The sequence below is a fragment of the Brachyhypopomus gauderio genome, chromosome 16 (assembly GCF_052324685.1).
Source record: "Brachyhypopomus gauderio isolate BG-103 chromosome 16, BGAUD_0.2, whole genome shotgun sequence".
Classification (NCBI taxonomy): Eukaryota; Metazoa; Chordata; class Actinopteri; order Gymnotiformes; family Hypopomidae; genus Brachyhypopomus; species Brachyhypopomus gauderio.
In genome coordinates, this window is record NC_135226.1 from 3,520,879 (window position 1) to 3,743,346 (window position 222,468).

Sequence of the window (222,468 nt, forward strand, 5' to 3'; positions counted from 1 at the left end):
AAGATATTCTGATAACACTCTTCAAGAAGCAGTTGAAGTAAAACCTGCATTGTTCTGTTGGTGGTGGAAACAACAAAATAATATAAATATAAGTAGGCCTGTTTCACTCCTATGTGTAAGCATTTCATCTGAAGTGAAAATGAAGTTTAAATCTAAAATATATTCAGTTTATAGTTGCTCAGTGAACTAGTAGATTGAACCATGCACAGCACTGTAGAATAGAAAGACAGTATAGCCAAGTGTTTTAAGAGTGATGCAAAACAGCACAAATGTTACATGAGACAATGGACAAGTGACATTCACCACTAACAACATGATGGGACAGATATTGCGCCTATTGACATTGCTGAAGTCTTCTTTTCAAGATATTAAATTTTGCCTCTTGTGTATCTCAGATGACATTACGTGATTCAATGCCAGTTGAGTTTGTACGTGCGCATACAGCGCCATCTGTTGTCCATTAAACGTGCCGCCTGTTGTCAAGCAAGGATTTGTGTCTCGTCCTTCACGCTGCACCCGACGTCACAACTGTCAACATAAAATCATAACTGTAATCAGCAAATGTTTAAACAGCTTAAAGCAAAACATATTAAATCTTCACAACAATAAAGTGACTTTATTGAGAGCTAATAAATCATGATAAATTACTTGTTTATTTAGAGTTGTGGTTGCTCCTGAACTAAGAGTAAAATATGATAGCGGCCAAAAACCCAAACTCAAATGATCAAGTACAGTTCCAGGACATAAGATGTTTGAACTGCTGCCCTCGGACAGACGTTACACCTCAAAACAAGAACAAACGGTTTGAGAGAGTTTTTATAACAGGGCCATATCCCTATTAAACAAACACTATAGAGTTTTTATAACAGGGCCATATCCCTATTAAACAAACACTATAGAGTTTTTATAACAGGGCCATATCCCTATTAAACAAACACTATAGAGTTTTTATAACAGGGCCATATCCCTATTAAACAAACACTATAGAGTTTTTATAACAGGGCCATATCCCTATTAAACAAACACAATAGAGTTCATCGGTAGGCAGATGTTTTGTCTGCCTACAGGGACAAGTGCAATAACCGATGCTGCTAAAATACAATGTGCAATAATTGATGCTGCAAATGTTAATAGCAGAGCTTAGTGTGTTTATAGGAGAGCTTAGATAATTTATGCTCATGCCCTGTATAGTTAATCATAGCTCTTAATCTGTTATTTAAACTGTTTATATTTAAAACTTTTCTATTTGCACCAAGGGGGGAGGGGGGAGGGGCTGTAAGCCAATTTCGTTGCGCAAATGTACACGTACAGTGTGTAATGACAATAAAGGTTCATTTTATTTCAAACCCTCTCTCATCTCCCTCTCTAATGTCTCTCTCTCTCATCTCTCTCTCTGTCTCACTCACTCATCCTTTTCTCCAGCTCGTCCCGCGTCTCCCCCGTCCCTATTGGTCCTGGCTCCCTCCCAGGCTCCACCCTCTGGGGGCGTGGCCAGCGTGCTGTGCCTCGCTCGGAGTTTCTACCCTGGCGACTCCACCCTGTCCTGGTCCGAGGACGCCACCACCATGGCGGGTCCCGAGGTCCAGACGGCGTCTCGGCGCCAGACCGATGGCACGTTCTCACGGAGCAGCTTCCTGAATCTCAGCGCCGAACGCTGGAATTCTGGACACAGCTACACCTGCACCATCAGACACTCCGCCCTGACCAACACTGTGAGCTCCACCACCAGGATGGAGAAGTGTAGTTAGACGGGTGGAGGAGATGATGCAACGCGCACACTGTGCTCGTAAACGCAGACGGGAAAAAAAGTGGAGAAACACGTCTACAGAACAACTGTGTTAATGTCACTTCAGCTCCTGGTTTCTTCTTTGTAGATGTTGTATCAGGGGGGTTTGGAGGAGGTTGAACTCAGGAATCAGGAACTCCTAGGAATGTTATCCAATTATGGTATGAGCATAAACTGTAGACTCTAAAGGTAAAAACTGATTTAAAAATTTTGGATTTTTACATTTTCAGGTGGGTCCATTTTCCCACTATATCATTGTGGCCATGCCATATATGACCTATATTGCTAGAACTCATAAACCATGTAAGCGATCAACTCCCAATTTGAAAGCCTTTTATAGCCTGATGTCCTTGTGAGGTATGCCAAGTCTGTTTCAAATTGGCCTATCGGGGGCGCTACAGTACCCAAAAACCTTAGAAATCATTTAAACTCATGCTGCAATCTTGTTATGCAGAATACAGACAAGTAATGGGTCTTGTATGATTCAGATCAGTGAGGTCTATAACAATGCAATTACATCTCATAACAAAAAGTGCACTGCCTGACCAGAAATGAACCTTTTAATTCACCAAAATGTCCTATTTTATTTCTGAGATTAATGAGATATCAGTATGGTTGTACTTGGGCTCCATCTAGTGGCCAAATTTCAGAACTGACTGAAAACTATTGCTCACATGAAATACCACACAAACACACCACAAAGCTGATCTCAGCATGTGATTTAGTTCTGTGATCAAAATCATTTTGCCAATACAAAAATAATTTTGAAACTTTTGGGCCTTTAGTGCATCAATGGAATCTTTTTTTGCACATTGATTTATTTAAGCATTTTTTCCACTGAAACAGCTTCTTTTCACTTTTGGGTCTAAAGGACCTTTTGGGCTTCTTTTTGCCTATTGAGGCCAAAATGCCTAGTCGCGTGTGAACCCGCCAATCGCCGCTTGCAGCTATATTTGCATTTGCAACTGTTGCTTCATTCATCATAGCTTGAAAAAAATGTTTCGGAAGAAAACGTGTATTAAAATATTTTGGTTGTCTGAAAAGAGACATGTGCTTTACACGGTATAAGCTACATATCTAGATAAGTCACCAAAACAAAAGACATGTCAGTCAGACATTGCAAACCTGAGATCATGAGGGGGTAGCATTTCAGCAGGCATTGTAACAGTACTGCCAAAATTATACGCTCCTTACTAATGCAGCCCCTGTTGAACATAGAGACATGTGTAAATACTAAATACTAATCATGGTGTCAATACTAAATACTAATCATCAAATACCTGCAGACTCACTTATTTACAGCACAACTTTTAATATGAAGGCCTGAAAAACATCCTTAACCAATGCACTTAAAAATTCCTTAAGTATGGGAACAGAATTCATAAGGAAGTCATACATGATTTTGCTCGTTTGACGTGTTCAGACAACAAGAATTCCTTTGGCTCTCTTTTGCCATCCTAGAAATAAAAGTGGCTAATACTGAACACTTGAGAACTCTCCAGGATGATACAGAGACCACACGCCTCATCAAGAATCCTCCACTAAGATGAGACAAAACCATCAAAGATATGCTCATTATGCATGAGATAAATGATCATTTGGAAAATTACTGGCACTGTAGCTTGCAAACGCTCTAGATGTTGCACACAAATTTATGAAATAAAAAATCTGAACTTTTCTCAAACAGAGAAATCAGAACTTTCTTTTACCACACACTGTTTCTCATGCAGGATCCTATATTACTTACAAGAGATAATCAAGAGAAGGCTGACTTATTGATTTGTTGAACACTCTGGAAAGCCTTGAGTACTTCACTGCAATTTAGGTAGTTAAGGTTTTTATTAGTCTCTATATCTTTTTCTTTAGTACACTTGTTACACACCTGGAATCTTCTTGTGTATGTGTGTGTTCAAATGTAATCATTAGAGCTTACAGAAATAAACATTGTATTATATATATAAAATCAATCTGTCTTACCCCATCTTGAAAAACATTTCATATAACTGAACATTAGATATGGAAATAGCTAAGACTGGCACAATACGGAATGAGAATTACAGCTCTGGGCATGACTTTATTTACTATAAATGTATGTTAGTGTGATGCTAGATTTCAGCAAATGTTTTGCTTGTTACAATTCACCAAAAATACATCTGTTTTACATGCAAAGTTATTCAAACATCTGTGCATGAAAATACATCTAAAGTACAAACATATTCTGTTTACTCCACCAATATACCTGGTCATGCAAAAGTCTAGGACAGGTCCCACTTATAACATAGACCATAATCAATTAGTTAGTACCTCATTAAAGGAGTGTTCATCTATCTGCAAAATGTACATTACATACTGCAACATCATACAGCATATATTAAGCTAATACTGTGCCATTACACTTATTAGCAATACAGTACAAAAGTAATTCTGTGAATCATAGCTTTTTCTTTTTTAAAAACAACCATTTAAGACTCTTCATTGAAAAGTCACATTACACATACCAAACAACAAAAAGACTATAGATCTTTGTTCCTTGTGCATGTGATAAATTACATTCTGCACAGTTACCTCAGGATATGTCAACAGAAAATAACAATAGAACAATATATATCTATAGTCACCATGACAACAGTTATCATGATAAGTGTTAGTATTTCAAAGTGCAAAAAGAGCAGAGCTCCTAGGTGTGTTAAACCTGATGTGATTCACTAAAATCTGTGCTCCTTATTTAAAAGGACTTCTGAGTTTAAGGATTTAGCTTTCTGCTCATTCAAAATGTTAAAAACGTTTGACTTTCTTCCTCTCTCTTTCATTTAGAGTGCAGGCACAGTAAGAAATGCACAAACATCTCCATCTTCAAGTAGAATCCATGTTGGGCTTTATTTTGGTCTAGAGGTCTGGCTGGCAGCTCTCAGGTGATCGGGAGGTTCTTCACAAACTCTCTTAGGCTCTTGCGGATATTGGAAGGTTGGGAAGCAGCTCAGTCCAGCAGCGCCGGACCCATGTGGGCATGAAGGGCTTGGCATAGGTGGACAGTGGCCCCCTCACGCTTCCACCCCTCCCGTGGACCGTACCACTGTTGCTGGAGGTCCCCAGGAGCTACCAGAGCAGAGGGAGCACCTTCTGCTCAACCAGTTGTGGCTTGCGGGGGTAGAGTTCCCTAACCAGCTCTATAAAAAGAACATTTAAAAGGAACAATGATCAATAAATCAACCCTGGACAGCACTGGGTTATTACAGAAGCATTTTCTTAACCTAGAAAGATTTCATTCAATTAAAGTGACAATATTTGGTAACTATGGTAACTCTCTGGTATGATTATTATCAATATTATAAATATTATTAATTAATATAGGAATTATAGTATTTCTGGTAAATCTTTTATCTTTTTTATCTCTGGCATCTCTTAGCATATCAGTGGAATGACTTTCTGAAAGAATAGTTTTTTGATAAATGTATTTGAAATTCAAGCCGGTTCATTTTGAACCATGCTCTGTCCTTTAACTACTGGGTCTGGGACTACACTGTGCATGCCCTACTGTAAATACAATGTGTGGTGCCACACACTGCCCTGTACTCGAGTATTTGTTTACAATATATGTCTACCATCACAGTTTAGATGGTTTTTTATTGCAGTCTGTTTCACCTAAAAGTTTTGTGAATAAGTTTGTTTAGTGAGTAAACATGGGGCATAGTGGATGGGATAAAAAATCCTCATCATGTATCCAAACATGAATCACTACCTTGGATTTCAGAGTGTGGACAGTGTCCCTGATGGTTGCCAGGTCTTTAGCAGGGACGTACTTTTCCACCATCTTATCAAAGTCGTGGTGGGAGGACAGGAACAGCAGCATACGCCGGCCCAAGCGCCTGAGACGAGGAACAGACCCCAAAACAGGAGAGAACCGTGAGTGAGGGACCCGTAACTCACAGCACACCAACCATTTATCTTACCAGGGTACAATTTTACAAGGCCGTCTGTGTGTAGAAAACACGATAGTGCTTCTATTACTCTACAATTTAGCAGCATTTGCTGACTTCAGAGTATCAGATTAGGAGAGTAAAAGAATCAGCAAAAGATTACTATCTGGCAAACTGAACAAGCTTTGTAGAATTCTCGTTCTGATCCCAGTACTAACCTGGTTTCTTGTGAAGAGTCCTGTGCCAACTTGGAGACTGACAGGAATAATTCGACAGGAAAAAAATTAGGGCATTCAAAAAAAGAAGGTAATAACTATTAATCCATCCAATCAATGTACACAGTACAACTTTTAGCTTCTATAAAGAAACTTAATACCCTTATGTATGATCTAAGTGCACAATCAAATGATCATATTCTATTTGATTGTTTAGTTTGCACCAGTTAGTGTACATCTGTATTTTTTAAACAGAAAATGTTTGTATGTCCTCTGTGAGCTAGCTAACTAGCCTATTTTTTAAGCATTGTGAAGGGCAGTTTGGATCAGCAGAGCGGAGATGGAACGCAATAAAAATAATATATAAGAGGATAAATAACTAAAAATATTGATATAGGCCAGGGCAATATTTTGAAAGAACAATGGAGAGGTAAAAACAGCAGCAAAAAACAGCAGCCAAAATTAGTGCTGTGTTAGCTTCTTGTGACTGTTGTTGCTATCTGAAAGCCACAGTTTAAAGCTCACTGCAGGCTAACTGACCAGAGTCCTCCAGCGAGAAGGGCGTTCATGCTCCGAATGGGGGTGCAGTTCTGCACCATGCTGTCCAGAGCTGTGTCCACGTCCTGCCTGATGAAGCCATTGGACTCCGCTGCTTTGTGGAGGAGGACCTTAGCTGTAACCTCCACTTCCTGGTCCATCCCTTTCTGCAGGCTGGAGTACAACTCCCTCAAGGACACCACCGCCATGCGGGACACGCCAGAGCGCAGGTTCAGCACCTGCAGGAAAGACGACGTTCAAGCTCGTTTTAGTCACATCCAACACTGCCACCGCCATCGTAATAAGTATAATCCTCCACTGCAATGTGTTATGTAGGCGGAAATACCTTAATCACTAATTACAGTTAGATATGCCATCTGAATTTCAATTAGATAATGTTTTTATCAAAAAGGAATTTAAAAGTACTATGCTAAATCTGACTTGACTTTGTCAGCAACATCACCTGTAATGTGTACATGCTGATGGCATGTTTGTATTCTGTCTATCCACTGATGTTTGCACTGGACATACATGGACATCAGTGGGTTGTGCCTCTTCGGTAATGGTAGACCTTGATCTGATTGTTCTCGTCCAGGCCGAGCTGGACCAGCCCATTGGTGGGTGGGGCAGCTGGGTAGCGTGTGAAGAGAGGCCTGGGCAGAGGTTCAGGAGAGTACAAGGGTGCAAGAGAGTGTGTGTGAAAATATGATGCATTCTGTTCCCGTACTGGTTTGTGTGTGATACGTACATGTGTATAAGCTGAGGGGGAACGAGAGATTGTGAAAGGATACACATTTGGGTCTTTGCGTTGTGATTCCAGCCACCTTTTGTTGTCTTCAATAAATCTCTGCAGCCTCTGGCCATCTAGCTCAGAGGAGTGACTACACACCCACACACACACACACACACATAATGGAAAAGCACTGTATGAGTTCATCAATTTTCCTTTCAAAATCAACAGCAGCACTGACCCTGTGAGTGAGAGTGAGAGATTGTGACCGAGCCTGCACTGGTGTGCAAGTGTGTGTAGTTACCTTGCTGGAGTGTATCCACAATATGCTCTGGTAGCCCTCATGGGATAGCGGGCACTGGTATCCATGGAAACTCCTAAAATCAGAGCAGTCTTAATACGGGTAGTGCGATTTAGATTTCTGAAGCTAATTTGACACAGCAGGTCTCTACACTGCACCACACTTGCACTGGAAATGATCGGCATTATCCAAGCACAGAAAATCAATGGAGGTCATCAACTATGCAAAAAAGGCTATAAATCCAGCAGTGACTGGTTTGTGCTTGAGGGAGAGGCAGAAGTTTCTATTTGTATTTAAGGTTTTACGAGTGATGAAGAAATGAAGCATTAGTGAAAATCACTGCAGCCCACTGAGGTGACCACTGCTCATCACTGCTAATGTTTGGGGTGTGTCTGTCTCTACGTACCAGGGAAGAGTTTGCTCCAGTGGGAGTTCAAATGAAGGTCAGACCCGTGTGTTTTTGGGACAGAACAGTGTAAGAAACTGTTCTGATTGGCCAATGAAGAGGAGGCGGGACTTGGTGTCCATGCCCAGGATGGGGCAGGAGGGAAGGAGGAGGACGGAGGTGGCCGAGGGAGGGGCTGGACGGTCCTCCCAGTGAGAGATCCCAGTGCACCCAGCACCGTGTTCAGCTGGCCAGAGATCTGCTGCAGGGACTCTGCTAACTGCTGCACTTTCACTGGCACTGCATGTGCTGAAACAGAGAGGAAGACCAGGGTTTGGGTGTATTACTGCTAGAGAGATAAAAACATCAGACAACTATGAATCAACAAGACCAGAGTGGACTCTAGAGCTGCTTACAGTTGTGGGCAAATTTTTAGTTTTCACAGTTTGCTTCCTCAGTTTATTTTTTTAAGAACCTTTTGTCAAATGTTTATGTGATATAATGAAGTACAATTATTAACAGTCTATAATTGTTCATTGCTGCTAAACTGCTCCTGAATCATTGGGAGAAGTTGTTCTGGAAGGATGTTTTGATACCTTCCCTTATTCATGGCTGTGCTTTGCTTAGGCAACATTGGGAGTGACCCCACACTTTGATGGTGTGAGGAGGCTCATAGCTGCCTCCTCTGTAGGAGACGCTCCTGTAGGAGACACTACTGTAGGAGACGCTCCTGTAGGAGACGCTCCCTGAAGCGTCCTTCATGCAACTGAAGCACTCTCCCCAAAGTCCTTAGTGACTAGATAAATGGTTGATTGGGGTGCATCGTACAAGCCGCACTGTCCTTGCCTGTGAAACCCTTTTGATGCAATGATGACTGAACGTGTTTCCTTGGAGGTGACCATAGTTAACAGGAGAAAACGTAAAAGCACCACTACCCTTTTAAAGCAACCAGTCTTCTCTTCTAATCATCATGACAGATTGATGTCAGCTGTCTTATCCTCATTAACTTTTTTTCTCCTGAACTAACGAGATCAACACTGAAATTATCTTATGCCATTTTGTAGGGCTGAAATGGAGAAGCTGGAATGCAGTAATTTTTGTGAGAAAATCATTTTCATCACAGGGAATGACTTTGCAATTAATTGCAATTCATCTAATCACTCTTCACAATCTAGAATCAATACACATTGCCACCCTAAAAAAAAACTGTGGTAGTAAACTTTGTGAAAACCAAAATTAGTGCCTTCTCAAAATGTCTGCCCGTGTGTGTGTTTTGTGCATGCACATGGAGTGTGTCTCTCACTCGTCTCCTCTTGGCCATACTCGTCTCTGCTCGTCTCTGAGTCTCTGACATCAAATGAGACTCTCCGATCTCCCACCAGCCGCTCGCCTTCATCACATGACAGCTGAGAAAAACATTGTAAAGCCCAGGTAGGTATTAATGTGGGTTTGTACGTAAGTGTGTGGGTGCAGGCATACGTGTGTGTGTGTGTGTGTGTTACCTCCTCTGCCAGTGAGGTCTCCAGCTGGCCGAGTCTCTCCTCCTTCTTTCTCAGGAGCGTGTGGTCCTTCTGGACCGTCTCCCTCAGCTTCTCCAGCTCACTCACCTCCTACAGCACAGCGGAGCAGAACATCTAAGAGGAACTACACTCATGCTTCCTACTCTCTCCCATCTGACCTGGCTACATGGCTGTAGGCACTGCAAGACCTAACGTGCTTAGACCCACCACGGCACTGAAACCGTCTAAAGTAGTTAACAATCTCTTAATATTCTCAGATAAAGGTCAATCACTCTCCTGGTTCAAATCCTACCTGAACAATCGTTACCAATTTGTACTTGAAAATAATGAATGCTCATAAGGATCTGTATTGGGTCCCATGTTATTCTATTATATATGCTAGCAAGCATTTGTAGGCATGGTATTAGCTTCCATTGCTATGCAGATGATACTCGGTTATATATATCTTCTAATTTGGATGATGTCAATACTACTACCAAAACTGAGAACTGCATCCAAGAAATAAAGAACTGGATGGTGTCTAATTTTCTTCTTCTAAATTCTGATAAGACTGAGGTGTTACTTCTTGGATCCAAGACTGCAAGAAGCAATTGGTCGAATCTTCTTATTACACTAGATGGCTTTTCAGTAACACCTGAATCTCCTGCTAAAAGTTTAGGTGTCTCTAGTGATTTGGATCTTTCATTTTTCACACACATATGCAATGTCACTAATGCTGCCTTTGCAACTTCATGTAATATTGCCAAGCTGAGACATGTACGTTCGGTATCAGATGCAGAGAAACTGGTCCACAATCTCATCAAGATTGGAATACTGTAACTGTCTTTTAACTGGATGCTCTAAACAGTCCATGAAGAAAGTCCAACTTGCTGCATTCCAATTTGAATCCAAGAGCCAGAGTCCTAACTAGGCCTTGAGAAGTGCATCACATTAGTCCTACTCTCTCAGCGTTGCACTGGCTCCTGGTTAAATATCAAACTGATTAGGGCTGCACGATTAATCGTATTTTTATCGTTATCGCGATGTGAAGTTTCACGATAAACACATCGAAAGAGCCACGATAACTCCTTGAATAACAGCAAACTCAAATTGCGTTATCCTCGTCCAGCAATAGAGGGAGCTATTCGCGCTGCAGACTATGATCACGTGACGTAAGTAGGCAAGAGGCAGAGTGAGGCAGAGTTGCCAGGTTCGCGGTTTTCACGCCAAATTGGGCTTGTTTGAAAATCCAGCCGCGGGTAAAAATTCTGGGGCCGCAGGGTGCGGTTTTTTGGGCTACTTTTGAGTTGGGCTACTGCGGAAGTTACAAGTCAACACTAAGAATCAATCGCGATATAATACTTAATTTGTCTCCATTTCACACTCGCAACCCCCACCCCGCCGACAACTTACACTCGCAGATTTTGTGCGGAAAACTTTTGTAGGACCTGGCAACCCTGGAGTGGGGTGAACACGCTCATCAGACACGCGATTTGGTTTAAGCCTGGTTTACACTTGATGCGGCGCGAGGGTCCGGGAGGCGAAAATAACGTAATCGCGGTGGCTTCGCCCGTGTGCAATTGCCTCGCGCGCTGTCGATTCACGAGGTCGTGCACCTCTCGAATTTTGTAAGTTCGCGCGCGCCGCGTCTCGGCGCAATGAGAACAGTCATGTTTGCAGGGTTCATACACCTATACAAGGTGGAATTCAAGCACTTGTACGTCACTTTCAAGGTCCATTTCAATAATTCCCAGCACGTTATTGAATTAAATATTTATACATATACTCTAAATGATTCGAAATAATTCGCTTTTTTATCACATTATTTAATGTTATTATTTATTTAAAGTTCGCGCGCGCCGCGTCTCGGCGCAATGAGAACAGTCATGTTTGCAGGGTTCATACACCTATACAAGGTGGAATTCAAGCACTTGTATGTCACTTTCAAGGTCCATTTCAATAATTCCCAGCACGTTATTGAATAAAATATTTATACATATACTCTAAATGATTCGAAATAATTCGCTTTTTTATCACATTATTTAATGGATATTTATTTTCAAAACGCCCAATCTTAACGTCTTCACGTTCTCTCATGTTTCGTCCTGGAATTACAAGAGGCTCGTATTTGTTAACGTAATACAAGAGAATTGTTCAGTCAGACAGATATTTGTTGTGAAACGAAGTAGTTACAATTTCAAGCCTTTTCAAATACTTTAGCCTAAATTCCAGCACTTTTCAAACCTGAAACACAAAGCAACATACATATCGTTTCGGACAACACTGCAAAGAATGTGACACGGCAAGATTAAACGCTTCCGCCGTTCGCGGAGGTTAACGAGGTGTGCGGAGTCGCTCACTCGTGAAAGTATAAACCTAGATTGAATCTATTGTTGAATAAACCTGCAAAATATTTGTAATTATTCTGGATTCATTACACAGTAAAAAACAAAACAAATTAACGTGCTGCTGTTCAGAGAGACACTACATTTCTGTATTTTAATCTTAATTTATCGTGGTTCACATCGATATCGGGATATCCAACAATGTTATCGCACATCGCAATTCTAGTCCATATCGTGCACCCCTAAAACTGATTTAAAAATTCTTCTGTTGGCCTATAAAGCATTAAATAGTCCTCCACAATATCCGTGAACTCACTGCATACCATAATCCATCTCACCTGCTGCTCTCTCAAAGCGCAGGATTGCGCTCAGCTCCGAAAACTACAAGATTACAGCCGAAGGCAGAGTAATGTCTCAGTACCCTCATGCCTGTGGTCACCTCCAGGCCCCTCCCTTTAGTTATGCTGCTAGGGATAAGCCTGCTGGAGCCACATGCTAAATCACTGGCACGTGTACTATATATATATGGAAGTTTAATTTGATTTTACATATTTAACCTGCATTCTGTATCTTGACTACATGTTTCTACAAAGACAATTCCATAAAGCAGCTAGAAGATGCCCTGAGTTGCCAGTGGATGTGCTGATGCCGTGGATGCATGTGCCAATACGGCCAGCATCCTACCTGAGGCCCAGCATCCATATTGGACTGTGACTGCTCAGATAGACACAGGACTATAAATATGAACTTAAAGTTGCTGGGCCAATGGAGCATGGCTTCCCTTTGGGGTCTTGGTCCTCCCAAGGTTTCTTCCTAATCCACCTAGGGAGTTTGTCTCTGCCACACTCGCCCCTGTCTTGCTCATTAGGGATCTGGACCCATGCGCTTGTGAAGCTGCTTTGTGACACCATGTTTTGTAAAAAGCGCTTTATAAATAAAACTGACTAGACTTGACGGACCTGGCAGAGAGGCTGAGCAGAACCTCTTGCAGCGGACCTCTGCGGGCTGGGGTGGGCCGTCCTTAGTGCTGCCTGTCTCGCTCTCAGACAGCTGGTCTCTTTCTCCAAGAACCGTCGTGCTCTCTGCAGAGAGACACCTTCACACGAGATATACTCCCGCAAGCTAGAGAGAGAGAGAGGAGATTACAAATGAGTATATAAACATATGATAAATACATACAATCGGACAGCCTCCCTCCCCACCCACACACACCCCCCACATACTCGTCTATGCTGCTGTGGTTGTTGTGGGAGGTGGGCACAGGGGAGAGAGGAGGTTCCATTTCCTCCACTCCGAGGGAGCCCTCCTTCTCTCTGCTCTTCTCCTTGCTCTCCTCCTGTTTCTTTCTCTCCAGGTTATCGTCTCCATGCTCTCTCTGCTCCACCTCGCTGACAGACACAAACCACACCAACACAGATCTGTACATTGTACACACTCTGTGTACCGTGCATTTGTGTCACCAGAGACCAGTACTGACTCGGTCAAAGCTAGTGTGTGTGTGTGTGTGTGTGTGTGTGTGTGTGTGTGTGTGTGTGTGTGTGTGTGTGTGTGTGTGTGAGAGTGTGTGCGCCCGCACATGCGCATGCATGTGTATATTATCTAAACCTTCAGCGCATCGACCAAAGTTGGTATACGTATACATTACCCAAGTGTGTATATGGGGGTGTGTGTGTGTGTGTGTGTGTGTGTATTACCTGAGCCTTCTGTGGAGTTCATCACATCTATCCTGTAGAAGCACTGTATTGCTCAGTAGCTTCTCTCTCTCCTCCATCATCCTTCTGCTCTCCTCCCTCTCCCTCCTCCTTCCCTCTCTCTCTTTTTCCAGTTCCTCCCTTTCTCTCCTCCTCTCATCTCTTAGTCTGTCCAGCTCCGCACGCAGACTGTCCCGTTCTCTCAGGACACGTGAGAGAGCCTGGGACACACACACACACACATACACACACACACACACACACACAACCTAGTATAACAGTTCACAATGACAAACACACACACACACACACCTGGTCATACACACACTCACACGCACCTCTATCCCCTTCTCAACTTCATCTTCTTCCTCACTCAGCTGTTGTCTCCTCTTCTTCAAATCTGCAGCCTACAGACCAACAGTACGAACACACACAGATCATTTTATCAGGGCACCTAATACAATGGAGCTCAGTGTACCAGTTGCACATTGGAGTAGCACACACACACTCAAATAAAGCAGGTAAAGTACCTGAGTTTGGAGTAGCACACCCACATACACACACACACACACACACACACCCACACACTCAAATAACACAGGTAAAGTACCTGAGTTTGGAGTAGCAGTTCCTGAGTTTTGAGCTCTTTGGATTTCATGTCCAGTTGCTCCATCATCTTCTGCACTTCTAACTCCTAAACACACACACAAGAAAAACAAACAAATACAAACAACTCTCACCGTCTTTATACACATAAACACCCGACTGGGTATGGCAGAAGAGGCGTTTTTGCGCGTGCGTATCGTGTGGGTGTGGGATCTTACTTTCTGCTTGTGTATTTTGTGGGTTTGTTGGAGCTGAGAGTCGAGCTGTAATCTGAGCTGCTCCAGCTGGGATGAGTGTGTAGCCTGCATCCTCTCCTTCTCCTCCAGATGAGCCCTCAACAAGCGCTCCCTCTCCACGCTCTCCTGCACACACACCGTGTGATGAACACACATTGGCTCAGCCTCTTAGGTGATCACTGAGCTGTGAGTAAATGAATTCTCCCTGCCTTTAATTTATTTATTTAGTCTTTAATTTATTGTCATCACCTTAACTGAAACCAAAGGGTGTTTTATAGAACCCACATATGGTTCGTCTTTTCTGTATGAAGTGTGCATGACCCTCAGAGAGCCAGGGGCCTAGTGCACAATACAAATGAATGAGGTAATGGAAATGACATATATAGATGGATAGACAGATGGATGGATAAACAAGAGGATGTGTGGATGTATATGACTAACAGACGAATGGATAAATGGATGGATGGACGGAAAGGAAGAAGACAAAAAGAAACACTGAAAGAAAAACACTGGCGCATGACCTCAAATAAAACCCTAACCTCAAATAAACTTTGAGGTCCCCTCACTTATACCACTGCTATAGTGTTTGTAGAGAAAGACAGACAGACAGACAGAGAGAGGGAGGGAGGGAGGGAGAGACATATAGGAAGAGAGGCAGTGTGAGTGTTAATGAGTACCTGCAAGGGTGGGTTAGGGCTGTGGTCTCTTAACGGAGCGAGATCTTGGCGTTCTGGTTCGGATCTCTCCTCCACAGGAGCACTGCCACTGACTTCACTGTCCTGCTCATACACAAACACATATGCATGAACACGCATGTACAGACATTCACAAGATCATTGTGTGTGTGTGTGTGTGTGTGTGTGTGTGTGTGTGTGTGTGTGTGTGTGTGAAAGGTAGAGCAAGGTGCTACAGTAACACCAAGATCACGTGAGCACACACAGTGATGTTGATGGCGCTGTATAAATGTGTGTGAAAAGCTGGGAACATAATGTGTGAGTGAGGGAGAGTGAAGAACATCGTGGCCACCTCATACTGCAGTCCCCCTTTCAGGATGTCCAGGTCCACGTGTAGGTTCTGCAACAGGTCTGATGACCCTAGCAGACTCTACGTACACACAAACGCACACCGCAACACGGATACAGAAAATCATTCCTCATACTTTACTGCACTGTAAAGACTACAAAGGTGACAGTGAGCTAAAAATCAGATCATTATATTCTAGCAGGTGTTTTCACCTCATGGACAGACGCCGCCTTCTGCTCTTCCTCCTCCTCCTCTTCATCCACCTCCAGATCTGGATTAAATATGGGCGGAGCCAGACTCTCCAGCTGTCGTCCTCTTAGCGAATGCAAATTTGCTCGGGATACATCCTAAGATACAGATCATCATACGCTCTACACCTCTGCCATGAACTCAGGCCTCCATCACTTCAAAGTCAATTTGGTAAAAGCTAAACTTTGCAGAGGAGTGACGTGTTCTTTTACTTCCAGTGACGTATGTAGGGTTTCTTCTTACACCACCTTATAAAAGTATACAATGAGGTTTCATTCCCCTACTTGAGGATATAGACTGTACATGTTCACCCCTACTAGAGGATATAGACCGTACATTTACCCCTAGTGAGGACTTTAAAGGATGAAGGTCTGTGAAGTTGCCCAGGGAACCTCGCAGTCCAGGAACTGAAAGGTCACACATTCCTCTCAGTGGAGCCAGAGGAGCCAGCAGCTGAGAGACAGTGATAGAGTGAGTGAGTGAGTGTGTGAGTGTGTGAGTGAGAGAGAGAGAGAGAGAGAGAGAGAGAGAGAGAGAGAGAGAGCGCTTTAGCAGAATGGCACACACAAATTAGCTTTCTTTTTCCTTTCTGCTCAACTTTAGGCGACTGCTATCCTAAATCTTTTGATATACTTCGATGAGCAAATAATTGTTCAATTCATTTCAGTGTTATTAGAAACACAGCAGTCAAGAATGTGTAGAATGGAAGAGAAAGTGTGACAAATATAACTGCTGTGTGACAAAATACATTTTAGGGTACACAGATCCAAACTCACTCTTGGGGCCTTCAGTCCCTCTGGTTCCTTCTTTTTTTTCTCCTTCTTCTCTTTCTTCTTCTTCTTCTTCTCCTTGTTCTTTCTGGTTCCTGTGGAGGCGGAGCCTGAGATGGCAGAGGCAGTCCGGCCGTGATGAGCACGCTCCCGCTCCTGGACCACTAGTTGGCGGTAGTGCTCATCACAGGGGTGGTCCCAGGTGGACTGGCCCGTGGAGAAGTTGAAGTAATAAACTTCTCCAGTCACATCCTGACTGGAGAGTAGGAAAGGGAGACAAGCTCATCACATAGATAAACACACACATAAAAACACATGACATGTAGACAAGCCTAGGTTCTCCAGCACAGGACTGTCCACAAAGGTGTCAACAGGACAACATCTGAAACACTGAGTGGTGCTCTGGGTCTCATTGCTCAGATTTATAGTGCCAGAAGGCCAAGTCTACAAGCAAATCTGCTGCATAGAGTGATGAAATATTAATTATATACTTTGCAATTGTTAGTTTTGGGGACAACTAACATTAAATATCTCCTGGATCTTTGTGTGTTTTATCTATGAAGGTACTGACACCACTGTCACACCTGACAATAAGGTTATAACATACTTTCCCCCAAACCATTTGAATACAGAATCCAAAAATGATTTCATATGTTAAAATGTGTCTGATCTTTCATGTCACATCAAACTCCCCAACTTCAAAAACAATCCTCTTCTGCCTGTTATATTTTCTCTTGCCCAATCTTATTTCCCAGTCAAATTATTCAGTCTTCTCCAGACTTGCAGTTCCATGGTCTTTAAAAAAAAGTTGGGCTGTCTAATTTGCTCATCTAATCACCTAGGTCATAAGTGATTTAATGCCCACTTCTTGCAAGCTTCCAGAGAGTCCGTGTGACATTATGACACTCACAATAAAGTCCTGATGCATCCTACTTCTATAAATGGTACTTAAAATTATAACTGAGTTATAGGGGACAAAGGGCCTTGGTACGTCAGGTAATCGAGAACCTGAATGAACGAGCCAGCATGAATGAGACGTAGAGTTCTTGGAATGGAAGCCATTCCTCAATTAAGGGCACATTAGAGTATGCTTGGATTTTTCTAAAAGGAACCAACACTCACACCAACGCTCACTGCTCTGTGTGTAAGGATAAGAAAACTGTTTCATTATGGGTGACTGTATGAGAATGAGCTTGTCCTACCAGGGTTTCCATTCAGGAGGTAGTGGGGCTACAGCCACCTCTCTGGCCAGCCATAGGAGCTCTGGCTCCCTCTCAGGGTCAATGCCAATTTGTCTGGCAAAATCATGGATATCTGAGGAGCAATACAAATAAGAAGAATATACCGACAAGAAGTATGATATTTTCAAATCAAGACAAAATCCCACAAATTCAAATATTTAAGTCCATAATGCATGGAGATTGATTCTATGTTATAAAGTGTAGCTATAGCTTGGACTAACATACAGGAGTCCCAACTGGAACTGTGTTGTTAATATTATAATTATTATATATTATAATATTATTATATATTATTAAGTTATTATGTCAGTGTTATAATTTAGTTTTTAAATGATGGAACTGTTGTAGCTTGTAGACTTTATCAATGGTGGATATTAAATTATACCATTTCAGTAACATATATTAAAGTTCAGGGCCGGAGTGGGCCACTTTTTCAGCCCGGGAGTTTCATGCCCAAGTCCGGCCCAAAATTATTTTTCCATCCCAATCGGCCCAAACTAGAGATTGACATGAGCCGGCCCATCGAGAATCCTCCGGAATCTCCCGATTAGCCACTCCGGCTCTGGTAAAGTTTTATCCGGGGTCCTAAACTGTAACAGGTAGTATGCGACAGCTAATGTACCTTGTTCAGATGGGATATAATTCTCATCGCAATCCTCTTCCAGGATCAACTGCTCTCCAACTGGTCCCCGAAGGGCATCTGCTGTCATGTTGAATGAACATTAAGAAAAATATTATGTACTATACGAATAACAGTGCAGTAGACAGATCACCTCACCATATTGTCTCTAAACTCTCCGTGGTACCGTTCGCTAGGCTAACCTAACTAACTAGCCAATAATAGAATTCCATAGCAATAATAGCGTCCATAGCAACCGTAGCATTCCACACAAAGCAACGTTATACCCAAAATACCCAAGTACCCACCAGCAGGCTGGAGGTTGACTGGATCCATCTGTTTCAGGACCTCGCCTTGAACATGGGGCTGAGCAAGATGTCTCTGCCTCTCCATGTCAGGGCCTAAATGCAAAACACCAACCCAGGGCACAGAGGAATGTGTACTGTTAAGATCATCAGGTCTATAAGAAGGGCTACAGTGCCATTTGAATTCATTACAATGTTGAAGAATATGTCATGTCATATTTTCTGATAAAACTGGTCAGGTCATGTGCAGAAAGCTGATGGTTCTGCACCTCTGCCAGACCTTACAAACAAATGTAATAAATGTTTTTTTTCTACTTTATCATGCATGGTTATTTGGTTTGTTGAATACGCATGTAATCTTCAGTATTACACAGTACCAGTGTGGAGTGGTCCTTCTACAGGGATGTTAACATGGCCGACATCTGAGGGTCCCGCCGTCCTTCTGTGAGGGAAGGGTGCTGGTCCACAGGGATCCGTGTGGATCACTGTCTCTTGGAGGTTGTAGGGCACACCTGAAAATCCCACAGTAGGTAAAGTGAAACCCAGCACGCCTCCCAGTGAGGCTCAAATGCCTTGTAAGTGTTTCCTAATGAACAAGTGATTATAACAAGGGCTATGGTGCCATGTGATGTCATTAGAATGTGGGGAGAATGCTTAAGAATGTTTCTTTTTAAAAGTGTTTATTTTTATTTGCTTTTTCCATGGCCACATGGACAATGTTAAGATTTATGAAAATTGTGCTGAGTCAAAGAAATCAAAGAAGTAACCCATGCTCCATTAATTATATTATCATGTACACATGAAATACAGAGCTTGACAGTCATCAGTAGAATAAATATACATGTTATTTTTCTGAACCTTAGAAACCTACTATATAAATGTGTATATTTAACTTTTAATTATTATGAATAAGCCTATGGAATCCATACTCATAATAACTAATATACTGTCTTACATAGAAGTATAAAATTATGTACAGTATATGAAAATGTATTTTTCTCACCATGAGTGGTAAAACCTGGTGTGTCTATGAAGTGGTTCTCTTCCTGCCTAGGCCTAGGCTGGTCGGTTCTCCTGGGGTAAAAACTCATTCTCCACCTGAAAAATAGAAAGAATAGAAAGAGAGAAAGATCTAGAAAAAATAGAGAGATTTGTTAGTTTTGTATTGATAGTAATCCACAGAGCAAAATGTCTTGCGACTTGTTCTGAGCTTTTCAGCATCAAAACTGAATCCAAACATTCCACCTTCCCAACAAAACATTCTAATCCAAACATTCCAAAGTTGAGTAGCACGTCATATCACAATTTCCTATTTTTTTTAACCAAAACACCAAATCAGCCAGGCTGCTAAAATAACCTGATGCAGCCTGGCTTGTACCCAAAGGGTTCATACCAGAGACCGTATATATAATATATCAGTAGCGAACCGTGACCATTAAAAGTGGGCCCGCTCCCCCACCCCCCTTTCCTAATTAACTGCAATAAATAAAAAATAAAAAACTGAGACAGTACAGCTTTAGAAACGCAATAAACAATAATATATGTACTAGATAACTTTTTAAGCAAAATAAGGTTCCAACAAAATAAGGTCCACAACTCCTTGTTCGTCCTTGTAAACAACGCGCACGTCAGCTAATGTCAGCTAGCGTCACCACAGCGGGCGGAAATGATCATACAGTTAAGCCCGCCCACTAAGAGGGAAGATATGATTGGTCAATTTTACTGTCATTTGAAACTGTTTGGTGTAGGGATGTTACTATATTTCCGGTTGGTATGCGGAAGTGCTGATGTTATGGCCGAGCCTAAATTCACAAGGTGCCTCTTGGAGTTCCCGTCAACGATGTGCGTCGTATTGTCAGAGCATCAAGTACAACGCCACAGAGTAAACTTGAAAAGGGTTTCAAGTTCTACGTTTCATCCTACCTCTGCAATTTTGAAGGTAAGTGGCTGACGCTAGTTAGCTAGCTAGCCTGAGGTGGCAGTCTAATGAAGTGATGTTGTTTTTAGTAACGAACCAACCTGTCCTAGTACTAGAAATGCCTTTTAAAACATGTTTGTATTTCTGATGGAAGTATCAGGCAAAAGTAAGGCTAACGAGATAACAGTGAGGGCTCACTGCTACAGATCTATGAAGAAAACAGATACGCCACACCAGCTGAGAGTAGGACTGGTTAAAATGACACGAGTTCTGTTCAGTGTCACGTTCAAAGTTCTGTTGAACAAGTTCAAAAGTTAGTTCAGCACAAGTTCAATCTTTTATCCTTGCTCTTACTTCACGTAAGCTGTGATAACCATAGGCATTGGTTGTCAAAGCTTACAATGGTAGCCAAATGCAGAGTAGCTGAGTGGGAATCATTAGCAGTCTATTTTGCCTATAGTAAACAAATGGGAGTTTATTTTACAGTTTGAGCTATTGTTATCTACCTCTATGACTCAAAGTCCACCTCAGCTATTCTTCAAACTGCATTTTCTAAAATCTGTCAATCTGTCTTTCAAATCTTTCATCTTAACTTCTTTATTAACATATGGCTGCAACACTTACACCTATTAAGATATTCTGATAACACTCTTCAAGAAGCAGTTGAAGTAAAACCTGCATTGTTCTGTTGGTGGTGGAAACAACAAAATAATATAAATATAAGTAGGCCTGTTTCACTCCTATGTGTAAGCATTTCATCTGAAGTGAAAATGAAGTTTAAATCTAAAATATATTCAGTTTATAGTTGCTCAGTGAACTAGTAGATTGAACCATGCACAGCACTGTAGAATAGAAAGACAGTATAGCCAAGTGTTTTAAGAGTGATGCAAAACAGCACAAACGTTACATGAGACAATGGACAAGTGACATTCACCACTAACAACATGATGGGACAGATATTGCGCCTATTGACATTGCTGAAGTCTTCTTTTCAAGATATTAAATTTTGCCTCTTGTGTATCTCAGATGACATTACGTGATTCAATGCCAGTTGAGTTTGTACGTGCGCATACAGCGCCATCTGTTGTCCATTAAACGTGCCGCCTGTTGTCAAGCAAGGATTTGTGTCTCGTCCTTCACGCTGCACCCGACGTCACAACTGTCAACATAAAATCATAACTGTAATCAGCAAATGTTTAAACAGCTTAAAGCAAAACATATTAAATCTTCACAACAATAAAGTGACTTTATTGAGAGCTAATAAATCATGATAAATTACTTGTTTATTTAGAGTTGTGGTTGCTCCTGAACTAAGAGTAAAATATGATAGCGGCCAAAAACCCAAACCCAAATGATCAAGTACAGTTCCAGGACATAAAATGTTTGAACTGCTGCCCTCGGACAGACGTTACACCTCAAAACAAGAACAAACGGTTTGAGAGAGTTTTTATAACAGGGCCATATCCCTATTAAACAAACACTATAGAGTTTTTATAACAGGGCCATATCCCTATTAAACAAACACTATAGAGTTTTTATAACAGGGCCATATCCCTATTAAACAAACACAATAGAGTTCATCGGTAGGCAGATGTTTTGTCTGCCTACAGGGACAAGTGCAATAACCGATGCTGCTAAAATACAATGTGCAATAATTGATGCTGCAAATGTTAATAGCAGAGCTTAGTGTGTTTATAGGAGAGCTTAGATAATTTATGCTCATGCCCTCTATAGTTAATCATAGCTCTTAATCTGTTATTTAAACTGTTTATATTTAAAACTTTTCTATTTGCACCAAGGGGGGAGGGGGGAGGGGCTGTAAGCCAATTTCGTTGCGCAAATGTACACGTAGAGTGTGTAATGACAATAAAGGTTCATTTTATTTCAAACCCTCTCTCATCTCCCTCTCTAATGTCTCTCTCTCTCATCTCTCTCTCTGTCTCACTCACTCATCCTTTTCTCCAGCTCGTCCCGCGTCTCCCCCGTCCCTATTGGTCCTGGCTCCCTCCCAGGCTCCACCCTCTGGGGGCGTGGCCAGCGTGCTGTGCCTCGCTCGGAGTTTCTACCCTGGCGACTCCACCCTGTCCTGGTCCGAGGACGCCACCACCATGGCGGGTCCCGAGGTCCAGACGGCGTCTCGGCGCCAGACCGATGGCACGTTCTCACGGAGCAGCTTCCTGAATCTCAGCGCCGAACGCTGGAATTCTGGACACAGCTACACCTGCACCATCAGACACTCCGCCCTGACCAACACTGTGAGCTCCACCACCGGGATGGAGAAGTGTAGTTAGACGGGTGGAGGAGATGATGCAACGCGCACACTGTGCTCGTAAACGCAGACGGGAAAAAAAGTGGAGAAACACGTCTACAGAACAACTGTGTTAATGTCACTTCAGCTCCTGGTTTCTTCTTTGTAGATGTTGTATCAGGGGGGTTTGGAGGAGGTTGAACTCAGGAATCAGGAACTCCTAGGAATGTTATCCAATTATGGTATGAGCATAAACTGTAGACTCTAAAGGTAAAAACTGATTTAAAAATTTTGGATTTTTACATTTTCAGGTGGGTCCATTTTCCCACTATATCATTGTGGCCATGCCATATATGACCTATATTGCTAGAACTCATAAACCATGTAAGCGATCAACTCCCAATTTGAAAGCCTTTTATAGCCTGATGTCCTTGTGAGGTATGCCAAGTCTGTTTCAAATTGGCCTATCGGGGGCGCTACAGTACCCAAAAACCTTAGAAATCATTTAAACTCATGCTGCAATCTTGTTATGCAGAATACAGACAAGTAATGGGTCTTGTATGATTCAGATCAATGAGGTCTATAACAATGCAATTACATCTCATAACAAAAAGTGCACTGCCTGACCAGAAATGAACCTTTTAATTCACCAAAATGTCCTATTTTATTTCTGAGATTAATGAGATATCAGTATGGTTGTACTTGGGCTCCATCTAGTGGCCAAATTTCAGAACTGACTGAAAACTATTGCTCACATGAAATACCACACAAACACACCACAAAGCTGATCTCAGCATGTGATTTAGTTCTGTGATCAAAATCATTTTGCCAATACAAAAATAATTTTGAAACTTTTGGGCCTTTAGTGCATCAATGGAATCTTTTTTTGCACATTGATTTATTTAAGCATTTTTTCCACTGAAACAGCTTCTTTTCACTTTTGGGTCTAAAGGACCTTTTGGGCTTCTTTTTGCCTATTGAGGCCAAAATGCCTAGTCGCGTGTGAACCCGCCAATCGCCGCTTGCAGCTATATTTGCATTTGCAACTGTTGCTTCATTCATCATAGCTTGAAAAAAATGTTTCGGAAGAAAACGTGTATTAAAATATTTTGGTTGTCTGAAAAGAGACATGTGCTTTACACGGTATAAGCTACATATCTAGATAAGTCACCAAAACAAAAGACATGTCAGTCAGACATTGCAAACCTGAGATCATGAGGGGGTAGCATTTCAGCAGGCATTGTAACAGTACTGCCAAAATTATACGCTCCTTACTAATGCAGCCCCTGTTGAACATAGAGACATGTGTAAATACTAAATACTAATCATGGTGTCAATACTAAATACTAATCATCAAATACCTGCAGACTCACTTATTTACAGCACAACTTTTAATATGAAGGCCTGAAAAACATCCTTAACCAATGCACTTAAAAATTCCTTAAGTATGGGAACAGAATTCATAAGGAAGTCATACATGATTTTGCTCGTTTGACGTGTTCAGACAACAAGAATTCCTTTGGCTCTCTTTTGCCATCCTAGAAATAAAAGTGGCTAATACTGAACACTTGAGAACTCTCCAGGATGATACAGAGACCACACGCCTCATCAAGAATCCTCCACTAAGATGAGACAAAACCATCAAAGATATGCTCATTATGCATGAGATAAATGATCATTTGGAAAATTACTGGCACTGTAGCTTGCAAACGCTCTAGATGTTGCACACAAATTTATGAAATAAAAAATCTGAACTTTTCTCAAACAGAGAAATCAGAACTTTCTTTTACCACACACTGTTTCTCATGCAGGATCCTATATTACTTACAAGAGATAATCAAGAGAAGGCTGACTTATTGATTTGTTGAACACTCTGGAAAGCCTTGAGTACTTCACTGCAATTTAGGTAGTTAAGGTTTTTATTAGTCTCTATATCTTTTTCTTTAGTACACTTGTTACACACCTGGAATCTTCTTGTGTATGTGTGTGTTCAAATGTAATCATTAGAGCTTACAGAAATAAACATTGTATTATATATATAAAATCAATCTGTCTTACCCCATCTTGAAAAACATTTCATATAACTGAACATTAGATATGGAAATAGCTAAGACTGGCACAATACGGAATGAGAATTACAGCTCTGGGCATGACTTTATTTACTATAAATGTATGTTAGTGTGATGCTAGATTTCAGCAAATGTTTTGCTTGTTACAATTCACCAAAAATACATCTGTTTTACATGCAAAGTTATTCAAACATCTGTGCATGAAAATACATCTAAAGTACAAACATATTCTGTTTACTCCACCAATATACCTGGTCATGCAAAAGTCTAGGACAGGTCCCACTTATAACATAGACCATAATCAATTAGTTAGTACCTCATTAAAGGAGTGTTCATCTATCTGCAAAATGTACATTACATACTGCAACATCATACAGCATATATTAAGCTAATACTGTGCCATTACACTTATTAGCAATACAGTACAAAAGTAATTCTGTGAATCATAGCTTTTTCTTTTTTAAAAACAACCATTTAAGACTCTTCATTGAAAAGTCACATTACACATACCAAACAACAAAAAGACTATAGATCTTTGTTCCTTGTGCATGTGATAAATTACATTCTGCACAGTTACCTCAGGATATGTCAACAGAAAATAACAATAGAACAATATATATCTATAGTCACCATGACAACAGTTATCATGATAAGTGTTAGTATTTCAAAGTGCAAAAAGAGCAGAGCTCCTAGGTGTGTTAAACCTGATGTGATTCACTAAAATCTGTGCTCCTTATTTAAAAGGACTTCTGAGTTTAAGGATTTAGCTTTCTGCTCATTCAAAATGTTAAAAACGTTTGACTTTCTTCCTCTCTCTTTCATTTAGAGTGCAGGCACAGTAAGAAATGCACAAACATCTCCATCTTCAAGTAGAATCCATGTTGGGCTTTATTTTGGTCTAGAGGTCTGGCTGGCAGCTCTCAGGTGATCGGGAGGTTCTTCACAAACTCTCTTAGGCTCTTGCGGATATTGGAAGGTTGGGAAGCAGCTCAGTCCAGCAGCGCCGGACCCATGTGGGCATGAAGGGCTTGGCATAGGTGGACAGTGGCCCCCTCACGCTTCCACCCCTCCCGTGGACCGTACCACTGTTGCTGGAGGTCCCCAGGAGCTACCAGAGCAGAGGGAGCACCTTCTGCTCAACCAGTTGTGGCTTGCGGGGGTAGAGTTCCCTAACCAGCTCTATAAAAAGAACATTTAAAAGGAACAATGATCAATAAATCAACCCTGGACAGCACTGGGTTATTACAGAAGCATTTTCTTAACCTAGAAAGATTTCATTCAATTAAAGTGACAATATTTGGTAACTATGGTAACTCTCTGGAATGATTATTATCAATATTATAAATATTATTAATTAATATAGGAATTATAGTATTTCTGGTAAATCTTTTATCTTTTTTATCTCTGGCATCTCTTAGCATATCAGTGGAATGACTTTCTGAAAGAATAGTTTTTTGATAAATGTATTTGAAATTCAAGCCGGTTCATTTTGAACCATGCTCTGTCCTTTAACTACTGGGTCTGGGACTACACTGTGCATGCCCTACTGTAAATACAATGTGTGGTGCCACACACTGCCCTGTACTCGAGTATTTGTTTACAATATATGTCTACCATCACAGTTTAGATGGTTTTTTATTGCAGTCTGTTTCACCTAAAAGTTTTGTGAATAAGTTTGTTTAGTGAGTAAACATGGGGCATAGTGGATGGGATAAAAAATCCTCATCATGTATCCAAACATGAATCACTACCTTGGATTTCAGAGTGTGGACAGTGTCCCTGATGGTTGCCAGGTCTTTAGCAGGGACGTACTTTTCCACCATCTTATCAAAGTCGTGGTGGGAGGACAGGAACAGCAGCATACGCCGGCCCAAGCGCCTGAGACGAGGAACAGACCCCAAAACAGGAGAGAACCGTGAGTGAGGGACCCGTAACTCACAGCACACCAACCATTTATCTTACCAGGGTACAATTTTACAAGGCCGTCTGTGTGTAGAAAACACGATAGTGCTTCTATTACTCTACAATTTAGCAGCATTTGCTGACTTCAGAGTATCAGATTAGGAGAGTAAAAGAATCAGCAAAAGATTACTATCTGGCAAACTGAACAAGCTTTGTAGAATTCTCGTTCTGATCCCAGTACTAACCTGGTTTCTTGTGAAGAGTCCTGTGCCAACTTGGAGACTGACAGGAATAATTCGACAGGAAAAAAATTAGGGCATTCAAAAAAAGAAGGTAATAACTATTAATCCATCCAATCAATGTACACAGTACAACTTTTAGCTTCTATAAAGAAACTTAATACCCTTATGTATGATCTAAGTGCACAATCAAATGATCATATTCTATTTGATTGTTTAGTTTGCACCAGTTAGTGTACATCTGTATTTTTTAAACAGAAAATGTTTGTATGTCCTCTGTGAGCTAGCTAACTAGCCTATTTTTTAAGCATTGTGAAGGGCAGTTTGGATCAGCAGAGCGGAGATGGAACGCAATAAAAATAATATATAAGAGGATAAATAACTAAAAATATTGATATAGGCCAGGGCAATATTTTGAAAGAACAATGGAGAGGTAAAAACAGCAGCAAAAAACAGCAGCCAAAATTAGTGCTGTGTTAGCTTCTTGTGACTGTTGTTGCTATCTGAAAGCCACAGTTTAAAGCTCACTGCAGGCTAACTGACCAGAGTCCTCCAGCGAGAAGGGCGTTCATGCTCCGAATGGGGGTGCAGTTCTGCACCATGCTGTCCAGAGCTGTGTCCACGTCCTGCCTGATGAAGCCATTGGACTCCGCTGCTTTGTGGAGGAGGACCTTAGCTGTAACCTCCACTTCCTGGTCCATCCCTTTCTGCAGGCTGGAGTACAACTCCCTCAAGGACACCACCGCCATGCGGGACACGCCAGAGCGCAGGTTCAGCACCTGCAGGAAAGACGACGTTCAAGCTCGTTTTAGTCACATCCAACACTGCCACCGCCATCGTAATAAGTATAATCCTCCACTGCAATGTGTTATGTAGGCGGTAGGGTTGCAACGGTATGAGATTTTCACGGTATGATAACCGTCTCAGAAAATACCGCGGTATCACGGTTATCACGGTATCACAGTTAGTTTGTATATTATTAAAAGATACACTGACCCTTAAAGAAATTACAAGTTTTTTTTGTTCAATTAACTATTTATTGTAGAAACCAGAGGTGGGACCAAGTCAGTGTTTTGCAAGTCTCAAGTAAGTCCAAGTCTTTATCCTCAAGTCCCGAGTCAAGTCTCAAGCAAAGACAGTCAACTCAAGTCAAGTCTCGAGTCAAGACAGGCAACCGTCAAGTCAAGTCCCAAGTCTGAAACTTGGAATTTCAAGTCCTTTCGAGTCTTTTTTTTTTTTTACAGGCACCAACGCTTTACGAATGCTACGCTGATGCATTTCTTTACTCGTTTTGTTGGTGTCTGCCAGCCAAAAGATGACAGATCATTTACATTTTATCTTCTCTTAATTACATAAATGTACTTAAACAAGAATGTTTCGTTTTCATTTTACAAGAAAATAGCAAGCTTAATCGTAAGCAAGATGCTGTCATTACGAATGGTTATTCTAAATATTTGGATAAAATGTTTAAATATAGACTAATAAAAGGTTAGGGTTATTTTTTTCATTGTTTTCTGTTATTGTGGGGTCACGGTGTAGGCTACTATTGTTACCCAGGGTATCTGCACATTTAAAAATCTCAAATTCAATGACTTTTAAGACCTTTTTAATACCTCTCACAAGAAAAAATAATACTATTACTGGGGATGCAGGTGTGTTCTTCCACATCGTTGACCGGGGGGGGGGTTTGGTGGCGAACGAGAATTGTTGATGTTGTTGAGGCCGTATACTCCAACGCTAGGAATCTAGCACTAGGACCCTGGAGTGGTTATTTTCTGCATGGTCCTAGCGCTCGATTCGGCAAAGTTCACATCGCGCCAGAACAACTGAACAACACACACTTATAATAATTTAATGCCTCCCCTCATAAAATTCCAGACATTTTAAGACATTTTTAGGCCTTGAATATGGAAAACTAAATTTAAGACATTTTAAGACTTTTTAAGGACCCGCGGGTACCCTGGTTACCTGGAGATTCAGTGGGGTCACATATTCTGATGGCTGCTATCAGAATTGGTCATATATTATGGTGTGATTTTTGTTTCAATAGTTCCACAAAAGCAAAAGTAAATCCAAGAGCAGAAAGTATATGTTATGAATGCAAAACAGAAAAAAATATATCAAAAGTATATATTTTTTATATAATTGGTTATTTGAAACTTATTTTCGTTTGCATTTTGACAAGTTTTTGGTTCCATTGTTTTTGTTTTTTTGGATTTTCCCAGTAAGGTCTTTTGCTTCTGGAATCTCTCTTTGCTTCTGCTTCGTTTTTTGCTTCTGACTTTTGGAACACATTTCACGTGTGGGAGGGTCTTAGATGAAGGCGTTCCTCTGCAATCTCCATTGGTCACTGATTCCGGACTGACACAGAGCTCTGAGACCGCCTCTGGGACCAAGCCACGCCCACCCCACCAGCTTCAAACATGGCGGAACGCGGTGGTTCTGTTTCACAGTAGCATGTAAACTAAGTTTTACCATAAAAGTTTATGATCTTGTTCATCGTGAGTACTGCCGTGTTTGCGCCTTGTGTTACCCGTCATCCGTGTATTTTGCCTGTTCTTTCGTAGTCAGTCTGCCTTGTTGTTTTCTTTGTCCGTGTTCATGCCTGTGTACATTTCATGTCAGGATTGCCAGCCCGTTATGACCCATGCCCGTGACTACAACTCTGCCTTTGGAATTTCCTCTAATAAATCTCGCTCTCCTCAGCGTTTGTGTCCGCCTCCGTGTTCTGCTCCGCGTAGAACGTTGCACTTTTGATATATTTTTTTCTGTTTTGCATTCATAACATATACTTTCTGCTCTTGGATTTACTTTTGCTTTTGTGGAACTATTGAAACAAAAATCACTCCATAATATGTTGGCTCGTGAATACCAACAAAACGAGTAAAGAAAGTGCATCAGCGTAGTTTACGTAGCATTCGTAAAGCGTTTGTGCCTCTGAACAAAAACTGTGAAATAGCGCCCCCTGTGGTCACAAAACTCGACGGTCACAGAATCTGGTGTAACGCCGGTCTGCGTCAGAAGGACGGAAATGAAATTAATGGGGCGCACTTTATAAATATTAATATGCGTTTTAGATTTAGATTTGGGGTAAAAAAAAATCAAGTCTTTGCAAGTAAACAGGTTCAAGTCCAATTCAAGTCCCAAGTTATTGGTGTAAAAGTCCAAGTCAAGTCTAAGTCTCTGAATATTTTTTCAAGTCAAGTCAAAAGTCTTAATATTAATGACTCGAGTCTGACTCGAGTCCAAGTCATGTGACTCGAGTCCCCACCTCTGGTAGAAACCTGCAACTATTGTATACAAAATGTCTCATTTAAAAAAAAAAGCTGTAAACATGTTTATATAAATACTGCAAAATTAGAGAAACCTAAATCATGTATTTCAGTACAATTATTTAAGTTTAAATTATTTAATATCTGATAAACTCAGCCTGGGTCAGTGTCTGATCAACAACTGTTGTAAACGTCCGTTGTACTGCCAAGTTAGAATATAACCAGATACTGCAGAAAGAGAGGATTTATTTCTGACATCATTACAATAGAGATTTCTATTTTAAGGCTTTCACTCAGAGTCTGGTTTTAACATGTGAAAAACAGGCACGTTAGAATTTGAAAATGAACGCATGTAAATTAATGGCGTCTTTCACATCCAGTGAAAGCAAGGACCATAAAAAGCTAGGTTTATACTTTCACTAGTGACCGTAGCGCGCGACTCCGCACAGTTCTCTCGTATCACGTTAACAAATACGAGCCTCTTGTAATTCCAGGACGAAACATGAGAGAACGTGATGACGTTAAGATTGGGCGTTTTGAAAATAAACAACCATTAAATAATGTGATAAAAAGCGAATTATTTCGAGTATATGTATAAATATTTAACTTTATTAAGTTTAAGGTGCTGGGAAATATTAAAACGGACCTTTAAAGTGAAGTACAAGTGATTTAATTCCACCTTATAAAGGTGTATGAACCCTGCGAACATGACTTTGTTCATTGCGCTGAGGCGCGGCGCGCGCAGTTACAAAATTCGAGAGGTGCACGACCTCGCTAATCGACAGCGCGTGAGACCCTCGCGCACGTGCGGAGCCACCGCGATTACGTCATTTTCGCCGCTGACATTAGTTTAGCTTTTTTTTTGTTAAAAAATTTGTTAAGTCTGATACACTTTCTGCCATTCTCACCGCTGTGTGCTGAGTAGCTGAACCGGAGCGGAGTTGCGCATGCACGGGTCAGTTTCTCCGCTGGCTTGCTTTTTACCGGTAATAAGCAAATGCACGCGGTATGATAACCGTGCATTTTAATACCGTGGTATACCGTGAAACCGGTTACCGCTGCAACCCTAGTAGGCGGAAATACCTTAATCACTAATTACAGTTAGATATGCCATCTGAATTTCAATTAGATAATGTTTTTATCAAAAAGGAATTTAAAAGTACTATGCTAAATCTGACTTGACTTTGTCAGCAACATCACCTGTAATGTGTACATGCTGATGGCATGTTTGTATTCTGTCTATCCACTGATGTTTGCACTGGACATACATGGACATCAGTGGGTTGTGCCTCTTCGGTAATGGTAGACCTTGATCTGATTGTTCTCGTCCAGGCCGAGCTGGACCAGCCCATTGGTGGGTGGGGCAGCTGGGTAGCGTGTGAAGAGAGGCCTGGGCAGAGGTTCAGGAGAGTACAAGGGTGCAAGAGAGTGTGTGTGAAAATATGATGCATTCTGTTCCCGTACTGGTTTGTGTGTGATACGTACATGTGTATAAGCTGAGGGGGAACGAGAGATTGTGAAAGGATACACATTTGGGTCTTTGCGTTGTGATTCCAGCCACCTTTTGTTGTCTTCAATAAATCTCTGCAGCCTCTGGCCATCTAGCTCAGAGGAGTGACTACACACCCACACACACACACACACACATAATGGAAAAGCACTGTATGAGTTCATCAATTTTCCTTTCAAAATCAACAGCAGCACTGACCCTGTGAGTGAGAGTGAGAGATTGTGACCGAGCCTGCACTGGTGTGCAAGTGTGTGTAGTTACCTTGCTGGAGTGTATCCACAATATGCTCTGGTAGCCCTCATGGGATAGCGGGCACTGGTATCCATGGAAACTCCTAAAATCAGAGCAGTCTTAATACGGGTAGTGCGATTTAGATTTCTGAAGCTAATTTGACACAGCAGGTCTCTACACTGCACCACACTTGCACTGGAAATGATCGGCATTATCCAAGCACAGAAAATCAATGGAGGTCATCAACTATGCAAAAAAGGCTATAAATCCAGCAGTGACTGGTTTGTGCTTGAGGGAGAGGCAGAAGTTTCTATTTGTATTTAAGGTTTTACGAGTGATGAAGAAATGAAGCATTAGTGAAAATCACTGCAGCCCACTGAGGTGACCACTGCTCATCACTGCTAATGTTTGGGGTGTGTCTGTCTCTACGTACCAGGGAAGAGTTTGCTCCAGTGGGAGTTCAAATGAAGGTCAGACCCGTGTGTTTTTGGGACAGAACAGTGTAAGAAACTGTTCTGATTGGCCAATGAAGAGGAGGCGGGACTTGGTGTCCATGCCCAGGATGGGGCAGGAGGGAAGGAGGAGGACGGAGGTGGCCGAGGGAGGGGCTGGACGGTCCTCCCAGTGAGAGATCCCAGTGCACCCAGCACCGTGTTCAGCTGGCCAGAGATCTGCTGCAGGGACTCTGCTAACTGCTGCACTTTCACTGGCACTGCATGTGCTGAAACAGAGAGGAAGACCAGGGTTTGGGTGTATTACTGCTAGAGAGATAAAAACATCAGACAACTATGAATCAACAAGACCAGAGTGGACTCTAGAGCTGCTTACAGTTGTGGGCAAATTTTTAGTTTTCACAGTTTGCTTCCTCAGTTTATTTTTTTAAGAACCTTTTGTCAAATGTTTATGTGATATAATGAAGTACAATTATTAACAGTCTATAATTGTTCATTGCTGCTAAACTGCTCCTGAATCATTGGGAGAAGTTGTTCTGGAAGGATGTTTTGATACCTTCCCTTATTCATGGCTGTGCTTTGCTTAGGCAACATTGGGAGTGACCCCACACTTTGATGGTGTGAGGAGGCTCATAGCTGCCTCCTCTGTAGGAGACGCTCCTGTAGGAGACACTACTGTAGGAGACGCTCCTGTAGGAGACGCTCCCTGAAGCGTCCTTCATGCAACTGAAGCACTCTCCCCAAAGTCCTTAGTGACTAGATAAATGGTTGATTGGGGTGCATCGTACAAGCCGCACTGTCCTTGCCTGTGAAACCCTTTTGATGCAATGATGACTGAACGTGTTTCCTTGGAGGTGACCATAGTTAACAGGAGAAAACGTAAAAGCACCACTACCCTTTTAAAGCAACCAGTCTTCTCTTCTAATCATCATGACAGATTGATGTCAGCTGTCTTATCCTCATTAACTTTTTTTCTCCTGAACTAACGAGATCAACACTGAAATTATCTTATGCCATTTTGTAGGGCTGAAATGGAGAAGCTGGAATGCAGTAATTTTTGTGAGAAAATCATTTTCATCACAGGGAATGACTTTGCAATTAATTGCAATTCATCTAATCACTCTTCACAATCTAGAATCAATACACATTGCCACCCTAAAAAAAAAACTGTGGTAGTAAACTTTGTGAAAACCAAAATTAGTGCCTTCTCAAAATGTCTGCCCGTGTGTGTGTTTTGTGCATGCACATGGAGTGTGTCTCTCACTCGTCTCCTCTTGGCCATACTCGTCTCTGCTCGTCTCTGAGTCTCTGACATCAAATGAGACTCTCCGATCTCCCACCAGCCGCTCGCCTTCATCACATGACAGCTGAGAAAAACATTGTAAAGCCCAGGTAGGTATTAATGTGGGTTTGTACGTAAGTGTGTGGGTGCAGGCATACGTGTGTGTGTGTGTGTGTGTTACCTCCTCTGCCAGTGAGGTCTCCAGCTGGCCGAGTCTCTCCTCCTTCTTTCTCAGGAGCGTGTGGTCCTTCTGGACCGTCTCCCTCAGCTTCTCCAGCTCACTCACCTCCTACAGCACAGCGGAGCAGAACATCTAAGAGGAACTACACTCATGCTTCCTACTCTCTCCCATCTGACCTGGCTACATGGCTGTAGGCACTGCAAGACCTAACGTGCTTAGACCCACCACGGCACTGAAACCGTCTAAAGTAGTTAACAATCTCTTAATATTCTCAGATAAAGGTCAATCACTCTCCTGGTTCAAATCCTACCTGAACAATCGTTACCAATTTGTACTTGAAAATAATGAATGCTCATAAGGATCTGTATTGGGTCCCATGTTATTCTATTATGTATGCTAGCAAGCATTTGTAGGCATGGTATTAGCTTCCATTGCTATGCAGATGATACTCGGTTATATATATCTTCTAATTTGGATGATGTCAATACTACTACCAAAACTGAGAACTGCATCCAAGAAATAAAGAACTGGATGGTGTCTAATTTTCTTCTTCTAAATTCTGATAAGACTGAGGTGTTACTTCTTGGATCCAAGACTGCAAGAAGCAATTGGTCGAATCTTCTTATTACACTAGATGGCTTTTCAGTAACACCTGAATCTCCTGCTAAAAGTTTAGGTGTCTCTAGTGATTTGGATCTTTCATTTTTCACACACATATGCAATGTCACTAATGCTGCCTTTGCAACTTCATGTAATATTGCCAAGCTGAGACATGTACGTTCGGTATCAGATGCAGAGAAACTGGTCCACAATCTCATCAAGATTGGAATACTGTAACTGTCTTTTAACTGGATGCTCTAAACCAGGGGTCCCCAAACTTTTTCCTGCGAGGGCCAAATAACTTTTCTCTTCTCTGATGGGGGGCCGGGGTCAGTTTGAAACAGAAAAGTTTGACAATCACAGGGGTGCTGCAACATTTATTGTTTTCAGAAAGCGACACATAACCAAACATTAATAACACTTTCCGGGATCTTCACACAAAAAAGTCAAGAAATAAACAATAACACTATTAACAAACTAAATATTAACCATTAACAAAATAAATAACAATATTTATGAAATAATAACTAAATAATCCTCTCTGGGTTCTTCACAGAAAAAAGTCTGGTAATAAATAATAACACTATTAACCAACTAAATAACACTATTTAAGAAAAAAATAACACCATTATTAAAATAAATAACACCAAAAAATGCTCTTTGGGTTCTTCACAGAAAAAAAAAAGTCTGTGGAACATTAACTTTCTGTTGTGCCGTGCACATCTTAACAGGTAAAGTTGTCAGAACAGAATTTCTTCCTTAAATGACTCATATGAGTAGTCCCTCAAAGTTCTCGTGTTCCTTCCTTATAATCCTTTTGTAGATTGTAGGTTCTAGAAGGCTTGTAGATACCTTTCTCTCTCATCAACTTCCTTGTGACCTACACAGCACAATACATTTTTTATGCATTTTATCCCAGTAGATTTTATGATCATATTTGTTTATACTCAGAATGACTCATTCAAGTCAGAAAAGTGAGCTTACCTATGTATGTTCATCAGTGTGAACTGTGGGCCTGCATTTGGCTGGTGAGAAGTTGAATGTCAGGTTCCATTCTAGTCACAGCCAGTCTCAAACACTGATGCAGATGTTCATCTGTCAATCTTGATCTCAGCGAAGTTTTCAGGAGTTTCATGTGCGAAAATGTTTGTTCGCAGATATACGTGCTTCCAAAAAGTGTGGACATCTTCATTGCGTGTTTTTTTATGTTAGGGTACGTGTCGTTTGGGAGTGCGGCATAGAAGTCAATAAGACTGTTGGGCTTGAACATGTCTTTCAGAACATCACAGTTCTGTAACTCGGCCAACTCAAACTGATAAGAAGGCTGGGCTTCATCGATGTCGGCAACAAAGGGGTTCTGGAAAAGACGGATTTCTTTTGCATGAACATGTAGTTCACGGAATCGCACACCGAACTCCGCCTTGAGCATTTCCAGTGCTTCCACGCACTTTTCAGTTGGGAACGGGACCGCTGGGTTCTCTGCAGAGAGGTTTTGGGTAGCAGGGAGATGGACGAAGTTGTGCTTTTTCACTTGCTCCAAAAGCAGCGCTAGTTTCACCTCAAATGCTTTTATGTGGGAATACATGTCGCAAATGAGTTTCCCCTGGCCTTGTAGCTGCAAGTTAAGGCTGTTCAGAATTTCTGTCACGTCTGTTAAAAATGCCAGGTGCCATTTCCACTCTGGGTCCATCAGCTCTGGGACCGTTTTGTCTTTTGAATGAAGAAATGCGTTAATTTCAGGTAGCAGCTCGTAAAAACGCCTCAAAACTCTGCCCCGGCTCAGCCATCGGACCTCTGTGTAATACAGCACGTCGCCGTGCGCAGACTCCAGCTCAGACAGGAATTGTTGGAACTCCCTGTGTTTAAGTCCCTTTGCTCTGATTAAGTTTATGCATGACACCACAACCTTCATGACAGAATCCCACTTCAACACTTTGCAGCACAGTGCCTGCTGGTGAATTAAACAGTGGACTTGTAGCGGGGCGGTGAGACCCCGCTCTTCCATCTCCCGCTTCACGCGTCCTGTTAGACCCCGAGACGCGCCCACCATACTAGGAGCCCCGTCAGTCGTAATGCTGGCAAGCTTTGACCAGTCCAGGTCCAAGTCTTCCATGGTTTGGCATACTTTGCCGAAAATATCCTCCCCCGTTGTAGTCCCTTTGAGACTTTGGAGGGCTGCCAACTCCTCGCTCATCTCAAAGTTTGCGTTAACTCCACGAATGAAAATTACCAGCTGCGCTGTGTCCTGCACATCCGTGCTCTCATCCAATGCTAATGAAAAAAAGTCAAATTCTTTTGTCTTCTGCTGCAGCTGTACATACACATTACCCCCGATTTCTTCGATGCGTCTGGTGATTGTACTCGCTGACAGACTCACTGCATTGAAGACATCTTTCTTCTCGGGACACACTTCCTCCGCGACAGCATTCAAACATTTCTTAACAAACTCTCCATCCGTGAAAGGTTTACCGCTGCTTGCTATAATTTGAGCAACCCGAAAGCTGGCCCGAACGGATGACTGGTTCAGCTGAGCTTGGCGTACAAATGTATTCTGCTGAGCTAACAGTCCACTTTTTAACTTTAACAGTTTGTCTGCCCGCATTTGGCCTTGCAAACTATCATACTGGTCTTTGTGACGGGATTCATAGTGCCGTCGTAGATTGTATTCTTTGAATACCGCAAGCGCCTCTTTACAGATGAGACAAACAGCCTTTTCTTTGCATTGAACAAAAAAATAATCGTTTGTCCACTGCAGGTTAAATACCCTACATTCAGAATCAATTTTTCTCTTACCTAACCTTTTCGCCATTACGTTCTCTTTCACAAGGAGCAGTATTTTTTTCCCTGGGGGTAGGGGGGAGGGGGTGTTCCGGGGGCCAGGTCAAATGTTCCGGGGGCCGGGTCAAACGTGGAGGCGGGCCGTGTCCGGCCCGCGGGCCGTAGTTTGGGGACCACTGCTCTAAACAGTCCATGAAGAAAGTCCAACTTGCTGCATTCCAATTTGAATCCAAGAGCCAGAGTCCTAACTAGGCCTTGAGAAGTGCATCACATTAGTCCTACTCTCTCAGCGTTGCACTGGCTCCTGGTTAAATATCAAACTGATTAGGGCTGCACGATTAATCGTATTTTTATCGTTATCGCGATGTGAAGTTTCACGATAAACACATCGAAAGAGCCACGATAACTCCTTGAATAACAGCAAACTCAAATTGCGTTATCCTCGTCCAGCAATAGAGGGAGCTATTCGCGCTGCAGACTATGATCACGTGACGTAAGTAGGCAAGAGGCAGAGTGAGGCAGAGTTGCCAGGTTCGCGGTTTTCACGCCAAATTGGGCTTGTTTGAAAATCCAGCCGCGGGTAAAAATTCTGGGGCCGCAGGGTGCGGTTTTTTGGGCTACTTTTGAGTTGGGCTACTGCGGAAGTTACAAGTCAACACTAAGAATCGATCGCGATATAATACTTAATTTGTCTCCATTTCACACTCGCAACCCCCACCCCGCCGACAACTTACACTCGCAGATTTTGTGCGGAAAACTTTTGTAGGACCTGGCAACCCTGGAGTGGGGTGAACACGCTCATCAGACACGCGATTTGGTTTAAGCCTGGTTTACACTTGATGCGGCGCGAGGGTCCGGGAGGCGAAAATAACGTAATCGCGGTGGCTTCGCCCGTGTGCAATTGCCTCGCGCGCTGTCGATTCACGAGGTCGTGCACCTCTCGAATTTTGTAAGTTCGCGCGCGCCGCGTCTCGGCGCAATGAGAACAGTCATGTTTGCAGGGTTCATACACCTATACAAGGTGGAATTCAAGCACTTGTACGTCACTTTCAAGGTCCATTTCAATAATTCCCAGCACGTTATTGAATTAAATATTTATACATATACTCTAAATGATTCGAAATAATTCGCTTTTTTATCACATTATTTAATGTTATTATTTATTTAAAGTTCGCGCGCGCCGCGTCTCGGCGCAATGAGAACAGTCATGTTTGCAGGGTTCATACACCTATACAAGGTGGAATTCAAGCACTTGTATGTCACTTTCAAGGTCCATTTCAATAATTCCCAGCACGTTATTGAATAAAATATTTATACATATACTCTAAATGATTCGAAATAATTCGCTTTTTTATCACATTATTTAATGGATATTTATTTTCAAAACGCCCAATCTTAACGTCTTCACGTTCTCTCATGTTTCGTCCTGGAATTACAAGAGGCTCGTATTTGTTAACGTAATACAAGAGAATTGTTCAGTCAGACAGATATTTGTTGTGAAACGAAGTAGTTACAATTTCAAGCCTTTTCAAATACTTTAGCCTAAATTCCAGCACTTTTCAAACCTGAAACACAAAGCAACATACATATCGTTTCGGACAACACTGCAAAGAATGTGACACGGCAAGATTAAACGCTTCCGCCGTTCGCGGAGGTTAACGAGGTGTGCGGAGTCGCTCACTCGTGAAAGTATAAACCTAGATTGAATCTATTGTTGAATAAACCTGCAAAATATTTGTAATTATTCTGGATTCATTACACAGTAAAAAACAAAACAAATTAACGTGCTGCTGTTCAGAGAGACACTACATTTCTGTATTTTAATCTTAATTTATCGTGGTTCACATCGATATCGGGATATCCAACAATGTTATCGCACATCGCAATTCTAGTCCATATCGTGCACCCCTAAAACTGATTTAAAAATTCTTCTGTTGGCCTATAAAGCATTAAATAGTCCTCCACAATATCCGTGAACTCACTGCATACCATAATCCATCTCACCTGCTGCTCTCTCAAAGCGCAGGATTGCGCTCAGCTCCGAAAACTACAAGATTACAGCCGAAGGCAGAGTAATGTCTCAGTACCCTCATGCCTGTGGTCACCTCCAGGCCCCTCCCTTTAGTTATGCTGCTAGGGATAAGCCTGCTGGAGCCACATGCTAAATCACTGGCACGTGTACTATATATATATGGAAGTTTAATTTGATTTTACATATTTAACCTGCATTCTGTATCTTGACTACATGTTTCTACAAAGACAATTCCATAAAGCAGCTAGAAGATGCCCTGAGTTGCCAGTGGATGTGCTGATGCCGTGGATGCATGTGCCAATACGGCCAGCATCCTACCTGAGGCCCAGCATCCATATTGGACTGTGACTGCTCAGATAGACACAGGACTATAAATATGAACTTAAAGTTGCTGGGCCAATGGAGCATGGCTTCCCTTTGGGGTCTTGGTCCTCCCAAGGTTTCTTCCTAATCCACCTAGGGAGTTTGTCTCTGCCACACTCGCCCCTGTCTTGCTCATTAGGGATCTGGACCCATGCGCTTGTGAAGCTGCTTTGTGACACCATGTTTTGTAAAAAGCGCTTTATAAATAAAACTGACTAGACTTGACGGACCTGGCAGAGAGGCTGAGCAGAACCTCTTGCAGCGGACCTCTGCGGGCTGGGGTGGGCCGTCCTTAGTGCTGCCTGTCTCGCTCTCAGACAGCTGGTCTCTTTCTCCAAGAACCGTCGTGCTCTCTGCAGAGAGACACCTTCACACGAGATATACTCCCGCAAGCTAGAGAGAGAGAGAGGAGATTACAAATGAGTATATAAACATATGATAAATACATACAATCGGACAGCCTCCCTCCCCACCCACACACACCCCCCACATACTCGTCTATGCTGCTGTGGTTGTTGTGGGAGGTGGGCACAGGGGAGAGAGGAGGTTCCATTTCCTCCACTCCGAGGGAGCCCTCCTTCTCTCTGCTCTTCTCCTTGCTCTCCTCCTGTTTCTTTCTCTCCAGGTTATCGTCTCCATGCTCTCTCTGCTCCACCTCGCTGACAGACACAAACCACACCAACACAGATCTGTACATTGTACACACTCTGTGTACCGTGCATTTGTGTCACCAGAGACCAGTACTGACTCGGTCAAAGCTAGTGTGTGTGTGTGTGTGTGTGTGTGTGTGTGTGTGTGTGTGTGTGTGTGTGTGTGTGTGTGTGTGAGAGTGTGTGCGCCCGCACATGCGCATGCATGTGTATATTATCTAAACCTTCAGCGCATCGACCAAAGTTGGTATACGTATACATTACCCAAGTGTGTATATGGGGGTGTGTGTGTGTGTGTGTGTGTGTGTATTACCTGAGCCTTCTGTGGAGTTCATCACATCTATCCTGTAGAAGCACTGTATTGCTCAGTAGCTTCTCTCTCTCCTCCATCATCCTTCTGCTCTCCTCCCTCTCCCTCCTCCTTCCCTCTCTCTCTTTTTCCAGTTCCTCCCTTTCTCTCCTCCTCTCATCTCTTAGTCTGTCCAGCTCCGCACGCAGACTGTCCCGTTCTCTCAGGACACGTGAGAGAGCCTGGGACACACACACACACACATACACACACACACACACACACACAACCTAGTATAACAGTTCACAATGACAAACACACACACACACACACCTGGTCATACACACACTCACACGCACCTCTATCCCCTTCTCAACTTCATCTTCTTCCTCACTCAGCTGTTGTCTCCTCTTCTTCAAATCTGCAGCCTACAGACCAACAGTACGAACACACACAGATCATTTTATCAGGGCACCTAATACAATGGAGCTCAGTGTACCAGTTGCACATTGGAGTAGCACACACACACTCAAATAAAGCAGGTAAAGTACCTGAGTTTGGAGTAGCACACCCACATACACACACACACACACACACACACCCACACACTCAAATAACACAGGTAAAGTACCTGAGTTTGGAGTAGCAGTTCCTGAGTTTTGAGCTCTTTGGATTTCATGTCCAGTTGCTCCATCATCTTCTGCACTTCTAACTCCTAAACACACACACAAGAAAAACAAACAAATACAAACAACTCTCACCGTCTTTATACACATAAACACCCGACTGGGTATGGCAGAAGAGGCGTTTTTGCGCGTGCGTATCGTGTGGGTGTGGGATCTTACTTTCTGCTTGTGTATTTTGTGGGTTTGTTGGAGCTGAGAGTCAAGCTGTAATCTGAGCTGCTCCAGCTGGGATGAGTGTGTAGCCTGCATCCTCTCCTTCTCCTCCAGATGAGCCCTCAACAAGCGCTCCCTCTCCACGCTCTCCTGCACACACACCGTGTGATGAACACACATTGGCTCGGCCTCTTAGGTGATCACTGAGCTGTGAGTAAATGAATTCTCCCTGCCTTTAATTTATTTATTTAGTCTTTAATTTATTGCCATCACCTTAACTGAAACCAAAGGGTGTTTTATAGAACCCACATATGGTTCGTCTTTTCTGTATGAAGTGTGCATGACCCTCAGAGAGCCAGGGGCCTAGTGCACAATACAAATGAATGAGGTAATAGAAATTACATATATAGATGGATAGACAGATGGATGGATAAACAAGAGGATGTGTGGATGTATATTACTAACAGACGAATGGATAAATGGATGGATGGACGGAAAGGAAGAAGACAAAAAGAAACACTGAAAGAAAAACACTGGCGCATGACCTCAAATAAAACCCTAACCTCAAATAAACTTTGAGGTCCCCTCACTTATACCACTGCTATAGTGTTTGTAGAGAAAGACAGACAGACAGACAGACAGAGAGAGGGAGGGAGGGAGGGAGGGAGAGACATATAGGAAGAGAGGCAGTGTGAGTGTTAATGAGTACCTGCAAGGGTGGGTTAGGGCTGTGGTCTCTTAACGGAGCGAGATCTTGGCGTTCTGGTTCGGATCTCTCCTCCACAGGAGCACTGCCACTGACTTCACTGTCCTGCTCATACACAAACACATATGCATGAACACGCATGTACAGACATTCACAAGATCATTGTGTGTGTGTGTGTGTGTGTGTGTGTGTGTGTGTGTGTGTGTGTGTTTGTGAAAGGTAGAGCAAGGTGCTACAGTAACACCAAGATCACGTGAGCACACACAGTGATGTTGATGGCGCTGTATAAATGTGTGTGAAAAGCTGGGAACATAATGTGTGAGTGAGGGAGAGTGAAGAACATCGTGGCCACCTCATACTGCAGTCCCCCTTTCAGGATGTCCAGGTCCAAGTTCTGCAACAGGTCTGATGACCCTAGCAGACTCTACGTACACACAAACACACACCGCAACACGGATACAGAAAATCATTCCTCATACTTTACTGCACTGTAAAGACTACAAAGGTGACAGTGAGCTAAAAATCAGAGCATTATATTCTAGCAGGTGTTTTCACCTCATGGACAGACGCCGCCTTCTGCTCTTCCTCCTCCTCCTCTTCATCCACCTCCAGATCTGGATTAAATATGGGCGGAGCCAGACTCTCCAGCTGTCGTCCTCTTAGCGAATGCAAATTTGCTCCGGATACATCCTAAGATACAGATCATCATACGCTCTACACCTCTGCCATGAACTCAGGCCTCCATCACTTCAAAGTCAATTTGGTAAAAGCTAAACTTTGCAGAGGAGTGACGTGTTCTTTTACTTCCAGTGACGTATGTAGGGTTTGTTCTTACACCACCTTATAAAAGTATACAATGAGGTTTCATTCCCCTACTAGAGGATATAGACTGTACATGTTCACCCATACTAGAGGATATAGACAGTACATTTACCCCTAGTGAGGACTTTAAAGGATGAAGGTCTGTGAAGTTGCCCGGGGAACCTCGCAGTCCAGGAACTGAAAGGTCACACATTCCTCTCAGTGGAGCCAGAGGAGCCAGCAGCTGAGAGACAGTGATAGAGTGAGTGAGTGAGTGTGTGAGTGTGTGTGTGTGAGTGAGAGAGAGAGAGAGAGAGAGAGAGAGAGAGAGAGAGCTTTAGCAGAATGGCACACACAAATTAGCTTTCTTTCTCCTTTCTGCTCAACTTTAGGCGACTGCTATCCTAAATCTTTTGATATACTTCGATGAGCAAATAATTGTTCAATTCATTTCAGTGTTATTAGAAACACAGCAGTCAAGAATGTGTAGAATGGAAGAGAAAGTGTGACAAATATAACTGCTGTGTGACAAAATACATTTTAGGGTACACAGATCCAAACTCACTCTTGGGGCCTTCAGTCCCTCTGGTTCCTTCTTTTTTTTCTCCTTCTTCTCTTTCTTCTTCTTCTTCTTCTCCTTGTTCTTTCTGGTTCCTGTGGAGGCGGAGCCTGAGATGGCAGAGGCAGTCCGGCCGTGATGAGCACGCTCCCGCTCCTGGGTCACTAGTTGGCGGTAGTGCTCATCACAGGGGTGGTCCCAGGTGGACTGGCCCGTGGAGAAGTTGAAGTAATAAACTTCTCCAGTCACATCCTGACTGGAGAGTAGGAAAGGGAGACAAGCTCATCACATAGATAAACACACACATAAAAACACATGACATGTAGACAAGCCTAGGTTCTCCAGCACAGGACTGTCCACAAAGGTGTCAACAGGACAACATCTGAAACACTGAGTGGTGCTCTGGGTCTCATTGCTCAGATTTATAGTGCCAGAAGGCCAAGTCTACAAGCAAATCTGCTGCATAGAGTGATGAAATATTAATTATATACTTTGCAATTGTTAGTTTTGGGGACAACTAACATTAAATATCTCCTGGATCTTTGTGTGTTTTATCTATGAAGGTACTGACACCACTGTCACACCTGACAATAAGGTTATAACATACTTTCCCCCAAACCATTTGAATACAGAATCCAAAAATGATTTCATATGTTAAAATGTGTCTGATCTTTCATGTCACATCAAACTCCCCAACTTCAAAAACAATCCTCTTCTGCCTGTTATATTTTCTCTTGCCCAACCTTATTTCCCAGTCAAATTATTCAGTCTTCTCCAGACTTGCAGTTCCATGGTCTTTAAAAAAAAGTTGGGCTGTCTAATTTGCTCATCTAATCACCTAGGTCATAAGTGATTTAATGCCCACTTCTTGCAAGCTTCCAGAGAGTCCGTGTGACATTATGACACTCACAATAAAGTCCTGATGCATCCTACTTCTATAAATGGTACTTAAAATTATAACTGAGTTATAGGGGACAAAGGGCCTTGGTACGTCAGGTAATCGAGAACCTGAATGAACGAGCCAGCATGAATGAGACGTAGAGTTCTTGGAATGGAAGCCATTCCTCAATTAAGGGCACATTAGAGTATGCTTGGATTTTTCTAAAAGGAACCAACACTCACACCAACGCTCACTGCTCTGTGTGTAAGGATAAGAAAACTGTTTCATTATGGGTGACTGTATGAGAATGAGCTTGTCCTACCAGGGTTTCCATTCAGGAGGTAGTGGGGCTACAGCCACCTCTCTGGCCAGCCATAGGAGCTCTGGCTCCCTCTCAGGGTCAATGCCAATTTGTCTGGCAAAATCATGGATATCTGAGGAGCAATACAAATAAGAAGAATATACCGACAAGAAGTATGATATTTTCAAATCAAGACAAAATCCCACAAATTCAAATATTTAAGTCCATAATGCATGGAGATTGATTCTATGTTATAAAGTGTAGCTATAGCTTGGGCGAACATACAGGAGTCCCAACTGGAACTGTGTTGTTAATATTATAATTATTATATATTATAATATTATTATATATTATTAAGTTATTATGTCAGTGTTATAATTTAGTTTTTAAATGATGGAACTGTTGTAGCTTGTAGACTTTATCAATGGTGGATATTAAATTATACCATTTCAGTAACATATATTAAAGTTCAGGGCCGGAGTGGGCCACTTTTTCAGCCCGGGAGTTTCATGCCCAAATCCGGCCCAAAATTATTTTTCCATCCCAATCGGCCCAAACTAGAGATTGACATGAGCCGGCCCATCGAGAATCCTCCGGAATCTCCCGATTAGCCACTCCGGCTCTGGTAAACTTTTATCCGGGGTCCTAAACTGTAACAGGTAGTATGCGACAGCTAATGTACCTTGTTCAGATGGGATATAATTCTCATCGCAATCCTCTTCCAGGATCAACTGCTCTCCAACTGGTCCCCGAAGGGCATCTGCTGTCATGTTGAATGAACATTAAGAAAAATATTATGTACTATACGAATAACAGTGCAGTAGACAGATCACCTCGCCATATTGTCTCTAAACTCTCCGTGGTACCGTTCGCTAGGCTAACCTAACTAACTAGCCAATAATAGAATTCCATAGCAATAATAGCGTCCATAGCAACCGTAGCATTCCACACAAAGCAACGTTATACCCAAAATACCCAAGTACCCACCAGCAGGCTGGAGGTTGACTGGATCCATCTGTTTCAGGACCTCGCCTTGAACATGGGGCTGAGCAAGGTGTCTCTGCCTCTCCATGTCAGGGCCTAAATGCAAAACACCAACCCAGGGCACAGAGGAATGTGTACTGTTAAGATCATCAGGTCTATAAGAAGGGCTACAGTGCCATTTGAATTCATTACAATGCTGAAGAATATGTCATGTCATATTTTCTGATAAAACTGGTCAGGTCATGTGCAGAAAGCTGATGGTTCTGCACCTCTGCCAGACCTTACAAACAAATGTAATAAATGTTTTTTTTCTACTTTATCATGCATGGTTATTTGGTTTGTTGAATACGCATGTAATCTTCAGTGTTACACAGTACCAGTGTGGAGTGGTCCTTCTACAGGGATGTTAACATGGCCGACATCTGAGGGTCCCGCCGTCCTTCTGTGAGGGAAAGGTGCTGGTCCACAGGGATCCGTGTGGATCACTGTCTCTTGGAGGTTGTAGGGCACACCTGAAAATCCCACAGTAGGTAAAGTGAAACCCAGCACGCCTCCCAGTGAGGCTCAAATGCCTTGTAAGTGTTTCCCAATGAACAAGTCATTATAACAAGGGCTATGGTGCCATGTGATGTCATTAGAATGTGGGGAGAATGCTTAAGAATGTTTCTTTTTAAAAGTGTTTATTTTTATTTGCTTTTTCCATGGCCACATGGACAATGTTAAGATTTATGAAAATTGTGCTGAGTCAAAGAAATCAAAGAAGTAACCCATGCTCCATTAATTATATTATCATGTACACATGAAATACAGAGCTTGACAGTCATCAGTAGAATAAATATACATGTTATTTTTCTGAACCTTAGAAACCTACTATATAAATGTGTATATTTAACTTTTAATTATTATGAATAAGCCTATGGAATCCATACTCATAATAACTAATATACTGTCTTACATAGAAGTATAAAATTATGTACAGTATATGAAAATGTATTTTTCTCACCATGAGTGGTAAAACCTGGTGTGTCTATGAAGTGGTTCTCTTCCTGCCTAGGCCAAGGCTGGTCGGTTCTCCTGGGGTAAAAACTCATTCTCCACCTGAAAAATAGAAAGAATAGAAAGAGAGAAAGATCTAGAAAAAATAGAGAGATTTGTTAGTTTTGTATTGATAGTAATCCACAGAGCAAAATGTCTTGCGACTTGTTCTGAGCTTTTCAGCATCAAAACTGAATCCAAACATTCCACCTTCCCAACCAAACATTCTAATCCAAACATTCCAAAGTTGAGTAGCACGTCATATCACAATTTCCTATTTTTTTTAACCAAAACACCAAATCAGCCAGGCTGCTAAAATAACCTGATGCAGCCTGGCTTGTACCCAAAGGGTTCATACCAGAGACCGTATATATAATATATCAGTAGCGAACCGTGACCATTAAAAGTGGGCCCGCTCCCCCACCCCCCTTTCCTAATTAACTGCAATAAATAAAAAATAAAAAACTGAGACAGTACAGCTTTAGAAACGCAATAAACAATAATATATGTACTAGATAACTTTTTAAGCAAAATAAGGTTCCAACAAAATAAGGTCCACAACTCCTTGTTCGTCCTTGTAAACAACGCGCACGTCAGTTAATGTCAGCTAGCGTCACCACAGCGGGCGGAAATGATCATACAGTTAAGCCCGCCCACTAAGAGGGAAGATATGATTGGTCAATTTTACTGTCATTTGAAACTGTTTGGTGTAGGGATGTTACTATATTTCCGGTTGGTATGCGGAAGTGCTGATGTTATGGCCGAGCCTAAATTCACAAGGTGCCTCTTGGAGTTCCCGTCAACGATGTGCGTCGTATTGTCAGAGCATCAAGTACAACGCCACAGAGTAAACTTGAAAAGGGTTTCGAGTTCTACGTTTCATCCTACCTCTGCAATTTTGAAGGTAAGTGGCCGACGCTAGTTAGCTAGCTAGCCTGATGTGGCAGTCTAATGAAGTGATGTTGTTTTTAGTAACGAACCAACCTGTCCTAGTACTAGAAATGCCTTTTAAAACATGTTTGTATTTCTGATGGAAGTATCAGGCAAAAGTAAGGCTAACGAGATAACAGTGAGGGCTCACTGCTACAGATCTATGAAGAAAACAGATACGCCACACCAGCTGAGAGTAGGACTGGTTAAAATGACACGAGTTCTGTTCAGTGTCACGTTCAAAGTTCTGTTGAACAAGTTCAAAAGTGAGTTCAACACAAGTTCAATCTTTTATCCTTGCTCTTACTTCACGTAAGCTGTGATAACCATAGGCATTGGTTTTCAAAGCTTACAATGGTAGCCAAATGCAGAGTAGCTGAGTGGGAATCATTAGCAGTCTATTTTGCCTATAGTAAACAAATGGGAGTTTATTTTACAGTTCGAGCTATTGTTATCTACCTCTATGACTCAAAAGCAGAATATAGTCCACCTCAGCTATTCTTCAAACTGCATTTTCTAAAATCTGTCAATCTGTCTTTCAAATCTTTCATCTTAACTTCTTTATTAACATATGGCTTCAACACTTACACCTATTAACATATTCTGATAACACTCTTCAAGAAGCAGTTGAAGTAAAACCTGCACTGTTCTGTTGTTGGTGGAAACAACAAAACAATATAAATATAAGTAGGCCTGTTTCACTCCTATGTGTAAGCATTTCATCTGGAGTGAAAATGAAGTTTAAATCTAAAATATATTCAGTTTATAGTTGCTCAGTGAACTAGTAGATTGAACCATGCACAACACTGTAGAATAGAAAGACAGTATAGCCAAGTGTTTTAAGAGTGATGCAAAACAGCACAAACGTTACATGAGACAATGGACAAGTGACATTCACCACTAACAACATGATGGGACAGATATTGCGCCTATTGACATTGCTGAAGTCTTCTTTTCAAGATATTAAATTTTGCCTCTTGTGTATTTCAGAGACATTACGTGATTCAATGCCAGTTGTGCTCATTAACAGCAACTGCTCTTGTGTTGCTGGTTGTGGAATCTGCAACCACTTGGTTGCATTGCTTTTCCAGACTGCTCATTATTCTGAATCTGGCATGTCTGTCGTGCCTCCTGTCCTTTCATGCACACAGACAGAACAGAAGTGGCATAAACCACGAACAATGGTTTGTCTTATTTCATTATTTAATGTTAGTTAATGTATCACAGTCACTTTACTAACACCATCTTTTAAATTAATAGGGGGTGAAGCTTGGACCCGTGGATGCCATGGTTGTCCTAAAGCCAAAACCAGGTGCTACTACAGCCAGTGGAGTTAGGTATGTAGTACCAAATTTAATAGGCAGATTACAGTGTGTGGTTAAAAAAATAAATGCTTTTGATCATCTGATAAGACCCTGTTCTCTTCAAAATTTAATTTTTAACAGATTACAATGTGTAAAAATAAATGTTATTCACTTTTCTTTTATTTCAGAAGTCCACTTTTCAAGGGCTACAGCGGTGAGCTCCCACACCCGGCCACCCTCAATCCTGGACCAGTCTACGCTGGAATGAAAGCAGATTCTCTTCCACTCATCTGCACAATGAACATCTCGCCTGACAAGCCACTTGTGGACTCCATCTTTGGGAAGGTACAAGTTGGCAGTGTACTGTCCTATCAACAACCACCACCTCCATCTGACAGTGTTGTCATACATGAGGATGCACCCCCATTCCCGAGTCTGCCACTAGAATGTTACCATCTAAGCCCACCTGAGTATTCATTTGCAGTGTTGGGAACGTTACTTTAAAAAAGTAATTAGTTATAGTTACTCACTACTTGTTCAAAAAAGTAACTGAGTTAGTAACTGAATTACTCTATAATAAAAGTAACTCGTTACCAGGGAAAGTAACTATTTGCGTTACAGTTAAAAAAAAGGTTATATGCCAATTAATTACGTTTTTTTTTTTTAAGCAGTTTTCACAGTCAGTTGAAATGAGTAGATCAGAAAATTGTTTAACTTTTGATATTTATTGCACATCTACAGACCAGTGCAGGATAAAATCCTTTAAAATCCCAAATCTTTGAAAAAAAAAAAAAAAAGAAGCAAAAGTGAACAGTTACACTATATAAAGTGCATTTACATCTATGAAATTAAATTAAATTCTCTCAACCTGAGACTGGTTTGTTTACAACAGAAGTAAACTTAAACAATAAATCCTCTATTCTTAATTAAATAAATCAAATACCCAGTCTGGTAGATATTCAGGAACTTCAAGTATTTTCTTAAATAATGTTTATATCGCCTTGAAAGTTCTAGTTTTCTTCGGCTTGCACCTGACGCCATTTCGGCCTCTTCTCCGTTTGTGTCGTGTCACTCGCGTGCTTCGGCGCGCGTGTAAAATCACTGGCTCTGATTGGCTATCATAACGCTGCCTTAGCCAATCGCTTACTGACTTGTTAAGTTAAACAGGTGTTACACCGAGAACTGTGACCTATCAGGATCTGTTACTCCTCACTAACCTGGGCAGCGGTCCGCTCGCATTAGTATATCGATATATAGTAACGCACCGCTTTTAATGACCAGTAACGTAAACGGCGTTGTAACGACAGGAAAAGTAACTAATTATATTATCCCGTTACTGACAAAATGACGACGTTACCTAACGCCGTTATTTTTAACGGCGTTATTCGCAACACTGTTCATTTGTGCCAACACACCAAGAACAGCTACACCTAAGCTCACTTTCTGTGACCTTGTCACAGTCACACCTTATTGAGGAGGCAACAAGATCCCAAAGTGCTACACCTGAGTGGCATTCACTTAGGAGAGAAAGAGTGACTGCCTCACATTTCAGAGACGTGAGCCACGTTAGAGGTCCAGGTGCTGCAGAAAGCCTGGCAGAAAGGATAATCCGAGGGACACGACAAACAGCACGCATGAAGAGGAGATTTGAAATGGAAACAGGGGCCTTAAAGGACTATGCAGTTCTGAAAAACTTGAACTTGACCAAGTGTGGACTAGTGATTCATCCAGATGCATCTTGGCTGGGTGCATCACCTGATGGACTTATATATGACCCACTTGAGCGTCCATCATTTGGGCTTGTTGAAATTAAGTGCCCAAATGTACAAAGCTATGTAGACTGCAAATTCCTCAAAGTGGCACAAGGCCTACACAAATTGAAGGAGAGCCATTGTTATTATTGGCAAATCCAGTTCCAGTTATTGATTACTGGTATGCAGTGGTGTGATTTAGTCATCTGTGCCCATGATGATATCATTGTGCAGCGAGTTTACAGAGATAGCAGTTTATTAGAAGAGGTGAAAAGGAGGTGTGACATGTTTTTCTTTAACACTTACATGCCAAAGTACCTCTCTATGCCCAAGCAATAGAAAATCATAATGAAGACATGAACTCATGAACAATTAAAACAATTTCAATTTGTTCTGTCAATTGTATTACTATTGTATTCATTTCATTTTTTACAAATACAGTAAAAGTTAAGAAATACATAATGTTGTATTGTGTTGTGTCAATTTTACATATAAAAGTGAAAGCATTTTATACAATTAATCATATTGCACTGTACCTTAACATTGCAGTGTGACGCGGGAAGCGGCAGACGGACGAGACACAGAATCTTTCGGTTTTGCTCACGGTCACTTTATTTTAGTGCACACGGATTGCACAATAGTGCACGAGTAACATAAAGTACACACAATGTGCAGACCATAGACAACGACAAGCACAGGACACTGCGCGAGCGCACATTAAATAGACAGACCACATTAGCCCCGCGTGATTACGAGACGATTCACAGGTGAGACAGATTATCACACGACATAGCCATAACCACGGAGATCCACAGAAGCAGACAAAGCACGTGGACCACGTAAACACGCCCAAAGGGGAGGGGCCGGGGCCCTCAACGTGACATGCAGCCAATATTTACAGACTAGCATGACCTAAAGCAGGGGTCGGCAACCTTTTTGACTCGGAGCCACAAAAGCAAAATAATTGGAAATTTATTTCAGTGACGATGACATGTCACTCAAGCGAACCGAAACTAAATACCGGACATTTGTGAAATTCCACCCGAACATTTTTTTAAGTCTCAAAAATAATATACGTTAATTAAATACCTCTCATTCACACACACGTTTACTCCTGCTCACTTTCATTGCCCTGCTCTCCAAAGCATATCTCCATCTTTCCAAGCTCACCTCCACCTACTTCCTACTCTCACTACAGATCACTATGTCATCAGCAAACATCATAGTCCAAGGGGACTCCTGCATAACCCCGTCCGTCAGTCTGTCCATGACAATTGCGAACAGTCCTCATTCTTTAACTTCCACCACCTGATCTTAGGTTCCGCTCACACTCTCTTCCTCTTCTTCACCTCCAAAACCATCCTACATATCACCATCCTATGCTGTTTAGCTACACTCTCCCCTGGTAACACCTTGCAATCACTAACCTCTTTCAGGTTTCGTCTCCTACAGAGGATATAGTGGACCTGTGTGCATCTTCCCCCACTCTTATGTTACCCTGTGCTCTTCCTTTTTCGTAAAGTGTTAACTACAGCCATCTTTATCCTTTTAGCAAAATCTACCACCATTTGTCCTTCCGTATTCCTTTCATTAACAACATATCTACCCAACACCACCTCATCACCACTGTTTCCTCCACCAACATGTCCATTTAAATCTGCTCCAATAACCACTGTCTCTTCTTTAGGAACCTGCAAAACAACTTCATCTAACTCTCTCCAGAATTCTTCTTTCTCCTCCACATCACAACCTACCTGAGGAGCATAAGTACTGATGACCTTCATCATCACCCCATCAATCTATTCTAATAATAATAATAATAATAATAAAAGTGTTGTCGTTGTTTAATTAACTATGATATTGTAAATCATTTTCTCAGTGCTGTAACAAAAACGGAACTGTCCATGTGTGAACACGAAGGGCTTAAATTGACTTGATCACGTTGATTCATCGTGGTCTTCCATGATGAAGTCTGTCAGGCGCCAGACGAAGCCAGTCTTTCATCGGCTTTTCTGCACAGCTTCACATGGACGGGACAGCTGAGGATTTCTCATCGCAGATGCTGCAAGAACAACATTGTTTAATTAGAAAATTACTTGTATGTTTTAGTTTCTAAGATAATTTTGGGCCTAAGGATGAGCCTGTTGCTAATAAGCCATTTAGGCACTATTGCTAAGAAGTGCTAATGAAAAGCTGTGTACATGAAGTTTAGTGGCTGTTCTATGGCTTGTGGGTGTGGAAAAATGATGAAAACACAACAAACAGATGAGTGCAGGTACTAATTAGTATGTCTGTGGTTTAGAGCAATACGGCACACTGGATATTATACCTTGAATAAATTTTTCCAATGACTGCTTTTCAATTTGGCACTAATTTCTCTTCATATTAGAAGGCAAGCATTTCTAGTTAAATGTATGTGCGTCTTAAGATTTAAGAGTGACACTGAATTGTTTCATGTAATATGCATTGCAAATCATTTCTGAGATATGCCATCTTAAAATTTCTTTAAAAGTCAGAGTTATTTTACTCAGTGGTGTCCAGTTCTATCCAGAAAGGGGCACTTTGGCTGCAGAAGCACACATGATAATTTCTTTAACTGATACCAACGTGAAGCCTTTGTGGATAAGATTGTTCACCCCAGTTGTGACTATAACGTCAAAACTAAGGATCACCAACCAAGATGGTAATTATAAATTATGTCAATTATAAAACAAAGCTATTTGTGATTTGTTTTTTATTGTACTATATTTGTCATGTTTGGTATACTATGGTCTTATTTTCATACTTACATACTACAAGTTCCTTGATGCGAGTGTGCCCAATTCCTTTTTTTCTCCTCTGCCACACCAGTTCAGAGAGACCGCCAGGTGGGGGGCAAAAACCTTTTCACAAATTCTCCATATTGTTTTTTTCATTGTTTGCCCCCCACCTAATGACAGCTTTGACATCTGTAGACAGGCAAACAGATAAATAAAACCAGGGACCGAATTCATAAAAGGTTTTTAAAATTTACAAAGGTATGAGTACAAACATTAAGGAGTTCATAATAATGTTCCTTAAATCAACCCTCAGGATGGATGGATGGATGGATGCAGGGTTCGAATTACGGGGTGGATTGGGGGGGTCAGACCCCCCCGTTTAAGGCATCAACCCCCCTAAAGGGGCAAAACCAATAATTTGGGGGGGGGGGGGGTCAAAACATTTAAATGTACTTCTCACATATAATGTTAAATACTACAAAAAAAATGCAGTGAAATTTACACCCTGAAAAAAACTTGACCCCCCCCAATTATCATTGTATAATTCGCACCCTGGATGGATGGATGGATGGATATCTCGTTCTTAATTTTGTACTCGAAAGAAAAGATAATTACTTTGTTCCTAAATAAATGTTTATCTTTTACAAGATGTTTACAAAATGTGTACTCTGTGTGAGTTTGTTAAAATGGTATATTTCAGTATATTTTTTGTGTCACTGTTGGTCAAATCATGTTCTAGACGCACGAAATCCTCTGCACACTGGAGGGGGAGTATGTTTTCTTCCAGATCTTCTTCCAGTGGTGTTGGAAGATTTCTGCTCCTCTCTCCTGCCATTGCTTGAACAACTGCAGTTAAATGCTGCAGTTGCAGCTGCACCTCACCAGTAGCCTCAAGGATGCATCAATCACTGTCTGTGTCATATAACATACACAACAATAACATTTAAATGAATATTCAAAAAGGTTTGCATTCACATTATTATATACATGGATATATTTAGTTTTAGCAAGGATGTTTAGTGAAATTTAGTTTGGAATTAAATTGTTGAAAACATACGAGTGCACTGGGAGGGTATTAAACGTCCTGAGGCGCGAGCTCTTGATGCTAAAAAAGTAGTAAAAACATGCAGTAATTAGAGTCAATGCAATGGACAAAAATAAGGACATTGTCTTAAACTGCTGTGCCCAACAACAACTATTTAATATGAAGACCCAGTGTATGTGTAATATTGCACTGCTTAGAGTAAACATTTTAAACTTTCAGTATGTGTCCTACCATGAGGTGGAGATGTGAGACCAATCGGAGGACTAGACTCATATTGTGGCTGTGGCGCTATGAAAAGAATATATCTTTGGTAAGTACAAGTCACTGGGCCAGACTCTACTCAAACGTTCACACCACATTTCCCAGAAGGCATCGCGTTTAAAGGGGCGGGACTTCTTTAACACATAGCTAGCAGGGCAGCTAAGGTGAATACTCGCTGCGGTGTTCAATGAACTGTCTAGTTATTCGCTTAAAGCGTTGGTCAGGTCGCCCGAGTTAAACCTTTAGATGCGTCTAGGGCACAGAATGTCATGTCCTGTGGTTCACTCTGGTAAGTAATTTTGTTTTTAATTTGAAGTCTTCCTGCACTTTACAGGTTAATATGCCTCCAGAAATGAAACAGAAAGCACAGCGCGCTAATTCGGAGTGCGTGTTTACGTATTTACTTGAGCACATTTACAGATGAACCTTCCTGAACATCTGTTGTATTCACAGTGGCGGAGTTGAACGCTGCTCTTCTTCCCCTGGACTGGCTGCTGGGGAGCTGGGAGTCGGACGAGCTGGGTGAAGGATCCTTCCCCTCCATCGCGCCCTTCCGATACACCGAGAAGTTGCACTTCTCTCATGTGGGACAGCCCGTGATTAATTTTATGTAAGTAATTTAACAGAAACATGAATGCTGGTAATATCTAGAACCTAGTGAAACTATCTCAATAAACCAGCAATTGGGTTTAATAATACACTCAACTAATTGTGTTTGAATAATTGACAAAGTTTTGTCATTAAAGGTTTAATGCTTTTCATGCTGAGAGCACAAAGCCGCTTCACAGAGAGTGTGGTTTCATCAGGCTTCAGCCAGGCACCAATAACGTGGCCTTCATTGTTGCACAGAACTCGGGTAGGAACTTTATAAACACCTGTCTAGAATATATAGGTCATCTTAATGGCATCAAGTTTAAGACATGGTCCTCAGATCTGGCTGTGTGCGGCACAGCAATAAAATCTTCCCCTCTGTGCTGGCCACAGGTCTGGTGGAGATCGAGGAAGGAGAGCTGAGCGGACAGCGGCTCACCCTGAACAGCCGGGCCCTGGCCAGAACGTCTTTTGCCAAGGAGCCTTATGTTCAGCAGGTCTGCCATCTTCTCGCTCAGTTCAACTGCCTGTGTCTTGACTATGACTCACATGTTTGTTTTGTTACCTTCATTCAGATTTCCAGGCTCATCCAGCTAAGACCAGATGGCAAACTGGAGCAGACCGTCTCCATGGCCCTGGAGAACCAGCCTCTGACCCAGCACCTGCACATCACTTACCGTAGGGCTTCGTGAGGACAGAATAGACACGGGACCAGACGGTGGACAACATCCTGCCCTCTGTGCTGATGATACTCTGCACATCCTCTTACACAGCGCAATGACAAATAAATCACATTTTCTGAACATTGAGAACAGTGAACTGCATGTTACTAGTAACTGAAGCAACTGTGATACATTTTTCTTCAAATATTAACCATTGTAGTTCTACTTGGCTGGCATGTGGGGGTAGAAATTGCACAGAGCTTCAAAACATTACCTTAAGAAGGAACAAGGAATGTCTAATCAGGCTTTTTGTTTGAACATTGATTTTCAGTGTGTGCGCACATGTGTGGCTAGCAATACAATTTTACTTTAAGATATAATCAGATGTGCTATCTAGATACTTCAATATATTTCTCATGTATAACCTGTGATGGCATATCTAAAAAATCAGAACAATAGACAAGTTATTCTCAGGTTTGAATACAATAACCAATTATTTCTTTCAAATGTAACAAGTTATATTGTGATTGTACATCAAAGACAGGTAGTCTTTCTGAAGAAACCCTATACTTGAGCCTGCTAATCACTACAAGTCAGCCAGGTACTTTATAACGCGAGTTGCACTGGAGTACTGTTACTTCCGTCTCTCGAGTCCAACTAATAAGAGTTTAAAGGGAATATTGATTCATCATCTCATAAGTACGACTGCTATTTATACAAACTAATACAATTTGTATGCAGTTTAGTGTCAAGTGTAGTTTGTGGAAGGTTGAACATGTAGTGCCAAGTGATTTCCCCCTTTGATTAAACATGCTACTAATAATCCAGTTTAGTGTTTTGTTTCCCATTTCCTTTTGACAGATAATCAGTATTTAAAAATACACTTTATTTTAACATGTAGGAGAGAGATGTGGAGATAGTTCAAGAATACACAGCACACAAACATGATGTGCATTATGCCATGTCCTTTAGCATTTTTGCCAAAAATTCATGGAATAAAAACACTTTACATTTAAAAATATGCCACTCAACCTGCACTTTCATTTGTGTTGTAGACCCAACACATGAGCAGCCAAAAATAAAAATATGTAAATAAATAATTTTTAAATATAAAAATAAGTCATTCAAATCTTGGGAGTAGGATAAATCACCAAACATGTGATTTGACTTGACTAAACTGCTCTCTTAAACCAGAGCTGGCCCAAGCACACTTTCTCTTCTGAGACTATGGTCATTGGACATTTACCACTCAAGGCCGATTCTGCACGTTTGGTTACTTCAGACCTCTTGACTCATTAACAAATGTTTACGTGGATTCCACAAACAGGATAACTAAAATGTATACAGATGTCTTAGAGTGTTACAGTGCAGAGCCACTAGATGGAGCTATTTGTCTAGTTGAAGAAAGTGAGCAGTGAAAATGTATCCGTCAAGTAGTAATAGTCAGAAAGGTGTGTGTGTCCCACACCCCCCCCCCCCAACATCCTCTCTTGGCCTGACCCAGTGTTACTTCATTAGGTAGACGTACATAGTCTTCACAAGGTGTCTCCAGGTTGACACAACTGCTGACAGCCAATGGTATTGTGACGTATTATCCGAGTTCATCACACACTTTGAAATGTCCCCCTGGAAGACCAGCAAGAGTACAGACATTAAAATGAGACCAGTCCTCTAATTACACATTTTTCTTGCATTAGAACGATGCTTTTCAACCCCAGTGTGGAGACCTCATGCTCCGCACGTTCTTGTCCTGATCTTAACACATCTGACCGAGTGCACCAAAGGTTTCCCAGATGCCCGACGGTGTCCAGATCTAGGTCTGAGAGGCACTACGACACCGAACGTCTTACCCATCCTCCTCTCCTCTTCAGCCAGGGTGCCAGGCTCCTGCCCGCGAGCTCCCCCATGCTCTCCACGATGGCGTGCACCATGGCCGGATGACCCTGTCTCACACAGTCCACAGCGAGGCCTCCTGCAACCGCAAAGATAGCCACCACCTTCCCCCATGTGATTCCTAAAGGAGACAGGGGTATAAGGTCTCTTAGAACAGTTCATAAGGTATTTAAACACCGTCATTTTAAAAAAATGTTCAGAAATCACAGTTGCAAACACCGTGTCTAAATACAATGTAAACTTTACAGCTAATAGCACTTCAAAAGGTAAAGTTATTGGTGGTTGTTTCAAAACTCCTCAAATAGGACTTTTGGTTGGATACATTAGTTATGCATTACTGAAAAATTCTTTAAGGCATTATATACATTCTTAAAAAATAAAATAATATAATTTACTTCAAATTTGCCAACAATGGTAATGTAGCTATATATTCAGAGGTGTTGCTAGGCAACTGCCTTGGGCCCCTCCCACTGCAGCCCACTGTAGGGGCCCCCTGACTAGCTAACTTATTTCTCGTATATTAATGTTGATGTCTAATCTAGCTAAATTGAGCCCCCAAATTGCCAAGTCCGCCACTGTATATATTGCTACATAGGAAAGACAGTTGTGAGCGCTTAGTATGACATTTCACAAAGATAAAGCACACTAGGATTTAATCATTTGTGATTTGATTCACGCACTCACAGTACAGTGATCTAGAGTGCCCGACACTGGTCAGAATACACACAGCAAACAAAAATAATAGAATCAGAGGGCATATATTTTCACATAATCGCTGCTGCAATATTAGCATTACAAACACCAACATTGTGATAATGTACTTTGTAAAAAGAAATTAAATTCAATCTTGAGAAGCAGGTCAGTTACAACTTGAACTTGAACGCTCTGGAGAGCCGGCCACCAGATCACAGTGCTCGGGGGTTTAGGTGTGTCCTCACCAAAAAAGCCTTTGTGAAAGTCCCCCGCATGACACGTCTTCCCACACAGGTCAGCTTCGCTTCCCTGTACCCCATTACATCCCAAAATAGGAAATGGTGGAATAAAAGAGAAGGCAAGGTTAAAGGTTGTGAGAAGAGTGGAGGGTAGTGGAGATGTCAGTGTTATGGAGTACAGCATTCAGGGAAAGAACCTTTTAGTGCAGCAAGTCCTGGTATTAGAACTCATGGAAAAATGCAGCGTGGTCTGTGCCAGGAATGTGGGCATGTCCTTATTAGGAACTTCTGAAAGCACCTAACGCTAGTTATTAATGAACACATCCATGTCTGAAAGATAACGTGTACTGGAACATGACCCTGCCAATTGTGCCATGACGAGAATAATGATTTTAATTGCAATTCCCACAGGAACCACTTTGCCCTGATTAATGATATACACGCGCAAAGAAGATTTCTGATTAGCAAATGCACACATTTAGAGCTACGTAATGTTTGTAAACCGAACGTTTAATTAGTTTTGGAGTCTGTAAGATAGTGTAACTGAAGAAATAATGGTATAGGAACCATTACTTTTTTTAAAAGTTTGAATAAAGTGTTATTTTTTCCACAGACTAGACATTAAAACCTACAAAACTTTAACAGTAACTAATTACATCTGAGGGACTTCTCATTTTGCACCATGTTCATCAGTCCATTCATAATTGCTGAAAATAGCCACCGAGATTACAACATACTTGAACACAAAAACATCTCTTAAACACATCCTTTAATTGACCGGCACAGTGACCTACCCAAGGAGAGGATCTCCATGGCTACAGAAAGAAATGCATCCGTCACCATGCTCTCCACTGCCACAGATATTCTGAGCTGCTTTGCAATATTTCGATACAGGTACGGCTGCAGGTAGTCCAGTTCGTCACCTGTAAGATCATGCAGGTGATTTGGAGGTAACCACAAAGACAATTTAGACTCGGCTACGTCCATGTATCCCAAAGAATACAAATAATCATAGTGGCATCTAAATTTCTTACCCAATTTCAGAAGCACCTTTGATACATCTCCAAGAGCCCCCTTTAGCGCTGGTAGACCAGGTCCAACTTTTGACCAATTGAGTCCTTCCCGGATAATTCTAGAGTGCATGAAATACCTACAAAGGATCGTGGACTGGGAGACTAGTTCTCTGTCCGTGTGAGTCCGGTTGAGAACCTCCATCACCACCACAGCACCGAAGGTGAAGGAGAAGGTCTCAGCTCTTCGTTCACTGCAAAATAATTGAATCATCAATCATCGATTGAAGAGTCAATTTCTGTTTTGCTTCTTAGTATGGACGGTTATTTCTCTTTTCTTACCAAAAAGAAATACTCAGCAATTTGTCGTGTTCGTTAGTCTATATAATTCCACATCGTTTACATGCATTTAAAAAGCCAGTTGAAAAACTAGCGGGCGTACAAACAGCCCACCTAATATCGCGCTAGAGCCCAGTTTTTTTTTTACCAAATGGTCATTTAACTTCTGGTTCGTTTTCCGCAAAAAAGTGTCTACTCGCGACTTGTTAATACATTTCCAATTTAATTTCTTGAAAGGGAAGTCAGATTGGCGTGGTAGTCTGAGTGGAGCCAAAACGCTCCTGGTTCATGAGGGTTCCGCCCATTACCGAACGAAGTGCGCTGATGTTGGACACCTACAACCACACGTCCCCCCCCCCCCCGGGATGGAGGCTAGTGATCCATTATCAATAAGACTGCCTGGCACTCTTATTTAGCGACGGAACCTTCAATCTTCAGATCAAACCAAACGCCAGAAATCTATTTATTACGAAAAATAGTAAAGCATTTAGTTACTGACCGATAGTGATGAAGTGAAGCTTCATTCATGGGTTGCAGGATTAGAATGATCTCACCTGTAGACACCTGAAGAGGACACGATTAATCTGCATTTGAAACCCTGCTGAAATATCCAATTAAAACCAGCTTGTGATTTAGAAGCTGTTTTTTTCCAAAAATAAATAGTAAACATTTTAAAGTCCACGTTGACAAAATCATACTGTTTACATGGGTAAATAACATCATAGAAGTTTGAGTTTTGTTGCTTGCACAACTCGGAATTGAAAATGTCAGATTTGGTTAGTTATTAATAAACATGCCACAACTGTGATGTATTGGGTTTGACACTTTTGACAGATTTTTCTGCATCTCCTCGAAATCAGTACATTCCTTTAGGCCTAGTGGATTTTATGATTTTATGTGCCGATATTGAATTTAGGCTACATCTCTCAAAAATATAATGATTAAAGATTCCGTTCCCAATGCTCACCGCCCATGATGAGAATTTTAGAAAATATGGGCGCACTGGAGAAGACTACAAAGGCATTCCAATTTTGAAGCAAAAATGTAAAAGGTTAGGCTAAAAGAGACTACAGCTACGACTGACCAATGTTTCTGTGCAATACAATTCCCACAATGCTTCACTGCATTATCCAGCCTTGTTGCGCATGCGCATTGAATGCTATTATTTTGTCCTCCCGCAAGCAATAAATGAAGAATCGCCCCAACGTGTTTCGATAAGGATAAAATATTTATACACGGAAAAGGATTTGCCTTCATGCCGGCATTTTCATACATGGAGTTACATGATACCTAGTTATCATTCTCGGAAGACATCGGGATCCGTCATTAGAGAATCGAGGCCGAAAACACGGCGGACTGGAGGCGCTTGTGGATATTAATGTGAATATTAACAGCTGACTAACTGAGCCGTGGAGAGGAAGGAAGGAAGGGCGGGACACCCAAGAACCTCCAGCACCTTTGGCAAAAAGGGCTGACCTGCCCTCTATCAACTTGCCGACAGGATGGCGCACCTTCGTGACATACAGAACCAGGTAAGTGTCCAGGCTTCAAGCCCACAGCTGTGCGGCTCGGCCCGGTTCGCCCAGGTTCGGCGCTCGCAGCATCTTCACATGTCACTGCCATTCTTGTGCTGAAAGATGGAGCTAGTTGCTTTGTCAGGAAGCGTTTCTTAACCCCATGCTGTTTATCTTTAAGTCGTGACACCTGAAACTTCAACTAAAACACTTCTCCCCAGTCTTATTCGTGTCTGGCATAAGACAGGGATACAGTTATTGAGAATGGAGGTATCATGGCTCATCTTCAAGCTAGTGATGGGGTCCAATTCAAATTGACATAGGCCGAAATGCTGCCATTTATTTACGCTGACATTTCAACAACAAACGGGGCCTGTTTGCTGAAAAGGTCAGATGTTGTGAACGAAGGAGGTCCTCCCATAACCCTGTCCCTCATCCACATGTGATCCACGTCTCTGCTGTGTCCATCTGTCTCCAGAATGCCCGTCTCGACCCAGAGGAGTACTTCACAAAGCAGGAACGCATCGGGAAAGGCTCGTTTGGAGAGGTCTACAAAGGCATTAACAACCGCACCAAAGAGGTGGTGGCCATCAAGATAATCGACCTCGAGGAAGCAGAAGACGAGATCGAGGATATTCAGCAGGAGATCACAGTGCTTAGCCAGTGTGACAGCCCTTATGTCACCAAATACTACGGTTCATATCTGAAGGTGCACAGCATATTATTTCTAATAGTTATAGTTAGTCTGTTATTTCTAACAGAGGAATTCATAATACTTTTAAGATTCTGCTCGTCCTCTTAACCAACTGTACCGTTTATATAATCCCATAATCCTACATCAACACCTCACTTTATATCACTTCTTACAACACCCCCCTCACCCCACTGGTCCTCACGTTACTAACCATGAATAACGCATTCATAAAATCTTTCATCCCAATATCTAGATGTCGTCGTCACTCGTAGCCCAGTGATCCACTGCAATCTTAAATGTTTCTCTTTCAGCACAGCGAGCTCAAAGATCTGCTGCTGCTGTCAGATCCCTTTAAGCTTTCATAGCTCAGCAGCTATGCTGATAAACTAAAAACCACTTCAAGCTAGTGTTGAAGTAGATAAAATATCAATAATATCACGGGTGAGGAACGGTTTTGGTTGCCCTGCCGTGTTAGTTTTGGTTATTCAGGATGCAAGCTGTAATTCTCCACATCAGTGAACTGTACAGTGAACTGTAACAACATGGTGTGTGTAGTGAGAATAGGTGTAGTGAGTGTCTGGTTTTAATCTGGTTTTAATGTCCCCTTGTTTTTCTGTCTTCACAGGGAACTAAACTGTGGATCATCATGGAGTATTTGGGTGGAGGCTCCGCTCTAGACCTGGTGAGTGGTGGTAGTGCAGCAGACAAATGTGTTGCGTTCATGTAGAGAGTAGACAGAAGTGCAGGTGTTGTGGTGATGGTGGAGGGGGAGTGGCCAGACTTGTGTGGGTGTGTTGTGGTGATGGTGGAGGGGGAGTGGCCAGACTTGTGTGGGTGTGTTGTGGTGATGGTGGAGGGGGAGTGGCCAGACTTGTGTGGGTGTGTTGTGGTGATGGTGGAGGGGGAGTGGCCAGAATTGTGTGGGTGTGTTTGGTGATGGTGGAGGGGGAGTGGCCAGAATTGTGTGGGTGTGTTTGGTGATGGTGGAGGGGGAGTGGCCAGACTTGTGTGGGTGTGTTGTGGTGATGGTGGAGGGGGAGTGGCCAGACTTGTGTGGGTGTGTTGTGGTGATGGTGGAGGGGGAGTGGCCAGACTTGTGTGGGTGTGTTGTGGTGATGGTGGAGGGGGAGTGGCCAGACTTGTGTGGGTGTGTTGTGGTGATGGTGGAGGGGGAGTGGCCAGACTTGTGTGGGTGTGTTGTGGTGATGGTGGAGGGGGAGTGGCCAGACTTGTGTGGGTGTGTTTGGTGATGGTGGAGGGGGGAGTGGCCAGACTTGTGTGGGTGTGTTGTGGTGAGGGTGGAGGGGGAGTGGCCAGACTTGTGTGGGTGTGTTGTGGTGAGGGTGGAGGGGGAGTGGCCAGACTTGTGTGGGTGTGTTTGGTGAGGGTGGAGGGGGAGTGGCCAGACTTGTGTGGGTGTGTTTGGTGAGGGTGGAGGGGGAGTGGCCAGACTTGTGTGGGTGTGTTCACCTGTGTGTTCCTGCAGCTACGCCCTGGGCCCCTGGAGGAGACCTACATTGCTACAATATTAAGGGAGATTCTGAAGGGTCTGGAGTACCTGCACTCAGAAAGGAAGATTCATCGTGACATTAAAGGTGATTGCAGTGGACACACCCACCCACACACACACACACACACACACACACACACACACATACACACCCCAACACCAGCACATGGTGCCTTATGGAGAATGGCAACACTGATAAAGGGCTTTGGAGTCATGTGAGAATAGTTTAATATGATTGGATAAGCCTCAGAGCTCCTTAACCAGTTATAGTTCTCTGTAGTAGTCTCCTCCAAGAGCCAAGATTTGCTCTGTCTCACTGTCTCTCGTCTTCTCTCTCACTGTCTCTGCTATCTCTCTCTTCGTTTGTGTGTTTACTAAGGCTACATGGTGTACTAGACTATTAGAAAGGAGGTATCAACTTTGTAAAATGATGCAGCGGTTCTGAACCTTCTGTGCTTAATGAAAATTTGTCCAGAGTTTTTATGCTGCATAATCAAAAATTTGAACAGTGTCTAAGAAGGTCGCTGTGTGTGTGTGTGTGTGTGTGTGTGTGTGTGTGTGTGTGTGTACGTACGTGTACCCATAGTGTGAGCCGATGCTAAACCGTGCTAGCTTGAGCTTTGTTTGGTTAGCATACAGTTCACTGTGACTTTATTAAACATTTTAGAGCAATTTAAATAGCAAATGCACTCATGTTGTTTGTGGATGCAGCCTTAACTGATGTAAGCTTTTATAACTATACCAAAAAATTCAGACCACACCTGCCCTGTTTTCCAAATAGGTCATACTGAAAAAGGCCAATGGAAACATCTCATAATTATGCAGAGAACAAGGAAACTTACAATCAGGATTTCCAACTTCTGAGCATATAGAAGTAACTAGAATATGATCTAGATACATCTATAGATACACACTCACCGGCCACTTTATTAGGTACACCTTGCTAGTACCGGGTTGGACTCCATTTTGCCTTCAGAACTGCCTTAATCCTTCATGGCAGATTCAACAAGGTACTGGAAACATTCCTCAGAGAGTCTGGTCCATATTGACATGATAACATCACACAGTTGCTGCAGATTTTTCGGCTGCACATCCATGATGTGAATCCCCCGTTCCACCACATCCCAAAGGTGCTCTATTGGTCTGAGATCTGGTGACTGTGGAGGCCATTCGAGTACAGTGAACGTATTGTTGTGTTCAAGTAACCAGTCTGAGATGATTTGCGCTTTATGACATGGTGTTTTATCATGCTGGAAGCAGCCATCAGAAGATGGTACACTGGTCATAAAGGGATGGACATGGTCAGCCACAATACCACCACCAGCAGCGTTGATACAAGGCAGGATGGATCCATGCTTTCAGGTTGTTGTCACCAAATTCTGACCCTACCATCCGAATGTCGCAGCAGAAATCGAGACTCATCAGACCAGGCAACATTTTTCCAATCTTCTATTGTCCAATTTTGGTGAGCCTGTGTGAATTGTAGCCTCAGTTTCCTGTTCTTAGCTGACAGGAGTGACACCCGGTGTGTCTTCTGCTGCTGTAGCCCATCTACCTCAATGTTCGATGTGTTGTGCGTTCAGAGATGCTCTTCTGCGTGCCTCGGTTGTAACAACTGGTTATTTGAGTTACTGTTGCCGTTATATCAGCTCGAACCAGTCTGGCCATTCTCCTCTGACCTCTGGCATCAACATTACATTTGTGCCCACAGAACTGCTGCTCACTTTCTCTTTTTGGACCATTCTCTGTAAACCTGTAGAGATTCTCTTTAGAGATGGTTGTGCGTGAAAATCCCAGTAGATCAGCAGTTTCTGAAATACTCAGACCAGCTCGTCCAACAACCATGCCACGTTCAAAGTCACTTAAATCACCTTTCTTCCCCATTCTGATACTCGGTTTGAACTGCAGCAGATCGTCTTGTCTATGTCTACATGCCTAAATGCATTGAGTTGCTGCCATGTGATTGGTTGATTGGACATTTGCGTTAATGATCAGTTGGACAGGTGTACCTAATAAAGTGCCCAGTGAGTGTATGCACAACTTATAAAGTGACCACTCATGGATTTCATCTTAATGCCAAAGGTTTCAATTTTGTATGTAAATCTATAGCAAATCTGGTATGTCCATCAGTCACAGTTGTGGTATCAGTCAGTCTCAGGTGTGCATTTGTCCAGCCCCGATGTGCGTTTGTCTGTCAAGTCCAGATGTGCATTTGTTAGTCCAGTCCTGCTGTTGATGATGATGATGATGATGATGTTGTCAACCTTTGTGTTTGCTGCAGCCGCCAACGTGCTGCTGTCCGAGCAGGGTGACGTGAAACTGGCCGACTTCGGCGTGGCCGGCCAGCTGACAGACACACAGATCAAGAGGAACACGTTTGTGGGAACGCCGTTCTGGATGGCGCCGGAGGTCATCAAACAGTCCGCATACGACTTTAAGGTCAAGAGTGGCTTCTGGGTGCAGCTCAAGCTACTCTCAAATGTTTTGAGCTGGTACCTTTACATGCAAACGTATCCTTATCTCAGTGGAGAATCACCAGTGGCCTTGACCTAAGGCATAAGACCAATGCTATGATTAATTTATACTTGGTTTTTACTTCTGCCAGAAAGGTTTTAGGGATTCTCTGGAAAATCAGTTGTTTTGAAAGGGCATTTCTGTTGTGAACATCGGCACAGCAAAGGTTGATTGAACAAGTGATTTTAGTTAACTAGGCACTGTTATATTTGAAATTACATGAAACGCTCATCAAAGTTAGAAGTAGCACACACCTATTTGATCGGTTAGTAGTATTGAGTTGTTGCCTTTCAGCAGAATAATAAGATTTTTAATATTATAAATGTATCTGCTTGTTTGCTGCAGGCAGACATCTGGTCCTTGGGTATCACAGCTATGGAGCTGGCCAAAGGGGAGCCCCCCAACTCAGACCTTCACCCCATGCGTGTGCTCTTCCTCATCCCCAAGAACACGCCCCCCACCCTAGAGGGCTCCTACAGCAAACCCTTCAAAGAGTTTGTGGAGGCCTGTCTGAACAAGGACCCGCGCTTCGTGAGTACTCGCAGGCCAGCAGACGCCACAGTATGACGGCCGGAACACAAACATTAAAGTCCGTCGCTCTAAACATTAGCTGGGGTGCCTTCTTGCTTTCAACTGTAGTGAATGTTTTGTGCTTTTGTGGCACGGCCGTTCTTTTCCTCTGCAGAGACCCACAGCTAAGGAGCTGCTGAAACACAAGTTCATCACACGCTACACCAAGAAAACCTCTTACCTGACGGAGCTCATCGACCGCTACCGCCGCTGGAAGTCGGAAGGCCACGGGGAGGAGTCCAGCTCGGACGACTCCGACATGTACGATGTCCATTCAAACACGCACAAGTTAGCGCACGAGTTAATGGCCGAGCACCTCGGCTTTGAGACCTCGATCACAGCGAACGTTCTTTCACACTTTTAACCCGTGTGAAAACATAACGACTTTGTGATGCCATGAAAAAATATGTACATGCATAGTGTGATTACAACATGCTTTATGATGCTCATCTGCAGGGTGATTGGTCAGGATGCTCCCAGGACACACAATAATGCGATATGTTACAGACATAATAGCAAGAACTTGTAATATCAGCATTATTGGGGTCCATTCATTCACACCCAAGTGCTTCGCTGCTAACTCTGTCATGTACTCATTTGGGTTTTATGAAGTTTATCACATTGTTTAATCAGCAGCGTTAAATGCTAAACGGAAGATCAAGACAGAAGCAGAATTGTTATTTCTGCGCTGGATCTCACTGTGTCTGACTGGCAGGGACGGAGACGGGGACGACAGAGACCAGTGTCCCATCTGGAACTTTCCCACCGTGCGGCCGAGCTCCATGGCCAACCTGCAGAAAGGCTACGCCAACACGGACTCCGAGGTGAGCTAGGGTTCTTCTCAAGCGCGCGGCGTTCATAAACGATCAGTTGTTGGTCTCGGATGAACAGTGTTGAACTGCTTCATCCTGTGTGACAGGCAGCAGATGCGGTGAAGCGGCAGCCGAGGTCCCAGTGCCTGTCTGCGCTGGTCTCGCCCATCTTCAGAGAGGTGTGACCTTCATCACACTGCACGCCGTCCCAAACATTTCACTTAGGGTCATTCAAGAGCAGCTTTCTCTCTCGATGTGTTCACTACAGCGTTGTGTGTCTTACTGCTCTGTAGCAGACTACACTCCTAGCAAGTACCAGTGCATAAATTCCAACGTTGATCTTGATATATTACAGCAGCTGTGTGGGTTAAACGTATTAGCTTTACTGTAGTGTATATGGTGGCTAATCACAGTGCTAGCAGGACAATTTGAGAGGAAGGAGGCAGTGGGGTTAGGTTAAGGGTTTTAATCTCATCTGGACTCCTCCACAGTTAAAGGAGAAGAGGCGGGTGGGTGGAGGTGGAGTGGGAGCCATAGAGGAACTGGAGAACGCCTTTAACCTGGCTGAAGAGTCCTGCCCTGGCATCTCCGACCTGCTGGTGACGCACGTGATGGCCAGAGTGTGCAGGTGAGGCACAGAGAGAACGTCAAGACACTGTGGTTATTTTTAAACGTCTCTGATCTTCTAGATAAGATAGCACTGATGTGCAGAAATCCAGATGCATTACCGTCGTTTTGGAACTCTGCTCTTGAGCACATTTCTTCCTTGTTTTTCAATCTTCAGGTTTGCTCTAAATGGCAATGGAAATACCGCACCGTCATCACGGTGAAGCCCGCCCTAGTCTGGTTCCAGCCGTGACCCGTGACCTAACCCAACCATCTACCATAACCTCATTTGGACCACACTCTCCCTTACCAATCCCCACAGATCTTTTAATTAGTTATAATTAAATATTTTTACAGTTTCTTTATAGAATGGAAAGTATTTAAGAGACAAAAAAGCCATGACATTGAGAACGCTGTGTTTACCTGTTAGAGCAAAAATCCTATTATAAAAATTTATGGAAATATTGATGAGATTTTTGTCATATTTGTGAATGAAACCTGGTTCTCAGAAGAGAAAAATTAGAAAAAGTCTAAAACGACTGCACTTTATAACATTGTAAATTCGAACTGTACCCCCTTTCATAAGTTATTGTCTGCTCCGCATGGCTTGTTGTGGGAATTGCAGGGGGTGTGTAAGCAATCGAGACAAAAGACAGATAAAAACCTAGTTTTGCAGTGTTTGCCTTCTTGAATCCAGAATTCTGAATTGTGTTCAAACATGTAAAGTTGCTCTATTTTTTTTATTGTTGCTGATGCGTGAACTAAAAGAAAAACCCCAAAGGGAAGAGCTTTTAAAAAATGTTTATTACAATACAAAATGGCAAACAAGTTTAATAGAAAACTTAACAGCTACAAGGATTAAAGTTCTGAAGGTCAACTGGACAAAGTTTGACCTAAACAGATGGGAGAAATCTCACAGGTTTTTCTTTAAGAAAGGGCTTACAGAATGAGCGGAGAATGCACATGCACAGAGACACACACAAATCACCATCATGACAAGTACACATTATTAATGAAGGGGAGGAATTATTTGGCATGCATCCTGCCATGAACACACAACCGCTGGTACTTCACTGCATTCCAGTGTGCATCACAGCACCAGTCAACTTCACATCGTACAGCTGTTTCCGACAGCCATGGGGCAGCGCCCACAGAGGCACGTATAGCTCAGAGACCATGGTGAGCACCTTAGAGGGAGCCCTAGCAGGAAGGGTACAGGACAGTGGCTTTTGGCTCCAGGGCCCCTGTGTTTTGGGTGCGATTCTCTGCTCTAGCTCACCTGCTGTGACAGGTACTAAGTCTTTTAAGAGCTTAGGCAAGTGTGTCAGAGCAGAGGAATCGCTGGACGGTACAGGCAGGACTGAACGTGCCCTGGGATTGGTCACAGTATATTCTCAACCAGCTGAGGCCACTTTAAACACCTGTCTGTGCTGCCAGGAGACAGCGTTTCTGGAGAGACCCCAGATTCAAGCATGGGAGAATCCATGACCACTTACAAACTAAAGCAACGGTTTGAAGGTAAAAGCTATTTTACACAAATGTTCCACTCCTCTCAAATGTAGTTGATAATCCAAGGCCAATTCAGCACGTTTAGTCGTTTTATTCAGTCGTCTAGGCTAATATAAGGGAATATAAGCGTGGCCTAATTTACCACAACACACCCGGTTCATCAACTACATTTGAAGCAAATGAAAACCTTCAGCAAATGCGATTCTTCCATCCCACCCCCAAGTACTGCCATGTTTCTAATCCTGTGCTGCTACAGTCTTTTCACAGTGAGTTTTTATACTTTTTGTAGCTACTAATTTGTTGTTTTATGTCCGTGGCAGAGAAGTCCCTGAAGGAGGGCTAGTTTGACCTGTAATGCTAGCGGCGGTACCTCAGCATACGAAGATGCTAGTACTGCCAAACTAGCACTGTAGGCTAAACCATCCCCACAGAGACTGTAGCAGTGGCTTATCACTGAGCAACAGCAGCAAATAGTCTTAACTTCTTAAAAATATATATATTTAAAATGCAATTACATACAAGATAACGACAAGAAGGGAAAAAACAACCCTTGGTACTGGTTGGTATACTTCAATTTGGTTACAGGCATAGTTCATTATATTGGTAAAAATGAAATATTAGAAACAGCATTTGGGTAAATGAAAAATAACATTAACAATAATACTGCTTACAAAAAAGAAATAAAAACCATTATCCCAAGTAAGAATAGAAGAAACTAAGAAAGTGGCAAGAAAATCCGTGACGTGAGCCACCCGTCCGCTGTTCTCCCAATGCACCTCCTCGCCTTCTGAACAGCTCCAGCCCTGAGGAAGCACACAGTCACGCCACAACACGCAGGAACCCCGTTACAGTCACGCCACACCACGCAGGAACCCCGTTACAGTCACGCCACACCACGCAGGAACCCCGTTACAGTCACGCCACACCACGCAGGAACCCCGTTACAGTCACGCCACGCAGGAACCCCGTTACAGTCACGCCACGCAGGAACCCCGTTACAGTCACCACAACACGCAGGAACCCCGTTACAGTCACGCCACACCACGCAGGAACCCCGTTACAGTCACGCCACGCAGGAACCCCGTTACAGTCACGCCACGCAGGAACCCCGTTACAGTCACGCCACGCAGGAACCCCGTTACAGTCACGCCACGCAGGAACCCCGTTACAGTCACCACGCCACGCAGGAACCCCGTTACAGTCACCACAACACGCAGGAACCCCGTTACAGTCACCACAACACGCAGGAACCCCGTTACAGTCACGCCACGCAGGAACCCCGTTACAGTCACGCCACGCAGGAACCCCGTTACAGTCACGCCACACCACGCAGGAACCCCGTTACAGTCACGCCACACCACGCAGGAACCCCGTTACAGTCACGCCACGCAGGAACCCCGTTACAGTCACGCCACGCAGGAACCCCGTTACAGTCACGCCACGCAGGAACCCCGTTACAGTCACGCCACGCAGGAACCCCGTTACAGTCACGCCACGCAGGAACCCCGTTACAGTCACGCCACGCAGGAACCCCGTTACAGTCACGCCACGCAGGAACCCCGTTACAGTCACGCCACGCAGGAACCCCGTTACAGTCACGCCACGCAGGAACCCCGTTACAGTCACCACAACACGCAGGAACCCCGTTACAGTCACGCCACGCAGGAACCCCGTTACAGTCACGCCACGCAGGAACCCCGTTACAGTCACGCCACGCAGGAACCCCGTTACAGTCACACAACGCAGGAACCCCGTTACAGTCACCACAACACGCAGGAACCCCGTTACAGTCACCACAACACGCAGGAACCCCGTTACAGTCACCACAACACGCAGGAACCCCGTTACAGTCACCACAACACGCAGGAACCCCGTTACGGTCACACCACAACACGCAGGAACCCCGTTACGGTCACACCACGCAGGAACCCCGTTACAGTCACGCCACAACACGCAGGAACCCCGTTACAGTCACGCCACAACACGCAGGAACCCCGTTACAGTCACGCCACAACACGCAGGAACCCCGTTACAGTCACGCCACAACACGCAGGAACCCCGTTACAGTCACGCCACAACACGCAGGAACCCCGTTACAGTCACGCCACAACACGCAGGAACCCCCTTAGAGTCACGCCACAACACGCAGGAACCGCGTTACAGTCACGCCACAACACGCAGGAACCCCGTTACGGTCACACCACAACACGCAGGAACCCCGTTACGGTCACACCACAACACGCAGGAACCCCGTTACGGTCACACCACAACACGCAGGAACCCCATTACGGTCAAACAGTGTCGCAACCTCCTCAGATAAACTGACACGTTAAAGCTATGGGAAAACCCAGGCCTGTTGGTGCAGGCGGTGTGACGTGGTTGAGCTCTCACCGAGGCGTCACACGTCTCCCTCTCCGTCCCCTTGTTTCTGCATCTGGGCCTGCATCTTGGCAATCATCTCCTGCATGCGTCTCAGCTGCAGCGTACACACACAGCCGTGTTAGCCAGGAGCTTCCTCTCACAGGCCTGACTATGAAGTGGGTATGATGGGTGTGAGACCCGATATACCCGTGTGTGTGTGTTACGGCTGTAAAGAGCACTACTGTACCTCAGCCTCCTTCTCCTGCAAGATCATGTCCTTGTCCATTTGCTCTGGTTCGGCACCCTTCCTACAGGACACAATCACACACACACACACACACACACACACACACACACACACACAGACACACACACACACAAAATTAAAGGTGTGAGGAGCCTCTGTCCAACACTCCCTCCATTCCACCACATTCATTCACTGCACTTAACTCCATTATCCAGAAGCTACACTCATAAATGACTGCACGGCGTGAACCATCACGGTGCATCATGTTCCAGTGTGGTGTGGAGGCGTGGCCTGCTCCAGGGGGGCGGGGTTTAGAGCAGCACAGGAGCAGCACACACAGCGTGAAAGAGCGAGCGTGCGCAGAGCAGCCCAGCGAGGAGGAAGAGTGTTGAGGCACAGCGTGTGGTGCAGGGAGCAGGGCTTGTTAGTGAGAGAGGCAGCCTGCAGCAGGGTGTGTGTGTGTGTGTGTGTGCGTGTGTGCAGAAGCAGCTCAAGCGTAAGGCCAATGCAGGTGGAGCTATGACTGAGCTCCCAGCAGTACCTCCCCCTCCTGACCTCTGACCTAAAGGGATCTACTCCAAATGCATCCTGCATAGATCTGCTAGATCTACGGGATTCAGCAGGATAAAAATAAACTGGCAGCTCCAATGTATTTATCCAATTTGTCAGTTTTTCAGAAAAAGGCTAATTAATCAAACTGTTTTCCCCCCTGGCAGTTAGCACTCTTTAAATAAATGTCACCTTCAACATCCCACATTACAGCAGGATACTTTCTCTCCATTATGGAGATGTGTAGCGGTTTTGGGACGTCTATAGAAATCCCCAGCTGTACAAGCGGGGGGAATCCGGTATGTTGGTAGGTGCGTGTAGGAGGTGGGGGAGGTGGGAAAGCCAAGCAAGGCGGTACATACGCAGGCGACAGAGGCAGAATGTAACCATGGGAGGACAACCTGCCGCCCCGTTTGAGGCGCTCGGAGCGGAAGTTCTCGTAGTGCAGGTCCTGGGTCACTTCCTGGAGATCCTGCATGTGGGTACTACATACACCGAGAAGAGAGAGACCATCAAACCAGATTGGATCTCATCAACTTTTGTACCTGCCATGTTTAAACCAGTTCATGGAGAATTAGTGCTGGTCCATTTAAAGCAAATGTAAAACATTCATATTTCATTCATAGTGTTAAAACATCACCTACAGTGATCATTGATTTAACCCTAATTGATTTACCCCCGATTTACCTTTTTAACCTAGCCTTACACTTAATTAAGGAAACCAGCTTACACTATAAAAACAAGATGATTAAATAGTATATAACTGCACTACTACAGTTATTTGAAGCAAATACAATCCCAATGTCTTTACTATTAAGTAACCAAACATTACAGAGAGTTAGTGCTAGTTGGTTGGTTATTTGGGACAGGCCCCGCCCAACCCAGCCCAATTTGGGACAGGCCCCGCCCAGCCCCACCCAATTAGGGACAGGCCCCACCCAGCCCCGCCCTAACGCAGGCGCCACTCTGGTGCACCTTACATGAGCATCGTGCGCAGCTTGAGGAAGTCGTTGTGTTCAGGGTTCTCCACCTCCACCACGCCCCAGGGGTACAGCCGCCCACGAACCTTCTTGCCCTTGGCCTCGATCTGCTGGTTGGAGCCCACCACCGCAAACGGGATGCTGGTCTGCAGAAGTGCAACAGCCTCCATTAAAGCCATACAGCCTCCAAAAACGCTACAGCTGAACGATCGAGCTGAATGAAGCCAGGACGGGAACATTAGCATAATGCAAATGAGAATGGTAATGACTTGCCCTGACCTGAAATACACTGTGTTGCCAAAAGTATTTGCTCACCCATCCAAATAATCGGAATCAGGTGTTCTAATCACTTCCATGGCCACAGGTGCATAAAATTATGGATCACTCCATGGAAGTAATGGATCACTCTCAGGAACTCAGTGAATTCCAGTGTGGAACTGTGATAAGATGCCACCTGTACAATAAAATCCAGTTGTGACATTTCCTTGCTCCTACATATTCCATAGACAACTGTCAGTTACATTTTAAAGAAATTGGCGTTTTTGGGAACAACAGCATGAAGTGGTAGGTCACGTAAACTGATGAAGAGGTCGCCATCTTTCTGCAGTCAATCACTAGACATCCAAACTTCATATGGCCTTCAGATTAGCTTAAGTTGCCAGGAGAACGGTACTTGCCCGACTGGATTATGGTGTGGGGTTGTTTTTCAGGAGCTGTTCTTGGCCCCTTAGTTCCAGTGAAAGGAATTCTGAATGAATCAGCACACAGACATTTTGAACAATTTCATGCTCCCAACCTTGTTGGAACAGTTTGGAGCTGGCCCCTTCCTCTTCCAACATGACCAGTGCACAAAGCAAGGTCCATAAAGACATGGATGGCAGAGTCTGGTGTGGGTGAACTTGACTGGCCTGACCTCAGCCCGACAGAACTGCTTTGAGATGAATTAGTGCGGAGACTGAGGGCCAGGCCTTCTCGCCCAACACCAGTATGTGACCTCACAAATGCGCTTCTGGAAGAATGGTCAAAAATCCCCATAAACACACTCCTAAACCTTGTGGACAGCCTTCCCAGAAGAGTTGAAGCTGTTCTATCTGCAAAGGGTGGACCCATGTCATATTGAACCCAACAGAATGGCTCCAGGGCCCCTGTATATTCACTTAAGCTTAAAAGTGAAATATGGAGTCCCGCAAGGCTCCATCTTAGGACCACTATTATTTACATTATATATGTTACCATTGGGCATAGTTATAAACAAACATGGTGTCAATTTTGACTGCTATGCAGATGACACTCAACTTTACATATCAGCCAAACCTGATGACAAACTCAGTTTAAGAAATATTGAGACCTGTGTAAGAGATGTTAAATGCTGGATGTCTCTAAACTTCCTCCAACTTAATGAGGACAAAACAGTTCTCCTTCTGGGCCCTAAGGCCGCAAGACAGAAAATTCCAGATCTAATGCTTAATCTCGCGGACTACCCCATTACACCTGGCACAATAGCCCTTGGCTTGCTCACTGGGGGATTGGGCTTGGACACTTGTAAAGCTACTTTGTGAAAACAACTGTTGTAAAATGCGCTATATAAATAAAATTTTATTTGATTTGATGTGTGAGTCAATGAAGGTGAGCGAATACTTTTGGCAATATAGTGCATTTCCTGAAAGACCATTATGCTTGAAACTGATCATTATTTCTATTATAAAAATATAATAATATATCTAGATCATTTAGCTAATAGAGTAATACATTTAGTCACAATATAAAAAGAACAATATGAAATAACAGTGATGGTACTGTTACGTGCATGTGCACATTTGCCAGGGTTTTGTTTTTCAGGAGATGGACTGTGGGCGGAGCCTGGCCTTTTTAAGACGCCACTAGGGGGAGAGAGAGAGAGAGAGAAGACCTGAGGTAGACCACAGAGGAAGAGCAGCTTGGGCCATGCTGCTTGAGCCTGAAATTGTTTGCTCTAAACAACCTGGAGTAAGGGTTGAGCTATGAGCCTTGTAATAGATGTTTCTGTGGGATTATGTTTGGTTGTTTTTGGGGCTGGACAAGTAAGGTAGAGCGCGCTCCTACATATCCATCACGTAGGCCTTATCTTGTTTAGATTCAGTAGGTAAGGGGCGGACACCCACTTTGTATGTTTTAATTATTAGAATAGGTAGATAAGGATAGTTGTGTTTTGTTTTTCCTTGGGTTAGAGAGGTAGTTCTTGTTGTTTCTAGCTTAAGGTGTGTTTGTTTTGTTGTGTTCTTTGATTTGGTGTCGTCCAGGGTCCAGTCTTATTTGTTTTTCCTCATGTTATTATAATTATATACATATATATGATCTATACCCCATAGTAAACAGATATTGACCTTGGGAATTTTGTTGTAGTCTTGTCTTCTACATCTCAGTTTCATCTTCATCCATTTCCACCTGATTGCCATCTCCACTTGTTACATACTCCTTTCCCCCCCCCCTAGACCGAGCTTGAGGGGTTTGTAACATATGGGGGCTCGTCCGGGATCTTTTATTGGTCCCATTGTTGGTTGATGGCAGTAAGTGGATGCTGTTTGTGATGTAGTTTTTTTTCATCATGGCTCATTTTGATGTACAGGCATTTTTGAGTAACCCCAGTTTGGTGCAATTAGAAACCTTTCGTAAGGTGGACTTGCTGAGCATTTGTGAGCATCTTGAGGTTGTGGCTACTAGACAGTTAAGGAAAGCTGTGATACGGCAACTTGTGCTTGACAAATTGATTGAGTTGGGTACTTTCAGGCAATCTGACCTGGAAACACTTACAGCTACTGTTGGTGACGCAGTCAAGGAGCATGAGGGAGACATGCATACTCCAGTTGTGTCTGAAAGGGAGGCTGTCTGTGCATCTCCTAAAGTGCAGGCAACATTGCCTAGGTTTGAGCCTCTTTCTTTGTCATCTGGGTCTAGAGAGAAATCTCTTTTAAAGGTGCGGCTCGCTCGAGTAGAAATGGAACGAGAGGCACGGGCAGAGCAAAGAAAAGCAGAGTTTGAATACAAGATAGTGTCTCGTCGGATGGAAATTGAACTAGAGAGAGAAATTCGACTGCGTGAGTTGGAACTGAGAATGAATGAATATCCAAGGACTGGTAACCGGTCGGATGTTTTTCCAGCTCGTCCTACTGGGTTTGAGCCATCTACATTTTCTCAGTTTCCTGCTGTTGGCTCTGGTGCTGAGGCAGCAGTTGTTAACGAACCATCATTACCGTCTTTTTCTATCACTAAGCACATTGCCCTTGTTCCTCCATTCCGTGAGTCTGAGGTGGACACCTACTTCAGTATTTTTGAGCGTATTGCTCTTTCTTTAAAGTGGCCTAAGGAGTTTTGGACATTGCTGTTGCAATGTAAGTTGACTGGAAAGGCTCAAGAGGTGTGCTCATCATTGTCATTGTCCGACAGTATGGAGTATGAAGCCGTGAAAACCGCAATTTTACGTGCTTACGAATTAGTCCCTGAAGCATACAGGCAGAAGTTCAGAGGATTCAAGAAGTCATCTGAACTCACTTATGTGGAGTTTGCGAGGGAAAAGGCTCTTCTATTTGATAAGTGGGTTGCTGCTCACAAGGTTTCTGATCTGGAGTCGTTGAGGGAACTCATGTTGTTGGAGGATTTTAAGAAGTGTCTGCCAGATCGAATTGCTGTATATTTAAATGAGAGCAAGGTGAGTACTTTGTCTCAAGCTGCTGTTCTAGCAGACGAGTTTGTTTTAACCCATAAGAGCAACTTTGTGGTTCAGCCAGCCAGTATGCAAAAGCATGTTCACAGGTCCCCTACACGTTATAGTAGAGAAAAGGAGAGATCTGAGCAGCTGGAGTGTTATTATTGCCACAATTTGGGTCATAAAGCTGCTGACTGTTTTAGTCTTAAACGAAAGCAAGAGAGACAGGAAAAACAACGTAAACCAAATAATGGACAAGTAAAGACAGTAGGGTTGGTTCAGAATAGTTCTGTTCATTCTGTAAGCTCACCTGATGAATGTTTCCATCCTTTTATTCAAAAGGGATCAGTATCTGTGTTGGGCTCTAATGTAGTTCACCCTGTTGTCATGTTACGTGACACTGGTGCAGCACAGTCTTTTATCCGAGAAGGTGTGTTGTCCCTAACTGAAAAGTCTTTTAGTGGTTCTTATGCACTTTGCCAAGGGATTGAGATGAGCTATGTACAAGTACCCTTGTATAATATATCTTTACAGTCAGATCTGGTATGCGGTGATATCAAGATCGGTGTTCGACATGAATTGCCTGTAAAGGGCGTCGATGTGATTTTGGGAAATGATTTGGCCGGAGGAAGAGTTATTCCTGTGTTGGTAGTTTCAGGACAGCCAGAAGCACAGGGTGTCACTGAAAGCAGTATATTTCCTGCTTGTGCCGTAACTAGGTCCCAAAGGTTGGCTAGAAGTGATGATGAGCCAATTGGCTTATCGGATACCTTTCTAGCAGAAGTCCCAGTGGTGTCTTCTCCAAAACTGCCCACTGTAGAAGAGGGAAATGAGTTGTACAAGTTAGTTGAAAGTCAAGGTAATTTTACCAGAGAGGACTTGGTTTCTGCTCAGAAGCAAGATGCCAGTTTAAACAAGTGTTTTCAGTCTGTGTGTGGCCTTGATGAGCTGAAAGATAAACAGGTTGCATTCTTTTTGGAGGATGGCCTGTTGATGCGAAAATGGACCTCAATCGCCAGCTGTGCAACTGCTGTGTTTCAGATTGTAGTACCATCTGGTTTCCATTCATTGGTCTTGAGTGTTGCTCATGATCATCCTTGGTCTGGACATTTGGGAATTACTAAGACGTATGCAAGGATTCTACAACATTTCTTTTGGCCTGGTTTGCGTACCGATGTTGTAAACTTTTGTCGTTCATGTGATATCTGTCAAAGGATAGGAAAACCAAATCAGCCTGTTCCTCCAGCCCCTTTACAGCCGATTCCAGTAACAGGTGAACCATTTGAGAGGGTTTTGATAGATTGTGTTGGGCCATTGCCCAAAACGAAAATGGGAAATCAGTTTCTCTTAACAATCATGTGTGCAGTCACACGCTTTCCTGAAGCTATTCCTTTAAGGAAGATAACTAGTCAGGTCATTGTTAAGGCCCTACTTAAATTTTTTACTACATTTGGTCTGCCTAAGGTTGTACAAACAGACCAAGGATCAAACTTTACATCAAAACTCTTTGCTCAGGTCTCCAACATGTTGGGGATCAAACATGAAATGTCTAGTCCATACCACCCAGAGTCACAAGGGGCTTTGGAACGTTTCCATCAGACATTAAAGAGTATGTTGAGGAAGTATTGTTTGGACAGTGGACGGGACTGGGATGAAGGTGTACCTTTTGTTCTTTTTGCTGCACGAGAGGCTAAGCATGAGTCATTGGGTTTTTCTCCTGTAGAATTAGTTTTTGGGCATTCTGTACGCGGTCCAATGAAAGTGCTGAAAGAGATGTTTCGATCAGAACAAGCTCCTATGGGTAAGCATGTTTTAGATTTTACCAGTTCATTTCGTGAACGTTGGCATCGTGCATGTGATCTGGCAAAAGAAGTGATGAGCAAGTCCCAAGCCAAAATGAAACGTTGTTTCGATAAAATGGCTGTGGTTCGACATTTTAATCCTGGGGATAAAGTTTTATTGCTTTTACCTTCTCCTACCTCATCTATGTCATCCAGTTTTGCAGGACCATATGTGATTGAAAAGAGGGTGAGTGATCTTAACTATCGGATACAAACACCTGACCGTAGACGTAAATACAGGATTTGTCATGTGAACATGATCAAGCCTTACTACGGACGGTTGCCTACTTGTGGAAAAACTCCGGAAGGTGTGGAGGTACCTGTAGCTTTAACTTCGGTGGTGGACAATAAACCTGAAAAAGAAGAGTTTGTGCGCTCTGCTTCCCAGTTAGAAGCCCGTCTGTCGAATTCTGAAGTGTTAGCACAGTTAGACTGTGAACAGTCTTCCCTAGTTAAACACTTACCTAAAGTACAATGTGCAAACATTATAGCTCTGATTCGAGAGTTTCCAACTATAATTGGTGATGTACCTAAGCAAACTTTTGTTCTTCAACATGATATCAAGGTATCTACTGAGAAGCCTTTGAAACAGCATGCATACCGTGTGAATGCTCAAAAGCGGGAGATTATGAAAAGAGAGGTAGAATACTTGCTGAAACATGGTTTAGCAGTACCTAGTAAAAGCCCATGGAGTTCACCATGCTTGTTGGTACCAAAGCCAGATGGCACTTATAGGCTGTGCACAGATTACCGTCGATTAAATGCCATCACGGTACCAGATTCATATCCTCTTCCACGCATTGATGATTGCATTGACAATGTCGGTTCAGCACGTTTTGTGTCTAAATTAGATCTTTTAAAAGGCTACTGGCAAGTTCCTCTAACTCCTAGAGCTGCTGAGCTATCCGCTTTTGTCACCCCTGATGCTTTCCTCCAATACACAGTAATGGCGTTTGGCCTTAGAAATGCTCCAGCTACTTTTCAAAGACTGGTAAATACCATCTTTTCCAATGTGCCAAACTGTACTGCTTATCTTGACGACATTGTTGTGTATTCCCAGGACTGGAGTAGTCATTTGGAGTCGTTACGGACGGTTTTCACCTGTTTAGCAGATGCAAACCTGACCTTGAATTTGGCTAAATGTGAGTTCTCTCATGCTACAGTGACCTATTTGGGAAAGCAAGTCGGACAAGGAAAGGTTCGTGTGTTAAATGAGAAGGTCAGTGCAGTTGTAAACTTTCCTGCTCCAACCACCAGACGTGAATTGAGACGTTTCCTGGGAATGGTAGGTTATTATCGAGGGTTTTGTTGCAATTTCTCCTCTGTAGCTGCTCCTTTAACGACACTGTTAAGTCCTTCCATTAAGTATCAGTGGACTTTGGAATGTCAAACAGCATTTGACAACGTTAAAGCTCTGTTATGTTCGGCTCCAGTACTGGCTGCACCCAACTTTACGAAGTCATTTAAGTTGGAGGTTGATGCAAGCAAGGTAGGTGCTGGAGCAGTCCTCTTACAGGAAGATGAACAGCACATTGATCACCCTGTGTGTTTCTTTTCTAGGAAGTTTAATAAGCATCAGTTGAACTACTCTACAATTGAGAAGGAAGCATTAGCTATGCTTTTAGCCTTGAAGTTTTTTGAGGTTTATGTTGGTTCTAGTTCCTTACCAGTTGTAGTTTATACTGACCACAATCCACTTGTGTTTTTGTCCAGAATGTATAACCACAACCAAAGACTCATGAGATGGTTTTTGTTTTTACAGGACTTCAATCTTGAAATACACCATAAAAAAGGATTGGACAATGTAATGGCTGATGCCCTTTCTAGAATTTGAATGGACATAAAAATATGCAATGAACTGCCTATTTTTGTGTTTTTTTTTTGGGTGGGCATGTTACGTGCATGTGCACATTTGCCAGGGTTTTGTTTTTCAGGAGATGGACTGTGGGCGGAGCCTGGCCTTTTTAAGACGCCACTAGGGGGAGAGAGAGAGAGAGAGAAGACCTGAGGTAGACCACAGAGGAAGAGCAGCTTGGGCCATGCTGCTTGAGCCTGAAATTGTTTGCTCTAAACAACCTGGAGTAAGGGTTGAGCTATGAGCCTTGTAATAGATGTTTCTGTGGGATTATGTTTGGTTGTTTTTGGGGCTGGACAAGTAAGGTAGAGCGCGCTCCTACATATCCATCACGTAGGCCTTATCTTGTTTAGATTCAGTAGGTAAGGGGCGGACACCCACTTTGTATGTTTTAATTATTAGAATAGGTAGATAAGGATAGTTGTGTTTTGTTTTTCCTTGGGTTAGAGAGGTAGTTCTTGTTGTTTCTAGCTTAAGGTGTGTTTGTTTTGTTGTGTTCTTTGATTTGGTGTCGTCCAGGGTCCAGTCTTATTTGTTTTTCCTCATGTTATTATAATTATATACATATATATGATCTATACCCCATAGTAAACAGATATTGACCTTGGGAATTTTGTTGTAGTCTTGTCTTCTACATCTCAGTTTCATCTTCATCCATTTCCACCTGATTGCCATCTCCACTTGTTACATACTCCTTTCCCCCCCCCCCTAGACCGAGCTTGAGGGGTTTGTAACAGTACAAAAAACCAAGAACATGGAGGGTTATGGACCTTCAGAACTCTCGTCTGCTCTTTGAAGTCCTCGTCTTCATCTGACTCAGCGTCGGGGAGATGGTATATCTTAATGCCATGTTCATCAATTTCATCCAAAATCTGAAACCCATTTACAGAGGTGAAAAACAAGGAAATAGTTGTGCCTTAAACTACATTATAATGGAAGCTCATACGACCAAGAACTGACCTGAAACTGCTCATCAGATTAATGCATATGGTAGGTAATAAACCAGATTGCTAAATTATAAATATTGAGACAAAGCAGGTGATTTTGCGGTAAGGAAAGTGAGACGTGAATGCTGTACCCGACGTTTCAGCCTCTCCCTCTCCTTCAGAGTGAGTGTGTCAGCTTTGGCAATAACAGGAACAACGTTCACTTTGTTGTGAATTGCCTTCATAAACTGAACATCCAGTGGCTTCAGACTGTAGAAGAGAGAGAGAGATGAGAGATTACAGCACAACAACTCCAGACAGGGAAATAACTTAGTTCTTCTGATGTAGTTAACGTTCTAATGGCAGTAACGTTTCTTAAAATCTAAACATCTGCAATAAATTAATAAAAAATAAATAAACTTAAATGATAAATTAAACCTGAGGGAGAAAATCTATTGAAAAGCTTCACTGAGAATACTTAAATATACCCACCTAAAACTTCCAATGAGGTGATATCAGTATTACACATTTTTCTTTCTTCAGGTGGTTTCGTGTGATCTATGAGCTACTGCACTGCGGCTGCGTGACTGTTTTACAGGGTCTGCTAACTCTACTGAGCCCACACATCTTTTTGTTCAGTTGAGATTTCCACCTTTTCACAGTTTGGCTACTTACCCATGGCCAAGTGGGGAAATGAAATAGAAGCAACAGTGAACGCGGTTATCCACAATGTGTCTGCGGTTCAGTCCACTCTCGTCATGCAGGTAACGCTCAAACTGGTCATCGATGTATGCTATGATGGTGTTGAAGCTGGTGAGAGAGAACAGCAATGCCAACTCAATGTTAATCAGAAGAGTTCCTCAAGGCTCAATGCTGGGTACTATAGTATTTGGTATCTACCAAACAAAGGAATTTGTGGGTACTGTTGCATTGTGACTGGAGTATACACTAAACTGTACCAGAGTAAGACATTGTGCAATCATTCTGGTAAGGAAAGAAAAATGAATGGAGGTGACAAAACTTGTATGATGGAGGTGACAAAACTTTAAAAAATTGTCACTATGCAAAAAACGTATTCCTTATCATCAAAACAAATACAGAATCACAGTAGAGTATGTCTCTTTTCAACCCCCACATAAAAAACCTATGGTTAGAGAATCACATCATGGGAAATACACACAATGACAAAGAGTATCAACATTTGTCGGTGAGCAAACCAACTGGGTTCTATCGTGACTAATTAGTCAAGACAAACTGGCACTATGAATAGTTTTCGCAATAGTAAGATAAATGTAATAGAACTGGATCCTTTCAGAGGATCCCAGCACTCTGTTCTCGTTCTCTGGGTTCCTCCCTGAGAGACGGAAGCCCATAAACTGGAGCAGGAGAGCCGTTTCCTGTCACTACTCTCCCACCAAGAGCATCTGCTTCCCATGTGCCACACAACTGATCGTTTACATAATCACCATCTCCATTTTTTTCCTGCTAAAAATGTCCCGCAAGTTTAATATTCTGATTAACTCCAAAGCTGTTGCTTTTTAAAGCGCCTGCACAAAACCTAATAAAGAAGGAAAAGAGGGAAGTGAGCACATTTCCAATGGAAAGTTAAACAAATAAGCACCAGTCTTGGCTATTAATAGCGTCTCCATATCCAGGAGTGTCCACCACAGTCAGACGAAGCTTCACCCCACGTTCCTCAATTTCCACAGTGGAGGCCTCGATTTGCACTGTTCGCTCAATTTTCTCTAAAGGACATGGCAGAGAGAGACAAATGTTGGTCTCCCAAAATAGAACTGATGGGTCCCACAGTAGATTACAGTGCAATGGAAAATGCGACATTTTATGTTAAACTTTTACATAGATGCAAAAACAAAAATAGCTAGAACCTACACTACCCCAGCTGAAACTGCTACAAAACAATTAAGATTTCTGGCAACATCCTGTAAAGCATACTCAAATGAAGATTAAAAGTATACATATAATTTTAGTAATGGTTAATAGGCATTTTTTTCTTCCAGACCCCCCTTCCCACACACACACACACACACACACACACACACACACGATTACAGGAGGACTACAGCAGCTTACTGACCAGCAGCACCAGGAATGACCCTCTCTGGATAGAGGTCAGTGAGGAACAGGCTGTTGATCAGAGTGGACTTCCCCAAACCAGACTCGCCTGAAAACGGAATCATCATCAGCACACAAAGGACCTGGACAGGCAGCAGGTCTCTCACATTTAAACACAGCTAGACTCACATCTGTGCACCTAGCAAAGAAAACAAAAGCAAGTACAAGAACGCATGTACAACCACACACGCTGATTCAACTATTATTTAACGTGTGACTGTTCTGATTTTCTCTTAGTGCTGACTTCTCTTGCTCTGGACTGAATACAATAGTCTTCCATCATTTGCTGAGGTGAAGTGATGAGTTCCAGGGCCCCAGGCTGGGCTCCTGCATTCCAGTGTCTTTCACTTTCAGGCAGGGGAAAAGTGAAAAGACACTGGAATGTCTTTTCACTTTTTTCACACCAGCAAAGTGGCCCTGTGAACCCCACCCCACTCCCATAAGCCCCTCCCTCCAACAGGCCTCTTCCGCATGCTCTGCCTGTCACACAGCTGGACCCTGTACACCCAGTGGAGGAGGGTGCAGAGCTAACAGCCTGACGAAAACCACGACTCAGCTGTTCTGAAGCGGACACAGAATACTGGCAGCCAGATGGATTCCCACAGAAAGCAGTCAGAGGGGAAAAACGAGCTTCCTCCCAGAATCCCACAGCCAGCAGACACTCCCAGAATCCCACAGTCATGTGCTACACACACACTCAGTGACATTTTGCAATATAGTAGCTAGGCTTGTCACGATACTAAGAATTACAACTTCGATACGATACTTAAAAAAATATTGAAATTCAATACCATTTTCGATACCAAAGTCAGATATGGTGCTAATTTCCGTTTTAAAGCCTTTTTATTTTTTAATAAACAAACAAATGAATGTTGCTTTGTGTTTGAAAATGCTTGAAATTGTAACTTCATTTCACAACAAATATCTGTCTGACTGAACAGTTCTTTTGTGTTAACAAATACGAGCATCTTGTAATTCCAGGATGAAACATGAGAGAACGTGAAGACGTTACGATTGGGCGTTTTGAAAATAACCATTAAATAATGTGATAAAAAAGCGAATAATTTCGAGTACATGTATAAATATTTAACTTATCCCAACAAACATGCGACGTCAGAAAGACGTTAAAATCAAGTCTGTATCACGTCGGTCAGTCCAGACCCATTTTTGCATGTCTGGTGGACCTTCAAAACTGGTTCAAAATCTGACAGTGTGACTAGGACCTTAACCTTTTAACTTAACATGAACGTCTATGACGAGTTTTCTATCTGAACGTTTGACTAGGACCTTAATTGGATGTCAGGACGTGCAAAAACTGCAACTGAATGGCAGTAATAGACGTTTAAAAAAGACGTCGCTAAAACTTTCATTATGGCTTTTCAGTGGACGTCTTTTGAACGCCTGACAAAGTGTCTTTGCTCGTGCTGGGAAATATTGAAATGGACCTTGATACATACAAGTGTTTGAATTCCACAAGGTGTATGAACCCTGCAAACATGACTTTGTTCATCGCACTGAAGCGCGGCGCACGCGAGGTCGTGCACCTCTCGAATTTTGTAACTTTGCGCGCGCCGCGCCTCAGCGCAATGAACAAAGTCATGTTTGCAGGGTTCAATTCAAGCGCTTGTACCAATATTTCCCAGCACGTTAAACTTAATTAAGTTAAATATTTATACATATACTCGAAATGATCAGAAATATTGCGCTTTTAATCACATTATTTAATGGTTGTTTATTTTCGAAACGCCCAATCTTAACGTCTTCACGTTCTCTCATGTTTCATCCTGGAATTACAAGAGGCTCGTATTTGTTAATGTAATACATGAAAACTGTTCAGTCAGACAGATATTTGTTGTGAAACGAAGTAGTTACAATTTAAAACATTTTCAAGTACTTTAGCCTAAATTGCAGCACTTTTCAAACCTGCAACACAAAGCAGCATTAAAATTCGTCAGGTAAGTGTTCATTCCCCTGTTTTGAGGGGTGTTTCTTTTATACTACCACATATAGTTTCGGACAACACTGCAAAGCGGAAAGTATAAAGCCTCCACCGCTCGCGGAGGTTCGCGCGAGGTGCGCGCGGAGTCGAGCGCTATGGTCACTCAACCAGGCTTTAGCGCCCTTCGTTGAAATGTTCCAAAAGCACCACTTGCAAACGGCCTTGTTCATGTCCTTTAGTTTTCCATCTGTATCTGCTTCGAATCCAACAGCACTGCGTTTGCTTTAGCTGCCATATTAGCATTACAAACTGTCCTGTGCATTACGGCAGCTTGGGTGGGTCAAACGAAAGCGCATTTTATGTAAAAAGAATCGATACTTAAGGGAAACGAGTATTGTACCGTTTCAGAATGTTCAGTATCGATATATCGATTTTTTTGACAACACTAATAGTAGCATATGCTAGCCTGTACACAACAGGAACATTCATATAATACCAGGACTGTATGTTTAGATCAGTGTTCTGCCTGTATGCAACCGTTTGAGGAGAATCCTTGTAATGCACAGTCCAGGGTTGCCTCCGTTCTAACAAACACTCCTCAACAGCTCAAGTGTTTAGCTGAAGAACTTGTACTTCACAGGTATGCATACTTGCAATGCACGTATACTGGAGGATTCACATTGCAAACCAATGCTGTAAAGCCATTGGTGTGCATTCATTAATGATTCTGAAGTACCTTAGGGCAGACAATAGGAAACACACATCACTCACCAACTACCATGAGGGTGAACTCGAAGCCCTTTTTCACCGATTTGCGGTGAACCTGGTTTGGTAGGTTGGCAAAGCCTACATACCCAGGTGTCTCTGGGTTGGTGAACTGTCCCTATTGATGACAAGAAACAAACAGTTCACAATCAGCAAATAAACCTTCACTACAAAAACCGTTTAAGCAGTACCAGATCCTTATATACCTTTTATATTTATTTATTTTGCAAGAGCATGTATGCATTAACGAAAGCCAGAAGATACAAAGAAAACTGTTCTGAACAGTCCATTATAAACTTGAGTGAACAGAAATTCATTTCTATATCAAATGGGTAGTTATGGTCTTTTTTTTTTTTTTATCAAACAGGATGTTCTGGTTTACATTTTGATTTGCATCACAGTGCACAGAAAAAAAGATAGTAAAAAGATTAGCAAAATGATTTATATTATTGTTGGTAAACTATAGAACAATATTCTTGTTTTATGCAAATGTTTGTCTAGACATCTAAACTTTATTAAGATCTTTAGTTTATTTGCAACAGAATATACCACAACCAGGAATTCATTACAAAACACTACACTTGAAAAGAATCTAACAACAAATTACTGGAATATTTTCCTCGCGTGTTCTAACAAATGACAGGCACGATGAGCCGGTCTCATGGAATCTGTCCGTCACTAAATGAAACTAAAAGAATGTTCTACAGCTTCATACCTTAAGTTTATCAGCCTGAGACATAATGAGTTGTGATCCAAACCTGTCAAATCAAGACAAATCAAGTATTTAAAAAACAGCTTTTCTATATATATTCATTCAGTCATCGAGGGCTTACAGAACAGGAAGCCTACTCTCGTCAGAACAACCTAGAAGCAAAACTCTCTCACCGCAGAAAGTACATCCTGCTCCTGTGTCTAACTGAACTCAACAGAACACACTACAGGAAACTTGCACTCATGCATAGTTCACAAATTCACTCTCAAATATATCTATCTTCGATGTGAAAATGTGTACTTGATTTCAACAATCACAAATATGCATCGGGTGGTGCAGACACCTCAGCGTTTGAGTTTTGTAATGGACATAATTCTGTAATGCAGACAAATAATGACCAATGTTCAAATATTGAACATGTGACCAAGTGCATTGCTAACATCATTGGTTATAATAAACAGCACAGAGCATATGGATGTATATTATAAGTTATGGGTGTATATGTGGATGTATATTATAAGTTATGGGTGTATATGTGGATGTATATTATAAGTTATGGGTGTATATGTGGATGTATATTATAAGTTATGGGTGTATATGTGGATGTATATTATAAGTTATGGATCATGTATATATGGATGTATATTAGAAGAGTAACTGACTGCCCATCTCCGCACCGACACGGTGAGCGAACCTGATTTAATTCACCGAGATGTTACGTGAGCGCCCAGCACTGGTGTGGGCCGCTACCTTCTTTCTGATGTTTAATATAGTTCTGGCTGCCCAGAATGGTTCTGGTTCTGGACGGGTTAGCTCATCTCCTTTAGCATTAGCCACACAGCTAGTTAGCTAGCGAGCTAATCCGGAGCTTCCGCGATACCGTTAACTACGCCAGCAGTGTAGACCACAGGATAAATGTCACGCTGGCGTTTCATACAAAGAACAACATGAGAAGGCGACACACGCTGTAAAAGACGAACACACACGGTTAATGGACACAGACGCACCTTTCTGGTCGTCAGCACCAAACGTCCCAGTTGAACTGAAACAGACGAACAGCACAAATTCCTGAGATTCCGGAAGTCAAACGGCTCCTCCGGCAGCGCCGCTATGAACGCGGTGACGCTAGACGCAGAGCTGCTCGCGCGCGTCGGTGTGGAACGGGTTTCAAAATAAAAGGTTCCACCTCACATACCACTAATATAGAAATATAAGATGCAACTCACGTTAAATAACTACAGCCCTAAACTTTACAAGACACTTTTATGGATTCAATAATTTGGTCTAAAGTAAAATGATTTGTCATATATATATATATATATATATATATATATATATATATATATATATATATATATATATATATATATATATATATATATATATAGTAGCATCCGCCAATGGGCAGCGTTGAGGGGTGGAGTGTGGAGTCTTCCTTCAGTTAGGAAGCAACACTGATTGTAAATCAATTTAACCTGCTGTTGAGCAAATGGAACAGACAACAGGTAGAAATTAAAAGCAATTAGCAACACACCTATAAAGGAGTGGTTCTGCAGGTGGGGACCACAGACCTTTTCTAGAGGTGTCTACAACCCACAGAAGGTGCTCAGGTAGTACAGCTCATCCAGGATGCTACATCAATGTGAGCTGTGGCAAGAAGGTTTGCTGTGTCTGTGAGCAGTGTCCAGAGCATGGATCAGATACCAGGAGACAGGCCAGTACACCAGGAGACGTGGAGGAGGCCGTAGGAGGGCAACAACCCAGCAGCAGGACCGCTACCTCCGCCTTTGTGCAAGGAGGAGCAGGTCCAGAACTCTGCAAAATGACCTCCAGCAGGCCACTAATATCCATGTTTCTGCTCAAACCGTTAGAAACCGACTCCATGTTGGTGGTATGAGGGCCCGACGTCCACAAGTGGGGCTTGTGCTTACAGCCCAACACCGTGCAGGGCGACTGGCACTCTGTGCCCTTCACAGATGAGAGCAGCTTCACACTGAGCACGTGACAGAATCTGGAGACGTCGTGGAGAACGTTCTGCTGCCTGCAACATCCTCCAGCATGAGCGGTTTGGCAGTGGGTCAGTAATAGTGTGGGGACGCATTTCTTTGTAGGGCCACACAGACCTCCATGTGCTAGCCAGAGGTACCCTGACTGCCATTCGGTACTGGGATGAGATCCTCATTGTGAGACCATATGCTGGTGCAGTGGGCCCTGGGTTCCTTCTAATGCATGACAATGCTAGGCCTTATGTGGTGAAGTGTGTCAGCAGTTCCTACATGATGAAAGCATTAATGCTAAGCACATCTGGAATGTCATCCACCAACACCACGTTGCACCACAGACTGTCCAGGAGTTGACTGAGGCTTTAATCCAGGTCTGGGAGGAGATTCCTCAGAAGAACATCCCCCGCCTCATCAGGAGTATGCCCAGGTGTTGTAGGGAGGTCATACAGATATGTGGAGGCCACAAACACTACTGAGCCTCATTTGAACTTGTCTAGAGGAATTTCCACTGAAGTTGAATCAGTCTGTCATTTGATTTTTCACTTTGATTTTGAGTATGATTCCAAATCCAGACCTACTTGGGATAATAATAGTGATTTACATTGAACATTTTTGGTATTTTGTTCTCAGTGCATTCCACGATGTAATAAAGATTTTCAACTGGAATATTTTATTAATTGAGATCTAGGTTGTTATTTTAGTGTTCCCTTTATTTTTTTTTAGCAGTATGTATGTGAAAGCAAAGCCAAGAAATGACCAATTTGCTACAATAATTTCAATATCACCAGTGTAAACTGTCTGAAATTCTGAAAAAGTCAGACTTCTGGGCAAACTGATTTTCTCATTCTCAACAAGATATCAAACAAAAAGTGGTGCAAAAAGTTGCAGAGAGAGAGATTGAAAGAGAATCAAAGTCACAAAGTTGTCTTGAGCCCAAATCGTCTTAAACTGCACTCATAATCTGTCTGGGGACAATGTGAACAGGATTTCATCCTATTTTCATCCTGCAATAGAAAGTCTGTGGCAGGACTACAAACAGAGAAATGGTATAAAATGAGAAAGCAGAAAAATAACATTAAATATTTTTCAGCCAAAGGCTTTTTGTTTCTTTCAATTCTTAATTATTTTAGGCATTTTTAATAAGCAAAGAATAAGTGAACACAAATGGATTTAGTGCTAAGACTGTATAGAACCAAGATGGGATGCATTGAAACTTATCTTGAATAAAACTCTTTAAGCTACTTTTTAACCATACAGTAACTTTAAATTATTGTTTACATTTCATTTCAAAAGTTAAATTACAATTGAGATCAGTACAAAAACATTGCACTTTAACATTAACATTCCATAAGGCTACATTCTATATGTGTGCCAAAGTAGATTCTGGGTTTGGTATTAGAAATTCATGTTTAAATCACTTTAGTTATTTGTTTGGAATAAATAAAATATTTTTTAAATGCCTTACAAAATAAAATTAAATAAAAAGAAAAATTGAAAAAAAAACATACCTTTAAGATGTAAAGAATGTGTTAGGTCAGAGATCCTTTAGAATATATCTGAAATTTCAGACCAGTCTTCTCTATGAAAACACCATCACAGTTTATAATATCCCAGCTGAGCTGCTTTTACACAGAATAAGCATCACCCTGCTTACCGGGCACATTGCACTTGTAAGCTGGCACCTCGTTTGCTCTTGCACAGTGGAGATCTGGCCTGTGGCACAGAAATGCCTACAAACGTGTCTTAGTGAGTGCTGACTCTAGCGATTAAATGGCTGTGGAAGGTCTGGCTGTGATGAGCACTGGCTTTATCTCTGACTGCTGTGAGCATTAATGTCACCAGGCAACGAAAGGATGAGGAGGGGAGAGACCATGACACAGCCTGGAATTACAGCTGCCTCCTTCTTTCTTCAAACACACTTTACTAGCAATATGTTCATGAAAGGCTATTAGGTAAAGCTCGACTTCTCCCAAATATGATTAAATAAGTGCACAATCTCCCAAAAACCTCCCAGAGCACAGAAGGATCCTAAACAAAATCTGATGGATTGCCCTTGGAAATATTTCCATGTTGCCCTGGGGGAAAGTTATGAGGTCTGTCAGATAGGAGAGTTTCTTTGAGATAATATTTGTCTATTTACAAAGTGCAGCAAAATGATAGCAAGTGAATTAATGGGTAATGTGTTTTCCTGTAAAATATTTAACAATTGTGACCATCTAAAAGCTCTGCAGTGTCTAAAAAACAGGGAAGCATGCTGGTAAACTGCTCTGTGTTCTATAACGGGAGAACACTGAAACTGAACGCTGTACGCTGCATACGTTGCTCTGCACACACACCTGCAGGGCACACACACTGTATGTTTGTACTCGTGTTTCTTCTGTGTGACTGTTTAATCCCTCCAGACATCGTTGGGCATTGATGCCATCAGGACGTAGAAGATGTGGTGGTAGAAGTAGAAGATGTGGTGGTAGAAGTAGAAGATGTGGTGGTAGAAGTAGAAGATGTGGTAGTAGAAGTAGAAGATGTGGTGGTAGAAGTAGAAGATGTGGTGATTCCTGGAGATCCACATCGTTTCTGAAGGATCAGCATATTGTGTTGGATGTTCTGGACCGTTTTAGATGATCCTCTTTCTGTATGGAAGATTTTATACAAAACTGTAAACAGAATATTTTTAAAGGCCCTCTCGTATTTATAAGCATCCAAGCATGTCACTCATGTGGATTTTTAAACTTTGTGAATTATGATAAATTACATGCCTTGCAAACTAATGTTCTGGTTGTAAACAAGGTAGATGTATTTGCAGCCAGATGCAATACTTTGGTTGATACATGCTAAGGTGTGACATGGTTAGATATGACCAGAGGTGGAAAGAGTACTGAAAAATTGTCATTGAGTAAAAGTATCTTTACTTTGCCTACATTCTACTCAGAGTAAAAGTAAAATTACCCATCTCAAAATTTACTCGAGTAAAAGTACAAAATTACTTCATTTAAAATGTAATTTGAGTAAAAGTTACTTAGTTACTTTCAGTTATTTAATGCAAAAAAGGATGAGTCATGAATCAAATTCAGCACAAGTTGTTTTAATTGATTTCAAAGCGTATTTAAGTGCACATCCACAGATCAACTGGGCTCAGGAACATACTTCCTCACAGCACAAGGACAGTCACAACCTGTATCATAAAGTGCAAACAATTTTCAGTCCTATTGTCCAATGGACAACATTATGATAAGAATAAAGAAATTTAAATTACAAATTATTAAAAAAACAAAATGCACACAATATTAAATGCCCACAAGATACCACAAATCAAACAAAAATGCAACAGGATTCCACAATTTAAAAGTAAGTGCTCACAGGATCCAACTATTCAAAATATAGTGCCCACAGGATCCCACTATTCACAATAAAATGCCCACAGGATGCCACAACTCAAAATAAAACAAAATGCGCACAGGATTCCAATATTTAAAACGCTCACAAGATCCAACTATTCAAAATACAGTGCCCACAGGATTCCACTTTTCACAATAAAATGTCCAAAGGATCCCACAGAACCTGATAGATAGAAGATTTAAAGATAGAACAATCTCATCCTTTTGGAAAAAAAGTGTACCGGATTACGACCTGATTATGAGACAATGGAAAGGGCACACATCGGGTGTACCAACAAGTACACACCACGTCAAAACCAAGAGAGTAGTAGACCCAAGTGCCGACAATGCAAAGAGCAAATGTGTGTGTGCGTACACACACACACACACGCAGCAAAACCAATCACACGAGATGCGGAATAAACTCAACACGTAGAAAATAAACTCAACCGCAAAACACACGGGAGAAAAATTCAACAGAAAAGATGCTGAGAAAACTCAACGCGAGAAAACAAAACTTAGGACGCCAGGGGAAGTAACTGACAGCAGGCAGAATGCCGTGACGAAACAAAAACCCTTCCCAAAATAAACAAAGAACGGATAGGAAGAGATAAAGCAGGGGGAAATCTTGAGGTAGGCTAGTAAGCAGTGCAGGAGATAGTTACTCTGATAAGTATTAGAAAAGCAAGAGAGATAAGAGAGAGCGAGAGAGAGCATAAGGTGGCGAGACACCTAAACACAAGAAACGCAACCAGAGATCACAGAGAAAGGGCTGAGGCCAAAACGATTCAGCAGTGATCCATTTCACTTATTCTTCCTTAAGAAGACAGCTAAAACGGATCACTGCTGATTGTGCCTGGAGAGACTAGGACTGACTCGGGTGCCTCTAGTGTTGTTAGGAGGAGCGGCAGCCGAGCCAGCCCTGACAACGCAATTGACTTTCAGTTGCGGGACTCAGAAGTTTAAATTTCTGCCCGCATTAAATTTTTCACCATCAATATTTTTTCACTCAGTAACGTGAGGAGGTTCAAATGTAATCCGTGTATCATTCGTTCATTTGATATTCAACTGAAAATCAAAATTGGAAAATCAAAAAAACATTCATTATTTTGTTTTTCGTTTTGAATATAAAAACAAAAAAACAAACCAGGCTTGTATTTTTCAGTTTTTTATTTGATAATCAAAACAAAAATAGCTAAATAAAAAATCGGTTCAGAGCCGAACTTGATTTTAATTTTTTAACACGACCCATTTGTGTGCCCCGGAAGTTGTTCTTCGTGGTCTTCGTTTGACTGCGGTAAAGTTGGTTTCACGTTCGCATATTTGGAATTCTTTCTTCAATAATAAGTGCCAAAATGTGCAAATTCTCATTTCTGGCAAAAAAAATAAATACCTACAACTTTGTTTACGCCAGGAATATACATATTTAAGTTGTATACAACATTTTAAGGCACCGTCTACAAATTACATTAACACGGTTAACACGGACTGTTTAAGTTCTTTGTTTAAATTAAAGTTTGACTGATGTACAAAAGAATTCTTCAGTCTAACCTTATTGAACCTTGGAACACTATCACGCCACCCCGATGGGAGAAGTACATATTCGCTCTTCAAAACATGATTAGTACCAAAAATTGTGTTTTTAGCCAGCCGCATTGTGTTGGTATGATAAGTGGTCTCATAAGGTCTTTCTAGAGGCTGACCCACAATTTTTGAACATATCTTAATCAAATATTTCAATCCTGACTTTACAGATATGGACAAGCAATTATACCACACAGTATTGCAATACTGCAGAACACTCAAAATAACAGCATAGAACAACAGGAGTATCTGTCGAGTAGCTCCAAAAGATCGGAGGCGACGGAGAAAATAAAGTCTCTGTCTGTTTTTTTTACAGATGTAGTGGATGTGGTGTTTCCATGATAAGCTAGCATCAATCATCACACCAAGATATTTATAGGACTCCACCTGTTCGATTACCTCATTATTGATAACAGTGGAGTTATATATTGGTTTCTGGCTGAATACTATTTCTTTTGTTTTCTTTGTGTTTATTTCCAGAGTATTATATTTGCTCCATGTTAACTTTGTTAACACCTTGTTGGTGTAGATCATGGTTGTCCGAGTCATGTAATAATGTTAACAAAACAGTGTCATCTGAGTATTTTAGCACATACTGATTATTTGATTTTATATGCAAACTGAAATGGATCCAATTTATCATTAATAATTTGTAGATGTCTGAGCATGAGTCTCTCTAGAGCCTTCATAATCACTGAAGTCAAAGCTATAGGTCTAAAATCTTTATGTTCCCTTCATAATCACTGAAGTCAAAGCTATAGGTCTAAAGTCTTTATGTTCCCTTCATAATCACTGAAGTCAAAGCTATAGGTCTAAAATCTTTATGTTCCCTTCATAATCACTGAAGTCAAAGCTATAGGTCTAAAGTCTTTATGTTCCCTTCATAATCACTGAAGTCAAAGCTATAGGTCTAAAATCTTTATGTTCCCTTCATAATCACTGAAGTCAAAGCTATAGGTCTTTTGGATGTTGCGTTTTAGGCAGTGGTTTTATATATGATGTTTTCCATGCTGTTGGAACTGTGTATGTATCAACTGAAAGTTGAAACACTGGTTGCCAAGCTGGTGTCAGCTCTGTGGCGAAGGTTTTTAAAATAAAAGGGCTACACTTATCAGGCCCTTCAGCTTTTCTGGTATTAGTGGCTTTAAATATTTACCTAACTTCATCACCACCAATTATAATTCTGTCTGATGGCAGAGGTTGAAATATTTCTAAGAATTTGATTACATTTTGCAAGACTGTCAGGTAATTCAAATCTTGTAAAGTAATTATTTAAGTCATTGGCAAACTTATAATCATTATCTGTTACAATGTGTATATTTGGGGACATAATTCCTGTCATGGATTTCATGGTGTCCCACACCTTTTTTGAGTTTGCACATCCAGTGCATGTCACCCTCGTTTGACATTCATTAGCTCTATTTATGTAGACTTACTAAATAATTTGTACTCTTGTAGATCTTGTAGATTATGGTGTTGAAAGCAGAATGGCCAAATGAGTAGTTTAGTGAGCTGAGAGTACTAAGACAGAGGCTTGGGCAAAAGATGCACACAGACCCTTAAGTCCTGAATCCCCGACTGAAATGGGAAAATGCGTCATAAGCCCTATCCGGACGGGATTAGTTTTTCAGGGGGACGTCTGTGAAAAATATTTCACCCTTGTACTCAGTGATAAAACTCTTGCATCCGGACAGCAATTGAAAAAACAGGAGGACCCGTGAGTTTTTGGCTTTCTCGGTCACATGACATCGCCTTGTCACGTGATAGCATGTTTAATAATGTCACACTGCCAACTCTGATGATTCCTTTTTAACTTTTAACTTTACTACTGTTCAGTTCAGCATTTAAGATCTCCGTTTAAGTTAAGCTATTTTGTTAAACCAATACAGAAAACACATTATAAAAAATCGCTAATGAATGTAAATAGCTAAATAAATCCGTTAAATAAAATAAAATAAATCCATTAAAAAATCCAGTAAATCCATTTTCGCTCGCCGCTGTCTTTACGTGGATCTCCGTGAAAACGCGCGCCCAACGTGTAACTACGGTGCGTGGCAGTGGACATATAGCTGTTTTATTAAACGCGAGGTGATGTCTGCATGTATAAACTCAGACATGTGGATCCGGACGGGACTAAAATTACCAGACGACCACGGAGTACAGCGAAAAACAGTAGGTAATTCCGCCTGTAATTTTCTCTGAGGACGTCTGAGAAAAACACGGACATGCTCGTTCCGGACGGGATTAAAATCACAGAGGACCCCCCGTAAAAGTGAAAATTACCCCAGGACCCCCTGAGAAACTAATCCCGTCCGGATAGGGCTATAAGCTCGGGAATTAGGCAAAGGTTAGACGTTAGAAGACAAAACTAGAGCATAATTTTTGTCTTCGTCTTTTCCAAACAAATATGTTTTTGAATAGTGGTGCGAAGCTGGAGAAAGTTACTTTTAAAATGTGGTCGTGTATAACGCACCTGGTGGCTCTTCGGGTTTTGTGACACCCGTATATTCCGCACTATTTGCTGAAAAGGGGCAAATATCTGAGCGGAGCAGGCAAAACAGAATTGACACGCGTACAACCTTTTAAAGGAACCGCGTGGTTGCAACAACACAAAACAGATCCATATTAATCGGCTGCGCAATGTTACGAATAGAAGATAACATTCCACACGATACATTCAGTGTCCATATTCACTTGCAATTGAGCAATTAGAAATGAGCTGACCTCACAGTCAGTTCGTAGTAGTCTCATCCTCAGCTTGTTTCTCGTGCATGTCCGAATAATCGTGTAACACAATTGAGTAACACGCGCACTTGTATGTAAAGGATACAAAATGAAGGAACAATAGGAACAAAATGAAGAATTCCGAGTCCCATAATTTCAAACGGAAAAAGCACTGGAAAAGCACTAGAAAAGCACTAGAAAAGCACTGGAAAAAGCCAGTGCTTAGCTGTAATCTTAATTTAAGGTAATGTATGGAATATAATTTATATCAATTACTATTACAATTACTATCACTATTGATGGCGCTAAAATAGTGATATATCTATCGATGCATTTCAAACGACACACAGGCTACATCGCCCCAGTTGTCCTTATATTGATTGAACCTTCAGGACCTTGGACAGCAGATTGGGTTCTGAAGACCATTGTCATACTTATCCATTAAATAAAGTATTATGGTGTCTTCTACTAATATGGAATTTATTTGTAAATCAATTAGTAATAATTTATAATTATAATAACAGTTATAGGAGGTTACCGCAACCAGCTACATTTTCACGCGTTCAGAACTTTCATAGTTATACTGCTGAGCTTCCGGACTGAGACGTCTTCACGGTTCCTCTACTGATTTTCTGGGTCATTGTAATAGTGTGACGTCGCACAGCCTCGCTGATTGGGCGCTAGGCACCATGTGTGCGGGTCTCGCGGGGCTGCGCGCGCTCTTCACACCAAAGCTTTCTTTAAAAGTCACCGCACGTGGCGTGAATCCTCGTAATCCACAGAAGAATCAAGAGCATCAACTTTTTCCCACCATCTCGTGATGCCAGTCAGTCTTAATGGTTTTCAGTAAAGGAGAAAGTCATGGGTCACATCAAAAGACCAATGAACGCATTTATGGTTTGGTCCCGGGGCTAGAGAAGGCAGATGGCGTTGGAAAACCCCAAAATGCACAATTCAGAAATCAGCAAGAGGCTCGGGGCCTCTTTCTGTTACCTGGCAAAGGGGAGCAGCTGCTGTGGAGTACGCGGAAAAAAATCCTGAAATAAACAATCATGGGAAAGGAAAAGACCCACATTAACATCGTGGTTATCGGCCACGTCGACTCTGGAAAGTCAACCACCACCGGCCATTTGATTTACAAATGCGGAGGAATCGACAAAAGAACAATCGAGAAGTTCGAGAAGGAAGCCGCCGAGATGGGCAAGGGTTCCTTCAAGTATGCCTGGGTGCTGGACAAACTGAAGGCTGAACGTGAGCGTGGTATCACCATTGATATTGCCCTCTGGAAGTTCGAGACCAGCAAGTACTACATCACGATCATTGATGCCCCTGGACACAGAGACTTTATCAAGAACATGATCACTGGTACTTCCCAGGCTGACTGTGCTGTCCTGATTGTTGCTGGTGGTGTGGGTGAGTTTGAAGCCGGTATTTCCAAGAACGGACAGACCCGTGAGCACGCCCTCCTGGCTTTCACCCTGGGAGTGAAGCAGCTTATTGTTGGAGTCAACAAGATGGACTCCACTGAGCCCCCTTACAGCCAGGCTCGCTTTGAGGAAATCACCAAGGAAGTCAGTGCTTACATCAAGAAGATCGGCTACAACCCAGCCACTGTTGCCTTTGTCCCAATTTCTGGATGGCATGGAGACAACATGTTGGAGCCCAGCTCAAATATGGGCTGGTTCAAGGGATGGAAAGTTGAGCGCAAGGAAGGCAATGCCAGTGGAACAACTCTGCTGGAAGCCTTGGATGCCATCCTGCCCCCCAGCCGCCCCACTGACAAGCCACTTCGTCTGCCCCTGCAGGATGTCTACAAGATTGGAGGCATTGGAACCGTACCTGTGGGCCGTGTTGAGACTGGTGTTCTCAAGCCTGGCATGGTCGTGACCTTTGCGCCTGTCAATGTGACAACTGAGGTCAAATCTGTTGAGATGCATCACGAGTCCCTTCCTGAGGCTACACCTGGTGACAATGTTGGCTTCAATGTTAAGAACGTATCCGTGAAGGACATTCGTCGTGGTAATGTGGCTGGAGACAGCAAGAATGACCCACCCCAGCAGGCTGACAACTTCACAGCTCAGGTCATCATCCTGAACCACCCCGGTCAGATCTCTCAGGGCTACGCTCCTGTGCTGGACTGCCACACTGCTCATATTGCCTGCAAGTTTGCTGAGCTCAAGGAGAAGATTGACCGTCGTTCTGGCAAGAAGCTTGAGGATAACCCCAAGAACCTCAAGTCTGGAGATGCTGCCATTGTTGAAATGATCCCTGGCAAGCCCATGTGTGTGGAGAGCTTCTCAACTTACCCTCCTCTTGGTCGTTTTGCTGTGCGTGACATGAGGCAGACCGTTGCTGTCGGTGTCATCAAGAGCGTTGAGAAGAAGGTTGGTGGTGCTGGCAAGGTCACGAAGTCTGCACAGAAGGCTGCCAAGACCAAGTGAATTCTCCTCATTCCAGCTGTTCCAAAGGTTGTGGGGTGTTCTACCCCAGCTCCTGGAATTTCTCTAAACCTGGGCACTCTACTCAAGGACTGGCTAATGCTGATTAAAACCCATCGGAAAAATTTTCGCAGGAAAGGAGTCAAATATGGATAACTTGTGGCTTCAATGTCAATTGACTGATAGTGCCTCTTTCAGTTTAATTTGAGTTTAATGGTTTAGAACTGCATCTGTTGCCACATTTGAATTGGAGGAAAGCTGCTGAGTAACTAATAAAGGTATTAAAAAATTGAAAAAAAAAAAAAAAAAAAAAAAAAAAAAAAAAAGAGGCTCGGGGCGGAATGGAGGCGGCTGTGTGAGTCAGAAAGGAGGCCGTACATCGACGAGGCCAAGCGAGTCCGCGCACAGCACACGAAGGACCACCCGGGCTACAAATACACACCCCGACGAAAACCCAAGACTTCGATTAGGAACGACCGACTCGCCTTTAACTCGCCGGGAGCCCAAGTGACAGACATGTCTCCTGATACTCTTTCCTTTAGTACAGACAAAGCAACTTTTTACTCTCCAAGTACATCCGCCCCATATACTTTATTTGGCGCGAATCACTTCAGCGTTGATCTTACTCAGAAGATGAAGGAGGTTCCCCGTGTTCCGACCAGAGACCGTATGGTTCCGAGCCCCAGCAGGCTGCCCTACGCCTCCACACCCGCGCGCCGCGCGCAACCGTGTGGATACACAGTGTCGTGTAACTGTCACTTATGGGCACATCCCGGTGTGCACGCGCCTGTGGCTTATATACTTTTTCCATGCTTGAGCAAGTTAGGACTAAACTCACCACAACCAATTCTGACACACGAGCTGCTGAAGTGAAGCTGGTGATGGAGTCACGGATACATGTGGACATTTAATCTCATGCACTTTGGACATGAAAATATTTACTATTGGGTTGTCGTTTTAAACCATGTTTGTGGGTGGGTGAAAATTAATTAACTGTTTAAGACGTACTTGAGTGTTTTTAATTAATTAATGTGCAGATTATACTGACAGCTTAAGCAAAAAAATGCACATGGTTTTGTTAGGTAGCCTATATATTTAGATTGTCTAGCGACCGTGCAGCACTGTGGAACAAAAGAAATATCTGAGTGAACCACCGGCCTCAGCTAAAATTGATTCATTCCTTGTGTATGTTTTTTTTATAATCGTTTCAAAGTAGAATTGTATGTAGCCGCCTTCTTCCACATTAGCACTGTGGAGACACAGTTTAAACTAGAGTTTCACAGAAAACATAAGATAACTATTAATAAAATATGTCTAAATAAACTAATTGGTACTGATATATTTATTTTAATACAGCGTTGAGTGTGTTTGCTTAGTGGTATATTTTCATCATAAAGGTTTCACTCATTTGTAAACGTTACAATATGAAAAATAAAACAAAGTGTAAAATGGAGCATTAGACAAATTAGTACATTAGGCAACTTCTAAAAACCAGACAAAACAAAAACAAACAAAAAAATCCCCTAATAAAAAGCAGGAAATCATATCTTGGGTTTAAGATTTTCATTATTTTTGCATTTTGATTTAAAGATAATCAAGACATTTAAAGATAAAAATGCTGAACACGGCTAAACACAGCTTAACATAGCTTAAATATAAATACATGTGTTAAATGTTTATCGTTATGTGCAGTTTAAACAGAAACCTGGACAGACTGGAAAAAATGATAATAGCAGAAACCTGATTTCAGGGAGGTGTACCCAGAATGCTCTGTTTGTACTTTTGCATGCTGTATTCTCCCAACATAAGGAGACTGATAAGAAACCACAAAGTGCCTGTTCCACCATGTTGATACTGCGATAAGGACAACCATGATTATTTCTGGACTGTTCTAAAGCAATATTGTTTAAGAATATTCTTTCTTAAATATTTTTTTCAGTGTTTAATGTGAACTAAAATATAGTTGATACTAGAAAGCCCAAATTCAAAAATGTTCCAAAGGTAAAGTGTTAATGACAGAAACTAGATTAAGTGATGTCATAGGACTTGGTCTCCATTGAAGTGTTTACTCATTGTTTACTCAAGTTCCACCAATCACCAGGCCCTATTGTTCAACACGTAGCCCTCAGCACTGTTATTAAGAAACATATTCAACAGAATTATCTCATACCACTGTTTCACATAAGTTATGAATGTATTTGTAACATCTAAACTGTAAGCCTGACTGGCTGTCCTGAAGGATTAAATACACTAAATGTGAGTATGAATGGCCCAATCAGGAGTGGCGGAGCAGAAACATGTGTACGTACACGTGCATGCGCACTCTCAGACCACCATTACATCTGCAGGTCCGCCCTGTGCAGCCTCAAATCACCCAGGAGCCGCTCACAACCCACATCAGTAGCTGTTCGTTTGAAGCCCACAGGACCCGGAGAAATGGCAGGCAACATGCTCCAGAATGGGGGGTTTGTGTTGGGGCTCCTTGGTGTGGCTGCAATCATTGCTGCCACAGTTATGAACAACTGGAGCACCAAGGACCGTCAGGGAGACGTGGTGACCTCTGTGTACACATATAAAGGACTGTGGCAGGACTGCGAGGTCTCCACCTCAGGGTTCACAGAGTGCCGGCCCCTCTACGGGCTTCTGGGCTACTCAGGTGAGTTCCACTGACTCGTATCACTTATAAAATGGTGTAGTCATAAGGCCTGAAAGATCATGACAATGAAAACCTTAAATTAGTGTTAAATTAACTTTTACCTTGAATGCTGGTCACGGTGTAACTGCAGTTACATGTGCAATAGACATAATTTGAACATTGTAGGTGATGTTGCTGTGTACCCCAGTAATTCAGTGGTATAAGATTGAATGTTTATGTTTTGTATGTCACTTGAATACATGTAAAAAATACAAATAAAAATTTCATTAAAAGTATAAATGAAAAGACCTAGAATGGTCTTGTTAAAACTAAAGTAATCAATCAAAGACCCAAAGGTAAGCCAACACATATGCCATTGTTCCTGGTGGAGGCATACGCAGAAGATGAATGCAGAACTAAACTACAGGTGCACATTCTGTTCATAGTGTTATCAGGAGTAAAACAAACAATGAAGTCTGACGCACCAAAGCAAATTTCCCACCAACATTTTTAAATTTCCTGGACAACAATCAAATGTAGGAACTGAATACCAGTTAATTTAATATACTGTTGTTTCACTTTATGCAACAATAGAGGGGGTGGCTATATTCTGTGTGTTGATAGTCTCAGATGTGTTTGATTTAGAATGAATATCTTTTTGTGTATCTTTTTGTATATCAGGTCAGTTCCAGGCTGTGAGAGCAATGATGATAATTGCCGTGGTCATGGGTCTGATCTCTGCAGGCATCTCCTTCTTCTCTCTCAAATGCTTTAAAATGGGCAACACAGAAGACTCATCAAAGGCCAAAATGACACTGACAGCAGGCATCATGTTTGCTATTGCAGGTAAACAAAAATCCAAACCAACTATTCCAGCATTAAACCGGGACACAATACTGCATTAATCACTGCATGCTGCCTTTGTCAGATGCGGAGAGCACTTCAGCCTTTAGGGAAAGACACAATTTCAGCCACCTGTCTGTGATCTCATGGTTTCTCATAGGCCTTTGTGGCATCGCTGGCGCATCTGTGTATGCTAATCAAATAGTGGCCAGTTTCAGGATGACTGCTTACAACCCAAATTATGGAGGAATGCCCCAGATGGAGGGGATGCAAATGGCTACGACGTGAGGAAATCCTGGAATCACATAACATTCTCACTTGCTACCATAAACTCAAAATGCCTTTATCTTGCATTCTGGGGTGTTGGCAAGGTGGTGAGTCACCTAATCAGGTGTGTGTGTTGTTTGCTCATGGCCAGGTACACTTTTGGACCCGCCCTTTTTGTGGCCTGGATAGGAGGAGGATTGATGCAAATTGGAGGAGTTTTAAAGTGTGTGGCCTTCAAAGGGATGCATGACGAGACCACACCGTAAGTAGCTACACAATAAATACATGTGTGCAAGTACAGAACTTAACTTCATATGTAACATTTACTGCTGGTGATGATACTGCTATGTGTTTTCCTTTGCTTTCTCAGTTATAAGCCGGTGGCCTACAGAGCTCCAGGGCAGCCCAAAGCATCTGAAGAAGGCAGTGATAGATCAACGAGAGACCAAAAATATGTATAAGACTTGTGTGCTTTTCCCACTCTTACTGTTTTGATGTTATGCTGAGATTGCCAGTGTGTGGAGCAGAGGGAATATTTAATTAACTATTAATGTTTTAATGGAGTTTCCCTTCATTACTTTACATATCTGGGCTTGGATAATACTCAACCCACCATAAAGCTTGTTTTTAAAATCAATGTCATAAGAATTTTTATATCAATGTTGTCTCAGTCAGTGTAATCTAACTAGCACTATATGTTAGGGCATGGTGACTGACACCTGCATCTTTTTTTATTCAAAACACCTCAAGGAAATGTACTGTAATTCACTCACAGGTATCACCCACTAGGTGGTGCTACTGGGGAAAATACAACAAAGGTACTACACCACAGTGGTGTTTCTCACCAATAAAACTGACCTTGGATGTTGGGTTAGTTCCTTTTTGTCTGTGTTTATTTTGTCAGTCCTGGTGTTGTTTTGACTTATTCAAGTCATCAGTGAGAACAATTACAACTCTACCATATGAATTTTGATTAAACTAAATATTTTATTATTATTAGGGAAAATATACCTTGTACAACATATTTTAAGAAAAGAATATGTCTTTGTCCTTAAATAACAAACATTTTTCTAAACATAGAATGGAATAAATATAAAGTATTTAATATAAAACATCAACGGATAAATACTTAATAACAAATCCAAGACAATCTAGAAAATCCCATCAAAAATACCCATAAACAAATCAACCTCATTATTCTGTTCCATTTGATCCCTGTAAAAAAAATACATTATTAGCCATTAAGTTCTTTATTGTACAGTTACACACATATACACTATACTGTTAACCAGGGCTTAATTTGTAAATCAAACGTTGCCGGAACGCAAGTGTAAATTGTTACACTGGCGGTATAATATTTTGCCGGATCGAGGCAGAGTTCCCGGAACGCATGCTTAAAAATGAAAGAGTTCCCGGATCCTGTTCCGGCAGGATCCGGCTCAAATTAAGCCCTGCTGTTAACACCCTTTACTACAACGGGCCACTGTGTGATGATTCCTCCGAGTACCTGACAAAGCCTTTGTGTTCTTCTTTTGCTGAATCTTCCTTTGAGAAAAAATTAAATCGGCTTTGCAACGACATATTTTTTTCATCATGTTTTCTTTGGGCTGGATATTTCAGTGAAGCTGCAGATATTTCTGGAAATGCTCCCTGTTAAAAAAATGCCACAATATATATATATATATATATATATATATATATATATATATAATATTACTCGACAGCATCAGGAATATTTTTGTGTGTTTGTAGGGGAACATTTCTATGTCTTTAAAATGTAATGTTTAGGCAGGGGTATTAAGTCGAAGTTCTGGAAGGACAGAACAATGACATGGTTAATTATTCTCTCTAACCTAATCTATTATGAACTACTGTGACATTGAGCTTCATTTTCTGAAGAGTTAAAGTTAAATGTTAAATCATGAGTTAAAGAAGTTGCTTCTGGTAAAACACCAAATTCTGAAATACGGTGGCCATCTTAAGAGTCTGAATTAGTGAAACTCACTCTCCACGATTCTGTAGCAGCAGGTACAATCCTGTAATTAAATGTCAAAAGTACATTAATTTATCGGCTAAAATGACACACTTTGAAACTTTCATAAGAAGCCAAAAAGATTAAATGCCTGACCTGGCCGGCAAAGTAGATTTAGGCTCTGTCTGGGTAGAGAGAACTGAAGTCAGGCAATCTGAAAAATAAACAGAATAATTAATATGCAAATGCTTTACTATTGACCTGTTGAAAATGTTTTTTAAAGTAAATTTAACACCTGTTTGTTTAGAACAGTCATTCCAGTTCTCCGGGCATGAAACCTCACTAGCAAGAACCAAGTGACTGTCATCAAAATCATCCCAGTCATCCAGTGCAAGGTCAAAGGTCACACTGAGAGCGTCAGGCCCAAAGTCACTGCGACTGTTGTTTGGGCCTGACCCGATGGCCTGAGCTCTGCTGTGATTGGCAGGAATTCTGCTTATTTGTCTCTCTGTCGCTTCTCTTCTTACAAAAACATCTGAAACGGATGCATGGGTTAGTTCACAAGCTATTTTAATAATTTCTTTAATTTAATATAAATTACATTTTACTGTATATAAAATTCCTTTGAAGTGTGTGAAGAATCAACACTTATGTCCAGTTATATAGAGCGGTTGAAAAACGCAGATGCTCAGAGCTATGATGCCATCTAGTGGACAAAAATGCAGCGGCACTGCGTTGTCCCCGTTCAACTAATGTTGGCTAACGGGACACTATTCCTGTTGTTACACATACATGACAAATTAGAAAATATATTGCTTACCATCGTAGCCTGACTCAACACATGCCAAATCCTGATGTGTGACAAAGCCCCGATTCACTGCCATTTTGTGGGTCACACTTTAGGGTAATAATGACATTCCTCAAATGTTTACCAAAATAGCAGCATTGACCATATCACTCTTAAGAATACTACACCAATATTAATGTTTAAAACATCTTTGTGATGCTATTCAGGTTTCCAGACATCATAATACATTTTGGACATTATTAATAAGATTTAATTTAATAAGGTTATTTTTTAATCACAAATAAACAATGAAGGCCTTTGTGATCTTTCTCTCCAGCGCTTGTTAACTACAGCACTACGATACCTGGTGTGAGCTGGAAGGGAGTGTTTGGGTGTGTAAGAGAACTGCTGCATACTAACACTTCCTTGTTCATTATTCATTCTCATCTATGAGAAAACGTGATACCATTACAGATTCAATATTAAAATTGTACAGACGTAATACTGTAGATGACAAACAGGTGATGTGAAAATAAGCACTGACTGACCTTTAAGCGTTTGACTGGGGTCTCTATGAGTTTCTCATTCCTTATCTTTAGATCTTTGAGATATGATGAGAAGGTGGACTGAGATGCCTCTCTTGTTATCCCCACCTGTACTCCAACTTTGCCTAAAGGATGTTAGAGTTGAGTTGGTCCAATTTAATTCCACACTTTCCATTGTAATCTACCAATACTGTTACCGTAGTACTCACAGCAATCATGGCCACAAAGCTCCTTGTTTTTACAGAAGTGGTTACACTGCCTTTTGCCCTTCTCTGTCTGAGTCTGATCTGTAGCTCGGTCAGATGGAAACACTGATGCAGGTCACACGCATAACACACTAACAGCACATTCAAACTAAAGAAACAGAAGGTCTCTTTTCATCAATGCTGAAGGTAATAGCTCACTCTTCCTAATTGAAAATGGAAAATACAGCCATTTGTTCTTGATACATCAGTGGTCAGGATAGCACCACTGTTGACAAGACATACAGCATTAGCTCATCAGAGCATGTATGTAAATGTTGAGCTAGTTAAACATGCAAAGCAGGACACACACGGATTTCTAAGATGACCAACAGACTAACAGCGGAGCTTGATAACCAATGGGCTATCCACAAGTGATGGGCTATATCACTCACTACACATCCACAAGTGATGGGCTATATCGCTCACTATACATCCACAAGTGATGGGCTATATCGCTCACTATACATCCACAAGTGATGGGCTATATCGCTCACTATACATCCACAAGTGATGGGCTATATCGCTCACTATACATCCACAAGTGATGGGCTATATCGCTCACTACACACCCACAAGTGATGGGCTATATCGCTCACTACACACCCACAAGTGATGGATTATATCGCTCACTATACACCCACAAGTGATGGGCTATATCGCTCACTACACATCCACAAGTGATGGACTATATCGCTCACTACACATCCACAAGTGATGGGCTATATCGCTCACTATACATTCACAAGTGATGGACTATATCGCTCACTATACATCCACAAGTGATGGGCTATATCGCTCACTACACATCCACAAGTGATGGACTATATCGCTCACTACACATCCACAAGTGATGGGCTATATCGCTCACTATACATCCACAAGTGATGGACTATATGGCTCACTATACATCCACAAGTGATGGACTATATCGCTCACTATACATCCACAAGTGATGGGCTATATCGCTCACTACACATCCACAAGTGATGGGCTATATCGCTCACTACACATCCACAAGTGATGGGCTATATCGCTCACTACACACCCACAAGTGATGGACTATATCGCTCACTATACATCCACAAGTGATGGACTATATCGCTCACTATACATCCACAAGTGATGGGCTATATCGCTCACTACACATCCACAAGTGATGGACTATATCGCTCACTATACATCCACAAGGTGTTAATAAAATGTACTCCTAACCAAAGAGTAGAAGAGTACACATTTGATAAAAGTACTATGTTATAATATATCATATAGATAAATGTGGACTCACAATTTGGCACACAATAGGTCTCGGGTCCTTTTCTCTTTATTTGGTATTAGTGCTCAATACTTTTCAGGTGTTCATAATCCAATTAATAACAGTCAATAAACTATTAAAAACCTTTCATAAACCATTTATTTTTTGTACTGGTATTGCACCCCTTGATATATGAGTAAAAAGTGAAGTCTGTTTTAAGAACTAGAAAGACCACCATACCTCGGTCCTGTGGAGCGTAGTTCAAGTGAACTTCCTGTGCTGTGACCTGGGCTCTTGGTGTGACCCTGTGGTAATTGAGCACTGTGTTGGTGGGTCTGTGTGATGCACGCACATACACTGAGCTTCCCACATCCACCGATTCAGATGAAAACGTCTTTGCTTTTGAGTAGAAGACACTGAATTTCTGCTGGATATCAAGTCCCACTACACAACACAGACACACACGCACACACGCACACACACACACACACACACACACACAAATGCACTGACATTACATGACAAAGACATCTGATATACACTAATACCAGTTCCTTTTTAGAAAACCTGTCTAAGAAATGGCTATACATCTTAAGACGTAAAGGCAAAGTAACAATATTTATGCCACATTACTAATGCTAACTTTAGGAAATCAGTTTGAGACATTTTCACAAAAATAAAAACCTCAAATTAGACATATAAGACACTGAATGGCAGTGAAGTTAACATACCAAATTCAGAACTAATCAAGTGGACGTTGATCTCATCTCCCTCAGGTGTTCTCCTAACCTCAACCCTTTTTGACCAGCTCCCACACTTCAACAGTACAGCATCTCTGATCATATATCAAGTATGACTGATCACTGATCTTTAAAATCAACCAATCAACAAACTAAACCTTTCAACAAATTTGACACAAATGAATCTGGATCTTACGGGATCTTCTGCAGGAAGATCACATTGTTGTCATAATCCCCAATTATGAGTGAAACATAATGGTGGTCTGGGGCGGTTCTTTTGGTCATGAGTTGCTCAAAATTTTTCAAACTGACCATGACAAAAATCTCTGCTGTTGAGTCACTGTGTCTTGGAAGCTGAAAAATAAAATGAAAATATTTGACTTCCTGCATTATTAGAAAACACTTGCAAGCATAAAGTACTACATCATTAAGCATTCGGTAGAACATAGTCTTAATTTTGACATAATCCATCAAAACTATATGATTAGATCTTATTTAAAAGAATGAAAAACACCTATCACCTGTTCCACACTAACTTCATATTTTGGGAGTTTGCTGACAGCTTCTTTGATCTGGTTTCCGAATGGAGGATGTCTGTTCACGATCTGAACACAAACACCGATGTATGATCTCACTCAAGAGTCGGTAACACTTTCTTTAAGGACCAAATCAAGCATTTGACCAGACATGTGCCTACAGACTACAAGGTTAGTACACACAAGTTCCAGTTCCCTGGCATTTGTCGCTTCTATCTTGTTGAACGAGGTCAATCCTGCATTCACCATGGCGGTTGCCAGGGACAACCCTGGAACAAAATGTATTTGATGAAATGAATTAAACATCGTTGAACTCCATCACCGCCATATCTATTATAAAAAACCTCTTCCTTTTCACACAAAGCAACAATTTACATTTTCAGCGTTTGGTCGTCATGCTTATTTGGTAGTCATGCAAAGCAACTTCCACAATAGTCTTTATGCCAGTATGCATGCTCACAAACACCACGCTCTTCTAGATGACCAATAATAAATGGTTTAGGTGGTCTACCCACCGATCTTATCCAGCTGCTTGGAGACATATGGAGAATTTTCCCACAGCTTAGCTCTGAAACACTTGGCCAAAAACAAGGAATTGAGCTGAGCTGAGAAATTCTTTTTGGGGTGGTGACTGAGAAACTCTGCCAGGCCTAAAAAAATCAAAACACACTGCTGAAACAAGCATTCACGTAGAAACACAGAATAAACAATGAAAATTTGCAAAGTAATACCACTGACATTAGAAATGTAATTTAATAGAATGCAATTTAATTTAATAGAAAGACAATGATACAAAACACATTTTTTTATAATTACACAAACGTCATCAGAATAGTAGTTTCATAAAAGGCAATTTACATTTGCTAACTCGGATTCCATTCCTGAATATCTTCCCAGTGTCCTGAGTCAGTCCAAACTCCTGAACTGGAATACAGCCTAGCTGAGCTTGAATCAGGCTGTGGTGAGGAGGGAATAAGACAGCAGAGTAGCACGTGCCAAAACACAACAGGGACGATAAACAAACACTCTAGATTTGATTGTGAAAGACAACAAAGACTACACAAACACTGATTAGGAGTGAAATATACCAGTTTACTTTCATGTTGTTAGTTTTGATCTTCCCCTCCATGGGATACCTTAAAAATTATTGTTCACCATTTAGTTATGGTCAAAGATGTTTAGGTTCTAATGAGTGTCTAGAAGTGAATATCCCTGACCTGATAGTGACTCTGTACTTATCCTTGTTCAGAGTGTTCAGGGTCCTCTTCTCACTGACTCTCAACTGCACGTCACTAAATTCCTTCCCCTCTGATATCATTTCAATCTAACATACACAAATATTAAAGTACATGTTCTGAATTTTTAAAAACATGTTTTATAAAACTTTACAATAGGGAACAAACATTGGAATCCCTGAAGAATCCCCGTATGTACACAACAGACAATGTTGTATGTGTTATCAAACAGTCCAACTTGTGCTGTGGGAAAATTAGTTTTGTGGTTCACACTCACCAACTCTGATAAGGACTCCTGACCTGTCACTTTGCTGAACTGCTTCATGGTATCAAATGCAACATAGTACCTGGCCATTAGCTTCCCACTCTCTGTGCATGAGCAGGATTGGACATATGATTAGCAAAATAAAAACACTCTGGAAATACTTTGGAAATATAAACGAACACTTTCTGGATAGAGTTTAGCTGTAAGCAATATTTTAGAGGAAAAACCACTTATGCTTCATCTGGATAACTGTCCATACATGCGATAACAAATGATAAACAGTACCATCTATTACCTGTAGGCTTGATGTTTATGTCTTCATCCATGACAATCAAGTGAAAGGAGGCCAACGAGTTTAGGTTTTTTAGACAGAGCTCTAAAATAAGATACCAAGTCTTTAGTCAGGGGAGCCAGAAATTGTACAAGAACAAACTTAAGTATTTGTGATACCTTGAAGTTTGGTTTCGATCCCATGTTTGTCAAGATCAGGGGGAAAACCTGAAACAAATGTAAACCGATTTGAGAGCAGGATAGTTTGAAATAAATGCACCTTCGCTGACAGGTGGTGTGGAGAGCAGTGTGGGTAATACTTACCATAGTGTTTGGGATTCTTCAGGGCTCTGATATACAGGAAAGTGGATCGAATCCAATCTAACGCCATGTTTACGTCAGAGATTGTGTGAAGGCAAATCTCAGCATTCAAATGTTCCACCAAATTTGTATGCAAGCTAATCACAAGAATTGAATTGCTCATCAATTTGTGGATCCCAAATGCAAGCACAGAGCTGCAGCAACTAAAGCTGCTTGAAGATTATTATTACTGATATGATTATTTTAAGACATTTTTGTCTGATAAACTAATTCCATACCTGCTCTCTATGGTTTCAGAACCATTCAAAAAACGCATGTACTTGTCTTTGGTTTGAGACCGGGTCATAATCACAGCAGTTGCTGATGTATCAAACTAAAAGGTAAAAGTAAATACATTAATCTATGTCAACCCCAAAAATCTATTACTATTCTGTCCATGGAAAATATCACTTAACTGACAATTAACATTAGTGTGAAATGCATTAAACATTATAGGCAGACTTGCATCTTGTAATTCTGTTCAACAGCACATGGTCTGTCCTCAGTATTACACATCCAGTGTCCTGGGGATTACTTCAATACTATGTACTGTGTGTCGTAAGGCTTAGTTTAGTATCACACACCAGTTTCATGACTGTTATTTAATGCTACCTGATCAGGGTCAAAACATTTAGTTAAGTGTGCCCAGGGATTTTGCTCAGTACACCAAACTTTATGTCTTGCAGTTTAGTTCAGAAATACCTGAAATGTGTCCTGAGATTTAGTTCCATACCTGTGGTCTGCCTGCTCGACCAATCATTTGTAACAAGTCAGCCTCACTGTATTCCTCACATGACCCACCCACATAGTGCATCGTGGACTTGATCACCACCAGGTGAGCCGGCAGGTTCACACCCATTGCCAAAGTGCTGGTGGTAACTGATTCAATTGATAACACATTTTTAAAACCATTCTGTATTTTACATAAAAAAGGATTATGTGCAAACACAGAAAATAAGAGAAAATAAAGAGATTAATCGTGGAAAAAAAATAGCAAAATGTCACTGGAATCACATATGATGTTTTTTGCATGAATATGAAAGCAGCACTCACAGAGGACAGGCAAGTCACCGACAGTGAATGCATCTTCAACCAACTTCCTGTCTGACACACTGACACCAGCATGATGATATCCCACACCACAGATAATTAGATCTTAATGGTCGCATAACAGACAAAACAACAAATCAGTTCACAAGAGCTCACACATCTTTTTCAGTCAAGAGTCTCTCTTTTACTAATACTATTCACCCAGTTTTTAACAAAGTATGTAAAAAAGATGTACCAACCTCTGAGTTTTGAATCAAAAAGACAGGTGGCATATTTCATCAACCTGTGAATCAATACTGTGAGTCATGTTCACAACAATATGTTCACAAACAAACAGTTTTCAGAATAGGAACACACCGTTGCTTGTGATCAATATTCATAATGAATCTGGCATCTTTGGCCAGCACTGCAGCAGACTGCTGAACCCCTTTCCTAGTGGAGCAAAACTGTAAAGTTAAAAAATAAATTAATAAATAAAATACAGTTAAAAAAATAAATAAAAACAACAATAAAAGCAAGGAAGAAATCTACTGAAACTGCAAAGAAAGCAAAAAATCCCAGTTACCACCAGTGTTGGTTTGTGGTCAGAATAGGTCTGAATGATGCTGGCCATTTTGTAATTGAGAGAGAGGTCAAATTTGAATTCATTCTGATTGGTTCCACAGGGGAATCCCAGCACCACTTTCCTCAGTTTCACAGGCCTGTAACTCTCATCCATCTCCAGACAAGTGGCTGGTCCCACATCGTCTGACAGCCAGTCAGATATCTTTAGACAGAAAAGAAACTTAGTCAAATGTACTACCCAGACCCCAGTAAAATATTCCAGTAAAATGTATTTGAATAATTCTTGAATATACTAACATCACAAATGTTGGGGATGGTGGCAGAGACTGCTACAAATCTGGCCCGGGTCTTAGAGTCTGGCGTTTCAGCCGAGCAGTTGGAGTGTATGGCTTTCATTCTGCTGACCACCACCTCCAGAGTAGCTCCACGAGTGAAGTCCTTCACCACGTGTACCTACAGCGCACATCAAGAGTGGGCTCAAGGCAACAAAACACAGAAATGATGCAGACTCACTGCCACAATAATAAAATAAAAAAATACAGTATTTTCCGGACTATAAGCCACTACTTTCCCCCCCCCCACACTTTGTACCATGCAGCTTATAATGAGGTGCGGCATTTCTGTAGATGTTTCTTCACCCGTCAGGGGCGGAGCAGAACGTTAATCAGGTGGTAGGTGACAGTTGTAAATCAAAGAAGAAAGTGCTCAATGTCATTTAGCACATGCAAGCAGCAGGCACGACAAAGAATTTTATTTAAGCTATCATGTGTTGTGCCGAATTCCGACTCCCCTCGTTTGCACACGCATAAAAACGCTACAGATGATATTCGAGTTACAGTAATTATAACTTAGTTCATTGAGCACTCTAGTTTTGTCCTAACTAGATATTTAGACATAATACTGCTGTAATACTGCAAAGTCATGTGGTCAGAGGTGAACTTCGTATAGCCAGTGTGTATTTTATCTAAAATAATTAACACTATTGAGCCAGTTTGGCTTTGGTCATAGATAATGCCATTTGCTGTGATGGATAATTAAAGTCTTGCTCTTATTTAAGCATAGAAATGTAAATCAACAATATAATCTGTAGCTTAATGTGCGGATAAACGAGGGGAGTCGGAATTCGGCACAACACTGGCTGAAAGCCAAATCTGATCAAATAGACACACAGAGTGTGTGTGTGTGTGTGTGTGTGTGTGTGTGTTACCTAATCAAATCAGTCGCACGTGAAATGCTACAGGCACCGTTCAGAAACTGATCAGTTCAGTTAAATGTATTCAGTTCAGTAGACATATGCAGCTTTTAGCCCGGTGTGGCTTGTACAACATTTTCCTTTTTTTTATTTTTATTTTGTAGATGCGGCTTATATTGAGGTGTGCTCTATAGTCGAGAAAATACATATATTAAAAGAGTAGTAATACGGTAAAAATAATAAAAACCTCATCAATGAGGAAGAGTTGGACTGATTGTAACAAACAGTTATCCCTCCATTTCCTTGTCATACTGTCCCACTTTTCCTGTGAATGGGGGTATGTGTCATTAAAAAAACATGACTCTGTGTTTCACTTTATACTGTAGTTCTGTTTAATTCTGAATTTATTTAGAGCATAAATTAAAAAAATTGGTAATAACTTACTGGTGTTGTCATAATAAGATGAGCATCCTGGATTTCAAAGAAATCCTCTATCTCAGTGTCACCTGTCAGTTCCTTGCAGTTTAGTCCTAGGGGCCCAAATTTCTCCTTCCAGTTTTCATATTGCTGACTGCAAAGGGCTTTAATTGGTGCCACTGAAAACAGAATTACAAAGTGATAATGTAACTAGGGCAACGCACACGATCTCTGGGGAAACATACTTAACCCTTCAAAATAAAGTTCAAATATAGAAGACACCAAATAACATAAGACAATTGTGAACTGTGACCTACTATACACAGCTCTGACACTGTTCCAAGGCTCTGTGGTCTCCATAAGCAGTCGAATTACAGCTAACTCGAAGAGCACAGTTTTTCCAGAGCCAGTGGGCGCACAGGCAACAAAGTTCTTGCTAGTGTACAGAATCTTAAACACAGTGATAATTGTTATACATGTTCATAAAAATAAAAGCAGTACACTATTAATTCACTTAATTCAGCAGAATTGAATTGAATGATTGACACTTACATCATCCAATGCTTTGGACTGCACATAGTTGAAGTAGGGGAAATCTCTGAAGACACTTCTAAATTTAGCAGCTAGGCAATTATCATTAAGGATATCATTTCAAACTAGGCAAAATGAACACAACTGTATCTGGGGGAACTGGGTGGGGAACTGGGTGGGGAACTGGGTCTCTCACTAATTTTGTGAGGATACGGATTTCAGAGACAGAACGTAGAATCCCTGGACACGGTGACCCTGAAATGAGAGTAGGAAAACAAATATCACACTCTTGTTTATTCTTGTTCATTTCAGATAGTTATCGCATGTACTGTATTTACATAATCTTTTCAATATGTTCACATTGGAGTGCATTGGAGGTAAGGACAGTAGTCTTTCTTAATTAAGCCATTATGGTTAAATGGAAATAATAAAAACTGACAGAAACATATAGCACACAGTATACTCAACAGCCAGTGTGCTAAAGTAGCAATAGGTAATGCAATTCCATAATACCTTGAATCTGAAGAGTCTTGGGAGTGAGAGGGAGGGTTTGTTCCCCACCAGAGTCACACTGTTGTTGTGGCGGGCTGCATTCCTTCATCTGGCCTGCTTCCCTAAAGGGTCCACAGGTAGCAACAGCAAGCGCTGTAGGTGGATGCTGGGTTGCCATGGCAACACGACTGCAGCTGTGGTGGGGTTTTGTTGGAATGGAGACACTGTTGCTCACTGAGCTCTTCATCGCAGGAGCCTTGAACAACCTAAAGGGTCAAGATTAAAAATAAATAAATCCAAAGACAATTCCCAGTACTATTTAGATTAATGATAAATACATCAAGTCTGCTTTAGAACAGGCAAAGTGTACAATGTTATTCTCTGTCAAAATGAAATATTTTGCACGTTTTGCTAAATATTTTGCACGTTGCAATAAACAACAGAACACATTGTAATGTGTACATATACACAATATATACAGTCCATTATATTAGGTGTACCGAGTCTTGAAGCGAGGGCTGGAGGGAGAATGAAAAGATTTGGTTTCCACAAGATGATCTAAATTTTGCAGTGTGCTGGTGTAGACTTGATTATTACTGTCAGCAGTGTGGAGCCTGTCTGAAGGTGTTTCAGGTGCCCATGCACCAAATGTCTTCTGGCCTCCTGCTTCGTCTGACAGGAGGACACATTCCCCTGAACAGATATTGGGTCGGCGGAAAGGTGGCAAAAACGTCTTTGCCTTCTGAGAGTAACCTTTGTGAACAAGGTGAGGTGTTTTTTTCTTTAATAAAGACATTATCTTAAGCATTTAAGTCAATAGTAGCTGCACGCTAAAGCACCATTCTAAATATGAGAGTGGAAATGCTTCATACACAATTCAAAAAAGACTTTACAATAATTAATATATTAACAATAATTTGTTACAATAATTAATAAAATTCAAAACGTCACTTGTCAGCAGTTTCTTTTTTCTAATTGGTTAATGTAAAAATCCTCCATTCACTCATTTATAAACAAAAGGTGTAGATTATAAAAGTGTGCCTTGCCAGTTTTAGAGAGGCATTCGGCGTCTTTCTGTATATCCTGAGCTGTTGGCATTTCTGAAACCTCTAGAGCAGCATCCAGCTGCCAGGCACTTTGATTCTGGCATAATGGTTTCCTAAACATTCAGAATCAAAAGACATTAATTTTCATTAATTTTTTTCTTGCAGTCAAGATATAGGTATAAATGTATAAAATTATACATTTGGAGACAAGAGTTGCCCTTTTAAATTAGGAAGCTTAATATATCATGTTAATATAGCCTGCTAAATTATATAAAGTGTAATGTAATCTTCTCACACTTTATGAACCATTGGTCTGTCAAAAAACAGACTGTCAAGGGATAAAGTGAATTCTTCAGACTCTGACATCTGGGATCAACCTGGTAACATCATCTATAATCTGACACATCGAGGTAGAACCAGATAAACATCAAAGATGTAGTTAGGCAAAGTAAATTGTAAATAAACTGAATTTTCTAGCTAGCTTACCTAATTTACCACAGGACAATCGAGTTGGACACTTTAACCACACTCTGAATATTTTATAGCTAGTACTATGTCTTTTTATGAATACCTTTCAAATGGCCATATGTCCAAATCTAGCTATATGATTAGCTTAGCTAACGTTAATAGCTACTGTAATTTCGGTTTGCACTAATGATAGCTTAGCTAGCTAGCCTAACTTTCCAACCTCAAACGGCGATAGCAGGAATTCACCTGAAACAGCAGTAGCGGTCATTTAACTATTAACTACCCTCGCAAGAAGAAAACTAACTATTAATGTAATAAAATGTTTAAATGTTATATTATGACAGGGAGATCCTTGTCGATAAATTATCGGGTAACTAGTAAATACTCCGCAGGATATTCAGATACCTGACTAGTTAGCTATTAGCTTCGTCTCGCGACGCGATCTCGTGCGAACGTCTCGCGGATAACGCGGGCAGATCGCTGTCTAGGGGCATTAGTAGATACCCAGGCAGCGAACCTGCACTGGCCAGAGGGCATTAGTAGATACCCAGGCAGCGAACCTGCACTGGCCAGAGGGCATTAGTAGATACCCAGGCAGCGAACCTGCACTGGCCAGAGGGCATTAGTAGATACCCAGGCAGCGAACCTGCACTGGCCAGAGGGCATTAGTAGATACCCAGGCAGCAAACCTGCACTGGCCAGAGGGCATTAGTAGATACCCAGCCAGCAAACCTGCACTGGCCAGAGGGCATTAGTAGATACCCAGCCAGCAAACCTGCACTGGCCAGAGTAACAGGCTACAATATCTAGCTAGCTGCTTATCTTATTTGCATGGGCTTGTAATATTACACCTAACTCATTTTCCATCTGTTGAAATGCATCAAGCAATCTGCCCACAGCAGAGAACATGTCCTGCTTCAGCTGGGTTGTAGATATAGGGGCAGCTGGTCCAAGAGCAGGTTTGATGGTACTCTTGGACTAGGACTAGAATGACTGGCTAGATTAACTAACTTAAGTCGGTTTGATGGTACTCTTGGACTAGAATGACTGGCTAGATTAACTAACTTTAATCGGTTTGATGGTACTCTTGGACTAGGACTAGAATTACTGGCTAGATTAACTAACTTAGGTCGGTTTGATGGTACTCTTGGGACTAGAATGACTGGCTAGATTAACTAATTTAAATCGGTTTGATGGCACTCTTGGACTAGGACTAGAATGACTGGCTAGATTAACTAAACTAAGTCGGTTTGATGGCACTCTTGGACTAGAATGAGTGGCTAGATTAACTGACTTAAATCGGTTTGATGGCACTCTTGGACTAGAATGAGTGGCTAGATTAACTAACTAAAGTCGGTTTGATGGCACTCTTGGACTAGAATGAGTGGCTAGATTAACTAACTTAAGTCGGTTTGATGGCACTCTTGGACTAGAATGAGTGGCTAGATTAACTAACTTAAATCGGTTTGATGGCACTCTTGTCACCAAGGTTCTATGGAGAGGGGCGAATAATTTTCATTATCGAGCTACCAAACGGTAGCTAAAACCAAAAGTTATCGTTTTCTGGTGTGTTTTTTTCGATACGTTAGCGCACAATCAACCGATCACTTATACTTTAGATATTAATAGGTTTTTATTTCTGAAGAAAATACATAAACGCCGCTTTGTCTCCTCTTTCCTAATAGCCACTAGTCGTGTTCTGGCTTTCGGCTTGTGTGCTTGATGCCACCTATTTGGACTATTCCACTTTATCTTTGGGTGAAACTATTTACTTTCTTGACCGAAACTGTAATATTTAACAATATATAGTAAGATTAAGGGATCAGACAAGTGAAAGTTATTATGTTATAACTGCTAAATTATTATTTATTACGTCAAAATGTTGAACCTGTTATTTTATACAGGCACATCTTTCTGTGTCCCCTCAAGAAGGTGTAGTGGTCTCATCCATAGACCATCGCGCAAATATGGCGGCTTCGCAATGGATGGAAGGTTTGAGCGAGTAAAAATGAAATGATTTCGCTTCAGTATTATTGTTCTCAGTTTCGGCAACAGAAAGGTATGGCAAACAATGTCTGCATGATATGTTTTCAGGGTAAAATAATTCCACTTTCTTTTTGATTTTGCAATGGGTGGCTGTGTTCTTAAGCTTGATGTAGAGCATAATGGGCAATGATTGCTACCTACCTTGCTAACACTTGGTCCCCCTGTAACGTGCGTTAGCAGCAGGGTGAGCAGGGCTGAGATGTCAGTGATGCTGGAAACCTTTGGAAGAATTTACCTATCGGGCCTTTAAAGACGGATGCCCATTAGGAAACTGCACGGTTTCAAATGGAATAGCCTGCAGGACAGAATGCTTGATGAGAATTTGGTAGCTAGCATTTCTACAAATGCAAACAGGACTTAATCAACAAGACATACGACTGATAGTGATTTGGTAACGACGAATAGCTAAATCCATGTTAAAGTTCAGTGTCTGTAATCTGTTTGACTACTTGGATTAAGTTTGTGAACTCGTAGGTGCGAGTGATTTATATCATTGAACTATAACTTTTTTCTCTTGTGCATCAGTAATTTACATTATCCAAGACAAAAGCACACATTGTGTTTTCTTATCTAGCGTACTGCTTAAATCTTTTATGTCATATTGCAAATAACCAGCTAGCTAGTTAAATCACAAAGTCATTCATGGTTATAATCGGATTTCATTGTAGAATATTTGTATAAATATGTCAGTAGTAGCCATAACAAAACTAGAAGTGTAGGTTCCTTGTTATAAGCAAGTGTTTGATCAAAACTTGAAATGTACATTTTATTCCTTGATTGGGTTCTTACACATAGATGTTTTGTAGAACTACATCACACTTGGAGGTAATTTAATGTAACAAAGACATTCCCAGCCTACCTGTAACTTGATCAGTCAAAGGAAAAATCAGTTCCTAAAGTGTCGTAATCTCAGGTATATAGCCAAGCTGTAAAAAAATCAGACCTCTGTGCTAGGTGGCTAGAAATGTTTAGCACTTTGGCAAATTCTCTTTAGGTTTTGTTTAAAAAAAGTCTATATGTACATCTAAATATGTTCACACTATTACTCGAATAGAACAGAACAGAATTTGGCTTCAAATTAGAAATTTTATTAAGTGTTATTCATTTGCTGACTACTGATTGATGCCTCTCTCGTAGGTAAATTGCTTGAAAATAAATTCACCTGGCAAAAGCTGTAATATAGTCAAGCAAATGTTAATGCAGAGTTGTCTGTTATGTGCTGGGTTTTGAATTCTGTAATGTAGGCCTATATCACTTTTTGTCAGTACGACTGTTCAACGTTCAGAACAGTAGATAAAGTTTAGTGTTAGTAGGATTAAGAACAGTAGATATAGCCTAGTTTAGTGTTAGTAGGATTAAGAACAGTAGATATAGTTTAGTGTTAGTAGGATTAAAAACAGTTGATATAGTTTAGTGTTAATAGGATTAAGAATAGTAGATATAGTTTAGTGTTAGTAGGATTAAGAATAGTAGATATAGTTTAGTGTTAGTAGGATTCAGAACAGTAGATATAGTTTAGTGTTAGTAGGATTAAGCCATTCAGTGATATAACAGTTGCTTATTATTTTTATATTAGCAGTTGAATTTTTATTTATTTGTAGTTAATTGTATTTCCGACATTGGCATGAGAATTACTAGCTGAGCATCTAGATTTGATATTGCATCTTCAATAGTGTAATGCAATATCAACAACATTTACATAACTGTATTTTGCAAATAAATGTAACTGTACCATGAAATGTACATGTAAATGCAAGTTTAATTAAAAAATACATATTTTGACTTAAGTAAACTCTCCAAAATAGCACTGATAGGTCATAAGTGATTTAATGCAGAAACAATTATTAAAACCTGATAAATAGGGTCAACAAACTGGTAAAGCAAGGAGAGCAAGATGCTACACCAGTATTATGTGAAATATACACATATATTAGTCACTCTGCATAAGTGTTTGGTAAATACTTTTACTATTACAAGTATTGTTACAAGTTTGGCAAGTAGGCCTACTATTTTACTCTTGTTGCCAATGTAATTTCAGAGTTATTTATATGTAAATCGTATAAATCTCAAAAGCAGGACATCATTTCATTGCATTTTGGTTATTTTACATGATAAAAAGTGAGTAGAAGGAAAATTTTGCACAAGCCTCATGGAAGGCATAACTAAACAAAAGTTTTGTTTTAACAAAAAACAAGCATGTTTGCTTAGCTTATTAGTTGTTGGGAATGGGATTAATTTCCTTGATCGATAAAGAATAATGTTCCAATTAGTAACCTACGTGTATTCTATCAAAAGTGCTAAACACAGCTCCTACATAGAACAACATAGAAATTGCATAACAGCAATCCATCTCCCACCAAAAATAAAAGTTTAACTGACAACTTGGAACCAGGTTTCTAGACATGCATTAAATATGTTCTTGGATTTAATTTTAGCATCAGTCGTGATTAATCATTTAGGCTAATTTATTTTTAGTTTATGTTTAGGACTTATTTTGGTTTGTTAAACCATCCCTTAGTGTTTACACTAACTGACAAGAAGAGAAAAACATGAAATGTAAAATGAAAATTTAAATAAAAAGACCATCATGGATGTTGGTTGAAACATTTTAGCACCTTTACAAAATAGGGCTGCATGATTTGGGCAAAATATCTAATTGCGATTTTTCCACAGAATATTGCGATTTAAATTGCGATTATTTTTAATCCATTAAATCCTAAACCTGTTACAAATATCTATCAAATATAAGTATAAACTTCTACATAAAAAATATTCCCAGGGTTGTCGGATTAAATGCAGTTATCAGTTTTATTTTTAAAACTCAATACCTTTAAAGAACAACAAAATAAATGACAAATTGACATAAAGGTTTAACTGCAACATCGGTAACTGACTAGTAATTAGTGAATGTTCAGGAAGGTTGAATTCTTTCTGAGCTGCTGTCAGAGCCGACTTCTTCCAGCTGGCAGAGCAATGTCCCACCAGCTTCTTACAAACACCAACTCCTCGGTCAACTCTGTCATCTTTAAGTGCATTTTCTGAAAAATAGTAGTTAAGGGGGAAAAATTATTTGAAAAATATTTTATTTCATATAGATGGATTTATCATCTTCCTGTATTATGTTACTATATATATATATATATATATATATATATATATATATATATTAGGCCTGTGTTGAAAAAATCGATTTTCCGATTCAGAATCGATTCGCATATGATGATCTGATAATCGATTCGTATGTCCAAAGATCAATTTTTTTGTGAACTTTTACCCCGCCTCGTCACTGAATTCACGCAGGCGTGCTCGGTCTAACTAACTGTAAAACAACATGGCGTCGGACAGTGACGGTAACAACGATAGTCAAACGGCAATCTAAAAACAGAAGGACAGTTTATCCAGTGTCAGTGACTATTTACAGTTAGTCCATGTCACTGACAGTTTACCCAGTGTTTTTACAGTTTAAAAAAGTTAAAAATGCTCTTGTAACGTTGGGCGCAAGGCGATGGACGAGACAGAATCCTTTGCACTTTCCAAATCGTTACGTTTATTACATTTACCGAAGAGCAGACAGCGCACATAAAACACGTTTACATAGAACATGTGTGACTCAAACAACGAGCACAGGACGCTGCGCGAACGCACATTAAGTAGACAAACCACACAAACCCCACGTGATGACGAGACGAGCCACAGGTGAGGATTATCACAAGACGCACCCGCACCCACGGAGATCCACAGACGCAGACGAGTAGACGCAGACAACGTTAACACACGCCCAACAGGGAGGGGTCGGGAACCGTAACGTGAGAGTTCTGTTCTTATATTCTCACTTTAAAGAAAAATACACGTTTACATTTTATACTTTCAGTTTATTAAGTGTGAGCACTTTTAAAATAAAAATGCATTTGGTAGCAACAGCTTTTGGGTGACTTCTTAATTATTTCAATCATAATAATAATGCACTGGTTAGTGTCCCAGTAAGAGTCCACTGTTGCAGATATAGACACCTCAAAGATGTCCTCTGTTTATTGTCCTGGATTACCTTTCTTGAAGGTAGATTTATGAATACCCTTTTCACCAGTCTTCCAGCCATCAGTAACTACCAGTAACTATTTGCTGATTAATATTGATATAATACTAGTTTTAACATGTTGCTTCTGTACATAGTCAGGAAACAGCTCAAATAAATACATTTTTAATAACACTAAACCCCGAATTGGATCTAATCGGATCGAATCGATTAAATCGAAATAAATCAATTCTTAATCTTCAGAATCGGAATCGGATCGATTCTTGGAATTTGAATCGATACCCAGCCTAATATATATATATATATATAATATCTTCAAATCACATTTATCAAAGTGTAACAGCTTTAATTCATTACTGGACAGACCTAAATGATAAAACACATATTAAGACATTTTTTCGGAGTAAACTAACATTCTTTTTGTCTTTACAGCATAGTCAAGATTGCATAGAGATCGTTATTTTAAAGAGAGAGAGATCTTTATTAAATGTGACACTTACCGATCGCAAAATGGAGTCTGTGCCCAAAACACTGTAGCCTGGTGCACTCGTTTATTTCGGCTGCCTTTATCATGTTAGATGCATTATCTGTGGTTATGCACAGTTGGCCAACGCGTCTTTTAATCCATTCACAATGTTCTCTCCCGTATGGTCAAGAGGAAAGTACGACATCTGTAGACAACGGCTCTTTAATTCAAAATGTTTTTCAATTCAAAATGAAATTTATGAAGTGACCAGTGAGGCTTTGGTGAAGTTCAGCGGTTTGGCTCGACCAGATTATCTGTCGTTATCGCGTAAAGCTAGGTTAATACTTTCGCAAGTGACCGTAGCGCGCGATTTCGCACATCTCGCGCCACGCTGCGCGAGCGGCGGAATACACATTCTTTGCAGTGTTGTGGAAACGATATATGGTAGTATAAAGAAACACCCCTCGAAAACAGGGGAAGGAACATTTACCTGACCAATTTTAATACTCCACACACCTGTTTTTGGCCAATGTCAGTTTTCCTGAAACCAAAATGCACCCACACACACGATGTGCCATTTTTCTTTGGTACCAACTCGTCCACTGGACTTTGGGCCTCGCACGGTTGCTCAGATAAAAGGTTAACATCGAGCGCAGTGCTGCTTGTTTTTAACTTTCGGTTTCTGCCTTAGGGACGTGCACGACTAGCGGCTTCTGATTGGTCAACAGCAGGCCGTCGCGAGTTATTTTTATTTTTTTGGTTGTTGGGTTGATTTTTCCCTGGTCCTACTTGCAGGCTATCGGCTCATTCAAATCGCAGCTCTTGCGATTGGAAAATCGCGTCCATACAAATCGCGATTTTGATTAAAAAACGATTAATCGTTCAGCCCTATTACAAAATGTATATACAAGTCTCAATGTTTTGTATATGACATTATTAAATAAAAAGTCAAATGCATGCACTAACCAACACAGATATCCAAACAGTCTGCTTGACAGTGCTGCTAACATTGGCTACATTCTAGTAACTTGAATAATTTTCTAAAAAGGCAAATAACCGATGGCCACCCTGGTAATTAGGCAGGTTACCCAAACATGCAGCACTACAGCACAGAAACTTTATTTAGTTAGCATGCTAAGATTTTTTAAAGAGGTTTTTAAGTGTAACGATAACTTTGCCTCACAATGATTGCATTGAATGTCCATGTCTTAAATAATGATTTTACGACAGTGAAATTGTCATCCTATTTTTCCCAAACTACTTCTGTCATAGTTTGTCTATGAAAGAAGCAGGAAGCAACCTGTTGTTTGTTGTTTACTTTGAACTAAGTGTTCTGTGATGTTAGCTGAAAGAAATATATTAAATATTATTGAATATATCAGTGCTTTGTCATACATGTAGAAAATATGTAATGGCACCCCAGTCAATTTACAGCTTCTAGCTTATCATTTGCACATGTTGAAGTATAACAACATAAACATGCAGAAAGCTGCATTGTGCAAGCATGCTGTTGAACTCATGTAAACTACTGTGTGTGTGTGTGTGTGTGTGTGTGTGTGTGTGTGTGTGTGTGTGTGTGTGTGTGTGTCAATATTACCAACATTAGACATTGCAGATGAGTTTTGATTTATCACAATTTTAAATGATCCAACAAGCATAATATTAGTAAAAATAATATTTGCTAAACAAATCACATCATGGGGCCTTTTTTGGAATAATGTGTTCTGACGCACATCTCAGCTGCAATATGAAGCTGTTTTGGCACATGGTAGCATTTTGATACATTCTGGAAGTTTCCAGGAGTAAACCTAATGAAACAGTATTAAATGGTCTGTAACCAGTACAATTATGATCAGCATGTCCTCCTCTGAAAAAGATCAGTTTTATATAAGAGTGTACCTTAGCTTAAAAAATAGAACCACTTCATATAAAACCTTCAGCATCGCATGAGAAATCCTTAAAAAAAAACCTATATAAACTGCATTTTTAAATGTTTAAGTTTTGCATTTCTTTTTATTCAGTTTACAGTTACAGGACAATATTTTATGTAGCTTTAAATATTATTTTGGAATACTAATTGCACAGTCCTAAATGGCTAATGGGACATCTCACAGATATTGCTTCATATTTACTGGAAGAATACTTTAGTACTGTTTAATAACTGTTAATCAGAATTTGACAAAAGTTTCAATAATTAATTACATTCTGTATTTTATTCAATTTTTTCATCTCTCAGAAACAGTCCTGAGGCATGTCTGCTTTGAAGGAGAGTACCAAGAAAGAAGAAAATGACAACTCCGTGTCAGAAATCTCAGACAATGTAATGAGCAACCAAACCTTCTCTCCTGGAGAAACTGCTTTGGATCCAATGCAGTGCTCACGTGAGAACGTGACCCCCAACAGTGACCAAGCAGATCTCCTGACGCATGTTAGTTTTATTGACTCTATCTGTGCTGATGGGCCAGCCAAAGCTGCTTATGTCAATGGATCAACTTCACCCAATATATCGGATGAAATTCTACTGGACATTTCCAAGAATGTTCCAGGATTCTTGCCTAAATCATTGCATGCACAAAACTCTACTGTCACAACTAACATCCAGTTTGAGGAAAATGATCCACTTAGGAAAGACAGAGAAATGACAATAAGACAGATGTTAACTGCTGAAGATGTTGAACATCGTGGTATTTGGGGCTTTGATGCAGAATCTCCTGAAAATTCATTAGATAGCTATGATGATGGAAGTGATCTTAGCTGGAATCCACAGAGAGAGTTCATGAAGTTCCTGCTGGATGATCATGATCGTTCTGAAACGGAAGAAAAAATTCCGACAGTTTCTCCATCTATCAGCCATAGAAAGAGGAAGCGTAAAATGGACATGGTTGTAATGGTAGATCCCTCAGAAGATCTCTACACAGATTTGAATTTAGATTCAAAAAATGATCACCTGGGTGATGGAACCCAAACGGACAATGGTGGTGTCAACAAGGGAGATCCGCAGTGGAAACAACCTGGAGCACATTCAGCAAAAAACCTGCCATACTCAAATGGAACTACAGTGGCCTTCAAACACTTTTTCCCTAAACCAGCGAAAAATAGAAAAAGTCAAAAGCTTGGGTTTGTCAAAGAAAATCTATCAACAGACTCTGGTTCAGAGGAGGAGCCTATGTTTTTTCCCAGCAATAGCAAATTTAAAGATAAATCTCATTCACGAAGGCACATGAAAAATCGTTCAAATGCTCCACATCAAAAGCCATTCATATGCAAAGAGTGTGGAAGGGCCTTTTTTGATCACAACTCCCTTTTAAAACACATCACTATTCACCAGAGTAAGAGAAAGAAATGTGTAGAAGAAATTAAGGGAACTGATAAACTTACAGATGAGGGCAAAGATGCGAGGTTTCAGTGCCCACAGTGCACTTTTGGAACGAACTGCCCCAACACCTTTGTGCAGCATGCAAAAACCCATGAGAAGGACAAGAGGTACTATCACTGCGAAAAGTGTAATTATGTGGCAATGAATGAAACTGAGCTGAAAGGTCATATGCTTTGTGAACATTGTGTAAGTGATGCTCAGTATCTGATAATAGGAAAGCAAGATGGATTAGAGGAAGAAAACGATGCATCAGATATAAATTCAGCAACTTCGTGTCCAGCCTTATTCTCCTGTAAAGTTTGTCCCTTTAAAACGAAAAACAAAAACATCCTTAGGAGTCATGTTGAGCGATTGCATCAACAGATTTTTGGTGGGGATTCAGAAGATTTGCACAGTTTGGAAAGTAATGAAAATAGGTCCCCAACTAAACAGTCTTCCTCTTTCTGCAGATTGCCCAGTGCAGGTTCACAATCAACGGAGAAGGAACCAGAACATCTCTTATCTGTGAACTCTAGGAAAAAAGAAAGCTCAGTTTCTGATCAAACACAGAGGCTATTACAGATGGACAAAGCTAAACAAAAAGATACAACAAATGATAAATTGCGTAAAAATGAATCCAGACTTGACAAATCGATTAAAACACTCTTGTCTCGAAAAAGGCATAATGAACACAATGGCTCAGAAAGCAAGTCTAATCAGAAGTCTGATAAAGTCACCATAAAAGCGAAATGTCCAGACCTTGGGAATGACCGTGGTGATGATTCCCTCGATCCGGAAACCACAGTGTCTGGGAAAGATCGTACAGCATCCCTGTCCAAGACCAAGAGGGACCTGTTCTCAATGAAGGAGGAGAGCTCGCTTACTGCTCTGAAATCGGATGGAAATGGTCGGTCATGTGAAGGGCTCACAAGCTGTAATGATGACTTTGCCCAGATAGAAAAATCAAGCTCCAACTATGAACGTTCACCATTAGGGAAGTCGGCTTTAAAGAAATCCCCTTCCAAAAGGAAAATGTCCACTCCATTCCATAACATGCAAGGCCAACATATTCTAATTGACTTTCCTAAATGTAGGCAAATTTTTAAGAAAAAGGATATGATTGAAATGTATAAGGAAGTGAATAATGAGGACGGTTTTGTACACAATTCTACCCATAACTCTAGTTCACAGCTTACTACACCTGAAGTTAACGATGGTCTATATATCAACAGCCAATTTTTAAGCAAACGTTCAGCTCCTACAAAGGGAAGTCCACGTGCCTCGATTGGTCATTTAGACCAAGATCCAGATTCCCCACAAATGTTTTCGATCAAAGAGGAATATATGGAAACAGAAGTATGTGGTGACACCTCTGAGTCAAATTCAACAGTGAACCATGGGGCCCATGCAGACTTTGAGGCAGATCTAAAGTCTTGCCCGTACTGCCCCGCTCTGTTTGAGTCGGGGGTAGGTCTCTCCAACCATATTAGAGGGCATTTACACAGGGTGGGTCTGAGCTATAATGCACGTCATGCCGTGTCGGTGGCTCAGGTGGCTTGCCAAGATAAAGTGCCTCCTATTCGACGCAGGATGGTTGCAGTGCCTCAAGTTAAAGCAGGTGACCTTTCAGTTCTCTCATATCATCTTCTCTGAAGTGCAAGACTCATGAAATTTATATTGAATGGTACCATTTTAGAACACTTCTTGTCCCATGTTGAAATTAATGCTATATCAAATTCATATTGCTGTGGGCCTTGGGGAACTGTAAAATGACTAAACTGTATGAAGTTTTTTATGTTTTAGGTTAAGTTAATTCACTGTTGATTCCAAATTAGATTAGCAACTGTTCTCTTAAATTATTCCGTATTAATAGATTGGTTTTGCACTGTGTGATTTCGGTGGTCTGATATGTTTGTTGCATGTCGTTAAATTATAAGAGCTGCTACAGTTGAAATCGCAATCAAATTCTCGCTAACATGCAGTGAAAAACAAACTGTCCAATAGTTTTTTTTTCTGAAAGTAAACCTGCAATTTTAGGAAAATTACAATAGGTCTGCTTTAGACCCATATGTCACTAATTTTTTCTTTTTATTTTTGCACAATTCCAACAATGTCCTAATGGAGTGCCACATGCTTCCTTTTTGTTTTGTTATGCCATGGTTTATTTGCAGTAGGCACATGGGTTGTGTGTAAATCCAAGCTGCTCTTTCTTGGTTGCTTTTTGATGTGAATCATCGAAACACTACGATTTTTAAGCAAAATATCAGACATATCCAGAAGATAATCATAACCTGTATTTGGTCATAGAAACACACCTTCAAAGACCATAGATTATAATTCACAACCAAAGACATTTCTTACCATCTTCTACCATCTTCAACAGCGGGATCATCACGATAATTGCCCAGTATTTACCCTGTTATGGCATTACAAAATCCCAACAGAGTATTGCCCATCTAGGTGTATTTGAAGTTTTCATTACTAATGTGCATCTTGCAAAATGATTGTCACTTTGTTTTTCATTGCAACAGAGGAGGACTCGCCTCAACCCGAGCAGCTGTTGGAGCCGTCGTCAGAAGAACAGGCAGAGCAGCCAGCAGAACTTACCTGTCCACTGTGTAGGGAGTGGTTCGACACCAGAACTGGGCTGTCGAATCATGTTCGGGGTCATCTGAAGCGCCTAGGAAAAGCATGTTCTTCATCGACCACCAAATCACCTGTAATTATACTGAAAGAACTGATGCGTGATAAGAAGCAGTTCCAGCTGAAATTACAGGCTCTTGAGAAGAAGTGTCGTGCCTCGAATACTTTATATCCTTTTAGATTAAGCAACGGTCTCATTTTCTCTACTGCCAAAGTGCAACGCTTTGGACAAGGAGGCAAACGACAAGGACATGTTTCCGCTCAGGCAGAGGAGGAAAAGACAAAGACAGAGACTAAAGATGGAATGAAGGAATCCCCATCGAGTGATCTCATAGGAATTCTGAAGAAGAGGAGAGCTCACGAGGAGGTGAAGGTCAAAAGCCCCCCCCAGACGGCGAGAAAGGCCCTTCTTCTGTCTCCAGTTAAGGAACGCGTTTCGCCACTACATTTTAAAACACTGCCAAACTCGATATCAGGTATTTTGGTTAATTTTTCTTTTTTTATATACTGTGTTTCTTTCAACAGAGATCGATGTGATCCATATCTGTTTGTTCATGGTGCAGAATGTCGATTTATAATTTTCATTGTCTTAATAAATGGAAAAATGTTTTAGCAATATTATGGACAAGTTTACAAATAATCAGTAAAGGAAATTGATTCAATAGTTACTGCTGAACATAAATATATTTTACCAAATTAACATCCAGTTTGAGTTGTTAAATTGATCAGTAGTAGGCTGTTGGTTTTAAATTGAAATCTATACACAATTGAATGGGTGTTCTTGATTGAAAAGCCATTAGCGCCAACATACGCCAACATGTATTTGAAGTAGACTGCTGCAGTTGGTCGAACAGACAGCACAGTACTCTATTCATTTATTTATTAATACTTTGAAGTTTTTCTGTTCAATGACTGGAAGTTCTAACTGATAACCTTTTTTTCTCTTTCAGAGAAAAGTGAACTGAACAGAAAAGTTTGTGTTCACTGTAACACAACTTTCCACAGCGGAGTTAGCCTCTCCAATCATTTGAGGGCATATGCACGGCGACAAAGAAATGCACTTTTGGAAGGAACAAGTAAGAACAACAGTATACTGACAGGTGCAGGTCAGAGGTTATGGATGAAAAAGAGAATGTGTTGTCCTTGTCCTCTGGGTGACGGCAGGTGACAATAAGCCACTTAAATAGGCAGCAACTTTTTCATGTTTTATGATAAATTATTTAGGCTTTTTCAATAAAGTAATTTCATCAAATGTGAACCCTTGTGTGATTCAGGGCATGGGTTTTTCTTCGTTTTCTAAATACAGGCAATCACATTGAAATTATTGTCTGAAATATAATTCAACAATAACAGTAATATGCTATGGCTGCAATAGAAAATAGATAAGGTGTAAAAACAACAGAATATTCATTTAATCTTTAAGGTACTATTATTCTTGAATTAAGCGTTTTATTTTTTTCAGCTTATGACTGTAAACAAAGAAAGCAGAGGTCAAGGTCTGGGTCAAAGAAGAAGACTTTTCCAATGTTACACACTCCAGAGGAAATTTACAGACTCACCTGCCGGTATTGTGTTTGTATATGTATATTACTGTTTTGTAATAAGAATGGCAATTAATCACTTTGTGATGATGTGATTATTGTGTGTGTGAGTGTATGTGTGTCTCGACCCGAGTCACTATTGACTTGCGCTGTCTCAGGACGGGCTGTGAATCAGAGGGGCCCATTGGAGGTGCAGTAGGCAGAAATTCCTAGCAAGCAATATCTACCTATACTGTTTATTTACAATAATTTAATTTTAGCAGTGATTTTTTTTGTTTAGTTTTTTTTAGTACAGGTTTTAGTGAAATTTGAGTGTCTGTGAGAATTAGTGCCCCATCCAGTCAAAGGGGCATTTGTGAGTTCAGGCACTAAAGTTGCATGAGAAGGCCTCTCCACGTTCCAGCTCATCTCAAAGGTGTCCAGTGGAGATGAGGTCAGGGTTCTCTGCAGGTTCCTCAACACCAAACATGTTAAACCAACTCTTTATGGTCCTTACTTTGTCCAAAGAGATGCATTCATATTGGAACAGGAGAGTCTCCCCCTCCTTCCTGTTAATTCAAGAGCATGTCTAAAGTGTCTGTATGCTGTACCATTAACATCCCCTTCACTGGGACTGTAGGGCTTTGCTCAAGCTGCGAGAATCAACCCCGAGCCAATTATCCCTCCTCCAACAAACCATATTGTTGGCCATATGCATTCCAGTATGTAGCGTTTTGCTGGCATCTGACAGAAAGACACTATTCATTCCTCGAAAGCATTTCTGCTGCTGCAGAGACGTGTGGCAGCGTGCAGTGTATTGGCACAGTGATCTTATGATGGTGTGCACAGCTGCTCAGTTTGAACTGGTAGTGAGTGATGTAAGAGGATAAGTGATTATTATGGACACACACACACGTATGTAATAACGTGTGTGTGATGTCCCTCAGCTCTTGGCAGTACGGCTCTTTAAGTTTACATGATCTGGCACTTCATCACCAAGCTGCCATTTCTTCTAGATGCTTCCATTTCCCGACTTACAGTTAACATGAGGGGGGGGGGGGGGTCCAAAGTTTGGGTCAAATAGCGCCGGCTAACGTAGCTATGAATAAAAATACACAAGAACATTTCAGATGGACTCCAGCCTAATTGACTAACAATTAGTTGACCGGCGGAAGCCATGGTCAGTGACCGTATCAGCTGTGTTACTTTGTCAAGCCGTTCATACCCGCGAAGATGAGTAACTTTGACATGCTCTGCCTCTGTGTGCAGGTTTTGTGATTTAGTCTTCCAGGGCCCACTGTCTGTGCAGGAGGACTGGGTGAAGCATTTACAGAGGCACATTATGAACACTGCTGTACCACGCACAGGAGCAGGGATGGTGGAGGTCTCTTGCTTTCCTGAAGAGCCCAGCTCGGACACAGAACCACAGACCCAACCATCTGCAATACAAACAAGCTCATGAGAACAGAAGACACAGGCAGGAGACCTGTCGGTCATCAATGACATATAATGTATTTGTAAATGGTTTTACCTCCTGTGCAAGTTTTTATGGTCTTGAATAATAAGTAATTGAATTTTCACACTTCAGCGCACAATGTTCAGCTCTTAACCCAACTGTTTTTTAGTATTGTTACATTGTCCTTGTGTTTTATATGATTCGTTAATAATAGTGCTCATGGTGGATGAATGTGTTGAGATTTCAGTGGAGACCAAAACACAACTGGTACCTCGGACACTTCACAAACCTCAGTTCTTATTTTACAGAAACTGAAGTAGCCGCTACACAACCTGAAATAAAACTATGATTTTCTTTTTTATGAAGTTCCATTTAAACCTCTTGTTCTCCCACTTGATCATCTATGGTGCAAATGTATAGAAAAAATAGTAGATATATTTACTTAACACATTTTTAAATTACGATTTACAAGAAACAAATTGGTCTGTCACTATTAGGGGGATAAACTGATTTCTATAATGTGTATACATAATTATGCGTTTCATCTTTTGTGTCAGAAATTGGTCATGCACACACCGCATCCCCTTATTTTGACTACTGTATATCAGGAAGTAGGTTTTACCATTTGTGCTGTTACTTATGTTCAGTTATTTTACTATTTTTGTTATGAACAGTTTAAAATAATTTATGTCAAAATGTAAATCTTGAAAGATTTTTTTGTCGTGCAGAATAAAAGGTTCTGTTTTTTTTGATGTCTTAACCTATTGGAATATTAATACTAAGCTGGGATATTAATATTAGGCCAGGAATGTAATAATGTCATACTGTTTTAAATGTCTTAATTTTGACTGTATGTTCTACATGATTACTTTTTGCCAAGGATAGCAGTTTGTTTCTTACATAAAACTGGTGAGTAAGTGTAGAGATATACTGTTTTCTGTCACTGAGGTGTATATTTAAGTGCTTTTGGTATAATTTACAGTGCTCCGTGTTCATAGTACCATTCATGTCTATGTAATACGTGTTTTGGAGGTGTATAGTTGGAGCTTGAAGCCTGATTCCAAAACCAACAATAAGGCACCCTCAACTCCTAACACCAACACTCAGTTTCTGTCCCCGAGATCATTTTAACCACATATGAGGGTAGTGGAATGTGTTCAAGACAGGCAGTGTTGCCTTTGTTTAAAATATATATTAAAACCTACTTAAAATAACTAGCTAATAGCAGAGGATAGTTAGATGTCTAGTAAATGGATAACAATTTGGGCAGGAGCTGTAATCGTTACACCATATCTGGGTAGTGTGCCTACAAGGTAAGTAAAAAAAATTAAACGAGAGCAAGTAGCCTACTGTACTCATGAGTGAGAAAATGGCCTCTCGCCTTGAGAAGAAATGCCGCAAGCACAGCAGCGCCGCCTCCTGGACAATATTAGTCTTGATAATGCGTTAGGAATTGTGGGGATAATTTATGTGACAGTTTTCGTAAACTTAAATAATAATGAATGTACCAAGTGTTAGGCTAAATAATATGGATGTAGATGCTAAAACTAAAAGGAGTGTTTAAGTGTCGATGAATTATGTTTGCTAAGATTTAATACGCAAATTATTAGGTTGATCCAAACATTACAATGTTTGTGATAGCGTACCCTATACCGCACTGAAACTAGTTTTCAGGAAAAATAAAAAAAAACATTTTCCAATAAGACAGTTAAGTTTAGTTGTTAAGCATTGCTTATCACTGGAAACTATAGCGTGGTGACGAGAAATTAAGAATGTTGCTTCCATGAACGGAGGAAATGGTTTCGTTTCCTGCTGTAGTTGGATATGCCGGTTGTTTCCTGTTGTAAAAACCTGAGGGAGGTCATGTGACCAGAAATGAGACAGCAATGGAGATGATTAGCCAAGTCTCAATTTAGGAAAAGTATGTTGCTTTCACCACCATGTTTTAGTAATCCTGATCAGTTGAGAAATACACAAATTCCAAACATCACATAATTTTACACCAACTGTAATTAGTTGATACCGCACCCAAACACTTTTGTACTTATTTAATAATTGTATTTTATGTACATGAATACACCCTACATCCATAAATACAAACCGTCCTGGCAGAGTCCAAAAGAGGGTCTTCAAATATCCATTTGTCACACAGCAAAGACAACAGTTTCCTCTCTCTCTCTCTCTCTCTCTCTCTCTCTCTCTCTCTCACACACACACACACACACACACACACACACACACACACACACCACACACACAGGGTAACAAAGTAACAACAGGGTAACAGTGTGGTATTAGAAATCATAAGCCATAATTCAAAGCAATGCATTAATTAATTCTCTTAAAATAATTATTTTATTTTATCCTAGGCCAATACACATATTTCCTCACCACCATCCCACCCCCACCACTCATGGGGGGCTGCCTTAAATTATGAAATCATTATGTCACAGTCACACAACCTTGAGATCTAATACTATTCTACGCTACTCTACACTGTTGCTTGCAATGTGGTATAATCAACTGAACAATCCACTAAGCGTGGTTTTATGTTTAAAAAAATTGTTTAACAGCATATCCAGTAATAAAATGTAATTTCACATATTCAAATATGCAAAATAATAATAAAAAAGACTTTACAATATAATACTTAATACATATTTCAATTTTCCCATTGTGTAATTGGGGCAGAATTCCCATTTCTAAATCACATTTAGCAAAACACTTTATAAAAATGTATACATCCATTTTCTCTTTGTGAATACATTCTCCTCTTGACCTAACAAATCTTACTCTGTCTACAAGAAGTACTGTAGCAAGACAAGTTCAATACATATTACAGTGGTTTGATCTATCATGGACATTACCATCTTATAATATTTCTACATAAAGATTTGGTCATATCATTCATAATATGTGGCTAAATAGCTGAGTGTAGGTGATAAAACCACCTTAAACTGCTCAAAAAGCATTTACCTCAGAGTTACACAATATCTCTAATGATGTCCTCCTTTACCTCTAGGGGGAGAGTGTCAAAAAGATGATCCTCCACAATGAAGAAGGTTTTTTTAAGATGACAACATTGGCCAAGTTCGCTTGGAAGGTAGTCTAAACAGTTTCCTTTTAGCTCCAACTGAGAGAGTTGTGTCAACTGTCCGACAGAGTCTGGGAGTGCTGTGATGCCATTGTCCCCCACACAGAGGACTTTCAGTTTGGTACATTGGAACAGCTGTTCGGGAAGAGACCTCAGCTTATTTCCACTGATAGCAAAGTGTTGCAGGTTTTGGAGAAGTCCTACCTCATCTGGAAGTAAAGATATGAAATTGTGACTGAGATCCAGGTACCTCAGCTTTGGAAGATGAAAGATGGCTGTACAAATGGTGTCCAGTTTGTTGTAGGAAAGGTACAGTGACTCTAGATTCTTCGCATAACTTACAGATGGTGAAATAGCTGTGATCTTGTTATGCCATAGTTTGAGGGATGTCAATCTTTTCAGGTACTGAAAGCTAATGACCTCTTCAGTGGTACAAATGCTGTTGGACTTCAAATCCAGCTCTTGTAGGTTAATCAAGCTGAAAATAGCATGGGGGATCTTCCCTAGCTCACAGTTATGGAGCTCCAGTTCAGTTAAACTTGTCATCTTCTTAAGACTGTTTAGAACCAACAGTTTAGTTCCATCATTGTGTATCACTAATTTGACAAGATGTGGTGAGAGGTCTGTGAGATTTGTGGGCATCTTGTTGAGATTGCTCTTAATATATAATTTCTTCAGGTGTCTTAAATCTTTTAGAGATTCTAAGCCAATCATTTTGTTGTGTTCTGAACTTAGGTTACCAACCAGATGCAGTTCTTTGAGATTCCTCAACAGATAAACCCATGGAGGAATTTCTGCAACATCTGTAAATTTCACATGAAGGCACTGCAAATTATCTCGAAAAAAAGTAAAAGCTGTTTGTTCAACCTTTGCAGGACAGTGGTACAGGTGTAGTTCCTTTAAATTCATCATTTGTGAGACCTTGGCTGAAATTCTCACTTCAGGAATAAGTTCTAATTTAAGAACTTCAATCTCTGTGAGGTCGAACACAGCATTGGGTAATCCTGAGAGCATGAACAGGTGTAGCTCTTGCTTGTCTTGGGCATTGCAGCTTACATGTTGCCTAAGTTTCTCAAATGTCCATTCATGATTAAGGCTAATTTCTCGCAGTTTATTCTCACTGACCTCAGACAAAAAAACTCCAAAACGTTTTGAGTGCAACTGATCATACTGATCGACCATATGCAGAAGAAAAGCAAAGTCATTCTTGACGTCAGGGATGTCGCTGAAGCTGCTCTCTTCTCTGACCTTTTCAAAAGAATACTCCTTCAGTGGCCGACGGAAGAGCCAGAAGAGAGCATACAGGCACACAAGGCCATAAAGGCATATTATGGCCATGAATGTGAAAAGGAGTTTTCTTAACATGAAGGCCATGTTGTGAGTGCAGAAAAATCTGTCATAACCAGTCAGGTGCTCAATTTTAGGTTCACAATAATGGCAGAAATTGATGGATGCTGCAAAAGTAGACGTATAGCTCAGGATTAAAATTAACTTTAGTGCTTTGATGATTGTTTGGGCAACATAGAGGTTGTAAATAAAGTCACTGTCTTCCACATGAGCTCGAAATGTCCTCACCTTCTCAAAAAGAGCCTTGGCCTGCTCACCATCTTTTTTGTCCAAAATGGTCATGCTTGGGCCTTCAGGAAGAGCAGAGAACTTCTCAGTTGAGAACCTTACCTCATCGCTCCCTAACATAGGTGTAGATGAACCAGCACTGTCGTCTCGACTGTCTGTGGATATTTGCTTAGGAGCCATCTTGCCAGCAATGATTCTCTGCTTGCTTTCTTCAGAGTCTTCACATGCTGTTTCAGACAGTGCTTTTGTGGTCCAGGGTGATTCAAAACATCTGTCCAGGATTGACACAAAGTGTTCAATCTTTGAGCTCGTTTTGGGGTATTTGAACCAAAAATTACTGCTTACCATCAACAAAACAGTGTGTATCAGAACAAGATAAGGAAAATACTTTGAGTACCAAGGCAAGGCTTTGTGGTAACACATTTGATTGACAAAAACGTACTGCTGATAGTCTAGGTTTGTTGGGCGGCCTCTTGGTTGAGGTACAGAACTGACCATCCTGCTTCTAATTGGAGTATGTTGAGTGAGATGCATGTCATGCACAATGTTGTCAGGAAGATCTTGAGGGGTTGAAGGTGCAGAACCCAGGGATGATGTGGAGGTCTCCAGCAGGTTCTCTATTGTGCAGTGACTCATTCTCAGGATCTCGTGCTTCTCCTCTACAATAGGAAGGCATGCCACTTGGTCTTTGGTTAATTGCATTGTCCCAGCAAAGATGGCTAACATCAACATGACTATCCCAAGATAGTCCATAAAGACGTCCCACCATGGCTTCAGTATTCGATATGTTGGCAAGACATCATTAAGTGAGGTGACTTCAGACAGAGAAAACATGTCTGCAAAAAACAATCACAAGACATTATAAACATGTAGACATTTGATTTGATTTATTATTAAATGCCTTTAATTTAACTGTGGGACAGCATTTTTATAAATTTTATAAATGTCTTACTCTGTTTTGCTATGTAGTATTAATAAATGCAATATAAATAAGTACATAACATTTTTACATTTTTTGGAGTAAACTTTTGTCATGGTTGTTCTTTAAGAAACTTGTGTTTAGGGTAACAAGATATTCATTTAAAAGAAAAGGGCTTAAAATGATACATAAATCTGCCTATATTTATAATTTAACCATATGATAAGTGTGTTGACAATGCTTTCAGATACTGAGTGAGTGGTTTGTTGACTCTGTGTGGCTCTTACTAGGTGGCACAGTATATATAATGTATACCTGTAAAGAACAAATAAAGAACAAATAAAAGTATTAACAGACAAATTGTGAGCCTTTCTGAATTAGATCAACAATGGGTAGAACCTCCAACACAGATGTGAGTGTCATGAATGGTTTGCTGCACTGAAGCACTGTGCATGCATGCGTCTATTGTGTAACACACAAGAAAAACATGAAGATTATTAACCAAAAAGTTGCCCAGAGGGTTCCAAGTCAAATGGGCTGGTATACACTGAAGCGTAGAAGTCACATGGGCTGGTGGTATACACTGACGGGTAGAAGTCACATGGGCTGATATACACTGACGGTTAGAAGTCACATGGGCTGATATACACTGAAGCATAGAAGTCACATGGGCTGATATACACTGAAGCGTAGAAGTCACATGGGCTGATATACACTGAAGCGTAGAAGTCACATGGGCTGATATACACTGAAGTATAGAAGGCTACTATCCAGTAACCTAAAACATTATTCATATTCTTCCCCAATTTAACAAATCAGTTAAATGTAATTTAAACACACTATGCACTCATTGACAATTTAAAGTGATATTCTGATAAAACTGAACTGACAAAAATTGAGTAAAATGGATGGTAGTTTTGAATCAGAAGTTGATTCTATTATTAGTATATGTTAAAAAGTTGTTACTTACAATCATAGGAATAACAGCCAAAGCACACAAAAAATGTTTCAGATCATCAATACTAAACACTGTATGCACTCACAAAACATGGCAGCCTGAATAATGACTAAGTAGTAAAACTGGAGACAATCAATGTGTTTCCCATTCTCTGTCATTCTCAATTTTAGAATGAATTTACACAAGTTTTTTTACAAGTTTGATCTATACACTGACAGCACATACCAATGATGTATCTCCATCATTAACGGAGCCAGACACAAGCTTAAAATGGAACTGGGCATTTTAATTTAAGCTTTTAGTAATTGTATTTATGTGACAGAGGCACATAATGTTGACATGATCCTCTAAAGGTCTAGACTTCGAATTGTTAGAATAAAGAATGCAGAACTGGAATACAACCAATTCAAAAAAGCAGGCCAATATGAATGTTGTCAGTATGTTCTCTAAATGCCCATCTTAACTACAAATAGTTTGGCTTCTCACCTTTATGTATTGTAATTTATGCACTTGTATCCTGAATTACTGTACCCTATTCAGGTTACACAGGCGTTCAGAAGCATGGTTAAGTGGCAGTCTCATGAGAAGTTTAGCATGTTCTCGTGACATTTGAGAAAGTAATGATAATGTATCTATATCTGAGGTAACTGTGAGGCTGTAGGATTTTCAGGCGGTACTGCTATTGTCTTCTAGGCATGTTCAGGCAACCTACACTAGAAATGCGCCTGCAGGCACACTGACATGTCAGCACAGGTTTATTAAAGGGACTTAAACAAGGCAAAGTGTTCAACCTGATCACATTCAGACTGCACTACAATATGCGGAGAAACGACCTATGTAACACCGGAAGGAACACACGAGAAAAGTGTTTACACAACAGCTCCGTTTATTGACTACACTTAAATACTATTAGTCTGTGCATGAACTTAGATAATAGTTCAGACCAGTCTCAACAAGATTACAATCATGAAAAATTATGTGCCGAGATCGATTAACTATTTTAGCACTGTTAAAACAACTATGTTGATAGTTTGTAACAAGTTGTAGCTTTTATTACTTTTAGAGCCAAAAAAACTGAACGCGGTGAATTGTGTTGAGTAGAAAAGCCCGAAAGTTCACTTGTGTGCATCAAACGGTTCGGCGTGTTCGGTGGGAGGACGTGATGGTGTGACGGACAAACGGGTCACTTACTGGTCTTGGGATGTTCTTACTTGCTTGACAAACTACACGCTGTATCCCATAGAGGTGTTTTCAGTAGAGTTATGCCCCAAGAACCGACAGACGGCGAGTTGGTGAATAGAGACGCAGTCTGTTAGTGTATGGGCGCTGAAGGCAGCGCCACGCAGCCCGACCATGGCGTGAGGAACTGGAGCTGCAGCACGATCATCAAACGTCAGTTTGAGAACACGCACGTGTCCCGTGGCTCGCGCTGCCGCGAGCGACTCACGTTTCTCATTGGACGATCACGTCGTTCAACGTCCAACGCTGTGGCGCTTATGCACTTTGCCTCCATCACCCGGTGGTTATAGATGCACCGCTCACTTATGAACTCCTTGAATTGGTCTCGGGAATTTTATTTGCACATTTATAATGATCTAACACATTTTAGAGAGTTTCTGTTGATATCAAATATTAACAGTTTTGTTAATTTAGGGTTTATTTTTTTACACTAAATGTGACTTCCTAAGAGTGACAGAAGAATGAGACTACTTTACGAAACTGACGTGAGGAACAACAGTGGAACTGATTCTGTGCTAAACTCTTCCGTTAATAGAAAGCTTAATAAAAAACTAAGCGATTCTTAATAAGTATAACAGCACTGTAAAATGTCATTCTATCTGAATATAGCCATTATGCACTCTTCCCCTCTCTCTATCTCTCTCTCTTCCTCTCCCTCTCTCTCTCTCTCTCTTCATCACTCTCCCTCTCTCTCTATCTCCCTCTCTCTCCCCCCTCTCTCTCTCTCTCCCTCTCTCCCTCCCTCCCTCCCTCCCTCTCTCTCTCTCTCTCCCTCCCTCTCTCTCTCTCTCTCCCTCCCTCTCTCTCTCTCTCTCTCTCTCTTTCTCTCTCTCTCTCTCTCTATGAGTAGGATCCAGTTATGCCCAGCTCAAACAGACTTTCTTATAGGAACGTATTGTTGAGTTGGCACAGTAGGCGGTGTAGGAAGTGTCTAAAGCAACTGAAACCTCCCCTGGATGGTTTCTTCAGGTTTCAGCCAGTTTGCATGAGGAATATGCTGACATCACCCTCGCCCAACATTTACGCGTTAGAGAATTAACTCAGGTCTGTCTTGACATTTTGACAATAGTTGGTGAAATGTAATGTAGGTAACTGCCGGGCAAACTGACATTTTAAAAAATCTAATTATGTAAGCAATGATGCAAGAAATTCATTGTCCTCTTTCTTCCAACAGAGGGGCCTCAGTAAAGTTTTGTCATTTATCTTTTTCAATAAATATTGAAAATCCATTGTTATATCAAAATACATTACTGATGCCGTTGGACTTCTATGTTATATCTCTGCGATTTAAATAAAAATAAAGATATGAATGATACCATTAAGGTGTACTATTGATGACATGGCGGCTAGGCTCTGCTGACACTGCATGCAACATAGCATGGATTTATTTAGCCCCAAAATGAATATAAATCTAAAACATAAAGTATTATTCCAATTTATAATGTATCTTAGGGTACACACTCCCATTTAACAATGACAATGTAGTTGTTTTGCAGTTAATTTGAAGGGTGGGAACAAAATTATTTTGTCCCGTCTAAACTGATTATTGAAATATATGGTTTTAAGATTGTAATTCACGTAACAAATACGTTTAAATTAGGAGAAACGTTAAGATGTAGTCGTTAAAAACTGGTGTTAACCAACTCAACTCCAGCATATCTGACTCACCTAATTTTGTCTTCTGAAGTCCTGCATTAGCTGGACCAAGCACAATAAATTTGTGTCAGTGGTAAAACCTGCAGGAATGTATACCTTCAGTAGAATGGTTGGTTACCAATGACAGAAATGAATCACTTTGACCAGAATATATTGAATAGACTATTTGTACCAATAACAAATCTTTTTGTGTGTAACGGTATGTTGTATTTTGGCCCCTGCGAGACGCCGGAAGCGAGTCACGTGATGTGGTAACTCTATAAGTGAGGGTGACGCCGCCATTGTTGCAGCTGAGTCCAGATAGAGTGACAGTATGGCGTCAACGAGCCGGTCAGTACATTGCGTGTTTTTCACGGTACACTTCTAAACATAGTTTCGCATATACATATTTAAAACCATAATAGTTTAATAATAAATATTCGTGATGAACCACAACAAATCGTCGTGCATTTGAAACTGAATATATGTGCCTTGGTGAACAAGCACACATTGTTTCAGTTAGCCAGCCAGAGGGTAGCTTAGCTAGCTAGCCGTGCGGCTAGCGACACTACCGCGCTGGTGAACAGTAACACGGGTTAATGATGATGAGTTACCGGGCACAGGTCGTACCCACCGCGGGGTGGTGGTAGAGGTCGTGATGCCACACAACCAGCATATGCGACTCTGTCATTGTTCTTTTACGAGTAAAACCATAAGATACTGGTGGGGTACCCACAATGCAATGGGCGGACGCGAGAGAACACTACGCACCGCTTGTTAGCAACATTGCTAGCATTGCTAACATTGCTAACATTAGCCAACATTGCTAACATTCCTAGCTAGCGTTTAGCTTAGCAGCTAACTGGCTACAAACAGTAGCTAATGGAAACATGTCGACGACGTTCAGCCCGTTACACAGCGGGCAGCTCGGTCACGGTTACCGGCTCACCTGCTGCACACACCGCCGTAGCACCACATCGGTCCGTCCGTTAACGTTAGTGTGAGGGGTGAGCGGGGAGCCTGCACGACTAACCACCACAGCCGGCTGGTAATTAGACTTTACACACACACACACCAGCTCGGATCCGTGAGGGAATTAAAGTTACATCATATAACACGTGTCTAGAAATTAGGCTGCGTTTTACACTAATAATATTTCAGCAGATTTACATAAACGGGGAACTCTTGGCTGGTGATGGACACTAAACCCAGCACAGAGAAACACAGGTGTGCTGGTTCTGTTGGAGGCTGTGTCTGTAGGTTATGGGGCTCTGTGTTGTCTGACGTGATGTAACACGTTTCCTGTAAATCTGTTTGTCTCTCCTTACACTAAAGACTTCTGGTTTGAGGGATACACATAACGGTTTTTCAGTTATTTTTGGATACGAGAGAAGTTAAATCCAACGCCATCAGTTTAACCACAAGCGGTATTAACAGACTTGATAAGCAAGTGCTGTAATTTCAAACAGCTCCTTGTTGTACTGTCTCACCTGTATGACCTTGTAGTACTGTCTCACCTGTATGAATGTATTAAGACCCCGAGCTCTCATTCACTGCAGTTTGTTCCAACATCCACGTTGTCACATTACACAAGTGGCATTTGTGAATCTCACAGAATTTTTGGTTTGCACACTATAGGCCTAGTACTGGACCGTCATTATAGGACTGCACAAGTCATGCTAGGCAGAAAGGGGGAAGCCCAAAACGGCAGACAACAGTATATCTATTAATATGTATTCATAGTACATTGTCAGAGTTGGTGTCTGTTAAAGCTGTTTGTATTTGCTAAGATAAAGTGTCTAACAAGGACATTAAGGCAATCTGCTTAGCATATGTGGTTGCTGATGAGTTAGTGTCTTGTGTAATAGTTGCGTGATGTGTAGCTGAGTGGTTTGGCATGTGTGCGGCCAGGAAAAAGGAGACTGAACTGGGGTTGGAGAAGATTATGCAACGTCATTGGGACATGTGCTTTGCATACTAACATACCAAAACAGTGCAGTGTACATGACCTGGAATGCATTCCCCAGTCCAGTAGCTGTGTATTCTTGGCTTGCAGTTTGTCATAAATCCATCTGATAGAGGTGAGATGAGTAAATATTATGAATTGGCCAATAAATCGGCATGACTCATTTCTGATCACAATGGGAGCATCGCCGTATTCAAGAAACACTGTTCATGTTTCCTAAAGATAACTGGAGCGGTTAGAACCTGTAAAGAGCTGGTGTTCTAGCTCTGTCGAATTCAAGACACACAGTAAAAATAGTTGATTGGCTGGTTAATGCATTAAGCGTGTTTGTTTTAACTCGATGTTTATTTTAGTGTGTAATGAAAATGTATCGTCTCGCTACTTCCTCCATATTGGACTTCCTCCAGCTGCACACTTCGACTTTTGAGAAGTTATTTATAAATGACAACGGTGTGATGTTTTTGCAGTGGAGATGCTCTTCCCAGAGTGCAGTGCCCCAACCACCCTGATGCCATCCTGGTTGAGGACTACAGGGCGGGAGACATGATCTGTCCAGAATGTGGCCTGGTAGTAGGTATGTGCTCAGAGTGCATTGTGGGTCGCTCCTGACGGCATGCTCACTTGGTTGAATGTTGTCCGTCATGATCAGGGACTTCTGACTGCCAGGTTCACTGTATACCAAGTTAGAACTTTAAAACATTACATTGCATTCTTCTCCACACTAACACATGCAGATAGAGTTGCACGTCACAACTTCATAGACTTTTGCAGGCAATTTTAGATCATTATTCTTGTAGAAATTGGTTCTTTATAATGAACACTTTTAAAAATCTGTTTGTGTACACATACAGCAAACAAATGATCAGTTAACAGGTAGTCTCTCAGGCAGGCGCCCTTGGAGGGGCCGTGGAGGTCTTGTTGTCTATCCAGCTAATGTGTTCTTTATACAGGATATTCATCAGACATGTAGACAAATGCAGCTCTAAAATCTCCACTTGTCTGTCATTTGTCTGTCACTTGTCTGTGTTGTCTCCATCTCCTGTCCTCTCACTAACACGTTCTCCACATCAGGTGATCGCGTTATTGATGTGGGCTCAGAATGGAGGACGTTCACAAACGAAAAGGCCACCAAAGACCCGTCCCGTGTTGGCGATGCACAGAACCCTCTTTTGAATGGGGCCGATCTAACCACAATGATCAGCAAGGTAAGATGGCCTTTATCACAACTCACCTAGACACGTAAGGCAAGGTAAACACGGAGACCTGTTTAACCTGTCAGGATTTCTGTGCTTCTCCTGTTTGCAACATGTATAAAGATGCCGGGTTAACCTAGATTGTTCAAACAGAAAATGCCCGTGGTCTGATTCAGTCATGGTGCTGTTGAGACTGCTCCGTCACTGAAACAATACCTGGTCAGCCGTGCTCCTGCTGACACGGAGAATGTTGATCAGAGAATGATGTGTGATGACTGCACATGACAGCTGGGCTGCAGTCCCTCTTCACCCCCGTACACTCGACCTCTAACAGGGGTGTACCTACTAAACTCACCTTGTAGGCCCAGGGGGTGAGCATGTGTGCGTACATCTGGTCAGCATACCTCCAGACTGCTTTTACACGATGGAGATACATTTACGTGAAGTCAGTTTAGTCCATGTTTGTCGACTTGCAGCACATAGTAATTAAAGCCAAAGTCTACTCACACTTGCCTGTTCCACACATTAATGCTCAAGGCTCCCCGATCCAGTTGATCAAGCTGACGAGCTTTCCTGGCCACAGGCGTTTCTTCCTTTCTATGATTATTTTGATGTGTGAATCTCTCGTGACCATCTGCCCATGTGACTAGGGCACGGGTGCGGCCAGCTTCGATGAGTTTGGCAACTCCAAATACCAGAATCGTAGAACCATGAGCAGCTCCGACAGAGCCATGCTGAACGCCTTCAAAGAGATCAGTACCATGGCGGACAGGATCAACCTGCCCAGGAACATCATAGTAAGTGCCTCCTTCATAGTAGGTAGTAGTCATTGTTTCAGGTGCCAGCTACTAGTTTCATTTTATAATCCAGAAGACCACAGCGCACAGTTCTGTTTGTTTGAATTGATAAGGCCACTTCAAAAAGAGGACGAATCCCCAACAAACCCAGACAACAAAACAAAAATGCACTGACAAGAACTGAGAATTATCACATGAATGAAGGCAGTCTTACCACAACTACAGTCAGGGGAAAAATGCTTTAGTGATGGCATAAAAATGTATAAGCCGATATGAGTGGTTTTTTTCACACATTGGGAAGATTTTTAAATTAATTTTATAACTAAAATATAAATAATGCCCAAAATAAATTATAAAATGCACTAGTACAGAAAGACCAAAATTCTTTTTTTTTTTTTGGCACAATGTGTGTGTTCCATGCAAGATTTTTTTTAATGCATTTTTTAAAAATGGGACATGGAAAAATGTCTGGGAGAGGTTTATGTAACAGGACGGTTTCAGGGGCTTTCCCAGAGTGACGAGACCAGCCAGTCTTTATCTAAATAAACTAGTTTAACATGATTTACTTCAATTGTTAAGACTCAGCAGGATCATGTAAACGTCTCACACCCAAACTGAACGTGTTCAAGTGGAAGTCCAGGCTAGAAATAGAAGGGACACCTGGGGAATGAGGGGGCGTGGCACCTGGGGAATGAGGGGGCGTGGCACCTGGGGAGTGAGGGGGCGTGGCACCTGGGGAATGAGGGGGCGTGGCACCTGGGGAATGAGGGGGCGTGGCACCTGGGGAATGAGGGGGCGTGGCACCTGGGGAATGAGGGGGCGTGGCACCTGGGGAATGAGGGGGCGTGGCACCTGGGGAATGAGGGGGCGTGGCACCTGGGGAATGAGGGGGCGTGGCACCTGGGGAATGAGGGGGCGTGGTCGATTGTCTGCATGTAATTGAATGTGCCTCTCTGCTGAACCTTTCAATTTTGTGCATCCACCAGGATCGCACAAATAACTTGTTTAAACAAGTTTATGAGCAGAAGAGCCTTAAAGGCAGGAGTAACGACGCCATCGCCTCCGCCTGCCTCTACATTGCATGCAGACAGGAGGGGGTCCCCAGAACATTTAAAGGTAAGTGCGTTTCCTGTGGGGGTCGCGAGAGCCAAACTTCATTTTGACCTCTTACACCACATTCACGGCCACATCACACCTACAAGTGTGAACAAAGTGGCAGGTGTAAACAAATCCTGCGGTGTTTTCGCATTAGTGAGAAAGTACCTGTCCAAAGGATAATGACGTGATTAGGTTATTTTAACAAGTCTCATCCGTATGAGTTCATTGGAATGGAATTTGCAGCAGTTTCCATCACTGCTGCTGCAAACGCGTAGTTGTAAGTAGTGATCGACCGATATGGGTTTTTTGATGGCTGATGCCGATATTTGGATGGCAGTAGTGGCCGATGGCCTATATGTAAAACCGATATAAATTTTTATTATTATTATTATTTTTTAACTAATAAAATACTATAATAAAAACCAATACACAAAACTAAAGAACTCAAACATTTATTTAGCACAGTCTGCTCTTACAAGACCTCCGGCTAAAAAAAAACAAAGCTAGGGCATTTCAGCCTTCCTGGACGGAAGACTATGGTGGTGTGTATGTCAAAGATCGTGCTGTGTGTACACTGTGCTATCACAACGAGGCAGTTTTCGAGACAAAACACAAGACGTATTAAGATCCTGTCGAAAGAGCCGAAGCCGTTAAACATGCTGTGGCTAGGTATGGTTATTCTGATTACATGACAATAATAATAATTTTATTTGTAAACAGTGTTCTCAAGTCTCACGCTTTGAGCAAGTTAGACAAAATCTCCCGGTTTTGTAGAATGCGCGGATATATGTCGCATATTTGTTATGCCAGTCGTATCATCATATTTCGTCGTAGTTGAAATATGCACAGTGGCTGCTGCTGCTGCGGTACGCACAGTGGCACATAAGGAACATTATCTCCTTATTTGCGCTGGTACGTCACTTTAAAGTCCATTTCAATATTTCCCAGCACGTAAAACATTTTTTAATTAAGTTAAATATCTATACATATACTCGAAATTATTCGAAATAATTCGCTTTTTATCACATTATTTAATGGTTGTTTATTTTCAAAACACCCAATCTTAACGTCCTCACGTTCTCTCATGTTTTGTCCTGGAATTACAAGAGGCTCGTATTTGTTAACGTAATACAAGAGAACTGTTCAGTCAGACAGATATTTGTTGTGAAACGAAGTGGTTACAATTTCAAGCATTTTCAAGTACTTTAGCCTAAATTCCAGAACTTTTCAAACCTGGAACACAATGCAACATTAAAATTCGTCAGGTAAATGTTTTTCCTTTCTTTTCTGCGCTCCAGATTTCTGTATTTACTTTAACTTTATCCACCACTGTATTTCCCGCTGTTGGGCGGGTACCAGCCGGCTACAGTCGGTGCTGGATCAAACCATTTTTCAGTGGGAGGTGGGGGTGTATGCACTTAATGGAAAATATGCAGATAGGTAAAAAAAAAACATATATTTTAGCCATTGAGCTTATTTTGAGTACAGAAATTTATAGTAATGAAATATTTCAAGATTATTTAAAATTATAGACTTTAAATAAAAATAAATTGCTGGGCTCTTTGATGGGCCCCCCTGGCGCTGGGGCCCGGGACAACAGACCCGGTTGTCCCCCCCTGTCGACGGGGCTGCCTGCAATGTAAGCTATGCTAACGAGTTAGCCTTAGCAAGCGCAGCCGACTGAAAATACTAAATAACTCTTGGTGTCTGGGCTATCAGCTCAGTCATTTATGATCACAGATGACTGAGTGTATGTTACCAAGAGCAGCCATTAACAATAGTGAGAGCTGAAGGAGAAAAAATTATTCTTACCATTTTCTCTGATGAGACGGCATTCAGATGCAGGTTGAAGGCTTGTACTCCTGTACCTGTGCTCTCACTGATGTCTTCCTGTAAGTGGCAAAATGGACGCAAGGGGGCGCTTTACCAGTCAGAATGACAGAGCTGCCCACAGCATTGCCTGTGTGCATTGTGTAAATATTGGCCGATGCCGATAATCTAAAAATGCCAAAAATCGGCCCGATATATCGGTCAATCACAAGTTGTAAGTATTTCGGTTGAAAACGATTCTTTCCATGGTTGAGGAAGAGGAAGCACAGGCCTCTGCTGAACCTGTACCTGCACTCCTTTAGTTTAGTTTGGCAAGTATGTTTTTGACTGACTACATGTCTCTGAATATTGGAGAATTGCCATAGGATCTAAGTTTAGTGAATGTATAAATGTCTCTTTTGTCTCCCCTGTGCTCAAGTGATTCACATTGATTTGTAGAGAAATATATGGCACGTGGTTTGTGTCTCCATCATTTGGTACCTTTGCTGCCGGCAGAAATCTGCGCCGTGTCCCGGATCTCGAAGAAGGAGATCGGCCGATGCTTCAAGCTCATCCTGAAGGCGCTGGAGACGAGCGTGGACCTCATCACCACGGGAGACTTCATGTCTCGTTTCTGTTCCAACCTGGGCTTGCCCAAGCATGTGCAGATGGCGGCCACCTTCATCGCCAGGAAGGCGGTGGAGCTGGACCTGGTGCCGGGCCGCAGCCCCATCTCCGTGGCAGCCGCCGCCATCTACATGGCCTCCCAGGCCTCGGCCGACAAGAAGACCCAGAAAGGTGAGATGTGCTGTCTGTGGCCTGCTGGAATAGATTCTTTGTGGGTTCTTCATGGAATTAATTGGTGACGCAGGCATCAATACAAAGCAGGATGAGTCCAAACAGCAGCATTTGTTTTCTTGTCGATTTGTCCAGAGTCACTTCAGCTCGTGATGTTATGACTTGTTTGAAGGTGGCAGTTGGCATTGGATTCATCTTCAAACTTTGACCTTTGCACAGAAATTGGTGATATAGCAGGAGTGGCTGACGTGACCATCCGCCAGTCCTACCGCCTCATCTACCCACGCGCCGCAGATCTCTTTCCCGCAGACTTCAAATTTGACACCCCGGTGGACAAGCTTCCTCAGCTGTGAACGCCCCCGCGGCCTGGGCATCTGCTTCTTTCTACCAGGATGTGGGGGGTTTTGTACCGAATTAAATAGGTTTGCTCTTCTGACTTTAAGCCTTTTTCAAAGGTGATGGGCAGGGATTTAACACAAGTACAGGAGACACATTCCAAGGTTTAACACGCATTGCAATCTATACTTGACTGAATTTCACTTGTGTATATATTGTATATATGTCTAAGTGAGGCTTTAATTGGTCAGAATTAAGCAATTTCATACTGTAAACATTTTCTTTTGTAGGAAATGGGTGAGTTTTGTTAGTGTGTGTGCATATTTAGTAATTTAAACAATAAATGCTTTTCAGAAAAGCATGCTGGAGAACTTGTGAATTTCAATAACGAGGAAGGTCGTTTACAAATGTGGCAAAGCATTAAGTTGGTTATGTATCTGTACCACTTGCATGGCACTTAAACACATCTTTATTAACCCTTGGAACAGGAGTTTGTGTGTTTCTGTTCCAACCCTTACAGGTCAGTTATGTTAATTATCTCCAAATGTCAGTACATCTACATAATTCACACGTTTGTGTACACAAAATATATGGGCAAGACCAGTTACAGAAGATTTACTTTTGCAGTCATGATGTGAATCAATCATAGCAAAAGTTTTATTTACAACATGGTGTTTGTCTTTGAGGCTGTGGTACCACAAAGGCTCGAGTCTCCTTTGACTGAGAAAAATGATTAAGAACATCTACAGTCCATCTTCAAAGTTCAGATAATAGATAATTTAGAAAAGAATACAAGTGCTTCTGGGTTCCACTGTACACGGGCTAGAGGCTCCATCAGTGAGCACAGCCAGACTGACCTCTGGGGAGCTCTTCAACCCAAACTTCAGTATTGGACTGTAATATTTTGGTCTGTAATGAGCTGTGGTTTAGGCTGTACAGTGGCCTGAAACAAGACCTTGAATTTCAGATATTTCACACCCTAATTGTTTCCCACTGAAATGTTGGGGTTCTTGCAAAGTTTGTTTCTGGTAGATCAAAGTGAGAATCCAGTCTGATTGCCATTTCTCTCTAAGACCAGTTTGAACATCTTTAGGCCCTAGAAGGTGGGCACAAGGTAGATTTGTCTTTACCATAAAAAAAACCTTAATTACAGAAAAAGCCACATTTCAATTACTCAGATCTAGCGATCAGCATTTGTCAGGTGAACAACTGCTATTTCTAACAAACAGGTTTTTTACCTCTCACTTCAGATGTACTGAAAAACTCCAATAAAGCACAAAGACCCCATACTTGTTACACAAAGCTCTGCTACATTACAAGAAAAGGAGCTCAATGACGAGTTCTTTATGAAATCGAATAGCTTCTCAGACATCGTGTTAGAGGCTACTGGTTACAGATTTCTGGTGGCCTAAAATTCACTGAACATGAAGTTGTGGTTCTCCACAGCTGAACACTGAGGTCATGGTATCATCCCAAATGATTGTGACTGTACTTTCAGCCAAGCACGTAACTTTAAGCAAAAGGCAGCGGATAAATAATGAAAAATAAATGTAATACTTTGCTATAGGGAGATGAGTGGGGAAAAATCACAATGGTTTCTTCCATTAGGATGTAACATGGTATATAAAATTAGTAACTTTGTCTATCTAAATTGTACAATAGTGATGTCCAGGAAAGTAAACAGTTCAAAACGTACAATAGTTCATGTCTATATTACACTACTAATTACATTCAAATAGTAAAAAGTCCAGAACAGTAAGCCAGCCATATCATTCTCCAGCTAAAAATACATGTTCAACATCCTTTTGCTGGTGTTTGGCTCCCTGCCAACAGCAATCCGTTGGGTCAGAAACGTCAGAGTTTTGGGATCAACTTTGAATGGGAAGGGGATGAAAAATGATCAGCCTATAAAATGCCTTGAAGTTAAATGTACTGCATCTGTTCGAGCATGAGCCTGTGAGTGACCAGTGGCACTTTAAAAACAGCTGATGGGAAACTAGGGGTCAGTTTCCCCAAACGTGGATTAAGTTGTACTGCTGATGGTGAATCAATATTGGAAATACATTTCAGTGTAGATTGAGTCTTATTCCAGGCCTGGGAAACGGGCCTATAGTGCATTAATGCGTTGTGGTGAAATCATCCTACCAAATAAAGCTATAATACAAAGAAGAGAAACCTCTTCACAGTTGGGTGTTCATGCTGATGTTTGAAATAGTAACAACTTTGTTAGGCCTGTGTGAAACTCCTGTAGAAATCAGGAGACAGTAATCTGAAGAGATACAGCTTCCCACACTGAATATTGAATAGCACTTTGCCCCATAGTACTTAAAAATGTCAATCTGATTAAAAAAAAAAAAAAAAAAACGGCATTAGGAATGTCTGTAACATGGCACAAAGTAACAGCAAAGTGATTCAGGGCTACATTCACAGTTTTGGTTTTGTGGTGGAGGGAAGGGACTCTGGACGCCGTGGCTAACACCAGTCTGCGATGTAGTCAAAGTCTGCAAACATGTCCTGCTCCTCGCGCCCGAGGGGGCGGGGCTCCCTGGGGGGGGTGAGCACCGGAGCCTCCGACGTGAATTCTTCGTCAAAGTTGCTGACGTCACCGCTGCCCTGGATGGTGGGCGTGAAGGGCGGCTTCACTTTCTTGGCCAGTAATGCGTTCCAGTCCACGTGCTGTAGGTGCAAGCGTTGGCAACGGTGAGAACGCAGGAGAACACGCAGCACTTGAGGACCAATCAGGCGCGGTTTCTACTCACTCGGAAGAACAGATGTTTCTTTACTTCTTCAGCGTCGCGCTCCCCTGCTCCCAGACGTCTCTCTGGGTTCCTCCGCAAGAGCTACGGGCAAAACAAACATTAATGTTGCGGCTACAAACTGCCGGAGTTCACTGTGTACAGTGTCCACTCACTAGTTACTTTGTTAGTTGCTCATGGGTGTATGGCTAGGAGGTAATGGGGAAGAGGGCCGTTTACGAACAGAAGGGGCTACTGTCTAATTTTACACTTATAAACGAGTCACAGTGGCCAATGGGTGTGTGGTTTTGAGAAGTTTCAGTGTTTTTTTTGCTGTTTGTTTTTGGGAGACTGACCCTCCTCATAATGGATATGGCCTCGGTTGAGAGGAACCTCGGGTAGCGGACTTCATCGTTGACGATGCTGTCGAACACCTCCTCTTCATCATCACCGGGGAAAGGAGACTGCAGGGATGGAGACTCACTCAGCTACAACGCTACACCAAACCATAGACATTTCAAATACACTCTCAGGCGTGGCAGGAGAGTGACTTCAATTAGTGATGTTTCACACCGTAGTGTGTACAGTGTGGCCTTATGTCCAGCCAGTCACGTAAATTAGTTCTTGCTAATCCACAAACGATCTAGTGCCATAAAGTCCTATTAAGTGTCGACACTGCGTGTAATTATGTAGTTTCTCAGCCACCGGTCCTACGTGGAGAAGAGAGCCGTAGCCTAAAGTCGCCGTGGCAACACTGACCTCACCAACCAGCATCTCGAAAATGAGCACGCCCAGCCCCCACCAGTCCACGGCACGCGTGTACGACGTCTCCGTGAGGACCTCGGGTGCCAGGAACTCCGGCGTACCGCAGAACGTGCTCGTTCTGTCCCGGAAACCCATCCCTGACCACACGGACACACGGCACTCAGACTCCAACGAGATGTGGAACATCAACAAGACTGAACGCTGTAGACGGGCAACGCCTGAACAGTTCGGTTTACCTTCTTTACAAAGACCAAAGTCAGCGATTTTAACGTAGCCCTCCGTGTCCAGTAATAAGTTATCCAGCTTCAAATCTCTGTAGGTTGGGATTTCATTTCAGTGAATGTCGTACACAAATTCACCTGCACTGAAGACTGCAGGCCCAAATCTTTATCAGTGTTTCATACCTGTACACAATCTTGTGTTCGTGTAAAAACTGTAACCCCATGACGACACAAGCAGCATAAAACCTGCCAGAAGAAAAAGTTATAATGAATGACTTGAGTCATGAATGAATGAGAATTCAACAGTGACCCTGTTGGTAACTGACCAGTGAAGAATGACGTAGGAGTGCAGTTAACAAATTGCGCCAATGTCGAAACGCTAAAGTCTGCGAAAACATGGGACGTAGCTGTAACTGTGACTCACGTGGCACGTGGCTCCGAGAAGACGTCAGCGTGTATGTGCATCATGAGGTCTCCCCCGGCGGCGTACTCCATCACGAAGCACACGTGCTCCTTGGTCTGGAAGCAGGCGAAGAGGTTCACCAGGAAGGGGTGTCGCACGCTGTTCACCGTCTCAAAGATCCGCTTCTCGCACATCAGACTGGGGTGGAGGAGAAAAGCCACGTGGCCATTAGGACCAGGAGCCGTTCAGTTGAGCAAGCACCAGAACAAACGGACCACGCACCTGTCGACCTCGTCCCGAGACACAATGTCTCCTTTCTTCAGGGCCTTGATCGCAAACATCTCACCCGTGTTGCTGTACTCGGCCAGTAAGACCTGTGGAACACGTAGTCGTCTTGGTGATGTGTTTCTAGCAGCACAAACAAACGAGACGGCTCTGAAGGTCCGATCAGACGTACCTTTCCGAAGTGGCCGCGGCCCAACACCGCGATACATTTGAAGTCTCTGAGGCTGAAGTGGAATTGCTCCTCCTCATCTTCGTCTTCCTCCTCTTCTACCTCTTCCCTGGAACTTTTATCCAAGGTGTAGATAAAACAGTGAATAAGAAGAAAGATCGTTTGGTAGGTTAAAGTAACTAAGGCATACTTGTTGATGTTCTTTGGCGTTTTTGGATTTTTTTGGATGAGGTTACGTTATATAATGCATAAAATGCCTCACTTTTAGGTGAACATATCGAAGTGAGGGAGAGAGAAAGAGACAGCGAGAAAAGAGGAGAGAATGAAATGTCCACATAGTTCACCTTATATTCGTGCTCTTTTGCACAGCTATAAGCTCCAACCCGGGCGGCTGGATCTCGTGCCCTGCAACGTCTTTGAGGTCAGATTTTCCCACCACGCTGTTCCTGTTGTTTAGGAAGCCAAACGTGCCCAGAGCGTCCTGCAGAGAGGAATATCCATTTACAGCAGCACTGTCACCGCCATCATCTGCCCCTAGCATTACATCAACTGTTTATACAAGATGGACACGGATGACTAATCTGCAGCGCGAGGCCCTCGGGCATTTCCTGGGCCTTCGGTGGGGCGGATGGGTATCGTGTTGGGGGTTTACTCCCCTGTGCAGGTAGGGGCTCGTGGGGCGGCGTGGGTCAGCATGACGTTACCTGGCCTTGTTCTTTGTGTGGGACCTTCTGTTCCGGGAGCGTCTCCCTCATGCTAAGCAGCGAGTAATGCTTCGCGCCAGGAGTGTGGTCCTTATCGAAGTTCAGCTTGGTCACTGTTGCATCACTATTTAAGAAATTCAATCTCCCATTAATAACGTAAACCACCACAGGAATTAAACAATGGATTTCAAGTTTGAATCACTCCAATCCCCACGCACATAATGTGTGTCATTGCTTAATATATAAACGTTATTTCTTATAGCATGGACCATTTTTGCCAGACTCGACTACTGCAATAACACCTTTCTGCTGCTTTAATCCCGTCTTTGGAAGCATCTTCAGCAGAACATGGCAGCTTCTCCCGCAGTATTCTCTTCACACTCCACTCACAGCGGCTCTCATGAAGGTTTTTGACCAAGATTCAGAACGCTGTCTCATCTTGCCAGAAAATCTTATATCACGTGTTCGCTGGGTCATACTGATTCTTTCTGGCAAACTCCAGAGGTGCTTTCTTTAGCAATATCTCCTTTCTAGCCACGCTCTCATTCAGGACAACAGCAGCACTCTTGAGATCATCTTCTTCAACCTCCACTCCCTCTCCCCACTGAACTGTAGCTCAGCGTGACAGCTCTGGCCTCTCTGTGGCTTCCCTCCCAAGTCTTGCTGGGACGCTGCCTTCTGAGGGACAGCCGTCTCTACCAGCCTGTGAGGGATATGATGCAATATGCAGCTTCCATTTCCTCACAGCTAATCCAGCAGTGCTCACTTGGCTATCCAAACATTTAGAGATTTTTTTTTCCTATCTTCCAATTTATTTCCAGTTTCCTTAAAAGGCTCTTTTGCGCTTCATTTTTCCTTCACATTTTTAACTCTTCACAGGTAGCGGTCTATTGTAAGACAACCTTCTACAATACAGCATGAATTTATGACCTTCTACTATACAGCATGGATTATTATGCAACTAGTATTTTTCAGATAGTCATTTTTACCACAGAATGCTTTTTGTAGAAAATCACACTTTCAATTAATTACATTAGGGCCCCCATTTCCAAACAGATTCCACAGCACAAAAAAAGCGTTTTTATAATCCAGACAAATCTGATCACTTCAGGAGGCAGAACACTTTTGCACTGTGCGGCTTGGAAGCAGCCATGTATTTGACTTCTTGTACACTTGCTGTGTCTTGTCATGACAAACCGTCCACCAAGACAAGTTCTCCACGGCAGATCATCTAAAACGCTCACCTGAGGCGACTGAGAGGCATGACATGAACCACACGAACCACCATGATTTATTTCCCATGTTTTACCTTTTACATAAAAAATTACAGATGTAACAACCAAAGCTGTTGTACTCGTAGTGTAAACAGTTCTGCTGAATGAATCTGAATGTTGAATTCAAATCCAAATACCAAAGTGACGAAGGAATAACCAGAGTGTTAAACGTGTTTGGGCCCGCCCTGCTACGCTAACGCACGGTGAGGGGGAAAAGCCCCTCAGAGACCATGACATGGTGCGTGTACCTGGCGAGAGTGGGCGAGCTGGGCTGGCTGCCCCGGCCCGGTTCGGCGGCCAGGTCCGACACCTGCTGGGGGCTGAAGGAGCTGCTGACGGAGGGGATGGCTCTCCGCACCAGCCGGCCCCACGTGGCGATGTTGATGTTCATCTGCGGGGCCCTCGGGAACGTCTTCCCTGAGGTCCACCAGAGCAATTAGCTGAGGCTTCTTTGGTGAAGTGTAAACATTGTACCGTTTAGGGTAAAATGCCTCATAATGTCAGGAAGTCAATTTACCTTGTTGCTTTGAAAAAATCTTCTTTTGTCTCTGGAGTTTGGTTCTTCTCTCAATGACAGGGTTGAAAAACGTAACCTGGGAAACACACAAGATGCTCTGGTAAAATGATGCAAAAGCAGCGCTCACGACTCATGGCCACAACTCTCTCGTTCTTCAGGTTTGAGGCAACAGTGTTGGAGGGTTTGATTATGACAAATACTCAATATGTACATATGGTTCTACATCAACTATTGGCGAGGGTCTAATTATCCCTCAGCTGCGTCTGTGGAGACGTGTGGGGGGGGGGGGCTGGACGCACGCTGGAGACGTGTGGGGGGGGGATGGGCTGGTGGAGACGCACCTCGGCAAACAGGGTTCCCTGGGGCTCCAGGTACAGACACATCCCATGACGCTGGTTGTCCAGGAAATCCTCCAGCCTCAAGAACTTCACAGCACAGAGAGAGCGCCAGTCTCTCCAGTACACAGCAATCTCCAGCTCCCGAGACTAGGGGGCAGGCACACACACACAGGCACACACACACACGTGTGACATGCTGAAATGTGCATATAACATATCTATGTGTATTTATGGCGTGAAGGAGACAGGTGCGGGGGGACAGGTGCGATGTGTATTTATGGCGTGAAGGAGACAGGTGTGGGGGGGACAGGTGCGATGTGTATTTGTGGCGTGACGAAGACAGGTGCGGGGGGGACAGGTGTGATGTGTATTTATGGCGTGACAGGTGTGATGTGTATGTATGGCGTGAAGGAGACAGGTGTGGGGGGGACAGGTGTGATGTGTAATTGTGGCGTGACGGAGACAGGTGCGGGGGGACAGGTGTGATGTGAATATATGGCGTGAAGGAGACAGGTGCGGGGGGACAGGTGTGATGTGTATTTATGGCGTGAAGGAGACAGGTGCGGGGGGACAGGTGTGATGTGAATATATGGCGTGAAGGAGACAGGTGCGGGGGGACAGGTGTGATGTGTATATATGGCGTGAAGGAGACAGGTGCGGGGGGACAGGTGTGATGTGTATGTATGGCGTGAAGGAGACAGGTGCGGGGGGACAGGTGTGATGTGTATTTATGGCGTGAAGGAGACAGGTGCGGGGGGACAGGTGTGATGTGTATATATGGCGTGAAGGAGACAGGTGCGGGGGGACAGGTGTGATGTGAATATATGGCGTGAAGGAGACAGGTGCGGGGGGACAGGTGTGATGTGTATTTATGGCGTGAAGGAGACAGGTGCGGGGGGACAGGTGTGATGTGTATATATGGCGTGAAGGAGACAGGTGCGGGGGGACAGGTGTGATGTGTATATATGGCGTGAAGGAGACAGGTGCGGGGGGACAGGTGTGATGTGTATTTATGGCGTGAAGGAGACAGGTGCGGGGGGACAGGTGTGATGTGTATATATGGCGTGAAGGAGACAGGTGCGGGGGGACAGGTGTGATGTGTGTGTATGGCGTGAAGGAGACAGGTGTGGGGGGGACAGGTGTGATGTGTATATATGGCGTGAAGGAGACAGGTGCGGGGGGACAGGTGTGATGTGTATGTATGGCGTGAAGGAGACAGGTGCGGGGGGACAGGTGTGATGTGTATGTATGGCGTGACGGAGACAGGTGTGATGTGTATGTATGGCGTGACGGAGACAGGTGTGATGTGTATGTATGGCGTGACGGAGACAGGTGTGATGTGTATGTATGGCGTGACGGAGACAGGTGTGATGTGTATGTATGGCGTGAAGGAGACAGGTGTGATGTGTATGTATGGCGTGACGGAGACAGGTGTGATGTGTATGTATGGCGTGACGGAGACAGGTGTGATGTGTATGTATGGCGTGAAGGAGACAGGTGCGGGGGGACAGGTGTGATGTGTATGTATGGCGTGACGGAGACAGGTGTGATGTGTATGTATGGCGTGACGGAGACAGGTGTGATGTGTATATATGGCGTGAAGGAAACAGGTGCGGGGGGACAGGTGTGATGTGTATGTATGGCGTGACGGACAGGTGCGGGGGGACAGGTGCGATGCTCTACCCTGTCCAGCTCTAGCGTGAACTTCTGGTCCCATGACTGGTTGCTGACAGGTTTCCAGCTGGTCTGTCCCACCACCGTGTTGTCCAGCTTCAGTACAGCGCTGATTTCATCTGGAGAGAAAGAAAGACACACAAGCATTTACATACAGGACAACAAGTATTTAGCCGAACCATCTTCTTAAGCCCATCTTAAATTATTTTGCAAAACACTAGCCCTACTCCTGGTGTAATTTGCTAATTCTAATGATATGCATCTGTAATAGTGTACTGATCACCCCCTAAACACGCAGCGGTAACGACCCAAAGTTTAACTGCAATGAACCAGTTTCCTCTCTTAAGTCCATCAAAATGTGTCCTGAAATCACATGAAAACATTCACCCAAAATCAATAAGCTGCTCTGCACACTAGCGCTGTTCAAACTAGAACAACAACCAGCCGCCCCCACCCCCACCCCCCGTGGAGTTTGTCCTGGAGGTCGAAGGTCACTGAACTGGACAGGTCGTCTGTTTTGGACAGACTGCGGCTGCTGGTTCCGCGGCTGCGGCTCCCTCGGCTCATGAAGGAGGAGCGGGTGTCGCTGGGGCTCCAGCCGGGCAGGGACAGCGCCGTGGCCTTGGAGCGGCCCGGCACGTTCTCCAGAAGGTCCTGGCAGCCCATCAGCCGCACGTCGAGCGTGCCTAGCGCAGGACGTAAACGATCAGGAACGGAGCAGGCCAGGATCCACAACGTCAAACATGTCCGTGTAAGCCAGAGGGCCAGCGCTGGCGTGTGGCCCGACAGGGTTCTACCTGTGAGGGCGGCGGGTTTGGCCACGGTGCTGTACTGGTTGTGGGGTGAGAGGAGGCTCTGGCGGGGGCTGAGGGCGGGCGAGGACATGAGGGCCAGCTCCTCCATGATGATGCCGCTCTTGGGGTGCTGCTTGGGGAGCTCACACAGCCTCTGCTCCAGGGAGTGCTTCAGTAAGTCCAGCTTCTGGCTGGACTCATTAAAGCGAGCTTGGGCCTAAACCACATCGCACACGCGCACACACACACACGCGCGCGCACACACACACACACACACACACACACACACACACACAATGATGATGATCTTCGAGTAAACTAGTACAAAATCTTGCTTAAGTGAAAGTGAAGAATGTGTTTTCAGTTTGACGAAGAACATGACCTGGGCATGAAACTAATAAATGTAGCTAGCTCAGTAGCGAACCGTGACCATTAAACCTCGACCCCCCCCCCCCCCCCCCCCCCCCCCCCCGAAAATAATTGTTTCCTTTCCTAATTGACTGCAATAAATAGAAACGCAATAAACAATAATATCTGCACTAGAGAACTTCTTAAGCAAAATAAGGTTCCAACAAAATAAGGTTCACAGCTCCGTGTTCCTCGGAAGCGGAATATGTAAACAACGCGCACGAGGACGTCAAAGGAATAAATCGAAACTAGCTAGCGGTGGTACGCTAACGACAGCTAGCGTCGCCACAGCGGAAGGAAATTATCATACAGTTAAGCCCGCCCACTAAGACGGAAGATATGATTGGTCAATTTTACTGTCATTTGAAACTGGTATTGTGCTGAATTATAACTGCCAGGCCCTCTGTAAACAAACAGCAGGCATCACAGTCCTGATAGGGGGAGACACAGACTCACAGGCTTCCACATAACCCCTCACCTTCCAACACAGATTGAATAGACACGGGTGAACAATTTATTTGCTTATATTTTTGTAATTGTTTAGATGTCGATTGTCAAACTGTAAATAGATAAAAAAATGTTTCTATAAATTATATATATTTATGTTTTAAGAATATTTTAGGCCCTCCGAGAGGGCGTAGAGGGCCTTGACGGTTCCCCACTGAGCTAGCTAAGCCCTTAATGTGTTGTCCCGAGTGGTGTCTCGGTGAGTGTTAGATCTTTTCTCAGAGCCATGGTATGTGCAGACTAAAGAGAGTGTGCGTGCGTGAGGGTTCCTCGGGAACCGTGCCTCTGAGTGGGTCTTCTTCTCCGCCAGCTTGCCTGAGCCCAGGAGCTTCATGACGTTCTTGGCGCCCTCGGCCACGGCGTGCTCGATGCGTGCGTGGTGACACAGTTCCTCCACCCGCAGGTCCAGGGGACTGATGATGGGCTTGGCTGCAACACCACAGCACTCACCATTACTCACCATTACTCACCATTAGCCCCTGCACCACTACACCCTGCAGACAGATCTACAGCGCACCCTGCGGGTCACTGTGGTCATTTCCCTTTAGCTTAGGCTCTGCACACCAGCAATGACACGGTGACCAGGAGCTCACAGCACAAAAACCTTCCAGAGAAGCAGGACGTGTCAGACAGAGGTTCTATCATCAGCTGTGCAAGCAAAGTGCTTCTGAATTAATAGGAGGAGGAACCAGTATATATATATATGAAAAAGTAGATGTTTAAATCAGATCATTCATTCCACGGGGCTCTAAAGTTCCAATAGTGTAGATCAGTTCTTTTACTTTGAATTACCTAATAATTTCCTAACACACACACACACACACACACACACACACACAGTCATATCTAAATATATAGAGCTCTAAATCCTGATCATTTGAAGGGTATGTGAACTATAAATAATGTGATGACAGATTCAGTATGTAATTCAGTATGTGGGTAGTTCACACTACTGCACGTGTGAACAGAGTTACCGATGACGTCGTTGTTGTCGAAGCTGAGCTCGTGATGCTGGCTGGCCTTCAGGATCTGCATGCGAATGAACTCGATCTTCATCTTACTGTCCTGAAGCATCTGCTGGGCAGTGGCCAGCAGCTTACGGTCCTGTGAAGATCAACCAGGACACGCCAGCACATTCAGACGGCGTGGAGCGCCAGTGACACACAACACTGCAGCAAACGCCCAACACAGCTGCTTCCAAAACCTCTGAACTGAACTGGGCCTGTGCTCAACACTATAAGCACAATCTGTGATTCATCAGGTTCATAACTCAGCTGGTAGCACCCGTTCTGTTCCTGGGAGACCCACGCAGGAAACACCCATGTGTGAACAGGCTGAGGATGACTAAACTAAACTCCGCCCATATTCCCAAGCCTGTTAGGGTGTGTGATGAAGACGACAGGCTTCCGTTTACCAGTTTACCAGGCTTCCGTTTACCAGTAGCTTCCTGGCTGACATCGTACTAATGCACGGGGGGTTAGGGGTCAGCTCAAGGCCACCTATTCTGCCAAAACCCCAAACTCCAATCTAAACTGAATATTCAAAATGTGTAGTTCGCAGAAAGGGTGTGCAATATGAAAAAAGTTCTATCCAATATACAAAACTATTTTAATGATCATATTTGGTTTCATGAAGATCGCAAGTTAGACCACACCCAGTTATACATTATAATTTTAAAGCAGAGTACATTAAATCAGTGTGAAAATGAACCAAAGAATGGGGGAAAAAAATCAAACAATTAAAACCAAATTTAAAAAAATGGTATGATGAGCTAAACTCAATCAGCTCTTTGTTACTAAGCAGTTTTAATCTGACAGTGATTCAATTGACTGACAATTTACAGACAGTTTACAGACTGTGTGACTGGCCTAAATCTCAGTGTTTTTATTTAACATTCAACTCCGTGTTCTAGAATTACTGACTAAAAGTGTGTCTGCTTTAATGCTAAGATAACATATCAGCATATTACTCACTTTCAAATTATTTCAATTTAATTACCGTATTTATTATGTCAATATCTTATTTAATCTCAACACTAATAGAATTTTATGAACTTTGAATATTTTATTAATTATACTTATTTTAAGTGTTATATAAGTGAAATGTAACAAATTAAATTTATAAGTGTTCTTTGTTCTCAAATATTTCCTTTTATTTCTTTAGTTTTACATCATTTTCATTTTGAACTATATTTTTATAAATTTATTTTGTTACATTTCTGTCGAAAACCTTCCCAAGATGATAGATCTCAGGATGTAATAAGTTTTGTCATTCTTCTGCGTCTTATGTGAAGCATGATGAATATGCCACTGTGCAAAAAGACAGTTATACTAATAAACCTGCCTTGCTTTCTGTCTAGTTTACAGTATGGGCTACGCCTACTAAATTTTAATAATTATGAAAGCAATGTCATAATGTTGTTATATGCAGAAATGCAAGTTTAATTATTAGGAAACAGCAAATCAGTGTGTACACAGCTGTGAGTTGGGGGCGTGATGTTGGGGGGGGGGCGTGATAGGGGGGTGTGATGTTGGGGGGGGGCGTGATGTTGGGGGGGCGCGATGTTTGGGGGGGGGGGGCGATGTTGGAACAGAGCTCTTCTGCAGCTGTCTGCAGGCACATGACATCATCAGGGAGGACCAATGGCACGTTACCTTTGAGGAACCATTTGAATACATCTGGATCATGTTTTCCGCCCCCTGTTTCACTTTGAGCTCGATATCGATCTGTTTCTTCAGGGCGGCCAGACGACTGCTGCCACATGTTCGAGCGTCACCATTGGGGGTGTCCGGGGTCAGAGGGCACTCTGGTGAAGCAACATGGCCGACAGTCACAAAATGAGCCAAACACATGAAAGAAAAGAGCAGGAGTAGATCTATACATCTGAGATGATGGTTTAGCTCATTACACCCAAGTTTTAGGTTGAAGACCCAAGACCTTACGTCTTGTGCACAAAGCAGTTAACATTATAGACAACGTGGAACCAATTTAAAAAATAAAAAAATACTACATTTATTTTTAAGTATGGAAAAAAAAAATACAAATCTTGTTTCGCAAAATACGTGGTAATTAGAGATTTAAAAACTGTTTTTCTCTATTGCCTCCAGGCAGATCAGGTTCGTATATTCGAGAAAGTAAAAACAAAAGAATCAACTAGAATATGAGTGCTGCCACACCAGTGGCAGATGAGCTCAGCGTTTCATGCCCAGACTGGAATTACACGCAAAGCCACGAACTGTTACGCATTCACACAGAGGAAACCTGTTCCACGTCTCCTTTTGGCACCAACAACACTCATTTCTCACAAAAGCAATTAAAGCAGCTCATTCAAGACTGTTTCTATTTCTCCACCTGTAATAAGCAAGGTGTCCGTTTAGAGCCAAAACAGAGAGAAAACATACAGTGATGTATCATCACAGGCCTAAATGTACATTAACTGGCCACAAATGGGCAATTTACTACACACACATCCAGCACCACAGTAGATTTACACTCTGATCACATGATTCCAGTGTGTGAAGAGTAAATGATCAGGGTAAACAGCTGTGACAATCACAGCACCCCAGACAGTGCGCTAGGTCACAGGACACCGGGAGTTATTAGCAGTTTGTGATCAACACGGCCTTGACGCCTTTCTAGCGGACGCAGTTTTGAAGTGGCAGCAGCTCTTCCCAGAACCACGGCAGTGGGAGAGTTTGTGGACAGGGTAAGCCTGGTCTGTAGACTTCCTCTATGCTGGGGAAGTCTGGGTGTGTAGACTAGCCCTGGGCCAGAGCAGTCTGGTAGTCCTGGGTTCAAGACTAGCCTTAGGCCTGGGTAGTCTGGGGTGTAGTCTGGGATCTGTTCTGCAGAGGCTGTCGCTGATGGATAACGTTTCACATTTGTTTTTGAGAAACCCTCTCAACTTCCTCTCCTGAGCGTACGGATGCGGAGGACTCGCTCTGTGATGCTGTGATTCTCAAGTGTGTGATTCATTTGAATAGTTCTTTTCACACGCCGTAGCTACTGAACACACTGCTGTGCGTATTGCAGCACAGTTTCCATGGGATAGCCTGTATACCATTCAGTGAAGCAGACCTCCAGAACTGAAATCCAGGGACACCAGAAGAGAGCAGAATGGGCAGACCTAGGACCGGGTGGCCTCAGAACCCAGAGATCACAGATCTGCTTAGGAAATTAATATTTGTGTCAGGACAGGGTTGTAAATGCAAAAGCCAAGATGTGGACATAATGAATGATGTACATTCAGCATTAGCCAACTAGGCAACAGAAACCAGCTAAACCAGTGGAAACACCGGACTGGGGGGGCATCAATACAGGACTGGGGGGGGGGGGGGGGGGGGGGGGGGGGCGACCAGCAAGCCAGGAATCTTCATCCTCTGCTGAATACCTGCCAATAATGAAATGCTCAGTAGCACTAAGAAGTCTGACAGCACGCAGTGACCCTGAGGCCAGCGAGGAGACGACCCCCCCCACACAGCAGGGAGGGTCCAGCCGCAGTGTGTGACTCCCCATGACATTCCTGTCCCACTGAATCACAGAACAGAATCCTCCCTCCCACAGTGTTGGGCCTCATGTACGCAGACACTCCCCAGTCTACCCGCGTGCACGGCCAGCATCCTCACAGGAGACCGCCAGTTACGCCAATGTGCAGACGACAACACGGTCGAAGAAACTGTGATTCCCATGTTTAAATAAAGATAACATCCATACACAAACTGCGTCCGACACCGCAGTGTTTCAGGAAATAAATGTAATGATATATGTGTAAACGTAGGAAACTGAGAGACACTGATTAATGATCAACATTAAATAAGTGTGTGAGTGAGCAGAAAACGTAGATGCAGTTTTACAAGAGTTGGCAGATTTGTTACACAGTTGCCTGACTGAGTTTACTGGTCAACAGCAGGATCTCATTTCCCTACATGCAACAGCAAAGAACATTAGTCAGACTGGACTTATAAAACCACTAAACAAACAGCCACTTAACCAGAGCATCATAGCCACACTTGTGTCTCTCAGATTAATAAAACACAAGTCCCTGGACATCATTTAAAACACGTCAGTATTTTTCACACTTTTCTCCACTAATACCACACTGACTCTACATGAATCTATAAAGTATCTTGGCTGACTCATGCTTGTGCCTTAGCAATTTTGTGTTTCAACCCTTCAACGTGACCAAAAAGATCTCATTAAATCTTGCTGTTTTCCAAAAAAGAACAGTAACTTATACCCCACTGTCTACTGAAGCAACCAAATATCTTACAGAACAAAGAAAACGTTTACCTAAGAGCACATCTTCTGGGTCCTTCACGACGATGTGGGCATTGAGTTCCTGCAGCTCCTGGTGCAGTTCCTCCACCTTCTTGCTGGACTTCTTCAGTATGTTGTCCACATAAGCGAGCCTCTTCTTATCTGTGGTGACCTTGCGCAGGTTCTCAGCTCCCTCCTTGATCTTCAGCTCCTTACGGATTTCACGCTTGATCTCCTCGCGGAGCTCATCCAGCTTCTGCTGCACCATGGTGTCTGAGAGGTCCAGGTTATGGCCGAAGCCCAGCCGCTCTGACACCATGTGGCCCCTCAGATCCCCCTGGAGAGAACATTATTTATGTTTGAAACTGAAATACTCTTAAAAGACAGATCTTAAGACTTGGACATGGCTGGAAGCTGTTTAAACCATTGTTTAAACCACAGATGCAGTTTAAACCCTTGCTTTGATTGTGACTAGTTATTTTCTTTATGCTTCTAAATGTCTAGTCTTGGCATTTACCGGGTTTTATGTCTCCATATGCCATTATGGCCAATGCCAAACCCACAAGCAAAGGCTACAACAAAGAATCAAAATACTAATGTTAGGTTACTACTCAAATAGGCGGCTGTTAGTTGTTGTGAATTGGTATCTTGTGCTTGTATTTGCACCCATTCTCTCTCTCATCATGATATGGATCAGTGTCTGATTCGCTGTGCTGATGAAGACAGTCAGTCCTCTTCCTCCTTCATACATGCTGCACCCCACCTAAACAGACCAGTAATTACAACCTTTTCATTGTACAATAGGAGCCTGTGTGTAAACTGACACTATATGTTATCACTGTAAGCTCTATACTCACTGGCCACTTCATTGGGAACCCTTACATATGAATGAATGTTCAATATACATTATACTGCCAAGTGTATTCGCTCACCCATTCAAATGATCAGAATCAGGTGTTCCAATCACTTTCATGGCCACAAGTGTATAAAATTAAGCACTTAATATATTCCAGTCAACTGTCAGTTGTATTGTAAGAAAATGGAAGAGTTTGGGAATGACAGTAACTCAGCCACGTAGTGGTAGCCACGTAAACTTCATGTGGCCTTCAGATTAGCTCAAGAACAGTGTGCAGAGAGCTTCATGGAATGGGTTTACATTGTTGAGCAGCTGCATCCAAGCCATACATCACCAAGTGCAATGCAAAGCGTCAGATGCAGTGGTGTAAAGCACGTCGCCACTGGACTCTAGAGCAATGGAGGTGTGTTCTCTGGAGTGACGAATCGCGCTTCTCCATCTAGCAGTCTGATGGATGAGTCTGGGTTTGGTGGTTGCCAGCGGCTGAAGACTAAATCAGATTCTATTCGTGTCAGCCAGTCTTAAGAACCTGAGGGTGGGCACAGAGCTACCACAGCAAGACAAACTAAGGAGTTGGGCTCTTCACCAGCTCACCTGGTAGAGCAGGTAGGGCAAGGTATAAACACCACCAAGGCCATGGGTTCGATTCCCAAAAAGCACACACCCTATTGTACTGAAAAACGCACGCAAACCGCTCTCAATAAGAGCGTCTGCTGAAAATGTTACGGGAAAATGTTGCTTGGTTAGATATAATTCAGTTTCTGCTGCAACATGCAGATGGTAGGGACAAAATAATAAAATGAATGTAATAAAGTGTAATTCATCAACACAAATCTGCCTTACGTCAACGGTTACATCACTCGGTTATTAAAACTAACTGCTTAATATTTTGCTTAATACTGATTAATATTGTCTTTGTGCCCCTTGTGCTGCTGAAACAGCTCTGACTCGTGAGGCACGGACTCCATTAGACATCTGAAGGTGTTGTGTGGTATCTGGGATAAAGACATCTGCAGCAGATCTCTTCAGTGGTATAAGTTGCAAGGTGGGGCTTCCATGGATCAGACTGGTTTTTCCAGCACATCCAACAGATGCTTGATCATATAGAGATCTGGGGAATTCAGAGGCAGTGTCAACACATTGATCAACACTAGGGCTGCCACAAACGATTATTTTAATAGTCGACTAATCACCGATTAATTTTTACGATTAGTCGACTAGTCGGATTGTACGTTAATTGAATATAAAACATACAGCTTATCACACTAGAATGCAACTGCTATTATATAACCATCATTAGATTTCAGCTATAACTAAAAATAAAAACAATTAAGATCATAGTTCATTAAACCTTTAATGAAATATGCAGCTTGTTGCAACAAACAATGATTAAAATAAGGATAAGGCACTGCCTTAAAAAACACAAAAATAAATAGGCCTATATAAATAAATAGGAATTTTTTTTTAGGTTTTTCTTTCTTTCATTAGTCTCTGGCATCAAACTTCGCTACATTTAAATCAAATTAGGTAGGGACCTGAAACTAAAAAGTTATTCACAAAAATAAAGTTTTGGTCTCACTGACGTTACAGAAAATACACGAATGCGTGCTAAGGCTAATTAAACAAATCGCCATCACTAATGTTAACTTTTACAGTTACCACGATAAGCAGGGTTGCCAACTCTCACGCATTGAGAGTAAGAGACACGCATTTGACCGTCTTCACACGCTCACACACCACACATCCGATATCTCACGCCGAAAAAAAAGTTGCCAACCCTGCGATAAGTAAGTACTAAGTTAACGCTCTGTTTATGGTAACTTTAGCAGCTAACGAGCAATTTAGATTACAGAGATGACGGTCCCTATTCATCGTTGTCACATGTAGCCACAACATGCTTCAGGTACGTGGTTGTGCTGCCGTGGAAGGCAAGTTCTGCCTTGCAGATATTGCACGCGTTTCGGAACCCGACTACGGAAAATGATCCGGCACTTTTGAGTTCCGTTGCCGGGTAGCCACGATACCAGAGCCTGTCTGTATAACGTCCTGGGATGTCGTCAACAGTCTACCCCGGTTTCCACTAAACTGCGCATGTGCGTCAAGGACAGAAACGCAGACGCAGCAATGGAAACTGTCGCAGCAGTTTGGAGAGGAAAAAAAACGACGCATCGACTAATAAATTAGTCGTCGACTATTTTAGTAGTCGACATAGTCGTGACTAGTCGACTAATCATGGCAGCCCTAATCAACACAATCATAATGATCATCCTGATCAATATCCGGCCACCGATTAGGGAACACCATTGGTATAACGTCATTTTCCTGGACTGCAACAATGCTTAGGTTGCTGGCATGTGTAACAGTGACATCTACATGCATGCCAGGACACACGGTTTCCCAGAAGAAAGTGAAAGGTGACGAGGAAAAACTCCCTAGAGCATGAGGAAGAAACCTTGAGAAGAACAGAGACCCTTGGACCTTCTCAAATCCATTTAGATTCTTACATCAACTTCAAAATAACTGTTCACTAGACTGTTCACCAACGTATTCCACGGTGATGAGATAATCAGTGTTTTTCTCTTCACCTGCCAGTGATTCCACTGTTATGGTTGATCAGCGTACGCTGCTGGAGATGCTGGTGTTAGGGTTATGATCTAAAGATCTCCATCTAATAGAGCAACTTTGGGAAGTGATGGAAGAAAGGATGGACACCACGAATATACAACCGACAAATCCGCAGCAAATATTCGATACAACAGAGTTAACGTGAGAGTTAACGTGAGAGTTAACGTGAGAGTTAACGTGAGCCACAGTCTCAGGAAGGAAAGAACACTGTGTGGAAGCAAAACGTGAGGCAGTTCTGGGGGTGAACGAGGTTCCTACACAGTATTAGCATGGTGATCTTAGTAAAGTGACTGATGAGTATATAATCGGAGTGTATTCTGAGGCCAGCTCAGAAGAGGAAAGGAGTGAGTGAGCCCTCCGTGTTTATGTTTACAGAGTAAGTTTTGTTGCATTTATTTCTTACTGACAGATCATTTAGCAATTAATTTTGCAGTGTTTATGATAGTGGTTGTTCCACTAAAAGACTTAAGAAAACAATTGTTGGCTAGTTTCTTCTCTACTGTCTTCTTGCTTGGTGTGGTGGTGAGACACAAGGGATTTGGAAGAGACAATGTAAATTTTACAATGTGGCCTTCCAAGACGGGTAGTAGTGGGATTAAATTAAGGATGGGCAGTAACAGGGTTAACCACGCATGGATTATGAGAATGACAAACAAAGCTCGAGTACAGTAATTTGCTAAAAATATTTTTATAAAAACATCACCTTGCAAACATCACCAGCAAAATGCATTAAAGCATGAAATGTGATCTCACTGACATTCAACTCTTCGACAGCTAAATGGCAACATCCACGCCCCCTATGACCATCACATCACACACTCCTCTACTTCTGGATTTTTGTGCATATTTTTTCTTTTCTTTGTTCATCTTCTTTCTTCATTCCATTATGTTGTTTTTCAATTTGTCAGCTACATATATTAGTTCATAATGTTGTATTTTTCCCCAAGTATTCTGTCCCATAAAGAGCTCTCTGAAGTTCACGCAGACATACAAAATCATCGCCATCTCCAGGTGCAACAAACATGTCTTCATTGGTATAGTATACTATAGTATTATATGGTAAGCCCATTTAATGTGAAACCATTTTTCTTAAATTTGATATTTATTTATTTATCCCTTCTTACAACTGTGTGCAGATAAAGATGTGCACCTAGGTGTTCAGTTGTGTCTGAATTAGTCTTTCCAATCAGATGCTCAAATCAACCAGCTTAGAGCAGAAAGAAAGATATAAAAAGAGAGAAATTTGAGATAGACATTTGAATGAGACATTTGAATGACTAACTTCTTAACATGCTTTTCTTTTCTATTTCTTGTTCTTTCTTTCCCTCAAACCTGTTTTATAACATTATCTTCCTCCCTGTCTATATTGTTTGCCGAGAACAGCTCAAGCAGTTCTTTTAACGTTCATGTCAGAGTGTCTTTACCTTCTAGATTAAGAAAAACACATGCAGTAAGGGCTATCACATGCAGTAAGGGCTATCACATGCAGTAAGGGCTATCACATGCAGTAAGGGCTATCACATGCAGTAAGGGCTATCACATGCAGTAAGGGCTATCCCCTCTTTAGCCCGTGTGAGATGGCCCTTCCTGGGACATCACAGTCACCTGCAGCAAGATGAGTCAGCGGCTTACGGGCTTACCTTCCTAGTACTTTATTATCTTTCGCTCTGTCACACGTACACAAAATGCACATACACCCACGCACATGAAGATCAGACAACTGGACAGGGAAGTATAATTCTGCAGGATGGAGGCAACCGCAAGAAAGACAGCGACACAACCAACACAAACAACAGGCTGTTGCTCTGGGTTAAAGGGACAGAACAGCACAAAGCTGTTTTCTCCCTGTAAACCATGAGGAGCAGAGGGGGGTGAATATGAAACTAAGGCAATGATCATCGGGTAACAGAAGATCAGATTCTCAAATACATATTCTTATGCCTAAAATGATTTCCAAGTGATTTCACCCAAGTGCCAGATTTCTGGAGTCTTTGATGGTGTCAAACTGTTTTTAATTGTGATATGTAATGTTGGGTTGTAAGTCAGTTTTATGTTTTTGTTACAGTCAAATGTTGCTTGTGTATTTGTAGTTTTCCCATATTCTGTTCTCTAAAGTTTTGTTGTGCTTAAATTAAAACACACACACACACACACACACACACACACACACACACACACACACACACACACACACACACCTCTTATCATAGATGCTGATAAAGAACAGAACAGTCCCTAATATTGCAGATAATGGAGTTCAGACACTTATCTTTGGAGTAAAAAGAAATATCTCTGATACTTCACTGATACCAGAGGGTGTCATTCACACTAAGCAAACATTTAGTCCACTACTGTTGAGTTCCAAACAAAGCTGAGCATCTTTAGATAACAAGACAAATGAAGTCTGTCGGCAGCGTTTGAGGTCATTGAAGTAATTCAGCTCTGATAAACTATTGCATGAAGTGCATCTGTATTCACATATGTGAGTGTAGCAAATCCTAATCCCACCACAAAGCAATGTGTTCTCAAGGATGTGTTACACAAACTAGAAATAATTAATGAAGTTAAAGATCTCGCCATCAATTGCATTTGGATAGTGAGTTTAATCTAGTAAATATTGCTCTGATATTTCAAAGTATGATCACAGATCTCCATTTTCAACATTGAAATCCAGGTTTCCCAAAAGCATGGTAGTGTTAAGATCATCCTAAATCTGAGAGGTGGTTCAGTATGATACTGTATCCACCATTGAAGGATTAGACTACTTTTGTGTTACGAGGTTTTTAAAAGGCCTGCCCGAATACAGCGCTATCTGCAAGACATCTTTAATTATTAATCAATTAAATATTGTATTCATAATATTTATATATTCATAAACATTAAACATCAACTTTTAAAATAGGTATGGAATAATACAATCTGTTTTTGATATCAGAATAATTTTAAACAGGAGAAACGTTAGCCTTTAACACATTTTTGGTTAAAACTTTAAAACAAAAAGCAGAAACACCAAGGAATATTTAATTATTTACACGCAAGTTTAAAAAGAAGAACGTGTGTTAATGTCTCTGAAGGGAATTATCGCCTTCGTCGGAAAAACTCTAAAGTTTGAAGTTGTCCAGAAACGAGTGAGCGGTGTTGAAACGGGAGCGGGTCGTGTGTGTTTGACGGTACCGGACCGTGAGGCTCCACCGGCGGGACCGCGACGTCCTCACTTACCGTCTCCCGTGTTTACAACTCCGCGCTTTGACTTTCCAACGGGACACAAACGTCCCCACAAACGGCCCGTGTGCGGTGCATAAAACGGACCGTGTGTAACGGACCGAAACCGTGTGAGTAGCACGACCACGTATAGAGAAAAACACCCGGTCAAATAAACTTACTGTCAACAGTTTCAGGCCACAGTCCCCGTTTCCCATGTAATAATCACCCGTTTGGAAAGTGGGAGTTTTATAACGAAGTTTCGGCGGGTGAGAGTTCTTCATGTAGACAGCAGTGTGTGTCCCTGGACGTGTTTGGAGTGTGTAAATTATACCGTGGTGCCGAGAAGAGGACACACACACACACTCCATAAACGGATTTAGACCGAAATGTTCAAGTTTTCCTACCTGCATGGGATCGGCGGCCATCTTGGCTCTCAACTTTGAATCAAACTCTGCGAGGAGGGAAAACGAGCTGCTGTTCGGCTCAAGCTGCAAACCCTGGGCCTGGGTTCGCTAACGGAACCACCGGGACGGCACAATATCCGGAGGGTCCCATGACGAGACCGTGAAACCGTCCTCCAGCGAGTGGAGCGCAGCGCGAGTGAGCAGTGAGCCCTGTCCCGGAGATGTGGGGGGGGGAGGCGGGGTGCGGGACGCCCCGAGTGCGACTCACTCTTCCACTCACACGGAGCCTCATCCACATCATGTGATCTGTGTGTTTTCAACGCAGGCACGAAGCTCTCGCACACCGTGGTGGATGTGCTGCGTGAGGGGAACACCACTCATGTTCCACCACAGGATCGACTAGGCGGTGCAGATTTGTCCTGGAGACGCGTGTCTCACACTCCTGGTGGGACAAACACGATGTCCTGCACAGCTACACCACACTGAAGCCCTCAGTGATGGGCGCTGCTTGGAGGTCGTGGTCAGATCATCCATATGAAAGTGATGAAAGTGTGCACGGTAGATTAGAGGGATGTTGGTCTGTATGAAAGTCTCAGCACCGTGTCTATTTTAGTAGTGGATTCATTGAACTAAAATACCGTTCAAGAGAAATAGATTTGGTGTGGCTGTCGATACACAATTGTTGAGATGAAACCTTTATGAAATTCTGGTAAGAGTTTGTAAAATTATTATTGTTGTTGAAATCATTTAAATTAAAGTAACGGTGTTAATTTTACAATACCATTGCAGTACAGTATCATGCAGCGGGTACCTGGTGATATGTCTGGTCTGTGTGGGCTATAATGTGTGATGATGATGGTGGTGGTGAATGTTCTTGGATGGTCCATCTGGTTTGTGTTCCTTGCTCTGACACGCGTGATTCTTGAAGAGTTTAACAGCTAATTAGACGAAATCATGAGTGCTGGGGTGAAAGATGTTTGGTGTAGTGTTGCACCTACAGGACTGGATTCGGACTTTTTTTTCAAATCACTAAGTGATGGTTCCACGTGTTACAGCAGAGAAGAAGTATTCAGACTTTTCCCTCCACAGGCCCACTTTACAGTTTTTTAAAGTTTTTTTGAGAGCACGTGTTATGTATAAAAAAATGAAGTCAAATAATCAATTTTGTCCAGAAATTTTATTGTCCATTATAACACAATTCAATTTTATAGCTTCTTGTCTTCTGCACATTCTCTTTGTTAACATCAGTAGCTGCACAGAATTCACATTGTGGCCTTACTTCCTAACACAAACCCATATCTTAAATAATCTCAATCAAATGTCCTATTTTATGTGTTTTGTCTTAATTGCTCTAATATTGTTGGTTCTGTGAACAATGTTTACCTGTTGCCAGTTGCCAACGCATAACACAAATATCACACGTGAAACTATTTTCACTTGGGTATTTATTGATATAAAAATAAATTAAACCAAGATTACTAAATGACATTATGGAAAAATAAGAAAACAGAAATGAAGTCAGTTTTATCATCAAATGCCGTTAAAAAATAGGCTATTCAAATATATATATTTTCAAATTAAATTCTCACCTCTCACCCATGCACTTCAGTCGCACACCACTAGGGTGCGCCCCACGGTCTGAACCATGAACCTTGAAGGCCTACAAATTGTGTAATGTTCAAACACCTCTGCAGTAGGGGAGTTGTCTCACTCACACACACATACAAACGAAAACCAATGAAATGTAAGCAGATAATTATTATTTTCATGTAATTCATTTGAATCCAGTAAATTAAGACTAATGCTTCAACAATCCAATTTAATATATTTTGTGTGCAATAATTGCAATGGCAAAATGTTTAACCCATAAACAAATCAAATTAAAATGTATTCCTGCATTTACACAGACTCCAAAATTAAGCTGTTCTGTTTAGAACACACTGGTTCATGAGCTGGGTCTTCTCATCTTTAGTACAGAAAGACAGACAGACTTGTCTGCTACTCTGAATTACACAGAGACAAACACAGCAAAGAGCCGCAGACCTTAGAAGCCCATTAACTGCACATCTATACTAGAAAAAGATCTGTATGTCCAAGAGTTCTCTGCAATGCATTAGCGCTTTTTAGCTTCAGTGACTAACCTCTTAAATTGTGTGATACTGCTGCACTGGCTAAAGCAAAGTAACAGTGTACTCTATTTGAACCTTCTAAACAGTCACATTGTTGTCCTGTGGTGAACTATAAGAACCATCGGTGAGAGTTTCAGAGGCAATTGGTCTGTCCTGATCGCAGAACAACCTGCCCTTGTCACAGTGGAAGTGATCACCAGGCACGAGGCGGCTATTGCAGACGGAACATGTAAAACACTGCAAAGAGGAGAAAAAATCAGTACCAGTCAGTACACATCACGCTAGTCAGAGACATGCTGGCAGCTAATTAGCTAAAGGCAAATGATAGTAACAGTATTGATTTTATCTTCTTCAAACAAACTTTCAACAGGTAGAAAAATGATAGCAACAACAGAATGCACTTTTAAATGTTATGTATTATACAGTAATTGCAAAAAGCATTTGATAACCTTGACATGGTACACGTGACCTGGTGCCTGCATGACCGTTTCACCAGCTGGGACGGAGGTGTGGCATGCACTGCACACTCCACTCTTACCAAACAATCTGCAGGAAATTACAAAATACTAGTAGGGGAGACCGGGGATGGTTGTAACACTTTTTGCTTCAGCACCCGTAACTCACTGAATTTTTGAGCTAGACTTCTCAAACTTTTATACAAAGTACACCCATTTGTTTACTACAAAGTGCACCAATTCAAACTTCAGTTGAAATATCACAGCCATCGTAAGTTGATGTCAAATACAAGGTGTTCCCTTGTTACAACCTACCCCACTACCAGGTAGGTTGTAACACATGCTGGGGTAAGTTGTAACAATTAGACAAAAGAAGCAAAAAACAGAGGCCACACCATGCAATATGCTTCAAAAAAATATATATTTTTTTTACTAAATAACAATCCAGAACAATGTCTCTCTCTCTCTCTGTGACTGACCATAACTCATATCCACTTTCTGTTTTACTAAGAAGTGTGTGTGTGTATTAGTGTACTAGAACAAACTTATTTAACAATATGTATGCTTAATGAACACTAATACAATGTACCTGTGTAAAGAACATGTAGGTCAAATAATAAACAACGTCAATGTGTGTGTGTGTGTGTTACATGTGTGATACCATGTGCCTTTGCAACTGATCTGACTGACTTGCTCTTCTTTGTGACCTCATCAGATGCTTCTTTTAAAAGCATTTGCAGGCACACCTCTGTCAGTCTTTCTTTAAAATGATTAAAAATCAAAGTTTTCTTAGTTGTATGTAAGGTGATGGCTGTAACACGTTTTAAAGCTGTTACAACCCACCCCACCCCTGTCAGCCATTGTTTAACTAGCTGTATAGCAAGGTAATTTGTAATTAACAGGGGAAAAATGCATCACAATTTACTTGTGAAACTAGTTTAATGTAATATAATTCATGTGGTTTTATCTGCAATAGTATAAGTACTAAACAAAATATAGTCTTGATTCAGAAATTTACTTTCTCACCTCAAAATCAGTTTTTTCGCGATGGAATCTGCATGTTTGTGTTTACAGCCTTGATATTCACCATGTGTGATCAGAGAGGAATTGGGTAAATACTGAAATGATCATATGACTCCTATCTTATCCGTGATGGGTGGAGTTGATGGTGTTCAGGGCCGGCGCCACGAATGGGGCGAATGGGGTGTCCCGCCCCCTCAATGTAAAATAAGACCCATTTATTTTACGTTCGCCACCCCCCCCCCCCCCCCCCCCCCGCTCAACAACTTACGTTCGTCAACACCCCCCCCCCCCCCCGGGCTCAACAACTCTTACGTTCGCCCCCCCGAAATTTTCTGACGCCCCCTCACTGTATATGTTCTGGCGCCGGCCCTGATGGTGTTACAACTCTCCCCATCTTACAACCATACCCGGTCTCCCCTACTACAAATCCACCAGATTTATACTGTACTGCTCTGGGTCCTGACATCTTCTGGTATGTCCTTGTAGTATCTTCAAACTATAACTCAAGGGCATTTGAATTCCAAATGTTTCCTGAACAATGTTCTGAACATATAGTCTGTCCTGTTCTTTAATCCATGTTTTTATTACCACCACTGTCTTGGTATGGAAGCTGAAAGACGGTGAGCTACATGAAGGGATCAGAATAATCCCGTGCGTAAGGGCGACTTTAATCCTACCTGATATAGTCTGTCCTACAGAGGATCATGTCACCCTTAGTGAAGCACGACGTCCCGACCTCTGCCAGGTGTGCCAGGCAGCAGGAGCACTTCAGACAGCGGCTGTGCCAGTACCCGTCCAGAGAAAACAGGAGGATCTGGTCCGAGATCTCGTGTCCACATCCCACGCAGCGTTTCAGCTCGGTAGCCCTTACTCGAACATGAGACGTGCTACAAACACCACAGAACCACATTCAGTACCTAATGGAGATTTACGTGATAGCTCAATCGCGAATATTAAATCTAACGCACCTTTTTTGAAAATGCCCGGTCATCGGAGGACGAGACTGAGTGGCTGAAGACACAATTGTGTAATCATGAGTTTTGCAGCCCAAGTAATTTAAATAAAAGCATGAAGCGCTGGAGTACTTGAGGTCGAACACAACTCATTCGTAGACAGCAGATCACTCCTACAGCACGAGTTTACTCTGTGAGTTAACCTGCCCTAATAATCTCTAATCTACCCACTGACGTCATGGTCCTTTGACCAATCGTCAGTCTGCTACCGAATAATCCACGAAGTTACTTTTCAACTATTTTATATAACATAAAAACCGAAAATACTTCATTTATTAAGTACGTTGACTCTATAACTCTTCCAAATATGGGGTCATAAATTTTACAGTAATTTGTTAAAATTCTGTTATAATAGTAATTGTACCTATTGGTCATCTGACTGACAAAACTGTTTATGCAAACACATACACCATAAACGGATACATTTGCATTTATATATTCATGTGTTCATCTGCCTTGTCCTCAAAACAAGTAATTTATGAAAAAGACCACTACAAACATGTGGAGAGAACTAGACAATCCCTGTGAATGATCAACTGTCAGTTAAGTTTCTAGTCAATTAACTTGTGATTGGTAGCCCAGAGATACAGCCATAGAATATGTGTACCTAACAAAGTAATCAGCATAAATACAAATCACAAAGATCATCATACACGCAGAGATGAAAACAATATTTTATACTCTCTTTCTGATTATAATGCCATGGAGTTTTAAAGGAATGTTGTATTATGTTATTACTTTTGTCTGCAAGTGTAGACACACAACAGTAACATGAGCATTTCTGCTACAATAGAAAGGCCTAAATAGACACCCGTGTCCCAGAATTCCTGTATTACACCTAAGGCTCCAACGTGTGGATCTATTCACATTCATACCCAGCTGTATGTCAGTTTCTTATGAAATGACTAACATTTGTATATCTGTATTTGTGTAATATTTGAGCATATACTGTAATATACTGGTGTGACAAGGCTGACAGGAACCACTGTAGTTATTTCTTCTGCAGCTTTCTAGTTCAGCATCCCCTCATTAACTACCTTAAACAATCAACACGTTCATTAAATATTTAAGTGAGGCTTAATTATCTATAAAGTGGCATAAAGGGCCCGTTTCAAGAGCCTGGTCATGTTTTGCAGCTTAATGAAGTGCTGAGCTCTGATGAAGAAGCTTCAGTCTTTACAAAAGCACTCACAATTACATGAGACGGCTCCAGCTGCCCTTTATTACAGCACTAATTGGAAAAATTATATCTCTGAAAGGCCACCCAGTATCCATTCCCATCTTACTGTGCACCCATTTAACTGAGACACAGCAGAGGGAACACAAAGAGCTAAATGAGCAAATGAATTATGTATTATTTACATTATCTCTGGCATGATGTTCAGAAAATGGCTCAAAAATAATCTCTGAGACACTGCTCACATTTACCATCATGGTGCAAACATGTATTAAGACAGTGACTCAAAAATGTGACAAAACAGAATTTCAAAACAAAACTAAAACAAATGTACAACTACCAGAGACCTAAAACAATGACAGCTTGCTTGAACTAAAACAGCAGTAGCTATACCACTGCAGGAATCCTGAAAAACACTGAGCCTGGCCTATGATGAAATCTAATAGTGACATATTTAATAATAATACAACTTCAATAGAATAAAAAAATCTTTAATGACTTTCCTGAACACACTGCTAAATCAGTCATCAGTACAGCTGAACCTTTTCAGACTAATTACATTATACATTTAAATGAATTTTAAAGTAAGCAGTTAAATATAATGTAATAAAGCACTGGTTGTTGTAATGGTTCTTTGAATTTCACAAAGGCACAAATTCAGAAGAACAAAATCAGGGATTAGGGTCAAATATAAATGGACCAGATTTAAATAACCAATTAATACTGGCACCTTAAAAGTGAATTTTTAAGATTGAACTGCATGCCAAAGAAATTACATTTGGAGGATTATTCAAATCTAGCCTGTAGGCCTGATTGTGAACATTCAAAAACAGAGAGTGAACTTCATGATAGAAAATAATTTATGCACATAATTTAAAGGACATTTGGTCCAAATTATCAAAATAACCAATATATTCTCTCTCTCTCCAACACACACACACACACACACACACACACACACACACACACACACACACACACACACACACACACACACACACTTTTAATTCAGTCACTTCACAACCCAGTGTTTTGGCATGACTTTCACGTTTGTATAAAATCCTGTAGTGTGAAGGGGATATCACAAATAAACCTGATTTAACACAACAAAAGCTTGATTAGTTCCCTTTCAGTTGAAGAGTGTAGCACGGCAGGGAGACCACAGCACGTGTGAACAGTGCAGAATCTCCTTGGACTGCAGGCTGAGAACCTGCTGTATTCTGTATTTGTTTATTTTTTAACACTGGGTAAAATGTATTACGGGTTTACAGCAGGAATTATAGACGCACACCTCTTGCTGTGTGTCTCCACCTGCAAGAATTGTTATCTGCACTCCATCAAACATCTTATTCATGTGTTCCTGCACACTGTGTATGGCAGGCACGTAGTCAATAGTATTTACACACAAAAAAAACAAAGCTCAGCATGATAAAGTAGGGAAAAAGAAAAAACAACAAATACATGTAATAAAATCAATTAACAAAGATCCTGTTGAACAATCAATAGTTGTTCTTCACTCGTGCAGTCATAGTGAGAGTGGGTCAGATTTCTGGTTGTAGATCAGATCTGAAGGTTAGTTCAGATCTCTGGTTGTAGATCAGATCTGAAGGTTAGTTCAGATCTCTGGTTGTAGATCAGATCTGAAGGTTAGTTCAGATTTCTGGTTGTAGATCAGATCTGAAGGTTAGTTCAGATTTCTGGTTGTAGATCAGATCTGAAGGTTAGTTCAGATCTCTGGTTGTAGATCAGATCTGAAGGTTAGTTCAGATCTCTGGTTGTAGATCAGATCTGAAGGTTAGTTCAGATCTCTGGTTGTAGATCAGATCTGAAGGTTAGTTCAGATCTTTAGATCTAGATCACTGGAGGGCTCCAGTGGCAACAGGTGTTTCCTCCAACCCTGAGCTCAGTCCTTAAATAAAAACCTCCTTCTCTCAAAATGCAAATACTGAAATATCTTGGTGCTAGCTAGTCATTGGCATCACACTATCAGCTATCTGACCTTCACTATTAGCTCCTTTTTGGAGGAATATTCCTTTGACCAAAGGAGTTGTTGTAGTACATGGTGAGAACCAACATCCACTGATCTCCAGATTTTACATCAGGTGTTCTTGAAATCTGGACTTCAATATCTGGACTTCTGAATCCAAATCCGGTCCTGGGTTTTTTAGTTACTCATGATTGAAGTCAGCAGTGAATGCAACTGATTGGCCGCTATCTCCTCAAACCTGACTAAAAGATGGACATAAGAGAGTAGGAAATCTGTAATGCCTGAACCTGGAGGGCTATGATTTGAGTACCTCAGCTTTGGAACTTCTGTTTAATAAATGTACCGACGAGGCAGAACCTTTCTAATGTATTCGGCTCAAAAACTCCCTGCTACATAACGCTTGCCCACACATGGACACCTTTATTTAAAAGGACAGATCAACGTGAGGCAACTAAGTTGTCCATCTCCAGTGAATATGACAACAGTATGTGACTCCAAAGTACAGCTTTCCCATCTCAGGTGGCTTTTGGGTAGATCTTCTCATAGAAGAAGTTCTGTGAGAGAAGGTAGAGCTCTCCGTCCTTTTCCCTTACCGCATGGGCACGAACAAACTGGAACTGCTCGAGAGCAAATTCATAAAACTCGTTCTCCATCTTCCAGATGGTGGATTGCTGCAGCCGGGCGATGGACTCTTTGGTGGGCGGCTTCTTCTCGCTGGTTTTCCTCAGGTGAGATTTCTTCCCTTAAGAGGACACAAATACTTAGACGGCATATTTTCATCACATTCAAACGTCCACCCCAGTGATGGCTTAATAAGTCATGTAAGATAAATACAGTCCCTAATGGATTTGCATGGAAGAATGGCCAAACGGCGGTTCCTGACCTGCACAACACCTGAGCGTCTCGTACCTGTTCTGTAGAGCTCGGTGGCTCCTCTGAAGAAGCGTGGGAGTGCAGCCTCCAGCATCATCACAAAGTCCTCCAGCTCCTCGGTCACTCCAACCAGCATGTACTCGTTCACCAGGTTGAACTTGGCCTGTTCCAGGGCCCAGTGGCTACCTATGTTCCTGCAGGAAGCACCAGCACACCACAGTTCAAACGTGAGCAAGATGAACCCACTGGTCCATCATTCAAGTGCACAATGCATAAAGCACAATGTAACCAGACAGCAGAACGATGATCGTGGCAGGATGAGCATAAATACACAAGGCTATCTGAGTGATGTATTATTCAAGCTAAACTCATTTTTAATAGAAAAGCAGTTACAACTAATTCTATATATGCAATATAGCCTAAATGCATCTATATAGTGATGGCTTCTGAGCATTGTTTGGTCTAGAAACATTGGATTTAAATGAAAACAATAGATGTTAAATAGCATAAAGTTTATAATCTCAGGGTATTTATATCTATGTTACATGAGCCAATAGGAACCACTGTTCTTTATATTATAACGATATATAATATATAATATTTCTCTTTTTATGTCATTTGTCTGTGCATGTGGTGCTGGGGAGTACTGAAGGGTTTGTGAATAGTTAAGTGGGCTAGAAAGTACATCCCTAGCACAGAGAGGTGGAAAATATTTTCACAACAGGGTGTTAGTAGAGAGCAAACGATATGCGTAAAGGCCCCAGACTGACCAGCACTCGGAGTAATGACCACAGAAGAAGGGAATCTGGAGCCAGAGTTTCTCAGGGGCACAGTCAGAACCTCCTGCAGCAACACACTCATCGAAGGTCTGAAGAAGAACACACACGCATGAGTGTACATGTTTACACACACGTGCACACACACTTTATTTGGATTAATAGATAAGGTACTCATAATCCAAATCATACAATACAAACAGCATCTTCTCTACATACGCAAGCTTCCTATAATAGGAATTCAAAACTTTGGCTAGAGGTTGATACTTTAAACATTTAAGGCATAATGTTGTTCCATGTAACAGTCAAGAGAATTTCTCCAACACACACACACACACACACACACACACACACACACACACACACACACACACACACACACACACACACACACACACACACACACGGGCGTCTGACCTTCTTGTCTCCCTGTTTCCTACGCCGCAGTCCGGGCCTGTAGTCGTCTCCGAAGCGGAGGAAGTAATAGTACGACACCAGGCGCTCGATGGGGTCTCTCACCAGATTGATGTAAATGGGCTTTCTCGTCACCCCAAATCTACCCAAAGAATCAGTTACACACATTTTGTTATACAGGAGCGTAATGTCATTAAAAGGTTTTATCTCTATCTCTTATTATAAATGCTGCCAATATTATGGCTTTTGAGTGGGCTTGGGTAGGAACTATTTTCCCTATTCCTTAATAAGCAACTTGACTTTTTAGATTAAAGAAACTAGCTATGAAATCAATGAGGCTCCCATTAAGGGTGTACACAGTTTTTACCATTAGGTGTCAGTAATAAACCAAATGCCCAAGAATCTTGTAAGAAACACTTAGGCCTCTCTTATGTTGTTACCAGTTTCATTAAAAAAAAGTTTTACTCACAACCATTTTTGTTTCTGTGTTTCTGTGGTCCAGCCCTACTGATAGTGGAGGGCGCTGAAGCACTTTCCTGTTATACACTATAATGCCAAAAGTATTCGCTCATCCATCCAAATGATCAGAATCGGGTGTTCCAATCACTTCTATGGCCACAGGTGTAAAAAAAATAAGCACCTAGGCATGCAAATGTTTTTACATTTGTGAATGAATGGGTCACACTCAGGAGCTCAGTGAATTCCAGTGTGGAACTGTGATAAGATGCCACCTGTGCAGCAAATCCAGTCATGAAATTCCTCGCTCCTAAATATTCCACAGTGTCAGTTGTATTATAAGAAAATGGAAGTGTTTAAGGAACGACAGCAACTCAGCTATGAAGTGTTAGGACACGTAAACTGACGAAGCGTGGTCAGAAGATGCTGAAGAGCATAGTGTGAAGAGGTCGCCAACTTTCTGCAGAGTCACTACAAACATCCAAGCTTCATGTGGCCTTCAGATTAGCTCAAGAACAGTGTGCAGAGAGCTTCATGGTCGAGCAGCTGTCATACATCAAGTGTAACGCACAGCGTCAGATGCAGTGGTGTAAAGCACGCCGCCACTGGACTCTAGAGTAGTGGAGGTGTGTTCTCTGGAGTGATGAATCACGCTTCTCCATCTAGCAATCTGATGGACGAGTCTGGGTTTGGCGGTTGCCAGGAGAACGGTAGTTGTCTGACTGCACTGTGCCAAGTGTAAAGTTGGGTGGAGGGGGGATTATGGTGTGGGGTTGTTTTTCAGGAGCTGGGCTTGGCCCCTTAGTTCCAGTGAAAGGAACTCTGAATGCTTCAGCATACCAAGACATTCTGGACAATTCCATACTTCCAACATTGTGGGAACAGTTTGGAGTTGGCCCCTTCCTCTTCCAACATGACTGTGCACCAGTGCACAAAGCAAGGTCCATAAAGACATGACTTGACCTCAACCCGATAGAACACCTTTGGGATGAATTAGTGTGGAGACTGAGAGCCAGGCCTTCTCATCCAACAACAGTATGTGACCTCACAAATGCGCTTCTGGACGAATGGTCAAAAATCCCAATAAACACACAAACACACTCCTAAACCTTGTGGACAGCCTTCTAGAGAGATGAAGCTGTTCTAGCTGCAAAGGGTGGACCAACGTCATATTGAACCCTATGGATTAGGAATGGGATGTCACTTAAGCTCATGTGTGAGTCAAGGAAGGTGAGCGAATCCTTTTGGCAATATAGTGTGTGTGGTCTCGGATCACTGAACTCCAAATTAAGATAAATATGCTCCAAATACGCTCCAGACTGGTGTCCAGAGGAACTTGGGTAAAATAAACAGTACTCACTTGGTGAAGTCCAGGAAGGAGACGTGTCCGTGGTAGAACGCCGGCTTCATCTCCTTCCATGATGTGACGTTTTTAACAAACCGCACCTGGAAGCAAAATGTTGGAGAGCTTGAAAAGTCCCTGCAGATAAGTGACAATGTATAACAATATGATACAGTAAAAATGTATCGTACAAGTATGCATAGCAAGAATAAACAGAGAGTTAACGCTCTCCATACTAAAACTGATATGAGAGAAATTGATTGTTAATAAACAGAAACTCCATAAAAATACATTTAAATAAAAAAGTAACAAAATAACTACTCGACTTGCATTCTGTTTTAATGTGGAACTATTTCACTGAGCAACGACAGCTGTCTCAACCTGACCTGGTCCTGCAGGGACATGACTGGATTGTTCTTGCTGGTGTTGATGTGGAGGACGTGGTAGTGGTTCCTGCTACACAAGTCGTAGGCGATGTTGGTGAAGGAGGTGCTGGCGGTCTTGGGCACGCGGTTGTAGATGACCACCAGGTCCTCCTCAGGGACGGAGCCTCCGCGAGCCCCCGCGGCCCCCGCCTGGTTGTGGCGCTCCTCGATCTCACGCACCTCGTGCCTGGCGATGGCACGCTCTGTGGGGGAGAAAAGCCCATAAACTTGCAGACCTCCCTGCAGGGCCCAGGAGGCGTTCACCGCTCACTTTTGACAAAACCTTCTAGATATTTCTGAGTGGGTCTAATGAGCCCAAACACACGGTGATGTGAAGTGAACATTCTTCAGTCTGGTGATGTATACGCCTTTCATTCTGCTACATGATGTCCTTGTGGAACTCATGTGAGCTGGAATCAAAACTAGACGAAATCCAGTATTATGCATATTATTATACTTATTATTTATTATTGTCCATATTAGGGGTGACCTGCAATAGTCGCTGATTCGACTATAGTCGAGGTATAAAGATGAAAAAGGTAAAGATGAATCAAACAAAGTAAAGTGCAAGTTATGTCATCAACGTCTTTCATTTCACACGACAACAACCAACATGGCATACCATTTAAAACGCGGAAAAAAAAACAGTTCAGTCGTTTCAGTCGTCTCATCTCGTCTCGTCGCGATGTGTCTCGGGAAGTAAGCCTATACACATTTTTTGTTGTTTGCTTTTTAAACCCCATTACTTGAACCTTTACTTATAATTTTTTTGCTGTTGTGTGGCAATTGTTTTTATATTTTCAGGCAGGCATATTTTATTTAAAATATTTTTGACATTTTGTACAGTGCCTGTCTGACAGTTCAATATGCGCACTGTTCATAAAAATAATAAAAAATAATAAAAAATATAAATTTTTCATAAAATAAATAAATAAAAGCTGAATAAAGCCAACCTACTGTGTTTATTCATTTATCTGAGTGTTTTAGGTTTTTACTTTAAAGTGGAAAAAAGTGCTGAATGAGAACGGGATTCTGTTTAAGGTGCTCTAGATTAAAAAAAAACCTGATTCCACTATTAGTCGACTAAAGGGAAAATCTGATTAATCAGATTCGACTGTGAAAATCCTTAGTTGAATACACCTCTAGTCCATATTATGCACATTATTATCTGCCCCAACCATAGCCCCTCCCCCTCAGCTGTCTGCACAAGTGTTTCCACATCAAAGATTCCTCTTCTCTTTCACGCACAGTCCGACAGCTGGGGAATCCAGTCACAACAAATGTTGCAATGGTGCACCTGTCAATCAAAAACTGACATCAGGACAACTTCACTTGAATGCTACATGGGCCTCATAATGAGGTACATTAGGACAGAATACAGCTGGAGTGAACCAAGCTGTCGGCTTTGCAAATGACCCCCGACAACCTGTACACCATTAGAAAGGTATTACAGTACTCATTACACACATAATACGTTCCAATACCCTTGAGCATACAGGGTCAAAGAAACAAAGTACAAAAATACATTACAGAGAAATGGCATCATATGAAATAACAAAGCAATAAAAAAGCTAATTTGGTGGAGGCAGAAAGACGGTGGTGGTCCATTTAGATCATTAAGCTGAACACGGTATCAGCAGCACATCTCTGCTGAGATGCTCTAATAGCAACAGAAGTGTTGGCGTTATAATAACACAATAACCCAGCACCCTTCTCAGAGCCCTTGTTATGCCATGTAACACTTCATGGTGGTCTTCAGCTGTCTGTAGCCACGGGGCAGCGTGACGGCTGAGCTCCTCACACAGACCCAGTGCACCACCAATTAGGGTTCTGGGTGGGTTACCACTTCTTTACAAGATACTCTCCTTGGGCCTGCTTGTGATGTGATGAGCTAATCGATTCCAATATCCACACCAGTCAAGTGGCACAGGTGAATTCACTGTGGTAATCTAACTGACCAAGTGATTAGAAAGATGTAATTTATATGGCTTATTTTCACCATTTTTAGATTATAGTGGCAAGTATAGAAAGTTAGACTCCCCCCCCCCCCCCCCCCCCCCCCATTTTAATCCACAGCGGAGTGGTGGCGAACCGCCTGTATGTATACAACTCTCTGTATGGCTCAACCGTAAAATGACCTGCCAGATATTACCCAGGATTTTATTGGCAATATGTTTTGGCTTTGTTGCAATAACCATTAGTTGCAAATAAAATGAGCACTTTTAAAGTTATCCAATTGGCTGCAAGAACCACGATTGCAGTTTTATAGCTGTGTCTCTGGCATGAATAAGGTCTCATTTGTAAAAACGGCCAAGCGACGGAAAGTCAATGAGTGTATTGTCTCGGGAAAAAATTGGCTACTGATTACTTTTTCACTGAAGTAACAGGAAAGCCAGTGTGCCTAATTTGTGAAGAAGCCCTTGCCGTTCTTAAGAAAGGCAACAGTGGATCAAATCACACCACCAAATGTGCAAATTATGCCACTCTAGAAGAGGAGAGCAATCTGTAGTGCACAAGAATAATCTGACTGCACAGCAAGCTTCTTTCCAGCAGCCTAAAACGGGCTGGACGGTGTGACAGAGGCGAGTTATGCAGTGAACTGACCACAAAAAGACCGAAACATCTTCGAAAGGCGGGTTGTGTAGGTGTGTGTGCTGGCTGCTGCTATCTCCAGGAAAACTGGCATCGTTTCAACGCGTTAGACTTTCTCGTCTGAAAGTGTCAGACCACATTGGTAGCTTGGCACAAGAAATTATGTATATTTAACTTTTCATAGTCATGACTATAGGCTTATTGTGTCCATATTAGTTGGCCAAATGTAACTTTGCTGCAATCTGTGGCCTATGACAAGATACGTTATTATTCCCCAGTGTGGAAAAACTGCAATAGAGATCCAGACAAAGACAGTGAACAGTACTATGATCAAGTCCTTTCCTATCCACATGACTGTTTGAATACTTGAAACCATACAGTGTTAAAGTGTCCTGTGCCAAAGCATAACGCATAGTTTAGGTGTTCAACGGGACCAGAAGGCCTAAGAATAGCACTGGCATGAACACAGAGATCCCAAGAGCTTCCATTAGCAAATAGAGGGTGAAGAACAAATAGGCATATTAAACAGTTGTACTTTGCTGATGAATTTAATAGCAGGCCACTTCTGCTGTCATCAACTGAATAAGAACTCTATTAGCTAAGAGCTCTCATAGGGAACGACAAGACCTCCATCAGCATCAAAAATAAAACCCTGAAAACAAAGTCATTTAGCCCTATTTGATATTTGCCTTTGATCTGAACATAAATCGCAACCCATCCTTTTTTCCAGAAAACTGTAGGCTAATTTATTCATATACTGACATAGATGTATGATCACATTTCAACAATGCAACCACACAAGTCTTTATGCATTATGCAGCACTGTGACATATTCAGCATTTTCAGATATGCAGCATTGTCAGATATTCGATAACTGTGACATACAAGCACTAGAAATACACGGTCCTAGATCCATGAACTGGACTCTAGTTAATGTAATGGGATGGTATCATGTGGGTGAAGCACTGTATATCCCATAACAGCACAGAAGTTGCCACAAAGTGATTATGCAATGAAGGTACAACTCTCCCACTGTGTAAATATAGAGGTAACAATGCGACCCTTGACAAATATCTACAGATCAGCGACAAATATGATGTTGAACATGCTGTGCAGTTCAGGTCCACAGCTCACCCCCACTAATGTAATCAGATCTGAAAGAACAGCAAGCAGGATTCAAGCAGTACAACAAGATCGGATTGTGCGTCTAGCGTGATGTACACACGTATGAAGTTAGATAACAGCTTCTAGTCTGTTTAGGTAGGACTGGGAGTTTGGACGCTCTACAGCCGGAAACAGCACCTTACACTCAGGCCCCTGTGAAGGTGCCTCAGTCTTCATCTGTGACAGTGAGCAGAAACAACACCTTCATGTATGGAAGGACTGTTTAAAGCTTTTTAAACTTAACAAATATATAAAAGTACAATTTAAAGACCACACTGAGCGATATTTGAACAGACACGATAGCTGAGCTATGAGGCAGGTTTAATAAACTGTCAATAAATTGTAAGTGGAAAAGTATATGAAGTGATCTTTGAAGATGTACAATTCTAGAAAATCTAATTACAGCGGTATTTTCATGAGTAAGATAAATCATAGGAAGTGATAAAGGCATTTTCACAACATCTGAGTGAAACCCCCGTGTATGATCACAGTGGTGGTTGTGAGTAAAGTGATGGTGGTTCTGGTTCGTGTTCGGTTCTTACCGAGCTTCCCTCGGGACTCATCGAGCTTCTGGATTTGGTTCTCCAAGAACACGATCCCGATGGCGAAGGCCAGCAGCGCCAGGAGCTGATACTTGGACGGCATGACGGTCCTGGACAGCCCCATCAGACGACCCAGATGACGGACATGGCGAGGCTGGACGCGCCGCGCGTTACGTGGTCAACACGGCCGTAACCGAACTACACATCGGACCTGATACCGAGCCAGCCGCCTCGCCCGGGTTCGTCTCTACATACGACACGTCGTGTTTAAAGTGTCAGTGGAAGCGGTAGATCCCGGTCCGTGTCCTCCCGCCCGGTCCGTGTCCTCCCGCCCGGTCCGGGACCCCCGGGTGTCTCGATATATCGCCCGCTGATCCACCGAACCGGACCGACCCGGTTGTGTCTGTAGATAACGTCAGTAGTCTCGACTGGACTGTGTTTTCATCAATTGTAGCGTTAGTAGTTTAGCCGGATAATATAGCTAACCCAAAGTTATCGTGCGAGTTAACGAGATTAAGTGAACCAGCTAACTGTGTGTGCGCAGCTGCGACGGTGTTCACTACTGTTCACTATTGTGTTGGCAGATCAAGCCAGGAGGCGCTGACTAGTTCCGGTTCAACATAATCACTTCCGCCCCGTCTAGGTGCGGATCGAAAAGATTGCAATGGCTGGAGAAGTGTACTTACTTTGGTTACTATCATTGCTACAAACGGTAGGAAATAACGCATTTATGTTTGGTTCTGACAACAGTAACTAATGGCTTTCGCCATTTTAAGTTGCGGTTTTGAAACACTAAAGTTAGTGTAGCATAGATCCGGGCTGCGTAGCGCTGGTTTCCATGACGTGGCCGATGCAGCTGGTCTCGCGCAGCCGGTTAGCCGTTAGCTCCTTCACACGAGTCACGCTCGAGAGATAAAACGGTTATTTTATCATTGTTACTAGTACATGTATTTGTTTAACTAGCTGGTTTTGAAAATTCAGTAGGTTAGATGGCCAGTTAACTAGCGTATGTTTTCTAATGTTCACATAGGCAGCTAGCGTGCTATTTAGCCTAGCTAGGTTAGCTTAGCACAGGTGTACTAATAGGCCGGATTGCGCTCGAGCGCGTCGGTACTTCCGTCTTCCACAGAGTCTGATCAGTGATAAAACATCTGGAGATATAACAATAGTGATAAGACATCTGGAGATATAACAATAGTGATAAGACATCTGGAGATATAACAATAGTGATAAGACATCTGGAGATATAACAATAGTGATAAGACATCTGGAGATATAACAATAGTGATAAAACATCTGGAGATATAACAATAGTGATAAAACACCTGGAGATATAACAATAGTGATAGTGATATAACAAATGGGTTAGATACAAACGTCTGCTCTTCTCAATAGTGAAGCTGCCCAGACAGACGCCTTGTTTTCCGGATGTGTATTTGTAATATTAAGAATGTGTGTGTGTGTGTGTGTGTGTTTGTGTGTGTTTGGCCGCAGCTGTCGGCGTTTGGAGCGGAGCTGTCGTCCGAGGCCTGCAGGGACCTGGGTTTCTCCACTAACCTCCTGTGCAGCTCCTGTGATCTACTGGGCCAGTTCAGTCTGAACCAGCTGGACCCCTTCTGTAGGCAGTGCTGCCAGGAGGAGGCCCATAACGAGTCCAGGAAGGTGAGAGAATGTCGTCTTATTTAGACAATATGATTACTCTTGCTGCTGTTCTCAGTGAAGTCCAAAATACATCCAAACGTTCTGGATTAATTGCACTGTTAAAATACATGCAGTTCAAAAGAAGGTACTTTGCCCTGTACAATCTTTTATATTTCTAGTGGTCTAGTACTCAGTTGCGTTTTCTGTTAAAGCTTTACCCTGGAGCCATTCTTGAGGTCTGTGGATGAAAATTGGGGAGGTTCCCTCAAGTCCAAGGTACACTGTAGTAGTACATGAATATTCTGAGGTGTCCATTCTTTAAGGTTTAAGTCTAGACTTAATAATGTTATGAAGTCAATCAAAGACACAAATGATTAGGTGGTAATGTACCTCATATTATGGTACACTACTCGCATTATGGAATTATTAGCATTGTATTATGTATGTTCTTGTTTGTAAGGCATTGATCTTGCAGATTTCATTGAGTTTATAAGTACATAACAAACATTACTCATGGTTCTTACACCAGTTGCTTATTAAGGCAATACATTTGCTGGTTTAATTGTTTCCTAACCCTACTTAGCAACAATACATTTCTAAAAGCTATAGATAATTATCAATGCTTTGATGGTTGACTGTTATTCCTGACCACATATGTTCTTTGTTATTTGAAGATGTATTCAAACAGTAATTTGACATAATGTGAACTGCATTTCTCTCAGCTTTTGTCAGGAGCGAAAAGCCAAAGATGTTTAAGGGTCTTCAAGTTAAGGTAAAAATAAAAAATAAATGGTGTAACGTGTTCTAATCTGTTCTGTATATGTTAGAGGAGTACTCGGTACTTGTTACCACGTAATATCTTTTAAATAAAATTATCATAGTATTTTTTTTTACCTCAATGCTTTTGACCTATTTAATCCATTCAACAGAATTAACAAATTTGTGTGTGTGTGTGTGTGTGTGTGTCTGTGTCTGTGTGTCTGTGTGTGCAGTATGTAAGAGGCTCAGATCCTGTACTGAAGCTGCTGGATGATCAGGGGAACATTGCTGAAGAACTCAGCATCCTCAAGTGGAACACAGACAGTGTGGAGGAGTTCCTCGGCGAGAAGTTGGAGCGGATTTAGTGCTTTTCCATTTCACTTTCATTGTTTTTTTGTTTGTACTCCACTCATGTTTAACTGAAGGACCACAGTCATCTGATTCGTTATGCAGAAAAACCTTAATTTTTTTTCAGGAAAGTTTTGTCATCCAAAGTAATTTAACTATCCACATTTGTTAATGATTGTGAATGTTCCAACATTTTCCCTTCCTTCCTTTGTTTTGATTCACCTTTACCTCTTTTTGTTTTTGCAACATTTTATCTGAAACTATTTGAAATTATGTTTTTTTTATGCTGCACATTTATTGATGAATAGCGTTTCTGCAAGGTTCCGGTGAGGGAGTGTTTGCTGCTGCTCCCCACATGCTGGTGCTTGTGTTGATCTGCACGTCTGTGAAGGCTCTGCAGTAAACCCGTCTGTGGTGTGTGAAGCCTGAAGTTCCTGTGTTGTTCTCACAGCATGTAGCAGTGGGGAGAGTCTCAACAGTCCCTCTGGAGTACAGTCAGATCTGTTGAATAAATGTTTGTTTCAAAAGAAACCGTTCTGGATTTCTCTTATTTGTGTACACAAATGAATCTGTAGATTAGATTTTAATTTGAATTCAAATTTCAGGTGAGGCCAATTGGCCTTTATCCTAGTAGATATATGAAAAGGATTGCATACATATTAAGAACAAAGTGCATGGAAGGGATGTGAGGGCAGATGTGTGTATTTGGTCATGCCTTTGACACTCGTTTTTGAAGCATGCATATGCTAATGACTTCTCTCTACGAATACGTCATTCGTTCGGAACAATATCGGACATTTTATAAAGGAACTTGATAGAACTCGCAATTTATATATTTGACCACTAGATGTCGCAAGACACATCAGGCATGCATGCGTTAAGAGAAACTTGTTTAGTTCACCCAAAGGAAGGACCGTGGTGATGGCGTAATAAGGTTGTTACAGTGTGGTGAGCTTTATTTAAACAGTGAGTACTTTTTATTAAGAAAAAAAGTAACCACCAAAAAGTAGCGAACAATTTTTGCATATTAATTTATATGTAGTACAACTAATATGAGATTAAGAATCAGGTTGTTTTGTAGTTTATCATCCACAGAGTGGAACATAAACCAGTTTATGAGAACCACGGAATGTTTGAGTTTATATTCCACACATGGAGACTGTGTTTAAAATATATTTAATGTGGTCTGTCTGAAGCATCCAGACCACTAGGTTGCAGTATTAATGGCCGTTTCGTAAAAAAAAAACTCGCTGGAAAAATATTTTAAAATAACTAGTTGAAGATTTTTTTCTTCTATGCGAATAAATTAAAACAAAAATGCAAACAAGCAAATTTTTTTTCTATGAATAATTGTTTTATTCGTAAAGATGTACTATAGTCATGAATTTTAGAATAATTTCATTTTCCTACTTACAGGGCATGCTGTTATTTTCTGTTATAATCTGTTTTCTTTTGTAAATCAGTTGTACCCTTAAATATCCAAAAACAGCTGTTCCTGATAGATCACAGATTGTGTTAAAGATGTAGGGGCCTAGATTTTTGTGTGAAAATGACTCATAAGTTTGGGATCCAGGCCAGTTTGGTCTACTAAAACCTGATAGTTACTAGATAAATTGGTTCAGATTACACTTTCAGTACCGCCCTCCTCCACGCGCAGAGACAACGTTCCGAAAATAGCAGCGCTAGAAAATGTAATTAAGTAAATGTTTTAGTGACTCGAAGTTTGTTTGTTTGGTTTTTTGCTTGAAATGTAGTCCCAGTTTGGCTACAAGTTATCCAATAGATTATACAAACTTTATTTATTTGCAACTAATTTTGTTTAACTATAGTAATTATATTGTCAAACGTTGACAATACTTATTATAGCTATAAATATTTTTTTCATTTAAGTGTATTGAATTAAGCCTACATTTAAGGCAAGGTAGCAAAATGTGGATAACTTCATCATTGACACTAATATCAAGGCTGTTAGTTGCCATGTAGCGCCTCCTGCTGTCTGAAATAAAAAAGAACGAAGAGCCATTTTTGAACGGCTCTTTATAAGGAACGGAGACAAAAGATCCGGCTCTCTTCAGTCATAATTCCCATCACTATTACACAAAGCATGCAAAGGCTATTTTTCTTTAACATGTGCCATTCTCTCTGAACAATCACAAAGATGTGTTGTAGCTGTTCGATGTGGAACTATTTCTTTCTGACTGGCTCTTTGAATCATAGGCCGATAACAGCGCAGTGTTGGACAGCTCAGATTGTGCCTAATCGTTTCTGCAAACAGAAGTAGGTTAGCTAGATATATTTCAGTGCAATCTTAACAGTTGTCAAGTTTAAAGTCACATCTGCATGCTAAAATGGGTGATTTATTGCTTGATAGTTCATACTTTTAATATTTTTTATGTTTACCCCAGGTCAGCTGAACTTTGCAACTGAAAGATCAAATGAATTTAACTAGGCAATCTGTTTTGGAAGGGTTGAGGCATCCTTTTTATATTTAAAGTTGTTTCTAAAGCATTCACAAAACAGTTATTCTATCAGTGTTCTTCTGAATACAATCAGATTCAATTAAAGGGGATTCATGAGAATCTTTCACATCCCTTGTACAGATTAATTGACTTTTAATTGACTTTCATAAAATTATTGCAGTTTAAGTTGTGTTTGCATTTGAAGTTATTTTTATTACTTTACCTCATATATCAGTATCATTAGCTCTACAGTCAACATGTACCATCAGGGACAGTATTATTTTTATATTATTATATTTGTACCTTTTTTATGAATTATAAAGATAGTTCCCTAACATAGGATTGTATTTTTAGTTTTACTGTATTAATTTCATTGATTATCAAATCACGTCTGTATTTCATAATATGAGTAAAGGCATGCCCATCCATTATGTGTTAATGCCTCCCGCTGTCTAGCAGGCCTGGTTCAGATGTATTTTAAAAATCAACACACTGTGCTGAATGCCAACCATCAAAAAGAGGAGTTGGGTACCTCCACTCTGTTGCTGCTTTACACAGATGTGTAAGACAAGAGAGACGTGTTCAAATACTGTGCTGTTCTTGCTGTAGATTCATCTCCTCACCAATTATTAAACACTGCAAAGCCAGAATTGACTGATATCAATCACTGTTTTCAGGTTTTAGTAGTTCCACTAATCTCAACTTCCAACCAATCTCTGCACTTTTTATTGTTGTTTTAATGTGTTCTGTTAAGTAAATATGAATTTGATCGGAATCAGGGCAAATATTTGTTGAAAGACATATAATTCCCTCATCTATTTGATCTTTTTGTTGTGATGTGTGCTTTGTAATCTTAGATTAAATTTATGTGGCATTGAGTGTCAGCACAGTGGTGTTAGTTACTCTAGTGGAGCTGTACTGAGTGTTAGCACAGTGGTGTTACTCTAGTCGAGCTGTACTGAGTGTTAGCACAGTGGTGTTACTCTAGTCGAGCTGTACTGAGTGTCAGCACAGTGGTGTTAGTTACTCTAGTGGAGCTGTACTGAGTGTCAGCACAGTGGTGTTAGTAACTCTAGTGGAGCTGTACTGAGTGTCAGCACAGTGGTGTTAGTTACTCTAGTGGAGCTGTACTGAGTGTCAGCACAGTGGTGTTACTCTAGTCGAGCTGTACTGAGTGTTAGCACAGTGGTGTTAGTTACTCTAGTGGAGCTGTACTGAGTGTCAGCACAGTGGTGTTAGTTACTCTAGTGGAGCTGTACTGAGTGTTAGCACAGTGGTGTTAGTTACTCTAGTGGAGCTGTACTGAGTGTCAGCACAGTGGTGTTAGTTACTCTAGTCGAGCTGTACTGAGTGTTAGCACAGTGGTGTTAGTTACTCTAGTGGAGCTGTACTGAGTGTCAGCACAGTGGTGTTAGTTACTCTAGTGGGGCTGTACTGAGTGTCAGCACAGTGGTGTTAGTTACTCTAGTGGGGCTGTACTGAGTGTCAGCACAGTGGTGTTAGTTACTCTAGTGGAGCTGTACTGAGTGTCAGCACAGTGGTGTTAGTTACTCTAGTGGGGCTGTACTGAGTGTCAGCACAGTGGTGTTAGTTACTCTAGTGGGGCTGTACTGAGTGTCAGCACAGTGGTGTTAGTTACTCTAGTGGGGCTGTACTGAGTGTCAGCACAGTGGTGTTAGTTACTCTAGTGGAGCTGTACTGAGTGTCAGCACAGTGGTGTTAGTTACTCTAGTGGAGCTGTACTGAGTGTCAGCACAGTGGTGTTAGTTACTCTAGTGGGGCTGTACTGAGTGTCAGCACAGTGGTGTTAGTTACTCTAGTGGAGCTGTACTGAGTGTTAGCACAGTGGTGTTAGTTACTCTAGTGGAGCTGTACTGAGTGTCAGCACAGTGGTGTTAGTTACTCTAGTGGGGCTGTACTGAGTGTCAGCACAGTGGTGTTAGTTACTCTAGTGGGGCTGTACTGAGTGTCAGCACAGTGGTGTTAGTTACTCTAGTGGAGCTGTACTGAGTGTCAGCACAGTGGTGTTAGTTACTCTAGTGGGGCTGTACTGAGTGTCAGCACAGTGGTGTTAGTTACTCTAGTGGGGCTGTACTGAGTGTCAGCACAGTGGTGTTAGTTACTCTAGTGGAGCTGTACTGAGTGTCAGCACAGTGGTGTTAGTTACTCTAGTGGGGCTGTACTGAGTGTCAGCACAGTGGTGTTAGTTACTCTAGTGGGGCTGTACTGAGTGTCAGCACAGTGGTGTTAGTTACTCTAGTGGAGCTGTACTGAGTGTTAGCACAGTGGTGTTAGTTACTCTAGTCGAGCTGTACTGAGTGTCAGCACAGTGGTGTTAGTTACTCTAGTGGAGCTGTACCGAGTGTTAGCACAGTAGTGTTAGTTACTCTAGTGGGGCTGTACTGAGTGTCAGCACAGTGGTGTTAGTTACTCTAGTGGAGCTGTACTGAGTGTCAGCACAGTGGTGTTAGTTACTCTAGTGGGGCTGTACTGAGTGTCAGCACAGTGGTGTTAGTTACTCTAGTGGGGCTGTACTGAGTGTCAGCACAGTGGTGTTAGTTACTCTAGTGGAGCTGTACTGAGTGTCAGCACAGTGGTGTTAGTTACTCTAGTGGGGCTGTACTGAGTGTCAGCACAGTGGTGTTAGTTACTCTAGTGGGGCTGTACTGAGTGTCAGCACAGTGGTGTTAGTTACTCTAGTGGGGCTGTACTGAGTGTCAGCACAGTGGTGTTAGTTACTCTAGTGGGGCTGTACTGAGTGTCAGCACAGTGGTGTTAGTTACTCTAGTGGGGCTGTACTGAGTGTCAGCACAGTGGTGTTAGTTACTCTAGTGGGGCTGTACTGAGTGTCAGCACAGTGGTGTTAGTTACTCTAGTGGGGCTGTACTGAGTGTCAGCACAGTGGTGTTAGTTACTCTAGTGGGGCTGTACTGAGTGTCAGCACAGTGGTGTTAGTTACTCTAGTGAAGCTGTACTGAGTGTTAGCACAGTGGTGTTAGTTACTCTAGTGGAGCTGTACTGAGTGTTAGCACAGTGGTGTTAGTTACTCTAGTGGGGCTGTACTGAGTGTCAGCACAGTGGTGTTAGTTACTCTAGTGGAGCTGTACTGAGTGTCAGCACAGTGGTGTTAGTTACTCTAGTGGGGCTGTACTGAGTGTCAGCACAGTCGTGTTAGTTACTCTAGTGGAGCTGTACTGAGTGTTAGCACAGTGGTGTTAGTTACTCTAGTGGGGCTGTACTGAGTGTTAGCACAGTGGTGTTAGTTACTCTAGTGGGGCTGTACTGAGTGTCAGCACAGTGGTGTTAGTTACTCTAGTGGGGCTGTACTGAGTGTCAGCACAGTGGTGTTAGTTACTCTAGTGGGGCTGTACTGAGTGTCAGCACAGTGGTGTTAGTTACTCTAGTGGGGCTGTACTGAGTGTCAGCACAGTGGTGTTAGTTACTCTAGTGGAGCTGTACTGAGTGTCAGCACAGTGGTGTTAGTTACTCTAGTGGGGCTGTACTGAGTGTCAGCACAGTGGTGTTAGTTACTCTAGTGGGGCTGTACTGAGTGTCAGCACAGTGGTGTTAGTTACTCTAGTGGAGCTGTACTGAGTGTCAGCACAGTGGTGTTAGTTACTCTAGTGGGGCTGTACTGAGTGTCAGCACAGTGGTGTTAGTTACTCTAGTGGGGCTGTACTGAGTGTCAGCACAGTGGTGTTAGTTACTCTAGTGGGGCTGTACTGAGTGTCAGCACAGTGGTGTTAGTTACTCTAGTGGGGCTGTACTGAGTGTCAGCACAGTGGTGTTAGTTACTCTAGTGGGGCTGTACTGAGTGTCAGCACAGTGGTGTTAGTTACTCTAGTGGGGCTGTACTGAGTGTCAGCACAGTGGTGTTAGTTACTCTAGTGGGGCTGTACTGAGTGTCAGCACAGTGGTGTTAGTTACTCTAGTGAAGCTGTACTGAGTGTTAGCACAGTGGTGTTAGTTACTCTAGTGGAGCTGTACTGAGTGTTAGCACAGTGGTGTTAGTTACTCTAGTGGGGCTGTACTGAGTGTCAGCACAGTGGTGTTAGTTACTCTAGTGGAGCTGTACTGAGTGTCAGCACAGTGGTGTTAGTTACTCTAGTGGGGCTGTACTGAGTGTCAGCACAGTGGTGTTAGTTACTCTAGTGGAGCTGTACTGAGTGTCAGCACAGTGGTGTTAGTTACTCTAGTGGGGCTGTACTGAGTGTCAGCACAGTGGTGTTAGTTACTCTAGTGGGGCTGTACTGAGTGTCAGCACAGTGGTGTTAGTTACTCTAGTGGAGCTGTACTGAGTGTTAGCACAGTGGTGTTAGTTACTCTAGTCGAGCTGTACTGAGTGTCAGCACAGTGGTGTTAGTTACTCTAGTGGAGCTGTACCGAGTGTTAGCACAGTAGTGTTAGTTACTCTAGTGGGGCTGTACTGAGTGTCAGCACAGTGGTGTTAGTTACTCTAGTGGAGCTGTACTGAGTGTCAGCACAGTGGTGTTAGTTACTCTAGTGGGGCTGTACTGAGTGTCAGCACAGTGGTGTTAGTTACTCTAGTGGGGCTGTACTGAGTGTCAGCACAGTGGTGTTAGTTACTCTAGTGGAGCTGTACTGAGTGTCAGCACAGTGGTGTTAGTTACTCTAGTGGGGCTGTACTGAGTGTCAGCACAGTGGTGTTAGTTACTCTAGTGGGGCTGTACTGAGTGTCAGCACAGTGGTGTTAGTTACTCTAGTGGGGCTGTACTGAGTGTCAGCACAGTGGTGTTAGTTACTCTAGTGGGGCTGTACTGAGTGTCAGCACAGTGGTGTTAGTTACTCTAGTGGGGCTGTACTGAGTGTCAGCACAGTGGTGTTAGTTACTCTAGTGGGGCTGTACTGAGTGTCAGCACAGTGGTGTTAGTTACTCTAGTGGGGCTGTACTGAGTGTCAGCACAGTGGTGTTAGTTACTCTAGTGGGGCTGTACTGAGTGTCAGCACAGTGGTGTTAGTTACTCTAGTGAAGCTGTACTGAGTGTTAGCACAGTGGTGTTAGTTACTCTAGTGGAGCTGTACTGAGTGTTAGCACAGTGGTGTTAGTTACTCTAGTGGGGCTGTACTGAGTGTCAGCACAGTGGTGTTAGTTACTCTAGTGGAGCTGTACTGAGTGTCAGCACAGTGGTGTTAGTTACTCTAGTGGGGCTGTACTGAGTGTCAGCACAGTCGTGTTAGTTACTCTAGTGGAGCTGTACTGAGTGTTAGCACAGTGGTGTTAGTTACTCTAGTGGGGCTGTACTGAGTGTTAGCACAGTGGTGTTAGTTACTCTAGTGGAGCTGTACTGAGTGTCAGCACAGTGGTGTTAGTTACTCTAGTGGGGCTGTACTGAGTGTCAGCACAGTGGTGTTAGTTACTCTAGTGGGGCTGTACTGAGTGTCAGCACAGTGGTGTTAGTTACTCTAGTGGAGCTGTACTGAGTGTTAGCACAGTGGTGTTAGTTACTCTAGTCGAGCTGTACTGAGTGTCAGCACAGTGGTGTTAGTTACTCTAGTGGAGCTGTACCGAGTGTTAGCACAGTAGTGTTAGTTACTCTAGTGGGGCTGTACTGAGTGTCAGCACAGTGGTGTTAGTTACTCTAGTGGAGCTGTACTGAGTGTCAGCACAGTGGTGTTAGTTACTCTAGTGGGGCTGTACTGAGTGTCAGCACAGTGGTGTTAGTTACTCTAGTGGGGCTGTACTGAGTGTCAGCACAGTGGTGTTAGTTACTCTAGTGGAGCTGTACTGAGTGTCAGCACAGTGGTGTTAGTTACTCTAGTGGGGCTGTACTGAGTGTCAGCACAGTGGTGTTAGTTACTCTAGTGGGGCTGTACTGAGTGTCAGCACAGTGGTGTTAGTTACTCTAGTGGGGCTGTACTGAGTGTCAGCACAGTGGTGTTAGTTACTCTAGTGGGGCTGTACTGAGTGTCAGCACAGTGGTGTTAGTTACTCTAGTGGGGCTGTACTGAGTGTCAGCACAGTGGTGTTAGTTACTCTAGTGGGGCTGTACTGAGTGTCAGCACAGTGGTGTTAGTTACTCTAGTGGGGCTGTACTGAGTGTCAGCACAGTGGTGTTAGTTACTCTAGTGGGGCTGTACTGAGTGTCAGCACAGTGGTGTTAGTTACTCTAGTGAAGCTGTACTGAGTGTTAGCACAGTGGTGTTAGTTACTCTAGTGGAGCTGTACTGAGTGTTAGCACAGTGGTGTTAGTTACTCTAGTGGGGCTGTACTGAGTGTCAGCACAGTGGTGTTAGTTACTCTAGTGGAGCTGTACTGAGTGTCAGCACAGTGGTGTTAGTTACTCTAGTGGGGCTGTACTGAGTGTCAGCACAGTCGTGTTAGTTACTCTAGTGGAGCTGTACTGAGTGTTAGCACAGTGGTGTTAGTTACTCTAGTGGGGCTGTACTGAGTGTTAGCACAGTGGTGTTAGTTACTCTAGTGGGGCTGTACTGAGTGTCAGCACAGTGGTGTTAGTTACTCTAGTGGGGCTGTACTGAGTGTCAGCACAGTGGTGTTAGTTACTCTAGTGGGGCTGTACTGAGTGTCAGCACAGTGGTGTTAGTTACTCTAGTGGGGCTGTACTGAGTGTCAGCACAGTGGTGTTAGTTACTCTAGTGGAGCTGTACTGAGTGTCAGCACAGTGGTGTTAGTTACTCTAGTGGGGCTGTACTGAGTGTCAGCACAGTGGTGTTAGTTACTCTAGTGGGGCTGTACTGAGTGTCAGCACAGTGGTGTTAGTTACTCTAGTGGAGCTGTACTGAGTGTTAGCACAGTGGTGTTAGTTACTCTAGTGGAGCTGTACTGAGTGTCAGCACAGTGGTGTTAGTTACTCTAGTGGGGCTGTACTGAGTGTCAGCACAGTGGTGTTAGTTACTCTAGTGGGGCTGTACTGAGTGTCAGCACAGTGGTGTTAGTTACTCTAGTGGAGCTGTACTGAGTGTCAGCACAGTGGTGTTAGTTACTCTAGTGGGGCTGTACTGAGTGTCAGCACAGTGGTGTTAGTTACTCTAGTGGGGCTGTACTGAGTGTCAGCACAGTGGTGTTAGTTACTCTAGTGGGGCTGTACTGAGTGTCAGCACAGTGGTGTTAGTTACTCTAGTGGAGCTGTACTGAGTGTCAGCACAGTGGTGTTAGTTACTCTAGTGGGGCTGTACTGAGTGTCAGCACAGTGGTGTTAGTTACTCTAGTGGGGCTGTACTGAGTGTCAGCACAGTGGTGTTAGTTACTCTAGTGGAGCTGTACTGAGTGTTAGCACAGTGGTGTTAGTTACTCTAGTCGAGCTGTACTGAGTGTCAGCACAGTGGTGTTAGTTACTCTAGTGGAGCTGTACCGAGTGTTAGCACAGTAGTGTTAGTTACTCTAGTGGGGCTGTACTGAGTGTCAGCACAGTGGTGTTAGTTACTCTAGTGGAGCTGTACTGAGTGTCAGCACAGTGGTGTTAGTTACTCTAGTGGGGCTGTACTGAGTGTCAGCACAGTGGTGTTAGTTACTCTAGTGGGGCTGTACTGAGTGTCAGCACAGTGGTGTTAGTTACTCTAGTGGAGCTGTACTGAGTGTCAGCACAGTGGTGTTAGTTACTCTAGTGGGGCTGTACTGAGTGTCAGCACAGTGGTGTTAGTTACTCTAGTGGGGCTGTACTGAGTGTCAGCACAGTGGTGTTAGTTACTCTAGTGGGGCTGTACTGAGTGTCAGCACAGTGGTGTTAGTTACTCTAGTGGGGCTGTACTGAGTGTCAGCACAGTGGTGTTAGTTACTCTAGTGGGGCTGTACTGAGTGTCAGCACAGTGGTGTTAGTTACTCTAGTGGGGCTGTACTGAGTGTCAGCACAGTGGTGTTAGTTACTCTAGTGGGGCTGTACTGAGTGTCAGCACAGTGGTGTTAGTTACTCTAGTGAAGCTGTACTGAGTGTTAGCACAGTGGTGTTAGTTACTCTAGTGGAGCTGTACTGAGTGTTAGCACAGTGGTGTTAGTTACTCTAGTGGGGCTGTACTGAGTGTCAGCACAGTGGTGTTAGTTACTCTAGTGGAGCTGTACTGAGTGTCAGCACAGTGGTGTTAGTTACTCTAGTGGGGCTGTACTGAGTGTCAGCACAGTCGTGTTAGTTACTCTAGTGGAGCTGTACTGAGTGTTAGCACAGTGGTGTTAGTTACTCTAGTGGGGCTGTACTGAGTGTTAGCACAGTGGTGTTAGTTACTCTAGTGGGGCTGTACTGAGTGTCAGCACAGTGGTGTTAGTTACTCTAGTGGGGCTGTACTGAGTGTCAGCACAGTGGTGTTAGTTACTCTAGTGGGGCTGTACTGAGTGTCAGCACAGTGGTGTTAGTTACTCTAGTGGGGCTGTACTGAGTGTCAGCACAGTGGTGTTAGTTACTCTAGTGGAGCTGTACTGAGTGTCAGCACAGTGGTGTTAGTTACTCTAGTGGGGCTGTACTAAGTGTCAGCACAGTGGTGTTAGTTACTCTAGTGGGGCTGTACTGAGTGTCAGCACAGTGGTGTTAGTTACTCTAGTGGAGCTGTACTGAGTGTCAGCACAGTGGTGTTAGTTACTCTAGTGGGGCTGTACTGAGTGTCAGCACAGTGGTGTTAGTTACTCTAGTGGGGCTGTACTGAGTGTCAGCACAGTGGTGTTAGTTACTCTAGTGGGGCTGTACTGAGTGTCAGCACAGTGGTGTTAGTTACTCTAGTGGGGCTGTACTGAGTGTCAGCACAGTGGTGTTAGTTACTCTAGTGGGGCTGTACTGAGTGTCAGCACAGTGGTGTTAGTTACTCTAGTGGGGCTGTACTGAGTGTCAGCACAGTGGTGTTAGTTACTCTAGTGGGGCTGTACTGAGTGTCAGCACAGTGGTGTTAGTTACTCTAGTGAAGCTGTACTGAGTGTTAGCACAGTGGTGTTAGTTACTCTAGTGGAGCTGTACTGAGTGTTAGCACAGTGGTGTTAGTTACTCTAGTGGGGCTGTACTGAGTGTCAGCACAGTGGTGTTAGTTACTCTAGTGGAGCTGTACTGAGTGTCAGCACAGTGGTGTTAGTTACTCTAGTGGGGCTGTACTGAGTGTCAGCACAGTGGTGTTAGTTACTCTAGTGGAGCTGTACTGAGTGTCAGCACAGTGGTGTTAGTTACTCTAGTGGGGCTGTACTGAGTGTCAGCACAGTGGTGTTAGTTACTCTAGTGGGGCTGTACTGAGTGTCAGCACAGTGGTGTTAGTTACTCTAGTGGAGCTGTACTGAGTGTTAGCACAGTGGTGTTAGTTACTCTAGTCGAGCTGTACTGAGTGTCAGCACAGTGGTGTTAGTTACTCTAGTGGAGCTGTACCGAGTGTTAGCACAGTAGTGTTAGTTACTCTAGTGGGGCTGTACTGAGTGTCAGCACAGTGGTGTTAGTTACTCTAGTGGAGCTGTACTGAGTGTCAGCACAGTGGTGTTAGTTACTCTAGTGGGGCTGTACTGAGTGTCAGCACAGTGGTGTTAGTTACTCTAGTGGGGCTGTACTGAGTGTCAGCACAGTGGTGTTAGTTACTCTAGTGGAGCTGTACTGAGTGTCAGCACAGTGGTGTTAGTTACTCTAGTGGGGCTGTACTGAGTGTCAGCACAGTGGTGTTAGTTACTCTAGTGGGGCTGTACTGAGTGTCAGCACAGTGGTGTTAGTTACTCTAGTGGGGCTGTACTGAGTGTCAGCACAGTGGTGTTAGTTACTCTAGTGGGGCTGTACTGAGTGTCAGCACAGTGGTGTTAGTTACTCTAGTGGGGCTGTACTGAGTGTCAGCACAGTGGTGTTAGTTACTCTAGTGGGGCTGTACTGAGTGTCAGCACAGTGGTGTTAGTTACTCTAGTGGGGCTGTACTGAGTGTCAGCACAGTGGTGTTAGTTACTCTAGTGGGGCTGTACTGAGTGTCAGCACAGTGGTGTTAGTTACTCTAGTGAAGCTGTACTGAGTGTTAGCACAGTGGTGTTAGTTACTCTAGTGGAGCTGTACTGAGTGTTAGCACAGTGGTGTTAGTTACTCTAGTGGGGCTGTACTGAGTGTCAGCACAGTGGTGTTAGTTACTCTAGTGGAGCTGTACTGAGTGTCAGCACAGTGGTGTTAGTTACTCTAGTGGGGCTGTACTGAGTGTCAGCACAGTCGTGTTAGTTACTCTAGTGGAGCTGTACTGAGTGTTAGCACAGTGGTGTTAGTTACTCTAGTGGGGCTGTACTGAGTGTTAGCACAGTGGTGTTAGTTACTCTAGTGGAGCTGTACTGAGTGTCAGCACAGTGGTGTTAGTTACTCTAGTGGGGCTGTACTGAGTGTCAGCACAGTGGTGTTAGTTACTCTAGTGGGGCTGTACTGAGTGTCAGCACAGTGGTGTTAGTTACTCTAGTGGAGCTGTACTGAGTGTTAGCACAGTGGTGTTAGTTACTCTAGTCGAGCTGTACTGAGTGTCAGCACAGTGGTGTTAGTTACTCTAGTGGAGCTGTACCGAGTGTTAGCACAGTAGTGTTAGTTACTCTAGTGGGGCTGTACTGAGTGTCAGCACAGTGGTGTTAGTTACTCTAGTGGAGCTGTACTGAGTGTCAGCACAGTGGTGTTAGTTACTCTAGTGGGGCTGTACTGAGTGTCAGCACAGTGGTGTTAGTTACTCTAGTGGGGCTGTACTGAGTGTCAGCACAGTGGTGTTAGTTACTCTAGTGGAGCTGTACTGAGTGTCAGCACAGTGGTGTTAGTTACTCTAGTGGGGCTGTACTGAGTGTCAGCACAGTGGTGTTAGTTACTCTAGTGGGGCTGTACTGAGTGTCAGCACAGTGGTGTTAGTTACTCTAGTGGGGCTGTACTGAGTGTCAGCACAGTGGTGTTAGTTACTCTAGTGGGGCTGTACTGAGTGTCAGCACAGTGGTGTTAGTTACTCTAGTGGGGCTGTACTGAGTGTCAGCACAGTGGTGTTAGTTACTCTAGTGGGGCTGTACTGAGTGTCAGCACAGTGGTGTTAGTTACTCTAGTGGGGCTGTACTGAGTGTCAGCACAGTGGTGTTAGTTACTCTAGTGGGGCTGTACTGAGTGTCAGCACAGTGGTGTTAGTTACTCTAGTGAAGCTGTACTGAGTGTTAGCACAGTGGTGTTAGTTACTCTAGTGGAGCTGTACTGAGTGTTAGCACAGTGGTGTTAGTTACTCTAGTGGGGCTGTACTGAGTGTCAGCACAGTGGTGTTAGTTACTCTAGTGGAGCTGTACTGAGTGTCAGCACAGTGGTGTTAGTTACTCTAGTGGGGCTGTACTGAGTGTCAGCACAGTCGTGTTAGTTACTCTAGTGGAGCTGTACTGAGTGTTAGCACAGTGGTGTTAGTTACTCTAGTGGGGCTGTACTGAGTGTTAGCACAGTGGTGTTAGTTACTCTAGTGGGGCTGTACTGAGTGTCAGCACAGTGGTGTTAGTTACTCTAGTGGGGCTGTACTGAGTGTCAGCACAGTGGTGTTAGTTACTCTAGTGGGGCTGTACTGAGTGTCAGCACAGTGGTGTTAGTTACTCTAGTGGGGCTGTACTGAGTGTCAGCACAGTGGTGTTAGTTACTCTAGTGGAGCTGTACTGAGTGTCAGCACAGTGGTGTTAGTTACTCTAGTGGGGCTGTACTGAGTGTCAGCACAGTGGTGTTAGTTACTCTAGTGGGGCTGTACTGAGTGTCAGCACAGTGGTGTTAGTTACTCTAGTGGAGCTGTACTGAGTGTCAGCACAGTGGTGTTAGTTACTCTAGTGGGGCTGTACTGAGTGTCAGCACAGTGGTGTTAGTTACTCTAGTGGGGCTGTACTGAGTGTCAGCACAGTGGTGTTAGTTACTCTAGTGGGGCTGTACTGAGTGTCAGCACAGTGGTGTTAGTTACTCTAGTGGGGCTGTACTGAGTGTCAGCACAGTGGTGTTAGTTACTCTAGTGGGGCTGTACTGAGTGTCAGCACAGTGGTGTTAGTTACTCTAGTGGAGCTGTACTGAGTGTCAGCACAGTGGTGTTAGTTACTCTAGTGGGGCTGTACTGAGTGTCAGCACAGTGGTGTTAGTTACTCTAGTGGAGCTGTACTGAGTGTCAGCACAGTGGTGTTAGTTACTCTAGTGGGGCTGTACTGAGTGTTAGCACAGTGGTGTTAGTTACTCTAGTGGGGCTGTACTGAGTGTCAGCACAGTGGTGTTAGTTACTCTAGTGGAGCTGTACTGAGTGTCAGCACAGTGGTGTTAGTTACTCTAGTGGGGCTGTACTGAGTGTCAGCACAGTGGTGTTAGTTACTCTAGTGGGGCTGTACTGAGTGTCAGCACAGTGGTGTTAGTTACTCTAGTGGGGCTGTACTGAGTGTCAGCACAGTGGTGTTAGTTACTCTAGTGGGGCTGTACTGAGTGTCAGCACAGTGGTGTTAGTTACTCTAGTGGGGCTGTACTGAGTGTCAGCACAGTGGTGTTAGTTACTCTAGTGGGGCTGTACTGAGTGTCAGCACAGTGGTGTTAGTTACTCTAGTGGGGCTGTACTGAGTGTCAGCACAGTGGTGTTAGTTACTCTAGTGGGGCTGTACTGAGTGTCAGCACAGTGGTGTTAGTTACTCTAGTGAAGCTGTACTGAGTGTTAGCACAGTGGTGTTAGTTACTCTAGTGGAGCTGTACTGAGTGTTAGCACAGTGGTGTTAGTTACTCTAGTGGGGCTGTACTGAGTGTCAGCACAGTGGTGTTAGTTACTCTAGTGGAGCTGTACTGAGTGTCAGCACAGTGGTGTTAGTTACTCTAGTGGGGCTGTACTGAGTGTCAGCACAGTCGTGTTAGTTACTCTAGTGGAGCTGTACTGAGTGTTAGCACAGTGGTGTTAGTTACTCTAGTGGGGCTGTACTGAGTGTTAGCACAGTGGTGTTAGTTACTCTAGTGGGGCTGTACTGAGTGTCAGCACAGTGGTGTTAGTTACTCTAGTGGGGCTGTACTGAGTGTCAGCACAGTGGTGTTAGTTACTCTAGTGGGGCTGTACTGAGTGTCAGCACAGTGGTGTTAGTTACTCTAGTGGGGCTGTACTGAGTGTCAGCACAGTGGTGTTAGTTACTCTAGTGGAGCTGTACTGAGTGTCAGCACAGTGGTGTTAGTTACTCTAGTGGGGCTGTACTGAGTGTCAGCACAGTGGTGTTAGTTACTCTAGTGGGGCTGTACTGAGTGTCAGCACAGTGGTGTTAGTTACTCTAGTGGAGCTGTACTGAGTGTCAGCACAGTGGTGTTAGTTACTCTAGTGGGGCTGTACTGAGTGTCAGCACAGTGGTGTTAGTTACTCTAGTGGGGCTGTACTGAGTGTCAGCACAGTGGTGTTAGTTACTCTAGTGGGGCTGTACTGAGTGTCAGCACAGTGGTGTTAGTTACTCTAGTGGGGCTGTACTGAGTGTCAGCACAGTGGTGTTAGTTACTCTAGTGGGGCTGTACTGAGTGTCAGCACAGTGGTGTTAGTTACTCTAGTGGGGCTGTACTGAGTGTCAGCACAGTGGTGTTAGTTACTCTAGTGGGGCTGTACTGAGTGTCAGCACAGTGGTGTTAGTTACTCTAGTGAAGCTGTACTGAGTGTTAGCACAGTGGTGTTAGTTACTCTAGTGGAGCTGTACTGAGTGTTAGCACAGTGGTGTTAGTTACTCTAGTGGGGCTGTACTGAGTGTCAGCACAGTGGTGTTAGTTACTCTAGTGGAGCTGTACTGAGTGTCAGCACAGTGGTGTTAGTTACTCTAGTGGGGCTGTACTGAGTGTCAGCACAGTCGTGTTAGTTACTCTAGTGGGGCTGTACTGAGTGTTAGCACAGTGGTGTTAGTTACTCTAGTGGGGCTGTACTGAGTGTTAGCACAGTGGTGTTAGTTACTCTAGTGGGGCTGTACTGAGTGTCAGCACAGTGGTGTTAGTTACTCTAGTGGGGCTGTACTGAGTGTCAGCACAGTGGTGTTAGTTACTCTAGTGGGGCTGTACTGAGTGTCAGCACAGTGGTGTTAGTTACTCTAGTGGGGCTGTACTGAGTGTCAGCACAGTGGTGTTAGTTACTCTAGTGGGGCTGTACTGAGTGTCAGCACAGTGGTGTTAGTTACTCTAGTGGGGCTGTACTGAGTGTCAGCACAGTGGTGTTAGTTACTCTAGTGGGGCTGTACTGAGTGTCAGCACAGTGGTGTTAGTTACTCTAGTGGGGCTGTACTGAGTGTCAGCACAGTGGTGTTAGTTACTCTAGTGGGGCTGTACTGAGTGTCAGCACAGTGGTGTTAGTTACTCTAGTGGAGCTGTACTGAGTGTCAGCACAGTGGTGTTAGTTACTCTAGTGGGGCTGTACTGAGTGTCAGCACAGTGGTGTTAGTTACTCTAGTGGGGCTGTACTGAGTGTCAGCACAGTGGTGTTAGTTACTCTAGTGAAGCTGTACTGAGTGTTAGCACAGTGGTGTTAGTTACTCTAGTGGAGCTGTACTGAGTGTTAGCACAGTGGTGTTAGTTACTCTAGTGGGGCTGTACTGAGTGTTAGCACAGTGGTGTTAGTTACTCTAGTGGAGCTGTACTGAGTGTCAGCACAGTGGTGTTAGTTACTCTAGTGGGGCTGTACTGAGTGTCAGCACAGTGGTGTTAGTTACTCTAGTGGGGCTGTACTGAGTGTTAGCACAGTGGTGTTAGTTACTCTAGTGGGGCTGTACTGAGTGTTAGCACAGTGGTGTTAGTTACTCTAGTGGGGCTGTACTGAGTGTCAGCACAGTGGTGTTAGTTACTCTAGTGGAGCTGTACTGAGTGTCAGCACAGTGGTGTTAGTTACTCTAGTGGGGCTGTACTGAGTGTTAGCACAGTGGTGTTAGTTACTCTAGTGGAGCTGTACTGAGTGTTAGCACAGTGGTGTTAGTTACTCTAGTGGAGCTGTACTGAGTGTTAGCACAGTGGTGTTAGTTACTCTAGTGGGGCTGTACTGAGTGTCAGCACAGTGGTGTCAGTTACTCTAGTGGAGCTGTACTGAGTGTCAGCACAGTGGTGTTAGTTACTCTAGTGGAGCTGTACTGAGTGTCAGCACAGTGGTGTTAGTTACTCTAGTGGGGCTGTACTGAGTGTTAGCACAGTGGTGTTAGTTACTCTAGTGGGGCTGTACTGAGTGTCAGCACAGTGGTGTTAGTTACTCTAGTGGAGCTGTACTGAGTGTCAGCACAGTGGTGTTAGTTACTCTAGTGGTTCTTAACTTCATTTACTTCTTAACGTGCCACTATCAGCTGAGAGGTAGAAGGAGAACAGCTTTGATCATGATAATATATGAGAGACAGAGAAAGATAGAGAGAAAGAGAGATAGAGAGAAAGAGAGATAGAGAGATAGAGAGGGAGAGAGATAGAGAGAAAGAGAGGGAGAGTCATGGAGTTGGGAGGGAATACAGATGTCTGCAGCTTGGAGATACATCAATATGTCAAGTACTTTATACAGTAATTTACAGTCGCAGCGAGTCCATATATGTTGACTAAACAAAATCTTTTACATTTTATTTAATAAATAATAAAAGCAAATTGTTGGATATAAGTACAAGATTGTAACCTGTACTGTCATAAGTATAAATTGTACAATGTTTACTAGTATAGATCTGGTTTGTTATGTTATTAAAGAAGTGCTAAATAAAATACACATATTTATTATTAATCAAGTCTTATTTGAATACTCTGTATTTATCATAACTGATATATACTACAGTGCTCAATGTCAGAACTTAAAGCTTTAGGATTTAGGGAAAACTGGCCAATATAGATGAACCAATCAGAATCAGAATCCGTTTTAATGACTAAGTATATGTACATACACAAGATGACATTAATGCATACACTAGCATTGCAGGTCCATTAATGGTGTGCTCTGGTGGAGAGTTGCATGTATTAGGTCTATGGATGTGGTAGACCGGGTTCATCTCTAATGAAGTCCGCATGTGGTGCAGGAAGTGCTGGCGGGTCTGGGCCTCCCAGGGTGCCTCTCGCCGTTTACACCACACCTCATTATGTGTCCCTGCTCCACTCTGTTTCCACTCAAAATATCAGCTTTCAACATCTTAACAGTAAACCACGGTGCATTATTTGGTTTGCAATAATAAATCAGACATAATTGAATTGGTTTGAAAAGTATAGGTAAAAGAATTCATTTTTTGTGGTAATTTTTAAAAATATAGAATCCTTTAATCACAGCTCTTTTGATGTGCTTGAAAAAGTCCAGTAGTGGTAGAAATGCTCTGTGCAGGAGATACGTAGATAAGTAGCAAGGGTACTTTTGGAACATGTAATTGAAATACTTGAGTTACTCATGAGGATTTATAATCTTTCACTGTTCATTATTAGGACATTGCTACAAGGACGGCTGTGAGTAGAAGTGATCTTCTCAAGCCTGCACAATGATCCCAATCTTTGTATCAGACACTTCATGAATTTGCTGCATGGCCTGTTGTAGAGGTTCCCATGTCTCCAACATGTTTCTGTTTGGTCATGTGGACACTTTCACAAATGAGGAGGTCTGTGCACAGTTTTGGAGTAGAACAGCAAGGCAGATGTTTTCTTGTATTCTGTGAAAATGAATGAGAAATTTCTTTCTCTCTTTCTCTTTCTCTTTCTCTTTCTCTTTCTCTCTCTTTGCTCACTCTTCTGGTTGTCCTGTCTGTTTCTATCCTTCCTTCCTGAATGAGGGCTACCTTGGCAGGATCTTGTGATCTGCAGGATTTCTTTCACAAGGAATGCAGAGTGGGGGAAGGTATAAACACAATGAAAATGAATCTTACTATCTTTGCCCTCATATTCTCAATCCCTCTCTCTCTCTCTCTCCCTCTCTCTCTCTCTCTCTCTCTCTCTCTCTCTCATCTTTGAGTAGTCCTCCAATGTTCCTCTCATAAACTCCAGTTATACCCCCTCCTGAGATATATATGATTTGAATGTTGTTACTTGTCTCTGTCATGTCTAAAATATTAATATCTTAATTCATCCCAATGCATCTCTCTGTCTTTACTAAAATCCTTTCATATTGAAATGATTTTATTGGCTGCCCCCGTCTTCTGCAGTATTCATGCCGGGTAGTGTGGGAACATGACCTACATAACGTTTGGGATTAGATGCAGATGGTGCTTGTCAGAGGGATGGAGGGAACTTACTATTGAATCAGCGAATCCAGGTGTCCCTCTGGGGATTGTCCCCAAAGGCAGAGAGCCCCTCACATATTTTCCTACGTATTCCAAGGACATCTACTGCAGTTTTTTTAATTACTCTATTTGGAATTGTCATGGCAAGTTGCAGCCTAGAGTCTGAAGTGAAGAACTGAACAGGAAAAAACCACCCTGAGTCTTTGATGAAGAGAAACATGAGTGTGTTCTCCGAGTGCATGACTCAGTGGAGCTGTTTGGTGTTCCAGCTGTGCTGTGGTTTTCCAGGAGAGCTGTGCCACTTGTCTGCTGGACTCTCCTCAAACTCAGGACAAACAGTGGCTTCATTTCACAATTATAAACAGGCCTCTTGCTTTTGCTGACAGGTATAAAATTAGCTTTGCTTAGACAGACAGACAGACAGATATAGATAGGTATATAGACAGACAGACAGTTTGAACCAACTTTGGACCAGTTTGGATCAATTATGTTGACCGTTCTCACCGTCACTCCTCCACTACGCCTTTACATGATGCACACATAGTGCGATGTACAATTTCTGCCAACACCCCCTTCCCCACCACATCCACAACCCCACCCCCTCCTCCACCCCAACCCCACCCCCTCCTCCACCCCTAATCCCAACCCTTGACCCATAGGAATCGAGGCTAAACGGCACTGCTAATCATTCTCCCAGTCTGAACACAAACATGTTCATGAGCTCAACGCCACGTCCTCCTGCAATAACACAACCGCGCACGCTAACCTTAGCTGACTCATACCCCCATGACATCATCTATGACTCCACAACATACTAACGGAGAAATGACCAAAAAGACAGCAGGTCAGATATTAGCCAAAACATTAGGAGTTGAGAGCCGTGCTCCTCTAAACCTCTGAACGCTGTGAGAAGTTGTTCATTCTCGCAGTTGTTCCCAGCAATTTTCCAATGTCCTGTCCAGGGGCAATGAGGATTTATGTAACATAGATCATGTGTTTCCACTTTTGAGCTGAGGTAAGTCTAACCACATCACATTATGAGTGTACCTCATTGTGGCAGAAAATTCTTCAATCCAAGTTTCACCCTGCTGCTGTTTACATGTTCGGTTCACTTTGAATGTACCAGTGACTAATGTCAGTTTAAATTGACTGAATCAGACAAGACTGAATTACTTTTATTACATTTTACACATTAACTACCATGTTAATGACCAATTCTTGTTTAAAAATGTACAACTTTATCATACAATTTCTTATTACAACTGCACAAAATCTTAAAGCCTCTTTACACATGCATTTAAACTATACCCAGAATGCCAACACGTCTTCTGTTTGGCTGTACAAAATGATGTTGAGTCTGCTTCTGCCTGACAACAAGAATTCCAATTTTCAGGCCAGTTTAGCTGTTGCTTGGTAACAGTAGGTGTGTGAGGTACAGCCCTTTGGTTGGGAACAGTTCACCCTTTCACAGGCTGCCTGCACAATTGTAGCGCTTTTCAGTCTAAGCAGATCTCAAACTTTACGCATGATAAGTAGAACTGTCTGAAAGCAAATTTTATTTTTAGTCACAGATCTGTGGAGATTGTTATCATCAAATAATTACAATAACACTGACAATTTTATAGAAGATGATATAGAAGATTAAGTTTCTAAAAGCACAGTTGTAGAAATTATATTTACAGTATGGTGTCTTGAAGTCAGCATAATAGGCTACATTATACAGTTGGGTGTTTTTGCTAAATAAATATTTTTTGTGTGTTCCAATTCCTTCCACCAAGGTTACTGGTCATTCAGTGCTTCACCAAGAACGAGTTTGTCCAAAAATCAGTGTTTTTGAAATCGGTCTAAAAATCTGGAATTTCAGAGAAAGAGGTTTTACATGGTTATTTTTAAGTAAGCTCACTTATAACTGAATCTCAGACCCATGCCCTGAAACTTAGCTCAGCTTGTGAAGAACTTGATAGTTAATGAATTAAGTGATATGAGATAGAGAAGGGTAGGTTAGTACTGTCAGAGAGGACCACTGACAGTGTGTCAGAGAAGACCACTGACACAGAGTGTGTCAGAGAAGACACAGAGTGTGTCAGAGAAGACACAGAGTGTGTCAGAGAAGACCACTGACACAGAGTGTGTAAGAGAAGACACAGAGTGCATAAGAGAAGACACAGAGTGTGTCAGAGAAGACCACTGACACAGAGTGTGTAAAAGAAGACCACTGACACAGAGTGTGTAAGAGAAGACACAGAGTGTGTAAGAGAAGATCACTAAGAGAAGACCACTGACACAGAGTGTGTAAGAGAAGACACAGAGTGTGTAAGAGAAGACCACTGACACAGAGTGTGTAAGAGAAGATCACTGACACAGAGTGTGTAAAAGAAGACCACTGACACAGAGTGTGTAAAAGAAGACCACTGACACAGAGTGTGTAAGAGAAGATCACTGACACAGTCCATGTCCTGTATGACTTCAGCCTGGCACTTGATGATCCACATGAGAATGATCAACTTTAAATCCCAGTCAGCTCAAACTGCAGAAACAGCGCCATCATCAGGCACTAGGCGCTTGCTATGTGAGTTAGGGCTGCAGAATACAGGCAGCGAACGGTACTGCAGTTTACTGTAGGTCAATAAATAATGCTTTGTATTACATTAAAATCCATGTATCTTAGATGTGATGTAGTAAAAAATTGGCCTGCAGTAAATAGAACACAATAGAATTTAATTAAAAAAAGCGTTGTCACTGTGTCAGAAAAGTGAAATTTGTTTTGAACTCAAAGAATTTGTCTGTAATAATAGAATATAAATTCAAAAGTAAGACAAAAATACTAAATAACTAAATAAGGCGTATTATACATGTATACATATGTTTATGTGCATGTGTGTGCAAATTAACACAATTACACATATGGCAGCAGCAAATCTCAATAAGAAAGAGACAGTAATAAAGAGTGTGTGCAGGTGTGCAAACAGTTTTCTGAGTACCTCGTGTTACACTTATAGAGTCGGTTCAGGTAGAAGTGATGATGTAAGTCTGGTTCAGAAGTTTGACTCTCCTGTATTCAAGAGTAGATGGTCCTGTAGCAATTAAAAAGTTGGTAGATGTCAGTTTTCCTTCATTGTTGTAAGCTGTGTAGCACCAGAGTTAAAGTCTCTCGTTCTCGTACTGAGACCTGGTCATGAATTCTGTGTTTCTTGATCCATGTTTAAACTGACTTAAGTGATCTGTACTGTTTGCAACCTTTACCCCTCAGACCGATGATCCTGATCTTTCCAAGGGTCTAAGGAGAGACCTGTAGTTAAACTAGGAGAAAACATCAGCTTTTGTAATATTGTGGTGGGTCAGTTAGGAAGGTCTATAGTCTCACACTAAGTGAATGCAGTAAAATGATTACTGACCATCCAATAATTGGTAATAATTGGTAATCATTGGTAATAATTGCTTTAACTGTGAATTTTGGCTCATTTTTGCCTGCAGTCATTGAACAGACCAAAAATGATTGTGTACATTAGCTATAGCAAGGTGGTATTATTGGCACTGCAATATGAGTCATTTGCAGAACTTTATTCAGTTACATATTTTGTGCGTTTGGCTCAAAAATAGTTAAATATATTTTTAGTTATATAGTTAAATTTAATTTACTGCTTATTATTATTATTATTATTATTATTATTATTATTATTTATATAATGTCTTCTATTGAAAAAACAAGTCTAATCTAGGAACAAAATGCAAAATGATTGTACTTTTCCAGTTTGCTTATTTATAAAAGCACACAATTCTTATTTCCAATACTGTAACTTAGAAAATAAAATATCTACATATGGTGTGATATGATTTCTTGAATTTGGGTTTCATTAGATCAACACAGGTACAGTCAAACAAGAACACACAGTGTCATTGATGCAAAGCACAACATCGCTGGTTTGTGTGTGTGTGTGTGTGTGTGTGTATGTGTGTGTTTGTGTGTCTGTGTGTGTGTACATGTGTGTGTGTGTACATGTGTGTGTGTGTGTATGTGTGTGTGTGTGTGTGTATGTGTGCGTGTGTGTGTGAAGGTGTGTGTGTGTGTGTGTATGTGTGTGTATATATGTGTGTGTGTGTGTGTGTGTGTGTGTGTGTGTGTGTGTACACGTGTGTGTGTGTGTGTGTGTGTGTGTATGTATGTGTGTGTGTGTGTGCGTGTGTGTGTATGTATGTGTGTGTGTGTGTGTGTGTGTGTGTGTGTGTGTGTGTGTGTGTGTGTGTGTGTGTGTGTGTGTGTGTGTGTTCCAGTATTGCCTCCTTGTGGGAAAAGTACTGCTTGTTATCCATGAGTGACTGTATTACAACCCAGGTCCATGAGGTGCTTTGAATCTAATAAAAATGTAAAATCGAAATCATAAATGAAATAAAATGTGGTTGCTCATTAATACCAAAACCAAATAATTTAATTCAAATATAGTATGTAACCTATCAAGTCAACATTAATACAACTACAAGGTACAAGGACCTGCACTACTTGATCAGTTAGGCATAGTCATGAAAATGTACAAACTCAAACTTGTACATGAACTCAAAATAAAGTTCAAGCTTAAAATATATATTCAAATATATATTATCAGCCGCCTTTGGACAGCAAATGATGACCAGTTTTCCGTGAGTCCTCTTTAAGAAAAACTGGACCACGGTACTTTCAAATGTAGGGGAGGACTTTCTAGAAAATACTGTATACGTCATTGACTGACATTGAACAAATCACAAAGTGGAGTTACCATTATTTTATTTTAAATTATAAGGGCTAATGTCTCAACATTTTTTATTCGGTTGTTGAGTAAATGGGATTGTATGGATTTGGTCTTGTGGGTCCCCCCCCGTTTCATGGACGTCTACAAGAGGACGAAGGCTCAATGCAGTGAGGGTTCAGTAAGATATCTGGTGCTGGGCGAGACGAGGCTGCGGGGCGGCGGTGGACATAGCGGAGACCCACCGCATCATTCGTAGGTCGCTCACACCGCCAAGGTGAGTGTTTTGTTTGCTTTAGCGTTTGAGCCAGTACGTAATTGTGGCACCAGTAGTGTTTGTTCATATCTTAGAGAGACATGCAGCAGTGGTGTGTGTAGCATCACCAGCTATTGTTCAGCTGCAGACACCCCAAATTACATAAAAATGCTGCGAGCGCCAGTTGTCATTTTATACAATATCAGACTATAATCCAGTTTGACTGTCAGGTACTACGTGCGAGTCTTCATGGACCATATCAGTTCGTGTTCAAAGTCATGCGGTTTAATTCATTAGCTTGCTCCATTTGTCCAGAATTCGGGCTGTTGCACCGAAAGGGCGATATCTGCTGTCATAGAGCAGCTCCTCACCAAGAGGACAACACGGAGCACCACTGACTTTATCTGCCATATATTACATCATATTACTATATATTGTCACCTGGTAGCGTTATTACCCTCCAGTGTGTCACCTGGTAGTGTTATTACCCTCCAGTGTGTCACCTGGTAACGTTATTACCCTTCAGTGTATCACCTCTTAGCGTTATTACCCCTCAGTGTGTCACCTGGTAGCGTTATTACCCTCCAGTGTGTCACCTGGTAGTGTTATTACCCCTCAGTGTGTCACCTGGTAGTGTTATTACCCTCCAGTGTGTCACTTGGTAGTGTTATTACCCCTCAGTGTGTCACCTGGTAGCGTTATTACCCTCCAGTGTTTCACCTGGTAACGTTTTTACCCTCCAGTGTGTCACCTGGTAGCGTTATTACCCTCCAGTGTGTCACCTGGTAACGTTATTACCCTCCAGTGTGTCACCTGGTAGCGTTATTACCCTCCAGTGTATCACCTCTTAGCGTTATTACCCCTCAGTGTGTCACCTGGTAGTGTTATTACCCTCCATTGTGTCACCTGGTAGTGTTATTACCCCTCAGTGTGTCACCTGGTAGCGTTATTACCCTCCAGTGTTTCACCTGGTAACGTTATTACCCTCCAGTGTGTCACCTGGTAACGTTATTACCCTCCAGTGTGTCACCTGGTAACGTTATTACCCTTCAGTGTGTCATCTGATAACGTTATTACCCTCCAGTGTATCACCTGGTAGTGTTATTACCCCTCAGTGTGTCACCTGATAACGTTATTACCCTCCATTGTGTCACCTGGTAACGTTATTACCTTCCAGTGTGTCACCTGGTAACGTTATTACCCTTCAGTGTGTCATCTGATAACGTTATTACCCTCCAGTGTGTCACCTGGTAACGTTATTACCCTCCAGTGTGTCACCTGGTAGTGTTATTACCCTCCAGTGTGTCACCTGGTAGTGTTATTACCCTCCAGTGTGTCACCTGGTACTGTTATTACCCTCCAGTGTGTCACCTGGTAGTGTTATTACCCTCCAGTGTGTCACCTGGTAGTGTTATTACCCTCCAGTGTGTCACCTGGTAACGTTATTACCCTCCAGTGTGTCACCTGGTAACGTTATTACCCTTCAGTGTGTCATCTGATAACGTTATTACCCTCCAGTGTGTCACCTGGTAACGTTATTACCCTCCAGTGTGTCACCTGGTAGTGTTATTACCCTCCAGTGTGTCACCTGGTAGTGTTATTACCCTCCAGTGTGTCACCTGGTAGTGTTATTACCCTCCAGTGTGTCACCTGGTAACGTTATTACCCTCCAGTGTGTCACCTGTTAGTGTTATTACCCTCCAGTGTGTCACCCTAATGTTTGGTGCTGAATTCCTTCTGCAAGCAACTGATCAGCGTTTGCTGTTACAGACATATAACACTGTAGCTCCACTGGGCTAAATCATCTGTGTTCATACTGAGGGGCATCCTGCTTCTGATGCCTAATTACATTATATTTATGTTAGTGGTGGGCCGTTAACGGCGTTAACGGCGGTCGTTAATTTGATACTCTTATCGGGTGATATAAAAATTATCGCCGTTAATCTATTTTTAAAGTTGGGTTGGGAACTGGGTCAAAATGGGTAAGCAAACTATGATGACTTTCAACTTGATAGTTTAGCTCGGCTGTATTCCTAACCAAATTGCACAGTAGGGGCGAGAACGAGTTTTCAAACCTGTGAATTACAAATCGTACGTGTGTTTACATGGATGCAGCCACGAAGTCGTCAGGTTTGCTTAATGGAAAATTCATTTTTAGGAACGTAAAGTGTTACCGGAGCAGAGCTCGGAGCGGTCGTTTTCTACATGGTCCTAGCGCTAGATTCGTCACTATTTAAATATTTCTTTTTAACCCTTAAAACTACAGAGGACCAAAACTGACTTTTGAAAATTACGTCCGTGAGGTTAAATGTACTAAATGTTGGCTTACATTTCAAATATCATGTTTAGCTGAATAAACATGTTATTTAATGTACAGTATGTAGGCTTACAAATTCATGTTTAACTGAATAAACCGTTGAACACGAGTAGCCTACATTTTATTGAGCATGTTTTTTTTCTTCAAGTATCAAAGTAGAACAGCTTCCTCAAGCAGTCATTGATGCATTTTGGAAACAGGAGATGAGCCCCTGGTCTAATGCACCCTCTGTATTAAGAAACCCTATCTCAAAAACTGACTTTTAGTCATTACTTGGGTAGAACACATATGAGCCATTTTAATATAGATTAATCTAGATTAATGAAATGAAATGTAGGATTACATTTCAGAGTTGTTTTAGATCTTCAGGTTAGGTTTTATTGAAACGTGTGCTGCTAGAAGAGGTGGGGGGGGGGGTATGCTAGGGAGGCCCGAATGTTGCAAGGGTCGTGTGCACATAAGGTAAAACCTGTAGGACCAGCCGTCGTACAGTGGGAGGTGATGGAAGCGAGATGTTGTGTGGATGCCTCATCGAAAGTCTCATGGTAAACACCTTTCTGGTGCTTTTACACTAGCTACAGTGACTTGATGCCTGGCACAAACAGGGTTTCAGAGTATTAGGATTAGAACAGCTAATGGGTGGTTGTGGGGGGGGTCATATGGTAATCACATGAAATAAGGACCTGTCGCCTAGACACTTTATCCGTAAGGAGTCCTGTTAGGGCTCAGAATTTCTGTCATGTAGAGCAACTAGTGTTACTTGTGAGCATGTTGAAGACCGAAACGCTGTACAGGCTAAGACATCAGTCGTGTTTGAAGGCCTTCGTAGTTCCTCAAAACTGGCAAATTTCAGTCAGATAGTTTGAGTAAAGTGTGTTCATGAAACCTCAGTGTGTGTGAAAGTTGAGTACAGAGGTGTGGCTGTGAGGTTATCACTTGTTTATACTGTGGTGTATAACTTTTTCTTTTATCAGTGTGGGTTACCTCAGGTAATAGGGAGCATCGATTGGCTGTAGTGCCTTGAGCTGCGCCTGGTTTAGCATGCTCTGCGCTCGCTGAGAGAATGATGTCTGCTGGACCTTGTTGGTGCTGTTGTGAAGTGGCGTTGGGACTGTTCCACGAGTGAAATGCCAAACACAGGAAGAATGCCATGATGACTTAAGCAGAGGCACCATGAAGAACATGGGCTCGGTGGGAACAGATGCAAATCCAATTGAAGTGATTCTTGGGCAGGACCCACGAAGAGAGCTGAGAAGTTGTACTGGCCTGGGTGACATCTCCGTTTAACACCTGTAACCTGGGTTGGGGCTCGGAAAATTGGCACGCTGGAGCTCGTACCACCAGAGGCTTAGGCATTTAGTGCCACAGTCTCTCCATATCATGTATCCTGTCCTGCACTAGTTAGTGAATAAATCCAGCAGGTAGTGGTGTGTGGGTCCAGTGGGTAGCAACTGGGTAATGGTTCTTGATCAAGTTGGTCAGCAGGTTTTGCCCTGAAGTACAGGTAAAGTTTGAGATGTTGCGGGTCTGTTTTTATGGTACATGAGGTGAGCATGTAAAAACTTCATAGTACAGCTCCATGTAGGACAAAAGTTGTGCTTTGTATGGTTCTTCTGCAGCTAAAAAGACTAGAGCTATGTTCAGTGGCCTCTATCTTTTTGTACAAGATTAAAATTAAGAGAAAATGAATAGGGCTATTTCTGTTGCTTACACCAGTGTTGCACAGTGTTACTTTAAATGCTACTGGTATGAGCCGTACGAGTATGATGATGATAATCCCACATGTGGAGTTAACCAACCATTTGTTTGGTTTTAAAAAATATCATTGACTAAGCAGGAAAGCTCTGTCGCTTCTGTGACACACAAATGTACCCTTACCAAAGTCAAATAAGCTCAGAGATAGCCAGAGCAGTCTGCTTCACGTGGTCACGCCCGAGTTAAAAACAAAAATCACGCACACCTATCTATCTACCGCACAGGCATTTTATTATATGAATATTAAATGGATATTTCCTTCTCTCTTTCTTAGGGAGGAGAAGGGTTCACTAGGACAGCTGTCAGTCAGGACAGAACAGGACTTGGGGAGAGGAGTGGTATACAGGACAGTGTGGAGTATGGAGAGAGAGGTAGAATGAGGAGAGGAGGGAAAGAAGAGTGGAGGAGAGGAGGGAAAGAGAAGAGTGGAGGAGAGGGCAGGCCACACTGCTGCCAATTTTCTTGTGTGCAACACATGGCGTTCTTTTCTAAGCTGATGCCTTGGTTGGAGTGTCATGAGTGAGTTTGTAGTGCCAGGGTGAACCTTGGTACAGGAGGATTGTGTGGGTTATTTCTGTAGTGATTACACTGCCGGGCTGAAAGCCACACGGAGGCCTGGTTCATAACTACTTGGGTCACAGAAACACCACTGTGACCCTGGACCATCCGCATTGCTCGATGTTCACACCACTCGCTCCACAGTCCCCTGCGACCACTATGACGTCATAGGTGGCACAAATGGGGTGGGGCAAATCTGCTGGAGCAGGAAGCCCAAAGCTGCTCTCTCCCACAGAGTAAACAAGGAACATTAGAACCAGACCCCAGTGTAAACACACACCCCACACAGTTAAACATAGTGCTGGATACAAGGCAACTGTTGTTGATCAGCGAAGAAGAGGAACTTTTGTTGAGACGGGCTGACGGACGAGATGGATAATGAACGATTGAGCTGCTTCTGCCTCACCAAACAGCCCGCGCCGGTGGGGAGTTCTGATGGGACGCGTCCTCGCTCGCTGTGTGCCAAACGGTGTGGCCTGCAGCTGTATGGCGCGTTGGCGTCCGCGGTAGATAAGAACCAGCCG

At 42.2% G+C, this 222,468-nt stretch overlaps 20 protein-coding genes, 1 long non-coding RNA gene and 1 pseudogene across 36 annotated transcripts in view; 10 read left to right on the forward strand and 12 right to left on the reverse strand.

Moving 5' to 3' along the window:
• Positions 1 to 6,933: 6,933 nt before the first annotated feature.
• On the reverse strand, positions 6,934 to 15,996 carry LOC143477957 (uncharacterized). The gene is made up of 16 exons (XM_076976854.1): positions 15,863 to 15,996; positions 15,484 to 15,618; positions 15,275 to 15,352; positions 14,926 to 15,027; positions 14,231 to 14,374; positions 14,017 to 14,100; positions 13,745 to 13,813; positions 13,410 to 13,627; positions 12,939 to 13,103; positions 12,675 to 12,837; positions 9,374 to 9,481; positions 9,175 to 9,277; positions 7,893 to 8,180; positions 7,490 to 7,562; positions 7,247 to 7,336; positions 6,934 to 7,108 (listed from the first exon to the last, which is right to left on the reverse strand). Exons 1-16 carry the CDS (start codon positions 15,941 to 15,943, stop codon positions 6,994 to 6,996), a joined length of 2,016 nt encoding a protein of 671 aa, XP_076832969.1. The 5' UTR covers positions 15,944 to 15,996; the 3' UTR covers positions 6,934 to 6,993.
• Positions 15,997 to 16,119: 123 nt separating this feature from the next.
• On the reverse strand, positions 16,120 to 20,100 carry LOC143478295 (uncharacterized). The gene is made up of 7 exons (XM_076977259.1): positions 19,459 to 20,100; positions 18,833 to 18,967; positions 18,459 to 18,551; positions 18,154 to 18,234; positions 17,493 to 17,604; positions 16,297 to 16,546; positions 16,120 to 16,152 (listed from the first exon to the last, which is right to left on the reverse strand). Exons 1-7 carry the CDS (start codon positions 19,544 to 19,546, stop codon positions 16,120 to 16,122), a joined length of 792 nt encoding a protein of 263 aa, XP_076833374.1. The 5' UTR covers positions 19,547 to 20,100.
• Positions 20,101 to 24,159: 4,059 nt separating this feature from the next.
• On the reverse strand, positions 24,160 to 27,627 carry LOC143478296 (TOG array regulator of axonemal microtubules protein 1-like). Its single transcript, XM_076977260.1, has 3 exons — positions 27,375 to 27,627; positions 26,838 to 26,874; positions 24,160 to 24,243 (listed from the first exon to the last, which is right to left on the reverse strand). Exons 1-3 carry the CDS (start codon positions 27,578 to 27,580, stop codon positions 24,160 to 24,162), a joined length of 327 nt encoding a protein of 108 aa, XP_076833375.1. The 5' UTR covers positions 27,581 to 27,627.
• Positions 27,628 to 31,318: 3,691 nt separating this feature from the next.
• LOC143478372 (uncharacterized) lies at positions 31,319 to 47,183 on the reverse strand. The gene is made up of 22 exons (XM_076977327.1): positions 46,545 to 47,183; positions 45,919 to 46,053; positions 45,545 to 45,637; positions 45,240 to 45,320; positions 44,579 to 44,690; positions 43,383 to 43,632; positions 42,951 to 43,061; positions 42,572 to 42,706; positions 42,369 to 42,440; positions 42,020 to 42,121; positions 41,317 to 41,460; positions 41,103 to 41,186; positions 40,831 to 40,899; positions 40,496 to 40,713; positions 40,027 to 40,191; positions 39,763 to 39,925; positions 33,760 to 33,867; positions 33,561 to 33,663; positions 32,278 to 32,565; positions 31,875 to 31,947; positions 31,632 to 31,721; positions 31,319 to 31,493 (listed from the first exon to the last, which is right to left on the reverse strand). The coding sequence occupies exons 1-22, from the start codon at positions 46,630 to 46,632 to the stop codon at positions 31,379 to 31,381; spliced, it is 2,799 nt and encodes a 932-aa protein (XP_076833442.1). The 5' UTR covers positions 46,633 to 47,183; the 3' UTR covers positions 31,319 to 31,378.
• On the reverse strand, positions 34,643 to 37,210 carry LOC143478405 (general transcription factor II-I repeat domain-containing protein 2 pseudogene; annotated as a pseudogene).
• Positions 47,184 to 47,348: 165 nt separating the features above from the next.
• On the forward strand, positions 47,349 to 49,410 carry LOC143478265 (uncharacterized). The gene is made up of 4 exons (XM_076977234.1): positions 47,349 to 47,480; positions 48,497 to 48,690; positions 48,767 to 48,843; positions 48,999 to 49,410. The coding sequence occupies exons 2-4, from the start codon at positions 48,514 to 48,516 to the stop codon at positions 49,312 to 49,314; spliced, it is 570 nt and encodes a 189-aa protein (XP_076833349.1). The 5' UTR covers positions 47,349 to 47,480; positions 48,497 to 48,513; the 3' UTR covers positions 49,315 to 49,410.
• A 5,331-nt stretch (positions 49,411 to 54,741) lies between these two features.
• On the forward strand, positions 54,742 to 56,673 carry thap4 (THAP domain containing 4). Its single transcript, XM_076976990.1, has 5 exons — positions 54,742 to 54,915; positions 55,080 to 55,236; positions 55,373 to 55,482; positions 55,611 to 55,714; positions 55,793 to 56,673. The coding sequence occupies exons 1-5, from the start codon at positions 54,873 to 54,875 to the stop codon at positions 55,907 to 55,909; spliced, it is 531 nt and encodes a 176-aa protein (XP_076833105.1). The 5' UTR covers positions 54,742 to 54,872; the 3' UTR covers positions 55,910 to 56,673.
• Positions 56,674 to 56,744: 71 nt separating this feature from the next.
• Positions 56,745 to 61,038, reverse strand: bokb (BCL2 family apoptosis regulator BOK b). Of its 2 annotated transcripts, XM_076976988.1 has the most exons (6): positions 61,021 to 61,038; positions 60,553 to 60,617; positions 59,739 to 59,968; positions 59,499 to 59,627; positions 57,730 to 57,893; positions 56,745 to 57,505 (listed from the first exon to the last, which is right to left on the reverse strand). In XM_076976988.1, exons 2-6 carry the CDS (start codon positions 60,579 to 60,581, stop codon positions 57,386 to 57,388), a joined length of 672 nt encoding a protein of 223 aa, XP_076833103.1. In that variant the 5' UTR covers positions 60,582 to 60,617; positions 61,021 to 61,038; the 3' UTR covers positions 56,745 to 57,385. The 2 variants fall into 2 exon arrangements, with proteins under 2 accessions (XP_076833103.1, XP_076833104.1); XM_076976989.1 differs by lacking the exons at positions 60,553 to 60,617; positions 61,021 to 61,038 and adding an exon at positions 60,057 to 60,464.
• A 163-nt stretch (positions 61,039 to 61,201) lies between these two features.
• Positions 61,202 to 68,897, forward strand: stk25b (serine/threonine kinase 25b). The gene is made up of 11 exons (XM_076976985.1): positions 61,202 to 61,585; positions 62,046 to 62,276; positions 62,887 to 62,943; positions 63,748 to 63,856; positions 66,053 to 66,210; positions 66,631 to 66,816; positions 66,971 to 67,116; positions 67,571 to 67,679; positions 67,775 to 67,846; positions 68,159 to 68,295; positions 68,452 to 68,897. Exons 1-11 carry the CDS (start codon positions 61,556 to 61,558, stop codon positions 68,495 to 68,497), a joined length of 1,281 nt encoding a protein of 426 aa, XP_076833100.1. The 5' UTR covers positions 61,202 to 61,555; the 3' UTR covers positions 68,498 to 68,897.
• Positions 68,898 to 69,058: 161 nt separating this feature from the next.
• On the reverse strand, positions 69,059 to 88,890 carry septin2 (septin 2). Of its 2 annotated transcripts, none has more exons than XM_076976987.1 (13): positions 88,780 to 88,890; positions 87,776 to 87,818; positions 87,067 to 87,178; positions 84,319 to 84,405; positions 83,845 to 83,968; positions 82,899 to 83,033; positions 82,376 to 82,493; positions 82,068 to 82,169; positions 73,920 to 74,065; positions 73,341 to 73,424; positions 72,391 to 72,451; positions 72,174 to 72,258; positions 69,059 to 70,585 (listed from the first exon to the last, which is right to left on the reverse strand). In XM_076976987.1, the coding sequence occupies exons 2-12, from the start codon at positions 87,797 to 87,799 to the stop codon at positions 72,181 to 72,183; spliced, it is 1,071 nt and encodes a 356-aa protein (XP_076833102.1). In that variant the 5' UTR covers positions 87,800 to 87,818; positions 88,780 to 88,890; the 3' UTR covers positions 69,059 to 70,585; positions 72,174 to 72,180. The 2 variants fall into 2 exon arrangements, with proteins under 2 accessions (XP_076833102.1, XP_076833101.1); XM_076976986.1 differs by having other exon boundaries at positions 73,302 to 73,424.
• A 7,521-nt stretch (positions 88,891 to 96,411) lies between these two features.
• cldn18 (claudin 18) lies at positions 96,412 to 104,473 on the forward strand. Of its 2 annotated transcripts, none has more exons than XM_076976257.1 (6): positions 96,412 to 96,905; positions 102,244 to 102,551; positions 103,212 to 103,376; positions 103,534 to 103,657; positions 103,792 to 103,902; positions 104,011 to 104,473. In XM_076976257.1, exons 2-6 carry the CDS (start codon positions 102,332 to 102,334, stop codon positions 104,099 to 104,101), a joined length of 711 nt encoding a protein of 236 aa, XP_076832372.1. In that variant the 5' UTR covers positions 96,412 to 96,905; positions 102,244 to 102,331; the 3' UTR covers positions 104,102 to 104,473. The 2 variants fall into 2 exon arrangements, with proteins under 2 accessions (XP_076832372.1, XP_076832371.1); XM_076976256.1 differs by having other exon boundaries at positions 102,314 to 102,551.
• Positions 98,439 to 100,174, forward strand: LOC143477176 (elongation factor 1-alpha). Its single transcript, XM_076975693.1, has one exon. It carries the CDS (start codon positions 98,510 to 98,512, stop codon positions 99,896 to 99,898), a length of 1,389 nt encoding a protein of 462 aa, XP_076831808.1. The 5' UTR covers positions 98,439 to 98,509; the 3' UTR covers positions 99,899 to 100,174.
• Positions 104,474 to 104,630: 157 nt separating the features above from the next.
• Positions 104,631 to 120,570, reverse strand: hfm1 (helicase for meiosis 1). 8 transcript variants are annotated; one of them, XM_076976250.1, is made up of 39 exons: positions 117,626 to 118,208; positions 117,435 to 117,536; positions 117,140 to 117,252; positions 116,594 to 116,846; positions 116,115 to 116,359; positions 115,815 to 115,856; positions 115,623 to 115,693; positions 115,388 to 115,520; positions 115,098 to 115,249; positions 114,901 to 114,978; positions 113,759 to 113,914; positions 113,463 to 113,663; positions 113,255 to 113,343; positions 113,137 to 113,180; positions 112,901 to 113,002; positions 112,581 to 112,726; positions 112,087 to 112,181; positions 111,812 to 111,945; positions 111,668 to 111,715; positions 111,513 to 111,593; positions 111,230 to 111,321; positions 110,935 to 111,041; positions 110,806 to 110,853; positions 110,576 to 110,673; positions 110,233 to 110,367; positions 109,901 to 109,953; positions 109,703 to 109,786; positions 109,378 to 109,535; positions 109,173 to 109,276; positions 108,682 to 108,885; positions 107,154 to 107,255; positions 106,948 to 107,069; positions 106,764 to 106,846; positions 106,433 to 106,509; positions 105,908 to 106,147; positions 105,769 to 105,826; positions 105,646 to 105,676; positions 105,148 to 105,290; positions 104,631 to 104,855 (listed from the first exon to the last, which is right to left on the reverse strand). In XM_076976250.1, exons 2-39 carry the CDS (start codon positions 117,503 to 117,505, stop codon positions 104,792 to 104,794), a joined length of 4,257 nt encoding a protein of 1,418 aa, XP_076832365.1. In that variant the 5' UTR covers positions 117,506 to 117,536; positions 117,626 to 118,208; the 3' UTR covers positions 104,631 to 104,791. The 8 variants fall into 8 exon arrangements, with proteins under 8 accessions (XP_076832365.1, XP_076832366.1, XP_076832368.1 ...); XM_076976253.1 differs by lacking the exons at positions 117,435 to 117,536; positions 117,626 to 118,208 and adding exons at positions 119,795 to 119,948; positions 120,513 to 120,570 and having other exon boundaries at positions 104,632 to 104,855; positions 109,901 to 109,986; XM_076976248.1 differs by having other exon boundaries at positions 104,632 to 104,855; positions 109,901 to 109,986; positions 118,013 to 118,207.
• znf644a (zinc finger protein 644a) lies at positions 117,417 to 133,873 on the forward strand. Of its 2 annotated transcripts, none has more exons than XM_076976255.1 (6): positions 117,417 to 117,519; positions 126,389 to 129,125; positions 130,039 to 130,626; positions 131,101 to 131,226; positions 131,613 to 131,715; positions 132,940 to 133,873. In XM_076976255.1, the coding sequence occupies exons 2-6, from the start codon at positions 126,404 to 126,406 to the stop codon at positions 133,130 to 133,132; spliced, it is 3,732 nt and encodes a 1,243-aa protein (XP_076832370.1). In that variant the 5' UTR covers positions 117,417 to 117,519; positions 126,389 to 126,403; the 3' UTR covers positions 133,133 to 133,873. The 2 variants fall into 2 exon arrangements, with proteins under 2 accessions (XP_076832370.1, XP_076832369.1); XM_076976254.1 differs by lacking the exon at positions 117,417 to 117,519 and adding an exon at positions 119,530 to 119,666.
• A 1,286-nt stretch (positions 133,874 to 135,159) lies between these two features.
• Positions 135,160 to 141,093, reverse strand: lrrc8da (leucine rich repeat containing 8 VRAC subunit Da). The gene is made up of 2 exons (XM_076976721.1): positions 140,864 to 141,093; positions 135,160 to 138,631 (listed from the first exon to the last, which is right to left on the reverse strand). Exon 2 carries the CDS (start codon positions 138,627 to 138,629, stop codon positions 136,110 to 136,112), a length of 2,520 nt encoding a protein of 839 aa, XP_076832836.1. The 5' UTR covers positions 138,630 to 138,631; positions 140,864 to 141,093; the 3' UTR covers positions 135,160 to 136,109.
• Positions 141,094 to 142,767: 1,674 nt separating this feature from the next.
• On the forward strand, positions 142,768 to 150,904 carry gtf2b (general transcription factor IIB). Its single transcript, XM_076977427.1, has 7 exons — positions 142,768 to 142,897; positions 144,980 to 145,086; positions 145,584 to 145,717; positions 146,356 to 146,502; positions 147,489 to 147,618; positions 149,926 to 150,207; positions 150,427 to 150,904. The coding sequence occupies exons 1-7, from the start codon at positions 142,881 to 142,883 to the stop codon at positions 150,558 to 150,560; spliced, it is 951 nt and encodes a 316-aa protein (XP_076833542.1). The 5' UTR covers positions 142,768 to 142,880; the 3' UTR covers positions 150,561 to 150,904.
• A 239-nt stretch (positions 150,905 to 151,143) lies between these two features.
• Positions 151,144 to 173,822, reverse strand: pkn2a (protein kinase N2a). 2 transcript variants are annotated; one of them, XM_076977426.1, is made up of 22 exons: positions 173,683 to 173,822; positions 166,627 to 166,930; positions 163,992 to 164,143; positions 162,312 to 162,441; positions 161,621 to 161,766; positions 160,426 to 160,639; positions 160,129 to 160,314; positions 159,638 to 159,747; positions 157,958 to 158,101; positions 157,617 to 157,692; positions 157,348 to 157,516; positions 155,826 to 155,949; positions 155,466 to 155,602; positions 155,125 to 155,236; positions 154,950 to 155,041; positions 154,689 to 154,865; positions 154,448 to 154,510; positions 154,280 to 154,356; positions 154,038 to 154,180; positions 153,635 to 153,742; positions 153,303 to 153,383; positions 151,144 to 153,219 (listed from the first exon to the last, which is right to left on the reverse strand). In XM_076977426.1, exons 1-22 carry the CDS (start codon positions 173,701 to 173,703, stop codon positions 153,016 to 153,018), a joined length of 2,970 nt encoding a protein of 989 aa, XP_076833541.1. In that variant the 5' UTR covers positions 173,704 to 173,822; the 3' UTR covers positions 151,144 to 153,015. The 2 variants fall into 2 exon arrangements, with proteins under 2 accessions (XP_076833541.1, XP_076833540.1); XM_076977425.1 differs by lacking the exon at positions 173,683 to 173,822 and adding an exon at positions 173,458 to 173,612.
• Positions 173,739 to 175,217, forward strand: LOC143478469 (uncharacterized). Its single transcript, XR_013121754.1, has 2 exons — positions 173,739 to 173,878; positions 174,008 to 175,217. It is a non-coding gene; the product is annotated as an uncharacterized LOC143478469 (long non-coding RNA).
• A 267-nt stretch (positions 175,218 to 175,484) lies between these two features.
• On the reverse strand, positions 175,485 to 178,451 carry lmo4 (LIM domain only 4). Of its 2 annotated transcripts, none has more exons than XM_076977429.1 (4): positions 178,258 to 178,451; positions 177,967 to 178,176; positions 176,281 to 176,357; positions 175,485 to 176,048 (listed from the first exon to the last, which is right to left on the reverse strand). In XM_076977429.1, exons 1-4 carry the CDS (start codon positions 178,278 to 178,280, stop codon positions 176,023 to 176,025), a joined length of 336 nt encoding a protein of 111 aa, XP_076833544.1. In that variant the 5' UTR covers positions 178,281 to 178,451; the 3' UTR covers positions 175,485 to 176,022. The 2 variants fall into 2 exon arrangements, with proteins under 2 accessions (XP_076833544.1, XP_076833543.1); XM_076977428.1 differs by having other exon boundaries at positions 176,261 to 176,357; positions 178,258 to 178,449.
• Positions 178,452 to 179,954: 1,503 nt separating this feature from the next.
• On the reverse strand, positions 179,955 to 190,712 carry hs2st1a (heparan sulfate 2-O-sulfotransferase 1a). The gene is made up of 7 exons (XM_076975890.1): positions 190,051 to 190,712; positions 185,714 to 185,955; positions 185,346 to 185,431; positions 183,533 to 183,671; positions 183,110 to 183,207; positions 182,376 to 182,533; positions 179,955 to 182,208 (listed from the first exon to the last, which is right to left on the reverse strand). Exons 1-7 carry the CDS (start codon positions 190,172 to 190,174, stop codon positions 181,982 to 181,984), a joined length of 1,074 nt encoding a protein of 357 aa, XP_076832005.1. The 5' UTR covers positions 190,175 to 190,712; the 3' UTR covers positions 179,955 to 181,981.
• On the forward strand, positions 190,629 to 193,329 carry selenof (selenoprotein F). Its single transcript, XM_076975891.1, has 5 exons — positions 190,629 to 190,762; positions 191,545 to 191,712; positions 191,904 to 191,967; positions 192,414 to 192,463; positions 192,684 to 193,329. The coding sequence occupies exons 1-5, from the start codon at positions 190,715 to 190,717 to the stop codon at positions 192,813 to 192,815; spliced, it is 462 nt and encodes a 153-aa protein (XP_076832006.1). The 5' UTR covers positions 190,629 to 190,714; the 3' UTR covers positions 192,816 to 193,329.
• Positions 193,330 to 217,064: 23,735 nt separating this feature from the next.
• The window catches only part of fam110b (family with sequence similarity 110 member B), a 38,180-nt gene continuing 32,776 nt past the window's right edge, over positions 217,065 to 222,468 (forward strand). Inside the window, exon 1 of one of the 3 annotated variants that reach the window (XM_076977049.1) lies at positions 217,065 to 217,335. The gene's annotated coding sequence lies outside the window, so the exon portion shown is untranslated. Of the gene's footprint in view, positions 217,336 to 221,910 lie in introns of those variants that run through there. The other 2 variants (XM_076977046.1, XM_076977047.1) reach the window with 2 other exon arrangements.

Excerpts from the sequence above, each read along its gene's own strand:
- LOC143477957 (XM_076976854.1), bottom strand. The coding sequence starts at position 15,943 with ATGTGTGACCTTTCAGTTCCTGGACTGCGAGGTTCCCTGGGCAACTTC. Across the intron at positions 9,482-12,674 it reads CTGCTCAGCCTCTCTGCCAG|GAGGTGAGTGAGCTGGAGAA; the intron begins GTCCGTCAAGTC and ends GCTGTGCTGTAG. Across the intron at positions 7,337-7,489 it reads TGTGGATACACTCCAGCAAG|TCACTCCTCTGAGCTAGATG; the intron begins GTAACTACACAC and ends GTGGGTGTGTAG.
- LOC143478295 (XM_076977259.1), bottom strand. The coding sequence starts at position 19,546 with ATGAGTTTTTACCCCAGGAGAACCGACCAGCCTAGGCCTAGGCAGGAA. Across the intron at positions 18,235-18,458 it reads AGTCAACCTCCAGCCTGCTG|CAGATGCCCTTCGGGGACCA; the intron begins GTGGGTACTTGG and ends TCAACATGACAG. Across the intron at positions 17,605-18,153 it reads TTATATCCCATCTGAACAAG|ATATCCATGATTTTGCCAGA; the intron begins GTACATTAGCTG and ends ATTGCTCCTCAG.
- LOC143478296 (XM_076977260.1), bottom strand. The coding sequence starts at position 27,580 with ATGGCGGTGGTGTCCTTGAGGGAGTTGTACTCCAGCCTGCAGAAAGGG. Across the intron at positions 26,875-27,374 it reads CTTCTCGCTGGAGGACTCTG|TCTCCAAGTTGGCACAGGAC; the intron begins GTCAGTTAGCCT and ends TATTCCTGTCAG. Across the intron at positions 24,244-26,837 it reads GACTCTTCACAAGAAACCAG|TGGAGGATTCTTGATGAGGC; the intron begins GTTAGTACTGGG and ends GTCTCATCTTAG.
- LOC143478372 (XM_076977327.1), bottom strand. The coding sequence starts at position 46,632 with ATGAGTTTTTACCCCAGGAGAACCGACCAGCCTTGGCCTAGGCAGGAA. Across the intron at positions 42,707-42,950 it reads CTTTAAAGTCCTCACTAGGG|GATGTATCCGGAGCAAATTT; the intron begins GTAAATGTACTG and ends TCTGTATCTTAG. Across the intron at positions 42,122-42,368 it reads AAGGGGGACTGCAGTATGAG|GACAGTGAAGTCAGTGGCAG; the intron begins GTGGCCACGATG and ends GTGTATGAGCAG.
- LOC143478265 (XM_076977234.1), top strand. The coding sequence starts at position 48,514 with ATGCCAGTTGTGCTCATTAACAGCAACTGCTCTTGTGTTGCTGGTTGT. Across the intron at positions 48,691-48,766 it reads GGCATAAACCACGAACAATG|GGGGTGAAGCTTGGACCCGT; the intron begins GTTTGTCTTATT and ends TTAAATTAATAG. Across the intron at positions 48,844-48,998 it reads ACTACAGCCAGTGGAGTTAG|AAGTCCACTTTTCAAGGGCT; the intron begins GTATGTAGTACC and ends CTTTTATTTCAG.
- thap4 (XM_076976990.1), top strand. The coding sequence starts at position 54,873 with ATGCGTCTAGGGCACAGAATGTCATGTCCTGTGGTTCACTCTG. Across the intron at positions 54,916-55,079 it reads ATGTCCTGTGGTTCACTCTG|TGGCGGAGTTGAACGCTGCT; the intron begins GTAAGTAATTTT and ends TTGTATTCACAG. Across the intron at positions 55,237-55,372 it reads CAGCCCGTGATTAATTTTAT|GTTTAATGCTTTTCATGCTG; the intron begins GTAAGTAATTTA and ends TTGTCATTAAAG.
- bokb (XM_076976988.1), bottom strand. The coding sequence starts at position 60,581 with ATGAATGAAGCTTCACTTCATCACTATCG. Across the intron at positions 59,628-59,738 it reads AAAGGTGCTTCTGAAATTGG|GTGACGAACTGGACTACCTG; the intron begins GTAAGAAATTTA and ends ATGATCTTACAG. Across the intron at positions 57,894-59,498 it reads CATGGAGATCCTCTCCTTGG|GAATCACATGGGGGAAGGTG; the intron begins GTAGGTCACTGT and ends TGTCTCCTTTAG.
- stk25b (XM_076976985.1), top strand. The coding sequence starts at position 61,556 with ATGGCGCACCTTCGTGACATACAGAACCAG. Across the intron at positions 67,117-67,570 it reads AGCTCGGACGACTCCGACAT|GGACGGAGACGGGGACGACA; the intron begins GTACGATGTCCA and ends TCTGACTGGCAG. Across the intron at positions 67,680-67,774 it reads ACGCCAACACGGACTCCGAG|GCAGCAGATGCGGTGAAGCG; the intron begins GTGAGCTAGGGT and ends CCTGTGTGACAG.
- septin2 (XM_076976986.1), bottom strand. The coding sequence starts at position 87,799 with ATGTCTCAGGCTGATAAACTTAAG. Across the intron at positions 73,425-73,919 it reads AAGCTGCGCACGATGCTCAT|TACCCACATGCAGGATCTCC; the intron begins GTAAGGTGCACC and ends CGGTGTATGTAG. Across the intron at positions 72,452-73,301 it reads ATTCTGCCTCTGTCGCCTGC|GAAGGGTGCCGAACCAGAGC; the intron begins GTATGTACCGCC and ends TGTGTCCTGTAG.
- cldn18 (XM_076976256.1), top strand. The coding sequence starts at position 96,825 with ATGTCTGCATGTATAAACTCAGACATGTGGATCCGGACGGGACTAAAA. Across the intron at positions 103,658-103,791 it reads GGGATGCAAATGGCTACGAC|GTACACTTTTGGACCCGCCC; the intron begins GTGAGGAAATCC and ends GCTCATGGCCAG. Across the intron at positions 103,903-104,010 it reads ATGCATGACGAGACCACACC|TTATAAGCCGGTGGCCTACA; the intron begins GTAAGTAGCTAC and ends TTGCTTTCTCAG.
- LOC143477176 (XM_076975693.1), top strand. The coding sequence starts at position 98,510 with ATGGGAAAGGAAAAGACCCACATTAACATCGTGGTTATCGGCCACGTC.
- hfm1 (XM_076976248.1), bottom strand. The coding sequence starts at position 117,505 with ATGTCAGAGTCTGAAGAATTCACTTTATCCCTTGACAGTCTGTTTTTT. Across the intron at positions 109,787-109,900 it reads ATGCCAGGGAACTGGAACTT|ATCGTGAACAGACATCCTCC; the intron begins GTGTGTACTAAC and ends GTTTGTGTTCAG. Across the intron at positions 107,070-107,153 it reads GCTTTGTGGCCATGATTGCT|GCAAAGTTGGAGTACAGGTG; the intron begins GTGAGTACTACG and ends AACATCCTTTAG.
- znf644a (XM_076976255.1), top strand. The coding sequence starts at position 126,404 with ATGTCTGCTTTGAAGGAGAGTACCAAGAAAGAAGAAAATGACAACTCC. Across the intron at positions 130,627-131,100 it reads ACTGCCAAACTCGATATCAG|AGAAAAGTGAACTGAACAGA; the intron begins GTATTTTGGTTA and ends TTTCTCTTTCAG. Across the intron at positions 131,227-131,612 it reads TGCACTTTTGGAAGGAACAA|CTTATGACTGTAAACAAAGA; the intron begins GTAAGAACAACA and ends TATTTTTTTCAG.
- lrrc8da (XM_076976721.1), bottom strand. The coding sequence starts at position 138,629 with ATGTTTTCTCTGTCTGAAGTCACCTCACTTAATGATGTCTTGCCAACA.
- gtf2b (XM_076977427.1), top strand. Across the intron at positions 146,503-147,488 it reads ACCTGCCCAGGAACATCATA|GATCGCACAAATAACTTGTT; the intron begins GTAAGTGCCTCC and ends TGCATCCACCAG. Across the intron at positions 150,208-150,426 it reads CGACAAGAAGACCCAGAAAG|AAATTGGTGATATAGCAGGA; the intron begins GTGAGATGTGCT and ends ACCTTTGCACAG.
- pkn2a (XM_076977425.1), bottom strand. The coding sequence starts at position 173,559 with ATGAAGAACTCTCACCCGCCGAAACTTCGTTATAAAACTCCCACTTTC. Across the intron at positions 164,144-166,626 it reads CCCAGAAGATGTGCTCTTAG|AGTGCCCTCTGACCCCGGAC; the intron begins GTAAACGTTTTC and ends TTGCTTCACCAG. Across the intron at positions 158,102-159,637 it reads TCACGCTAGAGCTGGACAGG|TCTCGGGAGCTGGAGATTGC; the intron begins GTAGAGCATCGC and ends CCTGCCCCCTAG.
- lmo4 (XM_076977428.1), bottom strand. The coding sequence starts at position 178,280 with ATGACCGGGCATTTTCAAAAAAG. Across the intron at positions 176,358-177,966 it reads TGTAGGACAGACTATATCAG|ATTGTTTGGTAAGAGTGGAG; the intron begins GTAGGATTAAAG and ends AATTTCCTGCAG. Across the intron at positions 176,049-176,260 it reads GTCACGTGTACCATGTCAAG|TGTTTTACATGTTCCGTCTG; the intron begins GTTATCAAATGC and ends TCCTCTTTGCAG.
- hs2st1a (XM_076975890.1), bottom strand. The coding sequence starts at position 190,174 with ATGGGGCTGTCCAGGACCGTCATGCCGTCCAAGTATCAGCTCCTGGCG. Across the intron at positions 185,956-190,050 it reads TGAGTCCCGAGGGAAGCTCG|AGCGTGCCATCGCCAGGCAC; the intron begins GTAAGAACCGAA and ends TCTCCCCCACAG. Across the intron at positions 183,208-183,532 it reads GGAAACAGGGAGACAAGAAG|ACCTTCGATGAGTGTGTTGC; the intron begins GTCAGACGCCCG and ends GTTCTTCTTCAG.